This window comes from Amborella trichopoda, chromosome 9 (genome assembly GCF_054954075.1).
Source record: "Amborella trichopoda isolate Santa Cruz 75 chromosome 9, AtrichopodaSantaCruz75HAP2 v2.0, whole genome shotgun sequence".
Classification (NCBI taxonomy): Eukaryota; Viridiplantae; Streptophyta; class Magnoliopsida; order Amborellales; family Amborellaceae; genus Amborella; species Amborella trichopoda.
The window spans coordinates 12421002-12709359 of record NC_142344.1 but is presented as its reverse complement, the minus strand read 5'-3'; the positions used below and the strand labels follow the sequence as shown (position 1 = coordinate 12709359).

Here is a 288358-nt window from a genome sequence, read left to right as displayed (position 1 = left end):
TTTAAGAGGGTCATCTCAGGGTCCACATCTTGAGGGTATTTGGCCCTCTCTTGTGCAGGATTGAACAAGTATGCACTAGGACTCCTGTTTATACCCGCATTCTCCACATCTCCTGTGTCAAAATTATGCTTATCAGCATTTCCATTCTTTATTTTGGTGTCTCTTAATTTAATTTTTCTTCATTAATTTGGAGAATATTTATGGTGTATGAGTACTTCCAATTTTTTTTAAATTTGGACTTTTTAATTAGGAAATGTTTGGTGGGTCCCACACTTTCTCAATAACTGCCTGATCCATTGAATGGATAGTGATGATTCTTAGTAACATATATTTCATGGAGTATATGAAACTTAGAAAAGTATATAAAGAGGCTATTTATTTTTTATATATGGAGCACACAAGTGCTCTTGGCCGTCAGATTTTAAATTGGATGGTTGTAAGAGTGTCATTGACTAAGCTCAAACTCCAAAAAAAAATTCTCAAATTTCGTGATACATCTTCAGCCATCCAATTTAACATCTAATGGCTAGAAATACTTGTGACCTTGTAACAAAGATAAATGGTCTCATAGCATGAAATTCCATGGAAATCCAAGAGGTTATTTATGTCCATATTGGCACAAAGATCTAACAACACGTGCTATGCACATAATTATGCATACGCACGGTATGCACATGCGTGTCTAGGTGTTTCCGATATGCAGATCATCGATGGTTCAAACACACAGATGAACCTACATATGCATGGATTTATGTACACTTGCATGTCATATATCCATTTATGGCACAGTGATAAAGAGGTGTGCATACGTTCATGGTCCTGACATACAAGCTAGATGCTTGGAGCGAATGGTAAAAGAAAAGATCAAGGTCACTTTTTAGTTTGAAGGTAGGTTAAAAAAACACATATAATTAGAATGAGTGTCAAAAATTTAGATCTTAAAATTAATATTTAGGTGTGGCACTAATAGGCATTAAGATGAGAGAGAGCAGACTTAGATGGACAGGTCATGTGTAGCGCCGACCCAATACAACACCGGTTAGACCTGTTAGGAGGCGCGAGTTAGTTCAAGTGGAAAGATTGAAAAGGGCAAAGAGTAGGTATAAAAAAACGTGGTTGGAGGTAGTCCAAAAAGATATGGGGACTTTTTGGCTTCACTGAAGATATGACCTTTAATAGAGCAGAATGACAAACTAACAATCATGTAACTGACTCTAATTAATTGGAAAACGGTTATGATGATAGTGATGATAAGCCATGTTACGACCTCACACCATATAAAAAAAAGGATATGGGATTTTAAGTGTCATTTACCTTTGGAAAACGTTTATATAAGGTTGCAATATCATGTTATAAAAGTAAGGTGCATCTCAAAAATCCAGTAGAAAAGTGTCTAAAAATAATGCTTCTTGTAACAAATTACTTAGACCATCTATTTTCAAGATTTTCAAGTATTTATAGACTTACACAGTCAGCATTATTTTTAGAATTTGAAATTTCAATAATTAAGGTTGAACATAAATTTCAAGTTATTCTTTCCACAAAATTTAAAGGTGCACCTATATGATATAAGGTGGGCACCTTATACAAACCTCACCTCACTACTTTTATTATAATTTTGCATAAAAATATATAAAAAAACAAGATCCAAATTTTTAAAATATAAAACAAGTGTATATAAAGCACAAAAAAACCATACATGCATGTTTATATTTCATGCAACTGTAGAAATGAATTAAGTACAAAAAATATATATAATGAAACTATTTACCTTTGATACATGACGGTCACAATTAATCTTGACCATTATATTTAAAGGTTTTGATTATAAGTATGTACCTTTGTTGATGAGCAGAGAAGCTGGAGCTAAGGTATTGTGAGCCTGAACTATGCTCTCCTCTATGGCGTTCTCCATTGCATCGAAGCATTGGGGAGAGAAGCCCATTGAGGCCAGCACGTAGAGCAGGTATTGAAGGTAGCCACCTGGCGCGGAGTGGGTGTGGGTCCCGCTAATGGCCACGTTATCTTGTGTGTATACATTACCATATCTATAAACCAAAGCAAAAAGGGGACTTCAACACTTCACATGTTAAGGTTCGAATGCTCTTTATTTCTTTTAAAAAAATTTGTTTTTGTAGATGGTTTCAAATTATTTGGACTATGCCTTCTACACTTTTAAAACACTCAATTAAAATAAATATTTGTGGCTATAAAAAAAAAAAAAAAAAAAAGCTAAAAAGAGAAAAGCAAACCAATCATAACCCAAGTTAAATTAACAATGAAAAAAAATTAAATTTAGAAATTGTTTATATAACCATGTTCATGATTATTGTGATTAAGATTATTGACTCCTAAAGTTTATCCAAAATTCGTATATAAGATGGAAGAACGGATTTTGGAAGGGGATGCATATAAATAGGTGCAAAGCTCGAGGCACCAAAACCTCACCTTATTATAGAAACCGACATAACATGAAAACCATTGTCTTTGGCTTCTCCACTATCTTTTCTCTATGATACCCACCTTCTCTCTCCAATCTTAAAAATCAAAAGAAAAGGGAAAAGAAAACAAAGCTATAGGAAAGATGTCCCCATATTTTTTGGAAAAGTAGACAGTAATTGTGTTAGCTTTGTTCTAAAATTGTCATAATCATTCTTAGTCATCAGATGTGAAATTGGTGAATAAGGGCATTTTAAGCTTTGTTCCAAAATTGTCATAATCATTTCTAACCATCAGATGTGAAATTGATGACTAAGGGCATTTTATTGACCGCAAGTCAGGCCTAAGAAAATCTGTTTTAGATTTATGTGGCCACCTGATTTCACTTATGATGATTATCTTATCGTTTTGTACCAAAGGTGAACTATCTTATGGAAAATTGTTCCATGCATCGGGGGACGCATTTTGACATTTGCATCCCCCTAGGTATAAAGCATCCATCAGGATGCAAATGGGTGGTCCATCTAAAACCAGTTAAAACTAACTGTCCAAATAATTTTTTTATAAAATTCTTATTTTTAATTTTCAAAATTTATTTATTTGTTCATATTCATCATCACCATGTTAGAGTTTATATGTCCTCAAAAATTGGGTCCAAAAATCCATCTCAAAAAAATATTTTTAAGAGGGGACTCATTTGTACATGGACTCATGGAAACCTTGTCCCTATTATAATATACATACTTATATTTGTTTTAACACTTTACCTTTCATGTCCAAATATATGCAAAGTTTCATGGATTACCTAGTCTTAAGCCTTTCAAGGACTTTAATAGTCACTAACTGGGAGGCCATGCCTGCATCCAAGTTCACAAAGGCAATCCTAGGGCCCTCGAATCCCTGAGCCACAATCAATGTTCGAGCTCTAAGGCGAAAGTGAATCCCCGACGCGACCTGACCCATGTTAGCATACCCCATCATGTTCACATCAGCAGCTGGGCCTGTCATGTCGTAACTACCGACACCAACCAGGTAATCTCCAGTGGCGAGATCTGCCTTCGGCGTAGCACGTGAAGCACCACATATCAGTATGAGTGTTGAGAGCAGAGAGACGAGCAAGAAGAGTTGACATAGTTTTTCTTGGAGAATTTTGGCAGAAATAAAAACCATCTTATTAAGTCCTATATGACAATGCTGCTTTCTAAGGGAAAATAGGAGAGGGGGTGGATTTAAATAGCATGTGGCTCCAGTGACTTAGTTTTGAGTCTTTGATGAAAACTGGTCTCTAAGGCAATGTGACAAAGAGAATGGACATAACTATTGACTTAGTTTTGTGACAATTTTGAAGCTTGCATTTTGTTTGGTTGTTATGGGTGATGGGCTGGCCGATGAGAATCTCTTTGTGGGTCGCTCCAAGGCTTCCTTGTGACCCAACTTCTTCAGTGATTCCTGCGGCTTCTTTTGTCATTGATGTTCATCCCCTCTCTTCTTTAGTCTTTGATGTTCATCTGTTTGCTCTTTCTTTAGTCTTTGATGTTCATCTGTTTGCTCTCTCTCTTTGATGCCAAATGGGTCCAAGATTGAGAATAAAACTTAGAATTTCATTGCTAATATAGTACCACTTGTGTTAATCTGAAGTGATGCAAAAATGCATTCGCGTTCAGCCAAAATATGTTTTTTGTTAGTTACTTGTAAAAATATTAAGATTCCACAGGGGAAGAGTGGTTTTGTTGTTAAATGACAATTTTTAAGAGGTTTAGAATAATTTTTTGTTCTTTACGGTGTGGCGACGCAGTGTTGGGTTTCGTTGATGAGATCTATTGCCACACATTTGTTGTTGTAGAAAGAATGTGCTCCGTTGAATCCTTTGTTTTCCATTTTCTTTTGAGTGATTTACGTATAAAATATGAAATGCTCCATTTATATGTGGAAATTATAAAGAAGATAGGTCAATCTACTCGTTTTTTTTTTTCCAAAAGTGCCCCCCCATTTAACCTGAGTTTTGATTTTTTTTTAGTGTTTTTTAGTTTTTCAAGTGCCTTACAGCTTGATGAAAAAACTAAAAAAAAAAATTAAAAAGAAAAATCAAAATTCGAGTTGACGCAACTTTGAAAAAAATAAAAAAAGTGGGTTGAGGGACTTTGAAAAAAAGTGGGTTGACGGACTTTGAAAAAAATAAAAAAAGTGGGCTCACCTATAAGCGGAGCATTTTGTATTTTATCTAAAATTTTAAGATCCATACATAAATCACTCTTTTCTTTTCTATGTCATTGGTTTTTGAGCTATTTATGTACGGACCCTAAAAAATAAGGAAAATGTGAAAGGAGAATTGTTTCATGAAGGCTGGACCGTATTTCTACAAAATGCGGTCCTAAGGTATAAAGCATCCATCTTAAAGATGGATGCAAATAGGTGGCCCATCTAAAAAAACTTGAAACTAAAGGTCCAAATGTTTTTTTAATAGAATTATTATTATTATTATTATTATTATTATTATTATTATTATTATTATTAATATTATTAATATTATAAATTTATTTATTTTTCATATTCATGATCTCCATGTTAGGGATTATTTGTCCTCGCAAATTAAGTCCAAAATCCATTTCAAAAAATAGATTTTTAAGAGGCAACTCATTTTTACATTGATTCATAGATACCGTGTCCAATACGAAATGCTCCTCTTATAGACGAAAATTACAAAAGAGGTTGGTCGATATTTTTTTTTTCTAAAATTACCCCTCGGTTGAAGGATGGCATCCTGAGATCGAATTTGAATTTTTTTTGTTTAGTTTTCTTTAATAGGGCAATGCCCCAAGTTTTAGGGGCAGTTCCCCAAGTTTTAGGGGCAGTGGCCATGCAATCCAAGGTTAGAATGCTTGGACCGATCATTCTATTTTTAGAAAAAAAAAACAACGGTCAGAGGACAGGCTCCTGGACTGAGCGGAGCTGGCGGCCTGAGGTCCCCATCCTCGGGCCACTCCTTATTTTTTGCAAAAATAGTGGTCCAAGAATGGGAAATAGAGAAATAGTGTCTATGTGGGGGTAACACGAAACTATGCTCTGGTATCTACAACCCAGTCAAAATTGCACGAACATGATGCAATACTAATACACCCATTGTCATAGTCTTCGACCATGCCACATCTGATTTGATGGTGGCTACAGTGGTTTCCCTAGCATCTTTCTTAACAATGTCCTCATTCTGCTCTTTCTTGAGGCTTCGACTCTCTTTTTTGTGTTAATTCTTGTCACAATGAAAGCATGTGACCCCCTTTCTAGACTTCAATCAAGTTATATCATTCAATTATTTAGATCGAACTTGGTCCTGATTCTTAGACCTTCCTTGATTTGGCTTGCAAGGTGGATGTGTCAGACAATCTCCTTTCCTTCTCCTCATTCAGTAAGCTACAAGTGACCTGACTCATGGTCCCTTTCCCCTCAAGCATTGAGTTGCTTAGGGATATTACCAAAGTCTCCAGACTGTCTAGTAATGAAGGAGCAACAATAGAGTATGCATCTCATCATCTATGGATATCTTTGCCGTTCCGAGTTGGTTAACAGTACTTTCCACTTCATTTAAGTGCTCTACAATGTAACCCCCATTCATGAACTTCAGATTCACCAACTTTCGGACTAAGAGTGTCTCATTTCAACAATCTTCTCTCGTTCAAGTCATGTAGCATGTTTGATAATGACTTGTAAAAGTATCACTCAATTTATGGTGGAAAACAACTTATTGAACCATTGTTGGATAATTTCAAGAGCCTTTCGGGTAACTTCTTCCACTCATCCATGGTCATACCTTCAAGCTTATGTTCTAATTTATCCCCTACAACACATAAGATTTTCTATCTTCAGCTTCCAAATGATCTACTTATTTCGAATAAGTGAAATGATCCTAGTCATGATATCAGCATCCATCGTTAATCCACACACAGACTTCCACACCCCCTCTCTTCCCCCTTCTTCTTCGCATCGGTGGTTAAGCCTTCACTGGTGATGAGGCCGAGTCATTGGCCATCAACATGTGTCGCCTTTAGTCAAGGTGTCATATGCAGTCAATGAAAGTTGGACAAAGTGATATCGGACGGTGTGTATATATATATATATATATATATATATATATATATATATATATTTATTTATTTATTTATTTTTTTAAGAAAAAAAACTTACAAAGGTCTAAATACAATTAAATGAACTCAAAATATAACAAATAAACAACTAAAAAAGATTCTCACTTACTACCACTAATAGCAATATCTCTTATTGAATAATAAAAAATAACATAATGCTTATGGGAATAAGAAATCATAAAAAAACATAATACTTCAAAGCACAAAGCAAGATAGCAAAAGATACCTCAACCGAATTTAGTACATCCTACTTCGGGTCTCCTCATCTAATTGTGCATGGGATCAATGGTCTATCTCAAACCTTTGAAGTATGAGAAAGCCTAAGCTACAACCTTTAAGTAATATGAAAGCAATGGAATAACATCATAAAGTCTAAGGCCTCAATGCCCTATGGGAGTGGGCGTACCCCCTCTTGCACTTAGCATGGGGCATGGCCCTCTTCTCTAACTTCTAAGGGAGAGATGAGAGAGAGATATCTTAGAAAGACGATAGAGAGAGGTGAGAGGGTGGCAAGCAACACTTAGAGGAGAGAGAAAGAGAGAGGTAGATAATGGTGTATATATTTAGTGGAGATAGAGCCCCCATTTATAGATTTTTTTTAAGGTTATGGTTTCCTCGGGTTAACCGTCTTTATGGATATTAAATCTAAACCATTGTTCATATAAGACTTGTAAGGTGAGAGATTTGAGCTATTCAATCATTAGATCAGTCATCATGATTCAAAGAAAGGTGTTAAAATCTTATCTTTCAGCTTCCTAAACCTAATTCTTATCAAATAATAAAATATAAAAAGTAATGTCATACTTTTGTTTATTTTTCACAATTTTCTTACTTATAATATTTGATTGAAATCAAACCTCATTAATTTCAAACTTACCATTTTTTCTTAAAACTTAATTGAGTGTCATAAATAGCCTCTTTCAAAATAAGAAAGAGAAGCCCCCATAGTGTGGGCGTGCGACCCATTGGCCCCTATGTGGGCCCCACGATTTCAATGGTTATGAATCCATTTTATGAAAATAAAACATTATGAGACTTCTAAAAATTCAAATAATCTATATAAAAGTCATTTAACATCAAAATATTCAATTCTAAATATTTTTTTTTATGAATCGGATCCAACTAGGTCAATGAATTATAAAATTGCTGAAGCACTCCATGTTTTACGATAGACTATAATCCATACTCACTCTCTCAAACTGGCCAAGCGATTCCCAGCACCCACATATTATTTTCTCAAACTGACTCAACGGTTCTTATAACACTAGAAACCATCGCAACAGTTCATGATTGGGCCACCAAAGCCAGCGATGTGACACAATCTTAGCCAATGGATTACATATTATCCCCTAGAGACAAGTTCTAAGTCACATAGACTTGTTGCAACTACAACTATATGATATATAGGGGTAATCTCTTGCACATGTAGATGCATCACCTTTAGTGGTGATTCACTTTTTCAATACGACTATCATATGTACATGTCATGTGATGGTTCGATGATGAGAGTTTTGACCCTCATGTCTACACACCTTCCATCACATACAAGAGTCACATAGTTCCTTGGCTCTCTACCCTGAGCAACTCTGACGACATCAAAAGATGACCTTGCGTTACCCTCATCGGTTATGCACTTAGCCCAAGTAATTGAAAGCTTTCCAAGTCAATTGGCCTAGTATGTAAAAAAGTAAAGTCCGAGTATTTGCAAAATAGCATTTGCCTATTTCTGTCCAATAGAACCATACTCCCACTGAGTTTGTGTTCCAATATATCAAGGAAAAGCTTTCTATGTTCTCCCTACAACATAGAAGTTCTATCCTCCCCCTTATCCAACTGCCCATTTTTTAATGGAAAGTTAAGATTGTCCCAATCACAATGTCACGTCTCTACACTGTTTTATTTTAATTTTTTTTTTATAAATTGCTTTGATACGTCCATTGCTCTATTAAATTCGCACTAATTAAAAATATAAAAAAAAATATTTACAATAAAATAAAATGACCAAAAACCCCTGAAAGTTTTAAGAGGTTTTTTGGTCATTACATTTTATCGAAAAATTATTGTTCATATTTTTTATAGGTGCACCCCAATGAGAAGATAGCACGTACTAAATTTCATATTAAAAAATATTGTATTAAAAAAACTAAAAATAAAATATTTTGAGACATCGGATCTAAGATCAAACAATGAGTAGCTCTCTTGATAAAATATAGACGGCTGGATGGTAAAGGAACGATAAAACTTCTATTTTGTATCGGAAACACAAAGTTTTTCCATATAAGAAAATATTGGTTATAATATCTCATAAAGTTTTTAATGACCGCATAAACCCAACAATCAATATGTCATCGATGGCCAAGGTTTCACCGGTGGTTAAGGCATCATGTGCAGATGATGAGTCACTGGTGATCAAGGCATCACCAGAAGTGAAGGTGTCACAAGCAACAGTCAAGGCATCCTTGGCAATCAAGGAGTCACCAATAGACAATCCGTGTCACCCGCAAGGAGTCACCAACAGTCAATCCGTGTCACCCGCTGTCATGGTAGTTCACCGTTAGTGAAGTTGGAGACTGGTACTAAAGAACTTTTCATGGTGGCCACTCAACAATAATCTCCTCTCCAGTAAAGGATGTGTCATTGTCACTTGTCACAAAAATATCACCTACTTGGACATTTTTTCCTGGCTCGTCCTATGATCGCTACATTCATAAGGCTGGAAAACAGTGATAGTAATTGCTGGTGGAGTGTCAAAGTCAAAGAAAAATACACTCTCGTACCAATTTCTCTGTTGGACTCCATTGTTTGAACCAATGTTTAAAAAACGCCTCGACTCGAGAATCGCCATAGACGGATCGAATCGGCGAAAAAAACGGGAATCGTCTGGTTCTAGAGAGAACCGAACGATTCTGTACAGTGACTCTGCCGATTCACTGTACGGAATCGGCGAGTCCCATACGGAAATTTTTTTTTTTATTTTTTTTATTTTTTTTATTTTTTTTTATTTTTTATTTTTTTTTGTAATCCATGATAGATTTTTTTGTAATACTTGATCGATTTTTTTGTAATCCATGATCGAATAGTTTTTTTTTTTTTGTAATCCATGATCAAATTTTTTGTTTTTTGTAACCCATGATAGAATTTTTTGTAATCCATGATCGAATGTTTTGTAATACATGATCGAAATGTTTGTTTTTTTTTGTAATCCATGATCGAAATGTTTGTTTTTTTTTTTGTAATCCATGATCGAATTTTTTGTTTTTTGCTTTTTTTGTAACCCATGATAGAGTTTTTTGTAATCCATGATTGAATTTTTTGTAATTCAAAGAGAAAATGAGAGAGATGATGATTCTGAGGCCACCCTATCCCAGCCATATTATTCACATATCGAGTCCCAACAGCAACAGTGTAGGAATGAGCACGACAGTACAGGTGAGCATGAAGATGGACAATCTTCGGGGATTTTAGATTGGGAACACAACAAAACACTAACACTCAGGGATTTGGAAATAGTCAGACGCCTGCTAATATCGATGATTCGTTTTTAGATCGAATCAATGAATTGTTAAACGAATTCAATCAATGGCACCAGCGTGACCAAGAAGAACAATAACGTCGTCTATCATTTTATTTTTAGATCATATGTTACTAATTTTATGTTTTATTGTAGTCCATGTATGTTGATATACTTATTCCATAATAATTATATGTTTATCCTTTTGTGTGATGTAAATTAAATGCTGAATGGCGGTTCATGCAGGGAAAGAACATATCAATATTCGCATATTCATTCAAAAACATGAAAATTCTTAATGGAGTACCCTCATTTCTTATTGAATTCCTAAAAAACAATATTTATAATGAATTTTTAATAATTTTTTTGAATTTTTTTGAAGCTTTAATCTGATCGATTCACCTGATTCCGGATCAGAATCGTCGATTCGCCGATCCGGATCGGTTTTTTGGAAGCCCGATCAGGATCACTGATCCGTTTTTTAAACCATTGGTTTGAACCGGTGTTTAAAAAAACGCTAGGGGACGAATAGGTTAAAAAAAAGGGAATCGTCCGGTTCTCGATTCCCGGTTCTAGAGAGAACCGGACGATTCTGCACAGTGACTCGCTGATTCACTGTATGGAATCGGCGAGTCCTATGAAGAACACGGGTTGCACAGTGTTCTTCACGAGATTCTTCGAAATTTATCATTTTTTTATCATTTTTTTGTTTTTTTTGGCATGTGATCTAATTTGCAGGCTGTAAATAGCTTTATTCAGCTTTTACAAGGATTAAATGGTTGAAAATTTTGGTGTTTTTGGATAACAAAACTTGCATTTTTAGGGTTTCCGCCTTTCCTTGTGTTTCATTACAAATAGGGCATGAATCTTTCAAAATCTGTACGCATTTTGATCGTAAAGCTGTGCATCAAAGCCTTTTGTTACTAATTTGTGATAATCGTTGAGAAAAACAGAGTTTTTTGGAGATTGAAGGCTTCGGTTCACAAAATCAGGTAAGAAGTTTGGGTTTTTTTTTTTTTCCGCCATATGATTTATTTCACGACATATTTTGAAGATAATGAGTTCAATAATTAGGATTTTTAATGTTTATTGTGTCTATTATGATTTAAAATTTTCAATTTTATGTAATTTGGTCAATTACAGCATGAAATTTGAGATGAACACATAGATGTCTGCGGAACCAAAATTCCGCTGTTTTTTTTTTTTTTTTTCCGCCTTTTGATTTTTTTTTCATGATATATTAGAAATAATGTGTTAAAAATTTAGGGTTTTGATTCCTTATATTGTTGTTTATCAGAAAATATACTCAATTGGATGTAATTTATTCACTTAGAGGTGGATTTTTGAGTTAAAATGGCTTATGTAAAATGGCTATGTGAAGAACATAATTTTTTTTTATTTTTTTATTTTTTTTATTATTTTTTTTTGTTTTTGTGTAATCCATGATCGAATGTTTTGTAATACTTGATCAATTTTTTTGTAATCCATGATCGAATTGTTTTTTTTTTTTTTTTGTAATCCATGATCGAATTTTTTGTTCTTTTTTTTTTTTTTGTAACCCATGATAGAATTTTTTGTAATCCATGATCGAATTTTTTGTAATCCATGATCGAAATGTTTGTTTTTTTTGTTTGTAATCCATGATCGAATTTTTTGTTTTATTTTTTTTTTTGTAACCCATGATAGAATTTTTTGTAATCCATGATCGAATGTTTTGTAATCCATGATCGAAATGTTCGTTTTTTTTTTTGTAATCCATGATCGAAATGTTTGTTTTTTTTTTTGTAATCCATGATCGAATTTTTTGTTTTTTGTTTTTTTGGTAACCCATGATAGAGTTTTTTGTAATCCATGATTGAATTTTTTGTAATCCATGATCGAATTGTTTTTTTCTTTTTTTGTAATCCACGATCGAATTTTTTGTTTTTTTATTGTTTTTTTGTTTTTTGTAATCCATGATCGAATTTTATGTAATCCATGATCGAATTTTTTGTAATCCATGATAGAATTTTCTGTAATCCATGATCGAATTTTTTGTAATCCATGATCGAAATGTTTGTTTTTTTTCTTGTAATCCATGATCAAATTTTTTGTTTTTTTTGTTTTTTTGTTTCCCATGATTGAATTTTTTGTAATCCATGATCGAATTGTTTTTTTTTGTTTTTGTAATCCACGACCGAATTTTATGTTTTTTTATGTTTTTTTTTTTTGTAATCCATGATCGAATTTTATGTAATCCATGATCGAATTTTTTGTAATCCATGATCGAATTTTTTGTAATCCATGATTGAATTTTTTGAAAATTATTGATTTTTTTTTTTTTAATCCATGATCGAATTTTTTTTTGTAATCCATGATCGAATTTTTTGAAAATTTGTGATTTTTTTTTTTTAATCCATGATCGAACTTTTTGAAAATTTGTTAATTTCTTTTTTTTTAATCCATGATCGAATTTTTTTTTGTAATCCATGATCGAATTTTTTGAAAATTTGCTATACTTTTTTTTTTTTTTTATCCATGATCGAATTTTTGAAAAATGATGATTTTTAGAAAAGATGTGAAAATCGTGATAAGGTTTTGATTATCATGATGTATTAAACCCAATTTTTAATTTTTATTGTTTGAGTTTGCTGCACTTTTTTTTTTTTTTTCTTTTCATGATCGAATTTTTTAAAAATGATTATTTTTCGAAAAGTTGTGAAAATCGTGACAAGGTTTTAATTATCATGAGGTATTAAACCATATTTTAAATTTTTATTGTTAAAGTTTTTGTTGAAAAAATTGTATGTTGATAGATTATTTATGCAAAAAAATGCATGTTATTATATTTTTAATGCAAAACTGTATTTTTTTTATCTGTTGTTCATGGATTTTTTAGTTGGAATGACTGATGTTAGCTGGCTCTGTGAAGAATTGTTTTTATTATTAATTTTTTAATGCAAAAAATGTATGTTCTTGATAATTGAGTTGTAGCCATGTTTGGAGCTTGCATTTTGTATTATATTATCTTGAATGTTTGTAATTGATATGTACGAAAATATTATTGTCAATAAAGGTATTTTGAAATAACAAATAAAAACATATATGACTACATGAACTACCGCAACATACTATCACTACACATGGTGATTATTTTTCTTTTTGAACTGTCAGGTTAATTTTATACTCTTTACATATTAAAACAATTGAATCATGTCAAGATCTGCAGAAGACCCTACATGGCAACATGGGGTCAGATTTGATCCCAACAAAGATAAAATTATTTGTAATTACTGTCAAAGAGTGATAAGTAGTAGGGTACATAGGTTCAAGCAACACTTGGCAGAGGTTAAGGGAAAAGTTTTTGCATGCACTAGTGTCCCTAGTAATGTAAAAAAACAGATGGCGGCAATTCTTAATGCTAACAAAGGTAAAAAAATTGCCAAACATAGGATGAATGAGGAGATAGCTAGTTTATATACAACATCAAGCAGGAATGATACAGAAGAGCAATATAATAATGACCTAGAATAGCAATATAATAATGAGCTGGACATGACCACAATATTGAGTTTACATGAACAATATCAGAGGGAACGTGGGTTTAGAATGCCCGGTGGGTCTAGCTCAGACATGCATGGTGGGCCTAGCTCAGATATGCATGGAGGGCCTAGCTCAGATATGCATGGCGGGCCCAGCTCGAGCATGTGTGGCGGGCCCAGCTCAAATATGTATGGAGGGGTTGGTGGCAATATGTATCAAGGAGAATCAGTTATTGAAGAAATTGTTTCTAGGTTACCTAGGAGTGCCAGTATTACAGGTCATGGTCGTAAAGACCCATTTCTCTCAAAGCCTAAGTCACAACAGATGACCCTAAAAGGCATGGTTAAAGGTACAAAAAACATGTTAGGGAGATATGTTGGTAAATGGTTCTACGATAAAGAGATTCCCTTTGATGCAGCCAATAGCCCATATTTTTCACCTATGGTCAGTGCAATCCAGAGAGTCGGGCTCGGGGTAAAACTCCCGACGGCATATGAGCTCAGTAGGCCAATATTAGATGAAGAGGTGGAGGAAGTTAAAAAGTTGATTGAAGAATATAAACAGAGTTGGCCAATGACAGGCATTACTCTCATGAGTGATAGTTGGTTGAATAAAGTTAGTTTTTAAACTTCTTAGCCTATTCCTCAAAAGATACAGCTTTTTTGTCTAGCAAAGACGTATCAGGGACGAAGAAGGATGCAAACTTCTACGTACGACTATATGATCAGATAGTGGAGGAGGTGGGAGATAAGCATGTAGTCCAGTTTATTACGGACAATGCGCGTGTATGTGTTTCTGCGGGCAGCAAGTTGATGGATAAGAGGAAGCATCTAGTATGGACCCCGTGTGCTGCACACAGCATCGATCTTATGTTAGAGGAGATCTGTGAGATCAAAATTGTGAAGGAGACTCTAAAGGAAGCAAGGTTGGTGTCGAGATTTATATACAACCACTCTAAATTTTTATTTCTGTTTAGAGAACACTCTAAGAAAAAAGAGATAATCAAGCCTGCCGTAACCCGCTTTGCGACCGATTACTTAGCTGTGGACTCCATTCGAGAATCTGAAGGTGCATTAAAGAGATTGTTTACTTGTGAAGAGTGGTTAAATGACCGCCTCTCGAAGTCCAGTACCGGTATAAAAGTGGACAACATAGTCTCAAAGAGGCAGTTCTGGTCTCGATGTTCCAGTGTTGTAGAGGCCACTGCCCCTTTGGTCACGGTGTTAAGAAAGGTGGATGCTGACAAGAAAGCTACCATGGGTATCCTTTATGAAGGTATTGAGAGGGCGAAATTATATTGGGGAGAAGTGTAATTTTGCTAGCAAAGTGATCGAGATTACAGAAAAGAGGTGGAACACCAAATTTGGACGTCCAATTCATTATGCTGGTAAATATATATTTATATCATTACAATGTTTCAGTTTAAATCATTTTTTTATGAAATTGTAAATGACATTTTTCTACCGATATATTTTTTAGGTTACTACTTCAACCCACAATTTTTCTATTTGACACCTGAACAACCCCACAAGATTATGGAAGGGGTCAGATACATTATTGTAAGGTTGGAGAGAAGCCATCGAAACCAAGTAACAGCAATACAAGAGGTATTATTTAATGTTTGGGTAAGAACTTCATTGAGTTGTTATATTTGTGAGGAATAATGCACTAAAACGTAATATATTTGTTTTAGCTTGCTACGTATAGGGATGCTATAGGATCCTTCGAAACTAGACTTGCCAAAAATTCTCGAACTATGATGGATCCAGGTTATCTCCTCGCTAATATTTTGTTCATTCAAATATTTAATCTTATGAATTGTTCTTGCCCTTACAATGCTTTTTGTATTTTAATCCAGCTGAATGGTGGGAGATATATGGTACTGATGCACCTCACTTAAAGAGGATAGCAATCAAGATGCTCTCCCAGACATGTTCTGCTACTGGCTGTGAACGCAACTAGAGTACGTTCCAATGGTTGCACACTACTAGGAGGAATCGACTCGCTTCTGAGAAGCTTCATAAACTAGTCTACGTTCATTATAATTTAAACCTCAGAAAACGACAAATAAGAAGGAAGCTTGAAGACTATGGACCGATAGACTTAGACACAATATTTGTCAGAAACACAGCAGACCAATGGGTAGTAGAAGAGGAGGAGCCAGTGTTGCACAAGAGAGCGTTCCTTGAGGCTATCGGTGATGAAGATCTTGAAGAAAGTGATGAGCAGCATGAAAGAAGAAGCAGCCAGCCAACGTATCCACAATTCGTCGAAGATGTCGGTGATATTGCACCTAATGAGGGAGACTGGGAAGGGGGTCTAAGAGAAAATGAGAGAGATGATGATTTTGAGGCCACCCTATCCCAACCATATTATTCACATATCGAGTCCCAACAGCAACAGTGTAGAGATGAGCACGACAGTGCAGGTGAGCATGAAGGATGGACAAGCTTCGGAGATTTTGGATTGGGAACACAACAAAACACTAACACTCAGGGATTTGAGCATAGTCAGACGCCTGCTAATATCGATGATTCGTTTTTAGATCGAATCAATGAATTTTCAAACGAATTCAATCAATGGCACCAGCGTGACCAAGAAGAACAACAACGTCGTCTATCATTTTATTTTTAGATTGTATGTTACTAATTTTATGCTTTATTGTAGTCCATGTATGTTGATATACTTATTCCATGATAATTTTTTGTTTATCCTTTTGTGTGATGTAAATTAAATGCTGAATGGCGGTTCATGCAGGGAAAGAACATATCAATATTCGCATATTCATTCAAAAACATGAAAATTCTTATTGGAGTACCCTCATTTCTTATTGACTTCCTAAAAAACAATATTTATCATGAATTTTAATAATTTTTTCGGATTTTTTTGAAGCTTTATTCTGACTGATTCACCCGATTCCCGATCCGGATCGCCAATTTGCCGATCCAAATCGGTTTTTTGGGTGCCCGATCCAGATCGCCGATCCGTTTTTTAAACCATTGGTTTGAACCCTCTCGTAAATATGTGAATGCAAGCAATGAAACCTTTATTTTTATGGGACAAAATACCAAATTCTTTATGTGTGTGTATATATGTAAGACTGGAAAAATATGCAAATAAATAAATAAAACACTTGACATGTGGCTTCATCATTATTAGGCTACGTCCATCTTTTAAGAGATGTTTTTTTTAAGATTATAAGTCTCTCTTAACTTATTTTAAAGGTTTCCCTCTTTATGTTTTCCTACTCTTAGGTTTTTTCCATCATGTTGTCTCTCTAAGAGGATCTAAATCAACCCACCACAACTCTCTTTCTCTCTCTAAGAGGATCAGTTTCTCTCTCTTCAGTTTTCGAGAGGATCGGTTTCTCTCTCTTAGGTTTCCCATCTCTCACGCTTTTATCTATCTTGAAAAAGAAAGAGGTTGTCTACCGTGAACCCCAACTTCCTTACGCATTGGGTTTTTATAGAACTTCCATTACTTGCCTAGCGAGTCATTGTTGCAGTTTTCAATTATGCCCCCGCACAAAGGGTTAACGGTCATTGGGGTGGGTTCCCACATGGGAGGGATACCCCCAACATGCTTTATTGAGAGAATGAGTTTTATCATCAATGAGATTGAAAATGGCATTCTATGCTGATATGAGGACATATAGAGACATTTATTTTTATAAACTCCATTTCACATTCGTCAAGGGCTCAGCCTGCTTGTTTTAACTTCTACTTTTGTTGCATAAAGCAATGATTTTGGAATTTTAATCGCTAACAAGTCGCATCCACTTTAGAATCATTTCACCAAAAAAAAAAAAACAAAAAGAAAAAAAAAAGAAGAAAAGAAAAGCAAAGAAAAGGAAAAGAAGAAATGTTCCTGCCCCTCCCTGCCTTGTAATCAACTTCACCTGTATGCCAAAGGGTGGTCCTAAGGGGATTACAAAACACCAAATTTTTAAAGCCTACCGTCTCAAAAGCTATTATTTCTTTCTCTTAAGATACATTCCATTGAAATGTCCCTTACTTCATCTTTGTCTATTTATAATCTTTTTAGGAAAATTTAATGGCTCTTCTAAACTTAAGGTGGCTCCTTAGTTTATGGATTGACATTCATCGAAATTGCAACGAAGTTTGATGGCCTTCTTTGTAGGGCTTGCAGAGGGCTGGACCTGGACTGGGAAGACTTGGACCGAACCGGGCTATGGTCCCTATAAGCCAAGCCTAATTTGTACTGTACAGAAGGGGCTCGGTCCCTGTTAGAACTAAAAGATTCTCCAAAAAGAAAAACTAAAGTGAGATATTGAGCCCCAAGTCATAGTTTTTCTGGGCCATCGCCAGCCTTATGCATTTAATTTTTGGAGGTTCATTGAAGTATCTTTTAGTTTGGGCAAATACAGCATGCTCCTGAGGGAGCACCTGCATGATTGTTGAGGTAGGCATTTTTCTAGAGCAATTTTTTGGGCTTGTTTTTTTCCTTCTTTTTTGTTTTTCTCTCTAGGTTTGGCCTAGGAGATGGGTGAAGAAGATTTTAGAGTTAGGGACAAAACAGATTCCTTTGACATGGTGTTTTTTACCCTTAGGACCGAGTACAAAATTTGGTCGAGCTGGAGCTCATGATCTTGTACTCATTAACGTACAAGACGGACACTCTAAAAAAACTCACAGGGTTCAAATGAATTTAGACTGTATTGAAAATTTTCCGTAAAAAATCATAGTTTAAATATGAAAAATTTTATGTTATTTTTCCCATTCATAATCATCTTAACCTAGATCATGATTCCTTAAGAATTTGGATTAAAAATCCATTTTTAAGATAGGTTTAAGTTAGGGCTCTCATATGCACAGTATGAGCTGGCTGATTCATAGAAACCCCATCTACAAATACATCATGTGCTTGTGAAATGACGTATTATTTGCCAGCTTTCGATATACTTGAAGCAAAACTGGAATTTTCTCATGGGATTGTATATTGGGGTCAATCTTTGTTTGAAGGAGGTCATAAGTGCTACTAACCATTGGATATCAAATTAGAAGGCTTGGAGTGTGACATGATATTCGAAAAATATTTTTTTGAATTTTGAGTTTAGATAATAACGCACTCACAACCACTCAATTTGAAATCTGACAAATAAAAAAGATTGTGACTCCTTGAATTAGAAATAAAAAATCTCTTTGTATACTTTTCTTTTTTCTCATTGTGTTGTTAGATGGACCTACAGGCTCGTCTTCTATGTTGGGTGTCCCGTCCCATGAGGGATGCCCCATTTGTGGGGGCTTGTCATGAAAGTCAAATTAATGACTTGTATTTTCAAGTCAAAAGGTTTTTACAAAATATAGGTCCCACGTGAGAATAATATTGGTTGAGATTCTCTCATTACTTTAGGTAGGGACCCAGCCAAGCCCACGTATGTAGAAATGCGGGTCTCTTAATAAATCTATTTTTGAGATGGATTTTACGATTTAATTTTTAAAGACATGTAATCTCTAACATGGAGATCATGAATATAAATAAATAATAAAATTTTAAAACTAGAAATAATAATTCTAATAAAAAACATTTAGACCGTTAGTTTCCAATGTTTTTAGATGGAATACCTATTTGCATCCATCTTTACGAGATTTAAACTTTGGACCGCACATAAAACTACGGTCCAGCCCACATGAAACAATTTTCTTTTAAAAAGAGGGGGTTATAGATATAAATTAGATAAGAGTGGTGTGTCTCATCTAGCAAAGTTCCTCTCTTGAAAGTGAGCCAATTCTTCGTGTACTAGAAAAATAAAGAGTCTTCTCTTAGAAAGAAGAAGAAGAGAGAGAAGCATGTTAGAAAAAGAAAGAAAAGAAAGCTTCTGAAAGAGAAAAGAGCATCAGAGAGGGAAAATATAGAGAGAGAAAATCTCTAGAATAAGTCAGAGAGCCCAATAAATATTGCTTTCCAAAAAACTTGTAACAATTTATTTTTATTAATGGATGTCTCTTTCTGCTATGGACGTAATCTGAAAAGGTGAACCACATAAAATCACGGCATTAGTAAGTTATTATTTATTTTATTTGATTTATTACATGATATCCACTTATACACATACATCATTTTTTGTGTATTTTTTGTCTTATAAATCTGAGTTCTATTGTGTGTATCCGCATTTGTGCAAGAAGGCTTGATTGAGTAAACCCAATATTCTTAACATCTCATTGTGGTCGTAAGATACACTTGGCGACATATGACACACTTTATGGCAATGCCTTCAAACGACTGAAGGTTTAAAAAGAAAAAACGAACTTTAACATAAGACCACCTCAAGAAAGAAATCAAGATGTAGGAAACTCAAGTCATTGTGACTTCTCCATAAGCCACTCAAAGAGCTTAAAGCCCTTAAAATTGAAAAGCACTAACTCAATATAACGGAATCCCATAAAATTTAAAAGCACCAGCTCAATATAATGGAATATGGTGATCTGTCGTGACCGTAGAAATTGATAGAAGCGTGAAGCACTCCTCTTGCTCAATGCCCATGGAGACAAAACAAGGCCAACTTGTCACAAAAGGAGCGCACCCCAATGGACCACCATGAAGGCTTAATAGTGTGAGCAAAATATAATGGTACAAGTGGAAGCTTTCTTTCCAATTCCTTAGCCTTTAATCAAAGCACCATGACCTACTCTTTATGTCTCATATGATTATGTCACTATCAAGTGATAAGAGACGGAGGCCAAGGGATAGACGCAAGGAATATGATTTTTTAAGGCTGTAGAAAAATGGATGAGGTTTATGCAAGGCTTAGGATTTATGAAAACAAAATAAAGCCTCACCTCAAATCCTCGGGAAAGCACTTTCGGAATCTTCATGGCTCTAAAATCAATTTCCAACACCAAAAAAAAAAATTGAAAGTAAATTAGATGGTACCAATCTTTTGAATCTATAAACACTTATTTTTAGGGTGAAATAGACAGTTTAAATGATTTGTTACAATATACACTATTTTTAGAGCTTGAAATACTATTTTTTTTTCACAACCATAATGTTCAAGTCAAGATGATCGAATGTAAAGGTCTTCCAATACTTGAATTGTAATTTTCGATGAGTTATGAGGTGGGGCTTTACTTACTTTGATAGCGCTGCAGCCCTATCAAACAATTTCCTTAAAAAATTGTCTCCCCATTAAATAAGGAAAAAGTTTATATAAGTGCAAGGCTTTAAATAATTAAATTCAGGTGCACCTCAAAAATTTCACTAAAAGAGGTTGTTTTGATCCTCAAATTGATACATGGACATGAGAAAAAAAATGGATTTCAAGTTTTGAAAATAATACATATTATAATGTATTTTTGAACCATCAATTTTTAAGATTTTAAAATTTCCAATATCTGCTCGATCTACATTATATTTTAAATTTTAAATTTTATAATTAAAAATAGAAATATATTTTAAGGCTATCACAAAGATTTCCCGTATTGAAACCACATTCTTAACGCTATCTAAAGGTGCACTTTACTTTGATTGTTTAAAGCATCTGCTTTATACAAATCACACCCATTAAATAAATACCAAAGGATTTATGCTTCTATCGGAGCATACTATTGAGATCCACGAGTATAACAGTGAAGCCTTGCCATTGAGATCTAACGCACTACAAAGCCTCGCCTCCTGTCCACATAAATCGCTAAAAGTACGCTAAGGTTATAGTTGTCACATTATTCACTTCTAAATTTTGAAGCTTATAAATATAGAAATATATACAATAAAACCATTCACTTTTTTATAAAATTTCCATATTTATAAGCCTCAAAATTTAGAAGTGAATAATGTGACAACTATAACCGTAACGTACTTTTAACGATTTATGTCGACATGAGGCGAGTCTTTGTAGTGCGTTAGATCTCAATGGCAAGGCTTCACTGTTATACTCGTGGATCTCAACAATATGCTCCGACAGAAGCATAAATCTTTTGGTTATAGCTGTCACATTATTCACTTCAAGTGTGTCATGGACATAGTCTAAAATAAAATTTTTGAAATACTATGAAATATTTTATCTATTGGATTTTGAATCCAATGACTAAAAATGATTATAACCTTCCTATAATAAAAATAAATGGTCAGGTAATAATATTAGGACTTCTCTAGATTAGTCGATGCAATCCTTCATACAGGATATAACATTTTAAATATCATTTCTCAAGGGTATTTTCATCTAATTACCAAATTGAAATGGTTCCTTTATGCCTCCACACCTATGAAACTCGATAGACTTGACTAGATTTAATTCATGAAAAATGTTTTAATAGTAATATGGTCAACTTAAAACTCCACGAAAATTGCAATTTTGGGGTAAAGAAACCTCTAAATTCAATCATCCCAGACCATGTGGTTATGAAAAAAAAACAAACATTGAAAATAATATGTTGTACACAGTATCTAAAAGAAAAAGATTATATAGAGCCAAGGCTCTAAACAATCATATTAGAACTCACCTCATTTCATTAGAAGCTGTTTTGATGCCCAAATATCCTCAAATTGATCATCTCTGCATCATGAACATGAGAAAGGAATAGATTTCAAATATTAGAAATAGTGCATCTTATAATGTATTTTTGGATTGTCAAATTTCAAGATTTTAAAGTTTTCATCGATGTGCTCAACCTATACTATTTTTGAAGCTTTAAATTTTATAATTAAAGATGAAAAAATATTTTAAAGCTATCTTGATATTATTTGAAATGACATTTCTTGATACTAGTTGAAGATGCGCTTTACTTTTCTTTAGTTTTAAATTTCATTGTTAGTGTTGAAAATTAATTTTAGAGCATCATTGGCCAAAGTGCTTTGGAGACAAGGATTCAAGGTGAGGTTTACTTTGTTTAAAGCCTAGGCATCTTAAATTCATTTACTTGCTTTTGTTAAAAAAAAAACGAAAAAAAAATTGTACTTGGTTCAAATGCTTCCTAATAATAATATAAGGATGGACATCATTGATGAAATTCACTTAAAACTACTGCCAAAGGGTAGCAGCCATCCACTAAAAGAAAATAGTGCACATCTAACGAATCTTCAGGATTGAGACTAGCAATTAACCAAGGGCCTCTCCAAATTAACCCATTAGAAAATCCTTAATCCGAGTCCTTTTCAACACCACATTGATAAAAATTGTTGACATAGGTAGGTGGTCCTATTGTTCAAGTATTGCCGAAAGCCTCATGACTATTATTTATCTAATAACATTATTTACTTTTTATAATAATTTTATTTCCTTTAATTTATTTATTTATTTTCTTTGGTTTTTAAGCTACCTATCAATAATTCTTAAATGTTGTTCATATTGAGTCAAAACAGTCATGATGACTATACGTTTTCTTTAAGATTGAGAACAGAGCCAAAGGTCATGTTCAGCTATACGTTTTCTTTAAGAGTGAGTAAAATAGAAAATGAAGGAAGAAGGTTGAATGGTTGATAGAAGATCTTGACCACTAAATACAAAACTCGCCATTCATGGCGAGAGGATAAGCTCTAAAGTTTTTAAAATTCATTAAAAAAAAATAGCTCACTAATCTATTAAAGATACCAAAAAAAAATCTAAGAGTTGTGCCCATCTCTCCTCTTATCCATATACACCAAAACAAAAGTCCTCTCTCAGAATATATTTTCTGTCTACCATTTTAAAAAAAAAGTATTATTTTTATTATTTTCTGCAATGTAGGTACATTTAGATAAGACTCGAGAACAAAAAAAAAAAAAAAACAATTGAGAGAGAGAGGCCAGTCTTAAATCATTAAAACATGGTTGAAAGAGCGAGTTAAAAAACATGAGTAATGATATACTCTCCCACAACTATATCAAAAAAATCACACACAGACTTCCAAATAAAATAATCACGTACATATCTTGATTTTGTTTTTGTTTTAGAGATATATAACAAAATTAAAAGTGATCCTTGAAAAATAGTCCCAAGAGGGTCCGAGCGTCTCACTAGACCATTACCCTAAAAAACATATCCACCACCAGACCAAAACAAATTATACATCAACTTTTTAAATCAACTTATCAACAACCAAATACCAAAACAACACAGCAAAACCCCATAGAGGAAGCTCAAAATAGAGGGGCATCAAAGCAGAAGGGAATATAAAGCCCTCAAAACAAAGCAAGATACAATAATAAACAAAATAGCATCAAATACAAAAGAAACCTTCTTCGTCTTCTTCACATGCAAAACTTGTAGAATGATTTCGTTTAGTGAGAGGGAGTAGTCTCTTCTCCACTGTTAGGGTGGTAGCCAGAGAACTTCTCTTTGATCTTCTCCAAGAAGCCCTTCTTTTCTTCATGGCTCTGCCCTTCAGGGTGTGGAGCACTGGTCTGCGGAGCACTCTCTGGAGCTTCGACAGGGTGCTGCGGAGCACCGTATCCTCCGCCACCGTGAAGTTTCTCCTTGATCTTCTCGGGCAATCCCTTCTTCTCCTTCTCGTGCGCGTGCTCCGCCCCCGCACAGTGTGGTGCTCCCTCTCCTGCTTTCTCTTTATCTGCCTCTGATCCACCTGATAGCTTCTCCTTAATCTTCTCCTTCAATCCCTTCCTCTCTTTCTTCTTTTTTTTCCATTCTTCCGCCTCTTCTTCATCGCTTGACTGGCAAAAACAAATCAAAGACAAAATCGAATCAGAATGATCAAGATCAAAGGTTTTTCTTGTCAGAAAAAAAAAAAAAAAAACCGATCGAGATCAAAGAATCAAAAAGCTCAGATGATCAAAATCTCAGATGATCAACAGATCTCATTTGACGTTACTGAAACTTAGGTTTGAGATTAGGAAAAGAGGGAAGGTTTCTTACAGAGCTGGAGCTCGAGCTGCCCGAGCGGTGGAGCTTCTCGAGTAGGCTACCCTTCTTCTCCTCATCTTTCTCTTTCTCCTCCTTTTTCTCTTCAGAAACGTAGACCTCTTCAAACTTCGAAGCTAAGGCCTCTTCTTGCTTCTGTTCAGGGGTTTCAGGGTGATGGTGCCCAAAGAGCCCTCGCTCATGGACCTCCACACGGCCATCTCCGCTCTCGGGGACGACGCTTGTGGTGTGTTCATCGGCCATTTCAGCAAACAGGAAGTAGTGAGAGAGAGCAAAGGTAGAGAGAAACAAATCACAGATGGTAGAGAGAGAAACAGCAAAAATGACAGTAAGGTCAGAGAAGATGAACAGGAGACAATTAAGTGAGAGAGAGAGTAGAGTAGAGTAAAGAGTGGGGACCGAAATGGATGGAAGTTGTAATGGCAAGCAATAACCTTTTATAGACGCCTTTAGAGAGAGAGAGAGAACCGACACGGTTGCAACGCGCTGAGGAAGAGAGGAGCGGTGGAGGGGAGGGAAAGAAGGGAGCGAAGGCTCCAGATACGTGATGATTTGGCCTCGACCGACACGGTAAAGCTGTGGGACCCAAACTGCGGCCAATAGTTTATCGCCAGGTGGATGACGTGTGGTCATGTCTAGGTGTGAAGCCGGGCGACAGCTAGATTTGGAATGCTGAGTCACCTTTCCGATTTTCAATGTACGCTCGACACGTGCTAGTAAGGGATTGGATACGGTTCATCTGGGTCCCGGTTTCAAAACTCTCGGGGTCCGCTCTCCCTGCTCTGGACGGTGGCCGACTGTTGGCGACCTCAGCGCTTTGGGAGGCCAAACACGTCGTAGCAGACGAAGGTTTGCTGAGAGTCTTAGGACACATATGTGGATATGCGGTCCTTCTTTTTAATCTATTTAATTTTGATTTGATTTTTATGGAAAAAATTTATATAATGTTGCAACCTTAAAATGTAGAATTACATATGCACCTTAAAAATTCATCGTAGAAGATTTTTTTAACATTGAAAAACCCTCATTTCGACATTGAGATATATGAATATAAAAAAAAAAAAGGATTTTAAATCCCAAAACTAGTGCATTTTGTAACACATTATCTACACCGTACATTTTCAAGATTTTCATATGTTTATAGATCTACTTGATTTTAACCATTTTAGAATTTAAAATTTTATAGTTAGATATAAAAATAGATTTCAAATAAGGGTGCGGTTTGTATAGAGCCTAGGCTCTAAACAATCAAATTAGAGCCTACATTCAAATGATGTCGAGAAATGTGGTTTCAATACTAAAAATCTTTGTGAAAGCCTTAAATATATTTTCGTACTTATTTATAAAGTTTAAAGCTTCAAAAAATAATGTCGATCGACATATTTCTGATAACTTGAAAATCTTGAAAATTAACGGTCCAAAAATGCGTTACAAAATACACTATTTTCAAAACTTGAAATCCATTTTTTTTCTGATGTCCATGCATCTTGATGCCGAGATGATCAATTTGATGAAATTTGGGCATCAAAACAACCTCTTCTAGTGAAACTTTTTAGGTAGGCTCAAATTTGATTATTTAGAGCCTCAACTCTATATAAACTTTTCCCTTCAGGTAATCCTACGAATTTTTTATACCACAACTACATGTTATTATAAAATTCGGAGGTGCACCTTAATTGAATAGATTATATATATATATATATATATATATATATATATTAACAAGGAGATTATTAATATGTAAAAATATAAAAAAATTAAAACTTAAGAAAGTAATTTTTTGGAGACATTTTTTTAAACAATTAGGTTTTAATATAGATGTTTGATACCTCATAAATGTAGAAATGTATTCCCCAGCTCATAACCTTTTTCCATTATTATTATGCGATTTTTATACACCCAACTATTTCTATACAAATATTTCCTATTACACTACTACCAATGCTTTGCCATTGTTATCAATTTATTAATGTTATTACTATATTTATATTGTTATAATTTTATTATTGCAACAGTACCTATAGTGTACTTTATTATTATTGTCACTGTTATTTATTTATCAATGTTATTACTGTTTTTATATTGTTATAATTTTATTATTATAGTACGTAATGAAAAGCAATAATAGTACGTTATTATTATTATTGCTTATCAATATTCATATAGAAATATTTACTGTTATCATGAATATAGTTTTGGGAAATAGTATGATAGGGCTGCAGCCCTATCAAAAATAAGTAAAGTCTTCCTTAATAAATCATCAAATATTGTAATTCAAGCATAGAAAACCTTTGCATCGATCATCTCGACTTGAACATTATGAGTTGTGAAAAAATTAAGATTTCAAACTCTAAAAAATAATGTTTATTTTAACAATTATCTATGCTGACCATTTCGCTCTAAAAATAGGTGCTCAAAGATATGCAAGATCAGTATGGTTTTTTGAGTTTCAAATCTTATCGTCGGTGTCAGAAATTGATTTTAAAACCATCATGAAGATTTCTATAGCCAAAAGTGCTTTCCATGTAAAGATTTACGATGAGGTTTTATTTGATTTTCATAGAGCCTAGGCCTTATAACAACTTCATCAGTTATGTTTTGGGGTATTTATAAGTATTGATTGAGGACATGGTCGTGACTCTCTGAGAACAGTGTGAGGTTACGCAGATATCTATGGGCTATAAAGGAAGGGAGAACATGGGCGGCACTTATTCGAACCACATGATAAAAAGAGACAGAGAGGGAGAGAGAGAGAGAGTGAATGGAGAACGTGGAGACCACTTCATGAAAATAAGTACGAGACTAAGTAGCAAGTAGATGAAGAGAGGGAGTGTATAGAGTAAATTGAAAAGAAGAAGCAAAAAGAGAAGAAGAAAACCATTTTACGTGGTTGGGTCTTTTGGACCTACATCTATCGTAGAAGGGTTATTCAACTGTGAGTATTATTTTATTCACTCGATATTAAATAGAGCTTATATAACAACAAAATAAAAACTGATTTCGCAAATATCTCTTGAATATATTACCAACTTGTCATCAAGATATTCTTCACATTTAGTTACTTAAAAATATGGGATATGGATAACCATATCTAATATGAAAAAAACACTAATATGATATTACCCAAGAATATATATATATATATATATATATATATATATATATATATATATATGGGTGCGGTTTGTATAGAGCCTAAGCTCTAAACAATCAAATTAGACCCTACCCTCAAATATTGTTGAGAAATGTGGTTCCAATATTGGAAATCTTTGTGATAGCTTTAAAATGTATTTTTCATATTTATTTATAAAGTTTAAAGTTTAAAAAATAGTGTAGATCGACAGATCTATGAAAACTTGAAAATCTTGAAAATTGACAGTCCAAAAATGTATTACAAAATACACTATTTCTAAAACTTGAAATCCATTTTTCCTCTCATGTCCATGCATCTTGATGTTGAGATGATCGATTAGAAGATATTTGAGTATCAAAACAACCTCTTTTAGTTAATTTTTTGAGGCAGGCTGAAATTTGATTGTTTAGAGCCTCAGCTCTATATAAAATCTTCTATATATATATATATATCAAGCTTTCTATGCTTCACCTAGTGTATAGAAGTTCTATCCTCCCCTTATCCAACCGTCCATTCTGAATGGAGGACTAAGATTGGCCCAATCACAATGTCACGTTTCTACAATATTTTATTTTTAAATTTATCTATAAACTATTTTGACACCAAATTTTGGACGTCCATTCTTCTATTAAACTCGCACTAACCAAAAATATAAAAAATTTTTTTCAGTAAAATTAAATTACCAAAATACCCCTAAAAGATTCAATGGGTATTTTGATCATTATATTTTATTGAAAAATTATTTTAATATTTTTTATAGGTGTACCCCAATGAGAAGATGATGCGTACTAAATTTTATATTCATATATTTTGTATAAAAAAATTAGAAATAAAATACTTTGAGACGTCGGATCCAAGATCAAACGATGAATGACCCTCTTGATCAAAATTGGACGGCTGGATGGTATGGGGAGGATAGAACTTCTATGTTGTAGGGAAAGCATAGAAACCTTGTCCATATATATATATATATATATATATATATAAGGTTGCAACCTTAAAATGTAGAATTACATATGCACCACAAAAATTTATCGAAAAATTTGTTTTAATGTTGAAAAACTCTCTATTTGATCATCTCGACATCAAGATGTATGAACATAAAAAAAAAAAAAATTGAGTCTTAAAACTTGTGCATCTTGCAACACATTATTTAGACCATCCATTTGCAAGATTTTCATATGTTTATAGATCTCCTTGATTTTAACCTTTTTTGGAGTTTAAAAATTTCTAATTAGATATGAAAATAGTTTTAAGATAATCCTAAGAATTTTTTACAACAAAATTACATGTTATAATAAAATTTGAGGTGCGCCTTAATTGAATTGTTGAAGGTTGCAGCCTTATAGAAACCGCACCCTATATATATATGGAAAAGTCTTCCAAATGCTTATAGGTGAAAATGAGCAGTGATTTTGCCTATGCTCATCACCGTCTAAAGTTCATCGCATGGTCACAATCGTCCGGTAGTGTTTCATTTTTCATTTTTTTTACAAATCTGACTGATATGAAATTTAGAACATATGTACATCTTAGTGAGGCGCACCTAATAAAAATATAAAAAAAAATAATTCGTGAAAAACAATTGACCAAAACACTTTCAAAATTTTTGGGGGTATTTTTGTCAATATTTTTATGTAAATATTTTCTTTTGATATTTTTCATAAATTCGCCTATTTTTTATGAACACAATATCTAAATTTCAAGTCATTCTGATTTGTAGAAAAAAAATGAAAAAATGAAATACTACCAGATAATCGTGACCGTATGATGAACTTTGAACGGTGATGAGGGTAGGCGAAATCACTGTTCATTTTCACCTATAGGCATTTTGTAGTATCTTCATATATATATATATATATATATATATATATATATATATATATATATATATATATATATATATATATATATATATATATATATATATATATATATATATATATATACACTTTCCATCCCTTTTTCTTTTGACAAAGATCGCTTACAAGTAGTTTTATTTCAATGACTCTTTGCTTCAAAAAAAAAACAAACAAATCCAAGATCTTAAAACCTTGATGCCACTAAACCAATTTTCTTTAAACCTAAAAAATAATAACTACTTCTTATGCTTGGGAATATGAAGAAAATATTATTAAATAGACAAGAAACAAAAAAAAAATATCGGAGATTATCTCAACTGGGCTTATTACACCCCACACTGAGGCACCACCATCCAATGGTGCGGTGGAACTATGAACTCCTCTTGATCACAAAAACAAACTTAGGTCCAAAACCCTCAAGACGTAAGATAACATCTTCTTACTACTACCAAAGCCCTAGGTTCATTAAGGCAAGATGAGAGAGATAAAACATCATCTAGGTGGGGTGTGCCCCTTAGGTCAGAGAGAGAGAGACTTCTAGGGTTGGGGTGTGCCCCCTATTGTTACCAAGAGAGAGAGAGAAGTATTTAGAGAGACAAGACAGATTTTGGCGTAAAGATTTTATGGCCAAGATGTCCTCTATTTGTAGTGCAAAAATAGGATTCGAGTTTTTTAAGGTTTTCCATGGGTTGCCTCTTCCTGTGAGATTGAACATGAACTATAGAACTTAGGTGACTTGTAGGGTGAGAGATTTGAGCTATCTATTCAATAGATGGGTCATCAACATTATGGAATGTGTTAGAACCTTTATCCCCATTTTTTAAACCATTTTCCCATCAATATAAATTAAATAAAATAATTTCAAATATAATATTGTGCATATCAAAATAACGCATAAGTCTTCTCATGCGTTCCAAAAATCCATTCAAAGCTTCCTCAAGCCAATACCTTTCCAAAACACATGGCAACTTGGCTTCCAAGCCAAAGTCACTTATCACAAAAAAATAGAAAGGCTCTAAATGGGTGAGGCATGCCACCCATGAGAGGATCTCATGGGCCCCACCATTTAGGCCATAGTGGGCCATGTACACAATGTGCTCCATGCTATTTTAAATATTTTTAAAACTCAATAAAATAATTTTAGAATTTATTTGAATATTTAAATCCATGTAAAATCAATATCTCTATTTTAATAAAACAAAATTTGATAAATAAAATATCAAATAATAATTCTAATAATAATAGATCTAGCAAAATTCAAATCATAATTCTAAAATCATATATATCATAAAACAAACATAATTAAATTCAATAGATGGGAAAATGATCCATATGGTATAGGAATTAAATCAATAAACAATGGGGCAGTCTATATTCGATTGTGGACTACGGATCACACTTGCTTTATCAAACCGACCCAGTATTTTTCATGACCCACAGTCCATGCAGTGGCTCATTAGTGGGTCACCAAAGTCTGGCCAATGAGTCAGGGGGTTGTAATCCCAGTTTGTGGATTTCATGTTCTCCCTTAGAGATGTACCAAGGTCACTTAGACCTGATACGACCACAACTCCTATGACGCATTGGGGTATTTCTGACACATGTATAAGCTTCACCCTGAAAGGTAGTTCACTTTCCCGAAACGACTATCATATATGCATATTGTATGATGGTACTTGGATGACTACCATCACACATAAGGGTCACACAATCCATCGGCTCACTCATCCGGGCATACTTCGACCTCATCAAGGGATGACCTATTAGAACCCTTATCGGATAGTATTCTATGCCCAGGTAACATAGATTTTTTTCGAACCGACTGCCCTAGTTTGTAAAGCTCAGTTCGGTATCAGCAAATATACTTTACTTAGTATAGTCCACGTGGGACCACATTCTCATTGAGTTCATGTTTAATTATATCAAAATGTTTTATTACAAGCACTCATAGGGCCTTTAATGGCAACACTCACCCAACATAGTATTATGTCAACAAAGTGAGAAATAAAAGCATGTACTACATGATGTTTCTCTGTTGATTTCCAGTGGTTCACAGTGGACATGAAATGTTGTTCTTTCCACATCTATGACATAAAACAATATTAAAAGTTGCATGAAGTATATTATTTGCAAAGGTAATATTGTAATTTATATATAAAGTTTATAGCTTAAAAAATTGTGTAGTTCAAACAAATCCATTAACATTTGAAAATCTTGAAAATTAATGGTCCAGAAAATGCATTACAAGATGCACTATTTCCAAGACTTGAAATCTTTTTTTTTTTTTTTTTTGACAATGTTATTAAAGCGTGATTAATCAGTCAAAGGTTATAACCAATTAGAAAGGGAAAACATCTAAAATAAACAAATTATGCATAGATACCTCTCGTTTTACCAATCCATCAGCAATGTCATTAGCCTCCCTATACACATGTTGAAATGAGATTTGGAGACCCTAACACATATCCATAACATTTAGCCATTTCCTCCTCAAGCTCCATGGTGCACCAATTTATCACATTCAGAGTGTCCCCTTCAACAATACATGACATTCTAATCTTTTTCTCATTCACAATCTGAACTCCACACTCTAACGCAGCCAATTCCGCTTGCTTAGCCGTCACCTCCCCATAGGGACCAGCAAACAAAAGATCACCTCTCCAAATGCATCTCACAAAATTCCTCCAACTCCAGATAGGCCTGGGTTTCCTCATGAACTTCCATCGAAGTTATGTTTGATACTCCCTAGCATAGGTATGCTTCACGTACCTTTTGGTCTTACTTTCATTACTTTTTGAAGCATCAAATTATGCAAATTAATCTCAACATCCGCTTTGGCCACTCCAAACCCTTCCTCTGTCACGGAGAACCAACTCCAAACCGAATGCAGAATCTTTCTTTTAACTAATTCCACCTTGAATGCTTTGTTATCAAAGGTTGTCCTATTACGCTCCAACTATATCTCCCAAAGAACAACAACTTTTACCATATCCCAAAACATCTTGCCCACCATTGGTAAAGAATACAACTCCATGCTACCCAAAATATTCATATGACTACTTGGCACCACCATCATATGTCCAATTTTTTGAAAAAGCCATATCCAGATAAAAGAAGAGAAGGGATAATGAAGGAAAAGATGATCTCCATTCTCATCATTTTCCTTACAAAGAATGCTAACATTCGTAATAATCTTGCTCACAGTAAGCGACTTTCCTTGAAACAAAATCCATAAGAAAATTTGAATTTTGAACGGGACCTTCCAACATATTCTCTTCAATAATGGCCTAGTCCACTGAATCCTATCATGAAACAACAGACTGTACACTGATTTAATTGAGAAAATACCGTCTTTCTCACCCTCCCAAACTTGTTCCCTCTCTCTGTGAGACATAAACCCATGAATATCCCTAACCAGTGAAGTATATTGATCAATCATTGAGTCTAAAACTCTGCTGTACCTGCAGTTTAAAGACCAAACATTTGCATCCCAATCAAAGATCTGAGATGCCATGATATCTTCTATTTTTTCTCATGTCCATACATCTTGAGGTCGAGATGATCGATTGGAGGATTTTTGGGCACGTCGGAACAGTCTTTTCTAGTGAATTTTTTGTGAGCGCCACCATTATATAAACCTTTTTCATAATATAATGCAATTATTGCACGAAGTCAAAATCGCTTTTTAGCAGTCCAGTGATTTCAATTATAAGATGTACTCGGTTCAAGACTTATGATGGTAAGGGATGGGGAGGAGTCCAGAGGGTCTGTAAAAGGATGCCTAACACCTAGCTGCCTAGGGCCTTGCCTATCTCTGGGGGCAGACCCAACGCCTAGCCCGAAGCGGCTGCCCATATAATAACAGGAGACAAGAGCAGGGCGACCAACGCCTAGCCCAGAGCGGCTGCCCATATAGTAACACGAGACAAAAAATCTCTCATCATAACAGTATGACAAAAAAATGGGATCTCATAATAACAAAAGTTCAAAAAAAATAAAAGAAAAAACTCTTAATTGTGAGAATCAAACTATTGGAGAATTATCCCGAACAATGTCGAAAGACCATTCATTTTCATCTTGATGACGATAAGTATACTAGCGGGTTCTTTTCTTAGAAAATTCAAGGCGGAACTAGTTGAAGATTAGCCATCGCCTATAAAACCAAAAAAAAAATTCTCAAAAAATTTAGGGCGAAACTGGTTGAAGAGTCGGCCATGGCCTAAAAAATAGAAAAAAACATGGCAAAAAAAAAAACTATAAAAAAAAAATTAAATATTACCTACCTAACAACCTCAAGAGTGAATAACTTTTTCCCTTAACATTCAAAGAGAAACTTAGACAACTTTGAAGATGTGCATCCCAAAGATATCCATGGGAGGGAACCCTAAAGCGAAATCATTGTTTTGGGACCCCATAAAAATATAATAAACTTGGCAGAGTAGCCGCAATAAACAAATTTGAAGATGTGCATCTCAAAGATATCCATCGGATTGAACCTAAAAGCAAATCATTGTTTTGGGATCCCATAAAAATATAATAATCAATGAAGTAAGAGAAGAAAGAGAACAGAAAAAAAACCAGTATATCTTTACCCAGGTTACTTCATAGAAAATTTCTGCGGTCAAATAAACTTACATGGAGCTGACATAAAGTCTTGTTTGGAACCCACTGTTGGAAAAACTGGGAGATCTAAATCGGTAATCAACCAGTTAGATCGGTACCGGCCGGTTTTTATTTTAACCGATTTTGGTTAAAAAAAAAATGTAAAATCTAAAAAATAGTAGATTTTGTTTTTAATGTATTTTTTTTAATGCTTTTTGTCATTATGTCAAAGAGTGGAGATTATTTTGGTGATGAATACTTATGCTTACATTTTTTAACATGTTTAAAAAATTTCAAAAATACCCCTAAGTATAAATCGATTAAATAAATTTTGTTTTTTCATTAATTTCAGTTTCATTTGGTTGTACTTTGTTTAATAGTTATTTAAATATATTTTTCAAATTTTATTAGATTTTTGGTATTTTTTTATTTTTTTGACACTTTCTTGACCGTCCGAGACGCGCTCGATTAGAACGGTTGAATAGGCCGGTTTATCGATTAGGCCAGTTCAGCCGCTTCCGGGCCCATGTCTGGTTTACCGTACCAGTTTGATTTTGAAAAACTTTATACAAACAGCCTACATGATATTCATTAACTATTCTTGAAACTAGAAAATGGAACATCATCAACTTCACTATTTTTTCCAAAAAATCTATCATAGTTTTCACCACTCTTATCTTATAATTATCTGTAAAAGAGTTGGGGTTATCTATCAAAGCTAAAGAAGGGTAGGTTCTCTTTTAATAACATCCAGCTTGATGTGATAATGTAGGCAAAAAATCAAGCACAGTTTTCACCACTCTTATTTTATAATTATCTTTAAAAGCGGTGGGGTTCTCTATCAAAGCTAAAGAAGGTAGGTTCTCTTTTAATAACATGCAGCTTGATGTGATAATGTAGGCAGATACTTGATGTGGCTGGAGATGGAGAGTTGGATGTTGGTTGGACATATAGTATGGTTTCTTGTAACAATTAATTTTGTAATTAAGGGGCCGTTTGGATACCTGAAAATATATTGTCTGTGAAATATATTACTGGCATAATACATTACTGTGCAATACATTACCTGTAAAAGGATTGTTACTGTTTGGGTAGTATTTAGATGTAACCTGAGAAATACATTGTTATTGTTTTGCTATGTCTGGAAGAAATATAGGAAATGCATTACCAACATTTTACCAGCACGTGCCTATAAACTATTATTTCTTTCCTTTTTGTAACAAAATTCTACTAAAATGCAGAATTAGCATTTCTTTCTTTTTTGTCACAAAATTCCACTAAAATACTGAATTAAAATCATCATCACACCATTCTAAAAAGATTTCTAATAATAACACTATCACCATTCCAAAAGATTTTCTAATAATAACTTGTACCATTTTACAGCCATGAAATTATTTCCTACTTATTTTAAGTGCCTTTGATAGGTAGGAAAAAACGCACATGAAAATTTTTCCAAAATTACCTGTCACACTCGTAATAGATTTTTTACCTATCACCGCGATTAATGGATTTACTAATTTTTAGAAAAATCTCGCTTAATCTCTTGCCATTTCCTTACTATTAAGTGTGCATTTACTGATTTTCAGGGAAATCTCGCTTACTCTCTTACCATTTCCTTACTATTAAGTGTACCCAAATAGTGGAAATGTCATATTTGTTACCATTTTCTGAAATGTCATATTTTCTTATAATCTATTATCACGTAATAGATTTCCAAGTACCCAAATAGCCCCTAAGTATATTTATAACGATTTTTTTGGTAACCAGGATCGGTAACTATAAGTATATCACCATGGTTGGATGTTAAGCATCCATGGATCAGAGTTAGACAGGCCTAGCGCCAAGCCAAGAGCGGCTGACTAAGCTTCCTAGCTCTGGGTACAGGGGCCAATGCCCAGCTCTAAGCGACCATGAGCATGGAGGCACGAGCCAACGCCTAGCCCTAAGCGGCATCAGAGCCTCTTGAGGGGTGCCGAACGTCTAGCAGGAAGTGGCCGTCAAGCCTAGCCCCGCTTGGGGGCGGTGCGTCACGCCTCGCCCCGTTTGGGGTCTCGCTTGTGGGTGGGTGCGAGCATGCCTATCAGAGCTTTTGTGGGCCTCGCCCCAAAAATAATAAAAAAAGAAAAATTAAATATTACTTGACACGGTTTAATATAGAATTGTCTATATTTCATCTTAATTTTGCCCTTACTATACATAGCGACGTCATTTAAATTTCAAAATGTATGGTTGTACTAGTGTCATTGAATACATACAAAATTTCAAAAAATAAAAATAAAAAATCACTTCACGACTCACCTCAAGCCATCCAATTTGATATTGAGAATAATTGTGACCTCCATTCACAAAAGATAAATGGTCTCTTGGTAGAGATTCCTATTTAATATTGAAATGCTAGGTATTATAAATAGCATGACTATACTTGTCATGCGTCATAGAATAATACCTTAATACTATGAATTAATATTGGTCATAAATAGTGAGTGAACTATTTTAGTCACAATATTGAAGTATGGTTAATTTGTAGATTAAACATTAAATGGTGGTGTATTTAAAAAAAAAAAAATTATTGTGAAATACTAAAGTATTTTAAAAATTAGATTGAGATTTTTTTTAAGAGAAAGTTAACAAAAATTAGATTGAGACCTTGGAAGAGGCGAATGTGTAAGTAATTTATTACTTCTTTATCTGTATCTAAACACTAATCCCAAAAAATCCTTTTTTTTTTCAAAAGAGTAATCATTATAATTTAAATAAAATACAATTTATCATTTTTTTTCTCTATCTAAACCCTAATTCCAAAAAAATATTTTTTTTAAAAAAAAGATTTAGTAATTATTATAATTTACCCTCGAAGAGGGATATAGAATGAAGGCTCGAAAAGGGACAGAGAAGAGAGGTTGAGTAAAGAGGACTATATCAGAATGGCAACCATATAACATTTGGTTTCCATGAACGCAGTGCGTGATGAACAGAGAGAAAGGTTGAGGAATAGGAGAGACAGTCGATTCAAGCAAAATGAGAGAAGTTGATATTATGATTTAGAAATGGCCGAAAAAGGGAGAGAGAGGGAAGTGGTAGCTTTAACAGGTTGAGAGGGAAAAAGGGGAGCTTGAGAGGGAGAAAATGATGTAAGCAGGAGCGAGGGAAAATGAATTTTTTAGATTTCACGATATTTGGGAAAATACTGTGCAATCTATTTTCATTTGGTTACTAATAAATGTACGCAAACAGTATAAATATCATATCAAATGTACCCAAAAGTGTAAATGGTCATATTTCCCAAAGAACTCTTTTCCTAACTTTAAGAATATTACCTGCTTAATATCTTTTAGATACTTGAAAATGTATTGTCTGTGAAATTTATTACTAGCGTAATACATTACCTGCAAATACATTGTTACCGTTTGGGTAGTATTTAGATGCAACTCGAGAAATACATTGCTACTGTTTGGCTATGTCTGGAAGAAATATGGGAAATGTATTATCAACATTTTATCAGCACTTCCCTATAAACTATCATTTCTTTCTTTTTTGTCACAAAATTCCATTGAAATGTGAAATTAAAATCATCACATCATTCCAAAAAGATTTTCTAATAATAACATCATCACCATCCTAAAAAGATTTTCTAATAATAACTTGTATCATTCTAAAGTCATCATGACGCCTGAGTGGTTGCCTAAGAGGTTCTGGGTACTGAGCGCATCGCCCAGGCCTGAGGCCCAAAAAAAGCCGGCGGCAGCTCTGGGCCCACGCCCCGCCTAGGGGCAGAAATGCCCCTCGTTGAGGGTATTATTAGGTCATTTTTTTAATATGAAATGGGCAAACTTGTGGGTTTTAGGTTCATTTGAAACCTAAAACCCATTAGAGCCTATTTTAGAGAGAGAAAAACAAAAAAAATAAAATTATACGGGGCCGCATTGGGCGCCCACCTCGACGCTGGGCGGCCCGGAACCCCGACCGCCTAGGTGTCGCGTAGGGCTTTTTTAACACGACTAGATTTGGTTTCAACATGACAAGTCATTGGAATAATATGATTGGTATAACATGATTTTATTGAGAAAACCCTTATTTTTATTTATTTTTTATAGAAGTCTTTTAAATGTCTCCCTATATAATTTCAAATAAAAAATAAATTTATGATACCAAATTCAAAATATTTATGATAGTTAAAATACGAGAAGAAGTTTGATTAGTAAACTAGAAGGTTGGGTAATTGCGGTAGAAAATTTTGAGGCATTGGAGGAGACAAAAGATGTATCTTATTTCAATTGAGTTTTTACTAATCTCTTATGAAAATTATGTTGTGTGAAATTTTTTATTATGATTGTGTTACGTAATTTCTCATTGATTACCAATTATTATTTTTATTATTTTAATTTTACATGAGAGCTGATAACTTCAAATGCTACAACCCAAATTGGAAATATAGGCATGTAGATTACCTCACAACAATTTTGCGCATAATAGATTTCATGTATTTTGGAGAAATCTTGTGTAATTATTTCCATTTTTTTACCGTTGAAGTATACGCATACATGATAAATCTCATATTTTATTATAATATGTTTCCTTGTTATAGATTTTCAGATACCCAAACTAGATTTTCAGCACCCAAACGGCCCTAAGAGCGAAGAACTTTTTCTCTAAACATTCAAATGGCCCCTATGAGCGAAGAACTTTTTCCCTAAACATTCAAACGGCCCAAGAATTTTCCCTAAACATTCAAATGGACATTCAAACAGCCCCTACGAGTGAAGAACTTTTTCCCTAAACATTCAAATGGCCCCTAAGAGGGGAGAACTTTTTTCCTAAACATTCAAGCAGAAACATAGAGATGTGTAGCCCAAAGATATCTCTAACTCTAAAGAAAATTGTGAAAACCCATAAAAATGTAACAATAAATGAAGTGAGGGAAGAAAGAGAACATAAAAACATAGTATACCGATCTATATTACTTCATAGAAAGTTTATATGCTCCAATAAGCTTCAGTGGAGTCAATGTGAAAGTTTATCCACTCAAATAAGCTTCAGTGGAGTCAACCTGAAATCTTGTTTGGAACCTAAACAATTTTCATTGCAATTTGTATAAATTTTATACAAACAATTGACCTGATTGAAACTATAAAATGGAGCCTCTTCAAGTTCACCATTTTTTCCAAAAAAAACCAAGCACAGTTTTTACCACCTTTGTTAAATAACTTGCTATGGCACATAAAAATTGAAATCATAGTTTAGATTAGAAAAATAGTGATAGTAATTTCACTTTACATATTTTCAATTCTACCCTAATCAGATATGAAAGAGGCTATAAATGGAGAAAAACGGTTCCTAATAAACTGTAGAGTTTTCTGTATATTTCTAAAGAAACCATAGTGCTCTATGAGTGAGCACCGAGCCCTTATCCCCTAAGGAGGCCACCTAGAGCCTCACCTAGAGTGGGCACCTAGCCTTTAGCCCTCAAGGAGGGCACCTAAAGCCTCACCCAGAGTGGGGTAGGTGCCAAGGGCCTCTCCCAGTAAGGAGAGAAAAAACGATCATCCCTAAGGGAGGGGTGAGAGCCTCACCCAGAGTGGGGCTGGCGCCTAGGGCCTCACTCGGTAAAGACAGAAAAAGTAGAGATTTTAAAAAGAGAGAGAAATTATTCTAATATTTGAGATATAGAATATTTTCTTTCCTATATTTTAGTTTAAACTTCCTAGAATAGTTATTTATCTAAACTCAAATTCAAGAGAAAGAAAAATAGGCATACATATCAAGCTATCCATGCATATCTAAGATAATTTCTATACACAAGAGGATTCTCTATCCAAACATGATAACATCTCTCAATGGAAGCATGCCCTATTGTTTTTCTTTTTTTCTTTTTTTTCCTATTTTTTGGTTCAAACGCCCTAAAATGAGCTCTTATTCCTAACTCAAATCCAAAAGAGAGATATGCATATATATCTAAGATTGTTTCCATATTCAAGTGGACCCTCTATCCAAGCATGATAACCGCCCCGCTTTCGGGGTGGGCGCCTAACCCCTAGCCCTAAGCCACTGCGGGCGGTAATGCCATTTTCTAGGGGCATTTTTTGGAGTTTTATCTTTTTCTATTAATAGAGTAAGAGTTCATTCCTCAAAAAAATTAGCACAAACCTATTTGACGAATCAGCAATTGCCAAAAAAAAAAATTAAAACAAAAAAAATTAAAATATATATATAAATAAAAATTAAATTTTAACTAGCTAACTACCTCACATGCTAAGAATTTTTTCTAGTAGAAAATTTGCATAGTCGTTGGCAATTGAGAGCTTTGAAGATGTACGTTCGTAAGATATATGTCGGGATGAAGTCGAAAGTACAAAATATAAAATGTTTTTGATGAGGGAGTTTGGGCACAAAAAAAAAAAAAGGGGCAAAAAGAGCTTGAGGGGGGGCGGTCTTGAGAACTAATACTATAGAACTATTGGTGAACAAGTGTTCAAGAAATCAACGCATCTCTTATTCTCTTTCTAATTATTTAATAAGTAATGATTTTACAAAATATAGCTTCTTTTGTAGATTCCTATTTAGTATGCACATTTAGTGGATTTTAACTAAAGGGAAAGGTTTCTATGCTTCCCCTAGAGCATAGAAGTCTATCCTCCCCTACTGTCCAGCCATCAAATTTTGATCGAGAGATCCACTCACCGTTAGATCTTAGATCCAATGTCTCAAAGTATTTTATTTTTAGTTTTTTTATACAAATTGTATGAATATGAAATTTGGTACATGCCATCTTCTCATTGGGGCACACCTATAAAAAATGTTAAAAATAATTTTTTAATAAAATAGAATGACCAAAATACCCCTTGAAGCTTTCAGGGGTATTTTGGTTATTTTATTTTATTTTATTGAAAATATTATTTTTTTTATATTTTTCGCTAGTGCAAGTTTAATAAAGGAATGGACATCCAAAATTTGGTGTCAAAATAGTTTATAAAAAAAAATGAAAAATAGTGTAGAGACGTGACATTGTGATTGGGGCAATCTTATCCCTCCATTCAGAATGGACGGTTAGATAAAAGGGAGGGTAGAACTTTTATGCTTTAGGGGAAGCATAGAAAGCTTGCACTTCACTAAATCTTGAAAATCCAGAACATAACGTAATTCGGGAATCGGTTACAAAATAAAACAAAGTTTGATGTACACATTCAAGAAGTCGTATGTTGAAGCAAATAATATGAGCTGCTGTCAAGTTTTGAGAATCTCAAGCAAAATAACAAAGTATAAAGCCTATTAAGAGTCATGAAGACAAGCATCATATTCATATCGTAATGCATGTTTAGTGATGGCAAGCTAAATTCATGAAAATCCAGAATAGAAGGCAATTCAAGAATCAGTTACTAAACAAAACAAAGTTTAAGTACACACAAAGAAGTTCCATGTTGATCCAATTGTTGAAACAATCAATATAAACTGTTGTCAAGTTTTGAGAACTTGAAGCCAAGTATCACAGGTATAAAGCTCTCAAGAGTCAAGATGACAAACATCATATTCATATGGAAATGCACATGGTTAATTAAATTCATGAAAATCCAGAACATAAGGTAATAGGGGAATGAATTACTAAACAAAAAAAAGTTTGATGTACACACAAAGAAGCCCCATATTGAACCAATTGTTGAAACAAACAATATAAGTTTTTGTCAAGTTTTGGGAACCTCAAGCGAAGTATCTAAGGTATAAAACCTATCAAGAATCAAGATAACAAGCATCATATTTATATGGTAATACACATTTTGAACTAAATTCATAAAAATCCAAAACAGAAGGAATCTCGGGAATCAATGCCTAAACAAACAAAGTTTGATGTACGCAGAAAGATGCCCCATGTTGAACCAATTGTTGAAACAAAACAATATAAACTGTTGTCGAATTTTGGGAACCCCATGCAAAGTATCAAAGATATGGTCATGCAAAGTCAAGATGACAAGCATCATATTCATATGGTAATGCACATTTAGTGCAAGAGGAGTGGCTGGCCACCTATCGCCTAGGTAGGCCGCTCATAATCATAAGCAACACAAGAAAATAAAAGTAGATAAGAAAAAGAGTAGATAGTAGATAGTCCATAATCCATATTTCCATACAATGATTACAAGCATACACACAAGAGTAGATAGTAGAAACTAGAAAATTAAAATATACAGTCTAAGACTCAACACCACGAGTCAAAACGCCTTCAGTCATCATCATCATCATTAGGAATAGTGTAAACCTCATTAAATGCATTGGATTCGAAGCCATCATCATCAGAGTCATCTCCCTCTTCAATATAATGCTTGCATTCATCTATTTCTTCTTAATATGCATCTTCCTCCGCTCCTTCTACCCCCCTTGTACTCCATGCAGATAAGGTTGTAGGAGTCTTAGGCACTCTACCCGATGCCTCTTCATAATTTTATTGCTTTTTTGTATTTCACTGAATTACATGTTGTTTAATCTCCTCTCTGGTAACCTCAAGAATATTTTTACATGGAACAACATCCCCTTAATACTGATCAGGTGTTTCTTGATCTGGTAAATATCCCATTAGTAACATTTCCACAATAATTACAACTTATACAATTTTTTTATTCGAAGTTATGTTATAACCTTACTTCCAACCCAGATCACCACTTCTGGAAGGACCTGAAGAAGATATTTTTCATATAACAAGTCTGGTTTTCTTCATACCTTTGATATTTTGCTTAGGGTTGCCAAAACTTGACAACAGTTTATATTGTTTATATCAACAATTGGTTTCAACATGGGGCTTCCTTGTATGTACGTTATACTTTGATTTGTTTAGTAATTGATTCCCGAATTGCCTTTTGTTCTGGATATGATGCTTGTCATCTTGACTCTTAATAGGCTTTGTACCTTTAATGCTTTGCTTGGGGTTCCCAAAACTCGACAGCGATTTATATTGTTTGTTTCAACATGGGGATTCTTTATGTGTACATCAAACTTTGTTTTGTTTAGTATCTAATTCTTGAATTGCCTTATATTATGGATTTCATGAATTTAGTTAGTCATGCGGCCTAGCACTTTTGGAACAATGGTGCTCATACATAAAACAACAAAAATAATGAGATTATGAAGTGAGATAAGAAAAACGTTAGGGAAAAAAGAAAAGATAGATACCCTTACCTAGGCCATTTCATAATAAGTATATGCACTAGAAAAAGCTTCATTGGAGTCCCATTGGAATAGTGATTGGAATCTGAATATGTGACCGTAGCAAGTTTCAAACAACTTATAGAGACAACCGCCATGGTCTTCATTCACTGGTCTAGAAGTTAAGAAATGGTGCTTTATAAAACCCGTCATAGTTTTTCAAGAAATCAATTATAGTTATTACAACACCCAACCTGTAGTTGTCTCTAAACGATAAGGAAGAGGAGGATTCTTTGTCAATAGAATTGAAGAACTTCATATGATAGTGATTGCAGGTAAGAGACACACATAGGTCCAACAAGATGGTATTGTTGATAGCCACAGTAGAGTGCAGAGAAAAGAGGAAAAAGAAGTATGCAAAGGAGTATGCAAATATTGATGATGCCCACAAAAGAGATGAGAGAAAAGAGGAAAAAGAAGGGATGCCTAAATATAGAAGTGTAGAGATTCGATAAAAAAGAGATAATTCCAAACGGATGAGAAGAGAGAAAAGAGGAAAAGGAAGGGAGGCCTAAATATAGAAGAAGTGTAGAGATTCGATAAAAAAGAGATAATTCCAAACGGAAGAGAGGAGTGAAAAGAGGAAAAAGAAGGGAAGCTTAAATATAGAAGAAGTGTAGAGATTCGATAAAAAAGAGATAATTCCAAATGGTACCCATTTGGAATGTAGGATTAAGATTGGGAGTTTCGTCATCCGGTGGTCCAACCAAGTATCCAATATCGTATATATATATATATATATATATATATATATATATATATATATATATATATATATATATATATATATATATATATATATATATATATATATATATATATATGGAAAATATTGGGATTAGCCCACTAGCTCATATGAACATATGAGCCCAACGACTCAGATTGAATTTGGGCCGATCTGAAGGTCATGACCTCATTTCGTATTTGAATTTTAATTTTTTTTTATACGAATCCAAATAACTTGAAATTTTAGATATGTATTCTTCAAAAAATAGAAGAATCTAATAAAAATATATAAAAAAATAAATTGAAAAATTAAATTTACCAAAATACCCCTACAAATGTTTTCGTGTTATTATAGTCAATTTATTTTTTTCGAATTATTTTTTTGGATATTTTTATTAGGTGCACCTTGATGAGAAGAATGTATGTCTAAAATTTCAAATGATTTAGATTTGTAAAAAAAAACTTAAAATTCAAACACAAAATGAGACTGTGACCGTCAGATCGGCCCAGCTTCAATCTGGGCCATTGGGCTCATATGAGCTAGTGGGTTAATCCATATGGAAAATGATGGGATTAGCCCACTAGCTTATATGAACATATAAGCCCAATGGCCCAAATTGAATCTGGGCCCATCTGACGATCACGATCTCATTTTGTGTTTGAATTTTAAGTTTTTTTTCTACAAATCTAAATCATTTGAAATTTTAGGCATACATTCTTCTCATCAAGGCGCACTTAATAAAAATATCCAAAAAAATAATTCGTAAAAAATAAATTGACCATAATAACACCAAAACATTGCAGGGGCATTTTGATAAATTTATTTGTTCCATTTTTTTTTTTTTTTTTGTTATTGGATTCTTCTATTTTTAAAGAATACACATCTAAAATTTCAAGTTATTTGGATTCGTATAAAAAAATATTAAAATTTAGACACGAAATGAGGTCATGACCGTCAGATCGGCCCAGATTCAATATGGGCCATTGGGCTCATATGAACAAAATTTCAAGTTATTTGAATTCGTATAAAAAAAAATTAAAATTTAAACACGAAATGAGGTCATGACCGTTAGATCGGCCCAGATTCAATATGGGCCGTTGGGCTCATATGTTCATATGAGCTAGTGAGCTAATCCCAGCATTTTCCTATATGGTGCGCAACCTAGTGTAGATAAGCTAAATGCGCCTATTTTTAAAGAATCTGGACATATCTGATGATTACGCACCTAGTGTAGATATGGTACGGAGCCTACACTGAATCTGGATTGATTTGACGATTACGGATGCCTGATAGTGTCTAGTAGTATTTGAATTTTAATTATTTTTTAACAAATTCAAATCATTTAAAATTTTAGGTGTGTTTTTTTCAAAAATAGGGGAACCTACGAAAAATATTAAAAAAATATTTACATGAAACAAATTGACCAAAATACCCCCAAAATATTTTAGGGATATTTTGGTCAATTTATTTCATGTAAAATATTGTTTTAATATTTTTTGTAGATTCCTCTATTTTTAAAGAACACAAATCTAAAATTTCAAGTGATTTGGATTTGTAGAAAAAACATTAAAATTCAAACACTACCGGACATCTGTGATTGTCAGATCGGTCAAGATTCAATCTGGGTCATTGGCACATTTAGCTTGTTTACACTAGGCTGAGCACTTTATCTTTATATATATATATATATATATAAGAAAAAACAGTCACAGGCCGCAAAAAATTGTGAGAATGAAAAAGCACAGCCACAAGCGCCAAAAACTTATGACAATGAAAAGGCACAGGTAGATAGTTGACAAATAAATATGAGAAAAATAAGTGCACTCTCTATATCCCACACGCTCTCTTTCTTTCTCCTGCCCCGATTCGCTCTCCTCTGCTATGTCCCTCCCCCTCTTTGTTCTCCCAATTCCCTCAACCCCTCTCTCCTCTCCTTTCCCCGGTTCCCTCAACCTGTCTCTCCTCTCCCTTCCCCCTTCTCTTCCCTCACCCCTCTCTCCTCTTCCTATCCCTCTTTACTCCTCTTGTTCTCTTATCTGCTCTCTTCTCTTCCACCCTCATTCATGTTTTATTCATTGTCTTTGGTGTTTATTTCTCCCGTCCCTTTCGTCTCCCCATTTACTCTTTTTTACTCTTTCTTTGTAGGTGCCACTATTTATGTGTGAGTCATTCATCCTTCTCTATTAACCCAAAATATTTGTCTCTCCATTTCCACCCTTATGCTAGATTGGTGGCGGTCGAGATCCTTGTTGAATTGTCAGTGAAGTCTTTATGCAAGTTTAAGACAAAATCAAAATCATGGCAAGGGTTGTTAATCCTAACGCCACTTTGTCATGACCCATTTTTCTAGTGGCCATTCTTTTTCTACCTCCCATTCTCTCTCTTCATCCAAAAATGAACTATCCTCATTGCAACTAAGGCGCACTTTAGTACTTCACACTTAGTAGGAGCAAAGTTTCAATATGCAGGTTATATTGAACATGTAACCTACCATAATGGCATAGCATGCATTATTATACATTCGAAAATAGAACGTATTTTCTTTGTTACAAGAATCCCTTATGGCAAAACGAATTTCTTTGTATACCAAAACCAGAGTTTACGCTACCTAAATTCAGATTTTACTATGACCCCATCAACTAAAAGTTCAAAATAATATCATATATTCAGGTTTACAGTGAAACCAACATAATGGCAAATACCAATGACAAGAAGGTTGTCATTCTCATCTATGATTCATCGCTTCAGAAATGGAGATCACTAAGAAATGATCTACCTATACAAATGAATTATACAAGCTACTTGGTGTGTATTCCACTTGCTATGTGCTTTCTTTCTTTTGACAATGATGAGAGGTGCATTTCATTGGGTCTTGAAATGGATACAGAAAAGTGGAGATCTTTTCCTACTCCAGAAAAGATTGACGAGCATGGCTTCTTCAACTTCCAAGAGAAGGGCGGCAAGCTTTGTCTAATACAGGCTATGCTGATCTAGATTTGCTGGCACAAGAAGCACAAATTTGGGTTAACCATGAAGAAGAGATAAGAGTACAAGAAATTAATGGAAGAAAACTTGATGCAAGTGATATCCAATAGATTGAGGATCAAATTTTCATACTCTAATATTATTGTAGATGTTTGGGTTGGTGACGCATTAAATGTGGAAGTGATGGTTAGGGGTGAGGAACCATAAGCGGAACGTTACTTGGTGCTATTGGATTATGACACAAACACTCACGAATTAGGTGAAGTTCTTGATGGTGAAAGTGGATTGATTGCATTGTACCCTATTCACACACCACTAGTAATATTCATGAAAAATACATGTGGCATAGTGCATGAGCTAGGGTTGCTTTCTTTAAGTACAATAATCTCTTGTGTTGTCTTTGTAATTAAATATGAAGGAGATGCTAGTCTTTTGTCCTTGTGATTGAATATGTAGGAGAGTTTCATTTGTATGTTGCCAAGTATTACCAAGAGTGGCTCGTTTCAACTTTTTTCTCTGTCATCTTATATCATGGATAAGCAAGCGACTCTTAACCTCACTCTTGTTACTCTTAGCACCTTGCAATTGGCTCCATCCTGGCCAGGTTTGGTGCTCCGCCAAAGAAAGGTTATAGTAGATATGTAGCATGCAATTTCCTGCTGTTGTTGAATGGTTGTGGCAATCGATTGATTTTTGCAATATTTTATGAAGATGTGTGGTTGGTACTTTAACATTTCATTGCAGCCCCATCAAACCATTTTTCTTTTATCTATCGACGCAAAATCTAGCATAAGTAGCAAGCAGAGATGAATAAGTGAACAAGTTTCCCCATGCCATATGAGACGTACAAGTACATTATGTGTCCACACATGTAAAAATTACAAACCCATCAATGCATTTTAAAACATTTAAACTCATCACTCTCCCTTGCAACCAAATAAGTGAACTTCATAGTCCATTCATTGTAGCTAATCCCCTTATATCTTTGACAACCATTTGACAACCAAAAGGACATAAAAGGAAGGATCATAAACTTTAGTTACTCTTTAAAATGGAACAGGGAATGATCATCCATTATACTTGTTCAAGTGAAACTTGGTAACCATATTCACGAATCCAATGATGTTATAACCAGAACTGCCTCGCTCCACCTTTGTGCATCCTTCCTCACCTTAGCACCTGTCCACCTCTGTATAAGAGCTTCAACTGTCTCTTTGAACCACTTTTCTGCTGTAAAATTCAGCAGAATACACTGTTGATTTTGTTAGAAAATTGATATAATTTGATCTCAAGATGACATAACACAACATAACAAAACACTAGAAAACATGAATCTGTGCACAATATGACATTAGACAACAATACAAAACAATGGGTTATTCATTGCACCCAAGTTATACGTATTTTTGTGATTCGAATATCCCATGTTTGCATTGCCAGAAGCTAGCAATTAGCTCTTGTTCCATATTTAGGTACCAGGCCTAGATGCCTAAAATTTTGCTCCATAATTACACACAAAATTTGACAGAAGGCCAAATTTCATAACAGAGCTGAAAGTATAAAACCTTACCCATTATTATCCAACAAAGACAATAAACGCAGATATTATCTTTAGTACACAAAAAATGAAAGATGAAATGCAAAAACAGAGAGAGAGAGAGGAGATGAGAGCAATGAACGCCGAAGACAAGGAATGAAATGCAAAACAGAGAGAGGGGGAGTCTTGCTGCCAGTTCAGTCAATAACATTTTCATTTTTTTTACGTCAAAAATAGAAGGTACCTAGGCCAATTTGCCCATGTTCGGATGACAACCAACACGGATGCCCTATGGGTCTTGGTTGAGCTGACAAGTGACAACTATGTATTTGACCCACCGAGTTCGGAAACCCTGCTTAAACGGACGAGTGTTTTAAAACCCAAGAATTTCTCATCAATACAGGTGGGGATCAGTCGGACCCAAACGGTTTTGGGATTGTATGGGTCGGGGCCCAGTTTTCACCTGAATCACTCATTGGAAGAGATCTGGGGTCAAAATTTTGAGATATTTTAGCTCGAATTAAAAATATATACTGGGTTTCTTACTCATTATTTGTTCAAATTAGTTCAAGTCATCACTTTAAATTTGTCGATGATTTATGATCCAAATTATCAATTCAAATAGGGATCGGTTTGGACCGAACCAATTTTGAGATTGTATGGGTTGTGACCCAGTCTGCACCTTAAAGCCCCCGTTCGAAGAGATCTAGAGTCGGGATCTTTTAATCCAAACTAAAAATAAAAAAAAAAAAAAAAAATTGATTTCTTATTTATTATTTGTTCAAATTAGTTCAAATTTGTCATAAGATGTTCGTATCATATCGATCTATAAAATCTCACTAGTGTTCTTCTTTAGTGCATTGCAATGGATCTTTTTGCCATGTCCAAGAGAGACCCATTTTGGACAAGATATGAGGGAATAGTAGCTATCTCATATGTTTGGATGCCTTTCTCATTCAGCGTCTCAAAGGCATTCACGGCTTGATTTTGAAGGAAGGGAAAAGTTTATATAGAGTCGAGGCTCTAAACAATCAAATTAGAGTCTTACTTCAAAATTTTTATTAGAAGAGGCTGCTTTGATGCTCAAATATCCTCAAATTGATCATCTCGACGTTAAGATGCATAGACATGGGAAAAAATGGATTTTAAGTTTTAGAAATAATATATTTTATAACACATTTTTAGACGGTTAATTTTCAAGTTTTCATAAATCACTCGATCTACACTATTTTTGAAGCTTTAAACTGTATAAATAAAAATAAAAGTATATTTTAAAGTTATCAAAAAGATTTTCACTATTAAAATCACATTTCTCGACGTTATTTCAAGGTAGGCTCTATACTAGCCACACCCTTTTAGGAGTAACCCTCTAGGGTGCTATGATGAGCATGCCAATCTAATTATACCATAGCATCCGATCAACTGAAAGGCCTTCAATTTGCTTTTGATTTACCCCCCCCGAAAACCCCTTAAAAAAGCCCTCAATTTACTGCTTGCAGTTCTCCTCTGCTCGCGCACAGGTACTCTCTCATGCCTCTCTCTCTCTCTCTCTCTCTCTCTCTCTCTCCTATGTTCCCTATCATCCCCGAGCTTCTCTCTCTAGGGCCCTCATACCTCTGCACTCTATATCTAGAGCTTCCACACCCCTGCACTCTCTCTATTTGTGCACTAGGGCTCTCACACCTCTGCATTCTCTCTCTAGAGCTCTCACACCCCTGCACTCTCTCTCTGTACTAGGGCTCTCACACCTCTGCATTCTCTCTCTAGAGCTCTTACACCCCTGCACTCTCTCTCTGTGCACTAGGGCTCTCATACCTCTGTAATCTCTCTCTAGAGCTCTCACACCCCTGCGTTCTCTCTCTCTGCGGATCCCTCTACCCCCAATTTGTTGTGCTCTGATTTTTCATGCTCTCTCTGTGATGCTTTGATTTTTCATGTAGCATCAGTAGCTCTGTAAATCTCTGCTTTAACCTTTTTTTTATTTTTCATTTCCCGTTTATTCATGCAAGATCTCTAATCAAGTGCGCTACAAACCTAGAACAGTATCTGAACGTTGATATTATTGATCGAATGTGACTGACCCTATAGTAATTAATGAAACTTTAGAATTTAGATCAATGGATTGATTGTTTATGACTAGTTGCTGTTCCTTCTTAGGAATGCACATTACTCCTTGCTCAAGTAGCTATTCATTACTCAAGTAGCTATTCCTTCTTAGGAATGCAACTTGGAGCACTATCGTGGTATCAAAATTGCTATTGTTAGAAGGCACTGCTTTCTCTTCCAGCAGGTTAGCAGTGGAATTCAGAACTTGGGGGTACTAACCAAGTTGCTTTGAACCCATATTTGTTCACAGGATTGCCTTGTGAATACCAACAGGAACTGGAAATCTTGCCAACCAGGTAAATGTCTTGGCATCACAAGCTTAATAGAATTGGGGTAATGAATTTAAATCCATTTTAGGGTATTATTATATTTCTTTTGTTGTGGTTTTTACTATTTCATTGGATTGACTTGGGTTGTTATTTGGTTTAAGCAATGGATCTGGTTTAGCTAATTTGATTGGCTTGGAGTTATTTGCATGATTGTTTAGTGGAATTGGCTCCTCTTTGGGTGTTAATTGGCTCCTCTTTGGGTGTTGCCTTTCTTTAGATTTTTGATTTGTAGATGAAATCTTAGTTATTCTTTTCATTATTTCCTTCTTGAATTCACTGGAGCCATTTGGTCTTGCTTTTCATGGCAGAATTGATGTGTAGTTCACATAAAACAAGAGTATGCAAAGTGATTGGTTAAATTCATCTCTAAAACAGCTTCCATTTAACTCTTTCAAGTCATTTACTTCATTGGATATATCAAAGTTCTATTGGGTACTTTTCTTCTTCTTTATGTTTTAATGTTTTGTTACTTTTCTTATTAAATTTTGTTAATTATTAGTATGATGAAAGTTTCAACTGCTATTTCAAGGATAAATAATCAGGGAGCTAATTGACTGAGAGCCGAATGGGCCTCCATGACCTTTTTGTCTTCTCAATGGGAAAACATCCCTTGAACTTCATCTCCTAAACAGCATCAACAAAGTTCACAATCTTGTTGTTGTTAATCAGTATAAAAACCATTTTCAGTACATCTTATGGCTTGATTGTTCTCTCATTGTATACAATGTCCTCTTTACCCTTATGTTTTGCTATCAAGTTCTTCTTTTCTTGCGATGGTATGCGAATGTGAGATCATAGTAGAATGTGTTGTATATCATTGTGGAAGAAGACTTGCTTAATGAGGTGTGGTCTGCTTGAAAAAGTTAGATTGCTTTGCTACTATCTGTTGAAGAATCAACTCTTAGGCTAGATCCACTAGAAGGTACATCGATAATTGCAGTACTGAATTTTACCATCTCCTTGTGAAGCCGAAAATTTGTTGAAAGAATTCTTATGCGGTTCATTTTTTTTCTCCTATAGTAGTTGCCAAAACGGATGGGGCATTAGAAAGATTAGTGCTATTTAGCATATATGAAAGATCATTTGCATCTAGTTCATATACAGGAAATGCTTGCATGGAGGTCCTGAACATTGAGATTGAATACCATAGTCAAACTGTCATGAAAGATCTTATCTTTTGAAAAATACACTTGATAGGTATGTCGAATTACTTTTTTCATGTTGAGGTATTAGCCCACTGATGTTTACATGTACTTGTTGTATGATTATAGAGACAAATGTAAGTATTTGTAAAAATTTGTATGTTTATGCACATGATCAAGTGATTAGAAGCTTTTGGATATAATATATGTGTGATGACTTTAGGCTCTTTATGGTCCCTACATACTGGTGACTTTAGGCCCTTTATGGTCTCTCTCTCTGGCTCTCAATCTAATGTACTTTACCTTAAATTGATATTTTATCCCAAAAAATAAAATTCTAAAAATTAATAAAAAAATAATAATAATATCTAGGTCTCAATTTTAACATTTTATATCTTTCCTATTACTTCTATAGCTAATCCAATACAAATACCCTGAACTTCCTAGTCTTTTAGCATGTTATCAAACACAGGTACTTAGAACTTACTAAACATTCCAGGAGGTTATCAAACACAGAAACCCAGAACTTCTTACAATAACTTCTTTCTTCCCAGCTAAGAGGAACTTCCAATTTACAGTTCATGAACTTGCTTCCCGTTATCAAACAACTTAGTAAGACAAATTGGATAGGCGTTCTCAGCTTTGGGAAGCTTTGATTATATACGTTTCTTTCTGGTAAGGTAAGTGGTAGGTATGTCTTCTCTCGTTCCGAGGCATCTAGTTTGCAAAAGGCATTACATCCGAAACCCTCATTCATAGAATAATGATATTGCATTGTGCAAGAAAGAAAGAAAGCGCGTTCTCTGCTGCTGCCGTCCCCACGACCCCAATATTGTAAAACATTGTAATACTAATTTTTAGTGAAATCTAGACTTTGAAGTACGAATTATTTTCGTGATTATGAAAATCTCATCCCCACGACCCCAATATTGCCCTCTTACATTGTCCCATCTCTATCGCTCTATAACCATCTCCAATTTCTCTCACTCCGTCTCTACAAAGCCACTAATAGGTCTTGATGGGACATTCTTAAAATGAAAATACATGAGGATTTTGTTATGAGTGATTGGGATAGATATTGAATTTAGGATATTTCCAACAACTTTTGTAATGGTAAAAAAGAACTATAGTAGTTCAGTTTTTGGGTGCTTTTAGTGATGTGTTTGATGAGCATGCCAATCTAATTGCATTGACCATAGTATCCGATCAACAGAAAGGGCTGGAATGAAGAATTTTCTCTAGCATGTTATTTAAGAGTACTGCATGTGGCATTTAACATATAACTTTAAGAGACATTTAAAGAAGTCAGCAAACTCGTAACTATTGAAAACTATATTATGAAAGGCTTCCTGTAAATTGACTATGTCGTTATTCAGACGTACAAGGCCAGAGATACAAAGTATTGACCTTAGATGCATATCAATGGATTATAAGAACTAAAGTTAGGGTTTATGAGGAACTGGTGTTAGGGTTTCTCAAGAGAGAGAGAGAGAGAGAGAGAGAGAGAGAGAGAGAGAGAGAGAGAGAGAGAGAGAGAGAGAGAGAGAGTGTTGATTTAAGACCTCCCTATATTTATAAACCACTTTGTAATCATCATGATCCCTGAAACCCATACAAAATCAAGCGAGAGAGAGGGCTTTACCGGGAAAGAGAGATTGTGATGATGCTCTACTAGGGTTTTGAGACGAGCTTGAGAGGGAGAAGAGTATGTGCAAATTAGAGAGGGAAAATTATATTTCGGATGGCTTTTTTTTTTTTCGCGACAAATAAGGGGATGGCTTTTTTTAAGAGAGAGATGCAAACAATGGATTACCCGTCATGTGCGTAAAAGATTTTCCAACCCACCCTGTGCGTAATCGATTTCATGATTTTGGGGGAAATCTTGTGTAAGCTATTCACATTTCCTTACTATTAAAGTGTACCCAAACAGTGTAAATGTCATATTTCCTAGTAAGCTATTTCCTATAATATATTTTCAGGTACCCAAATGGCCTCTTAAGGGTTCCGAAATTCTTTAAGAGTGCCAACCCTTTGGGGGTTGAACCTATAGGCAAATATGCATGACAATTTAGAAGGTGGTAATCCGCAGTCGATCAGAGACTGACAGTTGGCCGTGCCACAACATGCGGCATACATTCTCTCACGTCTGTGCTGCAAGTCCCGGCGTAGTTTGCTAACTGACTCTATTTTGTTGCTTATTTTCTCGGGATTTTTATTTCCATGATAGTTTCTTATTGTTTCTAATAAAATTGCCCGGTTAATGGAATTTTTGAATATTTGATTACTTTTTCCTTCATAAACTTGCATGTTTTGGGGATTTGATTTCCTAAGGCTAATTTCTATGGGATTTGGGATTATTTTGTGTTGGATTATGGATTAGGCATGGCTATGGTTCACTATGGTTATAATGCTTTTTATATAATTTTATGGGGTATTTTATTGCCTTAAGATCTAGAAAGTCATAAGAAATATGAATTCCAAATGAGGTGTCTACAATTGCCCCTCTATGGTGCAGCCTACCTTTTTAAGGACAACTCAACGGCAAAGATGTAGATACCATAGACACAAATGAAATGGAATGGAGTGACTTAAAGAACTTATAACTAATCCTGGAAGGATGGTCATCTTAGCAGGTCCATTAGTACATTGACTGCCACGCTATCTAGTTGCTTGCATAGGAATTAACAATTATAAGCACTGAATGATTGATTTATGAGGGTTTAGAATGGGGTTTTGTAAAAATAGCAACGTATGATTGGTAGGTCTAAGAAAAGACTATAGTCATTGATGGTTTCTTAAGAGAGAAAGGATCACGTGGTGCAGGCATGGCTTCTTCTCCAAAATGGGGCCTTGAAGTTGTAGAGGGAGAGAGTTGCAATTGGGCATCATAGGGATTGAGAAAGAGAGAGAGAGAGTTGCAATTGGGCATCATAGGGATTGAGAAAGAGAGAGAGAGAGAGAAAAAGGTTAGAAGTCCGAAGGTTAGCCGGTTGGCCAAGTCCTTAAAAAAGTAGGGCTTAGGCCACAAAATGCGGCCCGAGAGTTGGTGAGGTCTCATGCGGGCCAGCTCGACGTACCTTGGCCCTTTTTATTGTTTATTTTTTTCATTTATTTTTGGCTTAGACTGATTAGGCTCCGATCCTCTGTGGACAACGGCTGGAGTAGGGCCAAAGCTGGCTGGCCAGTGGCCATGGCCTGGCCGGGCCCGTTGCCCCCTTAGAAAAAGAAAAGGGAAAAAAAAAGGGTACGAGGTAATAGGGCAAGGGGCTTCCGGTGCCCCAGTTTGGGAGAAAAAACACGTGCAAAAATAGTGAACCAACTAAGAACTGGTCTAAATTAGTGAATCCACGTTTTTACCGTAGCAAAACAACACTTTTATGACTTACCCAAAAAAAAGAGGAAAAGCATAGAATGAGGCCATTTACCTTTGGTACAAGGTGGTCGCAATTAATCTTGACCATTGGATGTGAAATTGGGTGGCTGCATTTATTCTATTGACCAAGCTCAAACTTCAAAAGAAATTATCTCGAACTTTGTGACTCTTCTAAACTATCAAATTTTACATCGGATGGTTGTATGTAATTGTGACCACTATACAATCCAAAAAAAAAACGGCACTTGTATTGTAGCAAAACAGTGTTTTACTGTAGCAAATAGCCAGTTCTCTTCTAAACCCGGGCGATTCCCTATATATTCATAGAACCGACACAAGATGACCAATTCCCGGGTCGGACCGAGCGATTTCGTGCCGACCCGGCTTTTTTTAATTCACTGGTTCCTTTTGCTGCTGATTCGGATAGTTTGGGCCTCTAGAGAGAGAGACAGCTGCGTTGCTCAATATGATATGTTAACTCGCTTTGAGTCAATGTTGATTGCCCAAAATTAATTTGAGTCCTATCCGTCAGGTTTGTATAATTGTATGTACCCAAGCTCCTGTTTGTTCTTTTCCTTTTCAAGCACCTCTGAAACACTCCTTTCCGGTTGCCCCTTCGCCCTGCTGCGCCTTAGCTACTAACTTGAACCTACCAAACCTAAACTAAACTAAACTTACAACGAGTTCAGTTGTTAAGCTATTGTTTCAAAGACTATTTAATAATTAGAGACTAATCGTGCCTCTTCTTTCTGGCACAGAGAGAGAGAGAGTGCTGCGTTGAGAGAGAGATAGAGGGGGCTGCGTTGTTAGAGAGAGAGGGCTGCGTTGTTCAAGTACCCTTTGCTGCCCTCTTATTTCTGGTAGACAGAGAGAGAGGATGGAAGGGGAGGAGGAGCAGAAGAGTGAGCCTGTTCTAGCATGGATGAGAGACCCTGTGGACATTGACCTCTATCAAGCAGAATGCCCCCTCAGGCTGGTGCCCGGCTTAGACCCCAGGTTCGTAATACCTCTCCTTCTTCTTCATTTCTCATTCCGCACACAAAACCTTGATTTCCTCATCCTTCACTGTCTCTTTATCAACTGTTGTTTATTTATTATTAGTCCTTGGACTGCATTTTTGAAGCACTCTGTGCAAAATCTTAAACACAAAGAGGCACAAAACCAGAGAATTATTTGTTGATTGAATATTGATGAACTAGTGTCATTATTGCTGTCGAGACTTAAATTATAACATGAAACTTCACATGCGTATGGATTTGGTTTGCGTGGGGGTGCTTCGAGAAGCAATTTACTCGATATCCACGGCAAATTGTCCATTTTTACCTGTAACTTTTACTTGTGAATTGCATGACTTCTTGTTGGTTTCTTTTCCTTTTTTTTTTCATCGATAACTTTTTTTTTTTTTTATCATTATTTTAACCTGTAAATGATGAGTAAAAGAGGTCCAAAACGGCTAGCTAATATTGGATTTTGTTGTTCTAAGTAAAAGAGGTCCAAATTTTCTAGCTAATGTTGGACTTTGTAGTTCTGCCACTTTTACCCCCTGAGGCTCCCCATGCAGGAAGAGCCACCTAGTAGATGGCTCTTCTACCCCGGACCAGCAATAGATTGAGCCAGAATTGGGGCGTCCTTTTTTCTTTACGGAACAGCTATGATTTCAGGTTGAAGTTTATCGATGAACAAATAAATGAAGGTGCTTTATCTGGGGTCAATGAAGCCCCAGATGTCCAAGATGAGGGTCCTCATTTTATATGGTGAGAAGTATGGTGATGCGATCGGGGTGTCCACGAGGTGATCAATGAAGGCAGAAGATACAGGGGCAGTAGTTGGGTAATCGCTGATAATTGACTTGTCGTAGTTGATATTGCATGTGAGGTTCTTTTGCTCGCTCACTCCTTTGGCCTTCCCTTTTAACACCCTTGTCTATGTATGTTTCTCGATCTGAAACTTCTATCAAGATGTGAACCAATCCTAACTTTTTAGAAGCTGGGGATCTTCAGTCAAGGAGGATGAATTTACCACAAGAGGTACCAATCTGTTGAATGACTTGGGCGTTCCACACTTGGAAGGGAATGCTTGTGGCCCAGATCCAAATTTTCTTGAATCTTCTGGCGCCATTAACAGGGACTGGGGGTAGTTGTAGCCTTGTAGGCTCGCCTCCTTGAATATCAAGTGTTGGATGTGCTGAAACTCTCACTGATATTGGAGAAAGAACAAGACTAAAACCCCTTCTAGCAAATTGCAGAAATGTCAGATTTTCAAGAGTTTCTGGCCCTGGATGTTATCCCTTTAATGTAATGTCAAGGGGGGAAGAAATACTGACCAAGGAGGCCGTGAGGCAATGCAATGTCTCATCAGTGATTGGTACGCCCACAACAAAAATGTGAGGATCAGTGACTGACTATGATTTGTTGTGGTGGCCATGGAGGGGCATTCTGGTTGCCTGCTGAGGGGCAAGATGGCATATGCAGGAATTTCTGGAAGTGGTCCAACTTGCAGGGTGGGGTGGTTAGCAAAGATGAAAAGAGGTACAGGATGGTCTGTGGGACAAGAAGGGTCTACAGGCTCGAGGAGTGAGTTTTGGGGGGTTAGGGTACTGTAACTGATGGTATGGGACGGATAGTGGTCTACCATGGATGGTCGCCTTGGGAAGGTTGGAGTAAGGTAAAGTTGGGGGCGTGGGGTACTGTAACTGATGGTATGGGGGGAATAGTGGACTACCATAGAGGATAGGTTTGGGAAGGTTGGAGTAATGTAAGTTGGGTGAGCAGGAGTGAATAATGGAGTAGCATTTGGATGGTAGTAGAGATAGAGGAGGTAGAATGTGCCCCTCTAGGGGTTGGGGGGGCTGTGGGGATGCTACGTGATGGCGGTGATGGGCCATGTGGAGGGGATGCATTCGGATGGGGGCCGGATTCTTTTCTGGGGGCCTTCATCTCTCATCTTCAGCCAATATATCAACTGTTATATAGGTCTATTCATGTTTTTCATCAGCAAAACCGACATGCTCGTAATATTTCAAAAGGCGTGTTTAACATGCTCCTAAATAATTGATATTCAATGCAAATTGCTCTCTTGAGTATTTGATTTCTTAAGATTGGGGTTAGTTGTTCTTCATGTGCCTGTCTCGTTCTTTCTGTGCCCGGTTTATCAAACAAGTTAACACTAAGGATAACATTTTTAATTTAATGCATTGGGAGCTTCATTACATATGTCCTTACCCATGCTTTGAGTCTTATGTTTTGTTATATAATTCTTTGAGTCCAGAATGGAAAATGTTGTTTTGTAAGTAGAGTCTTCTAACAAGTTTATAGAATGGTCTCATGACACTAAATAAACTGCAATACAATGGCATCAATGCCTTGACTACCTAGAAAACATGTGTGGAATCCTTGAAGGGGTATGTCCATTGATATTTATCGTGTAAACCTTTGTAGTTGAGTCACATTCTATACATTATTGGACAGCGTTTAACAAGTTTCGTATGCATGTATACTCATGTGCTTTGGGAAACATTTCCTGGCCAAACCCCTAGTAATGGCAAGTTATTTTCCTGTCATTGCGATCTTTTATTTGAGTGGCTATTTTCAAATCTGATTTGCAGTCCACTTTCATGGACTTCTATTGGTGACAAGTACATTACCTGTGCTCAACATATTTGCAGGGATCAATGAAATTATCTTGTATTTCTTATGCTCATTGGACGCATTTAGAAATTCTATCACTTATCCTTCGTAATCTGCGATCACCAACTAATTGTTGGCTTGCTACTTCCTAAACCTAGCATCATTATTTGAGGTCTTATCTCTTTCTCTCTCTCTCTCTATATATATTAGTATAGGCATACACTTAGACTAAAACATATATGGTTATTGAGCTTGTCACTTTAAACTTCTGGGCAGATTGGTGATGGCATTGCAAAACATGGGAATTAGTTCACTTTATCCTGTGCAATCGGCAGTCTGGCAAGAGACAATTGGACCTGGTGCTCTGGAGAGAGACCTTTGCGTAAATTCACCAACAGGAAGCGGAAAGACATTGGCTTATGCGTTACCTATTGTCCAAATGCTCTCAACTCGTTCTTTAAGACTTTTGCGTGCTCTAGTTGTGCTGCCTACTCGTGATCTTGCACTGCAGGTATATCTCCATAACTTCATTTTAAATTGTGAAGTTTGCTACACGTTTCCTTGGTTTATGTGATGGATTAATTGAAGAGTGTGTGTTGATGCTCATATCCTTAAGCACGCAAAATAATATAATTCAGTTATTTTCATGGAATTATACACTGCATCATGTACTTTCCCCTTTGAAAGAATATGGGAATTCCCTGTCAAGATAAAGAAGAACTAGTATCATATATAGTTGTATCGTTTTTTCTTACGGACAGCATAGAGAAGAAGCAGGGGTGGTAGGATGATTCAATTGGCATGGGTTTCAGTTCTTGAAAGTAACCTATAATTATTATTTAAGCAAAAAAGGGAAGGCTGTGCCTGAAATAAATCTTCAATACAATAGACCTTAAACACGCACACAAACACACACACACACACAGAAATATGGAAAGTACTCATGACAATATTGCACTTGGGATTATATACAATTATCAGTGTGCTCTAGCGATATTCCCTACAAATCTATGACATAAAAATTATGATTCTAGCCCCAATGTGCAACATACGATCTGTTATATCTAGGTGTCATGTTCACATAGAATATGTGTGATCACAAACGATAATCTCAAGATCTCAGGTCGTGAGCCATGTAAGCTATATCCTGTCCCATTATATCCAGATACACCACAAGACATAATACAATGTTAATAGATGTGATGTTATATAACATTTTCATTTTGAATTTAAGTTGAATGTTAAGCTCAGAAAGGGTATTGGTAGTTGCTTTTGTTATGATCCTTAGGAGGGAATCTTGCTTCTAGGAAGGTTGGTGTTCCTTTGGAGTTTGCCTTTTTAGATGGAGACCAGGAGGGATGTGCGAAGTCGAGTACTGCCTGTAGAGGAAGTTTGTGTCTAACCAAACACGCCGCAGCAGAAAAAAAAGAAAGAAAAAAGAACTGAAGGGAAGGCTGTGTCTATGCGATTGGTGGAGAGAACTAAGGAGATTATTGGGATATCGAGCTTATGGTAGTGACAATGGCTGAGAGCAGGTCATTTTATTGATGGAGAATGAAGACCCGCCTTTGTTCTTTTTCTCTGAAATTGGTTGCAATGGTGGGAGGAGTCCAATTGTTACTTCATGGCAGCAGATAAACATAGATGTGCATGGAGTGGGGCAGAGGTCTGATGCTCCAAGGGTGCTGACAAACAAAACGTGCATGGAATGGGGGAGAGAGAGAAAGGGCAATTGCAATAACGGTGACCCATGGCCAACAAGGAAGTCGTGTCTTCATTTTGTGGCTCGTGAATCAGCCAAGTCAGTGGCTCCTGCCACTCTACCAGAGAAGAGTTTGCTGTCCTCTTCTATCATGTCAGCCCATAGTTATGGGGATCTTGGTCAAGGGGTGGCGAACCCCTCTTGGAATCTCGATGTGGCAATCCCAGAGTTGGAGCTTAAGCAATACTCGCTTCCTACCATCAGGGGATCTTGATCCCGACCTATTGGGATTTCGGTTCCTAACTTAAAGGGATCTCGATCCTTGACTGCAAAGGAACTTGAACCATTCCAAATTGTCTACTTAATTCATGATTTTCATTAGTTTATATTATTACAGAGTGCATTACGGTGATGGAATTATTTCATATATTTGCTTTTTCTCCTTTTTTTTTTAAAATCTGTAATTTATTAATTTTTTCCTTGGATTTCATAATGCCCTTTGTGTCATTTCATGCATTTATTTTATCTCACTTCAAATATTCTTCCCTAAAATCTTTTCCTTGATTTTTAATTATTAATTCTCTCGTAATTTATATATTTATTAAACAAAATGTCTTTTCTACGTTTCAAAAGTGTCCACTCAATTGACGACTTTTTTATTTTAAACTATTTGAAAACTATGGCATTTTTATTGATTTATTTATTCTCTTAATTTTCATGTAAAGAATTTTGCCTCAGAAGAAAATCTTTTCTTGGATTTCATAATGCCTTTTATGTCTTTCATTTATTAAGTACTCCATTAATGTCATTTCATGCATTTATTGTATCTCACTTCAAATCTTCCCTAAAATCATTTCCTTCATTTGTAATTCTTAACATTTTCGTACATTATACAAATTGTCTTATCTACCTTTCAAAAATGTCCACTCAATTGACAAACTTTTTTTTATTTTATATTATTTGAAAGTGTATGAAAATAATGCTATTTTAATTGATTTATTTATTCTCTTATATTTCATTTTAAAACTTTTCTTTATAGTAGAAATCTTTTTTTGGATTTTGTAATGCCCTTTATGTCTTTAATTTCTTAAATAATCTGTTTATTTAACGTTTGGTACATTTATTGCATCTTACTTCAAATCTTCCTAAAATCTTTTCCTTGATTTTTAAGGACTAAGATTTTCGTCCTTTGCGAAATTTCATATAATTTTTTTTATTTATTAGAAAATCTAATTTTGGATTTCATGATTTTCTTATGTCTATCATTCCCTTACGTCTCTAGACTTGAGTGTACCTTTATGTCTATAGACTCTCAAGTGTACTCTCTGGACTCTAAGTTTACTCTTTCTAAGTATTACTCTATAGACCCTAAGTGTACGTTTTTTGGCTTTTGTAATTTTTATGGGACTTTCTAGCAGCATATTGATAATGCTAAAAGATTGATTGTTTATTAGTTTATTTTTACATATCATTCCTAAAAAAATTGATAGGACATATTTGTAAGTATATGCGCACACAGATATTTATGGATTTAGGATTCATGTAATTGCAATAATATGTAGTAACAATTGCAAATCCTATATATATATATATATATATATATATATATATATATATATATATATATATATATATATATATATATATATATATATATATATAGGGTTATGTTAGGGTGCTCACGCTATGGAGTAATTTATCATTGTACTCAAGAAAGTTTAGACATTTTTACACCCTTGTTTTGTACATGGGGAATTTTTGTAATATGGGTATTTTTGGTCATTAGGAGATGTGGGACGTCACCCACATGGAGCACACAAGTAGTGGCATTTAATGCTATGCGGGTGATGTCACACCCCATGTGGATGACGTCGAAAAATGTTCTCAGTGTGATCAACTCTAATCAAGACAACCCATATTTCCTTCTTCTTGAAGATTCATTATCTCTTATTCTTCTAAACTCGAATCTTTCTTTCTTCATCTTTGCTTTCTTTCATCATCCTCATCTTCCTTTTTCGAAACTCTATTCCTCCATATCTGGGGGCACCTGCTATTCATGCTACTATTCATTATACTGTTCATGCGACTGTTCTTTTGTTCAAAGCGTCATATTTCAGCCACAAAACTCTTGATTCCCTCTTCATCTTATTTAAAACTCTAGATTTCATTTAATATCTATAGTACTAATTCTTCGTAACCTACTACTTTTCTTCAAAAAAAAATCCTAGCTGTTGTTCTCCTTTTTGGTTCTCGAAATCTAGTGTGTTGGTTTCTCTCTCTTCTTTCTTCTTCCTTGAAATCCTTGCTCTCTTGCTCTTTCTTATTCTGCTAATAGTGTCCTTGTCATCTTTTTATTGTTTTATTGGTCTTCTTGAACCTAACTTATATAAGAGATCAACTGTTATTAGGACACATTGATGGTTCCTTTTTTTTTTTGGGGGGGGGGGGGGGCATGAGCGCATTGATGGTTCGTGAGTTTCTTACAAAAGAAGAGATCAGTAACGATTGAACAACTAAAAGTCGCTCTATCCAACCCCTTTTATGATGCTTGAGTATCTTAGTATCTAAGGACCAGAACCTCTTTGGTTGGAGTTGTTCCACACTTTTAGGGGAACTTATTCCTCAATCAACTAAGGAAAAAGTTTATACATGGTTGCAACCTTATACTATAGAAGTAAGGTGCACCTCAAAATCTAGTAGAATAGAGTGTTCCAACGTTGGAACACCTTTCGATTGATCATCTCGAGCTTGAGATGTATGGATATAAAGAAATAAGCTAATTTCAAATCCTAAAAATAGTGTATCATGTAACAATTTATCTGGGCTGTCTATTTTCAAGATTTTCTAATATTTATAGATCTGCTGGACCTGTTGCTGTTTTTGGAATCTTAAATTATGTAATTAGGGCTGAACAGAATTTTCAATCCGTTGTAAGGTTTTCAACACCAAAACTAGATCTTCCGGAAAAATTTAGAGGTGTCTTACTTGTATATTATAAGGTGGGCACCTTGTACAAACCTTACATTCCTGTCGTATTTTCCAGGATGCAGAAGCCTTACTTATGCATCTTTGAAGTCAGCTTCATGCATGTAAAAAAAATGACATGTTTTTTTTTTAATAAAAGTTAACATTGTATTGCTGGCAGAGAGTTACATTGGAGAGTGTTACAAGTAAGTGAGAGTTCGAGATCACCCTAAAGAAGGGTGACTCGATAAAAAATTGTGCTAGCCTAAAATGTACAGAAAGGGCTTATAGACCCTCCCAATTACAACAACTTACATGAAGCTTTTGCAAAAATACATTGAGATAGAAAAAAAACCAAAAAACGAGCCATATTAAGTCGTGAGCCCCTTGTCCTGAGCAAAAAAGGAGTCGGACCCCGGTAGCGCTTGTCCTTGGCCCTGACTTCTAGCACCCTCTTTCGCCAAGAGATCTGCGATGTCGTTGGACGTCCTTCATATATGCCTCCATGAGACGTCCATATCCCTGCATATATGATCAACTTCGTCAAAAGTGAGGTTAAGTACCACGGTGGTGACCTCGTTCTCCTTGCCCAGGAGATAACATTTTTTGAGTCTCCTTCCACTATCAAGTGAAGGCCCCAGGAAGGATTGAAGAGTTTTATGCCTATTAAAAGGGCAAGAGCTTCGGCATGATTGGAAACCTTTATACCAATATATTCTGAAAAGATCAAGAGGAGGTTGCTTTGATGGTTGCGGAAGACCCCCCCTGCCTTGCCGGGCCAGGGTTCCCTAGGGAGCACCCATCGAAATTCAGTTTGATGCATCCTTGGGGTGGTGGTTGCCAATTATAAGGTATGGTCACCACTCTCGGTTGGTGGTGAAGGACATTAATCCATTGGGTGAGGAAAAAACTTCCTGGCATCCTTGAAAAATCCGTGTGGTTGGAGGCCCAAAAGGTAACCAGAGAGTTAATCTTGTGAAGGCGAGCTGGTGCGTGAAGTTTAATGCCTTGGAAGATTCTAGAGTTTCTTTCCAACCAAATGGACCATATGGTTGCTGCAATAGTTGCCTTCCTACCTTCGGCCAACATGAGTTGAGATCGTAAGAGATCAAAGCCTTGACCGAAGGAGGGGTCACCCATTGAATGCCAAAAAGTTGCAACACTTGGCCTCAGATGTCGAAAGTATAGTCACAGTGGATGAACAAATGTTGGTTCGACTCCTCACGTAAGCATATGGCACACCTATAGGGGATCGGGATCCCTCTCTTTTGAAGTTGGTCCACTGTGAGAGCCCTATGGGAGCATGCAAGCCAGTTGAAAGTTTGGACTTTTGGTGGAGCAATGGTGGCCCAAACTTTGGATTGGATTGCTGTTGGATTTGCCTGGAAAGTTGGGGGCAGAATTAAGCTTTTGTAGAAGGATGCTATCGAAAAAATACCAAAGGGGCCTAGCGTCCAAATGATAGCATCACTTCCTTGAGGCGAGAGGAAGTGGGAGTGGAGAGAGGTCGAGAGTGACTGAAAATGGTTGGTTTCTTCTTCAGTAAGATTCCTTCGGAAGGCAGGGTTCCGTACTCTACGTCCTCATGTTAAGACCATTTCCTCAGCAACGGAGGATTCATTGTTTAGAGCCAGAGAGTAGAGGGTAGGGAACACCTCTCTCAGAGGGGAGGGTCCTATCGACAAATCAGACCAGAATCTCACTCTAGAGCCCTCTCTAGGATGAAACCTTATGAATTTTTTGAAATGGGAAAGGGCCGAGGCAAAGGATCTCCAGGCCCCTGAAGCATTGTACCAGTGACTCCTTCAAGGATTTTATATTTTTTTCGTAGGACCTGAGCCCAAAGAGAGTTCGGCCGGGTGGCTAGACGCCTCCACCATTTCCCAAGGGGTGCTTGGTTTTGTTTACAAAGGATTCGAATACCAAGTCCTCCCTGCTGTTTGGGTAGGCAAATGTTGTCCCACTCTACAAGATGGAACTTTGTCTTATCAGCCTGCCTTGACCAAAGGAAATTTTGCATGGTTTGGTCAAGTCTATTGGCAACCTGGGCTGGCATGTGAAATAGAGACATGAGGTAGATCGGGGAGTTGGCAATGGTAGCATTGATCAAAGTCGTTCTACCTGCCATAGAGAGGAATCTACCCTTCCACCCTTCCAAACACCTGTCTATCTTGTCTAGGACATGGGACCCTTGCCTTTTCTTAGGTTTTCCCAGTCCCAAAGGGAGGCCTAGATAAGTAGTCTGTAAGTCTTCCACTTTACACTCCCACCTCGAAATGAAGGATTTGACCTCTGTTGGTGTCAGGGCTACACCCAACATTTTTTATTTTTCCATATTTACTTTGAACCCTGTCGCTGTCTGGAAACAACTAAGGAAGAGTTTGAGGGTTTCAACTTCATTGCAAGAGGCATCAATAAACACCAAAGTGTCATCTGCATATTGCAGATGAGACACCATTGGTCCATGTGTACTACTCCTGAAGCCCTACAGAAGGCCAATCTCATAGAGCCGGGAGATGGGGCGACTGAAGACCTCTGCCGAAATGCGAAAGGACGGGGGAGAGGGAGTCTCCTTGGTGGAGACCCCTTGAAGAAGGGAAGTAGCCTTTAGGGGTTCCATTGATAAGAATAGAGAAATGTGAATGAGAATAGCAACCTCTCATCCACTTTCTCCATCTATCCCGGAAACCTATTTTTGCCATCGACTCCTCTATTATTGACCAGTGCACAGTCATATGCCTTTTCCCAATCAGTTTTGAAAATAACGCCAAGTTTCTTAACAAGGTGCCTCGAGTGGATGCACTCATTAGCTACTAAGGCCCCATCAAGAATTGTTTGTCTTTGAGAAAGGCAGATTGTGAAGAAGATATAACTGAGGGAAGGACTTGTTGGAGTCTAGAGGGTAGGACTTTAGCCAGGATCTTGTCAGAAGAATTCAGTAGGCTTATAGGGCAGAAATTTTTGATTTCCTCAGCACCTTCTATTTTGGGGACCAGAGCAATGAAGGTAACATTAATGGCTTTGTGGAGGGTACCCTTGTGGAAGAATTCCTCTAAAAATTTGATGAAGTCAGGACGGAAGGTGTCCCAGGACTCCTTGAAGGGAGCAATCGGGAATCCGTTTGGGCCCGGTGCCTTGTCTTTGGCTAGAGCATTGATTTCTTCCTTTGTGAACTGTTCCTCTAGCCAGACAGCTTTTTCATCAGTGAGGGTAAGGAAGTCAAGGGAAGTCATTCTCGGTCTGGGGCCAGAGGGGGCAGAGTATAGAGTCTGGAAGAACTCTAAAATTGCCTGCTCTATCTCAACAAGTTGAGTGAGGTTTCTGTTATTGACCTTTATCATCGAAATCGAATTGTCTCTCCTGCAACAATTTGCGATGCGATGAAACAAGGCAGTGTTATGATCGCCCGCTTTCAACCAGGTGATTCTAGATCTCTTGAACTAGTAAATCTCTTCTTTTTTGAGGGTTGAAAGGTACTCAAGTTTAGACTTAGATCTAAGGGCAATCTCCAAGGGTTCCAGTGGCCTAGTTTCGTCGAGACGATCAAACTCTTGGATGATATTCAACAGGGAGGACTTGAGTTGGGAGAAGTTGCCAGTGATGGATCGACTCCAAGTTTGAGCGAGGTTCTTAGGATTTGGAGTTTGGTTTGGAGGATATAACCTACTCTGCCCGAGACCTGTGAGGCAGGGGAATTCCACAAGGTTTGTAGTAGGGTAGGAAAGTCCTTTTCTTGGAGCCAGTGAAGTTCAAATCTGAAGGGCTTGGGGCCTCTCTAAATGGCATCTGTGTCGAGCAAAATGGGACAGGTTTAGCCTCATAATTCTATAACACTATAAATGCCCTATGTAATCATCTTGATATGGTGCAAAATATCCTCTAAGTGAAAAGAACAAGGTCCATTATGTTTTTAGAGGTTTAGGGAAAGATTATAAAGTATTTGTTCCTCTGTGATGATGACGACTCTATTTCCCTCGTTTAGCGAATTGCGGCCATTGTTATTGCAGCATTTTTCAACCTTGGACCCTCATTAAAATGTCTTCTACTATTGATTCTCATCCTGTTTTATTGTCAAACAATAATTCAAACCTTAATGCATGTTGGAATTCAATCTCGGTGGAAGTGGTGAAGGACATAAAGATAAAGGATGTGGAGGTCAAGGTGGAAGAACTAATTTTCATCCTAATCAGGGTCATGATCTACTAAGCTACTCCTTCAGCAGGTTCATCTATCTATTCAGATGGTGGTGTTCTTTGCCAGATATGTGGAAGGAAGAATCATACAACCGTTAAGTGCTTTGATTGTTATAAACCCTAGTCAAGTGAAAGTGAAGTTTTGCCCTAAATCGTTCTTTGGAGAACTTTACAACCATCTTACTTTTAGAGTAGGTTGGGTTGCAGTTAGTGGTGTAGGTTGGGTACGGGTTTGTGGTGCTGTAAATCATGTTTTAGCGATAGTGGTATGTTCTCATCCCTAATTCCTTACTCTGATAATGACTATTGTGATAATTTATGAAACTTCCCTTAATATCACTCATGTAGGAAGTGTAACATTGCACTCTTCCTGATGTCCTATCTATTGATCTAATGTATTCGTTTTTCCTAAAATGTGTCAAAATCTTATTTCAATTTCTCGGTTAGCCCGTGAAAATTTTGTTTCATGGGTATTTACTCCAAATTTTGTTTTTTGAAGGAATAACAATCAGGGTCAACATGCGCGAAATGGTATTGTTGGGGACAACTTTATATTATTGATGATCATGTCAAGAAGAAGCTCTCATTGTTCTTTCTTCCCTTTGTGTCAATAAAGATGCTAGTGTTTGGCATCATCGTTTAGGTCATTACAGTCCCCAGTGTTCGAATAAATTATGTAAAGAGGGCTTAATTCCCTCTAATCTTGAGATTTAATTGTCGTTTGTGTCATGGATGTCAGTTGGGTAAACATTTGAAACTTCCATTTATGATTCATAATAAAAGAGCTTCTGCGCCATTTCAATTAATTCATTTTGATGTTTGGGGTCCATAGTCTTCTTTATCTAGTTCTTTATATGGTGATACATTTGGGGATGATTTTTCTCGTTTCATCTGGATATTCTCTCTTATGAAAAAACCTGATCTTCTTGGCATTTTTATGGAATTGAAAATCTTTGTTAAAAAACACTTGCCAAAACATATATGTCTACTTTTGTAGTGATGGAGGGGGAGAGTTTTAATTCCATAATTGTAAAGCTTATCTAAAGAATAAGGGGTGAAACAACATATATCATTTGCGCACACCTGAGCTAAATGGAGTAGCAAAGAGAAAACATAGGCATATCAATGACGTTGCATTATCCATGATGTTTATGGGTGGAGTTCCTAAATTTTTATGGATAGAAGCATTTCATACAGCGTTTTATCTCATCAATAGGTTGCCTATATATTTTCTGCATGGAAAATGGTCTTTCTAAGTTCTACTTGGGAAGGACCTTGATTAGTCCATGTTGTGCTTGTTTGGATGTTGTGCATATGTTCATATTGTGAAGAGTAAAAGAAATAAGGTATCCCCAAAGGCATATGTTAGTGTTTTTATAAGGTACGTTGAGGAATACAAGGGATATGTGTGTTATAGTCCTATATTGAAAAGACTTCTTATCTTGAGACATGTAACCTTTGATGAATGTGGGATGCTTATGCCTTCTCATTTTATGGATGCTGGTTTTCAGGTAAAAGGGAAGTGCCATTGCATCGTGAAATTATAGTCGACCCATAAATCCAAGTTGTAGATGAGACATCACTTTTGTCGATAAAGTTGTAGATAGAATTGTTGCGCAGCAAAGTCTTCAGGGGCAGATAATTGATGAAACTCCTCCAAGTCTGGGGGAAGAGTTCGAGGAATATAGGGACTAGGGTCTAAATGAAGACTCTTATAAATTGAAGACCTTCATAAACTCATCCAATCTTAAAAGCACCAACCCTATCCCTGTCCTTGTAGTGTCTACCAGATCCTAAACCATGTTAATCCCTTAGGCCCTCATTGCACCAATGTCACAACCTCCTTCCCTCCTAACATCAATTGTATACCTCCCTCTAAGATTATCTTAGTGTGGCACTTGAGTTCCTAACAAGCATCTATTTGGGGATAAAAGCATCCATATTTTCTTTTTTCACTAAGTTAGCGAGGGTTTGGGTGGGTATTTCACACATGTTGTATTGATGCATGAAGGATGTAAATGTGGGTAATAATTCCAATAAAGGGTCTCAATGGGCTCTTACAAGCTTTCTATGCACATAAACTTCTCAATATATGCATTAAAGTGTGTTCCGAAATTCGATCTCCTATCTATAAGTGATTCGTTCTTGTTCATCCTTTTTTGCAACAAATGTGGTATCTGGATGCTATTTTTGATCTTTCATGTTATCTCCCTTAGAACCCGTTGTAATGATTAGTTGAGATCTTCTTTCAACCTTTCATTTCTTTCTTGCTAAATGAACCATATGGTCATAGGAGTGAGACTTTTTGAAGTTTGGTGAGGATTTTAATTGTGAATTTCTTTTTGAACCAATTTGCTGGGAGACGTGGGATGCTTCGGCTTGCTATTGCATTAGTATGGAATCTCCACAGTATGATTTTGTATGTTATTCACAGATTTGCATGAGATGAATATGTGGTCATCGATCTCATTATCGACCTTACACATGTGACATCATCATCATCATCATCATCATTAGAACCTTATCTCAACTATTTGGAGTTGGCTACACAAATCTTGTTAGTCTGCCTTATCAAGGGCCATACCTTAGTGAGACCATAAGTCGCCAGCCTTCCCCTTGCCCTTTTATAGCCTTCCACTTGACCTAAACGACACTTTCTAACTGGTGCTGTATTGGGTCTATGCTGCACATAGTCAGCCCACTTAAGTCTACTTTCCCTCATCATGTTGCCTATTGGAGCTACTCCTAAGTTCCTTTGAATGTATTCATTTCAAATTCTATCCTCTCTTGTTTTGCCACTGTTCCATCTCAACATTCTCATCTCAGCTATACTCATCCTATGGGTATGTTGTTTCTTAACCGCCAAACATTCCGTCCTATAAAGCAAAGCTGGTCTCATGGTTGTTTTGCAAACCTTCCCTTTCAGCTTCATTGTTAATGCGGCGATCACATAAAACTCTAGTGGCACATCTTTACTTCTCCCACCCAACTCTAATTATATGATGACATCTTCCTTAATCTCTCCATTTTCCTGGATTATAGATCCAAGATATCGAAAATACTCTCTTTTAGGTATTTCTTTTTTTTGAGAATGTTAACTTTAATATATAGTAAAGGGTCCTAACAGGGTAAGGCCGAGGAAGCTAGCTAGCCACAAGAGACTAGTAGAGGTACAGGGGGGAGAGAGAGAGAGAAGAGAGAGGAGAGGAGATTGAATTAAAAGGTCATCTTTTAGAGGGTTAAATTGAGAACAAAGCAACCAACAAAAAGAAACCCATCCAAAAAACTAAGCCGTCCTTCACGAAGAAACCCATCCAAAAATAAAAGAAGTCCTTCACAGATAGCTGCTGCTTTGGCCAGGGTATCTGCGTCGTGGTTTGATTCCCTCCACGTGTCCTTCCAGAAGGCCTGAATTCCCCTACAAAGGTGGAATATTTCGTCAAAGATGTGAAACAAAGTTGAGGGAGTGGAAGAGAATTTTTGGGCCCAAGTGATCACGTTCTTGGAATCTCTCTCTACTGTTACGGTCTCAATCCTATGAAGTGAGAGAAGCCTAATGCCTTCTAGGAGTGCTAAAGCTTCTGCCTCCATGGATTCCTTGTGACTAATAAATTTGGATATGGTTGCTATTGGTTCCCCCAGGTGATTCCTACAGACGACACCTACTCCTGAAGGATGAAGCCTACTCTTTTAGGTATTTCTTGCCCATCAATCTTAGCTACTTCCTTGTTTCTACTTTTATTATTACTAAACTTGCATTCCAGATATTCTATCTTAGTCCAGCTAATTTTAAAACCTTTAGATTTTAGAGCATCCCCCCAAAGTTCTAACGTTGCATTGATGCCGCTTCTAGTCTCATTGATCAAAACTATGTCATCCGCAAACAACATACACCATTGTACATAAGCATTGTATAAGAAAGTGCTTAAACATGCGACATGTGCTGCTCAATTGGAGTCGCCATCTTTGCATTCTATCCATTGTAACTACCGACTTTTGGAAGGCTCACCATTACAACCAATAGGCCCTAGGGTGTATCGGTCTTTTCCATATGGCCACTCCCCCGAGGCTCTATGGTGTATCAGTCTTTTCCATATGGCCGCTAGTGTCCCCCCCCCCCTCTTCTTTCTGGCCCCTTTCTCTGATTGTTGGAGTATTTCACTGTACTACATGGGGTAAAATCACTATTATCATTGGGAATCCTTGTGAGCCTATCAACAAACCCATCATCACCTAAGGCCCTCTGGCTGTGACATATAACTAATGGGAGAGTTTTGTATATGGCTTTCCAAGCTCAAGAGTCTCTCGTTGTGGCTCTTGAGGTTCTTATATGATGTCTGCAAATATGTTTTGTCCCTATTAGTTCTGACCGCATGGATTGTGTTCCACTCTTCAATTCGGACCCATATTTTGGTAGTCAGGACTTGTTAATTTATTTGATTTTTTTATGCCAAGTCCACCTTCACTCTTTGATTTGCAAATGGTGCTCCTTTTGACAAGGTTTCAGTGTCTTTACTTTTGTTAGTTACTTGAAAGAAAATCTACATAGAGCTTCTCTAGGGTGTTAATGGTGGTTGTGGATGGTTGGAAAGTTGAGCACCGGTGATGTGTGAGTGGGTAGAGGTATGGTTGATAAGGGATACTCCACCGGGATGGGTTAGATTTTCTGGTTTCCAACTTTTGAGTTTTGACATGGCTTCTCTGCTAGGGGCTGACAAAGATTGGGAAGAGTTTTCCGTGAATAGTGGTGGAAACCTGGTAAGTTGAGGTTAGTTTGGATGGGTTGCATTTTAGGAACTGACTAATTTGAGATCTCTCTAAGTTGGGAGGAAATGAAGAAGAAATGTTTGTTTCGGTGGAGTTATTCTGTAGGCCAGTTAGTTGGGAGAGGCATGAGTTGATGACTGAAGTTCATAGCTCCCATAGTAGAATAAAATAGATTTGACATGGACTTGGGTTCAAATCCCACGGTGAACTGTCCATGTTTTCATCCCTTTGATGTTCCCTGCCAAACCACCCACTTCTCCTGCCCGTGTGCTGCCCTATGGCTTGTGACTCTACATTATTACCATTTGCTAAAAGCTCCATCACATCCCCTTGCCTCTTGATGCCTTCCAAATGGCTTAGCTTATCCCTATTCAAAAGTTCACAATTTTTTAAGCATTTGTTTTGCCAAACTATTTTTACTTCACATACAGATGCATGCTTGTATCTTGAGTTCCCTCATTCTTAATTGTCTCAGCTTGTAGGTAGCATGGCAATTTTTTAGTGAGGTTTGAAAATATTGAATATTATGTGTTTGTATTAAGCTCTCTTTTCTAGTTGGTTGGTTAAGAATGTGCAGGAAGTCCTAACTCTGTAGTTCTGTTTGCATTGTCCTACAGGTTAAGGAAGTATTTGCCGCTATTGCACCTGCAGTGGGCTTACATGTGGGTTTGGCAGTAGGTCAAACATCAATAACAGATGAGATAGCAGAACTTGTAAAGAAGCCAGCATTTGAATTCTCTAATGCTTATGATCCAGAAGACCTGCAGTTGGAGACATCCATGGGAAGTTCTGTGGACATACTAATAGCGACTCCTGGTAGGCTAATGGATCATGTTAACACAACAAAGGGTTTCACTCTGGAACATCTTTGTTATTTGGTAAGTGTTATCTATTTTGTTTCTTTTGATAGGAAGATCCTGGATGTTTTCTTTTATTGATAATATAAGGTTCATGGAATTGTGGATAGATATTTCAAGTTTAGAATCTTAGATGGAGAAACAGGTTGATGGTAATTGGTTATGTGATGTCCAACTTTGTGAATTGTTTATTTTACTTTCCGTTCTTATTGTAAGTTTTGGAAGTCCATTTTCTCTTTGGTTAAACATCAGTAACTATACCTTTTAGTAATGTTTTTTTTTTTTTTTACAATAAAGTTCACTGTATTTCATTAGAAAGAGGAAACAAAATTCCAAGGGGTTTAGTGACCCCGGTGGTCACTGTATAAAGGACCAAACAGGGTCCTGACAAAATGCCAAAAGTAAAAAACTACACTGGGAGGTAGAGAGGGAAAGTGGCTTTAGGTCCCCAAGGCGGAACTGGATGTCTCCTCCTTAGCCAACCTATCAGCTTCTGAGTTTGCCTTTCTATTTATGTGCTGCCAAGTGATTCTGAAATCTCTGGTGATTAACAAAATTTCTTCAAAAATGTCGTTGAGACACCACAGCCAATCTGATCGATGAGATACCCAGGTGATAATGTTCTTGGCATCTCCTTCCACTATCAGGTTGTGACTCCGATGGGTCACACTTCCAAAGGCCCTCCAAGAGGGCAAGGGCCTTGGCAAGGGTGGAGTTCGCGATTCCAATAGGACAAGAGAAAGACATCAGAATGCTTCCATCACTAGGACAAAGGAGCCCCCCTATACCTGAGGGTACCGGGTTGTCAAGGGGGCAACCACCAACACTATACTTTTTAGTGTTGGTTTAATTATTGCAAAAACTGGATTTCTTATATTGGATAGACATCCATTACTGCCGAGCACGAGCACCAGGGTGGCAATGACAAAGGACCTATCTAACCCGGTGAATACTGACCTTAACTAGCCCTTGAATCAAATTGGCTGGTGTATGCATGAACTGGGTAGTCTTGGCTTCTGCTGCCTAATACAAGTGAAATTCTTTAAACAAAAATGGCTGGAATATTCTTACATCATTTCATATATTGAAAACGAAAGGGTTCCTCCACTTGTTGAAAGAGGGAAGAAGCGAGGGAGAATAAATGGAGGTAGAGAGTATAAATGGAGGTAGGATGCAATCCATTTTGGGATGAAGGGGAGGTTCCTGAAACACCCTTTCTTACCCAAAAAGGTGATTTGGCGATTGCTGTATGTCATACTCGCACTTTTGGTGAGGAAGAGGTTTTACAAAACCGACTGTAATCTCCAGAAACGGACTCCACCATTTAAACAGTAATAAAGAAAAAAGAAAAACAAGGAAACGACAGAGTTATCTTCCCTAATCATGAATTAAGAAAATTATTTAACAGGCGTCATTAATTTGACTGGTTGTTGTCATTATCAGTTGGACTGTTGCAATGCTGGTCAAGGAGCCCAAGAGTGGTTTACCAACACAGTAGTCGCTTTTGAGAAATATATATTGGGGATGTTAGTTTACCTGTATTTCATGGGATGGAGATGAATATTTCACCTTCTTCATAAATTAGAACTTTCTGTCAAAGTTCTTGGGACAGCTATTGTGCGTGCTGCTTCAACCGTGCTTATATTCATTACCCAAATGAACTTCACCTGGGTGAGCTTGTTCTGAACAAATTCCTACGGTAATTTTTTTGATCAAACATGGTGTTATGTAGAATGAAAGCTTCAATGAGTGATGACCAGATCACTGTTGGAAATTGTGTTGTGGTTTTCTTTCATGCCATTGATAAGTTGTGTAGAAAATATATATATAACCAAAAAGAGCACAGGATTTTTAGATCTTTGTGCCACATCAGAATTTTACTTCTACATGATAAATTTGTTGTTAATTGTTGATTTGGGTTTTTCTAATCCATATTTATATATGTGTGGATCATCAGTCATTGTACTTACAATTTTACTATAAGACAAAGGTTCTTATTGGAACCTATTGTCATTCCAACCATGTAGATAAGTGAGTGAAGGAAAGAGCTAGAGGCCTTTAGGCGGTGCCCAACATCAATCACCCCCAACTGACTCATAAATTTGAGTTCACATACTCCCATTGTTTGCGACAACACTTGCACAATTGCTATACTAAGGAAATATTTCTGAGGCACCATGACAGCCCACTCTCCAGCAACTCTTGCATGGGGTTTTTTGCGTCCACCAACACTCTTGCATGGGATTTTTTGCGCTAGGCCACCATCACATCCCAAACAAACACCACATAACGCAAGCGATAGCACCCCACAATCAGGTGCTAGCTCGACCCTTGCACTTCCCACAACCAAATGTAGCCCCACCTAACACAATATACTACATACCACCAAAGTCCAACAACCCCAAACTAATAGTTTTACCACCTCTCTACCAGTCTTATGCCAATGCAGCAAAGTCAGCCAGCCCACAACATCATCCAATCAATAGCATATCAAAACCCTTAATACTCAAAGCACATACATATCAACCAACAACCATCCAGTTTCCCCTTTGCCACCTGGTTCAAGGGTTTTCACAGATCCAAGGTGCTTTTTTTCAAAGAACAGACCTCAAAAATTCTTTCATTGCTCAATTCAGTCCTCCCTGGGATGACCAAAAAAATATTCAAAATTGGACTGCAGTCACTTGGAAAATCAACCCAAATCACATGCCATCCAATATCAAAAGAAAACGCATCTCATTTCCTTCGCCTTGAAGGAGATGGCCGATATTTTTTTTGAGAAATGTTAACATTTGTATTAAAGAAGGAGATGGCCGATATTGCCACTGCTAGCAAGAAGCTACACTTTTGAGGGGGGAACTTCTAACTTCTATCTTCGAGGCCCCATTTCATTGCCTTTCCTCAAAGAAGATTCTGGATCCTGTCCAAGGTATTCCCATGCTTGCCTGGCACCACTCCACTATCGAAGCCGTTAGGGATCACTGCAGTGGTTTCCGCATGGTGGAGCAAAACCTTCCAAAAACTACCATTTAGGACTGATCTCGCATCATTTTAATTCAAACTCCACTCAAGGAGTCCTTGGCAAAAGAGTTTGCCCTCCAAATTGGAGTTCGGTTCTACTCCATGACCATTTCGACTCAGGTATTTAAATCTCGCAACACCATTGCCAACCACCAAGTGTGCCAGTCTAATCCTAACAACCTGTTTAACCCTATCAATGCCATTGCAGTCCACCAAGTACCCTTATCTACTCCCAAGACCGCAGATCTAGAGATTACACAGGTGGACCGGACCATGGTGATCTGCAAACACCGACATCCCAAGCGAAGAAGTAAGAACAGATGTGGCAAATCTCTACAAACTTTGTAGATCGCCATATCAGCATCAGCTACCAATTTCCCAATCCAACGGCCCACATTAACACCTCAAAGCTGACCTCTTACTCTTCCACATGATCCCACTTGAACCATGATCCATCAAATCAGGACCCCTCCATGTCATCTAACTGCATTCACCACGACCTTACTCACTCCACATTGGCACCCCTACATGACCCTCCCACCAGCCTATTCCTAGCCCTCCACCCTGGCCCAACCCTTGTCCCATCTTGACACCCTCTCTACTCTAATAACAACGCATCACCACCCCATCCTATTCCTAAACTCTCAACTTACGCAGTACCCTATACCCCACCAACCCCAAGAACTGACCAAGGTGGCAACCGAGTGTCATGCCTCCTTAAATGTGACATGGCACAAGGGGATAGCACAAAATACTATTCCCCCCAAGCCCGGTTCATCATCAGCCTTGCACTCTCAGTTAATGCACGATGCTCACATTTTAATAACGTGGACCCCTTTTGACAAACGGTCATATGTCAACCTCAATATGATAATAATATCTGACATGGCTATCGTAAGACAATGGCACATACTCTAGACGCACAAAACACACCATACTTAACAAGCTGCTCACATTTGGCCATATCTCTCCCATCCCAACACATACTGCGTCAAAAACGTTGATGGAGACTACTCAGCCACCTCCCTCTAGAGATTCCAAATGAAGTGGAAATGCAGAACACCGTACAAAATTCTTTTACATTACATGTGCACACCCACTGAACGCTACCTGTCCCATCTAGCCCCAAACACCTAAATCCCAATCTCACTCCTCTGACACTTCATGTCCAAAGGAGCTCCCCCAACAATTATTCCCTTTCCAACAATCATTCCTTTCCCACATTGAACCCCTGACCCCCCTCACCGTAGTTTATATCAGTGTTGAAAAAGTCAGCCGCCTGGCCGCCTAGGCAGCGTGACCAACAATCCGCCTAGGCTATGCCTAGACAGGGGGGGGGTCTTGGCTGGCATGCCCAAGGCACCTCCTAGGCGGGTCTGGGCGGCCGCCTTGTGTAGACTCCTTAATTTTTTTATTTTTTATTTTATGAAAGTCGTCTTAGAAAGAAATAAAAGTCAAGTCTCATTTAAGGCCCTTCTCTCCCTCCCCCACGCTTACACTCTCATGGGTCCATGTGCTCTCTCTACATATAAGAAGAAAGAGAGGATGGCCTCCAAGTGTTTGGTTGAAGGCCTCTTTCCTCTCACACACACACATATATACACACATGGACCCATATGCTCTCTCTTTACATGTAAGAGAAAGAAAAAGAAGAAGATGACCTCCAAGTGCGTGATGCGAGTTCCCTCTCTCGCTATCTCTTGATCTTGGCATATTAGAAGAAGAAAAAGAATAGTGTTCAAGGTCTCTCTCTCACAAACATGTATCCATATGCTCTATCTTTCTTACTCTACATATAAGATAAGAAGGAAAAGATGATCTTTAAGTATTTTCTGCGAGGACTTACACACGTGCACACATAGACATGCACACCCACAAATGATCTTTTAGTATTTCATGCGAGGCTTTACACATGCGGCACACACATACATGCACTCACACACCTCAGGCACAAATAACAGATACATGGCCCCCCCACTCCAACACCACAGGGCCATCTGCCTAGGCAGTCAGGGCCCCTGGCCACCTAGGTGGGCGCCTCTACCTTTTTGAACTCTGGTTTATACCCTACCACAACCCTGATTGCCTTCCTAAGCAATCCTCTCCCAACCCCCCCCCCCCCTTCCCCCCCCCCGCCAAATAAAAAAGAAAAAAAGAACCAAAAGGTTCCCATCTCTTTCAACTCTGTTTTTCCAGCATCTACTACCTCCAAAACCCTATCCACTGAACCCGTGGAAAGCTCTCCACCTATTCCACCACTCCTTCGACCTCTCTTCCTTGTCACCGACCTACTTCCTAGGAAAATACCGAGTGCCCTATTTTTTTTTCCTGAGATTGTCTACCCACCTGGTCTCTTTCCCTCTCTCCTCCTGGTTCCTTAACCACCTCTTTAAACTGCCTCTCTCTCTCTCTCTCTTGCTGTCCCTACCTCCACTCCTTTCTCTCTCCCTTCCCTATACTTTATGAATTCTTTTTTCCTCTAAGGGCCCAAATACCTTTCCTAACAGTGCTACCAAACTTTACATTGCTCCCGGCATGTGGGCTACTGCCTTTTTCTGCAACTTGTGGGTCCTTCTGTAAATTTATGCATTATGGATCAATACATTGTCGCCAGTTATCAAAAGAAAAAGGCCCACTTCATGCCTATCATCATTTTCAATGTCAAATTGCTGTGAAATCGGACATGGAAGCATGGATAATGTAATCCTGTGGAAAGCCACTGATGTGCTTTTCATTTTGAAATTTGCCATAAGTAAAGGATCTAGAGTGCATCATAGCATGACTCCACTAACATCTCGGAGACACACTCAAAACCAACAATTAAAGCAATTTTTTAACTGCCATAAAAAAAAAAATTCCTACTGCTTAGATGACGAGGAATACCGCCCAATGTCAAACTAGGGCGGCAATTCCTTCTGTTTGTATTCCAACCCTCACTAAGATATTTCCTGAGTCTTTTCAAACTATGGATGAGAGAGAGCACCCAGTCTACCAATCTGAGTCCACCACACTATCTTCATCTCCTTTTGAGAATCCTCTGAATGATCCATTTTATACATTCTTTTCTGCACCTTTTGTAAAGTTTGAGTGGAAGAGAAAGGAGAACACCACTGCCCTCAAGTTCAACATGCTCTCAATTCTCCAGTCAATGAATGCTGAGAAAGCAGTTCCCAACTAAATGGAGTTCAGTACTTTATTTTCAATTTTTCCTTAGTAGATTCAATTATTCGTTTTAGTTATTTCTGGTATAAATGGAAGCTCGATGGTTATATGCGTTTTCATTGGTTCATATTTATCCAATAAAAACTCTTCCTTGTCATGCCACAAACTTTTATTTGGTTTCCCATTATTTGTGATTCATGAGAACCTAGAAGTGCCTGATCTAGTGGTCTTTTAGTGCTTAGGCTTTAAATTGGAAGTTCTCCCGAGATTCTGTCCTCTTGTTCTTTGAAAGCTTGCATATTGCTCAGAGTTCTCCAAATTAAGATTGACGCCACTTATGTGCCTCCAACACAGTGATATGTTTAGAATACTTGATAAGCTTAGGAGGCGATTTTCTGCTGTATTAGTTTCAGGTTTTAATCTTCCATAGTTTGTGAACTGCATAGCTGTTCTCACAATTCATCTTCAGGATACGGGGTGTTTGTTGTCCTCTGGTGAGCACTGATTTTCTTTGGACTTGGCTCCTGACTGTTAAGGCGCATCCTGCTCCATTATCCCATATTCGTGAAGAGCTTGTCCAACCATGGGAGATTTTCTTTTCCAAAATAGTCTTTAGATTGTTCGAACTTGGACTATGAGAGCATCACTTTAGAAGAATCACAAGCTTATTCTGTGCATGCTTGCAATGTTTAATTGGGGAAATCTTTTCTTAAACACAGAATGTGCACACCCTTAATTTTTTGTTATTTCTGACCCTGATGTTTGTCTCTTGGCCCATCTTCCATGGAACATTGGAGCCAAGACACATTATCATGTTACTCTATAAGCTGGCAGATGAATCCCATTTGTTCTGTGTACCTTCCAATTCCTACATGCCTTTTAATCTTTCACATCATGTTTTGGTTCGTTATAACTGATTATATATGGTATCATCGTATTTACAATGACAGTAAGTCGTGAAAAATCTGAAAGAACTGGCTATGTGGAATTCCATAGAATAAAAATAATTTTTTTCTCCTTTTTTTTATTAATATATCTGAATTCCACTCTTTAAGTGCTACGAAACACTGCTCTTAAGTTCCACGAAACACTGCTGTAAATAATAAACAAAACCCTAAATACAACCTAGGATCTTTTCTTTTTACTGTCAAATAAATATAACTCAATCCAGGACTGAGTACAAGCTTTAACTATAAATTCTTATACAAATACTGTTCCTGGAAATTGCAATAAATTGCAAAACTGACTAAAAATAAACTTCGAATTGCCGGGAGACTTACTTGACTTTGCCTGGCATCCTTTTAGGACTTGGTACACCCCACACCTGATTACCTTACCGATGGCATACTCGGATCCTATTGACCCCGCTGAATTGTCTGAGTTGGGAAGCTCCTTTAGGCATAGCCGCAATACCTTTTTCAGAAACTAGGGTTTGAGAGCATAAACAAATTAGGATTTTTTCTAGACCCTTTTGGACCTCTCTAAGGTATGCCACAAGTGGCACCTTCCCTTTTTAGGAATGGATTGGGCGTGCCCCTCTATGAAACCTTGTGGACAGGATTTCTAGGGTGGTGCATGCCACACCATTGGGACTTTAGAAGAGAGAGGGAGAGAGGCGTGGAGATGAGAGAAGGGGAGAGAGAGACAAGCTAGAAGTTCATATGGTGACAATGACGGGGGTCTACCTCAATTTATAGCCTCCAAGGTGGGTCGAGGTATGCCTATTTGATATAGAATTCTTCCTGCCATAGGAGTTCCAGGTAAGCTATGAGGTGAGAGAGAAACAAATCTGAGCCATCCATCCTGTGAATTAGCCATCATGATTAGGGAGGAATCTAGGAACCTTATCCCCTAATTATTTGACTCATATCCACTTCTAGTCGACCTAGGATACAAAACATCTTCTATCTTGACTAGAGCTTCCTCTTCTCTCACAAAGAGATTGTATGAATTCAAAGTCAAAGAGATTTGGTCAAATAAAAAAGATTTTAAAGAATAATTTTCAAACCTAAAATATTCTCTACTCCCTCAAACTAAGCACACAAAATCTTTTTCAAAGATTTCAGGAGGTTTACTTCTTTAACAATAATTAAAAGACATAACTTATTCCTTAACAAAAATGAAAAGACATGGGTATCCTCCCTAGGCTAGGATGTGTGGGCTATGTGCACCTCATGTCCCACCCCCATGTGGGGACCCCAACAAGTGGGGCTAGACTCTTCGCCCCCCACATAGAGTCCACAATGCCCTAGGATTTTTGGAAATTAGAAAACTCCCTTTTAGGGTTTTTTATTTGCTGAAAAGGATTCTAAAACATTCTTGAGAAATTTCTAAAAATCACAAACATTTTAAAGACTGAAACCCAAAAAATTCTAAATGTGAATTAGCAGCTATGACTCAAGAAAATCGACATTTAGAGCACTCCACTCGGTCTAGTAATTCTGGACATCGACTATCTTCTCAAACCAACCCAACGAGACCCATGACCTACGGTTCCATGCAGGAACTCATGATTGGCTTGTGAAAGCTGGCCAATAAATAGTGAAACCACAATTTCATAATGTGGATTACAGGTTCCCCCACTTAATAGCAACTCACGTGCACGTATCACTACAGTGCAAGGGGGAATCGTTTTATGCATATCTACACGTATCCCTTTGGAGGGTTGCTTTTCTATATATGGCTGTCATATGTACATGCCGTGTAGAAGTTTTCTGAGGATTAGCCCTCGCTCTCACGGGCCTACATCTACATATAGGGGATCACGAAACTCCCTTGGCCTGCAAACCATCCTTGGGCATCTTTCCGACAATGGATCACCCTCTTGAAATCTCTTCAGTAGTGCCATATGCCTAAGGTGAGGGGTTATGGATATGATCAGGGCCTTAGAGAAGCTAACCGTAGTTCAGTCAATCAATACACACACTCCCACTAAATTGTATGATCCACTATGATTCTTTCTGTACACGTCACAAAACCAACAAAATCAGGGCTTAGTTATATTCAAGCTGTGACATTCTATCTTGTTCAATTGTGCTCATATTTGGAGATTCATCTCTCTCTCTCTCTCTATCTTTCTCTCTCTACATATTTGTATAATTACAAACTATTGTAACAGCAATGCTGCAGAGACTCATGGATAAAAAAATATACAGGTAGTTGATGAAACTGATAGATTACTTAGAGAGGCGTATCAGTCATGGTTGCCCACTGTGCTTCATCTATCTCAATTGAATACAAAAAGGATGGTTGCCTGTCCAAGAAGTGCTGCAAACTACAGAATGCCTGGCTGCTTGACGACCTGCTTGACGACCATAAGGAGAATGTAATTTCATGTTTTTAATTTTTTATCCATTTAAAACATAAATTTTTAAAGTGCTGTTTAACATGGCTATTTTACATTTATATTGCCATGGTATACTACCCAGGGGTGTGGAGAGGGATTTCAATGGTAAATGTTACCCAAGACTTGTGAAGATGATTCTTTCAGCAACGCTAACCCGGGATCCTAGCAAGCTTTCTCAGCTTGATCTGCACCATCCATTGCTCATGACGAGTGGTGGGTCAAGGAAACGTTACCAACTACCTGAACAGCTCGAATCAATCAAACTGGTATTGCTTGTCATATGAATGAAAATATTAAATAGGGATGCAGGTTTTAGGGAGAGGGGAGGAGACATTGACATTTTCCAAAGTCCATGATATGAATAAACATGCATATATTGGAAAACAATTCATTGAGATATCTCAATTGTCACAGTATGTGTGCGTGTGTGTAGTTAGGATTTAAACACAGTATTGTATATTATACATTATGGTGTATTTGTAAAGATACACTGTGTTTCATTATTATATTAATATATATTTGGTACTTCATACATCTCAAGGGTGCATATTTGATGGATACATTTGGACGCATGGCTAAAACACATAGTTAGGGATGTTTTGATGACCTAAAATCTTTTCGAATAATCCTTGATTTATCCCTAGATCAATTAAAGAAATTGCCTTTGAGCTCCAAATTCCCCAGATCTGATGCCAATCAAATGGATGGTCCAGATCTGTTATTGGAGGAGAGTTTGATTTGGGTCACTTTTTGAGCTCAAAATCTTTTTTTGTTTTTTCAGTGAAATGATATTAGTGTCTTGTTCTCAAAAAAAAAAAAAGAAAAAGATATTAGTGTGTTGTAAAGATCGTTTGAGAGCTTTAGGGTCCTATAAGCATTTCTATGGTGGAGCATGACCAACATGTCCAAATGAACACTTTGGACCCTGGGTCCATGAAGTCATTTACTGTATTTTAAAATAGGGAAATATATTTTTGTAGTAAAAAGTTCCTTTGAGTGTTAGTATAAGAAAAGGTCCACAACTTTTGGTTCTTTATTCAACCTTGGGATGCAAATAAGTTATAAATGGCAATTACTGAAGTAATCTCGAAGTTGGATATGAAGCAACATTTGTGGACTCTCACTTCATGTAACTTCTTGGCAACTTTCTATTGGATCGTTACCCTTAAAACGATCTTTAAACCATGTGGAGTTTGTTTATAGCTAAAGTATGATCTATTGAAGATTTTAGCATCTCTGTTGATTTAATTTCAAAATATCCATCGAAATACACATGATTTTGAGTTAGAATATTAGAAAATAATAAAATGTTAAATACTTTAAAAGTGATCGATATTTGGATAATTCGAAATGAAGCGATAGAATTCGAAATGAATAGATTCTAGAGAATTTTGGTGTGACACCAATAGGTGATAAGATGAGAGAAATTAGACTTAGGTGGGCTGGCCATATGTGGCGCAAACTCAGTACAGCACCTGTTAGGACGTGTGAGTTAATTCAAGTGGAAGGCTTGAAAAGGGCAAGGGGTAGGCCCAAAGGACATAGTTGGAAGTAGTGAGAAAAGATATAGGGACTTATGGTGTCCCTGAAGGTATGACCCTTAATAAAGTAGAATGACAGACTAGGATTCATGTACTTCAATTAATTGGGAAAAAGCTTCAATGATGATGATGACGACTTTAAAAGTGATCTATATTTTGGTAAAATTTCCTTAAAATATTCACTTTATGTTCTACATGTATTATATTATCTATTTTAATAGTGAGAACTTACATATATCATAAATTTTTATATTTTATTCTTAATACATTTTTATGTTTATATCATGTTTTACATAGAAGTATATGGTATTGATGTCAGTGTCATATTGTGACGGTATCAGTATATGCTCAACTTATACTAGAGTCTTGATTTGTTACATCTAGACATTTTCAAATGGATGCATTATACTGACTCTAATTTGCATGTCTGACTTTCTGGTTTTTTGTCGTACTACAGTTAGTCTTGGCTTATTTCAATTTTCATTTTGAGTTGCAGTTCTGTGAATCAAAGCTTAAACCCTTGTATCTGGTGGCACTTCTACAAGGCTTGAAAGAAGAGAAAAGTATCATTTTTACATCATCCATAGAGTCAACACAGAGGCTAAGCATCCTATTAAAATGCTTTACTGAGTTGCCACTCAAGATAAGTCAATATTCGAGACTTCAGCGTCAATCTGTTCGGAGGTATATTTTTCTGTTTGTGTGATAATTTATGTTTAACTAGCATGATTGTATGTACATGCAGGTTATGCTGTCATTATATAATTTTTGATATGTATCAGACAACTTTTCTTGTCATCTGATTGCTATCTATTCTTTACTTTGTAATAGTTTTGTTCCGTAAGATGGAAAACTTTCATTTCAGTAATACACTAGATGCCTTTCGAGCTGGAGAGCTACAGGTTCTTGTTGCCTCAGATGCTATGACTCGTGGGATGGATGTTGATGGGATTGCCAATGTTATCAACTATGATATGCCCAACAATGTCAAGACATACATTCACCGTGCTGGCCGAACTGCCAGGGCAGGTCGGCCTGGTCGTTGTTTCACCTTATTGCGAAGGGAGGAGGTAATGTGTTGTTCTCGACTTGTATATAAAGGGATTAATGTCTTTTAGGATACTTCTTCCATAAGACCATTGTTGTTGCGAGGGACTTTGTTAGGGACTTTGTTGATAATCTCCAGGGTACTGGTTGATTCGTGAGAATTGTGATGACAGCCTATGATATGAGCTGCACTCGCTAAAACTTGTACAGTATGTTTAATTGATCAACCCAAATATGGTACTAAACATAAATAAATAAGAAACTTACAATGTTCTTACTAAACATGAGATTAGTTATAACACTAGTGTGACACATTTAAATGATGAAAGTATGTCAAAAATGTATAACATACACTTTAAATGGTTGAAGGTTTTGTGTTAAGATTTTACATGAAGACATTGTGGGCAAACATGCTGTTTCAAGAAGAAGGAACACATGTTGAACAAGCTCCATGGCTCAACTGCCATGCATCAATGGCTTTTTGAACCTGTCTTGCTCTTGAAAAGCATTTTTGTTCAAACTTTATTGCATGAAACGAGGATATGCAGATTTTATTATGTTATGTGCTTTTAGCACTTTAATTATCTTTTGTTTTTCTTGGGTGGATGTAGTTTTGTAATCCAAGTGGCTTTTAAATATGCTTGCTATTTCATTTTTTTGAATAAGTTTATAATTTGACTTGTTTCTGGTTTAGCTTTAGCGTATTATTATATATTGGATTCCTGTAGTGGAAGGTGAATTCTTGAAATTGAATTTTCCATCACTTATTACCATATGAGAAGGTGAAAGTCTTGTTCTCTTGTCATAACACACATTGATTTTGAAGATGGATCTTGCATGCATATGCTGCAATTGACAGAAGCATATAACCTTGAAGGATGACCAAATATGACAGAAGGAAGGCCACTAAATGAAGCTCTGACAAGATTTGGAAGGGAACTTCCAGAGAGAAGCATGCAACTTATGACTCCCAATTTAGGCTTGAATCTTTGTTCTTATTAAGCTCCTTGACATCTTACTCAAACCAATCATAAGTAAATTAAAATGAAGCCTGCTATCGCCTGAAAGAAGATCTATTCACCCTCCAAAAATCTATTATGGGTGACTACATCGGCCATAGAACTAAATTAAAGAACTTGGCCCAGTCAGTGAACAGCTCATAAGAACTGAGATAAAATACCAGAAAAAGCATAAAAATTAGCTCTAACTTGAAGAAAGCATTTTTGATGTTGTGCTTCCTCCTAGAGCATATAGCGACTTCGTCTGCCCCTGGGGGAACTCTGGATAGCTACAGTGTCCACTGTAGTTCAAAACCTATGCTAGTAGGCTGTTTGCCCTATGCATCCTAGAGACCATGCCCCAAAAAGAAAAAATTAAAGGAACAAGAAAGAGAAAGAAATAAAGAAAAGTTGCACCTTAGGAGTGCCTTAAAAATCCTGTGCCAATAGTGAATATGGGCTGTTCATCTTTCAATTGATGAGTCGGTTGATGTAAAGAACTCATAATTAGTTTTGTTTTATCTCATTATTGTTTATCTTTGATGTTGAGGCAATGTACAAAATTTGGGGTCAAACAAATCCCCCTGGGGACTCGGTATTGCACCATTTTTTCTTTCCTAAAGTGGACAATTGCACTTCTTCTCTCAAAAGAGAATATTTTCTGGGTTTCCATTGAAATTTAGTTCATAATCTTGTTTTCTGGTTCCAAGAGCATGTAAAAATTTAGGCCCAAACAACTGCATCCCAGCCCTCCATAAATGTCGTAGAGGTAACACTAACCAAATCCTTTACTTTGACACACATGTAGATAGATAGATAGATAAGTAGATAGATGTGGGTTGCTTTAGAATCATCTTTATCCCAACTATTTGAGGTTGATGCATGAATCTTGTTCTGTTCTTCTACTCGTAGGTTTAGGATTCATGATAAGATTTGACAAAGTTTTACTCTGGCTGCCTACCTAAGACAACCCTCCTTTACCCGGGCTTGGGGCCTGCCAAGGCGGAGTTGGGTTATCCTATAATTCCTAATGGTGATTTTAGAAACCTTTACTCCAAAATTTTTGGTAATAAGTTGCCCTTACATTAATTAAAATTACCTCAATCTTGTCCTTTTTATCAAGTCTGGGGAGGGCATTGAATGTTTGTGAATGATCCAAATTTTCAAATTTTTGAAACTTTTATTTATTGTTCGATTTTACATATCGAATTTACCTGAAATTTTGGGGGTTGTTCTGCGAAGTACACATGTATGAAATATAAGAAAATAATTTAAACACTAAGAATGACCAAACCCTAAAAATATTTCAGGGCTATTTTAGTCATTTTATATTTGATCTTATATTTTCTTGGGTCTGTAATGGTGAGATGTAAATGCGCACAAATTTCAGACGCATCTGATTTTGTAAAAAAAAATTTACTCAACTGCAACTGCTAGTTTTTAAATTTGAAATTTTGATTATAATTACACTCAATGCCCTCCGCATGGTAAAAAAGGAAACGATCAAGTAGTTTTCATTAATAAAAGGGTAGTCTATTGTCAAAAAGTTTGGAGTTGAGGTTTCTAGTATCACCATTAGCGTGGTACATCTTATAATAACTATATATATGTAGGTATATGTGTATAAAGGGAGAATGAACATGTGGATTTTAAATTCCTTTTTATGACTCCTTATTCCCTCCAATTTTTCAAAAAACTCAAAGGCAATGAGTAAGTTTAGAATTTCTAGATTCTCTCTCGTGCAGGGATATTAGGGCTCCCATCTCCTGTATTTCCAAAAAATTTAAATCTCTTATGTTGAATTCACGTTACGTATTTTTACAACAAAGAAGAGTTCAAATTAAAAACTTTTATAAATACGGAACTTTTTAAAGAATGTTAAAAAAAAAATCCAATTATTTTATCTTGCTGTAAATTTGTTAAATATAAAATCATTAAAAAATAATAATTAATGTCTAAAAAAAATATGATAATATTATTGTCATTTCATGTATTCCATAAAATTAATTATTTTTTAAAAATTATATGCGAGAATTGTTTTTGATGAATTGAGGTAGGACTTCTAGCAATAGTTGAAGGGAAAAGTTTATATAAGGTTGCAACCTTAAAATGTAGAATTAAAGGTGCACCTCAAAAATCCATCATAAAAGGTTGTTTGATGTTGGAAAACCCCTCTAATTGATCATCTCGACATTGAGATGATTGAATATGAAAAGAAAAAAAGATTTCAAGTCCGAGAAATAGTGTATCTTGCAACACATTATCTGGACCGCTCATTTTCAAGATTTTCAGGTGTTTATAGATCTACTTGATTTGAACCATTGTTAGCGTTTAAAGTTTTATGATTAGAGATGAAAATAGATTCTCAAGCCATCTTAAAAAATATTGATACCAAAATTATATTTATGATAAAATTTAGAGGCGCGCCTTAATTGGATTGTTTAAGGTTGCGACCTTATCGAAACCATACCCATAGTTGAGACATCCAATTGTTTTATTGTAGTGTGCATACGTGTGTAACCATTGTGGCATTTCTTAATCAACTGGGTTCTAATTGATGCCTAAGTGGTGTCTAATTTGCTGTTGAGAGCACTAGTGTCACAATAAAAGAGTAATCTTAGGATCGCAAATTTTGGGAATATAACCTCTTCAACCATAGATTAACCTCAGTTAAAGAAAACAAAAAGAAAGAAAAAACAAGAATTCGTACTTGAACTCTCTCTATGTGATAGGAAAAAATAATGCCTCAAGATTGAACAGAGATTGTCCAATTTTTGAAAGGTGAGATCTAAGTACCAAAAAAACTCCAAATTCAAATTTTTTTTTTTTTTTTTCAAATTATTGTATACTGATTCTTAGGTGGTTCCTAAAATTTCAAACTGAAAAAATTCTCCCAAGTAGGTCTTTTGACTGAGGGAGTAGCGCACAATTTGCTCTGGGGGAGCATAGTATGCTCGCTCTCCTCAATTTATGAGGCATTGTGTAGTGTTCAGTGGTAGGCATAGAGTTTCAACTGGTGATTGAAAGTTCTCACTTGAACAATTTTTTCATTTGTAGTGGTCCGCCCATTCCATTTCAGTCCGGTGCAGCTGATAATGCATTATAAATAATCTATTGCACATTTTGTTCATGTTCTAAATTTTGTTTTCTCCATTTCTTTCTTCTTTTTTTTTGATCAACAGATCAAGCGATTTCTTTCTTCTTTTTTTTGATCAACGGATCAAGCATTTTCTTTCTTCTTTTTTTGATCAACAGATCAAGCGATATAGAAAGCTGCTGAAGAAGGCAGGTTCTGATGGATCTAGGACCTACTCTATACCTGTCGAAACTGTTGAAAATCTCAGGCCTGTTTATTCTTCTGGTAAGTACAAATTCCTTTAATGCACGGGATGACCCCTTTTACTTTTCTGCCTTGCGCTAATCCCTATTGTGAATCCTAACAGCATTGGAGAAGTTGAAAGAAAAGGTGCAGTCTGAAAAGTCAAGGAGACGTTTTAGTGGTTCTTTGTCTGCGAGAACTGGGAATCAAAAACCCAAGAGAGAGAAAGGGTAGCTCCTTATGCCAATACCTGTCTCATAATTTTCAGCAACGTGACAGATGAAACGATAGAGAGTGGATGTTTCCCAATGAAAAATTATTTCCTTATCACTGTTACTTTAATTTCTTTTGACGCTTCAGTTGATAGGTCCTGAACAACACCTTGCATCGAGGTTTACGAAGCGGCTTTTACCACCGTGACGTGTTTTCCACTGTAATAGAGAGAAGACTTCTCTCTATGATCCTTGTTTTAATGAACCATACGCGCTCTCTTAAATCAAAAGGGTGGGCTACTGTATGATCAGTGACTATGGAATGTCATGTAAAACTAATGCCAAATGCCTCCAAAGGGAGTATTGGCCTAGGTTTTAATAGCAGTACCAGTAACCATTCTTTGTACTGGCTTTTGATTCATACATATGGCAATAAAATTAGATGAATAAGAATGTCTACTGGTTGATGCTAAACATTAAATATTTTTTTTTGACAATACTAAAACATTCTTCATTCATGAACATGTTATAAGTCATGCCCCTGATTTATATTGTGGACTTGGAGGCCTCAAAAAGTCTTGAAATGTTTGAGGTTGCAATATTAACGATTCAATTGTGCTTGCATCTCCTGAATATTTGGGGGGTTTGAGAAAGAGAGAGATGACACTTAAGCGTAGAACTAGAGAGAAGGAAAAGTCATAGACTAAACTTCTGAAATAGCCTACCATTCTTTTATAGACTAGGTAAAAAAAATAAAAAGAATAATAAAAAATCAAATAAATCAATATTTCTTGAATCCTTACTAGAACTTAATGTGAGATTTCCATTTCATATGGCTCCTACCCTTTTGTGCATAGAATAAGAGGAATAATCTATGGAATAAAAAAAAATTGAAATATTCTTCTTGTGTCATCAACTAACAGGCGTTGGGGTTTTTACAAGAAATCTCAAGCCAGCCTTCTTGCAAGCCTTCTTACGAGGGGCTTTTACTTAATTTCTTAATATCAAGCCTCTTGGTCCTAGATAAAAATGGTAACTCCCCCAAATATTTTTGTCCTCAACACTCCATATTTCCAGGAGTTAAGACACTTCAACGATCTTCGATGGTTATTCAGGTATCCAAAGTACTTCGATGGTTATTCAGGTATCCAAAGTACGCTATGAGATGGATGTTTAAACACATTGAGCTATCGGATTTCAAATATGAAAGCTCGAGGTAATTTGTGCAAGATAAACAATCTTATGGTACATAATCCGTCTTTTGTCCATGTTCTTTAAATGGGTAGGGTACAATGTTTGTTTTTCGTCAATAGACCATAGTAGATGGGAACACATGGGCTACTTTAAATTTGTCGTGGGTTATCACGATGAGTCTAACAACCATGAAAGTATTAAAGAAGGGAAAATTACGTCTATACCGTTTTATTTTATTTTATTTTGATGAAAGGTACTTGTATCATATATTTTCAAACAATCAGCAATTACAACCTAAACCGGAAACAAAACCAAATAACAGAAGTAAAAGCAAACAAAAAAAAACCAACATCTAATCAAACTTTTCAACAACCAACTCAGAAACAGTCGCCCCCAATTTTGATAAGCCATCAGCCTCCATATTTCTTTCACGATAGATGTGTCTCACAGGATCTCCCTGCAACAACCAATCACTTCATCAATAAGACTATGAAACCTCCATGGGTATTCCATCTCTTTATTTAACCATTTCACTATATTCATGGAGTCTATTCCGTCCCTTTATTTAACCATTTCGCTGTATTCATGGAGTCCCCTTCAATTTCCAAAAGTTTATTGAAATCCTTGATTAATTTAATCCCCTGTAACACTGCTCGAAGGTCAGCCTCATTCGCAGTTACTACTATAGAACCATGAAATTTCAATAAGACTTTGCCTTCCCAATCTCTCACTATACCTACCAAAGAACACCCATCAAAATTTAGTTTGATCGAACTATATCTAGGCCTCTTCCATAAGCCTATCACGATTTTCTTATCTGTTTTTTGTCTAATTAACACACTGAGATTATGCAACATATCTAATCTAGAAACACCCCACCAATTATCATTAATACTCACAATTTCTGCTACTGTCACCCATATTTTTTCTATCAATTCATTCACAGACAAACATTTGTCTTCAAAGCATCTCCTATTCCTCTTCTTCCATGTTTCCTACATGACAGTAGCTCCAATAATTTTCCAAATTATTCTGCCTTTTTTCCCCATCCCAGCGGTCATCCAATAACCCAAAAGACTATCAATCCCCTCAGGACAATTTCCATTTAACTCCACCCAACACCAAATTGCTTTAACAAACGGACACCTCAGAAACAAGTGATCAACAGATTCTGCACCCTGTTTGCAAAGAATACAAACATTTACAATAATATGCCCTTTTTTCCTTAACATATCAATGGTTAAAATTCTACAAAGTTTAACTAACCATAACCAAGCACAAATCTTTAAAGGCATAGGCCATTTTCATAGTTTACTTGCTTCTTTATCAGAACATCTAACTCTGTCATCAAACAACAATTTGCAAGCCGAGCTCATAGAAAAACACCCACTTCTGCTAGGTTCACAAATAATTCTATTTGGTTTTTCAAGGCAGTAAAACACACACCTTAACATCCTTAAACATTGCATATGCTCATCTAAAACCACATCGCTAACTCTTCTATAAGAACAACTCACATTCCAACATACAAAAAATCCATTATAAGTCACCATTTCACTGACCAAACAGCTTTCCGTATTTGTTTTAGCAAAAAAATTAGCAAACTGAGATTTTAAGTCACTGTTCCCCACTCATTTTTTATGCCAAAACTTTATAGTATCGCCTTTCCCCACAACCTTTCTTAAGTTACTGAGAAAGAAAACTCTGTGAGCCAAAATACCTTTCTAAATATACAAAATACCCTTTGTGTTTGTCTGTTTAGCAGCCAAACCATGACTCCTGTCTTCCACATATTTTTCTACAAGAATTTGCCTCTATAACTGATTTTTTTCCTTTGCACATCTCCACAAGTAATGCACTATTCATAAGTTTCAAATTTTTTATCTATTTAACCAAATTATATTTCTTCTTCTCCTTAGTACCCACCCACAAATATCTTCTCATCAAACCTTCCAATCTTTTAACAATCTTGCTTGGCATCTTGGACAAAGACATATAATAGATTGGTACATTGGACAAAGCAGTTTTAAGAAGCGTTATACGACCCCCCAAAGATAGCAGTTTAAATTTTTAGGAATCTAACTTGTATTGCTATTTTTGAATCAAAGGATCCCAAAGAGAAATAGTTCTAACATTATCAAACAGAGGCAAAGCAAGGTATTTCAGTGGAAAATAATCAATACCCACAGTACATCTTCAATGCAAATTCTTTAACCTTTGCTCATCACATGCTACACCTATCAAATGGGTTTTTTTAAGGTTTACTTTTTGACCAATAACCACCTCAAATACTCATAGAATCTCTTAAGAGTTTGTATTTCCAACTCATTTGCCCCATAGAAAATTAGAGTATCATCCACATATTGCAGATGTGATACTATTGTCCCATTTGCTTTCACTTGAAAACATTTCAATAAGCTAAAATTAACCACCGATGTTAGCATCACACTAAAAATCTCTCCCATTATAGTAAACAAAAAAGAGGATAATGGATCTCCTTGACAAATACCCCTAGATGCTTTAAAGAAACCTTTTAGTTTACCATTAATAAGGACTGAAAAATGAGTTGTTTCGAAACAATCTTTAATCCACATAATCTATTTTTCACCAAATCCCACAGTGTTTATAGGTATTAAATAAAATAATAAGCCTTTTCCATGTCTATTTTGCACACAATGCTAGTTTCTTTTTTTAGCTAATCGAGAGCTAATGATTTCCTAAGCACATACAATGCTATAAGTAATTTGCCTATCTTGTATAAAAGCAGATTGTGGCTCTTTGATGACTAAAAGCAATACAGTTTTTAACCTTTATTACACGACATTTAGCAATTATTTGATAAAGACTAGTAAGTAAACTAATAGGTCTGATATCCTGTAATTTTTCAGTCATGCTTTTTTTTTTTGGAATCAAGGCAATAAAAGTATAATTTAAACTTGTATTGACAAACCCATTATGGTAGAACTCCATTACAATGTCTATAACTTCAAATTTGACAAAGTCCCAATAATTTTAAAAAAAACCCAAAGAAAATCCATTTGGCCCTAGTGCCCTATCCCCAGCCAGGCTAAATACAACTTCCTTTATTTCAATTTGAGTAAAAAGTCACTCAATCTACATAGTCTTATCACCTAGGAGTTTATGAAAAGAAACCTTGCGGAAATTTGTAATGGGTGTATATCCAGCAGTAAAAGCCTCTTAATAATGCTTGGTAATAACATCTTCCATTCCTTTTTCATCCCCTTCTAACACCCCATCTATTTTTAGACCTTGCAAGCTATTAACACATTTCCTAGTATTTGCCATTGTATGGAAAAACCTTGTATTCAAATCACCTTATTTCCACCACCTAATCTTTGATGTTTGTCTCCAATATATTTATTCAGCTCTTAAACACTCATATAATTGTCTATTCAGATCATTTCTCAATATAACATCTTCCAAAATAATGTTACCTGATTCCTGTTCTTTCATATCCAAATCCCTGGATTTTGACATAATATCCTCATAAATTTTTTTATAGTTAAAATATCTCTTTATCCTCTATTTTTTACTTCTTTATCTTTGAGATCTAAAATTTGAAAATATTACTTGTAAACAAAAAGATATCCACCTCTTTTATCGACCTCTTTTACCATTAATATCTGACCCAAACAAAAACTAAAATAACACCTTCTTTTCTTTTAATGTTTCTCTCAAAGAACCTCGCTATCTCTCTAATCACCGTCTCTTTCTCAAAATTTCATTTCTCTCTAATTCCCAAAGTTGTAGAAGTTCCCTAATCATCTCTCTCCTCTCTCTCTCTTAAAAAACCCGCAGGTCTGAAGCCCGATTGCTTTGCAGCCCCAACCCACTGATCTAAACACAGGTGTGAAGCCCTATATTGCCTTGTTGCAGCCCCCCAACCCATCGATCTAAAAACACCCACAGTTCTGCAAAACATCAACTAGTTACTTTGGAGTTAGCTAGCTATTACCGAGGAAGGATTTGGCATTTCTCAGAGTAGCAGGTTCCAGGGCTCACAGCCATGGGCAAATTGGTTGGAAAGCTCGAACCCCAGCAAACTGGCTGTTAGGTTGCAGAGGCCAAAACTCCACAGGTGAAGTAATCACCAGCTGCAAGAGCCAAAACCCTAATATTTTGCAAGAATAGGGGTGCTAGTATCAAGCTTGAAACCCCAACAAGAAAAACCCTTTTCCCTAGCTCTTATAACACAAGAATGACACCAACCACCCACTATGGAAATCATAGAATCAGTAGGAATTGAGTCCATTTTGCCATCGTCAAGACTCAAGCTCCTACCCCAACAAAGAACCTTTGAAGCAGAGGCCATTAAAACACCACAAACATGGAATACACCTGCTGAAATGGTTCTAAACCTCAAATTCTTTGGAATCAAGCTTATAACCCCACTTCCAATCTCATCTCCCCAACAAAAAGCAGTCTCGTTCTCTCTAAAAAGACGACAATTGAACACTGAACCAACTGTGATTGATATCAAATCTCCTTGAATATCATGAGTTGCAGTCATGTTATCGCCCCAATAATCTACTATAGAGTATATAATCTAGACTGGCTATTTTATTACACTTACCATGTACGAGCTATGACTTCAAAATCTCATTATTGTTATTTCATTGATTAAAACTTCAATGCACCATTAAAGATGACAAATCTTAATATCTCCTGATTTACAAGATTCCAGCCCAAACCAAGCACCATTTTTCAAAATCTCAAAATTTGAGACATTCTAACTAAATAACATAGTATTTCTTATTATTAAGAACTCAAATTTCCGCTATCCAGATTAGGGATTTGGACATTTCCAGTTGGAATTCCAGCTCTCAGTTGTCCAACACCTCCTTAATTGCTTGAATCGTGTTACCCATGATTTGATCACACCTCCTTAATTGCTTGAATCGTGTTACCCATGATTTGATCAAGGAGAGAGAGAGAGAGAGCTATTCAAGTGTCGAAGTTTCCTTTCAGGTACCTAAGGAAAAAGTTTATATAAGGTTAGGAACCTTGAAATGTAGAATTGTACCTAAAAAATCCATCATAAAAGGTGTTGAAAAACCCTCTAATTGATCATCTTTACATCGAGATGTATGAATATGAATAGAAAAAAAGATTTCAATTATGCGAAATAGTGTATTATGCAACACATTACTTAAGCCGTCCATGCTTGAGATTTTCATGTGTTTTTAGATCTATTTGATATGAACCATTTAAAATTTTATAATTAGATATGAAAATCGATCCTCAAGCCATCTTTAGAATTTTTTATTTTAAAATTACATTTATGATAAAATTAAGGGGTACACCTTAATTGGATTTTTTAAGGTGGCAACATTATGGAAATTATACCCACAATATAATGGAAAATATTTATATAAGTGCGAGGCTCTAAACAATCAAATTAGGGCATACCTCAAAAATTTAAATAGAAGAGGTGCCCTAATATCTTCAAATTGATCATTTCGACCTCAAGATGCATGAACATGATAAATAAATAGATTTCAAGTTTTGGAGATACTGCATCTTGTAATGCATTTTTGGACTGTCGATTTTTTTTATTTTCAAGTTTTTACAAATCTGCTCGATCTACACTACTTTTTAAGTTTTATAAAAAATTATAAATAAAAACATATTTTACGGCTATTACAAAGATTTCAAGCATTGAAATCATATTTTCCGATACTATTTGAAGGTGCACTTTATTTTGATTGTTAAGAGCGTCGGTTCTATACACACTGCCTCTAATTACCTTACTTTGAATGGTGTTTGGATCAAGGAGGGGTTGTCCACCGTCCATCACACAAAGGGGCTCCACAATTCCCGAAAAATATTAGGGTTAGCAACAAGCCGGGCTGGGCCCTAGAGCTAGCTCGGCCCTAGGCCTAGTTGGGCTCTAGTGCCTATGGGTGGCAGGCCTGGCTGAATCAAAATAACATCACTTAAAAAAAATAAAAATAAAGGAAAAAGTTAAGAAAACAAGGTCACGCTGGGCAAATTGAGCTGGTCTTAACCCTCCATCGACATTTTGTGGGCCAGGCCCTAGATTTCTAGGGCTGGGCCACCCAACCCATTGCTACCACATAACCCTCATCATCATTCGTAATAAATGAGCAACAAATGCGTGAAGCGTACCGTACACCAACCAGTCCTAATGTGGACCTCCAAATTGAAAAATTGGGAGTAATTAGTGGAATTGGTACCTTACAGTCAAACACGAATTTTTTTAGGTGGACCAGGTTGTTAGTAGTAGTGCTGCCACCTCTCGACCTTTTCACACACGGGGATGTGACTATGTAATCTGCAGTCACTGTTGCTTTGTGTCCTTTAGCTTGATTTAGAAAAGAAAAACTGCTTCTGCATTATTAACAAAGAGGGTCTCATGCTTTCTTATTATAAGTAGTGTTTACAGTATCTATTCTTTTCCATTCTATAATCCATAGATTCTATGTAAAGCATGCCCAAGTAAAGGATGCCCAAGTAAAGGGGTTAGAGTTGTATGAGGTAGGAAATCGAATCTTATCATGAATTCGCCGACCCTGATTCGTTAAGAAAAAGCTTTGACGATGATGATGAATTAATTAAAAATGAGTAAATAATATTTTATATAAAAAATAATCAAAATTCGTCAAAATTTATTTTGATTAGTATTTTCTTAAAAAAATTGCTAAAAACCCCTAAAAATACACTTTATAAACACTTGATCCCCACCACAAACTATTCTCACTACTTTTTACTTTTTATTGAAAACTATTCTCACTACTTTTTACTTTTATAGCTAAAACCCCCTAACTTAAAAGGTTGTAAATTTTGTGACCAAACTACCCTTATCCGTACCTTCACCGTACGAACACCGTTATGAAAAAACACATTCACCGGACTGCAGTACTCATTTGCTAGACTAACCCCATAAGTCGGTCTGATTTAACCACAAAACGCCGGACCCAGACAAAGAATTGACGGACAGCCTAATAGACAAACCACCGGAGCACAGCCCCAAAAGGCGGACTGATCGAGAAAATCGTTGGACTGATGCTACTTAACGCCGGACCAAGATCTCAGTAAATAAATGCCAGACTATAATAATGAAAAGCCAGACTGTTCGATGATGTCACTGGACTTCTCATAACTAAAGCCGGACTTAACTTTGCCAGAATAAACATCGCGGGACCGATGTATGACAATGCTGGACGGCCATGAGTCCATCCACCAAATCGCCGGACTGCCACGGTTAGACTGTCGGAGTGGCGATGAATCTAAAAATATCACCGGACTGCCAAGTCACTTTGCCGGAGTACCATGACTCCATGAAAGGAATCGCCGGATTGTCATGGTAACAATGTTGGAGTGCCGATGAAGCTAGTAGGGAGATCGCCGGATTGCCGCATGAATGTGCCGGGGCACCATGAAAAGAGGAAGAAAATTGTCGGATTCGGATGATGAGTGTGCCGGAGAGCTCATAAGCACAAGAAGCAAATCGCGGGACTGAGATGGTAGGCACGCTAGAGTGCCAGTACTCCCAGGAAGCAAATAGGCCGACAATAATGGTGACAGTGCCGGAGTGTCGACAAACTGCCGAATTAATGCATGACTATGCCGGAGTGCCATGAGTCCATGAACCAAATCACTGGATTGCCATGTTGCGTGTGACGGAGTGCACATAAGTCCAGAACCAAATCGTCGGATTGCCATGCTGCAGATGCTGGAGTTCCCAAAATTCCAGGAGCCAAATCACCGAATTGCTATGTTGCGTGTGCCGGAGTGCACAAAAGTCCAGGAACCAATCGTCGGATTGCCATGCTACAGGTCCAAGAACCAAATTGTCGGATTGCCATGCTGTAGGTGCTAGAGTTCCCAAAATTCCAAGAACCAAATCACCGGATTGCTATGTTGCGTGTGTCAGAGTGCACAAAAGTCCATGAACCAAATCGTCGGATTGCCATGCTGCGGGTGCCGGAGTGCCCAAAATTCTAGGAACCGAATCGCTTGATTGGCCTTTATGCGTGTACCGGAGTAGACATTAGTCCAAGAAACAAATCTCCGAAAAGCGCTTCATAATTGTCAAAACGCTCTTCATGGAGTGCCGGTACATGTTATTGAAGTGTTTGAGCGCCTTCATGAAGTGTCAGAGTGGGATTTGTAAGTGCCAGAAAGAGTTTTTGTGCCACATTGCTATGTAGCAGTAGAGCTTACTTTTTACACTAAAGCAGTAGAGCTTACTATTTACCGTAAAGAAATACTGAGTTTGACATTTTGTATTATATTATATTTTAAATAACACTTTTGATTATTATATAATAAATGATACACAAGTTTTACACCTATTAGCGTGACTTCCACAAGTTTTGCACGTGCTGATAAAATATGGGAGTGTGGACTTTGCTCCATAGCGAATATCCAAACTCCAACTACTTCAACTCCTGATGTGGAAAACAATCTCATCAAAACAAACAATCTCCGGTTTGTATACTGATTGGAAAGGGATTTCATTCTCAAGCAGATGACACATTTACAGTGTCATCCTCAATAAATGACAACCAAAGCAAATGGCCCTGTTAAAACTCGATTCCATATATAATGACTGATGCTCTTTAAAGATACATCCAAGGCCCATAAAGGAAGACCTCGATTTCGATTGCAGGGAGAGCTCGAGTTCGAAGAGTGAAGAGAAGGAGACCTCGAGTTCGATTGCAGGGGTGCGTAGGGTAAGCAACCCGCGGGCAAAAGGGGTAAAAATGCACGAGGCAAAGGGGCGTAAGAATGGGTAAAAACCGTAGGAAAAAGGGGTAAAAATGGGGCTAATGAAGGAGCAGTTCGCAGGAAAAAAAACGCAGGAGTAAAGGGGCGGAAGAAATGGGGCTGACGACGGAGCAGTTCGCAGGATGGTCTACCGCAGGGGTAAAGGGGCGTAAGAAATAGAATAGAATAGAAAACAAAAAAAAAAAAAAAAAAAAAAAAAGAAAAAGAAAAAGAAAAAAAAAAAAGGGGAAACGAAAAGAAAAGAAAAGAGAAAAAGGTAATCTAAAGGGCAAAAAAAAGAGGGGTAAAAGGGTCCAGATTTTTTTGTTTTTTAGGTTGGGGGTTTTAAGTTATAAAAGTTAGTTTTTAATAAAAAAAGTAGTGAGACAATTTTAGGGTGGGGGATAAAGCGTATGTAGAGTGTATTTTAGAGGGTTTTTAATTTTTTTTATTTAATTTTTTTTTTATTAATTTTATTCAATCCCACTTATTAAAAATAAAACTAAAACTAAAATTTCATATTACTATCATTTTCAAATAAAAAATAAAAAATAAGATTCATTATTGGCCCTTGGATGAACATGGTTCAATCTGAACCATCAAAAGTTGCCGGTGCACGTTTGAGCGTCACATGCTGTAGGCGCAACAACAAGCGTCACTGCTTCCCCTTCCCTGTTCAAATCCTTCTGCAAATTGGGGTTGTGAAAAGGACACTCTTTTGAAGTTAGAGACAGGGATGGAGTGGTTTTGGTTTTAGAGAGTGAGAGAGAGAGAGAGAGAGAAAGGGAGATGGATTTGCGCTCCTGAAGTTTCTATTAATTTATTAAATTAACGATGGATGGTTTTTGCCATCCTATTCGTGATGTATGGGAGCGGTTTCTCCAGAGATGCTATGAAGCTTTCCCATGTCTCTCTGATCCTGGTTTGTTCCGATGATGGATACTTAAAATCAGCTGTTTCGGGTTTATACTTTATATTCATCCTCATTTTTAATCATCATCTTTTATTGGATTTGGATTTCAGAGAGAAGGTCTTCATTGGGATTGAAGCTTGCACTGGTTGCCATGCACGTTGTGTTTGCAGGCGCTTTGTTAATCTTGGATAGGAACATGCTAAATGCTACTCGAGACAATCCATGGTAATCCTCCTTTAATCAAATGATTTTTTTTTTTTTTTTTTCATTTTGGACCATCCATATTGTTTTGGCTTGTGCTATGATTCAAATGTATTGGAGTTTCTACTGCAATCTAGGACTTTTAGGATTAATGCCCGTTGTTTACCACATCGAATTTATCTATGTAATCAGAACGAATCATGATCCTCAGTGTATTGGAAATTGGTTGCCCCTGTGTGTTTTGCAAGATTTCAGTTTGAGAGATATTTTGTGTTGCATTTATTGACAATTGATTTCAATTCAAAGTTCTGCAAGTATAAATTTCAAGTAATGCAGTTCAGAATTTAATATGTATTGTTACTTGGTTCTTGTTCCTAATTATTTTTATCAATATTGTGGGAAATTTGTGTGAGTTGAAGATGAGGCTTGTAGGATGGTTGTCCATAAAGGAGATTTCTCATTTTATTCAGTTCCTTTACCCTGTTGTTTACTAATTGATATTGTATCTTCCTTTAATAAGTAGTGGAACCTAGAACAAATTAATCACTCTTTCTATGATGTTAGGTGATTTACCTCTCTGTTCTCTAGTCCAATATGCCATGAATTAGTCCACTCGGACTTGGCGGGGTAACTCGGCATCACCCTAATGGCAAGGCAAGTTGGGTGCCCAACTCCATTCCCCCCCCAATCCCCCACCAAAGATCCCCTTGAATAGTTTAAAAAAATGAAGCTAAAAAGACTTCAAAAAAGTATTTTCCGACCACTTTCCGATTACTTGAATCTTTTTCCAGTGATTGCTAACTTCCATTTTCTATACCGTCTTCCCTTTTCCGGCATTTTGGCCATCATCGGAGTTCTAATCGATGCCCAATTTTCCGGCCATCTTAGAGAAAGAAATAGTTAGAGAGAGAGACACACAGGGAGAGGGGTTCTGAAATTTCGGTGGGAACACGAAACATAAATCCCTCTCTCTCTCTCTCTCTCTTCCTATTGCATCTTCCCGACTTCCTTTCCGTGTATTCCTCTGCTTCTTCTTTTTCTTCGGTAGAGAAAACCCCAATCTGCTCCTCCTTTGCTGTTCACGGACAGGAGAAGTAGAAGAGGTTGCTGTGTTGGGGATATGAAAAGGAAGATAGATAAAGTTTCATGGCCCTCGAGGCACCACCTGGTGCTCACCAGCGCCACCTGAGTGATGCATTTAGAAATGGGCTGTCTATTTATTTTTGTCTTTTTTGGTTTTCTTTTTGTTTTAAGCTTTTTGTATAGGACTCGGCTCAGTAACTAGCCGTGACCCAGTGGCCATTACCTGGCCCAAAGCAATGTACGGTACACTGCTCCAGTCTATTGCTAGCTAATGCTGGATCCTCTTTGTTTTGTGGTGGATATGTGTTCATTGAAGTGTATGATAAACTGAACGTAATCAGTTCCTTTCTCAGGAGGTTAAATCACTCTAAAATTGACAAGAGTGCAAAAGAATTGTTTAACGTGTTTCTTCTTGGTTTTGTCTATCTATGTTTCTTGTGAGAGCTTGTAATCCTTCCAAAAATATTTAGATTTTATGGGATGGCTTCTAACATTATTGATCATTTATGATATGTTCTATCATAATGGATGTTAAGGCTTCAGACTTCGTGGATTAGAAGTTTCAATCATGTTACAACTTGCAATAGGGTGCTAGTTTCATTTATTTAATGGCTTTGTTTTTGGTAGCGGCAGTGATAACCAAAGGAAGGCATTATAGGATGATAAAATAGTGGGAGTATCTATAAGGCGGTTATTGATACATTGAAAGTGGGGATGGATAAGGTGTAATTTTTCTTTTTTTAATCAGGTAAGAGCTATCAAATGTAAGTGCTCCATTCATATACTTGTATTGCTTTGTGAAGAGTACTAAAATGAAAATGTTTACCACTGTAGAAAATCAAGTCAAGCTGCCTACATAAATCTAGTTGAAAATTACTATGTGTAATATAACTTATCATAATTTTAGTTCTAATTTGATTACATGTATACATTTCAAAAAATAATAATTGATTGCATGTATAAATTTGATATCTGTCTATAGTCACTGCGAGTGTAGATGCCTAGTATTTCATTCAAATTAATTATTCAACGTTTAATGATTTTTCTTTTTTTTTTGTATCATGGTTTCATTTTCTATGCCTTCTGTAAAAGTTGAGATGGCATCAGAAGGAACCTCAAGTTCATAATGGGTGGTTTAACAAATAGATCAAATAGCACACATCTTTGAGAAATGGAAAAAGAGAGTCATCAATAGAGTTCTTTGAAATTCAATAGCTGCACTAATTGATTTATTATGGTTCCTACATGTTTAGCCTTGAACACTGATTTAATGTCAATGGTGCTGAGTCGATTTACCTCTCTTTTTTATTAGCTTCTTTAGAGTCCGTTGTAGAAAGCAAGTTGTGGTTTCTGCAAGGAATAATGCTGTCATTATTGCATAATTGCACAATAATAGATTAATGAGTCCTAAGTACTGAAGGGCATCTCAAGCTTTGCCTACCATCTATCAATTTCTTTAGGAGTGTTGAAACAATGTCAGAATCTGCATTCTGGTTAAGTCAATTTCAGTTGTTATCGTTCTCATTTATGAGTGGCACCAACCAAGTACATCACCTGTTAGGAGGTGTAAATTAGTTCAAGTGGAAGGACTGAAAAGGCCAAGGGTTAGGCTCAAAGGACGTGGTTGGAAGTAGTCCAAAAAGAATATGTGGACTTATGGCTTCATTGAGGATATGACCTTTAATAGAGCAGAATGGAAAATCAAGATTCATGTTGAATTAATCGGAAAAAGGCTAAAATGATGATGATGATGATGACCTTTCTCATTTTATGTCTCTGATATTGAGACAAAATTGAGTTTCTTTTTCTCAGCTACTACAAGCATCAAGAAAGGGGGAGTATCCTCACACTTTCCAGGTTTGAACTTGTTTATCATTCATTTTACCTGCTTCTCCACTTTATCAATGATGATTCATTAGTTAAAATAAGACAAAAAGGAACTCACTAAGGAAAACACATACTATTGGGCACTATTAGGAAGTTCCATAACCTTAATCATTCCTTTGTTGAACCGAGTGTAATTTTGTTTTTACCATTATGTTCTCCACCATGGGTATGTGAACATTATCGATAACTAATGGTCAGCAATATTTCAAGAACTCCCAAGGAGGCACCATGGACCATTATGCTATGGCTCATTGACCTTAAAGTGTGGTTGATGCTTTACTCACATATGCAGCTAGGTGATTTTTACTGTGCCATCCTTGATCACATTTGGGGTCAAGAAGCTACCCTTGAAAATGCACCCTTTGGCCAAATCATACTTTTAATTTTGATGTCTCCTTGTATCTGTATCCTTCGGTATCCATGCTGTATACAATATAAACTGTTCACTTATCCTTTGCTTTTTCCTGTGTCTTTTTGGTGAGTTCATAATCAAGGGAATTAAGTTGAAAACTTGGAACTTGAGATACAAACTTAGTACACATTTGCATAATATTTTTTCCTTCTCTCTAATTTACAGTGGCCTCTGTATTCCAGTTGATATGAACCTGCAAACTACCGTTATTGCCTGAAACAATCTGTTGATGCACTTTTTCTGAGAAATTTTGTGAGATATTTCATAGGAAACCTGTTCTTGCTCCAGTACCTGGTGGTTTCAAGTTAATGCATGATTACCCATTTGAAATCTGGGCAAATATGGATATCCTGTTAATTAGGTGTTCTTTACGTTGGATTTACTTAAAAAATTCCCTGAGGTTTGTAATTGAAAATAGTTTCAGGAGAGTTTTATTCAATATATTCTTGTTATTCCTGTATTTATTAGTTAGCTGTTGACCTTGTCGGTCACAGGCTTGCTGATTCCTTTTTATTTCTTGATGCAAGGTATTTTGCGACATACTGGTTTCTTTTCTTTGTAACATTACTTCAGTATTTTTATACGTCTGGTTCATCTCCAGGGTAATTAATCATCCTGTGCCTGTCACTTTTTATTACTAATTATGATTTGTTTTTTCGGAGAATGTTCGATTGCTTTCCCTTTTTGTAATCATCAATTAGCTATTTTGACAAGTTTCTTTTTTAGGTTTGTAATTGATGCAATGAGGGCTGGCTGTGAGATACAATCTACCTCTAGAAGACCACCCAAGACCACTAAGTATGCTCTATTTTTTAATGTTTAAATATTAAAGGTCCTCCGCTTGTTTTTTCAAATTAAGAATGAAGTTGTTACAATAATGTTGTCAATTAAAATGTGCTGGCAAATCATTACAAGTTAGTACTCATGATGTGTTTAAACCATCAAGGAAAGGCAGTCTGCATCTGTCAAAGATGCCAGCTTGATCATTCCCATTTACAGTCACCAGCCGGTTTCAACTGCTTGTTCTGTTGAAGCTACATCTTGGGTGAAACTGATAATGGACATGTACCCTCCTGGATCTTCCAGCAGGTATGTTCAACATTTAAGCAAGTTCTTCTGGACACTTATTGGAATAAATGAGTCTAATCATGACTAGTTTTATCATATCAATGTTTACTGCTCTTTGTAATGAATAAATTAAGTTTGTAACAATCGATGTACAATATATATATGGACTAACTTGTCTGCATTTGATGTGGCAGACATTGGACTTGTACTTATTGTAATGTTGTACAGGTATAACTACATATCCTGAACTTCTTCTGTCTTTACTTTGTGCTTTTTAAGATGTGAATATACTCTTGACGTAGATCTGATGCCTTCGAAAGTTCACTAATGTCATGCTCATGTAATTGCATGCTTACACAATGTGTGGAACCTTTAAGTGTATATGATTGCCGACAATGTATGTGTCTTGCTAAAACATGTTTATGATTTTATGGCCTATTGTGATTGGCTCCTTTTTCCCATATTCATCATGTGTTGCAAAGAATGTATGAAATGTAAGCCTGCTCTCTCCTAGCTGAACATGGATTTATGAGAACTCAGTTCCATTTGTCACATATTTTGACTGCCCTTGTTGAAAGCCTGATAATTAGATAATTTGGAAAAAGGCACATTATGTCTTCGAGCTGCAGAGTTCTTTATGTTTTTGTATTTCGTACATTGTGCGCGACAAATGGTAGTATAATTATTTTGGTCTCTATATATGGTGTATAAGATTATGTGGTCTTTTGGACTTTGTGGTCATTCGAATATGATCTGTACATTTAGTACAGTTAGGTTTACACTGGTGAGTATAGCTTGAACATGGTATGAGCACCACACCTAGCCCTAACCTACAGCCCTAGGTCTTGAAGTTTATCTATTTCCTTCAAGAAAGTCTATTTTTGTGGAAACCATTAGTAAGCCATATCTTTTCCTTCTTTTTGATTGCCTTATTCTTATTGAGGCTAAATTGTAATGTATAAGAAGTTTCATGGTTAAAGACTGATCTAATTATAAGTTTGAATTCCTCTATTGGGGTATCTATGCCAGATGGCTGTTACATTTAAATGTGCTTGTTCAAGGGTAGTATGGTTATGCATCCCACCCTTTTAGGGCTGGCAAAGGGCTGGGCCAGCCCTGGCCCGATCGCTGCCCAGATCCTTGTAAATCCTGCGAGGCCCAGGCAGGCCCATGCAGGCCGAAGGGGCCCTGATCCAAGCCTGGTCCTGGCCTGGGCAGGCCTAAATTAGATGCTTTTTTTTAATAAAAAGAAGAAGTAAGGGGAAACACCGGGCCTGGCCCTTGGGCCATATTGTGGCCCAAGGGCCGGGCCAGGGCCATGGACCCTCAAACTGAATAATTGAATATGGAAAACTTTTTTTTTTGGGGCTCCCTAGGAATATAAGAGTATAATGTTTCTGCTCCTCGAAAACCAGTTTTGAGGTGAGGAACCAGACATGCTCCAATTGCCTCCAAATCATGATCATCCAGATAAGATATCCAAAAGACAAATTTCCAAATCCCTTAGGACCCACCATTCAAACCAAAATGGAAATGACTGGCCTATATCTTATTTTGTGTTGGCGATAGATTTAGAGCATATTTGGAGCTCCTAGACTTTTTTTTGTTGTTGGAGATTGTCTTTGGTGTGGGTTCTCCTAATAAGATTTGTTTGGAGATCCCAAAAAGCTTTAAATCCCTTAGATCAAGTACTTATTCAGTTGGACGACCCAGATTTGATTTGGTGATGGCCATATATAACAAGCCTATTTGGAGTTGCTAATCAATTTTTTTCTAGAGGAGATTGTTTTTTGAGTGGAGATGACTGACATGGAACTTTTTGGGTCCCTCACCTACCTCAAGAGTGGTTTTTGAGGAACGAGAATGTTATAGTTTAATATTCTTAGGGACAATGTTTTCCCATTAAGTATTGATGCACTTAGAATTTTGAATTATTATTATTGTCTTTTTTGGAGATTGAAAGTGCTTTTTTTTTTTTTTTCAATATTTCCTCAGGGAATTCATGTAATTTTGTTGTTGTAGAGCATTGTGGGGCAGAGTTGGAAGTTTAATTTTGAGAAGATACGGGACTGGGATTCAACAATGATTAGTTTCTTATGGAACAAGTTAGGGTTTCAATGTTTTTGCTATGGTATATAAATGTTGAACAAGGAAATAGAATGAGGGAAGAAGAATTGATTTTTGGGTTTTGTGAAAATATCTCTTTTGGGGGGGGGCCTAGAGAGAGGGTCAAATCTCTCAGCCATTGGGGTGGATTCCCCTGCAGACTCAGTGAGGATTTTTGTTTTATTTTTTTGTGGATTCGTTTCATTTTATATCTTCCTCCTCTCTACAAGAATGTCACACACCATAGAGTTTAATCTTATTAGGAGTATGAGTGCAATGAGTTAGAAAGTTATGCCTAACTCTACAATATATTAGTGTGAAATTTCACTATGTTCGATTAATCTACATCTTAAATATCATGAGTATCCATTGCTTGAATTGGCGTCTCTCATGTCTTTCCTTCAACTCTTCCAACTTATTTTCAAATTCTTTGTTTTTTTTCAATGTTCCTTCCTTTGTACCTCGGATCTTGTCTTCTTTTGGATGTCTTTTTGGGGCTTTTGGTAGGTTATAGCATGTTGCTGTGTGGTATTCTGTTGTGCTGCACTGTAGTGGTATATTTCTCTGTTGCTTCCTGTAGGATATTGGTCCATTATGCTACTATCCAGTTTTGTCATTTATGGTGGTGTGTCAACATTCGTCTTTTGTGAAGTTTGTCCATCCTTTTTCAGAAATTTCAAAGGTCTCTTCTTTTGAGTTTGAATTTGGGATCTCTTTTTTGGTGTTCCCTGCACTTTATGAATTTGAATGTGTGCTAGCTGTATGGTCTTTTATGCCTAGCATATACTTCTATTCTTTTCACTTAATGCTTGGCAGATTCTCTTTAGGAATATGCTCCTTCAACCCAACCATATTTGATCTTCTTTCCTCCTCTTCATGAATCAAGGATGGTGGTGTATCCATGTCACGTGTCACCTCATCTAGAATTTGAGATAATTTCTCATTGCTGGTTATATCAGCAGTCATATCATTCTCGTCATGAGCCACATCTTCCTTATGGACTGTCATTTCAAATTCCGCATATTCCTGATCTGCCACATTTTCTAGTGTAGTTATTTGCTGCACATCCTTAGCCTTATTTGACACATCAGCTCATGAACTCAGATTCGCCCTTACTGCCACATCCTCTTTTTTTTCACAGTTTGGATGTGCTTTGGACACTCTCTAAGTTATTGAAATCTGCCTTTTTCCGCTCAGAACCCAGTGTTTCTTTTGACATTTCATTTGAACTCCTGATTCGATTGGACACTGGCAACAAAGGAAGGAATGGATGCTTCCATGATATATTTGATGTACACTAGCTGGAAATAGTGAAAGTAAACATTACTAGAGTATAAATTTAGGCACAAATTTGTATTTCGTGGTATTCTTATCCCCAGATGAACTGTAAATTTTATGGTCAACAGTCATTTGGACATATTCTACACCAAAAATCAATACGAGTGGGAGTTCCCATACAAGTCTCCGCTAGCTTAGAAATAAAGAAATGGCTATATTGGTGTGGTATTGTTGTTAGCTTGTATTCATAAGATCTTGTTATGGTTATCCGAGCTTGGTCCTTAACATCAATCTATCTCGATTAACGATTGCATGATAAGAATGATGGTGTCAATCTATGAAATCTAGGATGCTATGTTACTGTAGGATATTATGTAAGATATTAAGTTCATTAATCTGTAATTTATTGTTCGTAGTCATAGTCATTTTTTTCCTTTCAAGGTAGTCTGAGACTTGATTCTCATATTAGGGGTTATGTACCTTAGCCAAATTTGCAGCTGTAGGGCTTCATTCTACCTCTGATTTTATACTTGAAAGATTCATATGCCACATATTTCATAGGACCATGGTGGGTTGTTTTGGAGGTTATTCCAGAAGTACACCATAAACCATCACCATTTGTATATAGAACCATCATCTTTTTATGTCTTTTTATGCAGCCCCCACGCTCAAAACATTGTCACGATTGTGACAAGTGTGTGTTGCAGTTCGATCACCATTGTGTTTGGCTTGGAACATGTATAGGTCAAGGCAATCATTCTCGGTTCTGGTGAGTATTGTGACTTTCGATTTTGTATAAGTGTCATCTTTTACCATTTTATGCATTTAATGTTACTGTTTCTCTTTTGAATCTTGTTCAATTATTTTCCAGTGAACGAACACATTAATGAGTAACTGAATGAAGACATTAAGGAGTAACAAAAAAAACTCTTTTGGTTCCATCGACAAGTGAACTTTTACACTCAGATTTTATTGAAATGACGAACATAAAGGCATCAAGAAATTCTTTGATTCCATTGAAACCCTTAAATGAATATGTTATGGATAACTAATTATTTCAGTCTTGTTAATTGAGTCTAGTAACTCTATTTCTACAATTTATGGATATAGGATTTCACATTTTATGATATTGCATTTTCCAATGATGATTTTACAAAAGAGTTTCATGGCGTACTAGTGGGCTCAACATGTAGGATATCTGTTTTCGACTGATCTTCTATGCTTTTCATTTTTATGTATATTTACTTATAGTAAGAGTTTCCTTGATTTATATGTATATCTTTCTCACTAGTCTAGATACATTTAATGAAGTTGTTTTAAACATTTAAGAATTTATTGCAAAATATTTACGTAATTTCACATGCATAAGACACAAAAATGGCGTTTATGAAAATGCAGGAATGGAATTGGCTTCAAAATGAGCCCTAGTTTAAAGGGACATACAGTTTTCTCTATTACATGGAGTAAGGGCTGCTGACAACCTTGGTCTCTATATGACATCTGTGAAAATTATTATGCCAAAATAGGTTCTTATGAGGATAGTTCTATTAATATTTAACATTTTTTCAATTTTGAATTTAGAGTTTCTTATAAGAATTTCTTACTTGTAATAGGCATGTTTTAAGGATGAAATGAAATGGCTTCTGGCAGGGCTCCATAAATAGGCATGATTTAATGGAATGGATAGCATGTGAAGGCAACTATTTTCTGTTTGGTATCCATATAGTTTAGATTTACTGCAATCTTGAAAAGACTTTTTTCCCAAGTAGATTAGGAGTTAGTTTTTTTGAAGGTAATAGTGGGGTGGTGTTAGTGGTGGGAATGGAAACCACAACGTGGTAACTAAGGTGTGGGGTGCTACCACCATGACCCTAGCCCCTTTCCCGTAAATCTTGAAAAAGACTTTGCAATATAGAAACATGTAGTACAATATTTACCATCTTATCAAACAGTAATCTGAACCTGGGGAGTGAAGAGGGAAGGAGGGAGGGAGGTGTTGCAAGTGGAAGCCATTTCTCTTCTTTGTATTTGTTTCGGTATGAAATTCATACAAAGTGGTTATTATGGTCTTTTCGTACTTTTGAGCAAGTGGAACTAGAAAGAAACATCTCATAAAGCAAACTACAACACAGATACCCTGTAGATCTAGGATATGTTATCCAAAAACTTAAAATTGTGTAATAAAATACAGTACAAACACATCTAGAGACTTGGTAATTGGATGTTATGTCATGACTATTTAGCATATTAGATTTAATTTTATTTATTTAATTTAGGGAGTGAGATGAAATGGATTACTTTATTTATATGTTAATTGCAGTAGACATTTAGACTATTAGATATTAGAGAACAAACTATGTTACTCGCTATCAGGCTATTAGGGAACTCAGACAACTAATATCTTAGAGATAATTAGTAAATTACGATACCTACTATGCTTCTATCCATAGCTCTCATCTCTCTAAGAGAAAACCTTGTATCTTATGCACAGGAGGCCTTGCCGCCCTTTCTCTAAAGGAACCACTATTCCCATAGGGTGACCCAAATGGGGTACATAAATTTTTTGTACTTTCATCTCATATATATAAGATTAAAAATTCACACTAGATAGGAATATTTCTATAGATATTACATGAATCAGATACTTATATTTTTATATGCATTATTATATTTTTTTATAATTTTAAAAGTTTTCTAAGTTTATTGATTGCATAAGAGGTGATGCACCTGCATGGGGTGATGAGGATCACATTGAGCCGAATTGGACCTCTGACCGCATCGAGTCCACCTTCCACATTTGAAAACACTGGCTACAAGTTGCTCATACTGATTTTTCCCAATGTAATTTTCCATTTTTTGATTAAAAACAAACAACATAATTCTTGAAAACCTACTTTTGTATTACATTGGTGTCAGTTTGTCTGTCTTTTCTTTTTCCTGTTTTTTTGATAAGCTAACATATCTTAGGTTTTTATGAAACATAATTATTAACCTGTTCTTGTTGCATCTCTTCTTGTCATGTGACGTGCTTTCTGAACTACTGTTGTAGGTGGTATATTTTTGAAGAAACGGTGCTGTGCATTTGGACTGGAATCATGTACATTACATTTCTAAGGAATAGTATGTCAAGGGCATGGTATGTGGTAATCTGTTAGCATTAAGTTCATAGTGTGTCCTACAGATCACAAACACAACATTAAAAAAAAAAGGATTTTGCCATTTATTCTTGACGTTGAAGTGGACCAGTGACTTAGAAGATTCTGATTGTCTGGTAATAATTTGATACTCATCAATTTAATACGCTCTGATTGTGTTGAATTGAGTGTATGATCAGGTGGAGAGATGTGGTGGCCATAATGCTTCTGGTGGTTTTATGTATTTGCCTTATTTTTCTGCTTTTGCTTCTCATTTTCCACAGGTAAGAGTTTGCTACCTGTTGTTACTGTATTTTGTGTGAATAAATTCTTGTAAATCGAAACATCCTTTGTTGCTTTCCTTTGACAGTGCTCTAAAGCTTTCAATTTAACACTGTTCTGCATTTTTATTGATGTTTCAGTTCTTGTTTTGTTTATTATTGCTATCTGTTCCGATCTGTTTGCTATATGCACCATTTACATGGATGGAATTCTAGGCAACTTATGGAGGGATTTATCCATTTCTCCACCTATGTTTTGGATGGAACAGAAAAAATATGGATGCAGATGGCAAACCATGGTTGCATGGCATTCTCTTGTCCCCTTGACCCCCCCGCACAGCCAACTCTCTCTGATCGAGATTGGCTATTTTAAGTCTTAAAAAAGTTTGCTCATTTCAAATAATATGTTATTAGGAAGACAATTTGTATTAAGTTAGAACATTGATGTACAGAAATTTGAGAAAGCAGTAAAATCAGTAAGAAAACATTCCAAACACATGCAATAACTAGGAGAAACTTAGGGTTTCCTCCTCACCCCAAGCTAGAGTTCCAAAAGCTTAAGCTTTTGTTCTTTTTTCGATTATGAAAATCACATGGAATGACCTCCTTAACTCCCCACACACTTTTTATAAATTATAATTTAATATTCAAAGACACTAAATGTCCATAAAATAATTAAAATGACCCACAAAGTCATTTAACCCTTATCAACAGTGACCCATGAATGGTACAGTGAACAATACCTATGTGTAGTAAGTAATGAATAATAAATAAAAAATATAAAAAAATTCTGGAAGCCCTAAAAAACTTAAAAACCCTAAAAATAAAGAATAAAACTAAAATTAAAATATACATCAATTGAATAAAAATTAAAAACAAGAATAAATTTCCTACATCATTCTCCCCTAGCCGGAGAAAACTCATCCGCCAGTTTTGAAGCGTGCTAAAATGAATTTAGCATCAAAACCACATTTTGCAATGTCCTTTTTCTATTTTAGCTCAAATATTATTTGTGGTAAGAAGAAATCCCTGAGAAACGGATCTAGGTATGGATAGTAAAGAATTTATACAAACTTGCCAAATTCAGTTATCCCTAAAATTGCTTTGAAATTTTGTAGGAAACTTTGAACACAATTTTTCGGCATTTAGAGTTTTTCTCGACATCTATTTTAATACTCATTGAAACTAAAGCCACAATTTGTGGTTTATGAGTTGATCACACTTCACTGCGCTATGTTGATCCAATGCCCTAAAAGCCTCAAATTTTAATACTCATTGAAACTAAAGCCACAATTTGCGGTTTATGAGTTGATCACACTTCACTGCGCTATGTTGATCCAATGCCCTAAATCTCTTGAACATCTTCGATCTTTATCTTTTTCTTCGTCAAAAAATGGTTTAGCCACGAAATCTTGATCATCATCATCGCCGATTGGATCTCCTACAAGATCTTATTTTTTATTTATGTATGTATCAAAGATTGGTGATAGATCCCAATCTATAACCTGCTGATTTTCAATACAAACTGTGTCAAAATCAAGAATGTGTTTCAAATAAAAAATCGTAGAGTGATGTTCCCAACATCAAGGTCTTTTGTCACTTTCCCCTTCTCTCGACTCTTCACCTGAAGCACGGAGATGAAAAGGGTGATACGCGACTTCTTCTTGGGCGGAAAGATCACCATCTTGCCTATAAATGATGCTCCCAACCTGTTGCGCAAGCTACTGAACTTGCTTTTTAAGTTTCTCAATTTCTTCATCTCTAGGATCATGAAGTGGATTTACAAAACATATCCCTTTCATGACCCCTTCACGCTGCCATAGATTCACTGTAATCACTAAAGCTAGGCAGAGAATCAACAAAACCTTGTTGAAATCAGAAAGATCTAGGTTGATTTGGCAAAGTTTGGCCCAAAATTAGCAAACCCTTAGCTTGGCTATAGTTTCCTGGTTTTGTTGTTGAAGGAAACATGAGCTTTGATATCAGTTGATATAAGGAAATTTCAGAGAGCAGTAAAATCAACAAGAAAACATGCCTAACACAAGCAATAACTAGGAGAAACCTAGTGTTTCCTCCTCATGCTACGTTCCAAAGGCCTAAGTTTTTTTTTTTTTTTTTTCAATTATGAAAATAACGTGAAATGTCTTGCTCAAAGCCCCACGCACTTCTTATATGTTCATACAATAATTAAAATGACCTAAAACGTCCTAACTTAGACGCAACATTTGTAATGATAATTTTACCCTGATGAACAATATCCGTGAATAGTACCCCATGAATAGTAACTGTGATTAATAAATAAAAATATAAAAAATCTTAGGATCCGTAAAAAAGCTTAAAAACCTTAAAAGTAACCCATAACAACTAAAATTGAAATATACATCATTTGACATTGAATGAAAATTAAAAATAAAAATAATTTTGTCCTGCATCAAACATTTAGCCTTTATGAAATATGGCAATTGTAGCAGATTATGTTCTAGTTGTGTTTCATTCCAAAATTATAATTTCATATTTGTCTTGAATGATGAAGAATCAACAGTATACTAGTATTGCTACTAATAGCTGATCCAATTGTTCTTGCGTGACCTGAGTGAGAGAGAAGGATGTGGGCTACATTTCAAAAAAGTGACCAAGACGAGATATATGGTTAGGTAACATAGTCTGGCACATAATCTGGTTGGAGTGCCTGAATTCTTAAATTGAAGTCTTCTCTCAGCAATTAAAGAAAAAGTCTATGCGAAGAATTGATCTGTCATTTATCTTAAATTCAAATACTTGATAGGGCGACGATGGCTGATTATCCACATCATATGGCTGAGAAATTGGATCTGTCGGACAGATTTAATGGGCAAAAATTTTGACGAGAAAAGCAAGCTCTAAGAATATTGAACATGGATATGTATTCGAATCCTGCCTGAGCTCTACGTATGGTAAAACTTCCCTTCCATGGATGTGGTTGGCAGAGAACTTTTTGCTAGATTGTCTATCAGAGACGGTCGTAGCTGTCTTCTGGAAGCTAGGTTCTCTTTAATTTTTTGTCCAAATGGGGCTTTAGTGGAAGTTTTGAAAGAGATCCATGGACTCCTAAAAAAAAAAGGATTTTAGGCCTATTTGATGAGGTCAGGTATCACTTTTTCCTTTGGATGGTTCCTATGGGGTATCAATTGTAATAGTGGATAAGTTCTGTGTGTTCATGAGTTAGGTACTACTTTCCTTTGGATGGTTGATAAGTTCTGTATGTTCATGGGTTAGGTACTACGGCAAACTGCTGATTTTCAGCAATTTTTTGTGGAGATGTGAAGGTCATATATGACAAAGACACACATGGAGGCATGTTTGACTGTAATGAATTTGTGTGGTCAACACGAAAGTTTTCAAATGCAGCATGGGGTTGAGGCCCTAAGGGGGTCTGATGTGTTAGCTTGATGCCTGGTAAGCAATTCCTATTCCGTCTACAATAAATATAAAAAAATATGAAAATGGAAAATTTGTAAAGAAGTAAATAATAACACAAATATGCGGTTTGTGCGATAGTGGGCATTTTGACTCTAACATATGCTGTCTCTGTTGCTGATAGAGTAATAGAGACATTTTCTGACTCTTAAGGTAATAAGCTTGTAAAATAAAATGATCTAATCCATTTCATCAAACTGAATGAAAAGCAGAAGGGTATGTCCAGATTCAAAGAACTTAAGTAATATAGCGTGCATAATATGAAACTACTAAAAGAAATGAGAAAGGGGGGATTGTTGAATATAGCCAACTACTAAGTACTTCACAAGTAGAACCAGAAACCAAAAAAGCTCAGGAGCAAAGCCCATGTTGCAAAAAGCAGAACCCCCCCCCTCCCCACCCCGCCCAAAAGAAAATAAATTGTTTTTTTCAATTTCTTAGTGCAATCACCTTCAAACCTTTGATGAGTTGATAACTCGATATTGTGCATGCTAAAATCCTCCAAAGTGAGCTCAAAATCAATAGGAAACTTACCAGGAAACCCGTAAGAGTTTTGCTCATAAACTCTGAATTAAAAGAAAAAAAAAATCGATTTTGGACAAATTGGATTTAATCCCCTTGGAACCAAAAAGATGTCGTTCTAAGGGGTTTTATCCCTCGCCCACTTCTCATGGGGGAACAGACCGACATCCGTGAGGTTGTGGGCTATAATCCTCCCCACCAGCAGGGCAGAAAAATGTGGCTGTATAAGCTTGCCTAAGTGGGGATTCCTTGGCAGCGTATGTACGTCCTAGGCAGGCGCATCGTATATGCCTGTCTTAGTGGGCTGATGCAGTCCATTGGACACTCCACCTTGATGTGGCTGCATATGTGGTATGTGGTGGCATTGGATAACACTGGTGAACTTTTCAGTGGCACCAGCTAACATTTCTGGCCAGTGTTGCTAGGCTCAAAATATTGCAAGCTAGAACACACAAGGCTCAATTTATCATCCATTGACCTGTGTGCCTAAAATTTTGGATATGCATAGCCAAATTTCATATACACCTGTGATTTAGACAAGTTTCTAGAGTTTAGGATGTGTATATCTTGAAGTTGGACATGCATGTGTCCATACATTAATCATTATTCATATTTAGTTACTGCTTAGATTTATTTAAAAATATACGAGTACTCGTGGAGATACATGCTGCATCTTAGTGTTGTGGCAACTTGTTCGTGTCCAAAACCAAAATTTCGAGAGGCATGTCAGACATCACATCTATGCCATTGTAACATTGTGTCAAAAACCATTTTGGTCCTGGTGATTGAGATGGAAGAGAATCAAACATCCATAGATTTTTGTGGAAGGCTTAGATGGTAAAGCAATCAGCATGCCCCTAGTGTTGTTAGGTGGTAGGGTCGGAGATTTTTTAATCTGTGGAACGAAGTGCATCACTGATTGATATATTACTTTGTTTTTTTTCCCTTGGTGCTTGTATTCTATTCAATAATAAAATTGATCCCTAATTAAAAAAATGTAAAAATTAAAATTCATCTATATTTTTTTCGAAATTGTGAGAAATCAAAAAGATTTTCATTTGTCAAGGAATAGCTGCTCTAAATAAATTAAAAAGAAATTTAAGGATCATCGATGTCTAAAACATTGACCTATTTTCCTGTATGTTGAAAAGCAATAATCGCCCATTTTCTTTTGAATTATTGAGGGGTGTTTTGTGAATGAGTTTACATGTGTATGTCAATATCAGTGATTTAAAAAACGCTGGGTCGGTACAGAATTGCCTGGTCGGACTTGGGAATCGGTCACCCCATGCCGATTCTGTCAATATATAGGAAATCGTCCGAGTCTAGAAGAGAATGGGCGAGTAGCTACAGTAAAACGGCATTTTACTACAATAAAAGCACCATTTTGCTACAGTAAAAAAATGCCGACTCACCCATCGGGACCGGTTCTTGGCCGGTTCACTATTTTTTCTGCACAACAAAACGGCGATCCAGACCGCCAATTCACCAATCCTGACTAGTTTTTGTGATGCCCGATCCTAATTACTGATTCGTTTTTTAAATCATTGTTTGAGATACATATGTACATTAATTTCACAAAAAAAGAAGTCCATAATAGAAATCCGTAACTTTTCATGATCTGCATTTTAAACAGAATGCTCATGTTTTTGTTTGAGATAATTTCATATACTTAAGAATATCTTATAGGATTAATTTCTGTTTTCTAGAAAGCTTTCTTCCTAAACTATTTCATTATAGTAGGGTTGGTTAAGTGACAGTTGTTATTGGGTTTTATCAAGAAATTCGCTGATTTGGTTCCTGCACCTATAAATTATGTAAACTTCGTAATAACCATACCATCAACTTATACATGATGTAAATTTATTTAAAATGTTGCATTCATCAGATTCTTTTGACTGTGAAAGTGCAGTCTGGGGCGGACAGGGTTGAAGCATCCTCTATTTCTTTCTGCCCTTTAACTTATGCCGTTTGTCATTTGTTCTTCCACTTTGGAGTGTTTACAATTTGCATTATTTTGTAAGCATCAACCTCTTCCCGTGGCATCCTCATGACTTGATTGGGTGGTGTTAAATGATTCAAGTGGCCTCCTGCTTTTGGTAATATTAGTTGTTGATGTTTGCTTTCTAACTGAAAATCTCCTAAGCAGTTTTAGGGAGTGCTCATTCAATAAATAAAATATGTTAAACGATTCAAGGTCTTTGCTGAGCACTAAAAAATTAGACATTGTTAGTGTCTCTACATGACAATGACGTAAAGCCATTTTCACTGGAGTTCTTGGTATTGGGTTCTTCCAAAACTTTGCTGGTCATGAATTTGAATCTTACAGCTATGGAAATTTGTAAAATATGAATATGAGCTATGCTTGACTGTAGCAGTCACAATTGTTATTGGCCTTTTGATTTCTGGACACTTGTGTAATGGATCCTTAAATTTTCAGCTCAACAGCGAGGAAAGTATAGAAGCCACATTGTGATATACTTTCCTCTGGGCCCAAGTTGGGATGCTTTTGCCTTTAGTTTATCGTTGATTGCAGAAATATTAATTTCTTTGAGCACCTAACTCATAACATAAAGCTGGCACACCTAGTGCTTTCCTATGGGCATGATGGTTTGCCTGCCAGGTAAATATGGTTCAGTTACCATCTCATTAGTCATAGCAGTCTGAAGATAGTAAAGTTAGCATTGCCAGTAACCCAAAACCATGGTCTTCTACAGCTGCAAGAGATGTAATGTACTAAAAGAATCAAATCCATTTTGATTCAAATGCTATCTGTGTTATGGTGTTTGCAGTTTTTAACCAATTTTACTTTTAAGTGGTCCATAGCTGGCACCATGACATGGTGAAGACATCACCAATGTAATATTTATCTTCCCATTTTGTTGATTGATGCTCGAAAAATATTTATTGAATATCATGTATCAAGTAGTTTCACTAGGTCCGTCATGGCTTAAATTTACCTTGGCTGCACCGTTAGTATTTGTCCTTTTCTTCTCTCTTGGTCAGTTTCCCTCATACAACTGGTACCAAAAGTTTGGCTTCTGAAATGGCTTGGGTAACTCAAAGTGGTGCATAAAGTAACTCTCGCGATTTCCTAGTCTAAATCTATTCTTGGATATGCACACTGGTTTCTGCATCTAGTCGTTAGAATAAGTTGTAGAAAATGTTTTGTGGTGTGCTATTGATATGTAATGTACAGAGGAGGATGGTTGTCAGTTGCAGCTTTTGCAGTAAATTTTTCTCTCAAGTTACTTCCATTTCATAATTTATTTCAACACCAAAGCACAATTAAGAAAAAAAAGTGGATAAATGGCCAACAGTGAACTCTTTGTTCTGTCTAATATGAGATTCAGCACTATACTGCCGCTTTCCCTCTGCAGATGGAATATTGCCAGATTCTGTTTGCCTGAAATTTGTTGTTCTTTTGTGATGTGTGTATGTTTCTTTTTTCCTCGCTCTGAGTTAAGTTACAGTGTTCAGCGTTTCATGAAAATTATATAACAGGGTTGAACACTACATCCATTAGTTAATATGATTATTGCTTGAATTGCAACTTTTCAGTGCTTTCTCTAATATATCTTCATAATTCTGTCATATTTGAAAAAAAAGAAAATTTACTTTTCTTTTTTTTCTTATACTGGAATTGGTTACACAGCTATCTTGTACTGACGAATCAGACAACGCATGAACTTATAAGGAAACAGCGGATTTCGTATCTGAGGTATGCCAAGTTTCTCTATGAAAGAAATGTAGAAGAGAAAACCCACTGGTGTTGTCCCTTTAAGCTGGTGGCTGGAGTTATCCTTGTTTTAGCATCTAGGCTATTATGGGTTTTCCCCTCACGCATACCTCCCAAAAGAGAGATGTAGAAAAACTCGATAACATTTTTTGACACTACAGGAACGGCTTTGGAAAGTCATATTTATGGCAATAATTTTGTTCTAATGTGGAAAATATTCTGAAAGTTAACACTGTTTCCCATTGCGTTCATCTTCTTATCCACTTCCCCAAGGAACTAAAACCGAGGCATTCATCTGCTTCTGGTAGCGAATGATCCCCTCATGTTTTTCTCCAAGTTTCCAAATCCACTCGTTTTCATCCAATCATCAAGTAATTATTTAGGTTTCATGGAAATGCTGCCTTTTGGAGAAAAGTTGTCTATTTTTGTCTTCCCATGAAAAAAATTGGAGTCAGATAATTTCTGTGAGAAAAAGATTCTTTTGTATGTGTGAATAATTATTTAATACAGGCGGTGTAGAGTTGAGGGTTCCTGATTATTCCTTGAATCGTGAGTAAGCTATTATCAGACTAATTAGAATAAACAATCCATTGAGTGAAAACTTTTTCTTTTTGCCTTTTTTCTAGTAAGTTTTATGTGGGGTATTCTGTGAACTTGCAGAGGTATCCCTGATAGGGTCCATCCTTTTAGCAAGGGGGTATGCAGAAATCTGTACAACTTTTGTTGCGCCAGCAGAAGTATTTATACCATTGAACCATTGCCCACGCTGGAGGAAATAGAAGATAAAAAAAGGCCATACACATGCTGGGACATTGTGACTTGCCGTTGCTGTTAAGCTATACGATTTCACCAGTAGGTTATATTTATCGTAAAATTTATTCTATATGCCATCCTTCTTACTGGGTTATATGGGACGACCACATTTGGTGAAGAAAGTACCAAAAGCGTTCTGGCCATATATTTGAGTTGATAGTGTTTTACCAAATTGCAGGTACCACATGCATCATCAGGCCTCGTCTTCATGGTGAATGTTCAAATCTTAGAGTATGATTGTTGTGCATTGAAGCACACGGCTTTGTAATGTATTGGATTGCGATATTCCTTGGAGTTATTTTCAGTCTTGAAATGATTTTAAGCCAAGTTTGGTTTGTGAAGGCCCATTCTTTCTGGTTGGTATGCTGGCCCCTGCGCTTGTCTAAACACCCTAGATTAAGACGGCAATAGTAAACAGACCATATGGTATAAGATTGGGAAAATATAATAAGGAAATTTGCATAGGATATGAAGGTTCTTGTCTAATGTACCCTGTACGACCAAGTAAACTATGGGAATTGATTTAATATATAGGGAAAGTATACAATAAGACCATTTACCTTTGTTTCATACAAAGGTGGTTATCATTTACCTTTGTTTCATACAAAGGTGGTTATAATTCCTCATGACTATTGATGTGAAATTGGGTTGTTACATTTATTTCATTGACCAAGCACAAAATTAAAAACAAAATTTTTCAAACTTTGTGACACTGAAGCAATCAAATTTCACATCGATGGTTATAAGTAATTGTAATTTTGTATCGAAGATAAATGGTTTCATTGTATATAAAACCTGGTTTCTATAAGGTTGCAACTTTTAACAATCGCCCAAATTTTATCATAACATGTATTTTTGGTGTAAAATTTTTAGAATTATCTCAAAATCTATTTTTATATCTAATTATAAAATTTTAAACTCCAAAAATAGTTAAAATCGAGTAGATCTACAAACATATAATTTTTTTGAAAATGGACGGTCTAGATAATGTGCTGCAAGATGCCCTATTTTTTAGATTTAAAATCTTTTTTTTGGTTTTATATTCATACATCTTGATGTCGAAAAGAAATATTATGAAGTTTCTAAACATGAAAACAACCTTTTCCGATGGTTTTTTGAGGTGCATTTGCAGTTCTACATTTTAAGGTTATAATCTTATATAAACTTATATATATATATATATATATAGCAATGATTTCATACAACCGTTGTATAGTAATATGATGCAGCAACTTTAAAAGCCATTTTGTGGCCATTTGTTTGATCCAAATTTTGAAATATACACTCTTTTCATTCTAATGAACAATTACAAAAAAAGAAAAAAATTGAAAATATAATATATATATGAGCAATGATTCAATGCAACGGTTGTATCATAGTATATTGCAACGACATTTCTAGTAAACTATGTTTGTGGTATTTGTATGACCCCAAATTTTGTATACACACTCTTTTCATCTCAATAATCAATCCCGTCAAAAAAAAAAAAAAAAGTTCAATTTGAACCTTAGATTTGGTCAAAATGAGTCATCTCTAAAAACGAATCTAGACCATTCGTTTTGTGAATTTTAAGATCTTAGCCTTTATGAATTCAAAATCGTTTTTTTCTTTTTTATCATTGTTCATCTAATGATAATAAAGTCATCCAAACAAATTGGAAATGAAAAAATCCTTTTAAGGTCTAGATCTAACCATCTCACCAAAATGAACAACCTATGTTAATTGGGTTAAAAAGATACTTTCTAGGTTGTGTTTTCAATTTTTTCTTTCTTTGTGATTGTTTATTAGAATGAAAAGATTGTATATTTCAAAATTTGAATCAAACAAATGGCCATAAAATGGTTTTTTAACGTTGTTATATCATATTAATATACAACGGTTGCATGATGTCATTGCTCTCTCTCTCTATATATATAAATAAAGAGAGATGGGGTTTTAGTGAGTCAGCTTACTGTCTTATTTTTGTGCGATCCTTCATGCATCAAACGACCATTTCTAAGATGAACGTCAAGAAATGGTGCATCCACAAAGAGTTATAATGGATGGTGGATAAAACAATATAAAAACCACTATTACTATTTCAAAAAAATATAAATTCTATATTCATATGCATCATCATAGTTGCAAGTCTTAAAAATTCGGATCAAAATTGCATCCTAATCTCTCTGAAACTATGGTATTTGAGTCATAATCAATTCAAAATTATGAGAAAATACTAAGAAATGTATTTTTCGTAAGTTTTGATTTTTTTTTTTAGAATGAGAATTACTAAAATTGTTGGACCAAATTCTATTTAGAGACGTGCACATGCGACGGATGTGGTATCGAACTTGCGGATGGGTGCCACATGGCCAAAATGTGGCTTCCCTTGTGGATGATGTGGACATGCTACATGGTGGGATGTGCCTTAGTGGGGTTTTTGTTGACTTGGATGCGTTTTGGTGAGTTATGTATTAGTGGCGCGCCTGTGTACGCATGTATGAGTTGCATTTCATTATTTTGTAAATTTTGGTCTAGTAAGGGTTTGAGGTAAAAAGGGTTTTATAGTGTATTGATTCTCATTAGTCAAATGTGTGAACTTGTGTGTCAAGAATGACACATAAGTATTGAAAATGACAATGAAAGCTCTCTTTTAAATTTCAAACGTTTGAGTGAGAGGATTGCTCCTGAGGGCCACACCGCACTCTCTTTGATTTTCTCTTGTGTATTAAAATGTCATGAGCAATGTTATACATAATTTTTGACGTACTTGTATCTTCGAGGTGAGCAAAGAGAGAGACAGTAGTAACCTGGTTTTGTTGGTGCTTAAGACACTGTCAGACCACGAAAACACTAAAGCAATAAGCTTAATATTAGACGACCTTTGAAGAAGTGTCAGAATGATCTCAAATTGAATGAGATCATTTGTATACCTTAAAGACATTTGCAAAGTTTCATAGCATTTTGACACGTTTTGAGATGATTAATACGAAACTCAGTTTGGAAATCCTATTCCTATCAAGCTGAAATGGACCCCATAACTATAGCCTATTTTTTGGGTCTCAAAACAGTATCGGACCACCTTCATTAGATCCAGAATGTCGAAAATCTCAAGGCACAAATTTTGGCTCAATCGGATCCTCCGGGACCATTCTCGGCCTAACTTACCATAAATGGTGAGTTTTACACTATTGCAGTGCAGCCTCGGTACACCAGTTTCTATTTATGAAAATTGTGTTTCTCATTTTGGGATGATTTTCAAATGATCACAACTTGCTCATTTTGAGTCCAATTAAGCTCAAATTCGGACACAAGCTAGATCTCGACGATACGCTCATTTTGACATATGACATGTGTCATGATATGGCCCGAAACGAGAGAATTCTTAGAGAGAAAATGTGCTCGAAACATGAAAATTTAGATTTTAAAAAGAAGAACATCCAATTCTTTGAGAGGACATAGCTCAAGATCCCGACATCGGATCATGGCAAGTACGGGTCCATTGAGATCGTGCTTCGAAGAGCCACAATTTGATACAATTTTTGTGAATAATTGGAGGCCGGATGACACCGAATTTTGAGGTCGAAGATGACATACTTTTCTAGTCGTCGGAATCCCATTTTTTGACAACTTCCCAAAATTGGAACGTGTTTAAACAGAGACCAAAATGGACGAAATTTATCACAAAATGATCTTGATAGTATCATCTTCAATTTGTGATCAAAATAAAGTCTCGAATCATCATGAATCGTGTCGGATCGGTGGTCAAAGAATCACAAGTTTATAGAACTTGGCCGGACTTTGGGTTTATCCTTAAAAATCCGTTTCAAGACGATCAAAGGGTATCAAAACATGCGTAATAGTTCAAGCATCGATTCTACGATGTTTGATCGTTTGAATTGCCACTGTAAGTGTCCGAAAGGCTCTTGAGGCCTATTAATGGCAAGAGGCCCCTCATGGAGGGATAATTTTGTCATTTGTTGAAAAGTGTTGAAGGGCATTTTGGTCAAAAAGCTGGATTAATATTTTAATTCATAAAATATGTATTTTCGTGACAATTTTGGTTAGTTTTGAGTAATTCACCATTGTTTTGTTGTTGCTCTATACAAGAAACTCAAGTCATTTATAATGAAGACTCTTGAACTCTTAGTCATTTGTAATTAAGCTCTTGAGGTCTCTCTTCAAGGATTAAAATTCTTACTTGTTCTTTTTACTTTACTTTCAAGTTCAAGACTCTAGATGAGAGGAGAGAGACACATTTTCTAGGGAGAAAAGATACCCCTAGGAACCCGTTACTTCCTAGAATCCCAAAATTCAAATTCCCTTAGGGTCCGTTTGAGTACTGGAGAAATTGTTTTGTGAATAGGATTCTCTTGAAATCAGGTTTTCTTGGAATTGGTATGTCCTAGGATAGGGGTGTCTGCTGTTTGGATAGCACTTGATAAGAAACATAGAACATGCCTGTCTACTGTTTGGATTGCTTGAAAGATGTGAATTTATGAATATTCAATTGAGGTTTCTATATTATTACCCTACATTTAATTTTATACTGATTAACTTCTCCCATTGATTCCAAACTTCAATAATATTTCTTAACTGAGATAAACTCCTTATTTTTTTCTTATTCCTTTCCATTATATCCTTAATATGTAAATTATATTGTAATAATAATTAATATATAATATATAATAATATAGGAAAAAGTTTATATAGAACTGAGGCTCTAAATAATTAAATTTGAGCCTACCTAAAAAATATCACTAGAAGAGGTTGTTTTGATGCTCAAATATCTTTAAATTGATCATCTCGACATCAAGATGTATGGATATAGGAAAAAAATGGATTTCAAGTTTTGGAAATAGCGAATTTTGTAACGCAGTTTTTGACTGTCAATTTTCAAGATTTTTAAGTTTTCATAGATATGTCGATCTACATTATTTTTGAAGTTTTAAACTTTATAAATAAATATGAAAATATATTTTAAGGTTATCGCAAAAATTTTCAATATTGAAACCTCATTGCTCTGCACTATTTGAAGGTAGGCTCTAATTTGTTTGTATAGAGCCTAGGCTCTATACAAACTGCACCCAATAATATATAAAATGTATAATATAGTATAATAATACAATATAATATGAATATATAATAGTATATATTATATATAAGGGAAAATATCTGCATACCCTTTATTTTTAAGGTTCATATCCAGACCCCTTATGTTTAAGGTTCATATCTCAATAGCTCCAAGAATTCAAATGATACCTTGTAGTATAGAAATCTTAACTTTTATATCTTCTGACACCCTATACTAATTTTACCCACTTTATTCTTTTTCTTTTAACCCAAACAATTTGTTTAAAGATAACTCTTTCTAAACCACATCCATTCTCTCTCTTCACATGATAGTCTCTTTATTTCTCTCTCTTTCTCTTTCCATTGTGACTCTCCCTAACCCTCTCTCTCTCTCACCATATTACTCTCTCTATCTCTCAGGTCGTAATCTCTCTCTCTCTCTCATGTCGTAATCTCTCTCTATCTCTATCCCTATAGTGACTCTCCCTAATTCCTCTCTTTTTCTCTCTCTCTCTCTCCCTAATTCTTTTTTTTTTCTCTCTCTCTACCATTACTCTCCCTAATTTTTCTCTCTCCATGAATCTCCTCAATTCCACTCTTTATCTCTCTCTTTGTATTTCCCACTTTCTCTACCCTCTCCATGTCATTCTCTCTCATCTTAATTTCTCTTTCTTTCTCTCTACCTCCATGTCGCTATTCTCTCTCTATCGTAACTCTTCCCAAACCCCTTCTCTCTCTCTTCGTATTACCCCAACTCTCTCTTTTCTTCTCAACTCTCTCTCTTCATCCACATCTCTATTCATCCGTATTACATGCTTGCCATGTAAGCATGCACGTAAAGCCCTTCAGATGGTTAAGAGCATTCTAACTTTCTCTCTCTTCATCCGTAATACATATGCATTACATGCCATCCATCTCTCTGTTTTCATTACATCCGCATTACATGCCATCCGTCTCTCTGTCTTCATTACATCCGTAGTACATGCCATCCGTCTCTCTGTCTTCATTGTATTACATGACTGCCATGCTTACATGCATGTAAAGCCCTTTCAAATGGTTAAGAGAGATTTATATGAGTATTGGGTCTCTCTTCATCCCAACTCTCTCTCTTCATCCGTATTACATCTTGCCAGGTAAATATGCATATAAAGCCGTTCATATGGTTAAGAGAGATTTCTATGAGCATTGAAATGATTACTTCATAGTTGCAAAATAGGGATTTGCGGAGAGAGACCGATGAAGGGAAAGAGAAATAGTGGAATTGAGGAGATTCATAGAGAGAGAGGGGGTGGAGAGAAAAAAATTAGGGAGAGTCACTGTGGAGAGAGAAAAAAAAAGAGGAATTAAGGAGAGTGACTATGGAGAGAGAAAAAAAAAGAGGAATTAAGGAGAGTGACTATGGAGAGAGAGAGATTAAGACGTGAGATAGAAAAAGAGTGAGGAATTAGGGAAAGTAACAATGGAAAGAAAGATTAGGACGTGAGAGAGAAAAAGAGAAAAGAATTAGGGAGAGTCACAATGGAGAGAGATATATTAGGATGTGTGTGAGAGAGAGAGGGGCAATACGGTGAGAGAAAAAAGGGGTGGGTGAGAGTCATAGTGGAGAGAGAAATAAGGAGAATATCATGTGAAGAGAGAGAAATGATGTAGTTTACAAAAACATGTCTTTAAATAAATTGTTTGGGTTAAAAGAAAAAGAATAAAGTGAGTAAAATTAATCTAGGGGTTAGAAGATATAAAAGTTAAGATTTCTATGCTACTACATATGTTTTAAATTCTTGGGTTTATTGAGATATGAAACTTAAAAATAGAGGGTATTAAGAGATTTTCCCTAAAATATAATATAATAGATTATATTTTATTATATATTTATATCTATTTTATTAATATAATTGTATTATTTTTAATATATATTTATTATGTATAATATATAATACTATAATATATATATATATATATATATATATATATATATATATATATATATGAAAAATTCTTTCCAATGCCTATAGGCGAAAATAAACAGTGATTTCCCCTACTCTCATTACCGTCCGAAGTTCATCGCACGGTTACGATTGTGTAGTAGTGTTTTATTTTTTCATTTTTTTCTACAAATTGGATTGATCTGAAATTTAGAGCACGTGTACATCTTAGTGAGACACACCTAATAAAAATATAAAAAATAATAATTCGTGAAAAAAATGATCAAAATACCCCCCAAATGTTTAAGGGGGTATTTTGGTTATTTTTTCATGTAAAATATTTTTTTGATATTTTTTCGTAGATTCACCTATTTTATATGAACACATGCTCGAAATTTTAGGTTATTTTAATTTGTAGAAAAAAAATAAAAAATAAAATACTACCGGACAATCGTGACCATGCAATTAACTTTGGACGGTGATAAGGGTAAGCGAAATCACCGTTCATTTTTTCCTATAGGCGAAAATGAATAGTGCTTTTGCGTACCCTCATCACTGTCTAAATTTCATCGCGTGGTCACGATTGTTTGGTAGTGTTGCATATTTTTTCTACAAATCATAATAACTTGAAATTTGGAGGATATATACATCTTACTGAGGCGCATTTAATAAAAACATAAAAAAAATTATCCACAAAAACTAAATTGATCAAAATACCCTCGAAACTCTTAGGGGGTATTTTGGTCAATATTTTTCATATAAAATATTTTTTTTTATATTTTTCGAAGATTTCCCTATTTTGTATGAATATATGTTCCAAATTTCAAGTCATTCCGATTTGTAGAAAAAAAAATGAAAAATGAAACACTACTGGACAATCTTGACCGCGCGATGAACTTTGAACGGTGATGGGGGTAGGCAAAATCACTGTTCATTTTCGCCTATAGGCATTGCGTAGTGTTTTCATATATATATATATATACATATATATATATATATATATATATATATATATATATATATTGTATATTAAGCGAGAGAAAATACCCTAGCTATTTTTACCCCATGTGTCTTTTTTTATTATGTAATTATCCTCTCTCTCCCTTTTCCCAATATAATTATAACTACAAATTATATTATTTTAAAATTTTAGTTTATTATTTTTTCAAACATACTCTCTCCCCTCTTTATCTTCATGATTAAATGATAAATATGATATACATGTTATTTATTTTGTAATAAATAAATTATAAAATAATTATTATTATAATAAATAATAAATTAAATTTAATTATAATAATTTATTCTTATTAGAATATTATATTTATAATTTTTCTTGATTCTCTCAAGTCTATATACAATTTTTATAATTATTATTTCTATAATAATTATAAAAATGAGACATTGATAAAATTAATTTATGTTTTGTTCCAATCTTATAATTATAACTAATTTTTGTCCCCATAAAGTAATTTAAAAAAAAGATGAAAAGAAAATAAGAAACCTTGCTACATGACAGGTTCTATAATAATAATAAAAAGTAGGTATCAGTAAGAATAAATTTTTTTATTAGAATGTTACTACTATAATTAGATTCTATAATTGTAATTACGAATAATATTATTTTAAAATTTTATTATTTTTCCATGTGTACTCTTTCCTCTTTATCTTCATGATTGGATAATAAATATGCTATATATTATATTTAAATTTGTTATTTTGGAATAAATAAGTTTTAAAATATTGTAATGTAATTATAGTTTTAGTAAAATAAATTAAATTTATGTGAGAATAGTTTATTTTTATTAGAATATTACATTTATGATTTTTCCTTATTGCTTTAAAGTCTAAGTATTTTGTATACATATATATTTCTATAATAATTAAAAAAATTAGATATTGGAAAAAATAAATTTTTTTTTTGAATTTTATAATTATAACTAATTATTGTCCTCAAAAATTAATTGAAAATAAAACACAAAGCTTTGCTATGTGAAACGAAGAAAATATATAATATTATTGATCGAATTTTTTTTTTAATGATAAATATAATTTAGTGATTAATTTTAAATATAACGTGCAACACACGTGTATATTACTAATATAATCTATATATTATTTGTATCCTATATGATATAAAAATATCATAAATTATATTATGAAAATATTATATAATATTATAGAGCGAAATTACTTTATGTTTAGGGTGTGGAGAAATATATATTAATAAAATAGTTATAAAATACATTATATTACATATTATATTATGGTATATATACTACATATTTATATATTTTTGTTATTAATATATCTTTTAATAAATATTTATTGTATTCTATGTAATATATAATATAATATTTAAGTAAGATGTCTTTATGATTTGCGGACCTCAATGTTCATATTAACTTGAATAAATTGTCAAATTTTGGGTTCGACGTGGATTGGCCAATCCAAAAAACCGTGGATAGCCTATTCCACCTATTTTGGTAGAATAACATTATCCATGTCTTTTGCCCAAAAACGTAGATCGGCCACTCTCTGGGATTCAACCATCCACGCCTGAATGTGTCACCCAAACGAAGGGATAAGGGCCCTAATATCTGGATAGCCTTATCCTAGAGAGTCCAATGTACCCAAATATGCCCTTGGGATTCCTTAACTCCCAATCCCATACTCTTTATAATTCCTAGTTTCCATACACCTTAGAACCGCTAGCTCCCAATCCTATTCCATACACCGTACACGCTATCTTAGCTATCCCATCCCCTACCCTGCATCATGCACCATAGTACCCCATACACCATATTATCCTTTAGTTTGTATATACCTTAGCCGATCCCATACACCTTAGTTCCTATACACCATGCCTCATCCCAACCTGCCTAAGCTAGACAACTAAACCTTAGACCTTAACCTTGATCCATAACTAAAACCTCTTTCTCATGTGCATGCAAAGAGATTGATGAATGTGCACCTAGGTTCAAGCCCATTTTAGGTCAAGTCTCTATCCTCTCTCTCTTTCTCTCTTCCTCTTTTTTTTTCTTTCTCTTCTTTCTCTCTTTCTATCTTCTTTTTATCTTTCTCTCTCTCTCTCTTTCCTTTCTGCTCGGACCTGGGCCAGGTCCAAACCTTCACCCTCTCCCTCTCTCTTTTTTTCCATCTCTCTCGTTTAAACTTCGAACCAGCACCTCGGATGGGCCTGGCTTCTCCTTCTCTCCCTTACTCTCTGTCTCCTGCTTGTCAAGTGACGGACCTGCACCTTAGGTGGGTCCGCTCAACTCACTCTTCTACTCTCCCCCACTCTCTCATCTACCTCTCTCTCGTCTGTCCCTCTTTCTTGTCTGCCCCTCTCTCTCATCCTTTTTCTCATCCGCCCCTCTCACTAATCTGCCCCTTTCTCTCATCTCCATTGTTCTCTCTTTAGTCCACCCCTTTCTCTCATCCGCCCCTCTCCCTTGTCCGTTCCTCTCTTCCCCTTGTTTAGAGCTCAGACCCGTACCTTTGGCAGGTCCACTGCTTTACCCTCTATTCTCTTGTCTCTTTTATTCCTTCACCTCACCCTAGAGCCCAGACCCGCACCTAAGGCATGTCCATCTCTTTCTTCTCTACGCTCTCACCTCTTCTATTTTCTCACCAACCCAAGAGTCAGGACCCGCACCATAGGCGGCTCGATCCTCTATTAACCCCTTCATCTCTTCTTCTTTCATTCCAAACGCTCTCATCTCTCTCCAAAATCATATCTTAACATCTCACTCACTTTCTTTTGTTTTTCTTTTGTTATTTCTTTATTTTTTTCTCTTATTCATTACTTCTTTCGTCATTGAGAACTCGATTTGTGATCTTTCTGAGATAGTGCCCTAGGGTTCTAACCCTTGGACTGCTACTCTAACTACCAACTTGTATAATGTAGTCGAGTTAAAAGAGACACAGATTCTCTTACACTCTGTCACTTAGACTGGGGTCATCTTGAGTCAGCTTTTCTTAGAGTTCTAACTCTTTCACTATTCTAACCACTAGGTGAGGTCTTGAGTTTAGAGAGGGGGTCGAATTCAAACCGTGCTGCCGGACAGCTGGAGGGCTTTCGTTCATTGATCTAAGAGGGCAATAGCCCATCCCACGATGAGGTAGGTGTTCGAGTCCACCTCTTCATCATTTTAAAATCCTCTCATAGTTGGAGATACATATCCGCACGTGATACGCGAGGCGCACACGTTCATGCGAAGCAAAGCGGTTGTCCAAGAGGGACCCAATCAAACCTGTGTCCCCGAGGGAGCCCGAGCGAGGTAGATCCAGGCCCGACCAAGTAGTTTGTAAAAAGGTCTTAAATGGTTTTTGAAATTTGAAAATTACTATTATAAAAAAGGAATTTGAAAATTAGGGTTCGGATTGAGTGAGGTGACTAAATCAACATCCTTCATCATTGTGAAGAGTATCTGGTTTGTCTGAAGAGACTCAATATCCATTAATCAATATAAATTTCCAAGCGTATCTTATATAAATAAATATATATGAAAATTAAGGTTCAGATTGAGTGAGGTGGCTAAATCAACACCCTTCATCATTTTGAAGAGTCTTAGGTTTCTCTAAAGAGATTCAGTGTCCATTAATCAATATAAATTTACAGCGTGTCTTATATAAACAAATGTAAATGACAAGAATAGAAATAAATCACAGACACCTATACTATACCTAGACTTATCATAAAATACAATATATTGTACCTATCATTCCCAGACATATTGACTACAATATACAGCTTCCATATTAACCCGATATACAAGATATATTTTCCTTTAACACTTCCTCTCAAACTCATGATGCCATGAGAGAGAGAGAGAGAGCAGCTGTAGTTTGAACACTAAGTTACAAAAATGAGCAGTTTGATCTTCAAGTGCATAGCATGACAAATAGTGGTTGTCATGCTTAGATTGCTTGATCGATAGGCACATAGGAACAACATAATATAGTAGGCTCAATCAACGACAAATCAACAAGCCATAAAAACAAAAGGCTTGAGTAGAGCACGCTTAAGCAACATACACAAACTTCAGATCCTTTCCAGAAATAGAAAAAACAGTCGAGATAGCCTAGAAAAATATAATAGCACTTGGAAGAGCCAACATAACTCAATGCATATTTAAGACCGATTCAGCAGCTCTCAAATAGACAGATGGGATCAAGTAAAATGACAACGAACTTGATCATGCAAAAAAGAACAAGATCGAGTAACTGACTCGATCGTACATGAATGAACACAACGAAGATGAATCTGACTCTTATACCATGTGAATAGTCTTAGGTTTCTCTTAAGAGACTTAGTGTCCATTAATCAATATAAATATACAAGCTTGCCTTATATAGAGAAATACAGATGTTAATAATATAAATAAATCATTGACACATATACTATACCTAGACTTACCATGAAATATAAGATATTGTACCTACCGTTCCATACATATTGATTACAATATAGACCTTACATTTTAACACGATAGACAATATATAATTTTATTTAACAATCATGATGGCTCGATGAATGGGTGTATGGCTAAGATTATAGTCTCTCTCATGTAAATGATATCTCACATCAATAGTTTATATTTAATGAATTTGAAATGAATATATTTGGAAGAACTAAGGTATGTCTCCAATAGGCAATAAAATGAGAGAAAGTAAACTTAGGTAAACTGACCATATACAACAAACTCAGTACGACACCTGTTACGAGGTGCTAGTTGGTTCAAGTGGAAGGTTCAAAGGATAAGGGGTAGGCCCAAAAGAATATGGTTAGAAGTAGTACGAAACGATATAGGGACTTATAGTCTTATTGAGGGTATGACCCTTGATAGAGCGGAATGGCAGATTAGGTTCCATATAGCCGATCCCAAAGAGTTGGAAAAATGATCTAATAATGGTGATTCCTTAGGTAATGAATCGGGGTGGGTGGATGAAAATATATAAGGCGCATGATTATTGGAGTTTAAGTCCCACATTGATAAACTAGTGAAATATGGTGTATAGATGAGTACAATTGAAGAGTAGTGAGAGAAAGAGTGTATAATGTATATTATATAATATTATATTATTATACATATTGTTATAAGGGATTGTATACTATGAGACCATTCACCTATGTTCCAAGAAAGTCACAAAATATCTCTAGCCATCAGATTTCAAATTGGACAGTTTCAGTTGGGTCATAAGGTTTGAAAAATTTTCTTTGAATTTTGATTTTAGTCAATGACACATTCATAACCTCTTGATTGAAATCTAATGGGAAAGAGTGATTGTGACCTTCTTGTTGTTAGCGTATATATAACTCTTGATTATATGGGTATATATCTCTCTATAAGATTAGGTGTCTAGGTTTATAATAAGATTAGTTAGTATTTATCAATAACTGTTGGTGTCTATCTAGAATTGTTGGTGTCTATCCAGAACTGTTACTAACCATATATTTATATGGGTCCTGTATATTTTTTATTAATCAATAAAGAGATAGTTCTTTGCAGTATTCTGAGTTTCTAATATGGTATCAGAGCCACATGCTCCTCAACCTCATATTTGAGCTCGCAAATTAGATCTGAGGTTACCGAATCTGAGCATGGCTTTAGATTCGTTTCGCCTCTTTGTCAAACTGCTGCACCCTTTCTCTCTCTAAAGTGATATCGACACAAAGTCAGACTTTCTTTATTTAGGCGACTCATACAGATTTTCTTATCTCTCTCTCTATCGAGTATGTTATACCATTGCTCCTCTATGTTTGTTGTTCTATGACTCTCTCTCTTCCTTTACATATCTCTTTTTGTAACAGCCATTGCAAGACCAGGTGAAACGCACAATGTCTTGACCATGCAATTCGAATTTGCTTATTACACTTTGAAGGATCTAACACAGAGAAAAATCTAACCCCTGATCTCGGCATTACCATAAAAAAGACTCCCTCTTTGTACAAAAACTTCAGCTCTTCCCTTCATCCATGGTTGAATTAATCAACACTAGCAGTTTAATGAGAGAAACTCATAGACTAAGGAAGCGCTGCCAAAGGCTTCAGATTCGCTTTCAACTCATCTGTTCTCTGTCGAGTCGTGTTTCGACTCTCTGCCGAGCCGTGTTTTGACCATCTGTTGAGCCCTATTTCAACTCTTTGCAAAACAACATTTGCCTATATTCTGCTCAGTGTTCTGGATTGCGAGTTGCTGAATCTGTCTCAGACTGCGAGTTGCTGAATCTGTTTCGGATGAGTTATGTTGGCTCTTCCAAGTGCCATTATGTTTTTTCAGTTGTCTCGACTGTTTTTCTGTCTCTGGTGAAGATTTGAAGTTTATGCCATGCATATGAAGCCTTAAAGATCCAATTCGTTCATTTATGCAACTTATTGTTCAAACTCCAGTTGCTTTGTGTCAAAGCATCTTGAGTTTGAGGGGGAGTGTTAACGTACATATATCTCTTGATTGTATGGGTATATATCTCTTGATAGGATTAAGTGCCTAGGATTATGATAAGATTAGTTAGTGATTATCAATTGACTGTTGGTATCTATCTAGAACTGTTATTAGTCGTATATTTATATGGGATCTTGTATATTCTTTATTAATCGATAAAGAGAGAGTTCTCTGCAGTATTCTGAGTTTCTAATACTCGTACCAAACGTAAATGATCTCTTTCTATACTTTTCCTTATTACAAATACTACACAATGACATAAGATATGAATAATTTATATTATAATATATGATATATAATGAATAAATATATGTCATAATATATATACTTGGTTTCAGTAGGGTTGGCCTAGACCCTGAGCATATAGTTAGGTTCACATTTTTGGAGTTGGATCTGACCTACCAAGTCCTAGAGGTGGGTCCAAACTCGAACCTAGGCCTAGACTCGAACCCAGGTTAGGTTGTCCCATCGGGTCATCATCGGACCAGATTCCTTCTCCTAACTATGTATCATCTTGCTCCATTTTATAAGAATCGAATTCATCTCTACCATGAACTTTAAAAATACATGGCTGAGGTCATGACTAATAATAAATTGCAAATAATGTGTGATTGTTATTTTTTTTTTTTTTTTTTTTTTTTTTTTGACAATATTATAAAATTTTTTGCTTAGGGAAATATTACAATAAACTGAAACAAAAAGGAGCTCATTTACAACAATTGTCTCAAACAAAGAAACCCTATGCTTTGCCAGCCCATCCTCTAATCATTTGCCTCTCAATAAACATGATTGAATGAAACCAGCAGACCATGGCACAAATCAACTATCTGAGCCTGTAGCGAATAAAATTTTCATGGTAGATTTGTTGCGCCAATTAATCACATCATATGAATCGCCCTCCACCACGATTGCAAACCCCTCAAGATTACCTTTTGATACACTTCAAACCTTGTAAAATACTCTGAATTTCGGCTTCATTTGAGGTTGCATTCTCATATGGCCCTGTATAAGAAAGAATAACATCCCCATTGGAGTCGCTCAAAACTCTTCCATAACCAGCAGGACCTGGGTTATTGAAATAACTTCCATCAAAATTTAATTTTAAGCATCCCTCATCTGGTGGTTGCCATCTACCTTTTGGTCTTAACTTCCATGATTTGCTCATGATCACATTTTTCAAATTCAGCCACATGTCCATCTTTGAAATACCATTCCCTTTTTGGAAACTAAGAACCAGCTCCATACTCCATATAAAATATTCTACTTAACTCGGTGACTCCACGATTTTTGCCTTAAAAAATTCTACCATTTCTTTCTCTCCATACTTCCCATGAAATGGTTGCTCAAAAAATTGCCCATAAATTGCGACCACATTTTGGTAAACCTGGTGCATCCATTTGAAACAGTAAATCATCATGACTTCTTGGCATCACTATATGAATACCCAATTACCAAAAGCCCATTCCCAAATTGCTCGTGTAAAGGCGTAATGTAAAAAGAGATGCTCACAAGTCTAACTTGTCCCCTTTACAAAGCAAGCAAACATCCACAATGATTTGACCCATCTTGGTAGATTATCCAATGTAAGAGATTTCCCTCGTAAAAGCACCTATAAAAAAACTTGAACTTTATGAGGGATTGGAATTTTCTATACCCCTTTTAGAGAATGGATCAAATATCTGTCTGTCATTGTATAACAACATGTATGCAAATCTTGCCAAAAAAACCTACCATTCTCAATCTCCCATACTACCACATCCTCTAACTCTCTCACAATATACATATTATTCACCTCCTGTAATAGCGATGCAAGTTCTTCCACTGCTCTATTCGGCACCCTTCCATAAATAAAAGACAAATATCATACTTGGCTATTATTAGCTAGGGAGAAACTATTAGTTACCTTCGCTGCTTGATCCACTATTCTTGAGAACACTTGCAGAAAGGCCACTATTACCAAGCCATTTGTGATGCTATGCAAAGATGTTCTCAGCACTGCCCACCACCCATCTTACATTTTGAGGAACTATCTCCTTCACGTACAAAACGTTGGGAAATTGATATATTTGACAATTTCTAGTCCCGACATTGCTTATGTTGTACATCTAGTTAGCCAATTCCTGAGTGCCCCTAGGTCCGTTCACTTAGCCGTAGTCTTACGCATCATTCGTTATATCAGGGATACTTGACACCAAGCTTTATTTTTCTCTTCTTCTTCCTCACTTGAATTGCGGGTATACATAATCTCGGATTTTGCAGGAAACCTAAGTGATCACAAATCAACTATAGGATTTTGCATTTTTCTGGGTGACTCTCTTTGCAATGGAAAAGTAAGAAACATCAACGTATTGTCATATCTACAACAGAAGCCGAATATAGAGCTATGACACAAACTACAACTGAAATTATGTGGCTTCGAAGGTTACTTGTGGACATGGGTGTTATTGTTGTTAGTCCCACACCACTTTATTGTGACAATAAGAGTGTCATCTATATTTTCAAAAACACACCAAGCATATTGAAGTTGTCTGACTTCTTCACCAAGAATTCTTGGCAGACACACTTTCTCTTCCATATATTGCCTCTTCTAAGCAGCCGGTTAACTTCTTTACCAAAACACATACTGCTGCTCAATACTCTCGGTTTCTCTCCAAACTCTCCATGATTTCAACCAAACCATCTTGAGTTTGAGGGGGAGTGTGAATTAATAGAATGTATTTATTGTATAATATCCTTTTTCCTATTTTGTGTAATCACATTAGGGAGGTGCATTCATTCATACACGGTTTGTAACCCCATAAGTTGGGGCCTTGTATACAATTCCACATACAGAAAAATACATTTTCTCTGTTCACACAAAACACCTTTCCACAAATACAATGCCTGAGATCTTCTACTTAAAGAAAGGGTCATTATGGAATCTCTAGAAACCCCATACTTCTCCTTCACCACCGAGTGCCAAAGTTGGTCTTCACAATGAATAGTTCTTTACCACCATTAAAGACATTAAGTAAATATGAAGATTTGCTAAACATGATCTGACTAGAGCGACACGCCCCCCCCTAAAGACCAAACTTTACTTTTTCTGAGATCCAGTTTCACATAAACTCTGTTTAGAACTGAATCCCAAACTATTCTTGATGGTCTTCAATCTGAGATGGGCATACCAAAATAAGTACTAGGAAAAATTTCAATCTTACATCCAACCTTTGAAGCCAAAACTTCAACAACATCTCTATAACAATTCTTTTTGAAGGAAATATTCAAACCATAATACAAACACATTTGTGCAAGGACCATAGAAAGGCTTCCATTTAACGACCGGTTGCGTTCTTTTTACAGCGGTACTGTTGCTATAGCCACGAAATTGTATTTGAGCAGCAGCTGCAATTTCTTTAAGATCGGTGGCTTGCTCCCCCTTACATTTGCCGTTATAATGGAAACCTCCACCCAATAAACTGCCCTAAAATTTCCTCCCCTTTCCTCGATTTCTTACACCATTGACCAAACGTCCACCCAAACACACGCTTCTCGATCCTAAACTTTCCATATGATTCTTGCCCATCTTCTTTATATCTAAATTGAACTTGTTTTTTACCCTAAATTATTCTTTCAAGAACATTTGCTGACTGTTCTGAAGTGTATTATGGAAAAAGTTCACATGGAGCCTCGGCTCTAAACAATCAAATTTGAGCCTACCACAAAAAATTCACTAGAAGAAGTTGTTTTGATGCCCCAATATCTTCAAATTGATCATCAAGATGTATGCACATGAAAAAAGATGGATTTCAAGTTTTGAAAATAGTGTATTTTGTAATGCATTTTTGGACCGTCAATTTCAAGATTTTTAAGTTTTCATAGATCTATCAATCTCCACTATTTTTGAAGCTTTAAACTCTATAAATAAATATAAAAATATATTTTAAGTCTATCTCAAAGATTTACAATATTGAAATCACATTTCTCGACACTATTTGAAGGTAGGCTCTAATTTGATTGTTTAGAGTCTAGGCTCTATATAAACCGCACCCGTGTATTACTTATAAGGTGTAGTTTTTATTCGGTTGGAACCTTAAACACTCCAATTAAGGGGCACCTTCGAATTTTATCATAATATAAAATTTTGATGTAAATATTCTTAAGATTATCTCAAAATCTATTTTCATATATAATTATAAAATTTTAAATTTTAAAAATGGTTAAAATCAAGTAGATCTATAAACATATGAAAATCTTGAAAATAGACAGTCTAGATACTGTAGTGTAGGATGCACCATTTCTGAGACTTAAAATCTTTTTTTTTTTCAATACTCATACATCTCAATGTTGAGATAATCAATTGGAGGGATTTCAATGTTAAAACAACATTTTTCGATATATTTTTGAGGTGCATCCGTACTTCTACATTTTAAGGTTGCAACTTATATGATTTTAAAAATTTATGTTTCTTTTCATATTTATGATCATCTTGACCTAGATGATGAATCTACAAAAAAAACAAAAAAAAAAAAATTGAAAAAAAAAATCATTTAAAACTGAAATTTAGTGGGCGGCTCATAAAAACCCCATCCATTTTCTTTTAATCCAAGGAAAACACGTCTTCCTTGTTCATCAGGCTTCAAATTGGGTAATTGTGAGTGTATCATTGACTACACTTAAAGTTAAAAACAAAAAAAGAAAAAAATATCAAACGTCCAATTTGGGATCAAATGTCTACCAATAAATAATCGTACAGTGTACATCCCAATTTTTATTTTCGAAGTTAGCCAAAAAATTTGGTTCCTTGAGACACTCCTAATGGGGTCGTAGCCAAGGGCGCAAATCGCCAGTATCATCCTGCGGGAGATAAAAATCTTTTAATAAGCATATAAATTGGAGATGGGTCATCAAATTTCTCCGGCGCCGGCGTTCACATCATCTCTGGGGTCGGCGTCGCTGCGAATCTCTCTCTCTTTCTGTCGAGGCAGGTCTCTACCTCTTCTTTCTCTCTCTAACGCAGGCAAGTCCTACGAATAAAGAAAAACAGTTTTATTGGTGGCCTGCACAAGCTTAATCCCTTAGCGGTTTTGCTTCTTTGAATGTATAGGCATGCAATTGTTCCATGCGGAGGATTCATGATCCTATGGTATATAGTAAAGGGGGAGTTGGAGTTTTAGGTCTTAGAGATAGAGAGAAAGAGATGATTACTCGTTCCAATTTAGCAGAGCAGTTGAGGGAATACCAAACCAGGTCCAAGTATGAATGGGCTTCCGCTTCTTTCTTCTCCTCTACCTCCAATTTTGGTTCCAATTCCAGGTATTTTGAGAGCCAATCTTTCAAACTTTTTTTTTGTTTTTTGAAAATCTGTTGTTCTTTCTGGATGTCTCTGATCTTGATCTTTTATTATTGTGGAATTTGGCCTGTTTTTGATCTCGCATGTTTGCTAAGTTCTTGAAATATTGGTGGGGTGAGAGGGTTTATGGCTATTTTTTGGGTGTTTTATTGGTTTATTTATAGTTTTTTGAAGAAAATTTATATTATTGTTAAAGATATTAAATTGGTTTTCTCAATGAATGAATGACACTGACATTGCTTTCTTTGTGATCTTTTTTCGGTTTTCATTTTTATGATTAAATCTGAAGTCCGTATTCTGGTTTGCATTTCTTTGGGAAAATGGCATCAATGAGCACTTTTTGAGTCAATTTTCAGTCATTTCTTGTCAAAAAATGGTTATTGGTTTCTTTCCCAACTGTAATAAGTGCCTGTCAATCAAAATCAGACGTTCTTTCTGCATCGTGTTTCCTTGGTTGTAGACATTTATCTTCTATAGCAAAGTACACAACGATTTATCTCTAGATAAATGAATTCAATTGCAAATTCTATGTAAAAGTGGAGTTAGGCCATGTACTTAATTATTTTCCTATGAATCTAATTAGATTGGTATTCCAATTATAATTTTCTATCTTCAGTGCTCATTTCTCCAATTAGTCGCTCATTTTTCAACTTCTCTAGTTGGTAAATGTAGTTCTACACGCGTTGTGTTCATCTTCCATTGTATGTGGAGCAACACATCATGTTTCTGACTTGACCGATAACCTAGTAATCATCTAAAGGGGAATTCTTGCCCAGAGTTAGACTTATTATCATCAGGATGTCCAATAAAATGGGCATCTAGGAATCCATTGAACCTCTAGAATATCAGCTTGATTGTGAAGTTTATAGTGCACATTTCTCTGAATTTTAAATTTTTGTTGTTTTCAAAGAGGAATTCCAGGATTGCTAAGAGATTCAATTGGGAGCCCTAAACGTGGAACTCAACTCGTCTTTTAATGTTGGAAACATGACGCATCTCACAACTTGAGCATCTGTTGTTTATTCCTAGTAGTTTTATCGCATGGACTTTTGCTTTGATAATCTGATGACAGTTTTACAAAGAAGAGCATCCATGGTATTACCATTGTCTATCCTGAATCCTTTTCCAACATTTCCTAAAGAGCTTCCTGGAAATAGTGATAGCAGCTTTTATTATATATATATATATATATTTCTAAGACAGATAAGATTGTCCATTGACAATTCCAAATTGAAAAAGACATTGTCACCATGCCTTATCTTATTTATTTCCTGGTTGTTTCTAACTACTGATTTATTATCTCTCTGTAAATTTTGGATATCAAAATTATCCCCCCTATTCCAGACAATATTTTAATTTAGATGCCTACCAAAATCCATCTGAGTGACGGCCTTAGAAAATGTGAAATTTCCTGGCCCCATCCCATATTGGGAGATGGAGAAGCATTGGGCTCAGGATCACAAAAGGGGAGACATGATAGGGAGTTATTTTGGTATGCGAGGTATCACAGCCTAAAAATATGGGCAATCGATGGAGTAGGGAGGAAAGGAGAATACGGAAGAAGGATGGAAGGGAGCTGTTCTTTATATTAGTAATGTCAGAGGTTGACCTAGAGAAATTACACTGGAGATAATGATTGAGGCACTATGATGTAGTTTTTCTCTGTATGTGGCCTGTAATGAAAGTTTTTTGAAGAATAAAATAAGCAGAAGGGAAACAAGAGTGTCAAAAAGAGGAACAAGAGTTAAATTGGTAGGTGTCTTCTATCAATTGCAATAAGGTGAGAGGGGTACATTTGTTGATAAGGCTAAGGAGGATTTTGGTGGTGAGACGGGGCCTCATTGTTATGATCAAGGATTGCTAAGGGGACTCAACATGCCAGGTAGGGTTATGCATTTAAGAGAATGGTTGGGAGATAACATGGTCATTGTAATGTTGGTCTCAGAGTTCAGGTTGAATAGGTTGGTAGTTGTGGACTTATAACTCGTCAAGATGGATAAAGTTGGGATTGTTAGTAGAAACATAGTCTTGATTTATAACTTCGTATCTACTTAAGAAATGGAAAGAAGAGGGTCATCCTTGAGGAATTATTCTTTCTAGATAGGGCCAAGGCGCAGGCTACGCTGTCTGATTTTGAAAATGAATAAAGGCTCAAATTAATGCTTACAGATCTTCACAATTGCCAAAGGGTTTTTATTCTTTCTAAGTCGAAAAGGCAACATGGAAAAACTAATTGCCATTACTTGATGGTGTGTCTATATTCAGTTCACTTTATTCTTAGGTACTGGTTCGCAGGTTAACTACTCTTATTTTCAACATAGACATCGAAACGACTGCACAATGTTGTATAATATCATTTGATGGCATGAGTTAATGAGCCGTAGCATGATCAAGTGCAGACCTAAATATTACTCTACTTTTGCAGAGGCTACGGTTACTTGGGATGAAGCTTATTGTAAAACAGAAGTTTCTGACAGGGATTTTATGTGAATGATCAATGAGAAGGATGCAAAGTTCATACTTCATGATTATCAACTATTTATGATGGCTATTCATGTATAGGATACTGTTTTATGAAATTCGGCTGTCATAAAGTCGGTTATTGTTTTCTAAGGGAGTTGGGGTTGGCGTAAAAAGTAAAAGTAGCTTTCATTTTTGAGGAGATGCTTATAAAATATTTAACTTTTCAATGCATGTTGCAAACTATGCAAGTTTTACTTCAAAGAATGCATTATAAAACATAGCACCTCTCTCAAGTTAAGTGTTGCAACTGTTAAGACTTGTCTTGATTATCAAGTATTATTTTATGTTGTTTCCATTATGGCCTACTTTAGTCAAATATTCCAAGGGCACATATATGCTGATATTCGTGCCAATTTTGTATTTTTGCATTTAATATATTCTAACTAACTTCTTTATGCAAATATATACATATGAATGTTGAAACACACTCAGAACTTCAAATCAATGAATATGTTGATTCTTTGAATCGTTGAAATAATGAAAAACATCAACAAGTCCTTAGTGTATTAATGTCCATACTCCATAGTGGTATAGTCCATGCTTCATAGTTGATTCTTCATACAATCATCATACATATAGCACCCTGAAAACTATTGCAATAAGAGAGGATAAGCTTTCAGATGATTCTTAAAAATCTACAATATTTTCTTGAATCAAAAAATTTGCAAAAAAAATTAATTTGGGTGTTTTAAGGGTTTAAGGTTGAGTTTTTACACTTTGGCGGGTCTTAGAATACGTCCAAAACACCTTTCTGCGCTTTTCAATGGGTCAAAAGGACCCAAAATGGCCTCATTGGCTATTTTTTCGGCCAAAAAATGTCCAGATCATGGTCACCTGTCGAACCCGCTTGGGCAGGTGCCTAGAGATACTCACCTAAGTCTAGGCGAGGAGACCTAGGCTTCCTTTGGTGCCTTGGTGCTGCAGGCCATTTGTTTAAACTATGGATTCTGGATATATATGTATATATATATATATATATATATATATATATATATATATATATATATATATATATATATATATATATATATTGCCAGCATTACATGACTTGCCTCAGTACACTTGGACTTGGGCGAGTTTCTTGGACTCGCCCTATGGGCGAGGCCAAGTAGGGGTGAGTTCCATGGCAACTCATCCCACCCCTTATAAATCATCATCCAAGGCCTATCCCAACCATTTGGGGTCATCCTGTTCTGCCATTTTGTTCTATCAAGGGCCATACCCTTAGTTAGACCATAAGACACCATATCTCTTCTTACTACTTTCATCGATATCTTTTTGGGCTTCCTCTTTCCATTTTAGAGCCTTCCACTTGAACCAAATCACCCCTCCTAATAAGTGTTGTTCTACGTTGACACTGCACATGGCTAGACCACCTAAGTCTATTTTCCCTCATCTTATCGCCTATTGTAGCTACCCCTTGGATGTATTCATTCGAATTATATCCCTTTCTACCTCGCCACTCATCCATCTCAACATTCTTATTTGAGCTACACTGATTCTATGGATATGTTATTTTTTGACCGCCCAACATTCCATCTTATAAATCATGCTGGTCTTACTGCTGCCTTATAGACCCACCCTTATAAATGATCAACATCATCCGAGCCTTGTCTCAACTATTTAGGGTTAGCTACACAAATCTTGTTTGGCCGTTCCACTCTATTAGGAGCCATACCTTCAATCAGACTATAGGTCACCATATGTCTTCTTACTAAGTCCATTTATGTCCTTTTGGGCCTTCCCCTTGCCCTTTAGAGCATTCCACTGGAACCAAATTACCCTTCCGAACCGGTGCTGTTCTAGGTCGACATTGCACATGACATAGACCACCTAATTCTACTTTCCCTCATCTTATTGCCTTTTGGAACCCCACCCTTATATATATAGTAAAAAATATGAAAAAATGAAAAATATGGAAAAACTTGAAAAAAACCACTATATTTGTTAGAAATAAGTTCTTAGATGATTTTGGTAGTTTGAAAGATGATTTGAGAAGTCCCATATTTTTCCTTTTTGTCCTAAATTTATTTGAAATATTCAAAATCTAAATCAAAATTTTCAGTAGTCTTATATTTTATAGTCTTCTAATGCTTTCCATTACCTATTTCATATTTATAATTTTTAACTATTTTTGAAAATTTTTAACCATTTTTTGACATTTTTTGGTTGTACATGGCTCGACCGAGTTACTCGGATCGGCCAAGGCTGTGTATCTTGGGCGAGACAAGTTATTGAGCCTTGTTCTAAGTTTTACTATATATACAACTGATCTACTGCATTCTGTTTGCTTTTTTTGGGGCATATGTTGCATTTCTTTTGTCTTTTTAAGATGGGACTTCAGAAGCCCTAGCAATGAGCTGATTATTTATTTATATAGTGCTGCCTGATAAGAGGTTTTATGGGGCTTTAGTTTATAGACTAACTGAGCTAGTGCTGCCCTTGGCTTCATTGGAGCTATCCATTGTTCTTTACATAATTCTATTTGTATGCAAACTGCAAGACTTGCTATTTATTTGTGGAAAAGGTCATGTGACAAGTAAAATGTTTTCTTGGTGGCCAATCATTTAATGAGTTTCATCATGAAATGTGACTGGGTGAAATTATTATGGATCCCATCTTAGTGTTTATATGATTCTCCCTGTACTACCATGATTTGTTCAGCATGCATAACCTTGTGATTGCCTTGGTTCAAAGGATTTTATCTCAAGCAAAGGCACTATTTACTTTTTTAGGTTACATAACTGTCTCGAGGTGTGTGCATTTGGAGACATGTGCATTATGTGACCATGTCAATTTGTATGTTTGAAATCTAGTTGGGTGGGTGGTTCGAGACCCCAAATTTTTTTGTAAATTCGTGAAAAATGGAAAACTCAGAAAAATTGAAAAAAATCATAAAAAAACCTATAAATTATGTACAAACATATCAAATAAAAAAGAGGTTTTAAGTAAATCTATTCTAGGAATTTAAATTGAATAAATGAAATTTACCCAAAACTTCGAGGCTGATCCTCCAATATTTGCACTTGGCATGTATCGATGCCTCCAATCTTTATCTAAGCTTTCCCTAAACAGCTGAAAACAATGCCAACAAACCTCTCACCCCCCCCAAACACCGAACCCAAAAAGAAAAAAAAAGAAAACACAGATTTGGGATTCAAGTTTGGATCCAGTTGATCCGAGCTCTTAAAATTTTCTGGTGAATAGTAAATCCAAAATTAAAAACTTACAAGTCGGAGATATTTTTCTTTTTCATTAGAAACCTGCCTATGATGGGATGTAGAACCTAAAATAGGCTTGGGGAACGGATTTCCATCGAAGAGTGACCAGTACTTGTGAAGAAATCATAATTTTTTGAAACCGGGCAAAACCTAGGTTGAATTTTTGATCTCTCTAATCCATGGAAAATCTGAACCATCTAATTGATAGATCTTGCAACAACAAAGGCTCAAATGGGAATGTTTATAATTATAAAATGAAGAAGCTTTATAAACCCTGAATAAGGGGGGCTTAAGAGCTCGACACTTAGCCGAGACCTGGTTACTCAGTGAGTCGGAATTGACTCGCCTGACTTGGCGAATGCTGATCTTCATCACCATCATCATCATTATCATCATCATCATCATCAACAACAACAACAACAACAAAAACAACAACAACATCATCATCACAACAACAACAATGACGATGACGACGATGATGATGGTGATGATGATGATGATGATGATGCTGATGATGCTGATGATTATTAGTATTATTATTACTATTGCTACAACTGTGATTGTTATTTTATTGTGAGCAGGATTGTATAATGCGTGTTGTGGAATATATGAAAAATATGAGCATGTAATATATTTTACATAAGTAAGAATACATATGCATTTACATGTGTCTGCATGTATATGTACTTAAAGTGTACTACTATCTTCCCCATGTCTTTGTCGTACCCATGGCAACATTGAAGCCTAGAGTTGCGAGTAGTTATCCTGTGGGCCCTAGTGTTTGACAATTTAGGGGCTTTAATAACAAGACCTCCTGAGTAGTTTGGTCGGTATTATACATGATTCATTAACCTGATACCAGGAGTTGGGAACAGTAATCAACAATGATGGTAGATCCTTCATTAACCTGATACCAGGAGTTGGAGGCATCATTTGAGACTGAACAGCAATGACCACAATGAATTTCTCTGGCCCTGCGGTCTTATGTAACTCTATTGTGGCAGAGTTGGTACTTTTGACTGGCTTAAGGGAATTTAACATCTTTTTCCTTTTCTCCATTAATACTGGGCTCCCATGACATTTTTAGATGGGCCAGTCAGGGGAAGATTCTCCCATGGAAGCTAGTGGACTTATTGGAAGAAATCCACTTGGCTAACTTCAGAGAGGTAAGAGGTTTCATTTGAGCATATTGCCTTGGAGGCCAGTAGTGAAAAAAGTGGTGCACTTGGGTTCAATCTTCAAGGAGCTCACATTAGCTTAGAGGATGAGATCTGTACCTTCTTTGGTGTAGTTAGGTTGCACTTCAACTCCTTTCTGTCTTCTAGCCTTTTCTCTCTCTCAGATCCATTTCTACATATTTGTTTCTGTCCTCTGCAATGTCAGTATGAGTTGAGACATTTGTATTTTCAGTAATGGATTTTAGTTGATTACATTAGAGATTTACCTGGCATGACAATGGCATACCCATGTTTTATGACCTTAAATACCGCAGAAACCTTTTTTACTGTAACATGAGTTTTATTACCTTGCAATTCCTGAAAACTATAGGGTTGAGTCTGATTCCCTTGCTTTACCTCAACAATTACAAGGAGCGCTGTCCTTTTCCTTTTTTTTTTTACTTTTATTTTAAACCTTACTTAATTATGTCGAGTGGCCATTGCAGTTAGCTGGCCACTAGTTATTTGATTTGTTGACTCAGAAAAGACTGTACTTGACTCTGACCCTTATCTAGTTTTGACATCTTCTCAGGTTTGGTCCTGGTTGATTAGGACCAAGTTGAATGGCTGGTCCTGTCTTGTTTCAAAAAATTTGCTTATTGAAGACCTTGCAACTGTAAAGGAAGATAAAGAGAGGAGATATAAAATCTTAAAGTTCTATTATGACAATGTATATTTGATTATAAATTCCGCTAATAATATGTGAATAATATAATATGACATGGCTTTTTTTTTGAAATAATTATAGGACATATTGTTGCATTTGCTTGTCACCCAATGGTGTGGCACCTGGTTTGCATGAGGGAGGTCAAGGGTTTGAAACCTTGAAGTTTGTTCCTCATTCATGCTAATCTATGGGAGATATGGTATGGTCTATTACCAGTATTAAGATGGTAATTTTTGGGAACATGCTTTGTTTCAATGTAATGCGATTTGTGAGAATACTATGCTTATTGAACATCGTGTACTTTCTCAGCTAAATGTATCAAACTGACCATGGAGTTGTTCTATACAACGTCTTAGTAAGAAATTTCCTGCTTACTTATGTATTGCTTGGCCTCATATGGTAAATATCTCATATTTACTTGAGAATTATGCCCCATCTTGAGGTGTGGCTTGAGGATTGGAGGCATGACCCGTGAGAGATGTTTATAGCATTGAAACTGTAACCTGGGGAAGATGCTCTGTGGTGAAGATCTGCTGTTGTGACGTTTTAGAGATCAACTGTTATGTATGAACTCCAATGCCCTCATTGGTATTGTTGGCTTTTTATTTTATCCTCAATCGTTGTATGACTTTCAATGATGAACTAGTAAGTTGAAGCTTCATACACTGACATAAAATTGTAATAGATCTCTCTCTGGCATGTGATGGAGAGAAACATTATCTCTTGGTATTTATTCTCGAACCTCTGACTATGAAATAGGCTGATCTTATGTATTACATAACCGTTGACAGGTTGACACAACCCATGCTGCAATAGATCCTCATAACCCGTCATGTGGATACTACTGAGATCCTCTTGCTACCGGCTGCAAATCAATATTTCTTTACACGTGTTTTCCTTTTGTTGTTTGAAAGCATTAACAGTTGGAGGACATCATGGTCACTACAGCCCTTGAATTTTTGATGCAATCTAGGGTGATGGATTTATATTTGCTGCCTTATCCATGCAATCTCATTGAAATCCGAACAACTAAATTTGAAATAGCTAGCCCATTTGATTTTCTAGAAACCTGCGGAAGGCCCTCCTTTTAGGGGCTGTTCAGGTACCTAATATATTGCCTGTGAAATATATTACTGGCAGCGTACATTACTGGTGTGATACATTACCTGGAAATGAATTGTTGCTGTTGGGGTAGCATCCACATATAACCTAGGAAACACATTGCTACTGTTTGGCTACGTCCAGAAGAAATCTGGGAAATGCATTATCCTAATTTTGGAAATATTGCATGAATTTTAGTATTTTACCCACACTATTTTACCCTCATTTAGAATTTTGGAAATATTGCATGAATTTTAGTATTTTACCCTCATTTAGAATTTTGGAAATATTGCATGAATTTTAGTATGTTACCCTCATTTTGGATAAAATATCAATTGAAAACTAAAACTACCAAAACCATCCTCAATTCATGTTATGATATTAAAAAAATCTGCCAAGACAGACCATTTTTTCATGTTCTGTGGCAAAACTAATCAACACATATTTAAGGCCAATAAGCTCATAACAACAAAAGGAAGCAATGAAAAACACCCTATGAAACAGCAGTCCATCCTACAATGTTCAAACCCCTGTAATTCATATATGCAAGTGCCATTGTCAAAAGCACAGTAATAGCTCTCGGAAAACTTTCACCAAGAGCTGGAACTTGGTATAAAGCATTGTCAATGACCCTGGTAGCCATTTCATCCATCCTCATTGAAACCCTCAAAATGGGTCCAAGGCGATGAAAGCCAAACAACATAACCTCCAATTTCAGGAAACATGGTGCCCATTTCAGCTGTGAATATGTGATCAAAGCTTCTGGGATGTTCCATATAACAGGAAAGACCAGGAAACCAAGAAGGGCTATACTATCTTCTACCCCAAATGGGCAACCGCTTACCTCATAATATATGAGGAAATTAGAGGTAGAATTGAGACTTCCCCTACTAGTCTAGTCTAGGCTCATCTCCATTAAATTCCTGATAATCTGAAGTAGTAATCCCCCCATTGGAAGAAAGTTTTGGTTTTTGGAACACTTAACAGCCTCTGTTTTAACACATCTATATACCAAAGTAGCTTTAAAGAGTTCAGTTCAGTATCATAATACAATATTTATGAATTATCTTGTTATCATCATCCACCATTAAACTTTTAGAACAAAAATTGAAAAAGGACCAAGAAGAAGAAATGAAATGAAACATTGATAAACAATTTTAACAGAAAAATGGCATATTGACTCTGCTCCCAATAATAACATAACTAAGAAACAAGTATAAAAATTCAAACCCAAGTGGGAATTACTGTTAGCTTGGTAACAGTTTATCATTTTTCTTCCTGATATAACCTGGAAGAAGTAAAGGGACAAGAAATTTAGAGAGCTAGGGCACTTCTAGTTTAGAGAGAGAAAGTTAGGGTACTTCTGGTTTAGACTTTAGAGAGAGAAAGCTAGGGCACTGTTGCAACTTTGGGCAATTTATGGTTGCCCTATTGAGAGGTGACAGAGCCTTAATTGACGGGTTGTGGATAAGTACCTTTTTCTTGGTTAGATTGTTTGCTCAGAGTGATTACTTTGAGACAAAAACTATATCAAATATGGTTTAACTACTGTTTTTGGGAAAAGTTTGTGTGCTAATAGGTGGTAAAAGCAGAGAGGAAAAGGTGACCTTGAAAGAGACTATGCTTCATAAAAGTTAATCTCACTCTGCAAAAGCTGCTCGTAAATCTGTTAGGGTTTCTTCTGCAAGGGTTTTCGGGGAGCTGCGAGGTGAGAGAGGAGAGGGAAACATGCATATGAGAGAGGGAGAGGGTTTTTAAGCGGGCCTCAAATCAATGAGGTCGATTTGATAATTTAGGTGGGTCTGCGGGGCTTTAGATTATCCATCATGCTACGTAATGGATTTCTTAGCCTTTGAGGGTGAAATCCATTGCTTGATTTTTGGGGATAATTGTAGGAATCAAATTTCCATTTCCTGCCTACTATATGCATACCCAAACGTAGGAAATGGCGAATTTCGCTGTAATCCATTACCCTGCAACAGTAATATGGGTATCTAAACGGCCCCTTAGTGAAATTTGAGTGGTAATCTAGCAATGCAACAACCATGTGTGCAACTTACTATTGGTTGCTCTCTCATTCATATTTTTTCATCTGGTTGTACAAACACGGTTTTTTTTTCTTTGTTTGAGATTTTGGTTAATTTCATCATCTTATTGTGAATTTGGAACTCTAGCAGGTTTATTTTGGTGGGTTTACTAAAATTATACTCAGAAACCCTGGTTCTGCAGCCCCTATGACCTAAACTCTGTACTGAGAGTCTGAACTCTATATTATCTAGTTCATTTTTTACTCGGAAAGTCTTCTGATGATTCTTAAGCACAACATGTTCATGCAGCACTTGTTCAAGCAAAGGGGATTTGGAGTACCTAGGGCCTTGAACTCTTGTATATCGCAATTTGACATAGTCTGAATAGAAGGCGATATGTGAATCAAATGTGCACCTTAGGTCTATTCGATATGTGAATCATTGTGCACCTTAGCTCCTTAGCTTCTGGTGGTTGTTCCACATTGCAAGTTTGTGATTACGGCGGCTGTACATCTAGTTTATACCCCTCAATTGTGTTACTTACTGACTGGGATATATTACGAGAATAAAAGGGTGGGGGAAGTCAATGAGAACAAAACCTTCTAAGCAATTTTGCAAAATGTCATTCTATCTGCATTAAGAATTTGTATTGCTAAATTATTACAAGATGCTGATTCCGTCTCCGTACTGGCAATCATCGTTCTTTTCCAACAATTGTACTTGTTGCCTTTGTGCATTTTTTGAGTTATATGATTTGTAACTGGATGCAAGGTTACTTATCTGTTAAAGTAGATGTCTGTATTTTAATGTTTTCTCTACTGCTGCTAAAATTGTGTGAAATATAGCTAGGCACAATAGAGGATGCTGACCCTGGTCTACTTTTTATATAATGCAGGGTGGATATGGCAATCTCAGTGTTATGGGAACTCTTTGTCCTCACTTTCCTGGTCTTCTCGGCAATTTCTCTTTATTTCAGGTACATGAGGCTTGCCTTTTGCCTCATCTGCATTGCTACCCTCGTGCTTATATGTTTGAAAATTACGAGGCATGTGAAGTTAGCCAGGAAACGGAAGCGGAGAATGCTTCTGCCTCTTTCCATGTAAATGCTTTGGAATTGGGCCCTCTGAAGTTGGGCATTCCCCACAACGCTAAAGAGGGACAGTGTTTATAGTGGATAACCCTTTCTTAATCACAATTTATGCAAATTGTTATAATTTTTATGTTGGATGAGTTTTCTGTAGCATATGTGTTTTCATTCTGAAATTGTTAAGTTGCGATTCTTGGTTGTCCTTGAAGTCGATGATCTTATTTTGGGCATGTATACTGATCCTGCAGGAGCAATTCCTTGGGCAAAAGATCTACTTAGAACTTCCTTTAAATTTCACTTTAGGTTGACCAGATAAGGTATTGTTCCTCTGAAAATGAAAATGAAAATGAACATATATATAAATGAAGATTATCTCATAAATTTTCACAAACTGCATCAATAGGAATCCATGGTTGAGGGAGGTTTGGGTGCCACTGTGGCCTACCCATGAACCGTGAATAGAAACTTGAAATTCACTAAAACTTGAACCCACTAAAACGTTCCAAATTCGTCCTTCGAAAACCCTAATCCTTGAAAGTGGCTTCTCTTTGAAAATCTAATCAATGAAAATGGCTGCTCCACATGATGTATTCCTTCTATTTCCTTCAGCCCCATTATTCATCATTGGCCATTAATGATTCTCTCCCCCTGCTTTTCTTCCTTCCGATCTTAGATTTGGCCTCTTCTCTGATCAGTGGAAGTTGAGCTGATCCTTGCAATTTTAACAATATCCTTTTGTTGAGGAACTCTGAATCTTTCATGCTTAGTCTCATATGGTTTTGTGGACCTCTCTCCCTTTTTGTGGTCCGCTATTTGTCCTTTCTGGTTCTCTCAGTTAGGTTTGGTGACAACCAAAATTCTTACACCTATGTTTTCTTGAAAGAACTAGGGTATTATGGTCTTTGGGTGAAGAAAAATTAGATTTAATGGGAAGCAAGAAACCCTAGTAATCTCTATAGTAGAGAGTCAATAAAGATATAATACATTTGCTTTTAAGAGTCGACCCTTTGGAGTCGTGAATCTCAAAGTAGGAGATTGTTTCACAGAGGGATTGTTTTTGGGGGACAGAGAGAGAGAGATGTCTCCAAGAGAGGCAGTATTCTTTTGGATTGTTTAAACTGCCACTTTACGGAGTAATTTTTTTAGTTTGCTCTCAAGGTTCTCTTTTCGGTAGCAGTGTAGCACGAGGAAGACGAGGTTAATCGGAAAAGTTTTTTGGTTGGGAGAGCGTGTCTAGAAGTATGTAATGCTTTTGCTAATATTCAGATATATCACATGTAACTTAAAATTGTAATCTTCATCGAGATAATAGATTTTTTCTTGCTGAGGCAGTGGATGTAGCCTTACGGTGTGTACCATATAAATTATTGTATTATTGGCATGCTTTTAGTTTTGCAATTTGCTTAATTCTTACACTGCATTTGTTGTTATATTGGGTGGGATCCAAGTGATTGGGATTCTTAGTTTGCCAAATGAGGGGTTCTCGAGGTTCTACACTCTCTGGTTTGATGGTCTAGCTAGTTGTGGGCTGTGCGGTCGATATGTTTATGCGTAACAGATAGACTTCTGAGCCCTTGATGCAAATGAAGGAAAAGATAGACTTCTGAGCCCTTGATGCAAATGAAGGAAAAGAAAAAGAAAAAAGAAGACAGTTAGACCTACTTTGTTTTTGGAAAATATTTCCATATATCTTATTTTTAGATTTCATTTCTTGATAAACTTAAGGTTTCAAAAAATATCTTTTAACCTTCTGACCGTTTTAAACTTATTTTGTAACTTAAACAAATGTGAGAAAGACGTGCTATTTCTAAACCCAATCTTTTATCTCTCTTCACTTATATACTCCAAACTTTTCTCTTTTCCTGCATCTCACTCTCTCTTCTCTGTTTTTTCAAGTACCTCTCTCCTCTTGGTAACTTTTCACATCCATGAAGCTCTTCTCTCCCTAGAAGTTTGGGAGGATGGCTCTTAAAAAATGTACGTCTTTTTAGATTTGTTTGGTCTAAAAAACAGGTTTAAATTAATTTAGGTGATTAGAAGAAATAAAATTTACAAATTTTATGCCTCAAAATATCTTTTAAAACTTTGGGTCTATTGTGAAATGAAACCTAAAAATAAAAAATATGAAGATATATATATATTTTTATTTGTGGGTTGACCCTCTATCTACAAATGAACATTTATTCAACAGTGGCGTTCACGCATGCCATAACAATGGTTTATTAGTGTTCAATTTTCACATACGAACTCGGCAATGAACCTAAACCATGGTTCGAGTAAGCATCCAAACATACTGTAAAACTATTAAAAAAAATGGATTTTGAATTCCTAAAATCCTGGATCTGGACTTTGTTCAATCGATTTTGTTTATGCACTTATTGAGTGCGTTTGGATCTATTTAAAAGTTAGTCCCAAGGTTACATCTCCAAATATAAAGTTCTATAAATATTCCTAGGGTTCTACCGGGAGGAGCAAATGTACATAAGTGTATTGAGATTTCAAAACACTTTCAAACAAAAGGAATTTTATTTTGAAATAACTACCTGGTATTTTTTCAAACCAAAGATACTAACATGTGCATCCTCACACACCTATGCCGAGGTTTTATATTTCTTGAGTGTGAGCATTGCCAAGCCATTATCATGATTTAGGTTTCTATGTGCACCATGATTTGGTCTAGGGTCCCTATTTGAGTTTTAGCTAGCAAATTACTTCTTAATCGTTCCACAGTACTGTGTAAACTAGTGTTTTGAAACATGACTCGGCCAAGGTACTCAGACCTTGGCCAAAGCTTGCCCGAGTCTAGCTCGAGTTAAAAACTAACAATAATGATAAAATATATATTTATAATATAGCCTTTACATCTTTGATAAAAGGCATGCTGGTTATGTATTCCTATATTGGGCCCCTCTTTTTAGAGGTCTTTCTTTTAGGAACTCCCATCCTTTCGAAAAAAAAAAAAAAAAGACGGTCTCCTGGGTGTAAAATAAAAGTTTGCTGGTGGGGTTTAAAATACAATGCTAGGACATGTGCGTAGGCCTACCCAAGCGACATTCAAGTGTTTATGACCCAAATTTCACGTATTAATAAAAATAAATTTAAAAACATGATGTACAACCTACTTGCTCAAAACACACAAATCTCATGTATTAATAAAAATAAATTTAGAAACATGGTGTACAACCTACTTGCCCAAAACGCTGAGTAACTCGGTTGAGTCCGAGTGGCCTCGGCCAAGTCTCAGAATACTGGAGTCTACCGATGATGAGAGGAGGAAGAGAAAAACAAAAACAACAAAAAGCAGGCCAGTCACTTAGTTTCACAATATGATTGCTTGATTGCTATAATTTACAAAATTTTGATGAATGCATCACACTCACTCTGCAGTATAGATGGATTCAAAGTCTTGGCTCAGTGGTAAGGTCTAGACAAGGACCAGAAACTACTACATCCAAGATTCGAATCGAAGAATACCCACCCAAAGCAAAAAAAAAAAGAAGGAAAAAAACAACCACCTTCCATTTAATAAAACAAAGCTCCAACCATAATGCATTGTTTCGGAAGAATCACTCAGGCTTGAAGAACCGTAGCTTCAGACCAGAGTCAATGGTACTCCAAAGTCCTCCAATCACAACCAAAGTGCTCATGATTATGCCCAGGCAACCCAAACCCATGTTGATATTCCAATTTGCACTATATTTCTCAGGCTTCTTGATGAAGATCCACATGAAACAGGGGTAAGCCAATGTTATTGGTAAAGAGACCCCTCCTAGAAGCCCTGCAAGGCTTGACAAGAAGGGGAAGGCCACCCCAATGAAGAAGGCTATAAACCCAAAGAATGCTCGGAACCCTGAGCGCAGCCAACGAGGGCATGGGCGGTTGCTCTTCTTTGTTATGTCGTGCTCAAAGTCATCGAAGACAGGCATTGCATAGATTTGGAAGGAGCTTAGGCAGTTTATCACCACTAGCAAGCTTGTCAGCCCCAGCAAGCCCCTTGGAATGTCTTTCATATGGAAGCCATACAGAGCGCTGACCATCCCCCCGGCGGGTATCTACACAAATTTTCAGAAGTGGAGGTTATGTGAATGTACATAAGCTTCAAAGACATACATCAATTTAGTAGCTTTTATATTGCGAATTACAGGCTCCTTTTAACCACTTTTGGACGGAATCAGATGAGTATGCAGATGCCATGGATAGGAAGGTGCTACACAATCTTGACCTTCCATTGTTGAGAAAGGGAGCTGGACATCGCGATTTTGTAGCATTGTGCATAAGATGCGTATGATATACTTCCATGTGCAATTGTATGGTATGCTACATGTAAGCTCCTCCATCTTTTGCTGTGACGAATGGTGGAGACCAATTGTTCCTACCCTTAAGCATGGTGAAGGAATGATTCATGTCTAGCTTCCATCATCTAGGCACAGTGCAGTCATACAACTAGTATACAAACAATGTACATGTATTATGATAGGCTATTCCCTTTCCCTTTTACACCTCTTTTTTTTTTTTTTTATTATTTATTTATCTTGTCGTTGCCTTATTATGATTGGACAATTTTGGGGACGCTTATTATGACCTGATCCCTGTTTTCTAAAATATTATGCTCAGGTCCAACCGCCTAGCCCACCCATTTTTGTATTTGAATAGTAGCCAACGTCATAATGGAGTATTTTGGTAGTAGCCAATCTCTATTTCAAACTCTATGCAAAAGAAATTACAACATTCTGGTTTTTTTTTTTTTTTTTCATTTTATTGGAAACTAGAAAGAAAATAAGCAACCCAATTATGGAAAATACCAGAGCTTAAATACTACAGTTGTATACTTTGTCATGAGAGAACAAAATGTACAATGAATTTTTTTATACCAGGAATGATGTATATAAATTGAAGGTATGACACTTGATAGAGCAAAATGGTATAATAAGATTCATATAGCCATCTCGTGATGATGATGTGGAGGAATGATGTACATTTAAAAGAAGTTATGAAATCTTAATTTATTAAAGAAAAAGCCTTGAAATGGTGGAATACATTTTTAAAGACTATATAAGGGCATCTTGCCCTTGCACTTTATAATTTAGCTATCTTTTCTTCTTCCAGAGGAAATATATATTCCAAATATTGGATGTTGTGTACATTTTGTAGGTGCCCAAAGCTAAGATTCTTCAGTCCTGGGAAGTTTTAAAAAGTTAAGGCTGCAAATACTTTGTGAATTGGAGAATGTCGATGTAGAAAGACTGTGCTCTATAAAAGTATGCCTTTTATTTTATTCTTATTTTTATTTTTTATTGAGTTATACTATTCTCCTACAAGAGCATACTCATCGGGGTGAAATAGCTAGTTAGAAGGATTGTTCGATATAAAATTACGGGATCCACTTAGGAATCACCGAATGACCTCTTTTTTCTTTTTTTTTAACAAAAAAAAAAAAAAAAAACGACATTTAGGTTCTTAAAATTATCCAACAATTAGATTTTCTTGGTTCAATCCAAGGACATATATATATATATATATATATATACATTTAGGTTCTTAAAATTATCCAACAATTAGATTTTCTTGGTTCAATCCAAGGACATATATATATATATATATATATACTAATCCTGCACATGTAGATATGCGGGGTTTGGCAATAAATGTATTTTTTAAATATAATTTGATCCTAATGTTTAGAGAATATATAATCTTCAACATGGGGTCGTGAACTTTGAAAACTAGAAATAATAGTTATATTAAAAAAATAGAAAATATATATTGAGATTATTTATCTTTAATACAAGATGGTCACAATAAATCTTGACTATTGAATGTGTACTTGAGTGGTTGCATTTATTTCATTGACCAAGTTCAAAGTTCAAAAGAATTTCTCTCGAACTTTATAACACACCCAAGCTATAAGATTTCACAAAAGATGATTGTAAGTAATTGTGAAATCCTTATTCCATAGGTAAATGGTCTCATTATATACAATCTATACAATCCCTTAAGAAAATATTTGGACCGTTAGTTACAATTATTTTTAGATAAATGCTTTATACCTCTGGGCTGCATATTATACAAATACGGTCAAGCCCGGATGAAACAAATGTTCTTGTATTTTTCCCTTTTTCTTGTTCGAGTGATTAAGTGTACAGTGTACTCTTGCTGGAGTAAATTAGAGGTGCTAGGAAGTAAAATGTGAGTGGAGAGAGATGACTTACCAAGTGGCCATAGGACCAAAAACCCCCTATTGCAAGAGGGAACAAGCAGGCAGCTACGAGCACGTACCCCACTTTAACTCCTCTCCACATTGGCACGTGAGCTGGGTGCTTCAGTGTGGACGGCATCGTTGCCTGCAATCAATAGATAAAAAGAAATAAAAAAATAGTTCGAGTTTCATCTGACTCACCCAAAATAAGTTTCATCTGGAACATCTAGACCGTCCACCTCGTCAATATTATAGTTTTGTTAATCTATAATTTGCTTTGGTGGGAAAAGTTGGTAAAGTTGCTGTGATAGCATTGTAGTATTCATAAAATATTAAAAAAAGACCCGGTTTCTATAAGGCCGCATATGAAAAAATGAGGGCCTCTTAATAAATCCATTTTTGAGATGGATTTTAATATTTAATATTTAAGGACATGCCATCTCTAATATGAAGATCATGAATATGAAAAAAATAAATAAATTAAAAAATTAAAAATAATAATTCTAGTAAAAAAATATTTGAACCGTAAATTTCCATTATTTTTAGATGGAACACTTACTTGCATCCATCTTCAAAAGATGGATGCTAAGCATTATAGCACTCTTGAACAATACAACTTATTTCCTAATATTTTAATTGCTAAGCCGGGATGCTATAAATTTAATTTCAAGCCGAAAGTTTTATACTCCTGTGAAAGCAACATATACAATTTTGAAAAATATCACAAATAGATACATAGTAGATGCACTCTTGCTAAAAAAAAAAATTTAAAATTTGGATTTTGAAGAACTCCTCCATTTGAAAACACCTTTTTCATAGACCAACCTTAATAAAAAGAAATACAGTTTGCTCCTGCAGGAACATAGTAGAAGTGCTCTTGTTTTAAACACGAAAACTATCAAGCATGCCCCAAACGTCAAATGCGCGAGTGTCGACAAATAAAATCCTCAATACTCTCGAGAATTGCTAGAAGGCGTATGCCGAAAATGAATATCATCTCTACCATCCAACCGCCATTCGAAGGTGGATGTTTACCCTTCTATCAAACCCCTATAGTCCAATACTTGTTAGATGGGGGATAATCCCTGAAGCTGCCTACTTTATATAACATATCTCTCTTATCGAGGCTTAAAACAGGTTAAAGGAAAATTTAAAGTCTTCACCCTTTTTAGACCAGACCAGACCAGATGCTCCCTAAGGGTCAAGTGATTAAATCCACGAGAGTATTGTCTACGCTATCAAAGGGAAGTAACATCTTTATTTTTTAAATGGAAAGTGATTTTGTAAGCGGGCATGATTCAATGGCATATCTAATAGCCGGCATGGATGGACACCTTGGAGTAAAACCCAATAATTTTTAATTAAGAACATCAAAATTTGGGAATGTAACCTCTTCAATCGAACAACCTCAACAAAAAGTATAAAATAAAACAATTCAAATGCACTGCAAATGAGCTGGAAGAAATATCACAAACAGAGACTGTTCGATATTTGAATGGTACCTATATAAGTCTTAAAGAGCTCATATTCTAATTTTTTTTTCTTTGAAAACAATCATCTAGTATTTTCTTATAGGTCAATCCAAAAAGTTCACATAAAAAACGATCCTCCTGCTTGCTCTTTAGCCCAAGGAAGTAAGTGCACAATATGAGAGAACACAATAGCACCAGTCGTACAAAAAGTCGAAACTCAAACCTCGAAAGTCTCTATTTCGAGGCTCACCGCATGCTGGTAAAAGAGCTTCTCATTTACGGACGGCAGGGAGTAAAAGCTAACAGGTTCATCCCCCAGTGTTATGTATTGCATGCGTTCTGACCCACCAAACCCACCCAAAAAGAAAAAGTCTTACTTTTTGGCTCTTTCTCAGTAACCAAAAGTAAATATACTGTTTATGTATCATGAAAGCAACCCATCCATTATCATGATCTTGCAGATTCAATTCTCCACAGATAGAAACTCTCAGGATTAAAAATTAACACAGAAAAAAACTTCAAAAAAAAATGGAAAAGAAGGAAGAAGATACTAACCTGAATCTCAAGAACCAGGTTGTGGCCTCTAAATGCAAAAGCAATGATACCCAAAGCGTTTAAAATGGAGAAAGCAGTGGCCGGATCCGATTTCCCCCTGATGGGATCATAGGACACACCTGGTGGTCGCGGCCGGACCACCGAGAGCACCCAAATGAGAGTGCAGTAGGCCACAGCAGTGATTGCCCCAACCAGTGAGACACCAGCAATGGAGTTGAGATTGGGCAATTGAGAGAGGACTACAGCCAAACATGTGAACACCAGATACCACTCCACTGCGGTCAGGGGATCAGAGTGACACGATGATCCGCACACGATCTCGAAGAAGAGTTTCATGCTACTGCCCCCGACAATTGTCAATGCCGTGCATGTGCCTGCCGATAGGTACATGATGGGGATCTTACAGAGCCATGCTCCCAATTTCTTCCCTGATCAAACGAGAAACACAAACTAGTGAATTAAGTAAAATTTTCCCCATTTTTTCCTTAAATGAGTTCGGATTGTTTTGAGAATAGGGTGCAGATAGGTTACCGAAAGCGGCTTTAGCGAGCTGGATGTAGCGGCTGTAGCGGGTACCGGGGACAGATTCGTGGAGGCGAGTGAGGATCCAGAGGGTGTAGAGCTGCCAGAAGTAGGCTATGGACAAACAGATGATCCCCCATGTCCTGTATCCAAATGCAACAAAACATGAAAATTGAATTTTTAGCTACCAAGCACTGAAATAAGACTAAACCCAAAAAAAAAAAAAAAGGAAGGGATTATGAAAGGGAGTGAATTTCAAGTCAATTTGTTTGGGAGAAGAAAGAATGGGATACTCCATGCTATATTTCAAATCAATATGTTCCATATTTTGAATCCCAAATTCCCCAAAAAGGGGAAGAATAGTCATTTCCAAAATGACTGCAATTCTAGGCATTATTTTGATATGTTGATTTTTTATTTTTTAAACTTGAACTGTACTCCAGCGATTTACTCGCCAAGGGCTGGCTGATTCGATTTATTGAACGCTTATTTTGATATATTTATCACTAAGAAGGCAACAGCCAGAGAGACCGTACCATCCAAGAAAGGTGAATGCAACAGGCAACACAAGAGCCTGAAACCCAATCCCAGCCGTCAGATTATGAAACGCAGCGTAGTAGGCATTCCCACTCCTCGACTCGGTGATGGGCAGCCAAGCATCCATCGGATCCAGCTTCGTGAGGTGTCCAACATCTTCCAAATACGACCGCATGTTCACAATTGCCCTCCTCATGGGGCTCGCAAACGGCGTCGAGAACCGTGTCCGTGGCGTGTTGCCTGTGGTCGTCGGTGTATGCAGGAGAGGCGATCGAGTGAGGGACGGAGAGTGGAGATTGGAGGGCGGAGCTGAAATCACGGGAGGAGGGCGTCGAGGGAGAGGGGGTAAAGGGGAGTGAGGGACAGGAGGCGTGACAGAGGCTGTTGATCTCGGAGTTACAGGGACAGAGACGACTTCACGTATCATCATGGTGGAGTGGGGGATCGGCGAGCGGAGGCCGCCAGGTGTTGGGGGTTCAGCCATGGAGCGAGGGGTGATGGGGACGTTCCATGGCGAGCGTGGGGCGGGAGTCGGCGGTGTCGTGGTGGTGGCTCCGGTAGTGGACCGTGGGGTAATGGGTGCCGAGACGTCCTCAAGCTCGGCCATCTCTCTCACTTTCCTCCTCTCCCCTTCAGTCTGTTCTCTTCTCCTTCTCTCACTATCCTTCTCTCTCTTCCCTTCTCTTCCGGTTCTCCCTCTCTGTAACTAAAACCAGTCCATATATGAGGGGGTGGGGAAGACGGAGGTGGGTAGTTGTTGACTGGGAGCCGCCAGATTATATGCCTATCACCCTCCAATCAGCGAATGGACGGTGATGGTGAGAGAGTGGGACCGCCACTGTAACTGATATATGTTTTTTAATAAAGAAAAGCTTGACGGTCTTGGAAGGTGGCTGAGGCCTCATTTTGTTGCTTTTTCAAAGGCCCCACTATCATTTACCCTACACAACTGGGGCAATAGAGTCTCAAGTTTGGCCTAGCCATGGCTCGAGCGTGGCGCACCCGTGGCTCGAGCGGGAGGGCGGGCGGCTCCCGCCCGACAAGGAGGTTTTGGCTTTGACGTCCGCCCTTGTCCGTTCCTCGAAATGTGGCAGGTGTGTCTATTATTGAATTTGGGTGGTGGGAGACATCATTGAATTTATAATATGAAAAGAGACAAATAGAAAGATAAAGTTGCTTTCTTTTGGCATATGCTCGTGCAAAATCATGATTTTTATGGGCTTGTAACCGAGGTAAAGGCGTGTGAGATTGGGTGAGAGTCCCATGGAAGAGAGAGAAAACATACTAAGTCTATGAGATAGACAGAGAGAAAGCATACTAAACTTTTGCGCAAGAAAGAGACGTTGAGCTCAAGAAGCTGGGAAGGTGTTCTCGAGATGCATCGAAGATGTGTATTTTGCCGTGTTCTTTTGGTCTCCTCACCACCCAAAGTTATCTAATTGGGTATCTATTGAGCGGAATTGACTGCGACCTCTTTGTATAAAAGATAAAGGATACGGTTTGTATGAAGCCTAGCCTTAAAATAATCAAAATAAAGTGTATTAAGTGTCGAGAAATATGGTTTCAATACTAAACACATTTGTGATAGCTTTAAAATATATTTTTGTCTTTAATTATAAAATTTAAAGCTTAAAAAATAATGTAGATCAAGCAGATATATGAAAACTTAAAAATCTTAAAAATTGACGGTTTGAAATTGTATTACAAGATGTACTATTTTCAAAACCCGAAATCTATTTTTGTCTCATTTCCATACACCTTGATGTCGAGATGATCAATTTGAAGATATTTGAACATCAAAACAACCTCTTCTACTTAAATTTTTGAGGTGGGCCCTAATTTGATTATTTAAAGCCTTGGCTCTGTATAAACGTTTTTCAAAATTAAATGATCTGATCCCTATTATTCTTCATCAATCTTCCCGGCTCAATACATTTCCCTTCAAATTCATAAACTGAGTCATCTCTACCCCTTTGTGGACTCCCAAACGTTTGGGGTTTTCATCCGTCACAATTTCTTCTCCTAAGAAGTATGGGTGGGAATGGGCGGGGTGGCCCCACTTTGAAAAACTAGAGCCTAAGCCACAAAATGTGGCTTGAGGAAAGGGCTATAAGGTAGGGCCATGCCGGATTGGGCCAGCCTGGTTTAGCCTGATCTGGCCTATTTGTCCTTCTATTTCTTTTATTTTTTATTAATTTTGTTTGGCTAGATTAAGCCCAGATAGGGCGGGCTTGGGCTCTTTTGGCCCATCCAACAACCTATAAGTTATATGTGACCCAACTTCTTAGCCCTTCGATTTGAATTGAATGGCTATGATTGTTCATACCATAATGTCACACCAAACACTATTTATTTTTCATTTTTTCTACAAAACCTTGTTTGATGAAATTTCGGGCATCCCATCACAAAATTAGTGCAAATCTGAAAAAAGTTTAAAAAATATTTTCTTTAAAAATAAATGACCAAAATTCCCCTAAAAATTTCAGGGGTATTTTGGTAATTTTTTATTAGCAGAAAATATTTTTTATTTTTATCTTTATTATGTGCACCCCTGTCAAAATCTATGCATGCCCCAAATTTTACTTCAAAATTATTTGCATAATAAAAATAAAAAATAAAAAACCTATGAGCCGTCTGATCAAGATCTAGTGGTTAGGAGCTAGCTTGTGACATTTTGACTCAAGCCATCTCAGCCATCTACTTAGATCTGACGGCTAAGACTAGGGGTCACATATGCTATATATATGTAGGTGGGGTCACATAGAAAGCTCCATCCTATAAGACCCAAATCTCTAGCAATGTGACCAATGTTCCGGGCAATTACATTTTATAAAATACTTCTTCTTTGATACAAGAAGGTCACGATCGTTATTAAAAAGAAAACAAAAAAAGTTACCTTCATTCTTAGTTGCCGATCTGGATGATAGGGGTTTACTTACCTTGCATAAAGTTTGAGAAAGATTTTCTAGTATTTTGAGGGCGAATAATGGCATATATCCATCCACCTCTTTTCGAATATGATAGGTGATAATAATTGAGATTTTTTTGTACCAAAAATAAAAAAATTGATTGTATACTTTCTCATGTTTTACTCTATGGTGCTGTTTGGATACGTGAAAATATATTGTCTGTGAAATATATTACGGGCGTAATACATTATTGTATAATAAATTCCTTGGAAATGGATTGTCATAGTTTGGATAGTATTTAGATGCAACTTGGGAAATACATTGCTACTGTTTGGCTATGTCTCTAAAAAATATGAGAAATGCATTATCATCCAAATATGAAAAATATGGCTATGTTTGGCTAATATGATTAGACTTTGGTTTCAACATGCTAAGTCATTGGAATAATATAATTGGAATAACATGATTTTATTGTGATAAGCCTTATTTTTATTTATTTATTACAGAAGTCTTTCAAATATCTCTCTATATATAATTTCAAATAAGCAATAAATTTATGATACCAAAATCAAAATATTTATGCTACAAGTTAAAAAATGAGAAGAAGTTTGATTAGTAAACTAGAAGGTTTGGTAATTGCAGTAGAAAATTTTGAAGCATTGGAGGAGACTAAAGATGTATCTTATTTCAATTGAGCTTTTACTAATTTTTTATAAGGATTATGTTGTGTGAAATTTTTTATTATGATTGTGTTGTTTAATTTTTCATCAATTATCAATTATTATTTATATTATTTTTGTTTTTATACGAGAGCTGATGGCGGGCTACAACCCAAATTGGAGATAGAGGAAAGTAGAATTTTTTTAATTACGATTGCAGTAGAAAATTGTCCTTCATCAAGGTCTACAACTGTTCAAATCAATTTAGATTTTCACTTACTTTCACTTACCAATTATTAACTTTTGTTTTTATATGAGAGTCAGATGAGGGCTACAACTCAAATTGAGGATAGAGGGATGTCAAATTTTTTTTTTTGTGATATCCCCTACTTTCACTTTCTACTTACCTTAATAATTATACAATAGAACATATACTGGAGAGAGGGAAATGTTTTTTTTTAACAGGGATAGGGCAGAGAGACGCAGGCGAAAGATTTCTAAAAACTACCTGTCAACCTCGTAATCGATTTTTCGCTCCCGTGATGAATTTCGTGATTTTTACCTGTCAACCTCGTAATATATTTTTCGCTCCCGTGATGAATTTCGTGATTTTTTGGAAAATCTCGGGTAATCTGGCATAATGGCTTTCTATTTTTTTACTATTAAAGTCTACCCAAATAATGTAAATGTCATATTTCCTTGTAATATATGGTCACGTAATCGATTTCCACGTTCCAAACGACCCCTTAGAAGCTTCACACGGTTTTGACAGGTGACATCATAGAACACATGGGGTGTATGATATATGATCCATGGGCCATCTGTTGCCCATTCTCAATGGACAAAATAGTGTAGGAGAAAGGTTGACAGGAGTTAAATTCAATTTTTTGTCTTTCGCCGACATTCACTGGTCACTGCAACTTGCATTTCATTCCTTTTATCTATTGTTTAGAACCGATAATGTGTACCTAGTTTGAGACCGCCTCCTGAGCTTCATAAGCCCAGGTTAAATGCGGCGTGTGAAAACTTTATGTAGGGGTGGAAATGACCTGAGCCAGGACATGAAGGGTAGACCCGATCCGGGTCTAAGTATGGATCAAAAAATTAGACTCGATAGGTTGGGCCTGAATCCAAATCTTGGACCCAAACACTATTTGGGTCTGAACGGTCCGTCTGGGTCCAACCAGACCCTACCCAACCTGACCTTCCCACCCCTACCTTTATGGCTATTGTACATTGACCTTATACATCTGCACTAACTCATGATTTTCTCCCCAATTCTCTCTTTATGGCTACATGCACATAGATACCTCACTACATATATTGTATCTCACCTGAGGTTAATTTTGTATATCACATCGTTAATATATGCATTATCATAGGATATTACTTTGGTTTTAGCATACTGTGTCAAGTATTCCATGTCATCTCACGTGTTACTCCTTTGCTAACATTGCATAGTGTTAGTCTTCCTTTGCCTACCAGTTTATTTCTTCCACAGAACCCAAATTAGGCTTGATGCATAGTACTCCAAAAACTCATTAAAAATTGTAATTGAATTTTTTGCCCTTTTGACAATTTAGGAAGAGTCTTTGTATTGAATCTACGATATTGGCTTATGGGGACTTATGGCCTTTTAAGTCCCTATGTGGGGATATGGAGATTTATGGTTTCACTAAGCTATCAAGACCAAGATTTATGGTCTAAGTAGCTGCCATTTGGTGTGGAAAGATACACTATGGTCAATTGGTATGAAAACATTTCCACATCTAACCACATGAGCGAATCTTTTCACGTAAAAAAATTTCCTGAAAAATATTTTCACGGTAAACAAACGTGCCCTTATATTTTCTTGTTTGAATGGCATAAATGGGCCCTTCATCAAGCCAATGATCAAACCAAAAGTCAATTTTAGATTCGTCTCCTATAATCCATCAGTTGCTTCTCATTATTAGCGAGAGATTGTTTCATTAACTTGTTTCCAAGCCTATGATTCACTATTGTGGCCTTCCCCAAATATATTTCTTCTCATTAGTTGGGTGAATAGGGGTTAGCCTTCACTTGTCTATCCCCATCCGGTTTTGGCTTGTAAGAGCATAGTAATGCTTTATATATTTTGTTCCCCAATCCACTTTTTATTTATTTATTTATTATTATTATTATTGTTATTGTTATTATTATCAAATGGTGATCTATTACGCTAGGTTTCAATTTTTGTGCTTTTCAATATTTCTCCATAGAAAGTTCATTGAGACTCATTATATAGATTCATTGTGATAGAAGGTAGTTCGGCAAAAGAAGCACCAGTGGGTTGGAATTAGGTTAAGGAATGATGTAATCATGGTGCCTCTGCTAGGGTGTAATCAGGTTTCAAGTTTTCAATATTTGAGTTTAGATGAGGATAGGTTTTCTAGAAAATGAGTTGGCAAAGTCTAGAGGTGAGTCTACCTTGGAATACTTGCAATCTCAGACACGTAGAAGGTAGTTTAGCAAGGTTTCATTTCATTTCAATAATCAGGTTACTACAAAGATAGAAGAGTTGAAGAAATACATGTTTCTCTGTGGAGTTTTTCTCAAGGCCAGTATATCAACAAAAAAAAATGGTATGAGGTTGATTTTAGGTATTGACATAACTTTGTTAGCCTTATGAAAGATGGTTATATCATTCATGTAAAGTGGAAAGGTTTTTCCCTTTTTTTTTTACTGTGAATATTAGTGGGAAGGTTTGTTTCCAGTGTATGAAACTGTTGATGTTGGAATCACTTATTATCAAGGTTGGACTCGCTTATTGTAAGGAAGTGGAGCGAACTAAACATTTAAAAGCCCCAAGAAAGATTTCTCTCTTTCCTGTCATGTTATATTACGGTTTGGAGGCAACTGATCTCATGAGTTCACCGGTGGCACTAGGTAAAGTTATCCCAAACAAGCGTTCTAAGACTAGAAAATTATAGCAAAAGATTTGAAAAATTGGGATACCATCAAATTAGAAAAGGTAATATGTATCATTATCATTAGATCTTCTTACAAACTAATTTAGGTTGGCTACACGAATCTTAGTCTGTGATTCTGCTCTATTAAAGACTACATCTTTAGTGAGGCCATAAATTCTCATATCTTTCTCATTACTTCCAATAATGCCATTTTGGGCCTACCTTTTTACCTTTTTTGAGCCTTCCACTTAAACAAACTTGCATCTTTTAATAGGTGCCACACCTAAATTCTCTTGACTATATTCATTTCAAATTATATCCCTTCTTGTCTTGCCACTCATCCATCTCAAAATCCTATATGAGCTACATTCATTCGATGAGTATGTTGTTTCTTGATCGTCCAACATTCTGCAACATAAAGCACAGTACTCTTACAAGTGTCCTATAGAACTCGCTATTAAGCTTCATTGGTATGCGGTGAAGAAAAAAGAGTATGCATAAGATTAAAAATAAACAAAAAATAAAAAAATAATAAAACTCACTTAAAGTTGGGCCCATTGGGCCCCCACCCAATATTGTAGCCCATATCAACCTGATGGTCTTCGGTTCCCAGCCCTCTCTACCTTGAAAATGTCTTGCAAGAATTAATTACTCATACTTAGAACTTAGGCCTTTATGGGAAGGTTGCTTGTACTTGAATAGTGGTAGTTTTTAGAATTGTAGGGTCAACGGAGCTAAAGGCAGAGTTCAAAGGGCTAAGTCTAGGGTTGTGACTGTAGTTTAGTAGGGTTTGGCAGTTTTCTCCAAAAGGGGGTCCCTGGAGTAGTCATGTTGGGGTTCTATGTAGAGATATCAAGTGCAACTGCAATCACAGAGGGCGTGGCTGAATCTAGGCCATTGATCCTTAAATGACGCAGCGCAGATTATTGCGCAATATTTGGCCTTGGTTGCTCAAGGGAGTTCGGCATGTACCCACATGTTTTGGCCATTTAGGATTTTTTATTATTATGGGAGGAATTTTGCAGGTCATTCTCATGTTCTCCCATCTTTATGCTTAAGTTCTTTCTATTTAGGCTCCACAATCTTAATTTTGGATCATTATGGTCTCTAATGGGGCGATTAAGGCCTAATTAAGGTCTATCTAGGTTGGGAATTCACTTAAAGAAGTTTAGGTAGGTTTTAAGATGTTCTTATGATTGAATTAAGTGATTTAGGTTAAATTAGGTGGGTTCAGGTTTAAACTATGTCGACTTAGCTAAATTAGGAAACTTTCCTAGGGTTTAGCTTGATCCGGAAAGTTACACCTACGGATTAGCTTAGGATAGGATTTGTTTGGGATTCTTAGAAGTGTTAGCAGCCTAGGGAATGTGGGGCCATGATGCTCCATGGTATAATATGGACTATCTTGATCATAGGAGTCCATAGCTATGATCTAGGTTAAACTTAACTGCTTTCTTATAGAAGTAGGGGGTTAATGCCTGGGGCTCTAAGAATAAGGTGTAATTAGGTTCAGTTTCAGGGACCTAGAAATTTAGTCAGGTCAAAAGGGTATCTACACTTATTACTAATTTCTCATCCGAGGCCGATTGATGACAGAGCTGAACGAGGAATCAAACACTAGAATGCAACCCATGCAACTTATGTACTCTTAGATGTTTTTATCATACCCTAGAAGCTACAAAATAAAAGGAATTTATATATCAAGCACCCAAACAAGCTGACCTAGCATTTCCTTGTTTTTTTTAAAAATAGTCAATAATAATAATAATAATAATAATAAGTGATTTACATACATACTCTAAATTTTTTTCTAAAATATGAAATTCTCCGTATATAGGTGGAAATTACAAAAAGGATTGATCAACTTGTTTTTTTTTATTTTTTCCAAAATTGCTCTTTGGTATGAGGATGGAATCCACTGTCCGAATTTTAATTTTGTGTTTTTGTTTTTTGTTTTTTGCTTTCTTATGTTAGAAGGGCAGTGCCCAAAGCTTTATGGTAGTGGCTTACTAATGAAAAGGCAAAAAAAAAAAAAAAAGGGTCCGAAGATGTCCATTGACCGAAAGCAACTTTGAAAAAAATAAAAAAATATGGGTTGACCGACCTTCTTTGCAATTTTCACCTAATAATAGAGCATTTTGTATTTTATAAAATTTTTTAGGGTTTATATGTAAATCAAGCTTGTATATTTCTACCAAAGTATGGAATTTATTACAAGAACACATACATTTAGGGCTCGGGCTCGGGGGAGCTGGGTTGAAGAGGGAAGGGAGGACAAAGAGGGCTTCTTCTTTCTGTGGTTCAAATCCATAAAAGAATCACTCGTAGTTTTTTTTTTTTGTGAATGTTAACAAAATTTTCATTGAGGGAATGAAAATTATCTCACAGGGTTTACCTAACTTGTATAAAGTAACGCTATCCATCTCCAATACTCTTTTGACTGAGACTTGGTGATAATCTGAAAAATAAAGAGAGGATAAAAAGAGTTTGTATCTCAAAAATAGAGAGCTGAGAGAAAACATGGTAAGGATAAAGATGTAGCCTTCTTCTTTAATAGAGAGCTGAGAGAAAAAAATATATTTTTAGTTATAATATATTAAACAATATTCTGGGCCGTTGGGCTCATTTTTTCCTGTGAGCTAGTGGGCTCACCCTAGCTTTTTTCTATATATATATATATATATATATATATATATATATATATATATATATATATATATATATATATATATATATATATATATATATATATATATATATATATATATATATATATATATATATATATATATATATATATATACATATAATGGAAAAGTCTTCCGAACGGCTGTAGGCGATAGGGAACAGTGATCTCACCCCACTACCGTCGACCGTCAGTTTAATTTTGGAGAAACTCACAGTTGTGATCGGCTCGAAACCAAATCGCACGGCAAAACAAAAAGCTTCAAACCGATTAAAATTTCAACCCATACCCCTCTCCTCTGGCGTTCTCTGCTAACCTGCTCTGTCTTAAATGTTAGAGGTTCACCTTCCTCTCCCCAAGCCACGCTCTCCTTCTCTCTATCTAAACTTCAACGTCTAAGCACCTTCCTGCATTCTCTTTTGTCTGCCCTGCGCTCTCCATTGACCCCTCTTGATCTCTCTCACTCTACCGATGAAAAAAATGAAACTCTCATTCCCTCTCTAAAACCAAAAGTCCAGTGTTGGTGTGGAGATGGTTTTCCCGCTGGTGAAACTTGGAGCTCTTCCTTAAAGACTGTGCAAACCCATCGCGTTCCGGTTGAAGAACGAGGCCGGCTTGCATCCTCTATTCTGCCAACTCATCATCAACTTCACTCAGGCTGAAGAACGAGGTCGATTTTCTCTCTCTAACTGTCTTTTAGGCAGTGTTTAAGCTAGTCATAGAGAGCGATCCGTCACTTTTGATCCTACAATGCTTCGAATTAATTGGCTTTGTTTGTTGTGGGAATTTTTTCTTTCAATCTTTCTTATGCAATTATAAGGCTGATCATTGATAGTGAATCATTTGCAATTGGTTTCTTCAAATGTCATAGAAATTCGTGTAGAGTTTGCATCCTTCTGTCTCAAATTTTTTGTAATTTGCATTTGTCTTGAATCTTGATTGTTATGACCTTAAAACCTTGATATTGAGATGTTGATAGAATTGCCTGACCACTGGAAGGGATTTTGTAGTCTGTTTATAATCGATCATTTTCTTCTTGCTTTTGATTATGATAGTAAAAAACATGATTGCTCATATTTATTGGCTATCTAATTATGATGGTAAAAAGCATGATTGTTCATATGTATTAACTATCTAAACAAAATTGCTTGGGAATTTTCGGAGTTTTTGTAATGCTCCCGAAATTGTTGACATATAACTAATGTCGTTACCCTTTGATTGATTGCCTTGAAAAGAAACTTATATCTCTCTCTCTTCTTCTTTTTTTTTTATGCAAGAACATGCGTGTATCCATGGTTTTGGGGAATGTTTCTGTTATGAGTAGTTTGCCAACGTTTCTTTAAAAGCAAGCTAGGATCGAACATATCTGTTATCTAGTTAGAAAATTGTTTTGTGAAGTCTAAAAGCTTTCAGATAGTTCTTGTTATTTTTTCATCATTTAATCGAACATCTAACTCACTGCTATTGTGCCAATCCTTATGAAGGCTTCTAACAAGTAACAACTTGCCTCCAAAATGGTTGGCATCCACATTTTCTAGCTCCTCTATTTTTGAAATTTTACTTTCAGAATTGTTTCATACTTATATGCTGGAGTTACACCATAGGGAAAATGGTTTGGGGGGTTATTAAACACCATAGGGGAAATTGTTTCATACATATGACCAGAATTGTTTCCTACTTATAGGGGAAATGGTTTGGGGGGTTAATAAACACCCCCCCAAGCCACGCTTTCTTTCTCTCGATCTATACTTCAACATCTAAGTACCTTCCTGCATTCTTTTGGCTGCCCTACGCTCTCCATTGACCGCTCTTGATCTCTCTCTCTCTCTCTACCGATGAAAAAAAAAGAAAACTCTCTTCCCCTCTCTAAAACCAAAAGTCCAGTGATGGTGTGGAGATGGTTCTCCCACTGGTGAAACTTAGATCTCTTCCTTAAAGACTGTGCAAACCCATCTCGTTCCGATTGAAGAACGAGGCCGGCTTGCATCCTCGATTCTGCCAACTCATCATTAACTTCACTCAGGCTGAAGAACGAGGTCGATTTTGTCTCTCTAACTGTCTTTTAAGCAGTGTTTAAGCTAGTCATAGAGAGCGATCCGTCACCTTTGATCCTAGAATGCTTCTAATTAATTGGCTTCTAATTAATTGGCTTTGTTTGTTGAGGGAATTTTTTCTTTCTATCTTTCTTATGCAATTATTAGGTTGATCATTGATAGTGATTCATTTGCAATTGGTTTCTTCAAACGTCATAGAAATTCATGTAGAGTTTGCATCCTTCTGTCTCAAATTTTTCTCATTTTGCATTTGTCTTGAATCTTGATCGTTATGACCTTAAAACCTTGATATTGAGATGTTGATAGAATTGCTTGACCACTGGAAGGCATTTTGTAATCTATATATGACCCATCATTTTCTTCTTGCTTTTGATTATGATAGTAAAAAACATGATTGCTCTTATGTATTTGCTATCTAATTATGATGGTAAAAAGCATGATTGTTCATCAGTATTTGCTATCTAAAGAAAATTTCTTGGAAATTTTCGGAGTTTTTGTGATGCTCCCAAAATTGTTGACATGTAACTAATGTCGTTACCTTTGAATTATTGCCTTGTGTCATCTTACAAAATTTGACAAGAAACTTACATCTCTCTTTCACTTCTTCTTTTTTTTTATGCGAGAATGTGTGTGTATCCATGGTTTTGGGGAATGTTTCTGTTATGAGTCGTTTGCCAACGTTTCTTTAAAAGCAAGCTAGGATCAAACGTATCTGTTAACTAGTTAGAAAATTGTTTTGTGAAGTCTAAAAGCTTCCAGATAGTTCTTGTTATTTTTTCATCATTTAATCGAACATCTAACTCACTGCTTTTGTGCCAATCCTTATGAAGGCTTCTAACAAGTAACAACTCAACCACATTTTCTAGCTCCTCTATTTTTGAAATTTAACTTTCAGAATTGTTTCGTACTTGTATGCTGGAGTTACACCATAGGGAAAATGGTTTGGGGGGTTATTAAACACCCCCCCAAGCCACACTCTCCTTCTCTCGATCTAAACTCCAACGTCTAAGCACCTACCTGCGTTCTCTTTTGTCCGGCCTATGCTCTCCATTGACCCCTCTTGATCTCTCTCTCTCTACCGATGAAAAAAAAATGAAAACTCCCTTTCCCTCACTAAAACCAAAAGTCCAGTGTTGGTGTGGAGAAGGTTCTCCCGCTGGTGAAACTTGGAGCTCTTCCTTAAAGACAGTGCAAACCCATCGCGTTCAAGTTGAAGAACGAGGCCGGCTTGCATCCTCGATTCTGCCAACTCATCATCAACTTCACTCAGGCTGAAGAACGAGGTCGATTTTCCCTCTCTAACTGTCTTTTAAGCAGTGTTGAAGCTAGTCATAGAGAGCGATCCGTCACTTTTGATCCTACAATGCTGCGAATTAAGTGGCTTTGTTTGTTGTGGGAATTTTTTCTTTCTGTCTTTCTTATGTAATTATTAGGTTGATCATTGATAGTGATTCATTTGCAATTGGTTTCTTCCAATGTCATAGAAATTCTCCTAGAGTTTGCCCCCTTATGTATCAAATTTTTCGCATTTTGCATTTGTCTTGAATCTTGATCGTAATGACCTTAAAACCTTGATACTGAGATGCTGATAGAATAGCCTGACCACTGGAAGGGATTTTGTAATCTGTATATGACCCATCATTTTCTTCTTGCTTTTGATTATGATAGTAAAAAACATGATTGCTCATATGTATTTGCTATCTAATTATGATGGTAAAAAGCATGATTGTTTATCTGTATTTGCTATCTAAACAAAATTGCTTGGGAATTTTTGGAGTTTTTGTAATGCTCCCGAAATTGTTGTCATATAACTAATATCGTTACCCTTTGAATGATTGCCTTGTGTCATCTTGCAAGATTTTGACAAGAAACTTATATCTCTCTTTCTTCTTCTTTTTGTTTATGCGAGAATGTGTGTGTATCCATGGTTTTGGGGAATGTTTCTGTTATGAGTAGTTTGCCAATGTTTTTTTAAAAGCAAGCTAGGATCGAACATATCTGTTAACTAGTTAGAAAATTGTTTTGTGAAGTCTAAAAGCTTTCAGATAGTTCTTGTTATTTTTTCATCATTTAATCGAACATCTAAGTCACTGTTTTTGTGCCAATCCTTATGAAGGCTTCTAACAAGTAACAACTTGCCTCCAAAATGGTTGGCATCCACATTTTCTAGCTCCTCTATTTTTCAAATTTTACTTTCAAAATTGTTTCATACTTATATGCTGGAGTTACACCATAGGGAAAATGGTTTGGGGGGTTATTAAACACCATAGGGTAAATTGTTTCATACATATAACCAGAATTGTTTCCTACGTATAGGGGAAATGGTTTGGGGGGTTATTAAACATCCCCCCATGCCACTCTCTCCTTCTCTCGATCTAAACTCCAACGTCTAAGCACCTACCTGCGTTCTCTTTTGTCTGGCCTATGCTCTCCATTGACCCCTCTTGATCTCTCTCTCTCTACCGATGGAAAAAAAAAGAAAACTCCCTTTCCCTCTCTAAAACCAAAAGTCCAGTGTTGGTGTGGAGAAGGTTCTCTCGCTGGTGAAACTTGGAGCTCTTTTTTAAAGACAGTGCAAACCCATCGCGTTCAGGTTGAAGAACGAGGACGGCTTGCATCCTCGATTCTTCCAACTCATCATCAACTTCACTCAGGCTGAAGAACGAGGTCGATTTTCCCTCTCTAACTGTCTTTTAAGCAGTGTTGAAGCTAGTCATAGAGAGCGATCCGTCACTTTTGATCCTACAATGCTTCGAATTAATTGGCCTTGTTTGTTGTGGGAATTTTTTCTTTCTATCTTTCTTATGTAATTATTAGGTTGATCATTGATAGTGATTCATTTGCAATTGGTTTCTTCAAATGTCATAGAAATTCTCCTAGAGTTTGCCCCCTTATGTATCAAATTTTTTGCATTTGCATTTGTCTTGAATCTTGATCGTAATGACCTTAAAACCTTGATATTGAGATGCTGATAGAATTGCCTGACCACTGGAAGGGATTTTGTAATCTGTATATGACCCATCATTTTCTTCTTGCTTTTGATTATGATAGTAAAAAACATGATTGCTCATATGTATTTGCTATATAATTATGATGGTAAAAAGCATGATTGTTTATCTGTATTTGCTATCTAAACAAAATTGCTTGGGTATTTTTGGAGTTTTTGTAATGCTCTCGAAATTGTTGTCATATAACTAATGTCGTTACCCTTTGAATGATTGCCTTGTGTCATCTTGCAGGATTTTGAAAAGAAACTTATATCTCTCTTCTTCTTCTTTTTTTTTATGCGAGAATGTGTGTGTATCCATGGTTTTGGGGAATTTTTCTGTTATGAGTAGTTTGCCAATGTTTCTTTAAAAGCAAGCTAGGATCGAACATATCTGTTAACTAGTTAGAAAATTGTTTTGTGAAGTCTAAAAGCTTTCATATAGTTCTTGTTATTTTTTCATCATTTAATCGAACATCTAAGTCACTATTTTTGTGCCAATCCTTATGAAGGCTTCTAACAAGTAACAACTTGCCTCCAAAATGGTTGGCATCCACATTTTGTAGCTCCTCTATTTTTGAAATTTTACTTTCAGAATTGTTTCATACTTATCTGCTGGAGTTACACCATAGGGAAAATGGTTTGGGCGGTTATTAAACACCATAGGGGAAATTGTTTCATACATATAACCAGAATTGTTTCCTACTTATAGGGGAAATGGTTTGGGGGGTTATTAAACACCCCCCCAAGCCACGCTTTCCTTCTCTCGATCTAAACTCCAACGACTAAGCACCTACCTGCGTTCTCTTTTGTCTGGCCTATGCTCTCCATTGACCCCTCTTGATCTCTCTCTCTCTACGGATGAAAAAAAAACGAAAACTCCCTTTCCCTCTCTAAAACCAAAAGTTCAGTGTTGGTGTGGAGAAGGTTCTCCCGCTGGTGAAACTTGGAGCTCTTCCTTAAAGACAGTGCAAACCCATCGCGTTCAGGTTGAAGAACGAGGCCGGCTTGCATCCTCGATTCTGCCAACTCATCATCAACTTCACTCAGGCTGAAGAACGAGGTCGATTTTCCCTCTCTAACTGTCTTTTAAGCAGTGTTGAAGCTAGTCATAGAGAGCGATCCATCACTTTTGATCCTACAATGCTTCGAATTAAGTGGCTTTGTTTGTTGTGGGAATTTTTTCTTTCTATCTTTCTTATGCAATTATTAGGTTGATCAATGATAGTGATTCATTTGCAATTGGTTTCTTCAAATGTCATGGAAATTCGTGTGGAGTTTGCATCTTTCTGTCTCAATTTTTTCGCATTTTGTATTTGTCTTGAATCTTGATTGTTATGACCTTAAAACCTTGATATTATGATGTTGATAGAATTGCCTGACCACTGGAAGGGATTTTGTAATCTGTTTAAAATCCATCATTTTCTTCTTGCTTTTGATTATGATAGTAAAAAACATGATTGCTCATATGTATTTGCTATCTAATTATAATAGTAAAAAGCATGATTGTTCATCTTTATTTGCTATGTAAACTAAATTGCTTGGGAATTTTCAGAGTTTTTGTGATTTTTTCGAAATTGTTGACATATAACTAATGTCGTTACCCTTTGAATGATTGCCTTGTATCATCTTGCAAGATTTTGACAAGAAACTTATATCTCTCTCTCTTCTTCTTTTTTTTTATGCGAGAATGTGTGTGTATCCATGGTTTTGGGGAATGTTTCTGTTATGAGTAGTTTGTCAACGTTTCTTTAAAAGCAAGCTAGGATCGAACATATCTGTTAACTAGTTAGAAAATTGTTTTGTGAAGTCTGAAAGCTTTCAGATAGTTCTTGTTATTTTTTCATCATTTAATCGAACATCTAAGTCACTGTTTTTGTGCTAATCCTTATGAAGGCTTCTAACAAGTAACAACTTGCCTCCAAAATGGTTGGCATCCACATTTTCTAGCTCCTCTATTTTTGAAATTTTACTTTCAGAATTGTTTCATACTTATATGCTGGAGTTACACCATAGGGAAAATGGTTTGGGGGGTTATTAAACACCATAGGGTAAATTGTTTCATACATATAACCAGAATTGTTTCTTACTTATAAGGGAAATGGTTTGGGGGGTTAATAAACACCCCTCCAAGCCAGGCTTTCTTTCTCTCGATCTATACTCCAACATCTAAGCACCTTCCTGCGTTCTCTTTTTGTCTGCCCTACGTTCTCCATTGACCCCTGTTGATCTCTCTCTCCCTACAGATGAAAAAAAAAGAAAACTCTCTTTCCCTCTCTAAAACCAAAAGTCCAGTGTTGGTGTGGAGATGGTTCTCCTGCTGGTGAAACTTGGAGCTCTTCCTTCAAGACTGTGCAAACCCATCATATTCAGGTTCAAGAACGAGGCCGGCTTGCATCCTCAATTCTGGCAACTCATCCTTAACTTCACTCAGGCTGAAGAACGAGGTTGATTTTCTCTCTCTAATGGTCTTTAAAGCAGTGTTGAAGCTAGTTCTAGATAGCGATCCGTCACTTTTGATCCTACAATGCTTCGAATTAATTGGCTTTGTTTGTTGTGCGAATTTTTTCTTTCTATCTTTCTTATGCAATTATTAGGTTGATCATTGATAGTGATTCTGTCACACCCCAAGAATTTACAATACTGATATTCCTGAGATGTGACAGTCAAAACATATATACATCTCTTGATAGGACAAATTTACACTGACGAATTCTTACAAAGTAAAAAAAAAAAAAAAGCTTAGACACAACTACAATATCTTCCAAAGTTGCCCTTGACGAGTACTCAAAATGAAGCCGCAGTTATCCTGAAAAATGTTTACCATAGTTTGATGAGTTTGGCTACTCAGTAAGTGATCATCATAATCCTAAAAATAATCACGGTTGAAAGATATCAATTTTTTTCAAAAGGAGATATATTAACAGAAATGCATCAACAGTTTCACTTTCTATAAATGCATAATTAAGTATAATCCGAATAATTGAAATGCATATAACACTTTAACGGTAGTGCATAATTCAAAAGATTTCACAAAATACCCTACTGGCGTCCCAAGTAGGTCACCTATATACCCCATCAGCGTCCTGATGGGTCCACTTAATCCCTATCGGCGTCCCAGATAGGTCCACTTAATCCTTGCAGGTCCACTTATACCTCACCGGCGTACCGGATGAGTCCACTTAATCCATACCGGCATCCCAGATAGGTCCACTTATACCTCACCGGCGAACCGGATGAGTCCACTTAATCCCTACCGGCGTCCTAGATAGGTCCACTTAATCCCTTCAGGTCCACTTATACCACACCGGCGTATCGGGTGAGTCCACTTAATCCCTACCGACGTCCCAGATAGGTCCACTTATACCTCACCGGCGAATCGGATGAGTCCACTTGCATACTTAAATTATTTCTAAATCTCTTTAAACATTCGAAAGCAGCAATATCATGTACTCAACATATCACTGAAATCATTAATATGAATTTCACTTAAACCATTAATAACCGTCACTCTCTATAACATTTCAAAAATAACCAATCAAATATTTTAGGCTCAAATTTAGAAAGGTAGCAGTTTGTAAAGGCATTCTAGCATAATTGCTAATTTAATATGTATAGAAAAACTCTTATAGAAATTCAAGAACACGGAATTATCACAATTTATGGGATATCAATCCACAAATAAACATTTCACAACAATACTATAATCAATTGCAAAAATGTCAATAATAAGGCAGTCATTTGCACATGAATTTTACAATGTCTAAATATTCAAAACAGTAGAAAGAAATATCACAATTTTACTAAAAGCAGAAATATCACATTTATTTCTAATAATTTGATAGTATCTAAAATTTTCTAACAATAGCCAAGAAAAATAAATAAATTTATTTTTCTAAGAATTTCCAGCATTTAAAATTTCTAACATAGATAAAATATCACAATTTTTATTAAAAAGATTATTTTTCAAGATAATGAGGTCGTGTGCGCATAAAATTTATCGCACCTAAAATTCATGATAATAAGCAGAAATAATTATTTCATTTTATTTTTAAAAAGAATGGATTATTTTTCGAGACAATGAGGTCACTTACACATAAAACTGATAAAATCAAGATCCTGGACGGAAATATCACTATTTATTAAAAACATACTATTATTCAGGAAGACGATGTCACTTACACACAAAACTTATAAAATAAAGATCCTGGACGGAAATATCACTATTTATCAAAAACAGACTATTTTTAAGGAAGACGATGTCACTTACCTAAAATATTTGAGAGGGAGCTTCCGATAAAAATTCGGCTAGGGAGAGGAGTTCACTGTGTTTCGACCAGAAAGGGAAAGATTTCAAAAGTTTTCTAGGGTGGGAGTCCTCGCCTCTCGTATTTAAACTCTTACTACACCTTATTATAATATTTTATTAAGTGACACCTCATAAACGAGGTGTAACCGTTACAATACCCCTTATATGCTTAAAGCCCACGTCCACTTGACGTGGCAAGGCAGGAGCAAACAAAAGAAACTTAACCAAAAGATTTTGAAAATAGTGATGGTCCCTAAGGACCATCATGCTCATATAGACCATCACTTATTAAGAGTTTCTTTCTTTCTTTTTTATTTTTATTTTTATTTTATTTTTATTTTATATTTTTTACTTTTTTTTTTTTAAAAATTTTTTTTTACAATTATTACAGATTCATTTGCAATTGGTTTCTTCAAATGTCATAGAAATTCGTGTAGAGTTTTCCTCCTTCCGTATCAAATTTTTCGCATTTTGCATTTGTCTTGAATCTTGATCGTTATGACCTTAAAACCTTGATATTGAGATGTTGATAGAATTGCCTGACCACTGGAAGGGATTTTGTAATCTGTTTATGACCCATCATTTTCTTCTTGCTTTTGATTATGATAGCAAAAAACATGATTGCTCATATGTATTTGCTATCTAATTGTGATGGTAAAAAGCATTGATTGTTCATCTGTATTTGCGATCTAAACAAAATTGCATGGAAATTTTTGGAGTTTTTGTGATGCTTCCGAAATTGTTGACATATAACTAATGTCGATACCTTTTGATTGATTGCCTTGTGTCATCTTGCAAGATTTTGACAAGAAACTTATATCTCTCTCTCTTCTTCTTTTTTTTTATGCGAGAATGTGTGTGTATCCATGGTTTTGAGGAATGTTTCTGTTATGAGTAGTTTGCCAATGTTTCTTTAAAAGCAAGCTAGGATCGAACATATCTGTTAACTAGTTATAAAATTGTTTTGTGAAGTCTAAAAGCTTTCAGATAGTTCTTGTTATTTTTTCATCGAACATCTAAGTCACTGCTTTTGTGCCAATCCTTATGAAGGCTTCTAACAAGTAACAACTTGCCTCCAAAATGGTTGGCATCCACATTTTCTAGCTTCTCTATTTTTGAAATTTTACTTATATGCTGGAGTTACACCATAGGGAAAATGGTTTGGGGGGTTATTAAACACCATAGGGGAAATTGTTTTATACATATAAGCAGAATTGTTTCATACTTATAGGGGAAATGGTTTGGGGAGTTATTAAACACCCCCCCAAGCCATGCTATTGTGCTTCGAATTAGATGGCTTTGTTTGTTGTGGGAATTTTTTCTTTCTATCTTTCTTATACAATTATTAGGCTGATCATTGATAGTGATTCAGTTGCAATTGGTTTCTTCAAATGTCATGGAAATTCATGTAGAGTTTGCATCCTTCTGTCTCAGTTTTTTCGCATTTTGCATTTGTCTTGAATCTTGATTGTTATGACCTTAAAACCTTGATATTATGATGTTGATAGAATTGCCTGACCACTGGAAGGGATTTTGTAATCTGTTTATAATCCATCATTTTCTTCTTGCTTTTGATTATGATAGTAAAAAACATGATTGCTCATATGTATTTGCTATCTAATTATAATAGTAAAAAGCATGATTGTTCATCTTTATTTGCTATGTAAACTAAATTGCTTGGGAATTTTCAGAGTTTTTGTGATGCTTCCGAAATTGTTGACATATAACTAATGTCGTTACCCTTTGAATGATTGCCTCGTGTCATCTTGCAAGATTTTGACAAGAAACTTATATCTCTCTCTCTTCTTCTTCTTTTTTATGCGAGAATGTGTGTGTATCCATGGTTTTGGGGAATGTTTCTGTTATGAGTAGTTTGTCAACGTTTCTTTAAAAGCAAGCTAGGATCGAACATATCTGTTAACTAGTTAGAAAATTTTTTTGTGAAGTCTAAAAGCTTTCAGATCGTTCGTTTTATTTTTTCATCATTTAATCGAACATCTAAGTCACTGCTTTTGTGCCAATCCTTATGAAGGCTTCTAACAAGTAACAACTTGCCTCCAAAATGGTTGGCATCTACATTTTTTAGCTCCTCTATTTTTGAAATTTTACTTTCAGAATTGTTTCATACTTATATGCTGGAGTTACACCATAGGGAAAATGGTTTGGGGGGTTATTAAATACCATAGGGGAAATTGTTTCATATGTAGTAGCATAATTGTTTCATACTTACAGGGGAAATGGTTTTAGGGGTTATTAAACACCCCTCCCAAAACAAAACATTTTTTAACTGCATCCCTGGCTTTTATTGGATTGATTGAATAAAAAAAAAAATTGGATGGAAATTTTATTTGTTGAAGTTATTTGATTTGTGCATTTGTTGATGCTTGGTTATTGATTTATATCTTTTGGGTGTTTATTTGAGCAAATTTGGACAAACTTGTGACAATAAATTGAGTGTTTGTAACTTTAAAACTCTTTAATCTTCATTGACTTCTAGTTTGTAGTATTTTGTAATTTCAATGTTTGTGGTTGCATATTTGTGCTTATGGTTGTTGATTGTTGAATATTTTATGAAGCAAGTTTCTAGTTTCTATCAGCGAATAGTAGATATAGAATCTTCGATAGCTAATACTTTTGGAGTTAATGAATAAACTAAATACCAACTATCACATATATCACCACCATATTATTTTCTATTTATTAATCTATATTGTTTAGATTTTTTAGAATTTTTTTATATTTATTGACCGCATTGCCACGATGCACATCCATCCAGACTGCATCGAGCGGCATCATCGCATCGGCCCCCCACCGTTTTTGGGCTCATCCCACATTTTAAAACACTGCTCCTAACAGTTTTTTTAAGGTTTCTGGAAGGTTGGGACTGTGACTATGGACAATAGAAAAGGTAGACTATGATATTGGGGTAGGATGGTCTCTAAGGTTTTACTAAGCATTTTAGGGCATTTTTAAGTATTTAAAAATTAAAAAAGATAGAAAATAGGGAAAGAAAGTGCCAATTTCAAAATGGGACGTCTACAATTGCCTCTCTCTTGCGCCCCATGTGAATAGGCAGGCCGCAAAGAAGTAGACACTTGTTGTTAATTTCAAATTTACATTTTGCGTAATCTCAAATGGTCAAAGGGCACACCGGGCATTTTTAGAGAAGGCGGCAGCGTGGTAACATCATTTATGGCCTATCCAATAGAACTAGGAGTTCGGGGAGTACGATTCTAAAAATAAAATTAAAGTTTTAAAAAATACAATACACTTGAGAGAATTTGAAAAAGTGAAAGATATATTTAAAAATGAAGTTTGTTAGCAGTTTTAGCTCCAGTAATCATGGAGCCCTCTAAGCAGCTTAATATCATATGTAGTGATGGACGTAATCATCCCGTCAGTTTAACTTCATGTGGTGGGGGCGTGATCAACCCGACAGTTTAACATCATGTGATTGTGAATGTAATCAACCAACAGTTTAACATCATGTTTGATGGGCAATATTTTGAATACACTCGACCATTTTATGTCAAATGATGACCCGGGGTACTTTTGAATAATCTAGAAAAGATGGAAAAATGTACAAATAACTATTTATGGCCAAAAATATTTTTCAAAATGATAGAAAACATATCTCAAATAAATTTCTTATTTTTTAAATTTTTTATGATTTATTTTAAATTTTTTTTAATATCCCCCAGTTGGTTACCCAACTGGAGCATGGTAAGGGCCTTAGCCGACTTTTTCGAACATATTCGGATAAAAAATCTAGACCTTGCAATATATCGGGATTCGGCCATTGAATTTTTTAAAACTTTTTTGTAAAATTTATTTGATTGTTTTTTAATATAAGCAGTGGCTAAGCCTTTTATAAAGGCATTTCTTTCCATAAATGGGACTCTCTTCCGGTTATTCCCTTGAAGTACTGTGAGCTGCACGAAATTAATTTTTTGCTTGGGAGTCCCATTTTGCTTGCTCTTTCTCCCCGCTCTCTTCCCCAACCTTGTCGTCCCTCTCTCCTAACAACCTCTCCCCCTTTACAAAGTTCGTTCCGCTAATAATTTCTCTAAAATTAATACCACTAAAATTTCGTATCTCGCTCTACTAAGTAGTACAAACAACTAATTCTACTGAACTTTTTTCTCTCTCTACTAACAACCTCTTTCATTAAATTTGATTCATATGGATTTTTTCAAAATCAAAACTCTCAAGTTAATATAATAATAAGATAAACAAAAAAATTGAGTTAGAGGTTCATTTTACGGTCATGTTGCATTTTAAACTTTATTTTGATTTTAAAATAAAATGTAATAGACAACAACACTCAACATGAGACATGTTCTCAATATTTATGTACTTTTGACACTATTGTAAAATCATAATATAATTGCCACTATTTCTTTTAGAAACTTAAAAAATTAGAAATTTGAAAAATTATAATGTTTTATTAAAATTAGTTTTGGCCGAAACCGATTGGTTCTCCGATCCATCAACCAGACACAATTTTTGGAGTGGCCGATCTAGGTGACAGATCCGTTTTTTAAAACCTTAGGTCTTCCCGAATAGAACCAATTAACCAAACAGTTATTGTTGTCAAACGAAACAGCATCTAGAGACTGTTGCCAAATAGTCCCATCTGGGGTCTTACAATAGAACCAAACGGGGTTTATCCTATTGTCAGTTCAAACAGGGCCTAAAGATCTTTTCCCTTCTCCATGACTAAAACGATCGACCGGCCGCCTCCCCCCTCTCTCGCAATAAAATCTTCCACCTTGCCTTCAAAGAACAAAATAAGAAAAGAGGGAACAAAAAAAATTGCTTCTTCTTTTGCTTCTCTATCTCTCTTGCTTGTTTTCTTAATCGCAGACTATTATGGGCTCGGTGTCTTAGCCCAGAATTGTGGCAGAGATAGGGGAGGAGCGGTGTGCGCAGGAGGTCTTTGTTGCAGCAAATGGGGTTTTTGTGGAAGCATTAATGAGCACTGTGGTGAAGGTTGCCAGAGCCAGTGCACACCTCCTGGTAGTGGTGTTGCTTCTCTTATATCGCAGTCTCTGTTTGATCAAATGTTTAAGCACAGAAATGAAAATTCTTGCGAAGGAAGAGACATTTACACTTACAATGCTTTCATCACTGCCACTAAGTCATTTCCTGCATTCGGAACTACCGGTGATACGACCACCCGGAAGAGAGAAATCGATGTTTTCTTGCTCAGACTTCGAAGGAGACCACTGGTATGCAAATCTCTTCTCCCTCTGTCTCTTTCTAGTTGCATTTCATTCTCCGTCTGTATTCTTTGTTCTTCAGTTTTGGCGTAAATACAAGTAATTTTGGATGTGCAGGTGGGGGCAGATGCACCTGATGGGCCTTACGCCTGGGGCTATTGCTTTGTCAATGAGAGATGATTACTGTCAAGCTAGTGCTCAGTGGCCTTGCGCTGGCGGCAAAAAATATTACGGCCGAGGACCCGTCCAAATCTCTTGGTAAATCTCTCTCAATTTCATGAATAAATTTTGCACTCACGACTACAATACGAACCATTTACAACCCTACCTTAAAAAATCGAGACGTTCCTTTCATTCCATAGCAATCACATGATGCAGAAAATGTAATTCGTATAATGGTCCAACACCTCTCACAAAAGCATGATCGTCGTCATTTATAGAAAAATATGGTTTCCTGCAAAAGCTAAAGGAGGCACCTCATTCCAGTCGCACATCTAATCCAGTAACATTTAAAATTAATTTATTTTTCATATTCATGATCTCTAACGCATGTCTTAAGACCAAATATCCATCTAAAAAATAAATTTTTAAGAGGTGAGTCATTTCTACATGGATTCTCGAAACGGTGTTATATAAAACGGTGTTATATATGATTTAGAAAGTAGGTGTCAAAATAATAGACCTCACGTGGTGCATGCACATCAATATGTACGACATTGACCCATGGTTCAATGTAATGTTTTCTCTCTTGAAAGGTCGGGTGCAGTTGGCGTACGGATGAGAGGTAAGTTGCACCTTCAAATTTTATCATAGTATATAATTTTGATGTGAAATGTTCTTAAGATTATTTCAAAATTTATTTTTATATCTAATTATAAAATTTTAAATTTAAAAAATGGTTAAAATCAAGTAGATCTATAAACATATGAAAATTTTGAAAATGGACGGTTTAGATAATATGTCGTAAAAATGCACTATTTATGAGACTTAAAATCTTTTTATTTTTCATGGTTATACATCTCGATGTCGAGATGATCAATGAAAGGGTTTTTCAACATTAAAACTACCTTTTTCCGATGGATTTTTGAGGTGCATCCGTAGTGCTATATATAAGGTTGCAACCTTATATAAACTTTTTCCTTCAAAAAAAAGAAAATTGTCTCACGGACCGCATTTCTATATATGTCGTCCAAAAAATGTGAAGCATGCGAGTAGTTGTTCCATCTAAAAACAATGAAAACAAATGGTTCAAGTGTTTTTTTACTAGAGTTTTTAGTTTTTAAAATTTATTTATTTATTCATATTCATGTTCTCCATATTAGAGATTACATGTAAAAATATATTTATTAAGAGGCATGTATTTGTACATATGAGGGCTTGGTCGGATCGAAACCGGTCCTTATATCTCATATTTTCTCGGTCAGCAACGCGTCTTTTAAAGTCAGAAAGTACGTTCTTATACGATGTCATGGAACTCCCTTGTTATTTCTTTCACATATGGGTTGAACGGTGATTGAGTGACAATCTGATCCGCCAAAGTAATTTTGATGGTAGATTTACCTCTCCATTACCATCCAATCATCGTGACGAGGGCCCTCTTGGTGTTTAAACGCTTGTTTGTAACACACTCCTAAAAGTTCGAATCCTTCAACTAAACTACCCTAAAAAGAAGACAAGATATCTAGGATTTTCAATTTCAAATTTAAAACCCCAGAAATTTGGAATCTCAATTTCTTCTACTTTACTTTGTGATCCACCAAATTGTTATAGTGTTATGTTAGGGGTTTTCGTACCAACATTTTGATTCCCATGGCAAATGATTTGGTCGAGAAATGAAAGGAAAAAATTACCATATTTTCATGAAAAATCGGCCCAAATGAAAATTTTTATTAAAAAAATGAGTTTGGAGGATAAAAGACATCAATTTGTGTCCAAATGGATTAAAATGGGGATAATAGATAAATTATTGGAGGAAGTAAAGTAAAGAAGGCCGAAAATACCACTTTTTACCTATTTTTGAAGTGATAGAAGCCGGGCGAGACCAGTACCCTACGAGGCCCGTGTTGACTGGGCATGTATTTTTTGTGGTTTTGATTGATAGAAGATGCTTCCCCAAGCTAATGATAACATGGAGCAAAAGTATTACTATGATGACTGTCATCCATTGGAAAATAGACCTTCCCTAAGTTTCATTGTGTGATTCTGGGAGGTACTAAACCTTACTATATGTAGTTGTCACGTTGTGGTTTTCAATTATAATTTTGGGAGGCACTAAGAATTGCCGTATGTAGTTGTCACGCTGTAGTTTTCAATCTCCCTAAGACTTACTTAAAGTTAAGTCCTAATATGTTTGAATAAGTGGGAAGGGATATGTCTTCCCTATTAAATTACAAAAGGCCTACATACCGGCCATCGTATATGATGAACGATGGTGATGAATAGCTGGCACGTGTAGTGGTATCTAAACTGTCAATCTGGGCATACGCATACATTTATTTTTAAGAGGTATTGTTGGTGCAGGAACTATAACTATGGTCAGGCTGGGAGAGCAATAGGCTTCGATGGTATCAAGATGCAGTGGCCACCGACGCTGTCATCTCATTCAAGACTGCCTTTTGGTTTTGGATGACGCCGCAGTCTCCGAAGCCCTCAGCACACGCTGTCATCACCGGTGGATGGACACCATCAGCTGCGGACTGCTCGGCTGATAGGGTCCCTGGGTACGGTGTCATCACCAATATCATCAATGGTGGTGTCGAATGTGGCCATGGAAGTGATGACAGGGTGGCTGATAGAATTGGATTCTACAAGCGCTATTGCGACCTCATGGGTGTGCCCTATGGTGACGACCTTGATTGCTATAACCAAAGGCCCTTTAATGGTTAGAGGAAAGATCACACCTGTTTGTGGTCTTGTCTTTCAAATAAGGATATAAACTCTGTGTGGAATTTTATAGTTAGAAGTTTCAAACCTTGCCAACGGGCATTTCAATAATAAAAGAGATGACGCCTTTGCACCACATGGTGTGGTAGTTTGTATCTTGGGATTAGGATTGAATTAAAGGTTTGGAACAACGAGAAAGGGCCTATTAATATTAATAGGAATTGGGCTATTTGATTAAAAGGACATAGCTAGGTGAGCTATGGCGTATTTAAATGGAGTTAAGCTCCTAATACCATCCGACTAAGATTTATATGAACAGGAAAAAGAGCATGATCTCAAGGACATTGGTTGACTGTGTATCCACCTTCTTCACATACCTAGGCAAATACTTTGGTGAGAAGAAAAAGAGACTTTTAAATATTAAATATCTGAAAAAAATGGGTGAAATGGTAAAAACTCGAGAAATAACCCATATAAATTGGAGAAAATACTAAAACTCTGCAAAAGATGTTATAAATATATGAGGCTATAATATAATTCAATTTTCAGTATCTACAGAATGGCACCATCGCATGAAATAATTTCAATAAAGGGAAAAAATCCTTATATTACTAAAATAGGCACAAAACTTAAAGAAATGAAGTCAACGAAGGGTACCAAGGTCACTGCATTTTCATAGTACCTTGTCATGTTATTTTTATTTTGGTAATTCATCGTTAGGAATTGAACTTGGAATGTAGTGTTTTACTTTACGTAATATTCTTTTTAATACATAGAAAGTCATTACTCCATAAACGACTGTTCCTTGATATTTCAAGGCAATTCGTTGATAAAAAATTTATATAAGGTTGACACCTTAAATTCTAGAATTAAGGTGTATTTCAAAATTCCATCGAAAGGGGTTGTTTTGATGTTGGAAAACTATTTAATTGATCATCTTGACATCGAGATGTATGGATATGAAAAAAAAAAAATATAGATTCTAAATCCCAAAAATTTTCATGTGTTTATGGATCTACTTCATTTGAACTAAATTTGGAGTTTAGAATGTTATAATTAAAGATGAAAATAGATTCTAAAAAAAGTAGATATGAAAAGTTCGGAATAAGTAACAGAAATCATTAAAAGTCTACAATTGCAAATTAGGATTTTTAATTCCTAAACACTTAGATTTAACTATCCAAAAAATGGATAGCCTCTATTCAATCACAAGGTAGTAATTTCTTATGCACATATATAATATGTGATTCTTATTTATTTATTTATTTATTTTGAGAATGGTCACTAGCTGGAGGAGCTGTATTCCAAAAACTTTTAAAGAGTCCTAGAAATACACCTAAACAGGGTTTTATATGAGGGAATGGATCTTCTTTTAGCATCAAAGTATGGTTGAAGAAATTCCCGTAATGATAAGTAGGAAAGGAAATCAAAGCACACAAGACAAAAGTTAATAAATATATGTGGTCATGATATAAATACGCCTAGATGACCATTACTAACCAATTAATGGAATGAGATGGTCAAGAAGGGAGAATGAAACCTACCAAAGATGACCCGACCCGAATGTCTGGTCTGACACTTCATAAATGCGATATCACATTTGACCCCACATATCTTATGGTGGCGTGGATCATGTTATACTTTAGAAAGCCTCCAAGAAATGGTGTAACCTTGTTAAAATAAACTAAAAATTGAGATTATTGGGAATGGAAAAGTATATAAAGAGACCATATTTTTTTAATAAAAAGATGTCACAATCATTTGTATCTCTTACTTTTCAAATCGGGTAGTTGTGAATGCGTTATTGACTAGATTTAAAGTTTAAAAAAAAATTTCTCGAACTTTATGATATACTTGAAACTATCCAAATTGACATCTAATGACTAATAGCAATTGTGCCCTTCTTATAACAAAGATAAATGATATATTGTAGGATGCGATTACATTAGAATTTAGAGGTTGTTGCCTTTTTCCCTAACATAGCAATAACGTAAGGACCTTCATAAACGTTTGAGTATATGACCTTCATAAACCTTTGAGTACATGATATATGTGTTGAGCTACCTCTAACGATATGGAGCATAAAAAATTCATCTAACAATCTTTCCCTCCTCCCTTGCTCTGCTCTCTTGTTATTTTTTTGACGATTTTATGAAGTTTTTATTGATAAATTGTTGCAAGAGCATGAAATTACAATGATTGAATTAGATGAACAAAAATAGAAAGGGAGGAAAGAGAATAAAAAGGGAGGAAAGAGAAACACGGAGCTTAGCTAAGCAGTATCTCGATAAACGTGGAAAAAGAAAACTTTATGGCAAAGTAAAACACAAATATCAATGATCTTCAACCAAAAAACATAAAAGGACCAAGGGATTCTTTGCTCTTGATTACACCATTTGATAATATTTAGAGAGTTTCTTTCAATCATAATAATGCTTTCTTTTGAAAGTAATGTTTGAAGCGAAGATAGCGCCCCAAAACCCTAGATTAGAGAGGGTGTGCTGTGAGGCTGGTGATCGCAGAGCTTGGATTTAATTAGGAAACCCTCTTCAAGAGAGAGAAGATAAGTTTTCTGGAGGCTCTGTAATTTGTTGCGTATTTGTTGTGTCTAATCTCCTCTCTCTTACTTTCCATTTTTATATGAAGAAGATAGGCCAACATTCCTTTTCTTCAAGGGGCTTCTGAGAAACTAATTTTTTGATCTCATAGATTCTTATCCAAATGAACATTGAAAATATCTTTAAGAAAGTAAATTATTTATTTATTTATATTATATTTAACAAAAAATTATTTATAAATGGATATACCAATACCTTCCATAAAAATAGTTTAGATCCATATAAATAGGTAAGACAACGTGAGGCCTCGTGGCCATATGTGCCAACATCTTCTCCCTCTAAGATAAGAAAGACATGAAATAAAGGACTAGGAAAACCTCCATGAGATTAAACAACCAACCCCAACAAGTATCTAATTCAATTGGGGTTTGAACCTCACTCTTTGGGGTCTAATGGCTACTATCACATATGCACTTATAGATGTAGATATCAATTCCCTGGGTATGGCGATTTAAATTTTTTTATAAAAGACTAATAGACGCCTTTAGTTTTAACTAGTAATATGCACGTGTGTGATACGTGATGTAAAATAATTGAAAAAGACTCATTCTTGAAAAAATATTTTCGAATAGCAAGAATTAATTAGATGAATGAATAAATAAGTCATAATTAGACCAATTATAATAATAAGTAACTTACTATATCAAATAAATAATAATAATAATAATAATAATAATAATAATAATAATAATAATAATAATAATAATAATAATAATAATAATAATAATAATAATAATAATGACAACAACAATAATGATAGATATAAACTCTACCTAGATTAAATAAATAGAAAATATGAAAAGCAATTTTAAAAAAATTACCTAGATCAACCAGAGTACGATTCATTTTGGGATTGAAGACTCCAACCGTAAAGAAGCTGTCCGGGGTGCTTTCTTTGATAGCTTAGATACTTTGCACAATTAAATGCATGAAAAAAAAAACATTTAGAGACCAACTATTGGACTTTAGAAATATTTTGGGATAATCCTTAAGACATGTTTATAGAGAAGTTAATGGTGTGGCTCGTGATCTGGTGAAACAGAGTATCTCCGACTTAAATCTGGTAGCGTCTACTGGTGGTTAGGGATGTTTGATTTGGCGTGAGTCCTCTCTTTAGTTAATAAAATATTGTGATTTCATTAAAAAAAAGTAGAAGTCAAATTGCAAATTGGCAGACTTGTAGTAATGCTTGTTATAAACAAATGTTATGCTTATAAAACCTATTATATATTAAGGGGTAACGCTAACATATATTATATTATAATATTTATTATCTATTACTTAATATTAGGCAAATCCTAAAATCCTATGACTGACCTTGTAAGATGGAACCTTTATTAGCATTATCCAATAACCTCAGTCTTTTGCATATCGTTATATCACCTTAAAAGGATATTAATAATTTTTTATAATTGCATTAAGCAACCGATCTTAAATAGTTGAGAAAAGCTCGGATGATGATGATGATATTCATCTTGAACATGAGTTTTATAACGCCTTTAGGTCTCTTAATAAAAGGAGTTAGGTGTGCATGTACATGCTTCGCAGGACTTATTAAAATGTTAGACTTATTAAAATGTTATATGTAATATGATGTGCTAGAGCTATTATGAGAGACAATATAGTGAATGAGAAAATACGACTATGGCTATCTCTTCATGCTATTATATATTTATTTAGCGAAACGACTAATTTTTTCATGTAACAATTTATGATAGTGCACAAACATTTGATATAACATTTTCAATAGTAGAAAAAGGAATTTTTTTTTTTTTTTAGCAAGTGCGAGAATTCATTAAGGTGATTCATATTATCACTATTAATGTGTATATAATTACAAACTAACGGTGATAGTTTTGTTACTACAATATATGATCACATAATTACTTGTTTGACTGTATGACGTCCAAAATATTTGGTCACGATTCTAATTATTTGGTCAAGTATTATAATATTCATTATAATACTATAATTATATTACTAACTATGATAACTTTGAATATTATAATAATTTAGAATTAAATATTTCTACTAATAGAAATCATATTAATTCTCGAAGATGAATAATACTATAGCTTTTGTCATAAATTATAAGGGTTAAAATAATTTCATTATTTAGTAATGAAATTATAAAATTTATTTGGATAATTACAATTGATTGATCAGTATTTTATTATAATTTTCTTGATTAATAGTAATATTGTAAAAATATCAGCATTCAAATTAATGGGGTTGTGGAAATTATCATAATTCAAATTAATTAGGATTTGTGCCAGGTAATTCCATAATTATCACTTGTAAATTTATTTAAATAAAACTAATCACAATAGGTGTTACAATTTAGGAGAAAGAGAATTTTGATATTACAATGATATTATTAATTAAAATTTTTTAGTAATGATGAAAATACGAATAGCTTTTGTCATTCTAATAATTAATTAAGAATAACAATTTAAAGTACTAGGGACACATGTTTAATTATAATTCCCGTAGTATGAGTTTTGATTTTTATTGCATATTAACCTTGATTTGCCCATTATAAAACCCTACAGTGAGTTTTGAACCATTTGTGAGAATCTCAAGTGAATCGATATCACCTCGCTTTAGAGGGCTTCACAAGAGAAAAAAAGCCAGTAAGCATAGGTTGGCTAGCGCATCATTTAGTGCATCCATTTTTTTTCAAGAAGCAACAACGAGCTTAGTGCAAAAACCGTTGCGCTAATGCACATCCATTTTTTCGCACTCACACACATTGCATTGCACGTTTTTTCAACGAGGACTCGACCAAAAAAAAAAAAAAAAAGCAACCTACCCTGCTATGCACCAGTACATACAATACACCCACATAACCTCTATTACTTTCCTTCACATTTCCAGGCACATAAAACCCCATTCTTTTTTAAAATATAATATTCACAAATATACCACTTAGTGTACTCTTGGGAAAGGTTTCTATACTCTTCTTATAATATAGAAGATTTATAATTCTCCCCCATCCACCAGTCTAATTTAGATCAAATAAGTCACTGACCATTTGATCTAGATATGGCATCTCAGAGTATTTTATTTTTAATTTTTTTTATATATATTATATGAATATTAAATTTGGTATGTCTCATGTACTCAATGAGGTGCACCTTAAAAAAAATAAAAAATAAAAAATAAGTTTTTGATAAAGTATAATGACTAAAATGCCTCTTGAAAATTTTAAAGGTATTGTAGTAATTTTATTTTATTGAAAATATTTGTTTTATATATTTTTTAAAATTGCGAGATTAAGAGAGTAGTGGATGCCCAAATTCTGGTATCAAAATAATTTGTAAAAAAAAATTAAAAATAAAATAATATAGAGATATGACATTGTGATTGTGGCTATCTCGATCGTCCATTCAAAATGGGCTGTTCGATAACAAAAATATATAAATTTTATGCAGTAGAAAAAGCATAGAAAGCTTGTCATATACTCTTTATCCTAAAAGCTTTGAGGTTCGAATATTTGTAAGCACATTCAACACGGCAACAAACTCAAAACTTGAAAGGCTAAAATAGAAATATAGAAACCTTTCCTACAAAGCACTCATGATGAAAGATACTACACTCTTCTAGAGTGACATGTCGCATACAGTAATGACTCATCATAGATAGTGGAGAGATGAACGCTATAGAAAATATAATGATCGTGTAAGATCACGTATCATTACGAAAGCAAGACACGAGAACTACCACACGCACTACATCACAATTGGTAGACACGAATTGAAAAACAAGATAGAACAGGAGGAAAAAAACTAGGACAAAGAAAGAAAAGAACATATATATGTATGAAAAAAGTTTATATTAATACGAGGCTCTAAACAATCAAATTAATATGTAACTCAAAATTTTATTGAAAAATGTTGTTTTAATGCTGAAAAACCTTCAATTCGATCATCTCAACCTCAAGGTGTATGGACAAGAAAAAAAAAAGTTTCAAAGTATTGAAAATAGTACATCTTGTAATGTATTATCTAGACCATCAATTTTCAAGATTTTCAAACGTTTATAGATCTGCTTGATCTATACAATTTTTTAACTTTAAAATTCATTATTAGAGATAAAATAGAAAATTTCATGCCATCATAAATATTTTTAATATTAAAATAATATATTTTGGCACTATTTAAAAGTGCATCCTATATTGATTGTTTAGAGCCTCAGCCTTGTACAAACTACACCATTTATGTTGTATATTTGTATGAACGAATTCATACAAGTAGGCATGGAACCATACCTTTTCTACTAGTTCCTTATTTTATATTTCTCTTCCTGTTCATCTGTGATTGTTTAGATATAAGTATTTTTAGATATAAGTATTGATAAGGCATCCACGGATACGTTAGAATTATTCGATCCTTAGAAATAAAAGAAAACTATGTTTATGGATATATCTTGACATAGTGATTGTTGAATTCTTTTAAATTTGTTTAGTATCTATTGCATATTTTACCTTAAAATCATCCTAACTCTCTCTCTCAAAAAGGGTGTGGAGATCCATCCTTGTCTCCATATCTATCTCTTCCAAACGAGAAAGATGTGAGAGAGACACTAAGGGCTTGTTTGATAATTGAAAACAAGTTCATGAACTGTAAGTTGGAAGTTCTTGAAGAACTGTAAATTAAAAATTACATAAAAAGTTCATGGTTTTTGTGTTTGACAACCTCCATGGGAAGTTAAGAAGTTCATAGTTTATGTATTCGATAACTCCAGGGATATATGGGAAATATCTTATATTTATATTTACATTGATAATAATTTAAATATAAATATATAATATATGAAAATATCTTATATTACATAAATATATAATATATAAATAAATATGTTATATAATATATATAACATAGTATAATATATAAAATATTGTATTTTATATTTATTTTATTATATCATATATAATATATATTATATAATAAAATATATTATATTGCATAAATTTATAATATATATAACGTAATAATGTACTTTTTATTTATTTTATTATTATATATTTACATAAAATAATATAGTATATTGTACATTGTATTTTATATTTATTCTATTAATAAATATTTTTATCATATAATATTATAAATATATACTACATTTTATAATATTTATAACATACTATACTATATAATATACAAAGTATCTTATATGACATAACTATTGAGCATAGAAATATATATTTTATAAAATATATATAATATAGTATAATATATAATAAAGTGTATTTTATATTTATTTTATTATATAATATATAATATATATTATATAATGAAATATATTATATTACATAAATGTATAATATATATAACATAATAAAGTATTTTTTATTTATTTTATTATATAATATATATTTATATAAAATAATATAACATATTATACATTGTATTTTATATTTATTATATTAATATATATATTTATTATATAATATTATAAATATCTATTATATAAATAAAATATGATATATAATAAAATATATTATATATTATACAAAAAAGTATATTATATATTATACAATAAAATATATACATATATCTTATAGAACGTAATGTAAAATATAATATAGTGTATTTTATATTTATTTTATTGATATATATTTGCATTATATAAGATATATTATCAAGTGAATCATTTTATTAATCTTTATTTTTATTATATAATATACATAAAATAGTATTAATATATATATATATATAATATTATACATTGTATATTTTTATTATATAATATTATAAATATCTATTATATAAATAAAATATAATATATATAATACATTCAAATAAAATATACTATATAATAATATATATTATATATTATACAATAAAATATATACATTTTATATATGGGAGGGGTGGTTCATAAAAAAAGAGTTCCAAGTGTAACTTCCAACCTTTGGGTTGGAACTTTTTTTTTAAAGTTAGATTGGAATTTGAACAGTTCTTTGAAGAACAGTTCCTTGAAGTTTTGTTTGAAATTCAATTTTTTTATCGAACACAAAACTTGAACAGTATTTGGATGTTCTAAATTTCCATAAAGACACTTCTTGTTACCAAACACGTCCTAAGGGAAGGGGTGAGAGATGTGAAAGAGAGATATTGAGAAAGAAAAACCCATGTGAGAGATACCAGGCAGAGAGAGATGAGAGAGAGATACCATGGAAGAAAGAAACGGAGAGATTAGTGGAAGAGAGATACAGAAAGAATACGAGAGAGATTAATGGGAGAGAGAGATTAATGGGAGAGAGAGTGACGCAATATAATATTATCGATAATTAATATTCGGAAAATTAACCGTATGGGGTATGAATATTCCTACACGGGCCCACAAGTATAAAATAAAAAAAAAAGCTAAAAAAGAGCTCTCTACAAAAATAAATATTTTTTCCATTAACAAAAATCAATCTCTACAATAACGTGAATCCCTTTTATATAGGATTCTCTTTCTAAATCTCCCAAAAAATACTTACTTTATGGATAGACTTTCAACTCTATCCCCTCCTATATCCTTTACCAAAATATAGATCTCTTATAAGCTCCTCTTGCACGTAAATCTCAAAGATCTTCCTTCTAAAGGATAACCTCAACTCATTATTTCCATCTAAACACGATTATTCCTTAAAAGCTTATCCTCCAAAGTATTACTGCTAAAAATCTTACTCCTTAACTAATAATAAGTAATAAGTAACGTCCCAACATCATCTCTACGTCCAATACAACCCAAAAAGATAAATCTTCATCTAATAGAAACCATTCCTAAAAAATGACTAAAGGGTATGTTAAAAGATGGCTCTTCCTATCTTATTAAAAAAAGGGACTCTTTTAAGATAGTGACCATACTAAAAACCCACAGACTTTTTATCTTAAAAAAAACTTATTAAAAAATATATTTTATCAAACCAACCTAAAAAAGGTTCTGCTTTTAATAATTAACCCTAATAAACAAATAAAGAATCTACCTATATCTCTAAAAAGTGAATTAATAAAAATAAAATTTATAGCAACCAGATATTGATTTGTCATGAGAGAAATATAGATAGTTGTTGGGGGTAGCAAGATAAGGGCAAGTTTCTCTGTTTCGCCTGCAACATAAAACTTATATACTTTTCATTATCTAACTGTTCATTCTGAATGGAGAGCTAAGATTGTCCCAATCACAATGTCACGTCTCTACACTACTTTATTTTTCTTTAGGGAAAGTATAGAAACATTTCCTGGAAGAAAAAGACATGAAAACAGCTCTCTTTTGGTCCCATGACTAACCAAAGCCCTTTTTTTCATTATTTTTAATTTACTTTTTCCAATTTTTTTATATCGGTCACTAAGGCAAAAGTCCACTTAGACTCACCTGGGTAACTGGTCTCCAGCCTCTGTACCTCGCCCAAGGCGATCTTTTAAACTCTGAAGCAGATAATAACCAGGTATACACGAGCTAAGCAGCAGTTGTAATAATGGATTAAACTAAGACCAAAATTATTTTTTCTTTTCATTGGATTGCAAATATTAAGTTGTCCAGAAAAGAGCATGCAAAAATAATCGCGAGAGAGCATGTCATGGAACAGCAACAAATTAATTGAATTATAAGTTTGACCTGGTTTCTATTCGGCCAAGCCCGCATTTGCAGAAATACAGGCTTTGTAATAAATCTATTTTTGAAATGGATTTTAAGACTTAATTTTTAAAGACATATAATCTCTAAGATGGAGATCATACATATGAAAAACAAAATAAATTTTTAAAAATTAAAAATAATAATTCTAGTAAGAAAACAATTGGATCGTTAGTTTTTATTGTTTTTATCTGGAACACCTACTTGCATCCATCTTTAAGATGGGCGCTTTACACTTTGTGGACTGGATATGTAGAAATGCGGTCCAGTTCACATGAAACAATTTTCTTTATAAGTTCCAATGGTACTAAAACAACGCAAGAATTTTATGGGAAAGCCCTATAAACTTATGCTAAATATTTATAAACCTTTAAAATAATTAATGTATTTTCTGAGACTTTATGAATAGTCTCAGCACTCAAAGTTCCTCTTTAGCAAACTTAAACAATAAACTAAAAAAATTAAAATATGCCAACATTAGCTTCTTTAGGAAAAGAGGTGGAACTATCAAAACTCTCCCTGCATCCTCAAAATTTGAATAATATGCACATGTTACTAATCCTTTTAAATTATTTTGCAACACCAAAGGTTCATGTACAAAACTAGAAACATCCTCGCACCTAAATTTGATATGCAAAAGAGTCTTAGCCTATTGGAGAAAGCGGAAGCCTTGTACGCAACTCATGTGGCCCCTGCAAATTAGACCATAAGATGAACTCTAAAAGTAAAAGGCTTAAATAAGGTGTAAACCTTATATTATACAGGTCATGTGCATTTAATAAATCAAAAAAGAAAAGAAATTAAGTCTTCGAAATAGTGCATGTTGTACAGAATTATGTAGGCCATCTATTTTCTAGATTTTCAAGTATTTAGAGAACTTTTTTATTTGCAAATCTTTAGAGCATTAAATTTTATAATTAGCAGTAAAGATAGATTTCAAGCCATGATAAATATTTTCAATACTGAAAATACATCTTTCAGCATGATTTAGAGGTGCACCTTACTTCAATTGTTTAAGTCGGGCTCCTCACCTATGCCACATCGAAATTGTAGCATTCGGGAATCGAATTTAAGACACACCTCTAAATTTTATCAAAAATATAATTTTGGTATAAAAAATTCTTAGAATGACTTGAAAATCTATTTTCATCTCTAATTATAAAACTTTAAATTTTAAAAATAGTTCAAATTAAGTAGATCTATAAACTCATAAAAATCTTGTAAATAGACGGTCCATATAATGTGTCGCAAGATACATTATTTCTCGGACTCAAAATCTTTTATCAAGGGCCCTAAACTTCTTGTTCTTTGTTTTTTTTTTTCTAAGTGATTTACATATGAATCCTAAAATTTTAAGTAAAATACAAAATTATCTATTTATATGTGAAAATTACAAAGAAGGTCGGTCAACCCACCTTTTCTATTTTTTTTCAAAATTGCCTCTTGGTCAACATGAATTTTGATTTTCCTTTTTTTTTTAGTTTTTTCGTTACTAGGGCCGTGCCCCAAGCTTTAAGGCACTACCCTACTAACAAAAAAAAAAAATCAAAATTCAGGTTGACTGAGGGGCAGTTTTGAAAAAAAAATAAAACAAGTGGGTTGCCAACTTTTTGGTAATTTTTACATATAAGTGGAGCATTTTGTATTTTACCTAAAATTTTAAAGTTCGTAAGTAAATTATATATATATATATATATATATACATATTAGGGTTAGGAGTCCAATTTTACATTAGTACGTTGATAGCTGCCCACCCAAGACCAAGCACAATTCCTATTTTTCTCAAGTGGTGGGGCCACCTACTAAATTTCCGGCAAAACCATGAAATTTCCCACCTTGGCCCATGGACATATTTTATGTTTTGTCTACTGCAACATTGGGCTCTTGTTGTTGTAAACCAATATATTTCATGGACTACGTATTGTTTGTGATGTTCGAGTTTTGTTTGTATAAAAATTAGTTCTCTTTGGAGCACGAAAATAGCGCACCAAAATTCATAGAATGCAAATGATTGATAGTTCCAGCAGAAGGTGGACTCAACACAATTTACAATTGTATAGGGAAAGCAAAACAACAATTACAACTCTCCATAAGACAAAAGACCAACTCAAATGACAAATAACGAGAGAACTGAAAATTAGGACCACAAAAGCATTACTTAATAGAAACCCAGTAGTAAAGAGGGGACTCCTCTATTCATATGGGTGCAATTCATATGAGTTTAAGCTCCAAATGTGTTGTGAAATGGCAACAGGAAGAAGAGCAATGAAGGAAGCATGGTGCAGATGTAGATGACACAGTGCCATTGTGCAGGTGATCGCCGACAAGCACGATCACCGAGTATAAGAGAGAACCCTCACAAGGTATGGTGAGCCCTCCTTGTTGGGTGTACCCGAACTCTTCCTCGGCCATTCGAAGTAGGAGTGCGAAGAAACGGTGAGCAAGGAAGGCCAAGGGAACCACGAACCGGCTCCCATCCTTGCCTGCGTAAATCGCGAGATGGCCCTTTGCGACCATTTTTCTCTCTCTCCAAGCTCTAGCCACCTTCATGGGGTTCATGGCCATGATCCAACTTGATGAAGATATGAATGGGGTAGACAAATACTAGCTCTGGCACATAAGATGTCTTGCTGCTATTCTTGTTCTTATATATGTGCATTTAGTGCAGGAGAGAGAGAGAGAGAAATAGACATAGGCATGTGAGTTTCACGTGGAAATACAGTGGCCTGAGGAGGACTTTGAATGCCTAACGATTTGATGTTAGCAGGAGGTTTGAGAGAGAGAGACATGCTATTGAGTTACCACCTCTTTCCTGTTCAATCTCCAACATTCTAGACATTGTCCTCACTAGGCAGTGCGTCCTGTGAGGAGAGAGGACATATAGCGACATGGATATTTCTTTCTCAAAAACGGGCGGGTCAACCCAGACCAGCGTGGTTTGCTCGGCCCCGGGTCAAGTTTCGGATATAAAAATAAAAATTAAGAAATTTATTTGTAATGTATATTTTTATGTCTATCAATTAGACACAGATTGAAAAGTATTTTGTGAATAAAAAAATATATAATGAGATCATTTACCTTTGGTACAAAGTGGTTATAATTAATCTTGATCATTGAATGTGAAATTGGGTGGCTGTATTTATTTCATTGGTCAAGCTCAAAGTTCAAAAGGAATTTTTTCGAACTTTATGACACTATTAAGCTATCAAATTTCATATTAGTTGGTTGTAAGTAATTGTGACCTCTTTATATCAACGATAAACGGTCTCATTGTATATGTGGCTGAATGATTTATTTTTTTGTAATTGTTTAACACTTTTTAGCCTGAGCAATACTTGCGGACCGCTTCGCATTACCCAAGGCAGGTTGCCGTGGTTTTCTACCATGATTTTTCTTATGTTTCTTCGTTTTATTTTATGAAATTTTCATTAATTTTTAGTGTGAGAGATGTTTGGGTAATTGGGACTTGAAGACTCCTCTGCAACCCTCGGGAATACATGTTGCTTCGGGGTTGGGAGTGTTTGGAAGTGATGAAATGTAATTTCCCAAAATAAACTACAACGACAAGCGTGTGTGGTTTGTAAGTGTATAAAAAAAAAAACAAACAAACAAACCTCAACATTACACTTTTTATACAACTTACACCAATCTAACTTTTCTCTCTCTTTTTTTTTCCAAAATGCACTCCCTATGCAAATACCCCTAACCAAAAAAAATAAAAAAATATCTAAACTACTCTTACTTATTTTTTACTTTACCCATGTCTCTCTCCTCTATCCCACTAAAATAGCCTCCGGCACTTAATAAAAAAAATATCTAAACTACTCTTCCTTACTTTTACTTTACCCACGCTCTCTCTCCTCTATCCCACCAAAATAGGCTCCGGCACTGTTTAAATGCGGTCTCCTCTATACCACCAAAATATCTAAACTACTCTTCCTTACTTTTACTTTACCCACGCTCTCTCTCCTCTATCCCACCAAAATAGGCTCCGGCACTGTTTAAATGCGGTCTCCTCAATACCACCAAAATAGGCTCCTGCACTGTGTAAATGCGGCCCAAAGTGATTTTTGTGTACGGGAATGGTATTTCCGTCTAAAATAAATAAATTTTGTCTTTTGGGGCTATTTTCATAGAAATTTGTTTTAGGGAAAAAAGTGAGAGAAAAGGTTTGGTTGGGGTAAGTTGCATAGAAAGTATGGTCTTGAGGGTTTTTTGTAATTTTCCTTATAATTTATTGAATAGGAGGAGTATTTTAAAACAAGGCGGATCGAACCAATCTAGTTTGCAACCTGGCTGGCAAGCTCCTTGAAAAAAAAATTGTTTATATTTTTTAATAAAATACAATATGGAATTGTATATTATGAGACTATTTACCCTCGTTACATGGGGGTCATAATCAGTCATAGCCATTAGATGTCAAATTGAATGGTTTTGAATGTTTAGAGAAAATAGAGAATTTTTTTTTAAAACAAAAAAATTTAAATCAAAATAATGACACACACTTACAACCACCTGATTTAAAATAGGAAAAATGTTTCTACAAAGTTGCAACCTTATACTGTAGAAGTAAGGTGCGCCTCAAAAACCTAGTAGAAAAGATTATTTTGACATTGGAAAACCTTCCAATTATTCATCTTGACCTCGAGATGTACAAGTATTAAAAAAAATTGTGATAAAAATATTTCCTCTTGTAATAAGTTATCTTGATTGTCTATTTCAAGATTTTCAAGTATTTGTAAATTTGCTTGATATATGCTATTTTTGAAACTTTAAATTTCACAAATAATATTGAACATTGATTTTCAAACGATCGCTGATACTAGAACTACATCTTTTGATAAATTTATAAGTGCACCTTACTTGTATAGTATAAGGTGACCACCTTATACAAATGTCACCCTTTAAAATATGATGCATAAGGGGGATTATAACCTCTTTGTACTAGCACTAAAAAGTGAATGGATAGTCTTTTCAGATACCCTTCCCTAGCAAAGTGGATAGTCTTTTTATATATTTTTTAAATACCAAACAGTGGGAACCAAGAACGGATAGAACCCGGGGGTCTTGGACCCATACCAGTACCCCATTGGCTCTAAGCCAGCAATTTTAAAAACACTAATTTAGTATACAGGTTGTTAAGGCAATCCATACAAAAAAATGGAAATTTGTGACTAGGGGTGGTAATGGTCCGAGTGGTATGACATGGCCAGTTTGACAACTTAAAAAAATTAGAGCTTGAGCCACAAAATATAACCCAAGGACTAGGGCCAGGGCAACCTGTTCCCCATTTCTTTAGGTTTTATGCTTTGTTTTTTTCAATTTTAGTCGGCCATCGGTCTGGCCCACCCTTATAAGGCCAGGCCTAGGCCGGCCCTCAGGGGAATAAGGTGGTCGTTGACAAAATAAAATAGGATGTATATGGTATTTCCATCTATGTTTGGAGTCCCAAAATAGAAAACATTGGTTGGATATAAAACAAAATATTTGGGGAAAAATTTACTAAAAATGGAATGGGTAGAAAAATTTGCTTTATTGGGTAGTTCTGGATGGTGAGTGGCGAGGCTCACCATGTTCTTTAGGTTGGTGAAGGCCCCCTGCTCGCCTCTGACGCCAATGGATCTCCACCGACAAGCAATTTTCAGCATAAGCCCTATTTTTTGCTTCCCATTTTTCCATGCCCTAGCAACGATTGGCCCCTATTACACGTCAAAAACTTCTTAGAGTTTATGGAAATAATGCATGGCTATTTTGAAGTTTTCATCATCACTAGCATACTTTGTTTCCATGTGTGGCCATAGGGCCTCATGATACCATTTTATTTTCATTAAAAGAATCTTATTATTTGTTTTTTATACTTATCTTTTGTTAATTTTTTTTTCTAAATATAATATATTAATAAATAATCATTTTTTTAAAGGGTCTTGAAACCGCCATTTGAGATGAGGAAAAGCTCATTCCTGATATCTAGGAGGTTGGTTTCCCAATACATATTGAGAAAAAAAATGTTGGACTCTCTAAAAAGGACTCTTCAAACAAAATTCGGGTTGGACGATCACAAGCCTCACCGCACATCCCGCTTACAGATATGGGATTGTGGCAGTATCCGCATTTCAAATATTTTGCTTTAGCTGGTATGAGAACCAATTTCTTCTTTTCTTGACGTTCATATGTGATGTTTTTTGAATTTACAATAAGCGTGCTTCCGTTAGATACACATCGGGTTGTAATACCCAACACCTTTACCCGTTTTGCTCTTTTAACTATTAAAGGGGTGCTTTCCCTTTTTTCTTTCCCAAGGTTTAGAAAAATGGATTGGTGATCTGGATCGGTTGTCTTAAAAACTGTATCTGGATTGGAGAACTGGCCAATTTTGGCCACAAAAAAATTGAAAAAATAACTACCAATCCTTAAAAATAGTGTTTTTTGAGTTTTTTTTAAAAAAATAGAGGTGATGCAAAAATAGCGTTTTTTGAATTTTAAAGAAACAAATAGAGGTGATGAATTATGTAGTTCCATTATTTTGCAAAAATTGGGGGTGGTGCGTAATGTGTTATGCAGTGGTTTCTTTTTCGACCAAAATGATAGATGCCATTCTCCCCCTCTCAAGTCTCAATTACAATGTAAGAGAGCAGCTCTCACTGTCTCGACAAACATAAAGATGACACAATTTACTACATTCTATGTTTAGCAAGGTAAGCAATGATTTCTCTCTCAACTTAAATGACGGATACCTATTCTCACTCAACTGAAATGGTAATTTTATCAAAACATGGTTAATTCTCTCTACTCATCTAAAATTATCACAATATAACCAACTATAATATTGTTCTCTGAAATTGAAATTACTAGTATATAATTTACAACCATCTAATTTTAAAAAATCTTAACTATAACTATAATAAAAATAATACATTATGAAAAATTATAATATAAAAAAATTAATAAATAAAATACGAGATTTGCTTATTAATATATAATATAATATAATATTATAATTTTGCATCAAACATGAAAGAAAAACTATTAAAAACACTACCAAATTATAAAAATAAAGTAGAACCCCTCATAAATATCAATGTTATGAAATTTCAAAAAATATCTTAAAAAAGCGGTTTTTCACTAGAAAAATTACATAAAATTAGAAAAATAAATAAATTGAATATCCCACCATATGACTCAATAGCCTAAATGCATCAAAAGCCTTTATTTCTTCAGAAAATTATTATTTTTTGAAAAAATAACACACACACACAAACATATCCGTTATATTTAACACTATTAAGGAATTACCGCAAAGTTTCCGTTATTACATGTATACCTATTTTTCAACCGCATAATATTTTAAAAAAAAAACAGGCGGAACTTCACTTTTTGGTTTTTAAAAAACTGGAAAATTAGCATTTTCGATTTTTGAAAAGCTGAAATAATAAATTTTTGGATTATGAAAATTCAAAATTATAGTTTTCAGTTTTTCAAAAACCAAAAAATTGTTTTTTTGTTTTTTTTAAAACGAAAAGCTATCTTTTATTTTCTAGTAGCTCACTGGAAGAGACAAATTTTACGTTTTTGAAAAACAAAAATGTCGTGTTTTCAGTTTTTAAAAGATCGAAAATTGGATATTTTCGGTTTTTCAAAAACCAGAAACTATCTTTCATATGTCAGGAACTTACTAGAAAATTTACTGAAAAGAGACAAATTTTGGGTTTTTGAAATGCCACAAATGTCGTGTTTTTGGTTTTTGAAAAATTGAGAAATTAATTTTTTCGGTTTTTGAAAAACTAAAAAATAATAAATTTTGAAAAACTGAGAAGTAATAAATGTTTGGATTTTTTGTATTTTTTTTTTTTGTTTTAATGTTATGAAGCTGAAAAAATGAGTATACATGTAATAACTGAAACTTTGCAGTAATTTCGTAATAATGCTAAATATAATGGATATATATATTATTTTTTCTTAATTTATTTTTACTAATTTTGAAAAAATGAGTTCTCAAAATCCCAAAAGCCATGTCCATATTTTGATCCAAAATCCATCTATTTCTGATTTCTATACATTATACTGGATCTGTAATATGCAAAACAAATTTAATACGATCATTTTGATTCGAGTTGCAATAAATTTGATTTAAATTTGAGGTGGAACAATTTGAAATGGCGGAAACGCTAATTTGTGCTACCTTCATGGAAAACAAGTTGTAGAAAAAAAAGTACAAAATGCAAATGAAACCAAATCTATATCAAAGCTAACGCCTATTGAAATTTGAACCAAATCAACCGGAATACTCGTTGATTTGTTCGATTTTTGTTGACCGTTAAAAAGTTCATGAGCTTTTTGATTTCTAGGATTTGTAAGCAAATCGATGGGAAATTTTTGGAACAAATTAGCAATAAAGATTGTGTAGGTTTTAATTATCTCCAATAAAACTAAATTTCAGGGAATTTGATGATAAATCAAAGCTAAAATCGATAGAATGGTGGATTTCTACTAAAGCTTCAACAAACCCCTAATTTTGGTCAATAAATCTGATGTTGTTTTTCAAAATTGATAGAATAATGGTTATATAAGCAATTTGTCATCATTTTAGAGCAGTAATTCTCGGCAAAAGGCCCTGAAAATGGATTAAAATTCTTGAAGACATGTGACAGTGATTCCACTATACCAATTGGCTACTGTAGAATCGGCGATTCATGGAGGACACAGTCGGATCCAGATAAGTCGACTTCTCTCCGAATTGCCAAATTTTCACTTTGATCTTTCGTAAGGCCCAGTCCGCCGTATCTCCTCTCTCTCTCTAAAAAAAAAAAAAAAGAGCTGGGGCCATTTTTTTTTCTCCTTCTTTGAATAACTCCTCTTTTATTTATTTATTTATTATTATTTTTTTTTTATAGTAATAGTCCTCTAAGACTTTCCCCCACCAATGTATGCAGGACCCAAAGATCACCATTAAAATTAGTATGGATCTCTAAAAAAGTTATCAAATGGGTGTGGGACTTTACTTTTCTATAGATCCGTACTAAATTTAATAGTGATCTTTTGAGGTCCAACACACATGAGTGGAGGAGGGTTCTATAGAATCAATTTTTTTTTTTTTTTTACTGTATTGAACCATAAAAGATTTGTGAGCAAGTCAAAGTGGATTTTTTTTTTTTCCGTCTGTTTTAATAGGAGAGACATCATGCTAAACCTAGTTTGTAGTTAGAAGTATTCTATTACTACCTTTAACCGTATGTGTGGCTTTGGAGCCTTTTTAGATAAATAAAGAGAAATTCTAGAATGAAATCATTTACTTTGGTATAAGGTGGTCACATTAATCTTAACCATTGGATGCGAAGTTGAGTGGCTGCAATTAATCCATTGACCAAACTCAAAATTTTTTTAAAAAATTCTCGAACTTTGTGACACATTTAATTATCAAATTTCATATCAGATAGTTGTAACTAATTATGACCACCTTGTATTAAAAATAAATAGTCTCATTGCATAGAATCCCTAAAATTGCTTATTCCCTTACTGCCTACTTGTAACTGTCACAAAATAATGTGTCCAGTATGAATGCACATGACGTATTTGTATGTAGCTCTCTTTATATTTGATTTTTGGTATATATGGTGGGCGTAATTCATAAGATTCTTTTTCTTAATTCTAAATTTCCTCTTTTGCATGCATTTAAAAATAATAGTAATACATGGATTAGCTTTAGTAACCGTTTAAAATAGATTTTTTTTTTTCTAATTCAACCATTTAAAGGCATAGGTTGAAATTTGAAGTTGATTGCAAATTAAGTTTCAGCCATTTGAGCTGTAAGGGTAAAGATTTTGATGGTTTTGGATTACTTAAAAGATCAAATGTTTTGGTTGATGCTAGATAAACTTTTTTTTTTTTTTTAAAGAATCTCTTGATAATTAGAATTTAGAATTTATTGCTAAGTGATTGCAATTTGTGGCAAAATCTCTTTTTTGTATAAACAACATATTGTGTAATTTTTGTTGGCTTCTAGATTAGTTTTATTTAAGAATTTAGAAACTATTTAGGCTGCTCATACATAACTCAACAAGTACTATAGCTAGCAGAATTGTAATGGAAAAACTCTCTAAAATAAAAAAATTAAATTTGGACCAACTTCACTGTATGGAACATGAAGATGTAATATATCTCCATCCAAGATAGAATTTTATATGTATCAAAAGATGACCTATCAATCATTAATGACAAAGGCATTAAAGAAGAAAAGAACAAATTAGAACAAAGTAATGACCAAGGCATTAAAGAAGAAAATAACAAATTAGAAAAATTACTAGGTGATGACCTCATAGCTAAGTCGATGCTAATATTTATGCAAGATGTTCTTATTATGGTATTTGAATGTTATGATACATCTGAGAAAACTAAAGGCAATAAAGACAAAATATGATGCAACATTAGAGACTTACCTCAAATTGCTCTTAGAGAAATACAACTCCTTTAAATTGAAGGATAGAGACAATGCAGTGGACCATGTAAATAAAATGCTTGTTATGGCTTAGGACCAGGCCATTGTAAGGAATGAGGTTCTCGACCTTATAAAGGTTTTCACCATTTTAAATGGCCTTCCACTTTCATGGAGGATGGTAACCTAACAGTCAGGTTAAAAGCCAAATCCTTTACTTTAGGGGACCTACCCATGTGTCTAGGCTTAGTACAAGAACACATGAACAAGGATAAAAAGAGTGAGTTCATGCTTACGCAGGGTCCTCCTCAATCTAACCAACCCAAGCTTATCAATAAAAAATGTTAGGGAAACTTTGATACGACGAATAATCGTTTCAAAAATATAGGAACACAGTCTCATAACTAAGAGATTAAACAAAGGCTACAAAAATGCTTCGTATGTGGTTAGCTAGGTACTTAAAAAATCGGGACTCACTAAATCGAAACCTGCAAAATTGGAAGTATAGCAAAAATAAGAGTAAGAGGTATGAAGTCATTTGTGTAATGACGGAGTGCTTGCTTGCAGCGATGACATCAAATGATGGTAGGTAGACTCGGGCATTGAAAGTAACGTTGTAAGCTCTGAAAGCCTTTTCGATGACTTCAAACAAATAAAAGTTGGCCGAGAAATGAATCTACATGGGGCACAACACCTACTTTGTATTTGGTATAGGAACATGTAGATTCCATGTAAGGACAATCGATCTTGTATAGAGTGATGCATATTTTCTGCCTAGCAAGTGGCGAAGTATTGTATCTGTCCCTTTCCAATTTCAATCATCAAACGTATCAATCGGAAAGTGTAGTCAAATTTATGCTTGGGGACGCTTGGTTGGCAAGCGCAATTTGTTCCTTCTTCATGTAAACGGGTACTCATTTATTTCCTACATCTTCCGTAATAAAAAACTATTATAACTAAAACAATGGTGTGGTTTGCATAGAGCCGAGGCTTTGAACAATCAAAGTGGAGCCCACCTTTAAATAGTGTCAAGAAATGTGGTTTTAACATTGAAAATCTTTGTGATAGTATTAAATTATATTTTCATCTCTAATTATAAAACATAAATCTTCAAAAATAGTGTTGATGAAGCAGATCTATGAAAACTTGAAAATCTTAAAAATTGACGGTCCAAAATGTATTACAAGATGCACTATTGCCAAAACTGGAAATCCAATTTTTTATCATGTATATGCATCTTGATTTCGAGATGATTGATTTGAGGATATTTGAGTATCAAAACAACGTCTTCTAGTGAAATTTTTAAGGTACGCTCTTATTTGATTGTTTAGAGCCTCAACTCTATATAAACGTTTTCTTTAAGAAAAATGTTTATATAAGGTTGCAACCTTAAAATGTAGTAAAGAAAACGTTTATATAAGGTTGCAACCTTAAAATGTAGAATTACATATGCACTTAAAAAATCCATCGAAAAATATTGTTTTAGTGTTGAAAAGCCCTCTAATTGATCACCTCGACATCAAGATTAATAAATATGAAAAAAAAAAAAGATTTTAAGTTCCAAAAATAGTGCATCATGCAACACGTTATCTAGATCGTCAATTTTCAAGCTTTTCAAATGTTTTTAGATTTGCTTGATTTTAACCCATTTATGGAGTTTAAAATTTTATAATTAGATATAAAAATAGATTTTCAAATAATCCTAAAAAATTTTTACACCAAAATTATATGTTAGCATAAAATTTGGAGGTGCGCCTTAATTGGATTGTTTAAAGTTGCAACCTTATAGAAACCACACCCTATAATTAATAATAAGCAACTTTATCTCCTATTTATTAGATATATTAGATATCCATGAATGTTTTTAAGTCATTCAATTTCCTACATCTAAACATAATATCTATTAAGATATATATATATATATATATATAGACAATTATTAAAAAACTTATCATAGCTCACAATTAGTTTTAATTCCATTAATTTGAATTCCAATAATTAATTCTACAGTATTATTGATTACTTAAGAAAGTTATAACAAAGTATACTTAATAACAACTGCAATTATTTAAATAAATTTCATAAGTTTAATACTAAATACTAAAGTTATTGTTACCAGTATAATTTTTCATTATAACTATAGTATTATTAGTCATTGAAAATTAAAATTAATTTAAAATTATGTTTTTATTAATAGAATTCTTGAAGTCAAAATCAATATAATATTCACAATATTAGAAATATAATTATGATATTGTAATAAAAATCATTGGAGTCATAATTAAATATTTTTGATATGTTACATTTCCATGTACTCTCTCATTTATCAATTTATAATTATCTATATAGAAAATTACCTATATATCCATCTTTTTACAAAATTATGTAAATCTTATATCATTATATCCATACCCATTTTCTATCTATTATTACAGTAATACCTCATAAATTTTTTAAATAACCAAATGGCCATTTTGAAGATTTTCAAAATTTATTTTAAAATTTTCAGATGTTCAACATTACAAAAATTACATTTTAGAATGCGGAATGGTGGCAGGACTGCTAGAAAATTGCTTCCATACATCTCGATGTCAAGATGATCAATTAGAGAGTTTTCCAACATCAAAACAACCCCTTTCGATGGAATTTTGAGGTACACCTTAATTCTACAATTTAAGTTGGTGTCGACCTTATATAAACTTTTTGTGAAGGAATTGCCTTGAAATATCGAGGAACAGTGATTTAGGGAATAATGATTTTCTATTTATTAACAATAATATCAAGTAAAGTGGAACACTACATTCCAAGTTTGCTTCCTAACACTAAATTACCAAAAGAAAAATAAGATGACCAGGTACTATGGAAGTGCTATGACCATAGTACCCACTATTCACATCATTTCTTCAAGTTTTGTGCTTATTTAATTTATATGAGGAATTTTTCTATGTATTGCAATCATTTCATGAGAGAGTACCATTCTGTTGATACTAAAAATTAAATTATATTATAGCTTTATATATTTGTGACATCTTTTGCTAAGTTTTAGTATTTTTTCCGAGTTACATAAGTTATTTTTCGAGTTTTTACCATTTCTCCCCTGTTTTTTCACATATTTAATATTTAAAATTCTCTTTTTCTTGTCACCAAAGTATTTGGCAGGATATAGTTATGTGAAAATGGTGGATACACAGTCAACCAATATCCTTCAGATCATGCTCTTTATCCTTTTCATCTAACTCTTAATCGGATGGTATTTTGCAGCTTAGCTCCACCATATAAATACGCCATAGCTCACCTAGACGTTTCCTTTCAATCAATTAGCCTAATTCCTATTAATATTAATAGGCCATTTCTCATTGTTCCAACTCTTTAATTCAATCTTAATACCAAGATATAAACTACCACACCATGTGATGCAAAGGCATCATCTCTTTTATTATTTATAAGCCTGTTGGCAAGGTCTGGAATTTCTAACTATAAAATTCCACAGAATTTATTTCCTTATTTGAAACACAAGGCCATAAAAAGGTCTGATCCTTCTAACTAGTAAAGGGCCTTTGGTTGTAGCAATCAAGGTTGTCACCATAGGGAACACCCATGAGGTCGCAATAGCGCTTGTAGAATCCAATTCTATCAATCACCCTTGCATCACTTCCATGGCCACATTCCAAGCCACCATTGATGATATTGGTGATGACACCATAGCCCGGGACCCTACCAGCTGAGCGGTCTGCTGCTGATGGTGTCCATCGGCCGGTGATGACATCGTGTGCTGAGGGCTTCGGAGGCTGCGGTGTCATCCAAAACCAAAAGGCAGTCTTGAATGAGATGACCGCATCGGTGGCCACGGCGTCTGGGTTGCTGATGCCGTCGAAGCCTATGGCTTTCCCAGCCTGACCATAGTTATAGTTCCTGCACCAACAATACCACTCATAAATGAATGTATCCGCATGACCAGAATGAAATGAAAGGCAAATAACCAAGTAAACTAGTGAGGGACTTGATAGTGTAACTTGCGTGCAGAAAAGGAACTGCAATCACTGTCCCTTCTCAAAAGAGACACAGTAGATACCACTAGATGATCTCCATCTTTCATCATATAAGATAGCTGGTATGTAGGCCTTTGGCAAATAACATATTTTTTTCTTTATTTATTGATTGGGTAATTGAGTGGGGAATATATGCCCCCCATTTGAAAGCCCATTTTCTAAATAGATTAGGAGTTAGCTTCTTGAATGTATCAGTAGGGGGTGTACGTGAGATTTGAAACCACAACCATTATTCACAAACTCGGTCGATTAAACTTAGCATTGGCCGTTTCTGATTTGATGATCCAGCCGGGTATATTAAAAAATTCAAAAATATATATAAAATCCCAAAAAATAAAGGATTTATTTGTATTATGTTTGTGAATGTTTTTATCAGTTCGGCAAAGATTGGAAAGTGTTTTTCCCATGAATACATATTTTTACATTTCTTCCATCGTTTTGAAAATTTTCAAAAAATACCCCTATGCACAGATCAATTTCTTTAAGAAAAAAGTTTATAGAGGCTCTAAACAATCGAATTAGAACATACCTAAAAAATTTCACTAAAAGAGGTTATTTTGATAGCCAAATATCCTAAAATTGATCATCTCAACATCAAGATGCATGGATATGAAAAAAAAAAAAAAAAAATGTATGTCAAGTTTTGTAAATAGTACATATTGTAATACATTTTTGTACCGTCAATTTTCAAGATTTTCAAGTTTTCATGGATTGGTTCGATCTACACAATTTTTAACCTTTAAATTTTATAATTAAAGATAAAAATATATTTTAAGGCTAGCACAAAGATTTCAAGTATTGAAACTACATTTCTCAATACTAATTAAACGTGCGCTCTACTTTGATTGTTTAGAGCCTTGGCTCTATAGAAACCGCACCTTGTTTTTAAACCCTTTTTTTCCACTAATTTTCAAGTTAATTTGGATGTTTTTTGTTTAATCATGTTTTAAATATATTTTTCTTATTTTTTATATTTTTTGTATTGATTTTTTAACATTTTTCTGACTGGCCTGAGCTTGTCCAGTTTTACAGGCCGATTTATCAGTTAATCGAAGCTGGCCAGTTTGATTTTTCGAACACTAACCAGAGCAGAGTGACAAGGTACTGGGGTGCTACCACCATCTATCCTCCAAAACTCATTCCTTTAATAGAAAATTGCATTTGGGCCGAGTTTCCATGAAAATATGGTCATTTTTTTCTCTCATTTCTCAACCAAGTGATTTGCAGTTGGATTCAAAACGTTGGTACGCGAGTCCTCCAGCATAACCTTAAAACAATTTGTTGAATCACAAAGTAAACTCGAAGGAATCGAGATTCCAAATTTTAGGGTTTTATATTGAAATTGAAAATCCTATATTGCTTTTTTTTGTTTTGGGTGCAGTTGGCATATGGATGCGTCCGTAGCTGTAGAGGTAAGGTGCACCATCAAATTTTATCATGGTATACAATTTTGATGTAAAATGTCCTTAGGATTATTTCAAAATCCATTTTTATATCTAATTATAAAATTTTAAATTTCAAAAATGGTTAAAATCAAGTAGATATATAAACATATGAAAATCTTAAAAATGGACGGTGTAGATAATATGTCGTAAAATACACTATTTTTGAGACTTAAAATCTTTTTATTTTCCATGGTTATACATCTCAATGTCGAGATGATCAATCATTAAAACCACCTTTTCCAATGAATTTTTGAGGTGCATCCGTAATTCTACATTACAAGATTGCATCCTTATATAAACTTTTTCCTTTTATTTTTGGGTATAGTTTAATGGTAGGAATTGAATTTTTAAAACATAGTGGGCCAATCACAAATAACTAACCACTCAAGCCCAAGCACAATTTTTAAATACTTTTAGATTTCTCTCTCATGTTTTCACAAAATTCATTTAAATTTGTCGTAAAATGTTCCTAACGCATTTATCTACAAAAGCCCTAACCAAGTTCTTTAAAGTCGAAACCAAAAACTTTCAAATATTTGATTTTTGGACCACTTTTTATACCATTTTCAAAGTTTGAGGGTCAGCCAAGTCAACTCGACAATTCAGTCGGTTTGACTTGGACGTGTTGATAGACCTACCATCCAAGCGTTTATAGACAATTCGGGCATCCCAAAAAGCGATTCGGATCGGTCAATCGGCTATCCAGATCGAGAATCAGGCAGAATCGCTCGGATTAAGCCTTAAAAAAATTCAAAAAAATTATTAAAATTCATTATAAATGTTGTTTTTTAAGAATTCAATAAGAAATGGGGGTGCTACAACTTTCATTGTTTTCATCAATTTATGAATATTGAGATGTTCTTTCCTTGTATGAACTTACGTTGACCATTAAATTTACATAACACAAAATAAATCATAGAATTATCATGGATTAAATATATAATCATATATGGACTACAATAAAGAGTTCACTAAATCGATGAAAAATTGGCCACTAAAATCTTGAATTGACGAAAAACCCTAATCCGCTAAAAAAACCAAAATTATTACAACCTAACTAACTATAATATTATATACCAACAATATTTTATAATTATTTTTTTATATAAATAATAACAAATCCAAAATATTTTATAATATCATCTAATTTAAAATGTATTATTGACAACTGTAAGAAAAATAGTACACAACATGATTTGCAATACAAAAATTAATAAATAAAATAAAAGATTTGGTTATCAATGTAGAAATTATTAGAATACGTGCCAATTTTTTTTAATTTTTTCGGTTTCTAAAATAAATTTGTGGAAGAGATTGTTAATAGAAAGAGAGAGATTACAAATAGCCTCATTGTATGAATCCTATCTTAAAATTAATATTACTAAATTTATGTTATAGACCATCATGTTATAAAAATAAAAAATATAATTAGACTATTTATTCTTAGGTTGTATTAAGAAACACCTTTTATTTTTTTTACAAGAAATACTTATTGTGTTATCTTTTATTTTTTTTTAACAAGAAAAATATGATACTTGTTATCTTTTTCTTTTTTTTTTGACAAAAGAAGAAGATGTTGTACGGCATTTTTTTTTGCTTGTTGTATTACTTTTTATTTTTTTTATCTTATGAAGTAGTACTAATTTTTTAATTAATCCTAATTAACTAATTAATTAATTAGTACTCATATAATGAAATAATACCATGACATAATAGCTTAATAGAGTTTTTATGTTTTTTTTGTTAGTAAATTTAAATTTTTTTGGTGAAAGATAGGGTGATGGGCACCTAATTATTGTTTTTAATAATTTTTTCCTTTTTTTATCATCAAATTTCATTACCACAATCGGACATACAACTTTCTTATTCATGACGGGCGTATACCGTCGTGCGTATACCGTCGTGCGGCGTACACCATCTCCCTGCAATTTATCCCAAGCTAATAATATTTGCCAGCGTTTTTTCAACTCATAGATATATCCCACATCGAAGCGATGTAAGAAAAATGAATACTATAAAAAAATCCAACGATCTAGTTATGTTGAATGTTGCTTGGCCATGTGAAGCGTGCGTATTGCACGTTGAGACTTTTTAAGCACGTTGAGACTTTTTAAGCTGACAATCTTGTGGGGGGTGTAAATTGAGACTTCTTTTAAGCTGGCAATCATGTGGGGGGAGTAAGTTGAGACTTTTTAGCTGGCAATCACGTTGGGGGGTAGTAAGGAGAAAAAATTTGTCAATCACATTTGGCAATCACAAGGTGGAGTGCCAATTGGTATAAAAAATTGATAATCACATGGGGGGAATAAGGTGGAGTGTGCTAGTTGGCATAAAAATTTGGAGTGTGCTAGTTGGCATAAAAATTTGTCAATCACATTTCAAAAAAACCAGGGCGGGTGTATAAAAAGAAAATCAGATTGAAAAATAAAAAAATAGGAACCACCTGGTTTTACTGATACTACATTTTTTGAAACACAGATTTAAACGCTAAGGAGGGCCTCGTCATCCATGACGATGGTAATGGAGAGGCAATTCCACCATCAAAATTACTTTGGCAGATCAGATTGTCACTCAATCACCGTTCAACCCGCCATATATGACAGAAATGACAAGGGAGTTAACATGACACCATATGAGAATATACTTTTTGAATTTACAAGATGCCTTGGTCGACCTAGAAAATATGAGACATTTATATTTCTTAAATGAAAATATGTGACATTTATATGTATGAAGGAAGAAGTTTATATATGGTTGCAACGTTAAAAATGTAGAATTACAAATACACCTGAAAAATCAGACAGAAAAAAGTTGTTTTAATGTTGAAAATCTCTCAAATTGATCATCTCGACATCCAGATGTACGAATATAAAATAAATAAATAAATAAATTAAATTTAAAAAATAAGGCATATTGCAATATATTATCTTGACCGTCTATTTTCAAGATTTTCATATGCATATAGCTCTACTTGATTTTAACCATTTTTAAAGTTTAAAACTTTGTAATTAAATATGAAAATAGATTTCCAAATAATTCAAAAAAAGTTTGCACCAAAATAAAATTTGTAGGTACGTCTTAATTGGATCGCTTAAAGTTGCAACCTTATAAAAACCACATCTGGCTTCCGAACGACCTTTTCAAACAGTAAAAACTTTACATTGACCCGTGGATCAATGCCGTACTATTATTTGACACCTACTTTCCAAATCATATTTTCATCGAAAGAACTTTCAAATCATATTATCAAAATCTGTTCATTTAAAATATGAGAAAATCTATTTATGTAAAAGATCAAAGAAAGGGGAAGCTAAATTTATGGTAAGAGGTAGGTATTATAGTCGTGAGCTGTAAAATTGTTTGATGAAGTTGAGAGAAAGATTTACCAAGAGATTTGTATGGGTCCTCGGCCGTAATATTTTTTGCCGCCAGCGCAAGGCCACTGAGCACTAGGTTGACAGTAATCACTTCCTCCTTGCTCATTCACAAAGCAATAGCCCCATGCGTAAGGTCCATCAGGTGCTGTTGCCCATCCACCTACACATCCAAAATTACTTTTATTTACCCTAAAATTGAAGAACAAACAACACAGACGGTGAAGGAAATGCAACAAAAATATGGCTAAAGAGACATAGGTGGAGAAGAGATTTGAATACCAGTGGTCTCCTTCGAGGTCTGAGCAAGAAAAGCTGCGATCTCTCTCTTTTGGGTCGCCGTATCACCGGTAGTTCCGAATGCAGGAAATGACTTGGCAGCAGTGATGAATGCACTGTAAGTGTAAAAGCCATTTCCTTTGCACGCAGCATCATTCCTATGCTTAAGCATTTGATCAAACAGAGATTGTGAGATAAGAGAAGCAACACCACCACCCCCACCGCCACCTCCACCTCCACCTCCACCTCCACCGCCACCGCCACCGCCACCGCCACCGCCACCACCAGTGCACTGGCTCTGGCAACCTTCACCACAGTAGTCATTAGTGCTTCCACAAAATCCCCACTTACTACAACAAAGACCTCCTGCGCACACGGCTCCTCCCCTATCTCTGCCGCATTGCTGGCCTAAGACGCCGAGCCCATGCTCGCCTGCGATTAAGAAAACAATCAGGAGAGATAGAGAAGCAAGAGATGAAGCCATTTTTTTGTTCTCTGTTTTCTTAATAACTTTGTTCTTTCAAAGCAAGGATGGAGGTCTTAAATAGAGATCAGACCCCTCAGACGCGGCATGTGGAAGATTTTTAATGACAGAAGAGGGCGGCGGCTGGTCGATCTTTATTAGTCATGGAGAAGAAAAAAAAGGTCCTTAGGCCCCGTTTGATTTGACAGTAGGATAAAAGCCCGTTTGTCTCTATTGTAAGACCCCAGATGGGACTATTTTGTAATATTGTTTAGGTGCTGTTTGTTTGTTCAACAAAAACTGTTGGAATAATTGGTTCCATTACGTAAAACCTTATATGGGACTATTTCGCCGTTTGTTCCTTTTGAGTATCTTTTCGGATCCCGCTTGTTTGAAAAATGCGGCCCCTAATTGTATTTAACATCTATTGTCAAACAGAAAAAAAAAAAGTGTTTTTAACCACACCAAAGAAGACTTTGTTTACGGCTATTCATACTTCGTCAATCCCAAGGCTCAAAAATATCAGCATATATGTTTACAACGGTCTTTGAGAAGTCGGCTTTGTAGGGCTTTGCCGAGCGTTTCCAACTCGGGATATTAAAAAAAATTTTAAAAAATCATAAGAAAATATTAAAAAATAAAAAATTTATTTGAGATATTTTTTTTATGTTTTGTATGATTTTGGCCATAAATTTTACATTTTTTCACCTTTCTTAGATTATTTTCAAAAGGAAAAAGTTTGTATGAGGTTGCAACCTTATACTGTTGAGGAAAGGTGCGTCTCAAAAATCCTAAAGTGAAGTGTGTTCCCACATAGGAGAACCCTCCAACTGATCATTTCGACCTTGAGAAGTATGGACATGAAAAAAAAAAGACTTACAAGTTCAAAAAATAGTACATCTTGTAAAAAATCATCTGAACGATATGTTTTCAATATTTTTAAGTATTTATTGATCTGTTCGATCTGTACTATTTTTTAAAATTTAACATTTCTAATTAAAGATAAAAAGAGATTTGAAGTCATCATAAGATTTTCAACACCGAAACGACATATCTAAGTAAATAACGAAACGACATGTCTAAGTAAATTTTATATAGGTGCACTCGACTTCTACAGTATAAAGATGCAATCTTATGCAAACCTCAGCCTTTTCAACCTCATTTTGATGTATGTTGCTTAATCTTGCTTTAAACGTGAATTTTTTGTTTTGTTTAGATTTTTTTTGTATTTTGTATAAATTTGTAATTTTTTTTGTCGCTACAGTACTCGGCACGACTCGGGCGCAGCAGTCTTTTTTAACACTGGTTTATAGTGGTGGGACGCACAACTGAAATAATATAGTAGATGCCAATATATCAGGAATAAAACTCGAATAAAAAATGTCCTTTAGAAAAATTTAATTTTTTATTGAAATTTATAAGGGATATATATGTTTTTTTTTTTTTTTTTGACATATTAGAAAATATATATGCAAAGGCCATTTCCTTTTAAAATAAAAGATAGAGTAATGATCTTATAGGACCCTCATCTACCCATGTATATAGGACCTCAAAGGATCACCATTAAAGTTGGCACAAATATCTAGAAAAGTTATCACATGGGTGTGGAATTTGACTTTTTTACATACCTATGCCAAATTTAATGGTGATCTTTTGAGGGGTCCTACACACATGGGTGGGGGAGAGTCCTATAGGATCATTTCTCTAAAAGATATATAACGGAGCTTGTATCACCTATTTTTTCACCAGATTTCAATTTTACCCACCCATGTAATAGTTGTTTTAAACACAATCGATAAAATCTTGATCAGTTTGACCAGGACCAAGACCAGACCCGGTTTAGAAATTAAAAGTAAAACTAAAAGGGAAATGTTTCTATACTTCCCCTACAACATAGAAGTTCTGTCTTTCTCCTACCATCCAACCATCCAATTTTGATCAAGAGAGCCACTCACCGTTTGATCTTAGATCCGACGTCTCAAAGTATTTTATTTTTATTTTTTTTATACAAATTATATGAATATAAAATTTGATACGTGCCATCTTCTCATTGGGGTGCACCTATAAAAAAATATTAAAAATAATTTTTCGATAAAATATAATGACCAAAATACCCCTTTAATCTTTCAAAGGTATTTTGGTCATGTTATTTTATTGTAAATATATTTTTTATATTTTTCGCTAGTGCGAGCTTATTAGAGGAATGGACTTTCAAAATTTGGTGTCAAAATATTTTATAAAAAAAATTAAAAATAAAATAGTGTTGAGAGGTGACATTGTGATTGAGACAATCTTAGCCCCTTATTCAGAATGGACAATTTGTATAAGGGGGAGGATAGAACTTATATGATGTAAGCTTATCCTAAACTAAAAAAATCTCATTTTAACATATTTAATACATATATTTTTTATATATTATATACCGGGAATCATGCACCGTCACCCGTAATTGACATGTTAGGTGTACAAAACATGAATCCAGATCCGGACCCAGAACATGACCCGATTGCCACCATTAGCTCTACCGTCTGTCTACCACATAGATGTCCAAAGGCGAACATAACGTCTAGAATTATTTGAACGATTAAAAACAAAAAAACAGGTGGCTACATTCAAGATTTTCTCCGTCTTCATTAACCACAATCAATCTAAAATGAGCCGCACCACATGGCGTGATAGTAAGAGAAAAGGAAGAAAAAGTCAAGTCAGTCAAGATTTGCACGAACCGTCTCCATTCTTATCCGGGCATTCCATCATGGATGGATCTATCTCGGGTCTAAGAAAAGGAAGAAAACAAAGTTTGGTAAGTCAAGTCAGTCAAGATCAGCAGACGCTGACGTAAAATTGTGGAAATTAGACCCACATCAGCACGAACCGTCTCCATTCTTATCCGGGCATTTCATCATGGATGGATCTCTCTCGGGTCTAACTCTTCACCTGGGCGCGTTTGCGATCGGTCTCTGAGGAATCTCATACCGTGTGGCCATTAATTTCTTTGTAGGGCCACCGGTCCATCCACCAAATTTCGTCGCCTCTAAATTGTGATCAGTAGATAAGGCTTATCTGTACCTTTTAAGATAGGATACTGACCCGGATTCGAAAAGAAATTAGGGGACGTGCACCCAACCGAACCTGAAGTTATCGGACCCGAACTTGACTGTACCTAATTGGACCTGACCCAAAATAAAAAATATATATTTAAATATTATCCTAAATACATGGGTGCGGTTTGTATGGAGCCGAGGCTCCAAACAATCAACGCAAAGTGCACCTTCAAATAGGCTAAATGTAGTTTTAATAATGGAAATCTTTATGGTAGCCTTAAAATATATTTTCATTTTTCATTATAAAATTTAAAGCTTAAAAAATAGTATAGATCGAGTAGATATATAAAAATTTGAAAGTCTTTAAAATTGACAGTCCAAAAATATGTTACAATATGCACTATTTCCAAACTTGAAATTTATTTTTCTTCATGTCCTATATCTTGATATCGAGATGATCAATTTGAGGATATTTCGGCAACAAAACAACCTCTTCTAGTGAAATTTTTGAGGTGGGCTATAATTTGATTTTTTAGAGCCTTGGCTCTATATAAACTTTAGGTATTTAGGAAAAAGTTTATATAGAGCCAAGGCTCTAAACTTTAGGTATTTAGGAAAAAGTTTATATAGAGCCAAGGCTCTAAACAATCATATTAGAGCTCAGCTCAAAAGTTTCACTAGAAGCGGTTGTTTTCATCCTCAATATCCTCAAATTAATTATCTCAACATCAAGATGCATGGACATGAGAAAAAAATAGATTTCAAGTTTTGAAAATAGTACATCTTGTAAAATATTTTTTGACTGCCAATTTTCAAGTTTTTATAGATTTGCTCGATCTACACTATTTTTGAAGCTTTAAATTTTATAATAAAAGTTAATAATATATTTTAAGGCTATCACAAAGATTTTCAGTATTGAAACCACCTTTCTCGACACTATTTAGGTGGGCTCTAATTTGATAGTTTAGAGCCTCAGCTCTATACAAACCGCACCCCACTTTTTATATTATAACCAAAATATATAGTTATATTTATTTAAATATTATTAAAATATTATATGTAAAATTTTATTTAAAGAATAGCACTATTTGGGTCAGGTCCACATGAATCTGAACCCATACTTGAATAATATTGAAGTCCAATATTTGGATCCGACCCGACCTGTCGGGTCCATGTTTTGGACCCAAACCCAGGGTCAGTCCGGCTATAGCCTCAAGGGGTGGATACGGGTTCATTGCCACCCATGGAAATGAACCTCATTTTTCTTATCTTTCAGTGCATTTTAACAAAGATCGTCTCTCTCCCTCGCAATTACTTAAAGCGATGCACAACGAAATTGTCCAATGATTAGTCCTGTGTTGGGCTCATTCAGTTAGAGCCATTTTGCACGAATGCGAATGCGTCCAGTAAAACTAGGAAATATGGAAAACAAAATTATGCAGTAGTTGGTGTGTATGTGTATAAGTGGGACAGCTATGTAATAAAGCAAATAAATAATAAATCTTATTGACATCAAGAATTTTATGTGGTTCACCGCTACGTCCACAGGAGAAATAGAAGAATCCACTATTAATTCAAATGTTATAATAATCTTTCAAAAAACAACTTTTTTTGAGATCACCGATTTCATCTAAAGACTTCTCTCTCTAAGAATTCCCTCTCTGATATCAGAGATTTCTTTTCTTTCTAAAGGTTTTCTTTCTCTAAAAGAAAATATTCTCTATTTTTCTTCTGTTTTTTTTTTTTTCTCTTCTCACTCTTTTCTCTCAGCAAAAAAAAAATTGTTTAAGAAGATGATCACCGGCTCTCATTTATCTTCTTCTTCTATCTAAGAAGAAGGATAATTCTCTTTCTCTCTCTTATTCTCTCTTCTGAAAAGAATAACTCTCTCTCTTCAAAAAAGGATAAACTTCGCTCTATTCTTTTTCTCCTCTGCAAAAGAAGGCTTCATATTTGTCTGATACACCAAAACTCCTCTGTAAAAGAAGGCTTCATATTTGTCTGATACACCAAAAATCCTCTGCAAAAGAAGGCTTCACGAATCTCTGATACACCAAGAAGAGTCCGTGCAAAAGAAGGCTTAAGGCTCCATGTATCTCTGATATACCAAGAAGAGTCCGTGCAAAAGAAGGCTTCATGTATCTCTGATACACCAAGAAGAGTCCGCCCAAATATTGACTTAAGAGAGGTGTATGCCCAAAATGACCCAAGAGATATGGTACTAAAAGCCATCAACTGAGACTCTTTTCTATATTTTCGAACTCCCATTCATCAAAAAAACAATTTCATTTGTGTCCCTCCCTCATAGGATGGGACGCCCAACATCCAGCTGATACCACAAAATTGTTCTGGCATCATATACTATGAGAATTTGATCTTTTCTATGAGGAGGTCATAATTACTCGTGTGAATTTGGATATTTCGGGGAATGTTATGAAGGTCCAAAAAATTTGAACTTTGATTCTAGCCATCTACATCCACCCTTCTTAAAATGAGAAATGTTTTTATACTTTCTCTACGGTATGAAAGTTTTATACTTCCCCATCCAACCGTCCAATTTAAATCAAATAAGCCATTGACTGTTTCATCTAGATCTGATATCTCAGAGTATTTTATTTTTAGTTTTCATTCTACAATTATATGAATATGAAATTTGACACGTGCCATCATCTCAATAGGGTGCACCTAAATTTTGTTTTTTTTAATAAAATATAACAACCAAAATACCCCTGAAAGTTTAACGGTTGTTTTGGTCATTTTATTTTAGAGCAAATATTTTTATTTTTATTTTTTTTTGCACGATCTTAAGAGAGCGGTGGACACTTAAAATTTAGTGTCAAATTCTTTTATAGAAAACATAAGATAAAATAGTGGAGAGGCATGACATTGTAAACGGATCCATCTCATCCTTTGATTCAAATCTGACCGTCAGATGAGGGGGAAGTATATAACTACTATACATTAGGGGAAGTAAAAAATGCTTGCCCTTTTAAAATCTGATGGATAAGACTAATCGTGACCTCCTTATACCAAAAGCATGGTTAGCAATTCGGCGAATAATAAAATATTGACAAGCCAAACCATTGGTAATAAATTGGATTTTTTTTTCAAAAAGTCAGAGAAAAATTCAGGTAAAAAATATAGATCCCCAAAAAATAAGAAGTTATAGAATCATGAATATTTTAGATTTGGTTAAAAAAACAGTAGTGGAAAAATCAAATATATAAAAATGACACAATGCATGATTATGATTTGCAGCTATTGTATAAATATATTAATGCCATTAAACAATAATTTTATTGCCCTACTAGTGTTATTAGAGTAATACTTGACAATGCTTTGTTGAAACTCCAATAAATGCAGCAACAATGCTTACTCTATTGTCACAACATAAAATATATCGTAGGTTTATTGGGAACATAAAATGAAACAACAACATCAATGCTAAATGCAAGAATTAGCAAATAACTATGAACCAAGGTATACGATTATTTTTCAAAGAAAAAAAACCAAAGAATGCCTTCAATTTAGGATTGCAGCTAATTAAAAGAAATGCAAATATCCAAATATATAAAATAGTAGTCCAAGCAAGATTCTATGTTGTATACACCAATGAAATAAATATTTAAAAGTAAAATATGAAATTAATCAAACATCTCTATGCATAAAAAAGCAACAAAATGCTCAAGCAGATTCGAATCTCTCATTGAATTCCTAGCTACCTAATCCTTTAGTATCGTTGAATCTCTCTATTGATTTTTATAAGGACACTTTGGGTTTAAAGAAAAACAATATGTTTCATTGGATTACTCTTCTTCTAATTCTACTTAGTATTTTCAGGTATACAATTTTTTTTATTTACATTTTTTGGTGAACATATTGCATTTATATTTTCGGATACTTTTTTTCTAGGGTAACTCATTAATGAAATTTTTAGTTAAATTGAGATTCGTAATTTACTCCTGATGTTTAAATCAAAATTCAAAAATATTAAGTTATTGTTGAAATATAAATAATAGGGAAGAAGTTTTTTTGAAAACTGGCAGATCATAAACACCCACCCCTGCGATAACACTTTTGGAGAAAATTACAAACCTTAACAAATATAGTAATTATTATATTTGTACTATATGGTATAGTGTAATATATAAATTATTTAATTATATACAATATTATTATATTATATTTATATAATATAATATATTAAAAAATATTATATATAATATGATAATATATTATTATATTTTAATAATATTATATAATATTAAGATATTATAACATAATAATATAATATTATATTACTATAATATAATGTAATATACATGTACAAGATAAATGGTCTCTTTGTAGACAATCCCATATTATAAATATTGTAATCAGTTATGTTAGGGTGCTCACACTATAGAACATTTTATAATTGTACTCCCCAAATTTTGGACACTTGTATATCTTTGTTTTGACATTTAATAATTATTTTGTAAGATTACTTTTGATCATTATGAAGGGTGTGACATTATCCACATTGGGTGTAGCATCTACCACATGAACCATTAAATGCCACTAGTGTTTTTATATAGGTGATGTCACATGCCATGTGGATGATGCCACACCCCCTCCTAATGACCAAAAAATACCATTGCTAAACACATGCTCCAACTACAAAACAAAGGTAAATAGTATCCAAAATCTGTCGAGTATAATTTTAAAATGCTGTATAGTGTGACCACCCTAACATAAACCATAATATATATACTAACTTTCCCAATGATGAACAGGTGAAATAACATCACTACAAATTTATCAAACAGGTCCCCAATTTTCAGGCTACTAATTTTCATCTGCTTCTTAGAATCTAAGAACGTAGGCTACTAATTTTCATCTGCTTCTTAGAATCTAAGAACGTTAGCAACAGGGGGAATCTCAGAGAAACTCCAAAAAATGTTGTCAAAATGCACCCTTGATACCCACCGTTGCCTTCATTTCGGTAAGTTATGCGCTTATTTTAATAATATAAGGAATTTTTCTTTTATTGCTATCATTTCATGAGATGGTGCCATTCTATAGATACTGAAAATTAAAAGATACTGTAGCCTTATTTGTTTATAACATCTTTTGCTAAGTTTTAGTATTTCCTCCGAGTTACATGGGTTATTTCTCGAGTTTTTACCATTTCTCCCTTTTTTTTCACATATTTAATATTTAAAATTATGTTTTTCTTCTCACCATTGTATTTTCCGAGTTACAAGAGTTATTTCTCGAGTTTTTACCATTTCTCCCGTGCTTTTTCACATATTTCATATTTAAAATTATGTTTTTCTTCTCATCAATGTATTTGCCAGGATATAGTTATGTGAAGATGGTGGATGTACATCAACCAATGTCCTTGAGATCATGCTCTTTATCCTTTCAATCAAATAGCCCAGTTTCAATTAATGTTAATAGTATTGGGTGAATGTGGTCATTAAAGGCCTTATGAGTGCTTGTAAAATGAAATGATATAATGGAACATGAACTTAGTGGAAGTGTTGTCCCTCGTGGATTATATTATGCAAAAGATGTTTTTTGATATCGAACTGTGCTTGACGTTTGGGAAAAACCTGTGTTACCTGGGCATAGAAAATTAACCAACAAGGGTTTTAATAGGTTATCCCTTGATGAGGTCAGAGTATGCCCGAATAAGTAAGCCGAAGGACTGCGTGACCCTTGTGTGTGATGGTGGCCTTCAGAGACGAGGGCCAAAGCCTCATCTATGTACTATCATACATCATGCATAATGATAGGCCATTTTGGAAATGCGAACCACCTTTTAGGGTGAAGCTTATACATGTGCGAGAGATACCCATATACGTCATAGGAGCTGTGGTCGCGTCAGGTCTTGTGACCTTGATACGTCTCTAGGGGAGAACCTGAAATCCATAGACTGGGATTGCGACCCTTTAGCTCATTGGCCAGATTGGGGTGACCTACTAATGAGCCCATGCATTAACTGTGGGTCATGGAAAACACTGGATCGGTTGATAAAGCAGGTGTGGACTGTAATCCATAGTTGAAGGTAAAGTGCCCTAGATTATTTATTTCAAGATAATATGGATCCTTATCACATCTAATGAATTTAATTGTATATATTTTATGATAATATGATTTTAGAATTATTTTTTTAATTTTTTTAGATTTCTAGATATTTTATTTATAAAATTTGGATTCATAAAAAAAGATATTGATTTTTAATATTTTAAATATTCAAATTAATTTTAAAATCATTTATTGATTTTTAAATATTTAAAAGTAGCATTAGGGCTTTGTGCACATGGGCTTACCATGCCCTAAATTGGTGAGAACAACAAAGCCACCACATCGGTAGCCAATTTTTGGGGCTTTTGATTCCCATAGGGTGGCACACCTCACTTTTAGGAGGTTTCCTATCTTTTATGAGATCAGTGGTTAAAGTAGATTTAAGTGAATCTTTTAAAAGGGGCATATGTATTTTTTAATAAAACACAACATTATGATTAATATTATTTTATTTGATTTATATTGATGGGATAATGGTCAAAGGAAAAAGGGGATAAAGGTTCTATTACATTTCATAATGTTGATAGCCTATCTATATAATAGATGGCTCAAATCTCTCATCCCACAAGTCACTCAAGATCAATGGTTCATATTCATTCTCACAAAAAAGAAACAAGTCTAAGGAAAACCCTAAGAAACGCTAATATTGCTTAAAGCCTATTAAAAGAGATTGTTTGTACTCAAAATCTCTACACCTTATCTTTCTATCTCTCTCATAAGAAAATTTTTTATCTCCCTCATGAAAGCCTAAAAGGGATACGCCCCACTCTCTCATCTTTGATTTCTCTCTCTCCCACATTATAAAAAGATGACAAGGGTTTAGGCTATGGGGTTATTCTCTCTTCATCTCTCAGCTATGGATTTATGGATAAGGGTTTTAGGATATAGTAAAAAAAAAAGAATTAGTCTCTTTCAAACTAGGTCCCTAAGGGAATTCATCTAGCGTTTGAGTTTGTGATCAAAGGGGTTCATGTTCTATTGGTGTGACTTGGCCTAAGCTTGCTTTCCCTGTTGAGATTTAAGGTTGATCATTGATCGGTGGCGACTCGGTGTGGAGTGTAACAAGCCCGGTTGAGGTAATCTTTGACACTCCCTTTTAATTTCTTGTTATATTTAATTATATTGGTTTTATATTCAGAAGTATAAGAATTGTGTATATTTTCTTTCTTTAAAGAAAATTGATTTAATGCTATCAAGGTTTTTAAGATCTTAGATTTGTTAGTTTAATTTTCTTTAAAGCAAAAGTTATTGTAACAAGCCTAATTGTAAGTGATTTTTGCCAAAAGAAAAAGAAAAGAAAAGGGGTGAAAAAAAGAAAAATAAAAAATATATATTTCCCATCAAGATCACGAAAAATAAAAAATACATATTTCTCAGCAAGATCACATTAGTCTATCTTTCAAATAGGCCATTTCTCACTATTCTAAATAATTAATTAAATCCTAATCCCAAGATGGAAACTATCGCATAATATGATGCTAAGGCATCATCTGTTTTATTATGAAAGGTGTGGTACTTCTTAACTGTAAAGTTCCTCTGAGAGTTTATGTCCTTATTTGAAACACAAGACCACAAACAGGTATGATCTTTCTTCTAACCATTATAGGGCCTTTGGTTATAGCAATCAAGGTTGTCACCATAGGGCACACCCATGAGGTCACAATAGCGCTTATAGAATCCAATTCTATCAGCCACCCTGTCATCGCTTCCATGGCCACATTCCAAGCCACCATTGATGATATTGGTGATGACACCGTACCCAGGGACCCTACCAGCCGAGCGGTCCGCAGCTGAAGGTGTCCATAAACCGGTGATGATGTCATGCGCCGAGGGCTTCGGAGACTGTGGCGTCATCCAAAACCAAAAGGCAGTCTTGAATGAGGTGACAGCGTCAGTGGCCACGGCGTCTGGGTTGTTGATACCATTGAAGCCTATTGCTCTCCCAGCCTGACCATAGTTATAGTTCCTGCACCAAAACGTAGAGACAATACCTCATAAGTAAATGTATGGTATGCCCGGATTAAAAAGAGAGGCAAATAATCAAATAAATTAGTGATGGTGTAGACAGTGTCTGGTATGAAGTAAACCTACTACAATCACTGTCTCTCCTCAACAAACGACAGTGTGGGTACCACTAGATCTGCCAGCAATTCATCTCCATCATTCATCATGTAAGATGGCGGGTATGTAGGCCTTTGCGAATAACACAATTTTAAGAAGACAGGCCCTACCATTTTTTTACAGTAACTTAATGCAAGTTATTAGTGGGATTGAAAAACATAACATGACAACTAAATACAGGCTGCTAACTCGACCACCTAGCCCATTTCCCCGAACAACAACTAAATACAGGCTGCTAACTCGACCACCTAGCCCATTTCCCCGAACAACAACTAAATACAGGCTGCTAACTCGACCACCTAGCCCATTTCCCCGAACAACACAGTTAGACTCACGGAAAGTCCGTTTCCAATGGATAATAGCCATCATAAATGGTAATACTTATTGTCTATGTTATCATTTGATTGGGGAAGCATCTTCTATCAACCATAACCCCAGGAAATATATTCCTAGTAAACACGGGCCTAGTAGGGTACGGGTCTCGCTCGGCTCCTTTATCACTTGAAAAATAGGTAAAAAGTGGTCTTTTCAGCATTCTTTACTTTATTTCCGCCAATAATCTCTCTATAATCCCCATTTTGATCCATTTGGATACAAATTGATGCATTTTATCCTCCAAAGCTCATTCTTTTAATAGAAAATTGCATTTGGGCCCATTTTTCATGCTAATATGTCATTTTTTTCTCTCATTTCTCCACCAAATCATTTGCAATTGGATTCAAATGTTAGTATGAGATCCCTCTAACATAAACCTATAACAATTTGTCGGATCATAAAGTAAACTAGAAGAAATCGTGATTCCAAAGTTTTGGGGTCTTAAATTTGAAATTAAAAATCGTAGAATTGTTTTTTTTGGGGTAGTTCAGTGATAGGAATTGAACTTTTAGAACACAGTGTTCCAATCACCAACAACTAACCACTCAACCCCAAGCACAATTTCAAAAAAAAACTCCAGATTTCTCTCTCCTGTTTTCACCGAATTCATTTAAATTTGTCATTTTCGAACGCATTTATCTACAATCGCCCGAACCAAGTTCTTTAAAATCAAAACAAAATACTTTCAAAGATTGATTTTTGGACCACTTTTTATACCATTTTTCCCACTTTCAAAGTTTGAGGGTTAGTCCAGCCGACTTGACAATTTAGTCGGTTTGACTCGCACCTGTTGATCGATCCACCAGCCTAGCGTTTCAGAATATACTTTCTGATTTTACCAGACGCGTTGCTAGACCAAGAAAATTGGAGATACTAATATTTCTTCAATGAAAATATGTTGCAAAAAGTTTATATAAGGTTGAAACCTTATACTGTTGGAGTAAGGTGCACCTTAAAAAAACCTACAATGGAGAGTATTCTGGTAGGAGAACCCTCTAATTGAACATCTCGACCTTGAGATGAATGAACATGGAGGAAAAAAAGACTTCTAAGTTCAAAAAATGGTGCATGTAATAATTTATCTGGACCGTTTATTTTCAAATTTTGTAAGTGTTTTTTACTTTGCTAGATCTGTACCATTTTGAAAATTTTAAATTTTATAACTGACGATAAAAAGAGATTTTGATGGCTGGAGGCAACCTTATACAAACCTCACCCTTTCTTGAATGACTTTTTAGAGAAAACTTTGCTCTGACCCAAGGTCAAAGCCGTACATATTGATCCAGAAGTACCACGTGAGGTTTATTAGTTGACAACTACTTTCCAAATCATATATTCACTCAAAAAACATTCAAATCATATTATCGCTCCCTATCACTGTTAGAAAAACCGAGCGATATAATTGCTAACCGCCTAGTTAAATCAGAATCGGTTAGTGGCCGGTTTCGATATTGGGCGGTTTTGGCTATCGACTGGTATTTAAAACAATCAAAGAAAATGTATATAAATTCCCAGAAATAAGAAACTTGGTTTGTAATACACTTTTTAATATTATTTATGGTAGAGATTAAAAATTGTTTTGGTCATTAATACTCACTTTTATATTTTTTCATCTTTTTCAGAAAATTTTAAAAATACCCTAACACACATAGATTCGTTAAAATCCATTCTTTTCTTTAATTTTCAAGTTCATTTGAATGTGCTTTATTTTAATCATTCTTTTTATACTTTTCATATTTTAGACGCTTTTTTTTTGTATCTTTTCTAATTTTTCAAAAGTTTTTTTACCACCCGAGACTTACCCGATAAGAACAATTGAATCGGCTGGTTTATCGGTTAGGCCAGTTGAACCGCTTCCGGGCTCATGTCTGGTTAACCATTTCGGTTCAATTTTACGAACACTACTCTCTATTCATTCTCAAGATAGGAAATATATTCACATATATGACCAACATGAGAAAAGGAAAAACTTGATTTAGAGCTCATAAGCGTATGCCCATCAGAATGGAGGACTAAAATTTTTGTAGCCGACCTCAAATAATTGAGATAAAAATTAGATGATGATGATCTCCCACCCATCCCATGGCTGTAGGTTACCCGATTAGATATATGACAGCCGAGATCATGAATGGGGGCTTTTCCTTTTTGCAAAAAGTAGTATTTTTCTATGAATGACGATGAGAGTGCGTTTGTGTAGGGGCGACAACAGGTTGGGTACAGGTTGGGTCGGACAAGGACCTTATGGGTCTAAATCTAAATTGAATGTACCTGTACCCGTACCCGACGGGCAATTTTGGACTCATGACCTAGACCGATACCCGAGACTAGCCAATGAGGGGGTTTGGAAATAGTTTTCACACGACACTAGCAATTTTGACGCCCTTCAATTTTTTTCGCACTGGCTGTGTCATTGTCCCAAGCACCCCAATGCCTCTGCTTTTATAAATCTCGACGTAATTATTTCTTTCTATTCCCATTGACATGAGACTAATCTTCCTATCTATAGACAACAACCTCTCTCTCTTATTATCACTTCATACTTACTTCTCCGTAAGTGGGAGGGGTTAAAGAAAGAAAGAAAGAAAATTGTTGTTGCTTTGTGGGTAGGGAAAATCTTCTAGTCCCACATCGAAAGATTTAATGAGGTAAAGTGAGAAGGTTTGCTATAAAATGAAATATAGGTTTGAAAATGGGTGGAAAACTTTGGGTCTTGGGTTGGGTATCGGGCGGGTCCACTAATACCCGGACCCATACCCGAGAATATTCGGGTCCATTATAAAGGACCTGGACCCTAGCATGGGTCCGAAGTTTGGACCCATAACCGGACCCGTGTCAGGTATGCCCGGCGGGTTCTAGGTCGGGTCTATGTACGTGTCCATTGCCCGCCCTACGTTTGTAAGAGTTGTTGAGTCATTATAACGAATGATATTTGCTGCTGCATGTGGTAGGGTGGTAAATAGTTCATATTATAGTCGTGAGCCTTATTGCTGTCAAATTTACTCATGAAATTTGAGAGAACGATTTACCAAGAAATTTGGATGGGTCCCCGGCCATAATATTTTTTTCCGGCAGCGCAAGGCCACTGAGCACTAGCATTGCAGTAATCACCTCTTGCCATCTCATTCACAAAGCAGTAGCCCCATGCGTAAGGCCCATCAAGTGCAGCTGGCGATCCACCTACACATCCAAAATTACTTTTATTTACCCTAAAATTGAAGAACTAAGAGCAAAGAGAATGAAATGCAACAACGTTAAGGTTGGAGAGACAGATTTACATACCAGTGGTCTCCTTGGAGGTCTGAGCAAGAAAAGCTGCGATCTCTCTCTTTCGGGTGGTCATATCACCGGTTGTTCCGAACGCAGGAAATGACTTGGCAGCAGTGATGAAAGCACTGTAAGCGTAAAACCCTTTCCCTTCTCAAACAGCGTCATTCCTATGCTTAAGAATTTGATCAAACAGAGACTGAGATATAAGAGAAGCAACATCACCACCCCCACCGCCAGTGCTCGGTGTTGAGGGGGTAGAAGAGCGAGGTGTGCACTGGCTCTGGCAATCTTCACCACAGTGCTGAGTAGTGTTTCCACAAAAACCCCACTTGCTGCAACAAAGACCTCCTGCGCACACGGCTCCTCCCCTATCTTTGCCGCAATTCTGGGCTAAGACACCGAGACCATGCTCGCCTGTGATTAGGAACACAACCAAGACAGATAGAGAAGCAAGAGAAGAAGCCATTCTTTTTGTTCCCTCTTTTTTCTTAATAAGTTTGTTCTTTCAAGGCAAGCATGGAGGTCTTATATAGAGATTAGACCCCTCAGACGCGGCATGTGGAAGATTTTAATGAGAGAGAGGGGGGAGGCGGCTGGTCAATCGTTTTAGTCATGGAGAAGGAAAAAGGTCTTTTGGCCCCGTTTGATTTTGACAATAGGGAAAATATCTGTTTGATTCTAGTAAAACCCCAGATGGGAGTATTTGGCAATAGTGTTTAGGTGCCGTTTGGTTTGACAACAAAGACTGTTCTGTTCTGTTTGGTTAATTGGTTCTTTTACGTAAGTCCCCATATGAATGACTATTTTGGCAGTTTGTTTCTTTGCGTATCTTTTGGAACCAACACTTGTTTGAAAAATTCGGTCCCCAAGTGTATTTAGCCTCACACACGACAACCTAGTTCGCTGCTAGTCATAATCATATTTAGCAAGTCGGCGATTGATAATGGGTGTGGTTTCTATAGGGTTGCAATCTTAAACAAGGCATACTTCCAAATTGTATCATAACATATAATTTTTGGGTATCCATTTTTATATCTAATTGGACGATTTTAAACTATAAAAATCATTAAAATCAAGTAGATCTATAAACATATGAAAATCTTGAAAATAAAAAGTCTAGATAAAGTATTGCAAAATGCACTATTTTTGGGACTCAATCTTTTTTTTTTTTTTTGTATTCATACATCTCAATGTCGAGATGACCAATTAGAGATTTTTTCTACATTAAAACAACCTTTTTCGATGAATTTTTGAGGTGCATCTGTAATCTTATATAAACTTTTTCCATTAATAATATATCGGTGAACTAAAACTTCAGTAATAAATTGGTTTTATTTTTAAAAGTGGAGAAAAAAATCGAGTCTAAAATATGGATTGTCAAAAAATAAGGTAAGTTACATAATCGTCAATATCTCAGATTAGGCTAAAAAAACCAGAGTGAAAAAATTTCAAATATGTAAAGATGAAAATTGATCAACCTAGTGTAATTAGAGTAATACTGAACAATTTATTGTCTAAACTTTCAATAAATCCAATAATAAATGCCAAAATGCTATGTAATATTCACCAATAAAAAAAAAATGAAACTATGAGATTGGTCAAACTTTTCTATGTATAAAAAAAACAACAAAATCCTTAAGCAAATTCGAATCTCACACTGAATTCCTAACTGCCTAAATTCTTATTATCATTGAAACTCTCATTTGTTCTTTATAAGGATATTCTAGATTCAAAATAGAGAAAATTATAGATAGCTTCCAAAATGAACTTTATCAATATTGTGCCCCATAATAATTTTAATATCACGACCACGTCATAATCAATTTTTTCTTATTTTTACCCTGAGTCAAAAAGTTAAAATATTTAGAACTCCTCTCTCTCTACCCGAACTCTCTCTCCTTTTCCTATTTTCTCTCTCTACCCGAACTCTTTTTTTCACTCTACCCAGCCCCCTCTCTCTCTACCCTCTCTCTACTACCCCTCTCTCTCTCTCTCTACGAACTCACTCCAAAACAAAAACTTATCTAAAAACAACCCCTACCTTCTTCTTCTTTTTTTCTCACTTAAACTTGCTCAACCATCGTGCTCTAGGACTTCCCCTAACAAAACCCAACAATAACCTACAGATCTCTCTCACTCTCTATGCATTCCACCCAGCTGCAATGCTGCATTTCGTACGCAGGATCCACATATTGCAACGAAATTCTCAATTTCGTTTTATCTTTCTTTCCTTCTTTTTCCGTTCTCTGATTTTATTTTTTATATATTGTAAATGCCATTAAAAAAGTAAAAAGATTTTGGGATTCCTGCCTATATATGACAAGAATTGGGGTTCCTGTCAAATTGTTCTCCTATCTAGAGAGAAAACAAGAGAGACAGAGAGAGGGCAGGTAAAGAAAGATAAAAAGAGAGGGGCAGGTAGAGAGAGAATGAGAGAGAGGGCGGGTAGAGAAAGATAAAAAGAGAGGGGTGGGTAGAGAGATTGAGAGAGAGGGCGGGTAGAGAGAGATAGAGAGAGGGCTGATAGAGAGAGAAAGAGAGAGGAGATGGGAAAAGATATTGGGTGAGTTATTAAAGGCCTTATGAGTGATTTTTAAAATGGAAATATATAGTGAAACATAAACTCAGTAAGAGTGTAGTCCCGTGTAGACCATATTTAGCAAACGATATTTGTTGATACTAGACTGTGCTTGACGTGCCAGGTTGACCTGGTTGGGAAAAACCAATGTTGCCTAAGCTCTGAGAGTCGTACCGATGAGGGTTATCCGTTGATGAAGTCGAAATATGCTAAGATGAGTGAGCCGAAGGATTGTGTGATGATGAGGCCTTCAAGGACGGGTCCAAAACCTCATTATTTGTATCATCACACAACATTCACATCGATAGTCATTCGAGAAAGCATACCACATTTCAGGGTGTAGCGTATATATGTATAAGAGATAACCCCTGTGCACTGTGGAGCTATGGATTGCATTAGATCAGAATGACCTTGTGTTTCGTCTTTGGGGGGAGACCTGAAATCTATATACTGGGACTGCGACCCCTTACCTATTGACCAGACGTTGGTGATCCACTAATGATCCCCCTGCATAGACTGTGGGTCACGGGCATTGTTGGGTCGGTTTGAGAAAGCATGTATGGTTCGTAGTTCGCAGTTGGACATAGAGTGCCCCATTGGATATTTTCTTCGCCCATATAGATCATTTTCCCATCAAGGTTTAATTATGTTTTATTTTAATGATATTTAATTTTATAATTATTATTTGAAATTTTCTAAATCTCTGGATATTTTATTTAATAAATTTAGATTTATAAAAATATAGATATTGATTTTATAATGATTTAAAAATGGGGGGGAGGAGGGGGAATTATGTGCCACTGTGGGTGGCGCGCCCCACCTGTTGCATCTTTCCTATTTGGTGTTCAAGCTTGAAGCTTGATAGAAGGGTTTGTGTTGTTTTGGAAAGTTTAAAGCCTTGAGGAATATTTGATTAATATTTTGGAATGTGTGAGAAGGCTTATAGATAAAAATAAAAAAGGAATAATATTATGATATGTTAATTTCTTATTTAACTTATTTGATGGGAAAATGGTTTAGGAAGTGGGGGATAATGGTCTAGCACATTCCATAGGATGTTGATGCCTATCTATGGATTGGACAACTTAGATCACTCACCTCATAAGTCACCTATGATCAATGATTCATATTTAATCTCATGTGAGTAGCAAGCAAAGAAAAATTCTAAAAAACTTTAATCTTGATCAAGCACTATAAAAAGAGATTATCTCTATCCAAAATTTGTGGACCTTATTTCTATCTCTCTCTCCCTTAACTTACTAAAAGGGGCACACCCCACTTAAAATATATCTCTCTCTATCTCTTAAAAAAAATTTCTCTCTCTCATTAAAACCCAAAGGGAGCACACCCCACTCTCTCTTCTTCGAGATCTCTCTCTCTTTCCCACATTGTAAAGGAACCTAAGGGGTTTAGGCTATGGAGAATGTCATATCTCTCATGGTGTCTCTCACGATCTTTCATCTCTCTTTGGGGTTTAGACTATAGGGTTGTGGTAGAAAAGAGAAGTATATTTCTCTCAAACTAGATTGCTAAGGGGATTCACTTAAGGTTTGAGTTTTGTGATCAAAAGGGTTCATGTTTCATTTATGTGGTTTGTCCTGCTTTCTCATTTGAGATTGAAGGTTGACCATTAGATCCCACGCTATTGGAATGTGGTGACTCGGTATGGGGTGTAAGAAACCCGATTGAGGTAATCTCTGGCACCCTCTTTTGTTTTTTTCATATTATTTTTATTGTGTCTTTTATTTCCTAGCATAGTTGTGTCTTTTCTTTTGTTAATGAAAAATAAAGTGTGAATGACTTCAAGTTCTTGAGATCCTATTGTATTATTTTATTTTATTTTATTTGAAGTTATTATATCGTAAAATAACTACTTGTGAGTGATCTATGCCTTGAAGAAATGAAAAAGAACTGAAAAAGAAAGGAAGAAATTTATTTTAGACTATCGACTAGATCACATGTGTCCTTTCAAAAGAGAGAAAGAGAAAGTGGGTTTCAATAAAGAGAGTTTTTGGGCACAAAGAGAGAGAGATAGAGCGACATGAAAGAAAGAGCTTGGGCAGAGAGAGAGAGAGCAAAATGAATTTTTTGAGTAGAGAGAGTTCGGGCATAGAGGGAGAGAAAAGATGCATAATCACATGACTACAAAACGTAGGGGAAGAGAGGTAAAGGCACTTTAGTCCTAATTTTTTGACTTTTTGGCTCACAGAAAAATATAAAAAAAATTATGTTGGGTCTAAAGTATGATACTAAAAGTAATGGTTTAGAATGTCTACAAAGTTGATTTAGGGAGGGCGGGGATATATATAATTTTCCCTTTTGAATAAAATATTTGTCATTTGGTTACTCTTCTTCTAACCCTACCTATTATTTTGAGACATACGATTATTTTGATATCTTACTTTTTGTCAAATATATTGGTTGTATTTTTTCATACATTTTTTAAGTGGAACTTACAGTTGAAATTTTATATGGAATTTTTTTTAAAATCAAGATTCTTGATTTACTCCCACAATTAATGTGCTTATCTTTAAAAAGAAATAAACTTGTAGGGAAGATGTCTTTTTGAAAAGTGTTTTTGAAAAAGGTAAAATGCAGATTTGCATCGGTTTTATTAAAGAGACGAATTTTTGAAAATCGTTTGAAAAACTCAGTGTTCTTAACATATTTCAAAAAATTGGAGATTTTTTGAGAAAAAATCGTATTTTGAACAGATATTTGCTAACTATGGTTATAATACAATCGCTTGGTCAATCCCAATGCATAATTATAGGCATATCGGTTTATAGCAGGTTCGCAAAGTCCGCCGTGCAGTTTCTACTCGGCTGAGTTACTCGACCTCGGGCACTTGTCAAGCCCAAGTTTGGTGTCCACCTCGGGGATATTAGAAATAATTAAAAAAAAGTCATAACAAATCCTAAAAAATAAAGAATTTATTTCGTATAAGTTTTGTTTCTGGCAAATATTGGAAAGTTTTTTGTCCCTACATATTCTTTTTTACATTTTCCCATCTTTTTTATAGTATTTCAAAAATACCCTGTCACAAGTTGATTTTTTTAAAATCTATTCTTTTACTATTTTTTTAACCTCATGTTGATACGTTTATCTTAATCTTACTCCAAACACGTATTTCCCATTTTTTTAGATTTTTTTGTGTTTTAATAATATTTTAACCACTTTTTGTTGCAACAGTGCTCGACACGACCCGGGCCGCGTCCTCAGCCCTAGTAGTGGTTTCCAACACTGGTTTATAGTGGTAGGAGCCACAACTGATATAAAATAGTGAGTGCTCAGGCGCTTGCCATGCCCGAGTTAGGTATCCAACTCCGGAATATTATAATTTTGTAAAAAAAGTCATACAAAATTCTAAAATTTATTTAAGATATACATATGTTTTTTTGTAATGTGTTCTAACATTTTGGCAAATATTGAAAAGTGTTTGGACCATAAATACTTCCTTTTACATTTTCCCGTCTTTTTATACTACTTCAAAATTAACCCCTAATTACAAGTTGATTTTTTAAAATATATTTTACTACGTTTTTAACCTCATTTTGATGTGTTTTGCTTAATCTTACTTTTAACATGTAATTCCTTCTTCTTTTCTAATTTTTAATTGTTACAAATTTACTATTTTTTGTTGCAACAGTATGCGACACAACAGGCGGAGTCCTCAGCACGACTCGAGTAGAATCCTCGGCTCGAATAGTGGTTTCCAACAATGGCTTATACAAGAAAGGGAAAATTACATAAATATCTGTTTTAGTTTCCATTATTACCGAAATATCGAATACTTTATGTTTATGTTATTACTTATATAGTCCTTTTTTGGACTTCTTAATAAGTTTTTTTAAAAAAAGATGAAACTACCCATTTTTTGTCTTTCAAAAATCAAAATCGGATCAATTTCGGAATTTTTGGTTTTTTTATAAACGAAAATTTTAAATTTTCTGTTTTTCAATTACCGATAAATTTTCTCTTTTGTGGGTCATCTGTGTATTCTCTCTCTACTCTATCTCTCTTTCTTCCACCGAGAAACCAGTCTACGTGATTTGATCATGGCCCAAAACCTTCCACCGAGAAACCAGTCTACGTGATTTGATCATGGCCCAAAACCTTCGCTTTGCATTGTGAAATGCCTCGCCACTAGTAGAGTCATTCCATTGAACAATATTTGCATACATTCCCACCACTTTCTTTGTTTCACGGAGCTTTTGCCTGGGGATGCAGTACATTGAAGTGCATAACTGAGCTAAACATAAGCAAGTAAGAGAGAGGGGGCAAAATCTACTGGTTTAAAAAACGAATCGGTTTCCTAGATCGGGCACCCCAAAAACCCATTTGAATCGGTAAATCAGTCGAAACGGTCAGTTTCGGCAATAAAAAAAATCCAAAAAAATTATTATAAATATTATTTTTTAGGAATCCAATAAAAAATAGGGGTATTACATTGTTAAATTTCATTTTTTTTATCAATACATGAATATTGAGATGTTATTTCTTTGTATGAACTTATGTTAACCATTAAATTTACATCATACAAGAGAATAATCATAGAATTATCATGAATGAAGTATCTTATAATATTATCTAATTTAAAATATATTATTAACATTGTAAGAAAAAATAATACATTACATAATTTATAATGAAAATAAATTAATAAATAATTTGGTTATCAATGTAAAAATTATTAGAATGCGTATCAATTTTCGAAATAACATTTTAATTTTAAAAATCTAATTTTTTAGGTTTCTAGAATAAACTTAGTGGAAGAGATTAATAGTCGAGAGAGAGAGAGAGAGAGAGAGAGAGAGAAAGACATAGAGAACGAGAGATTTCAAATAGCCTCATTGTATGAATCCTATTTTTAAATTTATATTTCTTAAATTTATGTTAAAGACCACCATGTTATAAAAATAAAAAATATAATTAGACCATTTATTCCTAAGTAAAAAATAGAATGGAATGAAATGTCCAACATAAAAAAATAAGCTATTGATTGGGATGAAATATCCAACGGTCCAATGATGTGCCCATGCTCCATCTTAATTAGACCATTGAATGAGATAAAATATAAGTAGACCATTGAATGAGATAAAATTTATCACATCAAAAAAATAGCATAAGTTTGATGTGAATAAAAGCCTATTCAGTACCACTCCCAAATGTGTGCTTCAAAAGCATGATGGAGCATGGGTACGGGCACTAGGGGTGTTTGAAAATATGCTTTTGAAGGAGCATGGGTACATGGCACTAGGGATATGGTAGGGTACGTGGCACTAAAAGTGTTTGAAAAGAATGATGGAGCATGGGCGTATGGCCCTACAGGGCCATTGTTGACCGAGGCACACATGACTATGTGATTGCTCCTATTTTTAACGAAAATTACAAAAATTCCCTCCTTACTTTAAAAAAAATTGTGATGAAGTCAATACTCAGTTTGATGATGTCGTAATCAACAGAGTCGGTGAGTTGTGATATCATAATTAACAGATTCGGTGAGTTGTGATGTCATAATCAACATACTCGGTAAGTTGTGACGTCATGTTTCCGATTAACTGTCGAGACATGATCGGATCCCGTTTTATGATTGGATCTGGAACAGCCTGGCCGATACTCGATTCGGATCGACTTGTTCCGGATTGGATCGGCATTTTTTTTAACACTACAAAATCTATGGAGGCAAAAGCATGCAGGCAGAATTCAAAAACCGAAATTTTGTGCTTACCATTCCATCTACATGTTGGCCCTTCTTTAGGGCACGCTTCTTAAAGAAGTAGAGGAAGAGAGAGAGAGGTAGAGAGAGGTAGAGAGAAAATACGTAGAGGACCCACAAGAGAAAAATTTTCAGTTCTTGAAAAACCAAAAATTGGTAGTTTCGTCTTTTTGAAAAAAAATTGTTATGAAGTCCAAAAAACGGACATACCAGTGATAACATAAATTATTCGGTATTTTGACAATAATGGAAACTAAAACTGATATTTACGTAATTTTGCCTAAAAGAGCTATTACGGAGTTTATATCACCTTTTTTTGGGGAAAATTACGTACATATCCGTTATACTTTCTGTTATTATTGAAATGACCGTTTTTTTCACTTCATAACAAAATTTTTTAAAAAGACGTTTTTATGTTGTTTCCGTTGTTCAACAACAAAAATGACTGGAATTTCAGTTGTTCAACAACCAAAAATGGCCCCGATAGTTTTACGGTTCATCTTCTCTACTCTCTACGTATATGCTATGTGAATGCTTAAAATGAGAGTTTTACCCATTTTCGGTTTTTGACCAGCCGAAATGGTCTTAATTTCAGATGTTGAACAACTGAAAATGTGGAGTTCTGATGCTCTGACATAAATTTCAAAAATACATTCTTAGTCGTATACTAAAAAACACATAAAAAAACTTAGAACATTCTAAATAGGTCCTAAATCTCATGACATGTCATAGTTTCTCAATTTAGCCCTAAAATTCCCATTTTAAAGGTAAATCCCTAGCCTCATTTTTTTATCAATCAGGTTCTTAAAATCCTAAGTTGTTTCCATACAACACCCCTTATAGACAATGTAGTTCTTGTACAGTATACTTTAATTATTCATATACACTTTATTAATGCTTAATCCTATCAAAAAACCTTCTAAACTCATATAAAATACTATCATATCATCATATCGGAGATTTACCCTTTTATCTACTTCATATCTTCAGTCTAAATTGGTTTGATCCTACTATAGGTTAATAAGAAATCTGTAGAAAGGAAACCATCAAAAGTTATATGCTTGGAAATTGATTTACCCATGCTCTTACCCATTATGAAATTGCCATTTATGCCACAAAAATTTTAGCCACACTTGGATTTACCCATTGACATTATCATATCACAGCGTTTTATCCACCCATAGGATTTTATCATTTAGTATTAAAGTGCCTTATGGGAAGGAATTGTGTATTTCTCCCAATCTCATTATGCTTAAATGCTTGGAGAATGTTTTAGCAATCATACCTTACTTATGAGTATATTATCATAGAAAAAAGATTATGGTGCGTAGCTTAGCTTAGATAAGCTAAATGCGCCAAAGGCCGAGATTGATAATCACGGATGTCAGGTAGTGTTTGAATTTTAATTTTTTTTTATAAATCTAAATCACTTGAGATTTAGAAGTGTGTTTATCAAAAATAGGTGAATATTCTAAAAATATTAAAAAAATATTTTACTAGAAAAAAATAGACCAAAATACCCATGTAAAGTTTCGAGGGTATTTTGGATATTTTTGTTTTTACGGATATTTTTTTTATATATTTTTATTAAGTGCAAATTGATGAGAAGAATATACACCTAAAATTTCAAATCATTTGGATTTGTAGAAAAAAAATTAAAATTGAAACACTATCGGGCGTCTGTGATCGTCAGAACGGCCTAGATTGAATCTAGGCCATTGGCGCATTTAGCTTATCTAAGTTAGGTTGCTCATTTTCACTTTTTCCGTTATCATATTACTAGATGCCAAATGGCTTATTGTTATTTCTTTCTTTTCCATTATTTCCTGAATGGTTAACTTTTATGTGTTTGCCTTTGGAGCCGATTGTCCCATTTTTAATTAATAAAATTACAACCTGATTGTCACAAAATATGTGAATTGGCTTGTCAATTTAATCAACTACAACTGCTATGTGTTTCCTTTATAGTTGATTGTCCCACTTTTAATTAATGAAATGACTACCTGGTTGTCACAAGATATATGAAGTGGCTCATCGATTATTTCAAGCTTTAAATCCTTAATAAAACGATTTATTCAACTGGTAGAAAAAGTGGAAATATTATAAACAAGTATTTTGCTTCCATTGTTTATCGGACAACACATCTATATTTCTTATGAAACCAAGGAACAAAACATCTTCCAAAGAAGAAAATATGTCCAATATATATCATCAGGATCTCCTTTGAATTTTGCATTAAATAATCCTTGAATTTCTAGGTTATTAACTTGAAAACAATATTTATAATGTTTAGTTACTTCGATATATCCAATTATTATTTATTTCCTTGTTAATGAGTCATACCAAGATTGCTTTCAAATCTACTAACAAACCCAACTACAAAGCTAAGGTCATGCCTTACATAGTATGACGTACATAATAGACCCAATGGCATGATTATGTGGAATATGTTCCAGTTTTACCTTTTCCTGATCACTAATTGAATATTATTTCTTTGATAGCTTCACGCTCTTATGAATAGGGGTTTTCATAGGTCTGCATTTTTCCCATCTTAAACCTCTGAAGGATATTTTTTACATATTTTAATTAAGATAAGTAGAGAAGCCTAGAATTTATACCTTGTAATATTTATTCTTTAAACATGTGATACTTCTCCTATAGCCCCTATTTCAAAATACGAATTAAGCCATTATTTAGATTTATCTATTATTTTTATATAATTGCCAGTTAATAATATATCATGTATATATAGAATGTTGGACCTTGGAAGATGTTTTGGAGACCGCCATCTTTAATAATGTAAAACTTCCCTATTTGATTACGAAACGACCTCATGTTTTCTAGGAGCCATGTCATCCTTTGACACCCTACACAGCCTTAAAAATAGGAAATGTTTTCTATAGGGGAGCATGAGAAGAGGTCATTTCCATACTGTAGGAATATGCGGTTTCCCAAACTGCACCATTTCATAATCAAACATGCTAATAAAGACAAAATTATATATTTGCCCATACTATTTGAGGCATATACACAGTGGTCTAATCTACTAACTACATAATCAATTTGGGTTTTTTATTTAGATGATTGTTTTTTACCATACAATAATTTATTTACTTTATATGTATTTTCTTCTTGGCCTAACCACATATCCCTCTGAGTATTTCATATAAATATCTCTATTTAAGAAGGTTGTTTTAATTTCCATTGTCTAAGACACAATAGGCTACGTGTGCTAATATTATGCCTGGGGATGCAAATTTTGCTACGAGAGAATATATGTCTCTCCGTGATCAGCTCTTTCTTTTTAGTGAAACTTTAGCTACAATTCGGCTTTAATTATATTTATCAATGGTTCATGAACTTTCAATTTTTTCTAGGGACCCATTTACATCTTATGGTCTTCGGTCTTCAGGCAGATCTAAAAGTTCACATTATTTCTTTCAACTGTCATCCATGTCATTGATTCATTCAGATGAATCAGGTAAATTAATTGCTTCATTATAGGTACATGGGTCATCTATCTCATCCATATTAGGAAATACATGATATACTTCTAAATAGAAAGGGTGTTCTCTAGACATGTGGTTCCTATCTAGCATATGGGTTCCAGAAGGTCAAATTCACTAGTTGTTCGCATGAGTTCCATGGTGTAACCTTGATCTTTATTCTGTTTCTCTTCAAATATGTCAATCTCTTGACATTTTATTTTATCATTATCAAGGTTTTCTATAAAATAGGGACATATGCTCTCAATCAAGCTTCTACTACCATGGTCATATAACCTATACCCCTTGGAGCTATAATAATATCCCATAAATGAACACTTAATTGTTCTTATGGGACTTGTTTATTTTCTATGTATGATGAGAACATTGCAAGTGAACCATAACTTATAGTATATTTAATTTTTCTTCATGTTCATAGTTTGTAAGGGCTAATTCCATGGCCTAGTTGGCTCTCTATTCAGGACAAACATAATTGTACCAATGGCCTCTCCCTAAAAAGTTAGAGCTAAGTTGGCATGACCAATTATGTCCTAACTATGTCAATTGGACTCATATTATGCCTCTTGGCTAATATTTTTATGAGAAAATTGCATAAAAATTTGTTGTACTTTGCGTTATTACGGATATACCAAATAGTTTATGTTATTACATGTATGTCTATTTTTTACTTTTTATAACGTAATTATTTTAAAAATACCACTTTACCTTTTTTCGGATGTTCAACATCCGAAAATAGGTCGAAAGTTAAAAAGTTAAATTTCCTACTTTCGGATGTTGAATATCCGAAATTAAGGGACTTTCGGATGTTCAACATCCAAAAATACCCCGTTAATTTAACGTTAAGTATAACATTTTCGGATGTTGAACATCCGAATTTAAGAGATTTTTTTATGTTCAACATCCGAAAATACCCAATAGTTAAATAAACCTTCGTCTTCTCTGTTTTTTGATATTGAACATCTGAAAATATCTTAAATTCGGATGTTCAACATCCGAAAATGTTATACTTAACGTTAAACTATCCAGGTATTTTCGGATGTTCAACGTCCAAAAAAGGGTAAAGTGGTCTTTTTAAAAAATTATGTTACAAAAGGTAAAAAATGGACATACATGTAATAACATAAACTATTTGGTATATCGGTAATAATGCAAAGTATAACGGATTCTTATGTATTTTTCTCTATTTTTATTGTGATGTATATAATAAGGGTGTCTGGTATATTATTCTATAATCTCTACAAATTTGTTAAACAATTCTGAGGTGTATTTTCCTCATATGTTTGTCCTTCAAATTTTTATATGCTTACCTAATTTAGTTTTTACTATCTACCTTATATTATACAAATGTTTTCAAGGCATCATATTTTTTACTAATAAGATATACCGTACCTTAAATAATCATCTATAAAGGTTATAAAGCAATTCATAACTCTATATGTCTTAAAATTTAATGATTTTCAAATATTGAATGGATTATACTAAGTATTTCTTGAGGCATGGTTTGTCAATTTTCTTGATATACATGGTTCAAAAGTTTCAAATTCAAATTATCTAAAGTTAGGGATTAATGATGTCTATTAACTTCCATTTGATATGTAATAATATGTCCTAATCTCAAGTTCTATATATATGTATTATTTTCATTCACATTCATTGCCATATAAATACGAGAAGAAGTAACATCATTCATTCAATTGATAACATTTAGACAATACAAGTTTTAAACTTTCTACTCCACCCACATATTCGATCATATGACATAAATAAGGTTACCCCTCATATTGGGTATGAAATATATACCAAGTGTTAGTGAGGATGAAATATATATCCCCAAGCAATTACTTGTAAGTGCATATATCTAGAACATAAACAAAGCGTCATTCCTTATATATATATATATATATATATATATATATATATATATATATATATATATATATATATATATATATATATATATATATATATATATATATATATATATATATATATATATATATATATATATGAAAAAGTCTTCCCAATGCCTATGGGCGAAAATGAACAGTGATTTCGCCTATCCTCATCACCATCCAAATTTCATCGCGTGGTCATGATTGTTTGGTAGTATTTTATTTTTCATTTTTTTTCTACAAATCAGAATGACTTAAAATTTGAAAGGTATGTACATCTTATTGAGGCGCATCTAATAAAATTTTTTTTTTAAAAAAAAAAATTATTTGCAGAAAACCAATTAATCAAAATACCCTCAAAACGTTTCAGGGGTATTTTGGTCAATTTTTTTCATGTAAAATATTTTTTTTATATTTCTAAAATATTCTGTTATTTTTTATGAATACATACTCCAAATTTCAAGTGATTTTGATTCATAGAAAAAAAAACTAAAAAATTAAATACTACCGGACAATCGTGACTACGTGATGAACATTGGACGGTGATGGAGGTAGGAGAAATCACTGTTCATTAGTATTTTATATATATATATATATATATATATATATATATATATATATATATATATATATATATATATATATATATATATATATATATATATATATATATATATATATATATATTAGGTCATTCCGATTTATAGAAAAAAAATGAAAAATAAAATACTACCAGACAGTCGTGACCGCCCGATGAAATATGGACGGTGATGAGGGTAGGTGAAATCACTATTCATTTTTGCCTATAGGCATTGGGAAGACTTTTCCATATATATAATTTACATGAACACATAAGCCCAATGACCTAGATTGAATCTGGTTCGATCTGACGATCAAAGATGTCTAATAGTGTTTGAATTTTAATATTTTTTCTACAAATCCAAATCACTTGAAATTTTAGAAGTATATTCATCAAAAATAGATGAATCTTTGAAATATATTAAAAAAATATTTTATATGAAATAACTTGATCAAAATACCCCTGAAATACTTTAGGAGGTATTTTAGTTATTTTGCTTTCACGAATATTTTTTTTTTGTATTTTTTTATGTGCGGCTTGATGAGAAGAGCATACACCTAAAATTTCAAGTGATTTGGATTTGTAAAAAAAGAAAAATTCAAACACTACTGGACATCCGTGATTGTCAGATCCTCTAAGATTCAATCTGGACCGTTGGGCTCATATATTCATATGAGCTAGTGGGCTAATCCCATCTTTTCTCATATATATATATATATATATATATATATATATATATATATATATATATATATATATATATATATATATATATATATATATATATATATATATATATGCTTTGGGTAAAGTTGAAGGTTAAGGCTCCAGGTTTCAGGTAAGGTTGAAATATTTCCGGTAAGGCTTCAGGTGAGGTTGAAGGCTTCAGGTAAGGAAAGGTTTGGCTCTGGAAGAGGAGAGGAGTGAGGCCCTGCTAGGAATGATGGAGGTGCTTCCTTCTTATAGGAGTCGGGGGAGATTCCTTTGGCTTTACAGCTGGCCATTGGGTTAGAAGAGGACAACAAATGAGGTGGATAGCTTTGTCGGTGGAGGAAAGCAGCTGGCAAAAGGACAAATTAAGCAGATGCTTTTGTCGGCCAGTGGTGATAATGGAAGACAGCTGGCAACTGTTTTGCATAGGACAAAAAAGGAAAAGAGAGAGAATATGTGGATTGCATATGTGGACAAAGAGAAGGGAATCTTTGGTGCATATGGACAAAAGAGAGGGGCCCAGATGTCTACGATTACGACAAAAAGAAGTGTCGGTGGTATATGACAAAAGTGTTAGTGGACAAAAACATGAGCAAAGGAGGATACTGTAAAAAGTAAAATAAAGGTAAAGTAAAAAGTAAATTATCTCGGCTCTTTTGGCCTTATTACAATGAGTGTCCTTTTTGGTGGTAGGACCCATATTATCTTTCTTTTTTGCAAGGTGATGATTATGGTTTCTAGCTAAACTCGTCTGGATCATCTTCTTCTGGATCTGTTTCGTCTGGATCTGTTTCTTCTGGATCCCCTTGACTGAGCTGAAGATACCTATTGGTGTGTAGTGGAGAGGACTGAACTGTTTCTTCGGAAGATGTCGGTTTTCTTCCTGCTTCAGCAAATATCTCTTTCATTTGTTTTTCAAGTTCGTCCCTGGATGCATGAGGGTTGGTTTGAAGCATGGTTCTTAAATAAGTAGGAAAGTCAAATGAAGTGTTTGGAGTATTTGGGTCTTTCTGGTATATAGGTGATTCAGGAGGTATTCTCTTTGGGGTGGCTTTAGTGAGATCCATTTGGAAGATATCCCACCATTTGACAGAGATGGTCTTTCCCAAACGAGGGATGTAAGTATAGTCATTTGAAGTATTGAGGGAGATGGTATAATCCCATTTCATAATCCAAGGGATTTGGTATAAAGCCATGAAGTAAAGGTGAGTGTCAACTGTATTATTGGTATTATTGTATTGTATAAATTGTTCCTGCAAATCCTTGAAAGCAGGAGGTAAAATCATGGCAGTTGATCCCCACACAAAAAACCAGTTTTGAAACCAGGTGGGGAATCTTTCGAAAATTGGTAGCCGGAACTGTAAATACCAGCTATGAGTATTGTTGGGGTTTTGGTAGTAGAAAAATTTATGCCAAGCTTCTATATACTCAGCGTATTTAAAATATTTGTAAGAAAATTCAGAATTTTGTAATTTCTTCCCATGTGCGGGATTAGAACCCCACTCAGTATAAGGAAGGAGCTTTTTTATCTGCACTTTGGAATAGGCTATGATTCTGGTGTTTTGTTGGAAATAATGGACAACAGAGATGGATCCTGTTTCCATTAGAATTGCTTCATAGTATTCTCTGGTCTTAACCCCGTTGATAGGATTAAGATGATTTAATAGATATAATGGTGCGAGCTTACTTGGGTCCATGTGAACTTGCTGGTGTTCTATGGAAATATCTATTAGAAAGGCTCTTTCGATATATTCAGATCTGGGAGTATTGGTAGGAAGAGTGGACTTGGATTGAGCAGGTGAAAAAGTAGGGGTTGACGTACGAGCCTCTGGGTATGTTATTTGATGAATTGGTGATTGAGATGGTGAACGAATATTCAGGGGTGTGGGTTCCCCTTCATATGGGACTAATGAAGTCATGGGTTGTTTTCCCCGGCGAGTATTGCCTCGGGAGCCCATATTTAAGGATGAAAGATCCTTATCAGAGAGATTATCTTGGAACAATTGAAGTGCAAGTGAAAGTGGTGTTTCATCTTTCCTGCTTTAATTTCCTCTGTAATCTTTTATTTCTCTGTAATATTCTCTGTAAATGATAATAAGATGCTAGTATGATTTTCTGGAAATTCCATGCAGTTTAAAATTTTATTTAATATTAAAATAGGTAACATTAGTTACGCTCAGTAGATTGTACTTGACATTTCTATAATTCCTTTCATAGGAATCATACTGTTCCGTTTAAATTACTACAGAATTTTACAATCATTAATTCAATATAACAGCTTGCTGTTTACATATTTATTATAACCTTGTTATCCGCAATAATCGATTCTCCATAGACTTAAACCTAAAAAGCAATCAATCAAAACAGTGCTGTAGATCCTGGCGCAAAGTGGTATCAGAGCCATACAGTGATACACTGTTTGACAAATTAAACAGTAAGAACTATTCCACAGTGGAACTGTGCAAACAGTTATAACTGTAGAATTTGTACAACTGTTCTTCTTACCTCATAAGTGAGATAAAGAGACATTTTACTATAAGAAATTAAGTGAGATTGACCACCAAGAAAGTTGGTCCGAGAGTTAAGACAAGAGACAAGTGAACGCCGATGCGAAAAGTACCGCCAAGGCCAGGAGAGCCGCTTAGGGAAAAAAGCTAAGGCCACTGAATGTCCAGATTGTCATTATCCGCAACCTACGGATGGCAAATCTCATAAGAAATCTTACTAGTAAAACTGTACCTTCATCTTCCAAACTTAGAGTCAAAAATAAAGAACAAATAATCATAAATGATATTGAGGAGAATATACAAAATTGGAATATTCCCAAGGTACCAATACATGATGTTTATAACAAAGGATCATTCAAACTTAAGATGGGTTATGCCATCAAGACTGTAGAAGAAAGTCTATCAGTCACACAAAATCAAGAGGACTTTCACCTACTCTCTAAAAAAGTAATAGAAAAACATAGAGAAAATAATTACAAATACTTACACATTGGCCTAATCCAAATAGCCGTGAAACCTTTGACCCGACCAGGGTTAAACACTTCTGTGCTTGTATGCCTAAGAGATACAAGACACAATATTTTCACAGACTCTCTACTAGGCATGGTAGAATCCAGCCTCTGTAGCGGGCCAATATATTTTAACTGTTTTCCTAATTTTTCTGCTTCTTTAACAGATCCCAATATTTTAGATATACTAACGATAAATCTTAAAACACATGGTTTTAATATGATCCATGGATCACAAAATCTTGCCATAGTCTATAGAATATACTATAAGGTTATGAATACATTAAGTCCCAATACTTTGAAACTTGATCAAAAAGATCAAACAATTTTGTTTCAAACAAATATAGAAAAATCCAATATGATAGTCCCAAAGACTATAAAATGGTCAGATATAATTCTACCTAAATCATGGGCATCACAAAATGCCAATCAACCACGAGAAATTCCTCAACAGTTCATTCCTAATCATATCATAGAACATACAGATGGAAATGTAGAAATACAATTCCAAAATACAAATTCACAAACACAGGATGATATTGATATAAACAGGAAGAGAAATAATAAACAAAGAATACCAAATAGAAAATCAATTTCTCATACTCCAAATGTTATTATACTACCTCCTCCAAGTCATAGTCATCCATCTTCATCTAACAGTCAAGTAAGTTTATCCAATTCCAATATACAATTTCAAGGAACACATAGAACTAGGGATAATATTGTCATTCCAACATGTACATCATCTCATCCTACAACTTCTAATACTGAACCAAGTATAGAAGAATTACACGACTTTCAAGTTTGTACTTTACAACTTGAAGAAGAAGATCCTACTCAATATTCGGAAGAATACATAGCATCCTACCTAGCCGCCAAGCTAGAAAGGAAACAAAGAAAAATAAATAAAGCTTTTATTAAAAAAGATTATTTATCAGAAGAAAATAAAAATATTAGAGAATGGTATTTACAGAAATTCCAACCACCTAGATTAATGGAATTACTACACAAGAAATATAATAAATTTTTACATAAAGAAAGACTAAATATAGGATTTTTTCATTGGTTAAAAGACCTATGTTTAGAAAAGAATATTACTATTCCCTCTTTTGAGAAAATTCAAAAAATTCAAACTATAGAAGAGAAAACATATATCAGTACTGATGGTACTACAACTGCTAGTATTCATCCACCGGAGAAAAGCATTATACTCAAAACAGGCATTCCAAAGAAAAATGAGCCTGTACACTCTTCCTCCTTTTATGATATAGTGGCTACCCCATATAAAGCTATACCTAAGGAAATCAATAAAAAACAAGAGTATATACCCCATATTGTAGAACAAAATAATTACACCAACTTATATCTCCAATCCCTTGGAAAGCAAACTGAAAGAATAGAAAGAATAGTATCCAAGGAACTACCTACGGTATCTCCCATACCTAAGTCAGTATTATTTAAACCACCTCCTGAGTTAAATAAGAATAAATTCCACATTGGAGAAAATAATAAATCCCTTATGGATCAATTAATCTCCAAACTATCCCAATTAGATCTGAAAGGAGTATCTTCACCCCAAATCCATATTCCTCCATCTACCATCACTTCTCAAATACCTGAGTCATCTGACAAAGGTAAAACTGTCATACCTGAGCATGAACCATGATGCTCACAGAAGAAGAACCTATAATAGAGGATACAATCCAAAATCAGGAAAAAGCATTTATGGATACTACACCTCTAATGGATACCATTAATAAAATAGCTTATGGGAAATATTGGAAACCCATAACAGCCTTACCCTATCATAAGAGACCCACTCCTGTTGACATTCAAATGGAAGAAGATTCAATACAACAGGCAGTATCTTATTCTGGAAGATCTATAGTTAATTGGCAGATAGATGGTTTATCTGAACTCAAAATACTAGATGTCATGAGACATATGACCATGTATGCCTCTGCAAATAAAATGGCAGGCAACCATGATCAAGAAGTCGCCAAAGCAATAGTTAATGGATTCACAGGATGGTTGAGAGGATGGTGGGACTTCTATGTAGATGATGACACCAAACAAAGGATTTTAAACAATACTAGACAATGGACTGGAAGAAATGACCAAAACCAAGAAGTTATATATACAGAAAGTGATGCTGTTAATACCCTAATATACACAATTACCTTACATTTTGTAGGCAGTACTTCATTACTTGCAGCAAGATCAGAAGACTTGCTATCTAATTTACGCTGTCCTACTCTTTCTCATTATAAATGGTATAAAGATGTATTCTTTTCAAGGCTTTTAATACGTGAAGATTGCCTGCTAGACCATTGGAAGGAAAAATTCATAGCTGGTCTTCCATATCTATTTGCGGAAAAAGTCAAAGAAAGACTTCGCAAAAAACACAATGGGATAATAGTATATTCATCATATACACTCGGAGAACTCTCCGCAGAAATATGTGCAGAAGGTTTAGCCCTCTGTACTGATATGAAATTAAAAAGGCAAATAGACAAACAAAAGCTCACCAAGAAAAAAGAACTTGGAGATTTCTGTGAGCAATTTGGATATTACTTAAATAGAAAAAATATGCCTGACTATGTTAAAAAGAAAAAGAAAAAATACAAAAAAGAAAAATATATTAAAGCCAAAAAGAAGAATAAGGATAAGGAATATTATAAAAAATCAAAAAGAAAATTAGTCAAAAAATTTTCTCCCAATACAAAGAGAAAGAGCAAACTCCCAGTATGCTATAAGTGTGGTAAAATAGGACACTCTTGATTTTGTGTGACTGATAGACTTTCTTCTACAGTCTTGATGGCATAACCCATCTTAAGTTTGAATGATCCTTTGTTATAAACATCATGTATTGGTACCTTGGGAATATTCCAATTTTGTATATTCTCCTCAATATCATTTATGATTATTTGTTCTTTATTTTTGACTCTAAGTTTGGAAGATGAAGGTACAGTTTTACTAGTAAGATTTCTTATGAGATTTGCCATCCGTAGGTTGCGGATAATGACAATCTGGACATTCAGTGGCCTTAGCTTTTTTCCCTAAGCGGCTCTCCTGGCCTTGGCGGTACTTTTCGCATCGGCGTTCACTTGTCTCTTGTCTTAACTCTCGGACCAACTTTCTTGGTGGTCAATCTCACTTAATTTCTTATAGTAAAATGTCTCTTTATCTCACTTATGAGGTAAGAAGAACAGTTGTACAAATTCTACAGTTATAACTGTTTGCACAGTTCCACTGTGGAATAGTTCTTACTGTTTAATTTGTCAAACAGTGTATCACTGTATGGCTCTGATACCACTTTGCGCCAGGATCTACAGCACTGTTTTGATTGATTGCTTTTTAGGTTTAAGTCTATGGAGAATCGATTATTGCGGATAACAAGGTTATAATAAATATGTAAACAGCAAGCTGTTATATTGAATTAATGATTGTAAAATTCTGTAGTAATTTAAACGGAACAGTATGATTCCTATGAAAGGAATTATAGAAATGTCAAGTACAATCCACTGAGCGTAACTAATGTTACCTATTTTAATATTAAATAAAATTTTAAACTGCATGGAATTTCCAGAAAATCATACTAGCATCTTATTATCATTTACAGAGAATATTACAGAGAAATAAAAGATTACAGAGGAAATTAAAGCAGGAAAGATCAAGAAAGCTTAAACTAGAAAGCATAAACGAAAAGGAAGCATAAGACTTACTGGGTGCATATACAGTAACTGGAAAAGAGTTTCCAGTGGTGAGGACAGTAAGAAGGTAAATTATTGATATTGCAATCACACATTAAGAGTGAGGAGAGAGAGAACCTGGTTCAGCTATGAGGGCAATGATAGCTGTGAATGGGAACAGTTGCAGAGTTCGGGTGTAGATGTAGATCAGATGTGTAGAGCAGAAGTACAGAGGTTCAGGTGGCCTGAGGTTGTTGGTAGTTTGAGGTTACAGGTAGTCTGAGGTTACCGGTGGTCTGAAGTTACAGGAGGTCTGGAGGTCTGAGGTTAACTGAGGTTGGAGGTCTGAGGTTAACTGAGGTTGGAGGTCTGAGGTTAACTGAGCTGAGGTTAACTGAGGTTGGAGGTCTGAGGTTAACTGAGGTCGGAGGTCTGAGGTTGAAGAAGGCTTTGGGTAAAGTTGAAGGTTAAGGCTCCAGGTTTCAGGTAAGGTTGAAATATTTCCGGTAAGGCTTCAGGTGAGGTTGAAGGCTTCAGGTAAGGAAAGGTTTGGCTCTGGAAGAGGAGAGGAGTGAGGCCCTGCTAGGAATGATGGAGGTGCTTCCTTCTTATAGGAGTCGGGGGAGATTCCTTTGGCTTTACAGCTGGCCATTGGGTTAGAAGAGGACAACAAATGAGGTGGATAGCTTTGTCGGTGGAGGAAAGCAGCTGGCAAAAGGACAAATTAAGCAGATGCTTTTGTCGGCCAGTGGTGATAATGGAAGACAGCTGGCAACTGTTTTGCATAGGACAAAAAAGGAAAAGAGAGAGAATATGTGGATTGCATATGTGGACAAAGAGAAGGGAATCTTTGGTGCATATGGACAAAAGAGAGGGGCCCAGATGTCTACGATTACGACAAAAAGAAGTGTCGGTGGTATATGACAAAAGTGCTAGTGGACAAAAACATGAGCAAAGGAGGATACTGTAAAAAGTAAAATAAAGGTAAAGTAAAAAGTAAATTATCTCGGCTCTTTTGGCCTTATTACAATGAGTGTCCTTTTTGGTGGTAGGACCCATATTATCTTTCTTTTTTGCAAGGTGATGATTATGGTTTCTGGCTAAACTCGTCTGGATCATCTTCTTCTGGATCTGTTTCGTCTGGATCTGTTTCTTCTGGATCCCCTTGACTGAGCTGAAGATACCTATTGGTGTGTAGTGGAGAGGACTGAACTGTTTCTTCGGAAGATGTCGGTTTTCTTCCTGCTTCAGCAAATATCTCTTTCATTTGTTTTTCAAGTTCGTCCCTGGATGCATGAGGGTTGGTTTGAAGCATGGTTCTTAAATAAGTAGGAAAGTCAAATGAAGTGTTTGGAGTATTTGGGTCTTTCTGGTATATAGGTGATTCAGGAGGTATTCTCTTTGGGGTGGCTTTAGTGAGATCCATTTGGAAGATATCCCACCATTTGACAGAGATGGTCTTTCCCAAACGAGGGATGTAAGTATAGTCATTTGAAGTATTGGGGGAGATGGTATAATCCCATTTCATAATCCAAGGGATTTGGTATAAAGCCATGAAGTAAAGGTGAGTGTCAACTGTATTATTGGTATTATTGTATTGTATAAATTGTTCCTGCAAATCCTTGAAAGCAGGAGGTAAAATCATGGCAGTTGATCCCCACACAAAAAACCAGTTTTGAAACCAGGTGGGGAATCTTTCGAAAATTGGTAGCCGGAACTGTAAATACCAGCTATGAGTATTGTTGGGGTTTTGGTAGTAGAAAAATTTATGCCAAGCTTCTATATACTCAGCGTATTTAAAATATTTGTAAGAAAATTCAGAATTTTGTAATTTCTTCCCATGTGCGGGATTAGAACCCCACTCAGTATAAGGAAGGAGCTTTTTTATCTGCACTTTGGAATAGGCTATAATTCTGGTGTTTTGTTGGAAATAATGGACAACAGAGATGGATCCTGTTTCCATTAGAATTGCTTCATAGTATTCTCTGGTCTTAACCCCGTTGATAGGATTAAGATGATTTAATAGATATAATGGTGCGAGCTTACTTGGGTCCATGTGAACTTGCTGGTGTTCTATGGAAATATCTATTAGAAAGGCTCTTTCGATATATTCAGATCTGAGAGTATTGGTAGGAAGAGTGGACTTGGATTGAGCAGGTGAAAAAGTAGGGGTTGACGTACGAGCCTCTGGGTATGTTATTTGATGAATTGGTGATTGAGATGGTGAACGAATATTCAGGGGTGTGGGTTCCCCTTCATATGGGACTAATGAAGTCATGGGTTGTTTTCCCCGGCGAGTATTGCCTCGGGAGCCCATATTTAAGGATGAAAGATCCTTATCAGAGAGATTATCTTGGAACAATTGAAGTGCAAGTGAAAGTGGTGTTTCGTCGTTGGCGTCAGTGTTGCCCCCCCTGCAAAAATTCGCGGGTTAGAAAATCGGGTAACGAATTAGAAGACCCGGGAAGATGTTCAATGGAGAAATCAAAGGCAGAAAGGATGGCCTGCCATCGAGCAAATATTTGTTTGGAAATCAAATTTTTAACATCTTTTTGCAAAATATCTTTGGCTGCTTTGCAGTCTGTGCGTATAAGAAAAGGTTGATTTAAGAGATCGCTTTGGAATTTGGTGACACAATGAACAATGGCTAATAATTCTTTTTTCACCATTGAGTAGTTTAATTGGGTAGAATTCCAAGCCTTTGAAGTATATCGTATTAATTTTTCTGTGGTATCTACTCGTTGTTTGAGTATACCACCAAGTCCTTTATCGGAGGCATCACATTCTATTATTTTGAAAGCAGTGGGATGAGGAAGAGAAAGGCATTCAAGGGTTTTTACCTTACTCTTTATTACCTTTATTGCTTGAGTATGGATGTCAGACCAAGGAGGAGGATTCTTCTTGAGTCTATCATATAATGGTTTGGAATCCAAAGCAAGGTTAGGATAAAAATCACTTACGTAATTGAGGCATCCTAAAAACCTTTGTAATTCAGTTTTATCAAGAATCTTATCAGGAAATTTATCAGCAAAAGCTATAGATCTATCTATTGGAATGATAGTGCCATGATGTATCATATGTCCTAGAAATCTGATATTGGTTTTGAAAAGTGTAATCTTTTTAGCAGAAACCACTAAACCTGCTTGGCTAACAGCATGGATGAATGTATTTATGTGTTTAATGTGTTGATCAATTGATTCAGAGAATATTAAGACATCATCAATATAAACTATCATAAAAGGGTAGTAAGAGTTGAAAACATCATTCATTATTTTTTGAAATTCTGATGGTGCATTTTTTAATCCAAAAGGCATTACATTCCATTCGTATTGTCCAAAAGGAACATTGAATGCAGTTTTGTATTTATCTTGCTCCTGGATCTGGATTTGCCAATATCCTGATTTCATATCAAATTTTGAAAATATGCAAGCCTGAGCGACTCTATCTAATAAATCTTTTTTATTAGGTATTGGATATCTAATCCATTGTAATACTTTATTTAATGGTTTATAGTTTATTACCAATCTAGGAACTCCTCTTTCTTTTTCAGCATTTTTATTAACATAAAAAGCTGCACAGCTCCAAGGGGAAGAACTTGGTCTAATGAGTTTTCTTTGTAGGAGTTCTTCTATTTCTTTTTTACACATTTCCAATAAAACAGTATTCATTTGTATTGGCCTAGCTTTTGTAGGGATTTGGCTTTCATTGAAAGTTGCTTCATATGGTAAGCTGATACTATGTTTTTTCCTATCCCAAAAAGCATTAGGATGTTCGCTACATATTGATGTTTCTATTTGCTTTTGTATTAATTGAATTTTTTGTTGACTTGAAGGCATTTGTAATTGCTCTTCAATTACTTTGTATTTAATCTCTTGTTTAAGTGTGCAAAGAAATTTTTCTTTTCCTTGTAATTGGCTTCTAACATTATTTAATTCTTTCAATTTTGGTTTATGTATAAAATTGAATTGTATTGGAATATTTTGAATTGTAGATGAAATTCCTTTTTCATCAATAGTTAGAGGATAAAGCAATGTTAGGAATGGAACTCCTAAAATTACTGATTGGCTTAATCCTTTTACCATGATGAATGGTGTATCAATACATTGGTGATTATTACATACAGAGGCGTTGGATAATTTATATTTAATAAATAACCTACTACCATCTGCTGTATTTAATATTTGAGTAGTTTTGTCAAAATATTTGGAAGGTACAAGTCCTTCGTTTATACAATTGAGATCAGCTCCTGAATCTATAATAACATTTGGAGTATGAGAAATTGATTTTCTATTTGGTATTCTTTGTTTATTATTTCTCTTCCTGTTTATATCAATATCATCCTGTGTTTGTGAATTTGTATTTTGGAATTGTATTTCTACATTTCCATCTGTATGTTCTATGATATGATTAGGAATGAACTGTTGAGGAATTTCTCGTGGTTGATTGGCATTTTGTAATGCCCATGATTTAGGTAGAATTATATCTGACCATTTTATAGTCTTTGGGACTATCATATTGGATTTTTCTATATTTGTTTGAAACAAAATTGTTTGATCTTTTTGATCAAGTTTCAAAGTATTGGGACTTAATGTATTCATAACCTTATAGTATATTCTATAGACTATGGCAAGATTTTGTGATCCATGGATCATATTAAAACCATGTGTTTTAAGATTTATCGTTAGTATATCTAAAATATTGGGATCTGTTAAAGAAGCAGAAAAATTAGGAAAACAGTTAAAATATATTGGCCCGCTACAGAGGCTGGATTCTACCATGCCTAGTAGAGAGTCTGTGAAAATATTGTGTCTTGTATCTCTTAGGCATACAAGCACAGAAGTGTTTAACCCTGGTCGGGTCAAAGGTTTCACGGCTATTTGGATTAGGCCAATGTGTAAGTTTGAATTTTTTGAATTTTCTCAAAAGAGGGAATAGTAATATTCTTTTCTAAACATAGGTCTTTTAACCAATGAAAAAATCCTATATTTAGTCTTTCTTTATGTAAAAATTTATTATATTTCTTGTGTAGTAATTCCATTAATCTAGGTGGTTGGAATTTCTGTAAATACCATTCTCTAATATTTTTATTTTCTTCTGATAAATAATCTTTTTTAATAAAAGCTTTATTTATTTTTCTTTGTTTCCTTTCTAGCTTGGCGGCTAGGTAGAATGCTATGTATTCTTCCGAATATTGAGTAGGATCTTCTTCTTCAAGTTGTAAAGTACAAACTTGAAAGTCATGTAATTCTTCTATACTTGGTTCAGTATTAGAAGTTGTAGGATGAGATGATGTATATGTTGGAATGACAATATTATCCCTAGTTCTATGTGTTCCTTGAAATTATATATATATATATATATATATATATATATATATAGAGTAATGATCCTATAGGACCCTCCCTCACCCATGTGTGTAGGACCCTAAAGAATCACCATTAAAGTTAACACAAATCCCTGAAAAAGTTATCACATGGGTCTGAGACTTGATTTTTATAGAGATTCGTATCAACTTTAATAGTGATCCTTTGGGGGTCCTACAGACATGGGTGGGTATATATATATATATATATATATATATATATATATATATATATAAGAAGATACTAAGTAACGCCTATAGGTGAAAATGAACAGTGATTTCTCCTACCCTCATCACCGTCCAAAGTTCATTGTGCAGTCACGATTGTCCGATAGTGTTTCATTTTTTATTTTTTTCTACAATTCGGAATAATCTGAAATTTGTAACGTTTGTTCATAAAAAATTGCAGAATCTATGAAAAATATCAAAACAATATTTTACATAAAAAACATTGACTAGAATACCCCCAAAAAATCTCGGGGGAGTATTTTGGTCAATTTTGTTTTGGTGAATAATTTTTTTTTTTTTTTTTTTTTTTTTTTTTTTTTTTACATTTTGGTCAATTATATTTTTCTATATGGAAGAGTCTTCCCAACACCTACAGGCAAAATGAACGATGATTTTGCTTACCCTCATCACCGTCCAAAGTTCATCGTACGGTCACGATTGTCCAGTAGTATTTTATTTTTCATTTACTTTTTACAAATCATATTGATTTAAAATTTGGAGGGTATGTACATATCAGTAAGGCACACTTAATAAAATTATAAAAAATTTATTTGCAAAAAATAAAATTGACCAAAATACTCTCGAGATATTTTGGGGATATTCTGGTCAATTTTTTCATGTAAAATATGTTTTTGTAGATTCTCCTATTTTTTATAAAAAGAATCTCCAAATTTCATATCATTCTTATTTTTAGAAAAAAATGAAAAAATAAAACACTACTGGATAATTGTGACCGCGTGATTGTAACCTTAAACAATTCAATGAAGGCGCAGCTCCAAATTTTATCATAACATGTAATTTTGTTGTAAAAAGTATTTCGGATTATCTTAAAAAATATTTTCATATCTAATTACAAAATTTTAAACTCCAAAATTGGTTAAAATCGAGTAGACATATAAATATATGAAAATCTTGAAAATGGACGGTCTAGATAATGTGTTGTAAGATTCACTATTTTTGGGACTCAAAAATATTTTTCTTTTTAGTATTTATACATCTCGATGTTGAGATGATCAATTAGAGGGTTTCTCAACATTAAAATAGCCTTTCCAGAAGACTTTTGAGGTGCATATGTGATTTTACGTTTTTAAGGTTGCAACCTTATATAAACTTTTCCCTTTTATCTTTTTTATAAGGAACATAATTTCAATAGTTTGGGGAACGTTACGAAGGTATAGGAACTTTGAACTTTGAGTCTAGCCATCTACAACCACCCTTTTTAAAATGGGAAATGTTTCTATACTTTCCCTACCGTATAGAAGTCTTATACTTCCCATATCCAGCTGTCCAATTTTGATCAAGTAAGCCATTGATCGTTTCATCTGTATCCGACACCTCAGAGTATTTTATTTTTATTTTTTATACTATAAATATATGAATATGAAATTTGGTAAGTGTTATCATCTCAATAGGGTGTACCTAAAAAATAATAATAAAAAAATATAACAACCAAAATACGCCTAAAAGTTTCACACCTGTTTTGGATATTTTATTTTAGAGCTAATATTTTTTTTGGTGTGAGCTTAAGAGAGAGGTGGACACCTAAATATTAGTGTCAAAATGTTTTATAGAAAACATACTAAAGATTAAATAGTGTAGAGACGCGGCATTGCAATTGGATCCATCTCAACCGTTCATTCAAATCTGACGGTTAGATAAGGGGAAGTATATAACTATTATACATTAGGAGAAGTAAAGAATGCTTGCCCTTTTAACATCTTATGGATAAGACTAATCGTGACCTCCTTATACTAAAAGCATAGCTAGCAACTTGGGGAATAATAAAATATCGACAAACTAAACCATCTGTAATAAATCGGTTTTATTTCAAAAAGTTAGAGAAAAAATAGGGTAAAAATTATAGATCCCCAAAAAAATAAGATAAGTTATAGAATCGTGAATATTTCACATTTGGTTAGAAAACCAGTAGTGAAAAAATTGGATATATAAAGATGATTCAATACAAGATTATGATTTGCAGCTATTGTATAGATATATTAATGCTATTAAACATAATTAGTGTCATTAGAGTAATACTTGACAGTCTTTTATTGAAACTTTCAATAAATCCAGCAACAACGCTTATTCTATTGTCACACATATCGTAGATTTATTGAGAGCATAAAATGAAACAATGTCAATGCTAAACACAAGAACTAGCAAATAACTATGAACCAAGGTATATGATTATTTTTCAAAGAAAAAGCCAAAAAATGCTCTCAATATAGGATTACAGTTAATTAAAAGAAAATACAAATACCTAAATATATAAAATAGTAGTCCAACCAAAATGCTATATTGTATACACAAATAAAATAAAAATTTAAGAATAAAATATGAAATAAATCAAACATCTCTATGCATAAAAAAAAGCAACTAAGTACTCAAGCATATTTGAATCTTGCAATGAATTCTAAGCTACCTAAATCTTTAGTCTTATTGAACCTCTCTATTGCTCTTTATAAGAACACCTTGGATTTAAAGAAAAATATATATTTTTCATTGGGTTACTCTTCTTCCTGTTCTACCTAGTACAGTTTGTATAGAGCCGAGGCTCTAAACAATCAAAGTAAAGCCCACCTTCAAATAGTATTGAGAAATATGATTTTAATATTGGAAATCTTTGTGATAGCCTTAAAATATATTTTTATCTTTAATTATAAAATTTAAAGCTTCAAAAATTGATGGTCCAAAAATGCATTACAAGACGCACTATTTCCAAAACTTGAAATCTATTTTTTTCTCATGTCCATGCATCTTGACGTCAAGATGATCAATTTGAGGATATTTGGGCACAAAAATAATCTCTTGTAGTAAAAGTTTTGAGGTGGGCTCTAATTTGATTGTTTAGAGCCTCGGCTCTATATAAACTTTTTCCTTTTCAGATATATGATTGTTTTTATTACTTTTTTTTGGGGAATAATATTGTTTTTCTAGGACAACTCATTGATGAAAGTTTTAATGAATTTTTTATTAAATAGAGATTTTTAATTTACTCTCGTCGTTAATATACTTATCTTTAAATTAAAGGTCAATAATATTAAGTTAATAAAAAAATAAAAGTTATAGCGAAGAAGTTTTTTTGAAAATTGGAAGACCATAAGCACCCATGCGCTGCAACTTTTGGAGAAAGTTACAAACCATCAACAAATATATTATATTATGTATATTGTAATAACATTGTTAGGGTACTCCCATTATAGAGCATTTTATAATTGTTCTTACCAAATTTTGGACATTTATATATCTTTGTTTTGTAACACAATAATTGTTTAGTAAGGTTATTTTTGTTTATTAGGAAGGGTGTGACAACATCCGCATGGGATGTGACATCACCTGCATAGACCATTAAATGACATTAGTGTTTTTGCTCCAGGTACAAAACAATGGTATATAATATCCAAAATTTGTCGAGTATAATTGTAAAATGCTTTATTGTCTGAGCGCCTTTCAGGCTACTAATTTTCATTTGCTTCTTAGAATCTAAAAAAGTTAGGAGCGGGGAAAATCCTAGAGAAACTGCAAATAAAGTCATGAAACGAACCCTTGATACCCACTGTTGACTCCATTTCGGTAAGTTATGTGCTTATTTTAGTACTATAAGGAATTTTTGTTTTTATTGCAAGCATTTCATGAGATGGTGCCATTCTATAGATACTAAAAATTAAAGTACATTATAGCCTTATATATTTATAACATCTTTTGCTGAGTTTTAGTATTTTTTTCCGAGTTACATGGGTTATTTCTTAAGTTTTTACCAATTCTCCCCTGTTTTTTCACATATCTAATATTTAAATTTATATTTTCCTTCTCACGACCTCAACCCCATTCTCAAAAAAAAAAAATGGTTAGTCATTTGGAATTTGGGCTCCTACCTTTTGGTGAAAATGGAGTCACAGAGCTCACCACAGAGCTCGGTCATACTACCGCCAAAGCCTCGAGTCATTCTAAAAAAAGAAAATATTGGTAAGTCGATGGGGATTTGGGCCCAAACCCTTTGGTGACAATGGAGTCAAAGCCCTGACCATAGAACTCGGCAATACTATTACCAAAACCTTGAGTCATTCCCATAAATAAATAAAAATATTGATATGTCAGTGGGATTTGGGCCACCTTCGGTGAGCACAAGATATAAAGTTCATAAACCAGCACACCATGTGATGCACAGCAATCATCTCTTCAAAGGAATCATCTCTTTTATTATTTTATATGCCAGTTGGCAAGGTGTGGTACTTCTAACCATAGAATTCGTCAAGGGAGTTTATTTCCTCAGTTGAAACAGGTGGTCATAATTATGTGTTATCCTTTTCCCAAAATTAAAGGGCCTTTGGTTGTAGCAATCAAGGTTGTCACCATAGGGCACACCCATGAGGTCGCAATAGCGCTTGTAGAATCCAATTCTATCAGCAACCCTGTCATCACTTCCATGGCCACATTCCAAGCCACCATTGATGATATTGGTAATGACACCGTACCCAGGGACCCTACCAGCCGAGCGGTCCGCAGCTGAAGGTGTCCATCCACCGGTGATGACATCATGCGCTGAGGGCTTCGGAGACTGCGGCGTCATCCAAAACCAAAAGGCAGTCTTGAAGGAGATGACAGCGTCGGTGGCCACGGCGTCTGGGTTGTTGATACCATCGAAGCCTATTGCTCTCCCAGCCTGACCATAGTTATAGTTCCTGCACCAACAATACCACTCATAAATAAATGTATGCGTATGCCCAGATTGAAATGAAAGGCAAATAACCTAGGAAACTAGTGATTGTGTAGATAGTGTATCTTGCGTACAGTAAACAAACTGCAACCACTGTCTCTACTCAAAAACGACAGTGTAGATACCACTAGACCTGCCACCTATTCATCTCCATCGTTCATCATATACGATGGCTCGTATGCAGGCCTTTTGTAGTTCAACCGGTAAGACAAACCCCTTCCCACTTACTCAAACATATTAGGATTTAGCTTTTTGAAGGTTTTAATGAGATTGAAAATCACAACGTGGAAACTATGTATGAGGGTGCTACCACCACGACTCAACCCTTTTTTCTGAATTATACAACGAAACTCAGGGAAAGTCTAGTTTCCAATGGATGACAGTCATCATAAATAGTAACACTTATTGTCCTATGTTATTTGCTTGGGGAAGCATCTTCTATCAACCAAACCCACAAGAAATATATGCCGAGTCAACATGGGCCTGGTAGGGTATCCGTCTCGCCCGGCTTCATTATCACTTGAAAAATAGGTAAAAAGTGGTATTTTCAGCATTATTTACTTTACTTCCACCAATAATCTGTATATTATCCCCAATTTGATCCATTTGGATACAAATTGATGCCTTTTTATCCTCCAAAACTCATTCTTTTAATAGAAATTATCATTTGGGCCTATTTTTCATGAAAATATGGTAAATTTTTCCTCTCATTTCTCGGCCAAATCATTTCCCATTGAAATCAAAATGTTGGTACAAGAACCTTCTAACATAACCCTATAACAATTTGGTGGATCACAAAGTAAACTAGAAGAAATCGAGATTCCAAATTTCTGGGGTTTTAAATTTGAAATTGAAAATCCTAGATATCTTTTTTTCTTTTTTGGGTGGTTGTGTAGGATTCGAACTTTTAGGACAGTGCGTTCCAACCAAGCGTTTAAACAGGGCCCCTCGTCATCGACGACTGGATCGTAATGGAGAGGTAAATCTACCATCAAAATTACTTTGGCGGATCAGATTGTCACTCAATCACCGTTCAACCCGCCATATATGTCAGAAATGACAAGGGAGTTGCCATGACATCGTATAAGAATATACTTTCTGATTTTAAAAGATGAGTTGCTGACCAAGAAAATACGACATATAAGGATGCCGTTTTTATGCGGACAAGCATGCATATGTAGAATGCAGGCCTCTTAATAAATCTATATCTGAGATGGATTTTAAGGCTTAATTTTTGACGACATGTAATTTCTAATATAGAGATCATAAATATGAAAAAATAAATAAATTTTAAAAGTTATAAATAATAATTCTAGTAAAAAAATATTTGGACCCTTGGTTTTCAGTGTTTTTAGAAAGAGCACCTACTTGTATCCATCTTTAAGATGTATGCTTTACACTTTCTAGACCGTATGTATAGAAATGCAGTCCAGACCGTATGAGACAATTTTCTTTTGTTTGGATAACCTTTCAACAAAGAAAACTTTACATTGATCCATGGGTCAATATCGTACTTATTGATGCAAAAGCACCACGTGAGGTCGATTATTTTTACACCTAGTTTCCAAAATTCTATTTTCAAGATGGATATTTGGACATAGGACATTGTAATCTCTAACATAGAGATCATGAATATGACAAATAAATTAATTTTAAAAATCAAAATAATAACTTTATTAATAAAACATTTGGAGCGATAGTTTCAATTGTTTTTATGTGGACCACTTATTTGCGCCCATCTTTAAAATGGATGTTTTATATCTCATACATAAATGTGGTCTCCATAACTTTAAGATGGATGCTTTATATCTCATGTAGAGTCCCCGCAACATGAAACAATTTTGCATCATAGATTCACCCAATAAACTTTCAAATCATATTATCACTCTCTATTGATGATAGGGAAACTATAAAAAATATATCTTAATTTTAGATTATTGAAAATAAACCCCAAACTTTCTAAAACCTCTCCCATACCTTTTTTTTTTTTTCTTTACCTTTTGTGTTTTGTTAACCAAAATCGTCTTCATTGGCATTCTTAGGAAGTGAAGACATCATGGTCCTAAGACTACCATAAAGGCTATTTTCATCTACTTACACAAAAAGGGGCTACGGATGAGGTTACATAAAAAGGGGCTACGGATGAGGTTTTGAAAAGTTTGGGGTCTATTTTTAATAATAAAAAAATAAAGGTATATTCTTTTATAATTTCTGAAATTTATTCATATATCGGATCAACATGAACAAAGTGAAACTTGATTGAGAGCTTATAAGCGGGGTCTATCAAAATGGTTGAATGGGATTTGTGCAGCGGACTCCAAATACTTAAAAGATAAATATCCCGCAATCACATGGGGGGAGGTTACTAGATTAGATGTGTGAAGGGACTGTTTCTTTTAGCTTTTGCAGGAAATCATATTTTTCTATAAATGACAACGATCATGCTTTTGTGAGAGGTGTTAGACTTTATTCGAATTACATTATCTGCATCATGTGGTTGCTATGGAATGAAAGGAACCTCTCGATTTTTTAAGGTAGGGTGGTAAATGGTTCGTATTGTAGTCGTGAGTATCAAATTTATTCATAAAATTGAGAGAGAGATTTACCAGGAGATTTGGATGGGTCCTCGGCCGTAATATTTTTTGCCGCCAGCGCAAGGCCACTGAGCACTAGCTTGACAGTAATCATCTCGTCGCTTCTCATTGACAAAGCAATAGCCCCATGCGTAAGGCCCATCAGGTGCATCTGCCCATCCACCTACACATCCAAAATTACTTGTATTTATGCCAAAACTGAAGAACAAAGAACACAGAGGGGGAATGAAATATAGCTTTAGAGACAGAGAGGGAGAAGAGATTTGCATACCGGTGGTCTCCTTTGAAGTCTGAGCAAGAAAAGCAGCGATCTCTTTCTTTTGGGTGGTCGTATCACCGGTAGTTCCGAATGCAGGAAATGACTTGGCGGCAGTGATGAAAGCATTGTAAGTGTAAATGTCTCTTCCTTCGCAAGAATTTTCATTTCTGTGCTTAAACATTTGATCAAACAGAGACTGCGATATAAGAGAAGCAACACCACCACCACCGGGAGGTTTGCACTGGCTCTGGCAACCTTCACCACAGTGCTCATCAGTGCTTCCACAAAAACCCCACCTGCTGCAACAAAGACCTCCTGCACACACCGCTCCTCCCCTCTCTTTGCCACAATTCTGGGCTAAGACACCGAGCCCATGCTCGCCTGCGATTAAGAAAACGAGCAAGAGAGATAGAGAAGCAAGAGAAGAAGCCATTTTTTTGTTCTCTCTTTTCTATTAACTTTGTTCTATGAAGGCAAGCATGGAGATCTTATATAGAGATCAGACCCCTCGGACGCAGTGATTTTACTCGAGAAAAGGGGGCGGCGGCTGTTCGATTATTTTAGCCATGGAGAAGTAAGACGTGTTTAGTTGCTTTTTTATTTGACAATTGTAAACCCCAGATGGGACTGTTTGGCAATATTGTTTAAAGGGGTGCGGTTTGTATAGAGCCGAGGCTCTAGACAATCAAAGCACAGCGTACCTTCAAATAGTATCGAGACACCTTCAAAAGTAAAGCGCACCTTCAAATATTGTGACAGCCTTAAAATATAATTTTATCTTTAATTATAAAATTTAAAACTAAAAAATTGTGTAGATCAAATAGATCTATGAAAATCTTAAAAATTGACATTCAAAAAATGTATTACAAGATACACTATTTTCAAAACTTGAAATCTATTTGTTTTTGGTGTCCATTCATCTTTGCGGAGATAATGAATATAAGGATATTTGGGCAACACAATAACCTCTTCTAATAAAATTTTTGAGTTAGGCTCTAATTTGATTATTTAGAACCCCAACTTTATATAAACTTTTTGTTTTTATAATTCCACATATTTTATACGGGGAATCATGTACCTGATCCAGACGCAGACCTGACATGCTAGGAGTCGTGCACGTGCACAGGGACCCGACCTGCCGGGTAGATTCAGATCCAGACCCAGACCCAGTCAACCTGACCCGATTGCCACACTTAGCTCTCGAGTTTGTCTAACACACAGGTGCAAAGGCGAACAGAACGTCTAGAAAGAAATTTATTAGTCTTTATTAACCACAATCAATCTAGAGTGGCCCGCAATGGGCATGGGAGACGCTGTGAATGTTTGGCAGAAAGGGAGATAAAAAATGAGCAGCCTTCTGGAAAGTGCCACGCGTCAGCCGTTACCGTTTAAGACCTTAGTGCGTTTACGGTCGGTCGCAAAGGAGATTCATACCCTCTGGGCATTGATTTCTGTGGTGGCTGCGGGTCCACCCACCGAATTTGGTCTTGGGCCATTGTGATCAGGCTTATCGGTATCTTTGGATCCAAAAATAAGAAATATTATTTAAATATAGGAAAATTTTATACGGAACTGAGCTCTAAACAATCAAATTAAAGCCTACCTCAAAAACTTCACTAGAAGATGTTTTAATACCACATATCCTCAAATTAAAGCCTACCTCAAAAACTTCACTAGAAGATGTTGTTTTAATACCACATATCCTCAAATTGAACATCCTGATATCAAGACACATGGACATGAGAAAAGAATGGATTTCAAGTTTTGGAAACAATGTATCGTGTAACACATTTTTGGACTGTTAATTTTCAATATTTTCAAGTTTTTATAGATCTGCTTGATCTACGTTATTTTTTAAGCTTTAAATTTATAATTAAATGTGAGAATAAATTTTAAGGCTATCACAAAGATTTTCAATATTGAAACCACATTTCTCGACACTATTCGAAGGTGCACTTTACGTTGATTGTTTAGAGCCTCAACTCTATACAAACCGCACCCTTTAAATATTATATTGTTTAAATATTATAATTAAAAGATATAATTATATTTATTTAAATACTAATACATATTATTAAAATATTATATATAATTTTATTTAAATAATAACACTACTCGATTCGGGTCCATATGGACCAGCACCCGGACTCGAATAGTATTTGATCCAATATTTGGACTCAAACCTGACCCATTGGGTCCAAATTTTAGACCCCATACCCAAACCCGGTCGGGTCCGGATCCATTGGCACCCGTACGTTTATCCATGGAAATGGATCTTAGTTACTTTCTCTTTTTGGGCACTTAAACAAAGACAATCATCTCTCTCCCGAATACTCGTAATTTGATTTAGAAAATTGATAGAGGTATAATTCTGCGGGAAATTTGGAAAGAGAAAATAGAAGAATTTTCGATGGCAATTGTCTATCTTAGAGTTCTCAATACTATTATACATTATGTGTGGTGTTGGTTATCTGTTACGAAGAAGGGTTGGGGCATTTCAGAGGTGGATGTAATGATTAATCTCTATACTTTGTTATCTTTGAGTGTTCCTAGGAGTATACCTAGAAGTATTTGGATTCCAATATTCAAGAGGGTATCAAACTCAACTTTAATGATAGCTCTTTAGGTAATTTAGGTGTGGTTGGAATTGGTGGGGTCCTTCGGAGTTGGAATGGGGATATTCTTTTTACTTATGCTAGACCCATAGGAATCGCTACTGCCAATCTTTTTGAGATTCTTGCTCTTTTACAATGACTGAAGGTTTTTATCAGTAGGAGTTTGGGTAATTGTTGTGTAACTAAAGGTCATTCGATGACTGTCATTAGATGTTGCAATAAAGAGCAAAGAGTTCTTTATGGCTTTAGATCCATGACATGGTAGAATTTATGACCATATCGTTTGTCCATGTGCATAGGGAAGCAAACGCTTTGGTTGACTCACTGGTCGAGGGTGCGGCTTTGCTAATCCCTTCTATAGTTTCTTACGATGTAATCTGTTTTATGTAATTTTCTCATCAATAAAATAGGTAACATTCATAAGAAGAAAAAGTTCACCTCTCTCTCTTTTGTAATTCGCTTATCAATAAAATAAATAACATTCATGAGAAAAAAAGTTCACCTCTCACCCCCGTGGTGACTAAAAGTATCAATTCACAACAAAAACCTATTCATATGGATGTGACGATATTGTTTTGGATGATTCCCTTCGATGCCATGAAATTGATATGGGATCATGTCCTATGAGACAATTCTGTCTTTGTTATAAGGAGGTCACCATTTCTCAGGTTAGTATGGATAGTTTGGGCAATGTTACCAAGATCAAGAAAGTTTGAATTTTGAATCTAGCCAATGATATTCTACAATCACCCTTTTTGAAATATGATGGATAAGATCAATTGTGACCTCCTTATACCAAAACTGAATGGTCACTTTGGATATTTTTTTCAAATTATTTTAGGCCTCTTAATAAGAGATAATGAGTCTGAAGAGTAAGTTATGTAGGATAGATGTGCAACCAGCTTTGCTCTATATGTTAAAATGTTGGGCAGTCAAAAAATAATGTAGCTATAGATTGAGTATTGTTGAGATGCATGAGTGGCAAGACAAAAAGTGATCAAATTTGAAATGAATATATTCGAAAAAATTTAGATGTGACACCAATAGACGATACGATAAAAGAGATTAGACTTTAGATGGCTGGCTATATGTGGCACAAACCCAATGCAACACCTGTTAAGAGGTGCGAGTTAGTTCAAGTGGAATGCTCCAAAGGAGCAAGGGGTAGATCCCAAAAGACATAGATAGAAATAATAATAAAAGATATGGGGATTTATGACCCTACTGAGGGTATGACCTTTATAGAGGAAGATAGCAGACCAAGATTTGTATAGCCGACCTCAATTAATTAAAAAAAAATTGACGATAATGATGATGAATAATGAGAGATACGGTTACATCTTACTCTGTCCTATACACTAACAAAATCATTTGTTTGAAAGAGTAATAGAACCATCTTAGAGATGGCTAGTTTTATGATGACTTGTGTTAATGTAACTAAAACATTATGGGAAAAACATTGAGGACAAACATGTATATCCTCAAAAGGCTTTTAATCAAAGCTATAGACTCTACATCTTACAAATTATGAATTGGTAAGAGATATTATTTAAGCAACTTAAAGAAGAGGGGGCCAATCGCTCACTTTCTAATCTCATATCAACTTTGATATAGTCCAGAACATAAATCTTTAGGTTATAATTATATAGGACGCCCCAAAAGTTAAAAGATTTTCAAGTTTTACGATATGAATAAGTCGCACTGAAATTAGAGATAACGAGTTTCTCAAAGACCATAAGTGAGATAAGTCACCTTTGGAGGATGATAATGATCTACTTAAGGATTTGGGCGATTTAGATCACCACCCATATTGGATAGTAATCATAACCAACATGATGGTATTGAAACAACATCACATCTCCTGCTAAGTGGTAAAAAAAATTCTAGGTCTTGCCCATAAAATCTTAGTGACGTTTATGTCCATTGAGAAACAAATAACTATATTGACCTTGACGAAATTGATGATTTCTATGACTTCAATAGCATACTAAACTGGCAAGATTTTCAAAATTTGCTCAATGCCATAAAAGAGATTGATTCAATTTAGAGGAATCAAAATTCCAATCCATGTGATTTACCTATAACTAGGAAGGTTATTGGTTGCAAAAGGTTACTTATAAATAATCTAAGAGTTATTTACGGACCTTAAGTAAGTTAGGAAAAGACGAGTTGCTCTTTTTATACCCGAAAATTACAATCAACGTCGGTCAACGTGATTTTTTTTTTTTTTTAAATAAAATTAACCCCTCGGTCCGAAGATGATATCTTCGGGCCATTTTTTTCTACTTTCAAAATAAGTTTCGGTCCGAGGATGGCATTCTTGGACCGCTTTTTATTTTTCAAAACTTAAGTTTCGGTCTGAGGATTTAACCTCAGACCGAAACTTAAGCTTTAAAAAAAAAATGGTCCAAAAATGCCATTCTAGGACCGCAACTTTATGTTTTGAAAAAAAAAAGAGGTCAGAGGATGGGATACCACTTTTCTTTTTTTAAAACTTAAAAGCGGTCCAGGGATGACATCCCCGGGCCACTTTTTTTTTCCAAAACTTAAAGTTGCCGTTCAATGATGGCATTCTCGGACCAAAACTTAAGCTTTTAAAAAGAAAAGAATCCCCAAACCGCTTTTTAATTAAAAACTTAAAGTTGCGGTCCGAGAATGGCATTCTCGGACTGAAACTTAAAGTGGTCCGAAAATGCCATCCTCATACCGTAACTTAAGTTTTGATCCAAAAAAAGCGATATCCTCGAACCGAGGGATAATTCTATCAAAAAAATCGCGGTGATCAATCCTGATTGTAATTTTTAAGTATAAAAAGAGCAAGTCATATTTTTGTAACTTATTTAAGGTCCGTATATAATTAACTCATAATCTAATTTCAAACGGTTTAATTGATAACTTAAAGGGTAGTTTAGTGGTACAGGGATTTAATCAAAGAGACAGAGTTGACTTTGTTAGTACACGTTCCCTGTTTCCGATTTCATATCCATTATAATTACCTTGGCATTTGTTTATTAAGACTAGTAACTTTATTAGATAGATATAAATGTTACATTTTGGAATTGGGAGTCAAAAGCAACCATTAAAATGAAATAACATGAAGGCTTAATAATTGAGAGCCAAGGACGTAGGTTACATATAAGTTGAAGAAATCATTATATGACCTAAACCAATCTTTTACAAATTTGTTTTACCTTTGATAATCATATGTGTAAAAAAAGGATATGATCAATATGCCATGAAGATTTGGGGTAAATTAAAATCAAAAACCAAGATTTGGGGTAAATTTACAGTACTTCTATTGTTTGTAGGAGATATGCTATTGGTTAGAAATGATGAGTTTGTAGACTATGAGACCATTTATCTTTATTACAGGAAGGTCACAAAAATTTCTAGCCATCCCACTTCAAATTAGTGAGCTTGAGGTTTTCACACAAAGTTCTAGAAATTTTTCTTAAATTATAAAGCTAGTCAATAATACTCTCACAACCGCTTGATTTGAAATCCAATAGACAAGAATGATTATGGCTTCTTTTTACCATTAGTAAATGATCTCTTTTTATATTTTTTCGGAAATGATAGATAAAATTAAATCAAGGATTTTTCTCAGTTTGAGACAAAATACCTAGGAGAGGCATCATAAACCTCTAGGAAAAAAAATTAATAGAGATAGAAAGCCTAAAATGCTTTATTCTGAGTTAAAAACTATATCTTGACCAGTTTTCCCTCGATTTCCATCCTCGTCCAACACATCGGAGATCGGGGAGATGGATTGATTTGAAAGAGAACAAAAGAATGATTTGGGCTATATATATATATATATATATATATATATATATATATATATATATATATAGAATAATCTAAATTTCACAACCTTTCAAATTACAAAGGTTCAAGATAAAGAGTTGTGAATAGTGGATTTATTTATTGTGTAGTCTATTTTTTAAAAAATGTTACTTTTGTGAGGCAATTTTGTAAATATTACAAGAAGACAAAAAGTACCTTTGTCATCTCTATAAAAGGTAAAGTTAAAATTTTAAAAAGACATGGGCACTCTATAAAAAAAAGTTTTAAACTACTAACTTTCAAAATGCTTTTGTACTTTTATTAAACTTTCAAATTTGCTCTTGCTTGATGGTGAAGTTACCTATTTAAATAATTTTTTAATAAAAAAGTAATGATTGTTTTGATAAATACACTCATCACAACCCCTTCTAGCTTGAACCATTGTATTTTGAGGGGTTGTAAGCTCTAAAAAAAACGTATATATATATATATATATATATATATATATATATATATATATATATATATATATATATATATATATATATATATATATATATATATATATATATATATATATATATATATATATATATATATATATATAAAGCTGGGGTTAGTCTACTAGCTCATATGAACATATGAACTCAATAGTCCAAATTGAATCTGGGCCGATCTGACTATCACATATGTCCGGTAGTGCTTAAATTTTATATATTTTTTTATACATCCAAATCACTTGAAATTTTAGGTGTGTGTTATTCTCATTTAGGTGCACCTAGTAAAAATATAAAAAAAATTATTGGTGAAAGAAAAATGACCAAAATACCTCCTGAAAGGTTTTGGGGGTATTTTAGTTAATTTATTTCATGTAAAATATTGTTTTGATATTTTTCAAAGATTCAATTATTTTTTATGAACACACGCTTAAAATTTCAAGTGATTTGAATTTATAGAAAATAAAATAAAATTCAAACACCAACGGACATCTGTGCTCGTGGCCCAGATTCAATCTGAGCCGTTGGGTTCATATGTTCATATGAACTAGAGGAGCTAACCCTAGAGTTTTCTATATATATATATATATATATATATATAAACAATCAAGTCAGTGTCCACCTCAAAAACTTCATTAGAAGAGGTTGTTTTGATGCCCAAAGATGCTCAAATTGATCATCTCAACGTCAAGATACATGACATGAGAAAGAAATGGATTTCAAGTTTTGGAAATAGTCCATCTTGTAATGCATTTTTTGACCATCAATTTTCAAGATATTCAAGTTTTCATAGATCTGTTCAATCTTTACTATGTTTAAAACTTTAAATTTTACAATTAGAGATGAAAATTGATTTAAGGCTATCACAAAGAATTCCAGTATTGAAACTACATTTCTCGACAATATTTGAAGGTGTTTTTTATTTTGATTGCACCCTTTCTAAGATTGGAAAGGCATGTATTCCCCACTAATCGATATATATATATATATATATATATATATATATATATATATATATATATATATATATATATATATATATATATAGAAAAGAAAAAGAAAAAAAAAAATCCAACTTGAAGGAAGACGTGGCCATATGCTACATGTACAAATGGAAAAATTCCATGACCATAAAGCTTACTATAAAGAGAGAGAGCGAGACAAGCACTTTGCATTGAAACAAAATCCACCGGTTCAGAAGGGCGGCCGTATTCACTACATAAACCATTTTGTGCACCGAAACAAGAACCGACAAGGTTTCTCGTGATCACTCCCAGCATAAAAAAACACACATTAAGAAAGAGAGAGAGAGAGAGAGAGAGAGAGAGAAAGCACCATCACGCTGACTGACTAACACATTCATCAAATAACCACAACCAAAACTTAGTTCAAGGCGCCCACATGCCCGGCACCATCGGAGGTGGTGCCTCATACTCAGTGGCGTCGCAGTAGCCCCTGAGTACATCGCCCTGCTCGGCAGTGAATCCGATCGACGCAAGCATGGATGGCCAGCAGTGCCTCGTGATTATGCGAATGCCCCTGCAGCAACCTTTCCCGAGATACATCTCACCATTCATCAAGAACAGTATGATCTCATTCGAACATGCACGCAGCTCCGAAAGGGCCTCCCAGCACTCAACAAGCCCGTGGTTGGTGCCCAGCTCCTGCAGCGACACGGGCAGTGGCTCGAGAGGGCTTGCGATGGCGGAGGAGATGAGAAAGGAGATTATGAGTAGGGATGAAGCTTGTTTGATGAGGAGGCTTGCCATTTTTAAGGGTTGACGGAGAATTGTTTAGAGGGCAGGAGGAGGAGGAGAGATCATGGGAAGAGAAGGTCATGAGGTAGTGTTTATAAAGATGGTGGTGGCGGCTGTGCATGTTGAATGTGAGGGGTCAAGCGGGTGGAGGCTTTTGTTTGAACGTTATTTGTTAGTGGGGAAAGCAAGGAGGTGGGCGAAGTGAGGGTGTTTATTTGAGGGAGTTACATGAAGGGAAGACGGCAGTGCTAGTAGAGAGAGAGAGAGAGGAGAGAGAAGGTGTTTTTTTTTATGGAAATGGATGCGATGCAACAAAAATAGAGAGATTTGCAATAACATAGCATGAGCCACCCAGCACATTTGCTTCTTATGAGCGACACTTCTTATTCTAAATTATTTCACCAAGAGTGATTTACGTACAGACACCAAAATTTTAAAATTTTATGTAAAACACAAAGTGCTATGTTTTATAGGCAGAGAAGGCAGGTCAACCTAACCCTTTTTTTTGTCAAAATTGCCACTAGGTCAATTTGAATTTTAATTATTTTTTGGTTTTTTTTGTTAGTAAAATTCAGATTATACGATAGTTAATTTTGAAAAAAAGAAAGTGTGTTGATCGATCTTCTTTATAATTTCTAGATATAAGTGGAGCATTTCATATTTTACCTAAAATTTTAAGGTCCGTACGTAAATCACTCTTATTTCGTATGGTTCTCATAGCTCCCTTCCTATGAAGTTTTATTAGGGGTGGCAATGGACCCGAAGGGTATACCCAACCTCAAGTCCAGGTATGGATTCAAATTTTGGATATACGGGTCCAGTCGACCCGACACGTAACCGTAGTCATAGGCTATATGATGGTTAAAAAAAGGCCAAAAAAAAAAAAGCTAATAGTCATAGGGTGGCAATGGATCCGACCAAACCCAGGACCCGACAGGTAGACCCTGGACCCGACTGGCCCAAGTTCGGCTAGACCTAGACCCGACCGTTGCCACCCCTACCTTTTATAAAAGGGAAGACTCACTTTACTTATGGGATGGGGTTTCTATGAGTCGGACTACTCATATATACATATGCAGCCCCTGACTAAAATTTATTTTAGATGATTTGTTTTTCTAATATATATTTTTTTAGATTCATCATCTAGGCCAAGATAATCATAAATATGAAAACAAAAATAAACTTTTAAAATTAAGAATTTAACTTTTTTAGTATTTTTTTATGCGACATCCAGAGCTTATTTATGGACAATACACTGTAGATAACTGCAATAAGTTAGGGGGCTTGCGCCTGCTGACTCATGAAACAAAATTTTCATTACTTATATTGGTGGACACCTCCCTTGGAAGTTCTATAGTAATAGGAGACTCACTTTACTTATACGATGGTAGACAACAAAAAGGCCAAGGCGTAGGGTACAACATAAGAGCTGCTCTTTTTATGGAAATAAATAAGTGAATACGATGAATGTCACAACTTGGCATACATATGGTAAATGGCAGGTATGATCTTATTAGGCTATAAGGAGACTTTTGTTTGACAAAGGTTACTAAAAAAAGGGAACCATTTTTTTTATTAATCAGCAAAGCAAATATATCAACCAAAATAAGCTTAAAATAAAAAAGAAGACGAGAAAAAGGGAACCAACACTGGTAACACTGATCATATATGCTCTGAACACCAATAAAGAATCATATAAGCTCTGAACGCCAATAAAGAATCATATAAGCTCTGAACACCAATAAAGAATCAAATGAAGAAAGCCCCCAACTTAGCCAAAAATCAGCCTCTTCATTAGTCACTCGACATGGTCAGAGGACACATCCAATCTTCTTGACATGGTCAGAGGACGCATCCAATCTTCCACAAACATCATGATCTCAAATGATCAAGTTCTCAAATTCCACAAAATTCTCTATTCCTTCTTATGATGGTATTAAGAGTCACCTTCCACATCGCGACATTACCAATACTGTCTTCCTCCAAATTCCTCAACGCTTACCAATACAGCCTTAGCCTCTGCCACACTAGCAGTAGCAACGTTCTCAAGGTTTATTGGGTATTAACTATTTCCTTAGATTTCTCTTTAGGAGTCCAAATCACACATTTTTCTTTTTTCTAATAACCCCATAATATAAATAGAACTTAAGATACTCTTTTAACCTATTTATGTTCCGTCTAGTGGTAATTTCAGTTACTATAATGAAATTTCCAGAGATCAATCAAAGCAAAGCAGTGCATTAATTTTTTGTGTCAACTTTTTTGAATCATCTAAAAGCTCATGAAAACTAATAGTATGTGCTCTTGAAAAATGTAAAAGTTAACGACACCTTGCTTTCTTTTTTCTTCTTCTTTTGGATAAAAGGTTAACATTGGATCAAGGAAAGAAATGGAGCAGTAGAGACATCTGAGAATCTACTACATTCCAATAACTAGGCTGTCGCAGAATCGGAACATTTTTATGAAATGATTAACTAAAGTGGAATCAGAATATCATAAAAATATATGGGAAACAAAATAAGATATAGCAAGTATAGCAGCAAGGACATCAATATCGATATAGGTTCGATCCAAGTCATATCTTACATTATTAGCAGAGGGAACATGAATCCACAAGACAAAACATATCCTATCTCCTTACTTTACAAGAGCAATAAATAGATATTACAAGGTCCCCCCAACCAATGACTCTGACATTTTCTAATAGTTGACAATTATGAAAAGCATGAATAAACCAAAAATTCAACATTCATTTCGGCACACATTCAAAAAGCATTGGTGAGATTAGCCAGTTGCTTCTTCCGGGAAGAATGTGCAATGCTGATGAAGCAATACCAAAATGAAAAAAGCGGACTAAGCCAAATGTCCATCAGAGATCCTGCACACAAGAAAAGAAAAGGTGAAACAAAGTGAAAAAAAGTAAATGTTGATGTTCAAATAGCTAGAAAAGAGAAACGAGATTTCTAAGAAGTCACTAGCACAATTTCTAAGAAATCGCTCGCAAAACGTAAATTCATGGTAAGAAATCAGATATCACTTAGGTAAATGATAAGCAAATAAAAACAAAATATATGTAGCAAAAAACATTAAAGCTTGAAGTTGGACAAGGAGATCATCCATCATATACTAAGGTTGCATCATTATAAAGTATATCATGATAACCAATAAGGGCCCTCAGATTTGTTAAAAGAGACATCAGTAGAAGTTGCTAAAACATAACAATAACCAAAATTCGAGGGATAAGGCATTGTCATTCATAGGAACAAAATTGGAACTGGGTCATGAGGCGTGTTGCAAAGCCTAGCAGGCATGTATGTGTGAGTGTGCATGTGTATGTGGTTTCTTTTGATAAGGGCATCTTTTTAGAATAAGTGAGGAACATGCTTCAGATGGTAACAAATAGAGATCTTTTTCTTTTCTTTTTTTTCTTTTTTTTTACTTTGTTTTTTTGGTAGTAACAAATAGTGAGACTCGAGACAATCCAACATGTGAGACACACATCCCTAGCAAAAGAGACCCTGCCCCTCAAAATCCATGCAAAACCAGTCAGCGTTATCAATACATTCAGGAGCTTTTAAGGGACACCATACCCAAGCATCAGTTCATAAGACTGCATTTAACACAGTACCTGTCAAGAATGCACATTAAACAGAGATAGAATGTTCAGCACTGACCATAGTGTAATATTATAGGAAAATATAATCCACAATTATTGATGCTACTTCTGCTTTTTGCAAGGTCCGTTATGCATGAATAGATATAAATTTGGAGTGTGTGCTACACAAGATTACAGCATATATGACCCTCCAAATTAAAACAGAATATTGATTTTTCTAGAGGATAATAGACCAAGGTAGTCCAGCAATTATGAAAAATCGAAGCACTTCATAAACTATAACACAATAGCCCCAGCTTGATACAAACAGGAAGTCTGGGAGGGGGACAATAGGAATCAAGCAAAGAATAATTTGGAGGCTCAGGAAAAGATCAACGTCGGAAGAGGAACAGGAGATATTTTCAATTTGGTATGATAACTAAAAGGTTTACAGAAGGTAAGCCAGGATAATGAAAACTAGCTCATTTTAGTCTCAAATGAATAAACTAGGAGTTGAAAGACCTCTACCCATCTGTTAAAAGGAAATAAAAGCAAACAATGTATTCCATTAACAAGACAAAGATGATCATCACCTATACATGAAATAGGTAGTTCAAAATAAATAATAAATACATCCATCCAACCGTGTCCCCTGCAAGATACCCATATACATAGTTTGGGCTATGAGCAAACCACTACCACTTGTTCGAGGTAACAATGGCATGAGTCTTATACTTGTCATTGAATGCATGAAAGAATGCCTTTGAATATCTATAACTTTTTGCATGCATAAAACTTTGAAGGCTCGATGGTTTCACATAATTTTAGGTCATTAATTTTGAGACACACGACTTAATAAAGGTATATTTTCTACTTAAATAATATTGGATCATTTGTTATCTTATCGTTTGCAAATACATATTATGCATATACCAAGTTTGAGACCAGAAAATATATCTGGCCAAAAAAATGGGGCTCATATCCAAAACATGTTTCCCCAAACAGCCCAAACCTTGAATATGCCTATGCAAGATAAAAAAAAAAAATGTTCTAGTTTTCCTATCATGTTTTGCTAATTCTAGATTAGTCTTGAGGCATGCGTATCCTCTGTCTACCCTGTCTTCATCTCTCTCAAAGCCCATTTGCAGGCCATCGTCTCTTTCCCCCATCTCCTCCATTATTTTTCCTCCTATTTCTGCTCCTTTTGTCCGCCATTTTTTGCATAGAGAGCATTTAGATAGTGCCTCCACGTACAGGAAATCAAGATTGAGCAACCAGTGTAGTGAAACCAGATGTTTTCACATCATGTAGGATTAATGGCCAATACATTATAGAGGGCCTTTTTATAGTTTCGTATTCATTATTGGAGGAGTTGGGCACAACGGGGCTCAAAGAATTTGGTTTTCTTTTGCATAAACTGGTATTGGGTCCATGGTGATTTTCATCGTTATGAGTATGCTCTTTATTTGCATCAAAAACCCTGATTATCTCAGGTAGATAAGAGAAATCATCATGCTCCAGGCTTTAGGGTTAGGGTTTGCCCAAGAAAATGTGCTCGATTGGGAACCTGACTGTTATATGTGTATTTCCTATTTGCTATTAGGGTTTGTTGACGTTTTCTGTGGTCCTTGAGGCAAGGTTTGGTGATTAAGGAAAACTTACTTTACCTTTGATTTGCTCTTTTGCCCCTGATAGTTTTTTATCATATGCAGTAAAGGGTAACAGCAATCCTTTGGGCTTAATTGAAGTGATTTAGGGAAAGGATGACTAATCCACAGAACAACTGTGGGTTGTTGGGTTCTTCCTGCTTCATACTCTTACCAAACTTTTCTCTCTAATTTGTATGATCCCTTTTACTGGGTTCTGTGATCTCTATATTTTGAATTTTTTTTGGTTGAGAAATTGGGATAAAGAGATGCTTAGAGAGGATGCACAAAAGAGACCTTCTCCTATGGACTTCACTTCTTAATGGGGAATTGAAAATGGAGCATGATTACACAAGGCTATGAGCTTCTATTCAGGATGTGAGAGAAAGCGTTCACCCCAACAAAGAAAATCTGCCATTTTCTGTGACAAATAACAAATTTTAGGTCTTGCCACTTAAAATAACAAAATAACAAATTTTCTATGATGAATAACAAATTCTGTGATTTGTTCATGCATACAATTAATTAACTGAGAAATAACAAAGTTCTGTCACTTCACTTCTTAACAGGCTCCTGAAATTTGGGCTTGATTATATAAGGCTATAAGCTTCTAGTCTCCGATTTAGTAAGAGAAAGTACTCAACCAAACTAAAAAGTTGCCCTCAAAAGTGGATATGGGAATGCATCTGGATATGGGAATGCATCTGGAAAGTTGCCCTAAAACGTTTGTTAAGTGTTCCATGGAAAATAATATCTGCATTAAAGGTTATCTTTACATTGTCTAATATGATCTGTCAATCTGATTAATATCTTGATTTTTCACAACATCATTTGGTATTTACTTTAATTTCTGTTGGATTGTGCTTCCATCCAATCACCATTAAGTTGAGGTTTTTTAATACGTAACTTCTGATTAAAATAAAAGAAAAAAAATTTCAAGCTTTGCATATAGTCTTGTTAAGAGAACCGCTCTTTACCCCCCATTAATTCAAGCTTTTGACTTACTGTAACATATAACTGAATATGAACTTCTCATTTTTTTGAACTTCTCATTCATGTTTAAACATTAAAATTAGACAACTAGAAACTACCAAATGTTGATCAATTCTTAGAATGCAGGTGTGCTCTTTTCTTTCTTTTTTTTTCTATTTTTGGATTCAAAATTTTGTTAAAAATGATGTGCAGGATAATTTGAGCACTGATGAATGTCAAGCATTAAAAGAGAACTTTTAAGGCTCCACGCATTTTAAATTACAATGTTTTACTCTTCAAACATATCCGATAAAAAAGGGAAGCATTAAGAAACTCATTTTATTTTCATCCAAAAAATATTAATTAAATTATAATTGCCCTTCCTACTAGGGAGCAACTTCTAGAATATGAATAAACACCCAAGTTTTACAAATAGATGACTCAAACAGGGGATATGCATATCGTAGGTTCCATATAGAAGCTATTCCAATAGCATTGTCCCATTAACCAGGATTTGCATACCCAAGATATGAATAAAAAACAGAGTTGCATACAAAGAAAGCCAAACAAGCACTTTTAAAAAGCCATGTTCAACACTAAAACGGATATCAGAATCCTGGTAAGTAGAAACAATCCTGGTAAGTAGAACTATAGAATCTTTGGATTTTCTATGGATAATATACAAATCCAATCGAACTCATGTATGGATTTGCATATGAAGTTACATTAAATAGAATGGCAGTATGAAGTTACATTACATAGAATGGCAGTCTGGTTTTCCCAGCCACTGCCAAGGTCGGACAGTCCCACCATACTCCACCAGCTAATGCAGCTACTTCGTCCTCAACAACCTCCAATCAACCAAACGTTATCACCTAATGCATCTACTCCCCTTCAACGAACCCCAATTAAGGAGCCCTTCTCCGTCTCAGGCTCAGCAATTGAAAGTATTTACAGAAAAAATTATCTTGTAAAGTGATAAGGGATTCCATCACCAGTTGCTTCTCCCCCATTGACACAATGTGCAAGGCAAAGGCAAAAGAGCTCTTCATTTCTACAAATCTGATATACCAACAGATTGATGTAGGCAGCTACCTGTTTTCATTCCCCTCACATGATCAGGAACAGTCTGCAGCCCAAAAATCTAATATGTGTTTCAAAGGGGCTATTCTTAGGCTCATGCCTTGAAAACCATCAATCAGATCTGTAAGCAGACATAGGTCCTGATTCCTCAGTCCCCACTAATGGAATTTTCCTTCATTCCAGGCACTTCGAGACATCCAGACAGATCGGATAACTCTGTGGGGCTTTAAGCTAGGGAATAAAACTAAACTTGTATAGTAGAGTCGTTTACATTCAGGGAATTTTCAGGTTAGAAAAGGATCATTGCTTAAGGAGATCAGCTAGCTTAATCTCATTGAGGAATTGAGAGAAAGTAAGCATTCCGAGAGGATCAGGTGAATTAAGGCTAGATCGGACTATTGGACAACTTCTAAACAAGAAGAGAATCACAGGTACCAGAGGTCTAGGATCCAATGGTGGAAAGAGGCAGATCAGAATACAGCCTTCTTCCATCGCATAGCCAAAAGTCACAGCGAACCCATCACAATACTTCGGAAAAATGGGTTCGAAAATCTATGATGGCCCTCAAGAAGTCAATAGATCACAATCATCATGTACTTAAGGAAAACTTTTCTCTGCCCATGCCCAGACTAGACCCAGCTTCAACAATCTCACCCTCCCCTCCCTTCTACTGATAAGCGAGCAGGGTTAGAAATACCTTCTTAGGTTGACAAGATCTATGCAACGGTTGCAAACTCAGTCAAGAGAAAGGGCCCAGACTGAATGGCTTCCCAGTCACATTCTTCAATAGTTTCTGGGTATTTTAGCCCAAGATATATTAGCCTTAGCCAAATTCTATAATGGATACAAAGGTAATATGAGCCTAAACTACACTTTCGTAGCCGTATTCTCTGAGATTGAAGGGCAGATGACCTCAAAGACTTCAGACCAATTAGCCCCTTAATAGTCTATACAAAAGCTTGGTGAAAGTGTCAGCCTCATGCTTGAAACATGTGTTAAACTTCGTGGGCTACCCCTCACAAGAAGGGCCCTTCACCAAAGATAGACAAATGTTCAATGGGGCACCTATAACGCATAAAGGCATTCATGCTCGGCATCGATCTAATACTGGGGTCTAGCGCTTAATCTAGACCAAGAGAACACCTACCACCCAATTGACAGGAATATCGTGCGTGGGCTACAGGGAACGATGGAGATATTCTGGATCAAGGGGTCTGTCACCTGCCCTGTTTCTTGGTCATTTTAAGCAGTAGCCAAAGAGGGCACTTCCCAGAAGGCCCTCTGACAGTGAGACCCCAATTCACCTTTCCTGTTCGCAATAATGGAAGAAGTATTCAATAGATCTATATGGAACATCTGTGACTACAATATGCAAGAAGGTTCCAAGTCCTCCAGACAAGGAACAGTTACAATATGCAGATGACACCATGGTTTTTCATAAAGCCACCCCCAACAAGTGGACAACCTTTGATTGTTCCTAAGGCGATCTGAACTCTTTACGGGTTTCAATATGAACATGTTAGATCAAAACATTAGCTACAGGACAAGGCTAAGCTATAGACTTCCTGCCAAGTTTTCCCAATGTCCATGGTCAGGATGCCCATGTTGGTCGTCCATCGCCTAGAAAGACTAATGTGGTACTTCTTGTCAAGTGGGCTGATGGTTCTAATAAATTCCCCTTCATAAGTGGAAAACTGTTTGTTTCTCTAAAGACTAATGGGGGACAGTATTAGGAAAGTCCGAGAATGAAACTCCTTCATGTTAGGAAAATGGTGATGGCACTATGCAAACCAGGGGGAAGATCTTGGTAGCAGGTTGTTCGGCATAAATAAGGGCTATACAAAACTGCAGGAGACATCTGTCGTAGCAGGTCGTTCAGCATAAATATGGGCTAGACTCATTGGGGTGGGTTCCCTCGAAGAACCTTGAATGTCAGGCCTCAGGGGACTGAAAGGCTATTCCTCAGAGCATTAAAGCTTCACCAGAAACATGCAGTTTAGACTCAGAAATGGACAAACTATAAGGTTGTGTAAAGATCTCAGGCTGGGGGATTACCAAACCTCTTCTTTTTGGCTAGCAACTAGGAGGCTACAGTAGCTCAGCCCCTCAAAATTTCAGGGAGCCAGATTATTTGGCCTCCCATCTTTAGGCAGATCCTCTCGAATTAAGAACTTCTCATTTGGCCTCGTCGCTATCCTTGCCTCACTGCTATCCTAGCTCTCCGACCATATTTTATGAGTTTTAGTACAAATTAGATGATTTGGGGCCCAAATAGCTATGGCTCATTTGCTATTTCCCCTTTTTACCTATGCCTCACCTGCAGCCTCTCCCATTGCCCAAGGTCAACAAAGCCTGGTTCAGGCCTACACTGCTGAAAATCCAAGCATTCACTTGGTTATCACTATACAAATAGGTCCTCAACAAGGAACCAGATAAAAAAGTGTATACAGTTCCCCAATCATTGCCCCATTTGCAGAGAAATTGAGGAGTAGATTGACAACCTCTTTGTTCAACGCCTAATAGCCGACCGTACGAAGTACCCTCTCTTGCAGCTCTTCGAATGGTCATGGGTCAGAACCCGGTCCTTACAGCAGATGTCTGCAGTGCATTACATACAGGCCCTCTCATCCATTGGTCTTTTCCTTTATAAGGACTCCATGCTTGCCACTCAATGGTATATTTGGTTAGTTGTGATAGAACTTTCAAAGGTAAATCCTCCATGACTGTAAGAGTCAAGGATACTATCAGGATTAAGACTTCTGTTATATTCTGGGCCCAAAGTAGGAAAGAATTCAATGCTTGGTCTCCAGCTGACTTCACCACCAATTAGAAGGCTATTATCAAGTTGAGACCGTTGCAGGCATCTAGAGCCTGCTCGTAGAATTCTCACCAAGCAGAGTTATTAAATAAATTTTGATGGCTCTTCCCATGGGCAACCCTGTGCCTGCTGGTACTAGGAGTTTATTCAGGACAGCTTGTCTCAATCTCTTCTTTCATTCTCTAGGCTGATAGGGGAAGCTTGCTCTACAACAGCTGAACCAATGGCCCTCTTGCATGGGTTGAGGCCCCATGACAGTAGTTGGGTTCCCTGCCTTATCGTGGAAGGGGAGTCGAAAAATATAATAAGCTGGGTCCAAAGCAGTAACCTGCCCATGAAGGCTTGACCCCATTTTTGATCAAATTTTCAATATTACGAGGCCCCTCCAATTGGTTTCTTAGGCACATCAGGAGAAGCAAACCATGTTTTAAATAGTCAGGCTAGGAAAGCTATGCACACACAAATTGATGTTAACAAGCAAATCTAACAAGAGCCCCTACCTACCCTCTATCTCTGTTACTCCTTCCCCCATTCTCATTGGCCCTAATCCCTTGCTCTACCGTCATAAGCTGGTAGCTTATACTCTCCTCACCCTGATTCTAATTTCCCCTGCTCTCTCCCTCTATTCCCACTTTCTTGGCAGATACAAGTCATGTAAACAGGCTCTGTGACAATGAGCCACAACTATGTAAGAATCGTCATGCATTGCACTTTATTTATACAATACAGCCAATTATGATAAAAACTTATGTGACTAAAAAAAATACTAAATTCACTTATGGCAGAAAAAAGTTAACATAATTTTGAAATACGCACAAATGTATAATCTCCATTTTCTAGAATCAATTGCATTCCTTTTTTTTATGTCTTTCAAGATCTGAGAAGAGATCCAACAAGTCAATTTGGAATTTGGCAAGTTGACACTGCTTGGGGCCTGGGCGAGCCCCAGGCCATGTGTGATTCAAAAGCATATTGGATTTTACCAGAATAAGAAAGAGCTTCCAATGAAAGGGGGGCAACTTTATGCACTGCATCATCAGATAGG

At 35.1% G+C, this 288358-nt stretch overlaps 13 protein-coding genes, 1 long non-coding RNA gene and 1 pseudogene across 49 annotated transcripts in view; 6 read left to right on the top strand and 9 right to left on the bottom strand.

Moving 5' to 3' along the window:
* Positions 1–3697, bottom strand: part of LOC18424354 (neutral ceramidase 2) — a 10008-nt gene extending 6311 nt beyond the window's left edge. The window contains exons 1-3 of the mRNA XM_006828943.4: positions 3245–3697; positions 1840–2048; positions 1–112 (exon numbers count right to left, since the gene is read on the bottom strand). The exon at positions 1–112 is cut by the window's left edge and continues 185 nt beyond it. Of these exons, the coding sequence (XP_006829006.3) occupies positions 1–112; positions 1840–2048; positions 3245–3609 (686 nt within the window). The 5' untranslated portion in view covers positions 3610–3697. The remainder of the gene's footprint in view (positions 113–1839; positions 2049–3244) is intronic.
* Positions 1–4226, top strand: part of LOC110006384 (uncharacterized) — an 8935-nt gene extending 4709 nt beyond the window's left edge. Inside the window, exons 2-3 of the long non-coding RNA XR_002279294.2 lie at positions 1856–2094; positions 3232–4226. This is a non-coding gene — a long non-coding RNA (uncharacterized LOC110006384). The remainder of the gene's footprint in view (positions 1–1855; positions 2095–3231) is intronic.
* A 19386-nt stretch (positions 4227–23612) lies between these two features.
* LOC18424350 (uncharacterized) lies at positions 23613–24915 on the bottom strand. Its single transcript, XM_006828939.4, has 2 exons — positions 24422–24915; positions 23613–24219 (listed from the first exon to the last, which is right to left on the bottom strand). Exons 1-2 carry the CDS (start codon positions 24668–24670, stop codon positions 23830–23832), a joined length of 639 nt encoding a protein of 212 aa, XP_006829002.2. The 5' UTR covers positions 24671–24915; the 3' UTR covers positions 23613–23829.
* A 24786-nt stretch (positions 24916–49701) lies between these two features.
* On the top strand, positions 49702–90644 carry RH1 (RNA helicase 1). 26 transcript variants are annotated; one of them, XR_016040437.1, is made up of 12 exons: positions 49792–49985; positions 50822–50867; positions 56174–56411; positions 59080–59213; positions 59318–59552; positions 73285–73545; positions 82863–83032; positions 83136–83319; positions 85091–85278; positions 85426–85664; positions 89895–90000; positions 90083–90644. XR_016040437.1 is itself a non-coding variant. In XM_088846300.1 (12 exons), the coding sequence occupies exons 5-12, from the start codon at positions 59325–59327 to the stop codon at positions 90190–90192; spliced, it is 1452 nt and encodes a 483-aa protein (XP_088702426.1). In that variant the 5' UTR covers positions 49792–49985; positions 50822–50867; positions 56174–56411; positions 59080–59213; positions 59318–59324; the 3' UTR covers positions 90193–90644. The 26 variants fall into 26 exon arrangements, 18 of the variants coding, with proteins under 18 accessions (XP_020517132.1, XP_088702430.1, XP_011628979.1 ...); XM_088846300.1 differs by having other exon boundaries at positions 85460–85664; XM_088846299.1 differs by having other exon boundaries at positions 50623–50867; positions 85460–85664.
* Positions 90645–100796: 10152 nt separating this feature from the next.
* Positions 100797–121356, top strand: LOC18424345 (DHHC-type zinc finger family protein). Of its 9 annotated transcripts, none has more exons than XR_016040430.1 (13): positions 100797–101040; positions 101142–101256; positions 105142–105216; positions 105341–105412; positions 105566–105703; positions 105877–105910; positions 109726–109835; positions 110465–110529; positions 112116–112202; positions 112401–112484; positions 120115–120180; positions 120859–121050; positions 121190–121356. XR_016040430.1 is itself a non-coding variant. In XM_020676647.2 (12 exons), exons 1-11 carry the CDS (start codon positions 100953–100955, stop codon positions 121031–121033), a joined length of 984 nt encoding a protein of 327 aa, XP_020532306.1. In that variant the 5' UTR covers positions 100797–100952; the 3' UTR covers positions 121034–121050; positions 121190–121356. The 9 variants fall into 9 exon arrangements, 5 of the variants coding, with proteins under 5 accessions (XP_020532306.1, XP_006828997.1, XP_088702423.1 ...); XR_016040431.1 differs by having other exon boundaries at positions 120069–120180; XR_016040428.1 differs by lacking the exon at positions 110465–110529 and having other exon boundaries at positions 120069–120180.
* An 18979-nt stretch (positions 121357–140335) lies between these two features.
* On the top strand, positions 140336–152759 carry LOC105421800 (NADH-ubiquinone oxidoreductase chain). 2 transcript variants are annotated; one of them, XM_020661675.2, is made up of 3 exons: positions 140336–140396; positions 140520–140728; positions 152417–152759. In XM_020661675.2, exons 2-3 carry the CDS (start codon positions 140535–140537, stop codon positions 152622–152624), a joined length of 402 nt encoding a protein of 133 aa, XP_020517334.1. In that variant the 5' UTR covers positions 140336–140396; positions 140520–140534; the 3' UTR covers positions 152625–152759. The 2 variants fall into 2 exon arrangements, with proteins under 2 accessions (XP_020517334.1, XP_088702421.1); XM_088846295.1 differs by having other exon boundaries at positions 140336–140728.
* Positions 152760–155921: 3162 nt separating this feature from the next.
* Positions 155922–162587, bottom strand: LOC18424344 (lysine histidine transporter-like 8). Its single transcript, XM_006828933.4, has 5 exons — positions 161890–162587; positions 161363–161496; positions 160832–161259; positions 158818–158949; positions 155922–156660 (listed from the first exon to the last, which is right to left on the bottom strand). The coding sequence occupies exons 1-5, from the start codon at positions 162495–162497 to the stop codon at positions 156175–156177; spliced, it is 1788 nt and encodes a 595-aa protein (XP_006828996.1). The 5' UTR covers positions 162498–162587; the 3' UTR covers positions 155922–156174.
* A 22534-nt stretch (positions 162588–185121) lies between these two features.
* LOC18424343 (endochitinase-like) lies at positions 185122–186801 on the top strand. The gene is made up of 2 exons (XM_088846294.1): positions 185122–185654; positions 185763–186801. The coding sequence occupies exons 1-2, from the start codon at positions 185139–185141 to the stop codon at positions 185823–185825; spliced, it is 579 nt and encodes a 192-aa protein (XP_088702420.1). The 5' UTR covers positions 185122–185138; the 3' UTR covers positions 185826–186801.
* A 1403-nt stretch (positions 186802–188204) lies between these two features.
* Positions 188205–188664, top strand: LOC148780392 (chitinase 3-like). The gene has a single exon (XM_088846293.1). The coding sequence runs from the start codon at positions 188271–188273 to the stop codon at positions 188529–188531; it is 261 nt and encodes an 86-aa protein (XP_088702419.1). The 5' UTR covers positions 188205–188270; the 3' UTR covers positions 188532–188664.
* A 12319-nt stretch (positions 188665–200983) lies between these two features.
* On the bottom strand, positions 200984–201337 carry LOC148780391 (protein SMALL AUXIN UP-REGULATED RNA 12-like). The gene has a single exon (XM_088845991.1). It carries the CDS (start codon positions 201335–201337, stop codon positions 200984–200986), a length of 354 nt encoding a protein of 117 aa, XP_088702117.1.
* Positions 201338–212612: 11275 nt separating this feature from the next.
* LOC18424340 (endochitinase) lies at positions 212613–218862 on the bottom strand. Its single transcript, XM_006828929.4, has 3 exons — positions 218352–218862; positions 218082–218232; positions 212613–213113 (listed from the first exon to the last, which is right to left on the bottom strand). The coding sequence occupies exons 1-3, from the start codon at positions 218830–218832 to the stop codon at positions 212741–212743; spliced, it is 1005 nt and encodes a 334-aa protein (XP_006828992.1). The 5' UTR covers positions 218833–218862; the 3' UTR covers positions 212613–212740.
* A 10370-nt stretch (positions 218863–229232) lies between these two features.
* LOC18424338 (endochitinase) lies at positions 229233–234189 on the bottom strand. The gene is made up of 3 exons (XM_011630674.3): positions 233703–234189; positions 233450–233600; positions 229233–229893 (listed from the first exon to the last, which is right to left on the bottom strand). The coding sequence occupies exons 1-3, from the start codon at positions 233761–233763 to the stop codon at positions 229521–229523; spliced, it is 585 nt and encodes a 194-aa protein (XP_011628976.2). The 5' UTR covers positions 233764–234189; the 3' UTR covers positions 229233–229520.
* A 30961-nt stretch (positions 234190–265150) lies between these two features.
* Positions 265151–269006, bottom strand: LOC18424337 (endochitinase). Its single transcript, XM_006828926.4, has 3 exons — positions 268557–269006; positions 268298–268448; positions 265151–265656 (listed from the first exon to the last, which is right to left on the bottom strand). The coding sequence occupies exons 1-3, from the start codon at positions 268975–268977 to the stop codon at positions 265236–265238; spliced, it is 993 nt and encodes a 330-aa protein (XP_006828989.1). The 5' UTR covers positions 268978–269006; the 3' UTR covers positions 265151–265235.
* A 7824-nt stretch (positions 269007–276830) lies between these two features.
* On the bottom strand, positions 276831–277211 carry LOC148780390 (egg cell-secreted protein 1.3 pseudogene; annotated as a pseudogene).
* Positions 277212–279733: 2522 nt separating this feature from the next.
* The window catches only part of LOC18424336 (postsynaptic protein-like protein), a 9900-nt gene continuing 1275 nt past the window's right edge, over positions 279734–288358 (bottom strand). Inside the window, exons 5-6 of one of the 2 annotated variants that reach the window (XM_088846292.1) lie at positions 280790–280827; positions 279734–280077 (exon numbers count right to left, since the gene is read on the bottom strand). The gene's annotated coding sequence lies outside the window, so the exon portion shown is untranslated. The remainder of the gene's footprint in view (positions 280078–280789; positions 280828–288358) is intronic. The other variant, XM_088846291.1, reaches the window with a different exon arrangement.

Bases quoted from the DNA above. Each gene is read 5' to 3' on its own strand.
- LOC18424350 (XM_006828939.4), bottom strand. From the start codon at position 24,670: ATGGCCGATGAACACACCACAAGCGTCGTCCCCGAGAGCGGAGATGGC. The intron at 24,220-24,421 runs GTAAGAAACCTT...TGTTTTTGCCAG, and splicing joins GCAGCTCGAGCTCCAGCTCT to TCAAGCGATGAAGAAGAGGC.
- RH1 (XM_020661473.2), top strand. From the start codon at position 56,293: ATGGAAGGGGAGGAGGAGCAGAAGAGTGAGCCTGTTCTAGCATGGATG. The intron at 59,553-73,284 runs GTATATCTCCAT...ATTGTCCTACAG, and splicing joins CTCGTGATCTTGCACTGCAG to GTTAAGGAAGTATTTGCCGC. The intron at 85,665-89,894 runs GTAATGTGTTGT...TTTGATCAACAG, and splicing joins CCTTATTGCGAAGGGAGGAG to ATCAAGCGATATAGAAAGCT.
- LOC18424345 (XM_006828934.4), top strand. From the start codon at position 100,953: ATGGATGGTTTTTGCCATCCTATTCGTGATGTATGGGAGCGGTTTCTC. The intron at 101,041-101,141 runs GTTTGTTCCGAT...TTTGGATTTCAG, and splicing joins CCCATGTCTCTCTGATCCTG to AGAGAAGGTCTTCATTGGGA. The intron at 112,485-120,114 runs GTAAGAGTTTGC...TTGGTTACACAG, and splicing joins TTGCTTCTCATTTTCCACAG to CTATCTTGTACTGACGAATC.
- LOC105421800 (XM_020661675.2), top strand. From the start codon at position 140,535: ATGCGGAGGATTCATGATCCTATGGTATATAGTAAAGGGGGAGTTGGA. The intron at 140,729-152,416 runs GTATTTTGAGAG...TATATAATGCAG, and splicing joins AATTTTGGTTCCAATTCCAG to GGTGGATATGGCAATCTCAG.
- LOC18424344 (XM_006828933.4), bottom strand. From the start codon at position 162,497: ATGGCCGAGCTTGAGGACGTCTCGGCACCCATTACCCCACGGTCCACT. The intron at 161,260-161,362 runs GTAACCTATCTG...TCGTTTGATCAG, and splicing joins GCTCGCTAAAGCCGCTTTCG to GGAAGAAATTGGGAGCATGG. The intron at 156,661-158,817 runs GTAAGTCATCTC...AAATTTGTGTAG, and splicing joins TTTGGTCCTATGGCCACTTG to ATACCCGCCGGGGGGATGGT.
- LOC18424343 (XM_088846294.1), top strand. From the start codon at position 185,139: ATGACTAAAACGATCGACCGGCCGCCTCCCCCCTCTCTCGCAATAAAA. The intron at 185,655-185,762 runs GTATGCAAATCT...TTGGATGTGCAG, and splicing joins GACTTCGAAGGAGACCACTG to GTGGGGGCAGATGCACCTGA.
- LOC148780392 (XM_088846293.1), top strand. From the start codon at position 188,271: ATGACGCCGCAGTCTCCGAAGCCCTCAGCACACGCTGTCATCACCGGT.
- LOC148780391 (XM_088845991.1), bottom strand. From the start codon at position 201,337: ATGGCCATGAACCCCATGAAGGTGGCTAGAGCTTGGAGAGAGAGAAAA.
- LOC18424340 (XM_006828929.4), bottom strand. From the start codon at position 218,832: ATGGCTTCATCTCTTGCTTCTCTATCTCTCCTGATTGTTTTCTTAATC. The intron at 218,233-218,351 runs GTATTCAAATCT...TTGGATGTGTAG, and splicing joins GACCTCGAAGGAGACCACTG to GTGGATGGGCAACAGCACCT. The intron at 213,114-218,081 runs GTAAATCTTTCT...TTGTTGGTGCAG, and splicing joins GGACCCATACAAATCTCTTG to GAACTATAACTATGGTCAGG.
- LOC18424338 (XM_011630674.3), bottom strand. From the start codon at position 233,763: ATGACCACCCGAAAGAGAGAGATCGCAGCTTTTCTTGCTCAGACCTCC. The intron at 233,601-233,702 runs GTATGTAAATCT...TTGGATGTGTAG, and splicing joins GACCTCCAAGGAGACCACTG to GTGGATCGCCAGCTGCACTT. The intron at 229,894-233,449 runs GTAAATCGTTCT...GTTTTGGTGCAG, and splicing joins GGACCCATCCAAATTTCTTG to GAACTATAACTATGGTCAGG.
- LOC18424337 (XM_006828926.4), bottom strand. From the start codon at position 268,977: ATGGCTTCTTCTCTTGCTTCTCTATCTCTCTTGCTCGTTTTCTTAATC. The intron at 268,449-268,556 runs GTATGCAAATCT...TTGGATGTGTAG, and splicing joins GACTTCAAAGGAGACCACCG to GTGGATGGGCAGATGCACCT. The intron at 265,657-268,297 runs GTAAATCTCTCT...TTGTTGGTGCAG, and splicing joins GGACCCATCCAAATCTCCTG to GAACTATAACTATGGTCAGG.